The sequence below is a fragment of the Gasterosteus aculeatus genome, chromosome 1 (genome assembly GCF_964276395.1).
Source record: "Gasterosteus aculeatus chromosome 1, fGasAcu3.hap1.1, whole genome shotgun sequence".
Classification (NCBI taxonomy): Eukaryota; Metazoa; Chordata; class Actinopteri; order Perciformes; family Gasterosteidae; genus Gasterosteus; species Gasterosteus aculeatus.
In genome coordinates, this window is record NC_135688.1 from 6071058 (window position 1) to 6314850 (window position 243793).

The window sequence follows — 243793 nt, forward strand, 5'->3', positions numbered from 1 at the left end:
ACATACAGGATACACAGGATGTGTAGAAACATACTATACCGCTACTATACTCTTTCTGTTGGCCACGCAACAGTCTATGAAGCTATGAAGCCAAACATGCACATACATGTTATAATGTTCTCTGTGGGTTCACCGCCATAGGAATAGTTATTTCCCTCCATGGTATTTTATAGATATTGGTCATACCTGCGTGTAACTTATATATATTCCACTCAAAGAGTATCTCTCTTGGACTCGCTTCCTGATCCTGAGGGTATCTGTTAGCATTTGTCACAGTGATTCCAAAGCTGCCTAATCTCCATCAGAAATTGCATTATCGGACCGGAATCAGCATGCACCCTGTTGTGGCAGACAGCATATGGTCTTAATCACCCAGAGGAACAGTTGGCGTTTCCTCATTCTGGGCTGGGCAAATTCGGCAGAATTATTGGCAGGGAAAGGTTTGAGCAAGGAGAGAGAGGAGGCTGACGTGGATCTATGCGACCTGTCGTTTATTTCTTCTTTGGAAAAAAAGTCAAAAGCTGTTTCTTTTTACTTCTGGCCGGTATGCCAGCAAGATGTTCTTAATTGGGTCCAATTTGATCCATGAAAACGACTGATCGCTCTAAAAGTCGTGGCTTGACAGCTCTCCCGTTTTTTTAGCGGTAAGCTTATTGCTTGCACGCCATTTCTTTTACCTCCTCAGATTATCTGTATTTCAACAGTCTTATTCATATCGTGTTTCCTTCTCAAATCCTTTTTTCCCCCATGCTAGTCACCAGTGATCCCAGCCGCGCTGTGCCTGACGAAAAGGTCTGACATAATCTCAAAGCAGAGGGCTAAAGAAAGAAGGCTGGAAATCCAAGTGGCGCCCGTGGTGCTCTCAAAGAACAAAAGCCCTTGCCACAGATTGCCGTGAAGCGAGCAGACTCAGTTTGCTGCCCTTATCAATAGAGCAACCTGCCAAGCACTCGGCATCTGCTATTTAATTTTTTTGACCTCTTCATTGTGAGGCAGTGAGCACCCCTCTCCATTATAACGGTAAAAAGATTAATGTTTGGCATTTATACTGGTTATTAAGTAGTTTGCTTGATGCATTGATGCATCCATTACGTTCAAGCGGCTCTCGCACCGCTCCCTGTATGGGTTGTTGTTGGAGAGCGACGGGTGCTTCCTCTACTACTGATGGGTCGGTACGTATTCAGGTTATCCCGCTGTGCTTATGCAAATTCCCAGTGTCCAAACGCATATACCCGATTGGAGAGCAGCGTACAGTCCAGTACAGGGGGGGTACCTGTACTAAAACAACTTATACCGAAATCATTGCTATATGCAGAAATGTATACAGGAACAACGTATTACATGGTAGGCTACACTGTGTACGCGCTTACTCGTCAAATGTTGAGTACAAATAAAGGCCTCAGAATAGTGAGTTTGCCTAATAGCAGCTGGGTGGAAGGCTCAAAAAAAATGAAAGAAGACATATTAGTACAAGAGACTATTTCCTTGGACGTCCGCTCATAAAATAGTTCTGAAAACATTATTTTCTTAAAAAGAAATCTTGCCTTGGTTGGTTTTATTGACGTTGTAATCCTGGATGGGCTCAATTTAATGAAGTCTGAAAAAATAAAAACTTTAAAGCCCTCCTCTTTTTCCACTTGCCTCTTTGGGAGTTTAGTTGAAACAACGTTTATTTTTCTCATTATATTATTTTACTCCTGTATGGCAAAATCATAACGACTGCAAATGCCCATTCAAGCCCACTTATCTAAATTACTAAGATTAAACATGTACGGATAACTTAATATCCAATTTGTAATTTGTTTTAACTGTTGCATTTTAACATGGTGTTTATCGTTTTTTTTACAATAAACAGGCGAGCATTTACCATGCATTTGTTAATTAACAATTAAAAAACATGTTTACGTATGATAGCATTTAGCGCAAAGCATAGAATATTTTAGAATATATTAGAATATTTATTCATGTGTAGGAGGACGTCAAAATGATTTTCTCTTCTTTGTTCAGCTTTACTCATCTTAATAAACTGCTTGTTAGAATAGTTGATACTGTGATATTCTAAATTAGATTAAATGGGATTAAATGACTCTCTTAGGTAGTCTTCTTTTAAGTATCGCCATGAGTCTTCTGTCAAAAATGTGTGTACGCAAATAGTTTCTGTTGTCATATAGAAAACACTTTGTTGTCAGTTCAGTATTTCCAGTTCCGGCTGTGAGGAAAAAGGACGGCAATAGAGAAATGGCATTCAAGCCGTCCCCAGCAGGGTGCTGCTTTATGAAGTGGTCTGGTAGTGAAATGAAAGACAAAACTAATGGGACGAAGGAGCGACGGAGACTTGAGTCCTGCGTTAATGCGACGAGGACAAAACCCGACTGAGATTTAAGACTCAACAGACAGAGACATCGATTCACTGAAGATCCCGGCGAGCACCAGGAAGGCCGAGCGTGGAGAAGACCGTCGAAGTTGGAGCACAAAGATGAGATGTGACGGTTAGAACGAGGGCGAAACAGAGAAGAGGGAGTAGCTGAGACGGAGAGCAGTGCAGCCAGTTCAGACTCAGAGGCAAAGAATTTGGAGTAAATATTTAGTGAAGCAGGGATGGGACTTCAAGGGACTTTTGAACAGGACCCCCCCTTCCCCTCTCTCTCTCTGAGCTGCCCTTTGCATTTTTAGGAAGTCATCTGCCAAATTGGATCGATAAGTAATTAACACTTTGGCTCTTTCGCCGGCGAGTTCTCTTCCTTCTCTGTTGCTTGATCTCTCTCTGCTGCCCTGCAGACGGCCGGGGGGACAAACGCACACGATCCCGAATACACGTAAACACACAAACGACAAACTTACACACACTTCCCTTCTCGGCCCTCTACCGAGCTCACTGGGGGGGGGTGAGTGTGCAGGCAGACGGGTATCGATCCGCGCTGTTCTGGAAAAAGGCGCTCTGTTCCATTCGAATACCCACTGAGTCTTTCTCACTCTCCCTGTCCTTCGGTCTCTCCCGACTCACCAAAGACACACAAAGACATAAAGTTCAGTCCCCCCCCCCCCCCCCAGTAGTCTCACCGCCGTCCTCTTTCTGTTGCTCATGCTCGAACCGGAATGACATTTGCCACATTTTGGTGTCATTTGGAGATCTCTGGGAACAAAGCGGCAGCTTGTTAAACGTGTATCAATGACTCGCAAAGACAATGATTTGAGGCTGTCGGGTATTTGCAAAGTAGATTAAGAGAGAGAGAGAATGAAACCAAACCAAGCTGAGAGAGAAAGAAGAGAGCAACAGACAGAATGGAAACGGTAGAAGGACATGGGAGGGAGAGAAAACAACAGCCCAGAGCCAACTGGAGGATTGATGTGGGAAGATTCAGTGCAAAGCCCCCGTCATCAATCCTATTGGCTAATGTATGGCTGAATTATTGATAAGTGAACCACATCAATAATTGCAGTGTTGCTGCTTTTGGGGCCACGGACTCGCGGATGGTGAGGGAATCAGAGCTAATGATTTAGAAACAGAAAACAGACAGTCATCACACATACTTACTAATGCTCATGAAATCTACAGGAAAAAAAGAGAACGATTGAAAAAAAAAATTAAAAAAAGACCCCGGAGCCATTTCATTCATGAATGAGCTTCCACTACCTGGATGATGGCGACAGCGCACATGGACACATTGGGAATGCACATTAACAAGTGTGCCGGTTGCTCCTTTCTCCTCCTCATCGTCCCACAACTTTCTTGAAATAAGAGGCCGGTTATATAATCGCTTATATATATCATTCAAAATGTGTTTGAGTCTTTCAAAAAATGATTTTTCAACCAGTCGACAGCTGATTACTGATACTTAGCACAACTCTGGGGACGGGTCTGAGGTTGTTTTTCAACCTAAGAATTAGGATGAGAAAAGGGATGATCTATTTGGTCCTCTGACAACTAGTTATGCTCTTTACGTAATAAACAGACCAACTGCTCTAACTTGATGAAATCGCCCGAGATTGAAGCCTATATAAATCCAGTTTTGCTTTGAAGCATACACTTGTACGTGTTTGATATATATCTGTACACCCACAATAAACCAAGTTACAGGCTACCCATTCTCTATATAACCTGCTCATCATCGGTGTGAACAAGTCAGCACGAGGGAATTAATGATCTGCTTTTAGAACCTCTGCATATGTTACACTGGTTGCTGATGCAGATATGTTTGTGTGTCACCAGGATGTGTTTGTAACCGCTGTCTAGATCTAAAATATCAAGTCGTGGTGTGTTACAGATGTGGTCTATCCATGTTGTTGGACATGAGCAACATGAGCATCCCTCTTCCACATGTGTTTTTCCTCCATGTCTCCTCATCTTTTCTTTTCATTCCAAGCAGTTTTCAGTTTTGTTCAATGTCGTATTTCTGGGCGTAAGCCCTTCTGCCTGCAGTCACACTCACACACACACACACACACACACACACACACACACACACACACACACACTTTTGTTCAGTGTGTGTGTTTGTGTGTGTGCATCTTTGTGTCTCTCTTCCTGTTTCACTTTTTTTTGTTGTGTCCCTAAATGCAGACCTGTGTGCTTGGGAGAGTCAGTGCTTGTGTGTGTGTGTGTGTGTGTGTGTGTGTGTGTTGGTAGCCAGCTGCATTATCCTGTCACACTATGAAGCCCGGCTCATATGTTACCTCGAACAGCCAGATAGGAAACACTCCGCTTTTGATTTGAGGTGAGAAAAGTAGTTTAGCACACCTCTCTTCATATATCTCACCTCTTCGCCCCACTCCTCCCTGCACTAACTCTTTAACTTTTATTTGTCAATTTCCCCTCACGCTGGCAGGGCTGTAAGCCGGGATGGAGTATGGTACCTGTGGCTCAGGCGTCTTTCGTCTCAGTAGGAAAGCTAAAGGAACTGGAAAGAAAGCAGCTTTTTTCTTTTTTTGTTGTCTTTTTGTTGGAGCACCTGACAAATGAAATGTATTTTTAAATGTGTGTTTTTCACACCTTATTTGTTTAAATGCGTGAAGTTTGCAATTAGCAATAGACAATATGTTTTGAGAGAAACACAATGGCGGCCAAATAACTTGTATATAAAAATAAAGTGCAAATGTAAGCTGCAAAGTTTGATCGGGATCATAAAAAATTAGGCTACAAATGAGTGTTTAATGTTATCAGGGAAGCTCAGACAAGTAAGCCTGCCAATACAAAAGGAGCCTCCTCATACTATGGCCGAGCCATCATCGCGGATTTTGTGCCTGTAAATTGGGAGATTTGTGGAGTAAACCTGCCTTATTCCACTCCGTTGTGCTCGCTTACGCTGCTTTTGATTTGAGCGCCCCGTTATTGGTCAGCTTATTGACAATAACCGCGAGCTCACCTGGTAGAGTGTGTGCACCAAGGTATCAAGGGGTCATATTTCTATAGTCTGACTGGCTGTGGTTTAAATCCCTCCTTTTTTCTGTTATACACTCTACCCTCAGTATAAATATTCACCGAGCAGTGTACCTGTTACATGTGCGAGATGCTCTGTTTGTGGCCAGTCATCTTCATTGGCGTTATCACAGCAACTTTTGCCCTCCCTGCTCATGTAGTGTCCCTCACTTCCACCACCCTAAAGCACATAAGGGGGGGGTCACGCATTGAGATTTGTTAAAAAGGGCTTCATGTTTTAGAATATGGCAGCGGCTATTTTGCCAGAAAATAAGATGTTTTTCTGGCCCTTATCTTTCGGCCTACAAGTCCTCTTTCTTTATTGCCGGCCTGCCGCTCACTACTCTTCTTCTTTTCTATTGTAGGTTTAATGGGTCTGCATGTTGATGACGGTGGAGGATGCGGCGGAGGGGCAGGAGCAGAGAGGGATGCAGAAACGGATGAGGCGGAGAGGCGGCGGCGGGCTGGCGAGGTGGGCAGAGATTTGCAAACAAATTTAATAGCTAGCCCGCAGAATGGAATCACTTTTCTGGCTTAGAATTTCACACCTCCCTGAAATAGAGTGATACAGAATGAGAGAGTGGGAAATTGAAAAAAAAGAGGGGGGGGGGGGGTGGCATGCTGTCTTAAAGGACTGAAGAAAATTTGAAAAGTGTCACATGAATTGCAGCCACCGCAGTTATCGGGATTTGGTTTAGGCCTAAATACCTTGGTGAAGAAGGACATGAAAAGTGAGTGTTAGAGAAAGAGAGGATGTGGCACCGAAAACACAGGAAGCTCCACGTAGATGTGCGGGAAGGAAAAGATGAAGACAAATTCACATTGTATTCTTTTCAGAATAGCATGTTACGGAGGAAAAAAATCTCCTGAAAACGCCATGAGCTTAAATTATACTTTTTGCATTGGATAATTTCGGAAAACATTACAAAACATTCCAAATACCGAAACAGGGAAGCACCCTTTGGTGTCCATTATTGCACCATTATTGCCTAGCAGTTTTAACAAATGATATTGAATCAATGTTAAAATATGTAAATGATTATTAATAACTCATTTACAAATAATAAGCTCACAACTGACTACAAAAATAATGAGCTTTCACAATAAGACATCATCATGGTTGGGAAGGAAGTTCAATTTAAGATCATATTTGGGAAACAATCCAAACATTTGAGTTTTTCAAATGTTTTTTATTTATTATTTTATAAACACAAATGAAATTATTCATTAATATCATACAAATATTATAATAAATATATTACAAAATTAACATTAAATTAACAAGTAGATTATCTGAGTAATTTTAATGTTTAAATATGTGAATTGACTGATTTTTGCACAAAACGTAATTATTTCTTAACCTATTTAACCACTACCTTTTGTGTAATCTTCAATAAAAACTGTTTTGTTGGCTTTTTCATTTGTTGTCACCATGTTAATTGTGATTCCAAAATCATTGTAATAAAGACTAATTTTTATTTTCTCTCTCTCTCTCTCTCTCTCTCTTATTCACACACACACACACACACACACACACACACACACACACACACACACACACACACACACGCACACACACACACACACACACACATTCTCAACCCACTAACTGATAGAAGGAAAGGGATTGAAACATTCCCATTAATGGGCTATTAAAGTGTCTCTTCTTTCTCATTATTCTAACTAATTACATGCAACAGTCATGAGTCTATTTCCATGTCAACACACTGCGAGAGAATGGTGGCGAGACATTGGTGGAGCTGTTCTCTCCAGACCGTCCCTCCCTTTAATGAACAGATAATCTATGCATGATGAATACATTGGACATTAGCCCGGCGACCCCAGATACACATTCTCTTCTGTAAGCAGTGGGCAATCAATAGAGTGACTTTTCAGAGTGTGCCATTAGGGTACATGCACACTATTTATGTGTTTCATGCATGTTTTCTCTTAGCTCATCCCGTATTAGTCTCAATTTGTGTTTTGTATTTTCCAATCTCACACTTTATTGGTGTTCAACTAGTGTCAACAAGTGTTTCAGAAAACATTTACAATGAACTTTCTGTTTAAAACCCCAAGGCTGTGGCACTAGAAGTCATTGAGTTTGGGATTATAGAGGAATTGGAGAGGACGAGTTGAGCAACAATAGCCATGATGTCTGAGCAGGCCTGAATGCACGATCTATGCAGAATAAACGTATCGGTATAAACATCGAGTTGGGAGAAAACATTTTGAGGGTGGCAAGGAATGAAAAAGAAATCATTTGGGAGAAAAAGTCTTATTGCTATTTCAGAAGTTAACAAGTATAGTTGTTAGACAAGTATAGGGTGAAGGATAATAAAGACGAGACGACTCTTATAAGTTGCCCATTTTGTCCTGTGTTAAGTAAATATCTACTAAACTACCTCAGGCTTTTTTCCCAATGAAAATTTCCTTTTTTTTTTGTTTCTGTCTCTCACTTTAAGCACCCTTATTCATTTGTTCAATAGTCAATTACTTTATTTCTCACCTAAAGCTGTTTTCTTTTTACGTGTCCCTTTGATTAAACCTCCTGTTTCTATGCTTTATTTCTCAATCTTGGTAATCCTTTTTTAATCAATGAAGGAAGCAGTTCAGATTTTCCTTTTTTCGATCCACAGCCCTTGAAACTTCCCATTGTTTGAATTCCCAGAATTCAAACAACAGAAGTTCTTAATGGTTTGTGGGTTCTTCAGCGGATCTCTCTGCTGCTGAGTTCATCAATGATATCTGATAGCTCTGCTGCTTGTCCTTCGTCCATCGATGAGCAAAGACATTGAGCGGAATGAGGGAAGGCAAAGCAAATCACTGACTGGTTGAGAGAAGGACAGACAGGAAGAAAGAAATGAGCTTTTTATATCCTGTGTAAATCTAGACAGCATGTGATTACATACATGCTGGTTATTACACCGGTTGTCGTTAGTTTATTTTGGGGAAGGTTGGGTCTTTGAAAGGCTTTGCCTCCCGTTACGTTCCAATTTACGCTTTGGGCCAGCTTCACAGCACTTAATAATTTGGCATAATATGTTAATTCTCAACACAGCTCTGACAGTTTCATATCAGTGGTGCCACGAACTGGTAACTACTTAAGAAATCCAGCTTGCAGCCCATGTTGTTCATTGGCAAATTAGGTTGTTCTATCAAGGGGTCATTGCCAAGAAAGCGGAATTCCATCTCAGTTATTTCACTGGTCTGGCAGCTAATTCTTTTTTTTTTTTTTTGAAATTTCAAAGACCGGAGAAGTCAGAGCTGTAAAAAGGTTGTACACAGAAGGATAAATCAGTTAAACAGGCAAAATAGTACTGAGACAAACAAAAATAAAAATAGCAAAGAACAACGGCAATACCCAATAGAGTTGTTTGGCACATCATTTACAATAGTCTTAAATTTGGCGTCTACGACTACCTCAATGTCCCCCTGACTGTTCCAGGCGTTCTCTCCCATCTGTGTACTTTTGTATTGACAAAACGGACAGCAAATACATGTTTTGTAATAAAAAGTTGACAAACTATTAAAACTGTTAATATGATTGCGAGTGGAAACTGCTGTCTTGTCTTGAGCACAAAACATCAGTGTGCTGCAATTCTCGCTGCGAAATTTTCACTTGTAACATAATGTGGTTACCCTGAATCATCCTCTATTTGTTGCTCCTCTAAACACGACACCTGCTGGGCGGATGTACAGGATGCGCTGAGATAGGCCATCGATGTAAAGTTGCAGCTAGCCGGGCGCTTCTTGGCTGTCTCTCTGAACGCTGGCTTTGCTGTTTCAGAGAATTAATTGAACAACCCTTCAGAGTTGGTCCGAAGCTGCGGGGCCGTATATGGCTCTCACTCTATGTCTGCTTGTGTGTGTGTGTGTGTGTGTGTGTGTGTGTGTGTGTGTGTGTGTGTGTCTATTTGTCGGTGGCCTAAATGAGCTCAGGTCCATTTTGAATTCCTCATTATCGCTGTCTGTGTGCTTTAATTTGGTCCCGGCTCTCATGACTCACACACACACACACACACACACACACAGCGTCACACACGCAGGAATAGTCAGACACTTGGGAGTCGCTGAGCAACAGGCTGCTCGCTGCCCACCTCTCTCAGCAAAGTTGAGGACCCCCCCCCCCCGCTGGGTCACTCGAGCATGCTGGGAGATTAGACTGGTTCTGATGTAGACTGTGATGTGAGAGGGCAACTTTCACAGACAGCACAAACACCAATGATTGCCAGAATTATTACATCAAGCTGACTATATTTTTATTTACAGGGTTTATTGAAAGTGCTTCAATAAACGGCTGTATAGAGCTGCTTTCTTGTGGGGACTGGTACCGTTACTGATATGTCTCTAATGGAGGAAAGCAAAATGTGTTAATGTGTGTACGCATGCCACTTCAATGAGTCATCATCGAAATGACCACAGGCCACATTACTTATGTAAATTTGGGAAAAATCACACTGTCAAAAGGTAATTCTCCCTTAAAGCATTTGCGATTAAAAATGTCCGAAATAAAAAAAAATCGTTTTAAACCTTGACTTTTTGCAGGATTTCCTCTACAGATAATACAGATTTAGTTTACGCTTTAACTGCACTTGATAAATGGGCAAACCATTCGGGAGCGTTTTGAGTATTTTCACAATGAATCTAAGAAACAATACGTTCCAAAAACCTGCAAAGTAGGCTGGCACTTTCTCTCCACTCAAAATATCTGACTGTGCCTCTTATCTCTATCCGTTATCACGAGTGGTCTGACAGAGGTCTTAAATCCTCTGCGATCATTCACATTTCTGCAGCACCGGAGTCTACTGGTTCAATTTCAAGCCCACAAGAGCAGGTGTGGCAGAGCAGGTGTGGCAGAGCGGCGAGCGCATCTGCTCCCTTTACCGTGTGTTTCTACATGAAACAACATGACATCATCCCATTAAAATCAATCAACATCTTTGGGCCAGTGTAACGTTTGAGATTTATAAACACAAAAATCAAAAGCATGGTCTAGATTTTTGTGTCGAGGTTATTCCTTCCTCCTCCCCTCCCCGGCTTCCAGTTATAGGGACTATAGCTAATGACAGATAGAAGTAATCAATGCACTGCACGACTCCTGCTAAGCCCCTCGATCCTATTCTCATGCATTACTGGCCTGTCCCCTTCATTGCCTATTCAACCTCTCCTGTTTGCCGCATGGCTAATCCTTCCTGTAGCTTCCCATCCCTCCCTCCCGCTGTTCAAAACAGCACTTTATCTCACTATTCGTTCCCCTACTAAACTTCTCTCCACCTGTATTTTACTGTAACACCCCATTTAGGCAGCAGCTCATTGCAGTGAATCACCCAGAGCACTTCTACTGCACTTCTTTTTTTTTTTTATTGACTGATGACAAATAAGACACATTAAGGGCATTTCATCTTGGCTGTTCATTAAATACATTATCCTAACTTGTGCGTTTTGTGGCATGAGGACGTTCATGCAGTTTTGAATCCATCTAGAGCAGCTGAATGTGTTTATCTGTCTGAAACTGAACACCTTATCTTTCTCAGCAGTCTAATGAAGTTCTGCACAAGGCTGAAGACATGAAACATTCAGTCTGGCTCACTCTACCTCATTAGATCCTTATCTCAATAACACGCCTGCCATCTCTGGGGGGGTTTGATCGTGATTAATCGCGATTAATTAATATCAAAATGTGCAATTCATTATTATTTTTTTATCTAATGACAGCTCCAATACTTAGTGAAAAACGAAGCGGTTAAGACGAGTTATTAAAATTAACAAAGCATACAAAATGAACTGTGCAAGAGTACAGAAATATTCGGCCATCCGCCTGAGTTGTCAAACAGGAAGAGACTGCAGGTTCATCATATGCAATGCCCCTAATTTTTGGCCAACCATTTCTTGTATTACATAGATGAAATATACAATAACACATGTTTGTGTCTCAAGGGCCCCAGAAATGCAAGGCGTTTCTATTTGACGTAATATTCCCTTTTCCCTTCCTTTATGAATAATATGGGTATGCTGTTTTATGTCCATCCCCATTGCCATAACATAAGCCTCTCCTTCCTCTTCAAACCACTCAATCTTTTCTTGAACAATTTGGCTACCTTTTTCCCTGCACCTCATGAAGAACAACAGAGGTTGAGTATGTGGTCTCATGTAAATCCCTATAGTGTTGCAATAACACAGTATACTGTATACATCCACTCCATCAGCTTAATGTTGTGTTGTTATTGACCGCTTGAGAGATGATTGCAGCTGGATAATTATCTGCGCGTAACACAAGCTTGGCATATACACAAGCCAGGGGATAGCTAGTGAAATTACCCACAAAATGAAGAACCAAATGATCTGCCAACAAAGCCGTTTAATGACACCGCAATGTAAAGCAAATTCTAAGGGCTCAGAGGGCTACGTTTCATACTACCAGCATGAAAGGGATACAGAAAGGGGCAAGGGTAGTTCAAAACAGCAGATGGATGTGAATGAGTCACTGAACTGAACATTATATAATATATCCAGGCGGGTATTTGAGGGCAAAGGTAAGAGAACTACATTTTATATCCAACTTGAGATAGGCGTAAATACTGAGGTACAAAATAACGCAGGGACAAGCTGAGAGACAAACAGACGTATTAAGACGGATATATAGGCAAACGATCCACAAGCAGACAACTAAACGTGTCAGCCAGACAGGCAGGTAGCGAATCATCCTGGACAAACAGAGCAAATCATGGGCAGTAAAACAGCATTTGTTGTCAAGACGATAACTCAGAATCCCCAGAGTTTTTACCCTGAAATGAAAATCGGAGGTTCTAGTTCCTCCACTGGGTTGCCAGAAAAAAAAATCCATCCCCCTTCCCGCCTTTCGTCATATCCCTCTCTAAATCTCATCTGGTTTCATCATAAAAAACGACAGGCTGTCTTGGTAAAGCATGGGGCTCATATCAGCATGGGGTCTGGATGGACCAAAGACAAAGGCATGACAGGCATGCCAGCTTGGAGCTTTCCACCCTTTTAGTTTAGTAAATGTGAATCCCCCTGAAAGTCACAACTGATGAAAAGTTTGTTTGGATTTTAAATGAAGAGACAGGTGTATGTGATATGTGACTTTGATTTGGACAATCATAATCAAATGTAATAACAATGCAATATACACATATTTGCTGGGACATTTCCCGTTTTTCTGCTGGAAAATTGGTTTGATCTTATATTTGGACAATACAGTTATTTATTTAGTGTTATAGTTGAGTTCATAAACTGTGCAAAGTTATTTTTGCATTCAAAGCTCTTTGGCCAAGCTGTTGCATTCTCTGAAATTTATGTAAAGTTTCATGGCCACTGATTGGGCAGTTACCCGCCCAACCTCCCGTTTAGTACATGTGTGTTTGCCATTATATATCCAGGGCTTCGCCTGATGTACTTGACCAACATGTTTAAGTCATGAAAAAAGTCCTAAAAATATTTTGTATAATCCTTAAATCCATGATTGAGGATTACAAGGTAAAAAAAGATGTAGCAGAAAACCCAATCTGCAATTAGTGTTAGACTGTGGTGACACATTATGCTGCTGTCTTAACACCACTCCACCATCACCATTAAAAGATTTGTTTACAACTTGCACATAAAAGATTAAATAAAAGCTCAAACCCAGAAGTATCGGAAAGAGGTGTGTTAAAAGCAGAATTTCACTAAAGAGACACAACATCCCAAAGCGAATGTCGTCCATTGCCTTATCTCCCCAACAACGCTATATGTTTCTGACTAACTGCACAAAATGTCTCTTAAAAAATTGACAACAGCAGTCTGAGACCGAAAGACAGGACTGTGGCTTTTAATCTCCCGCTGCTTTGCATTTTAAACCAAGAGCCAAAGGGTAAGTGACGTTTTGCTGTGAGACTGGGTTTCAGAGATAGCTGCTAGCTCTCTTTATGTGGAGATGGATGGAGGAACAGACCGGTGTACTCTCCGCATATGTGGCTAACTGAGATAATCCCCTCATTAACACAGGGAAGGGCTTGGGGCCACCGACCCATAACAATTTAGGAACTAAGGCCAGAAGTAGAGAGTGGAGTAGAGTTCAAAAGGACGAGCCAACGATGAGGTTCAAATTAGGCATCTACGCGCATGCGGTCCTTCAGCGTGTGAATCAGTGTTCATGTTGGGAGGAAAGTATCATCCATGGAGTCCAGTGAGTCCATGTGAACAGTAATTATAATGAAGAAGTTTTTGCCGGAGAAACTTTGAGAGGACCAAGCCAAGACAGTGAACGCCGCAGTGAGACGTCTCCCCCTCGTGAAAAGGCTAATTGACATAAAAGTACAGTGCTTTGGACAAGTGTGCAGCTTTGGCTGAACTGGGAGACTCGGCTAACAGAAGAGCAGACACATGCTCACAAAGGAACGTGTTTGAGTATGCATGGTCAGACGTGTGTACTTGTGTTTGTCTGAATGACATCAATCCCTTTGGGCGTACACCTGTCTGTTTACTAACTCCTGCTCTGTTAAAAATGCCTCACACACACAGAAACAGAAAACACCCACATATAGACAGCTAATACGCAGAGGAGAATCTCAACTGCTAAATACGATACCGATATTTGGACGGTGGGGCAATTTTTACACCCACCCACACACACACACACACACAGCATGCTCATCACGGCGGCTTCATCTATCTTTTCTGTATTTCTTATTATTTGGTCTGTGGATCCCAGGCCCTGCGGATTTCACGGGTCTCTGCTTCTTATCAAGATCAATTCCATTCAACTTCGTATGGGCCGAGGTCTCTTATTATATAATTGAATTTGGGTTGATAATGAGAGCGGAGTAGAGTTCCAGCACCTGATATCAGCAGAGACAAATGGCGGACTACCTGCTGCAGCTGCTAACTAATGACGGACCAGAGCAGAGATGGAGCTTTTTGCATAAACTTCACTCACTAAGTGGCCTGAAAAACGAAGAACGAGTCTGAAATTAGAATTAAAATGAATTATTAAAATTATTAGAAGAGTTTTTACCTACGTGAACAGAGCCTAACCTCATCTCCATTAAAAACAAATTACTTTAATTATTAAAGGTATTTAAAGGTTGACTTTAAACCTCAGTATATTTTCTGGTCACTAGTCATGACTCTTCCCACTTCTAACAAAACACCACGTGCCGCGTGAATGTTTCCCTCGCCAGGAAAGGGATGTCTTTGAGTTTCCATCTTCAAAAGCTGCTGGCCGCGTGGGAGTGCAGTATGCGTGTCCACGTGTGCATGAGGAGTAAACGAATTAAGCGAGTTATGAGGAAAGAGTTATCAACAGAGGTTCAAAATGGAACTCTCATTATTCTGATTGATATTCTGTCTTCTTCTGAGAAGAAAATGATCAAAGCGAGGTGACTTCATGAATGTTTTTGGTATCCACCATGTTGTGGCCCCTGATGATAAAGCGGTCATGCTGCTCATACAAATGAGGTGTCCTCTTAAATATTCAGAACAACTCAATACCCCCAGGTACTATGTATTAACTTGGTTGTAATAAGTAATTTAGTCCATGAATACAAATATTGTACTGCAGATGCATGTTTACATTTGAAATGAATGCTGATCATTATTGTATGGTTCTGTTCCCGGTGCATCTAGTTAAACCAGAGAGTTGATAAGAAGTCTTTTGATATACTGTAGTTTTGTTCATCCTTAACAGACGGATCTCTTGTGTCTTTTCATGTCTCACCTTGACCCCTGAGGATAATTCACTGAATTGGGACTGTGAACAACTAGTTTGACATTTAATTGCTTTTACTGCGTGGGGCCCGGCTTTCCTCAAACAACAAATTGGTCCGGATGTTGCTTTGGCCTTGTGTGATTCCACCCGGAGTTTAACACAGTGCGGGTGAGAAAACGTTAATCCTGCCGATGACTCAAATGTGGGCGCAGAAAGAGTATTTTACACGCGGAGATGTGTTGTTCACTCAATTCACACCTTAAATGCAACTACACACGCCTTCGTCGTCCCTTTTTGTTGTTGGTGGGATACCATTACTCACTAAACTACATTTGACTATAATCTCTTTCTGCTCTGATGTTCTTCAGATAAACCAATTGTGGCCATGAAAAGCATTTCTGCATTGTTTGTCACCTTTTTTTTCATTTCAGTTTGCAAATTAAAGAAGCTACCTGGATGTTTCAAATATGAAAATATTAAAAAGTGATCAAGGATATCCACAGAAATGTCTTTTCTTTTGAAAAATCGAAAATACTGGTTGTTTTGGCCGATGTAGCAGCAAGAAATATATGTATTTACCTCAGAATAGCATTTTATTTCTGATAGGATTTCACAAAATAACAGTGACCATGTCTGGCAAAAAATAGTAAATAGTAATAAAACTAAAGAAAATTAAATACCATTTCTAATTTCATATTTTTCCTTGGCTTTTCTGTGTTTATCCATTGACCACTAGATTTTCTTTTTTCAATTTTATAATACTTTATAATGTCTCAACCAGGTTCATTTTCCGGTTAGCAGAAGTTCATAAATAGTTTGGCTTTTTTCCTCCGCAATCATTTCAGTACTAATCTTTAACGCTGTTTGATACAACATACTGAGACGGATGCATTTTAAATTATAATAAATAATTCCATTGTTGTTCTTTATGTTTTTTCATTTACAACTTATTTAAAGTTGTTGTAAATGACATGTAACTAAAATGTTTGTCAGCAAAGCTCCAGGGTATGATCCAAGTTGGAATGTTTTAATCTAGTGATATAATGATATCTATAATCTACAGATGGACAAAGTGTACATAATGCATAAAGGCAATCACTTTAAATTGTTTCTCACTTATGATTCAGGAAAAATACTCCAACATGATTTGATTATTTTCTTTTATTTCTGGATGTATTTTTGTAATCTTGTGTTTGAATGTGCCTGCACTATTATGCATATGTGGATCTGTGCAACAAAATGATGTACTGCAAAATCTTAGGAATCTGAGTCCGGGTCCACCTTCAGAGAACAAGTAGAGGAAAACAAAGAGAGCAAAGTCTAAAAACAAAGTGCGGCTCGCAGTACTGTCCGCGGCCTTGTTTAGAAGCCGCGACATGCTGTTTGATAGGAAAAAAAAGAGGGATGCATAATGCAGACTCCTCTGTTTAAATGACACAAACATCGTGTAAATGTCAACATGTGCGCGTGCATATACCGTCTCAAGCACTCTCCACGTCCTGGAGAGTAAAATCACAGCTGAAGTATGTATGTTTTTTTCCTGCGGGAGCGGCTGTTAAATGTTGTATAAGTACGGAGAACGTTGTAACACACGCGCATCACACAGCTCAACAAGCTCACGGGGTCAAACCGGAGAACAGGACTGCTGCTGTCTGCCAGAGCGATTGTGGTTTCATGCACTTGCTCCATACAATAAATGTTTGCTCGTTTGTAACAAGTCTCTGCTTATTCATGAACAAACATGTGTGCAACTCCTCAACGTTGTTCTAACATAGCTTTTACTGGAGCTTGAGGCAGTGGAGACAGCTTAACCTTAATTAACAGCTCATCTATACGTAGTGCGTGTGATAATAGAGTAACCAAATGAGACCCAAAGGAATGAAAAGTACAATCCATAGTCTAAAGGCCAACTCCGGCAACAGGAGACCAAACGTGGAACAGAAAATACTTTCTTTTAACTTACAATTAAACAGGCCAATGCATCGGGAATGTGTTGGCCTCCTCAGTGTGAAGTTCTTTTAATTATTTTGAATAGCTGCTAAGTGTTAGTAGCATGTGAGTAATTATTAGGTAAAATCTCATTTGTAGTTTGACTTTTGATGGAATCATGGAAATAACCCTAATTACATGGAAAGAAACCTGAAGAAAATATATATCATAATCCATCAAACACTATACGAGAATGGCTAAAGCTGTGGACATTGTCAAAGTAAACAAACACAAGAAAATCACTATTCTTTTAAAAAACGTAAAAAAATGTTGTGACGATCTTTAGTCATTGTAGAAAGAATATACTTTCTATGCAATTTGAACAAACCCCCGTACTTCTCTATACATGTCTTTTTCTATTGTGGTTAAATCATTTTAAAAAGTAGTTTACTAAAGGCACATATATCATGACTGTGTCCTCACTACTGTATTCAGAGCTGTTCAGCAGAGATAAAGATACAATATGTATTTCATCTTGCAGGGTAGAGCACAGAAACACACACACACACACACACACACACACACACACTGATGAAGTGTACACACTGAGACAAAACACCGAGCAGTGGAATGCATACAGTGAGCACTCAGCACATCACTTAAACACTCCCACGTAGGCTTTGTTTAATTCACCGGCTTTTGCGTGTGACATGACCGTCTCTGCACCCATATATATATATATATATATATATATATATATATATATATATATATGGGTGCATATATGGGTGGGTATATATATAGCATGTAAAAGCATTCACACACACATGCACGCAGAGGACAGAATGAGGCCGGTCCACTCTAAAAAGACTGCCAGGAGATGATTAGCATGTTTTTCGTGGCCATTGCCTGCTTGTGACATTTTTCCTTCCCTGTCTCCGACAGCTCTTGGCTTCCAGTGTCAATGGGCCCCGATACGCTGAAGCCTTTCTCCTCCCTCCCCCCCCGCGCCTGATTGTCTAGTGTTAGCAATGGTTTGTGTTTGTGTCATATATTTCGTCGAGCCGCAGGGCTGTTCTCTAGCTGGTGTAAAAAAAAAAAAAAATGAAGCCACGGGGGCTTCGCGGTGGTCTCGTTCCGATTGTCTGTTTTACCAGCTCCGTGGCCTCCCGCTATTCCCGACTCCCACACAGTGACGGGGTCGAGACCCGTGTCCGCCTGGCCTGAGAGCCACGAGCAGAAGCGCACAGAAGACGGGTCCACACATTCACAAACCGCACAGACTCACACCACTTTTTCCCTCTGGAGTTTTACCCCCCGAAGGAAAGAAGTCATTCACTCCTGCAGAGGGTTCAGAGGTGTCAGAGTGTGGTTATTTGTCTCTGTGCGACTCTATTCAAGTGTGTTGGTGACAGAACACAAATAGTTGCGCAAAGACTAAAAAGGTTGGTTATTATTAACCTTGACATGTCCCAGGTTGTTTAGAAGAAGATTGACGCGAGGATCTCAATATTTCATTAGCATCCCTTTTTTCCCTCTATTTATCATCTCACTCTTTATTTTACACAATCCTCTCACTCTTGTTCTTTGCCCGACTGCGTCTGGTGTTTCGAAATACATTTCTATGCGTCAGTCAGCATGAGAAAAAAAAAACTGATAAGTTTGGGCTTTGCTATGACCCCAAAACATATATCTTATACAAAGGGCAGAACCTGGAATGAATTGTATCAAAGTACATAGAACAATCCAGTGAGTGGAATATAGACAGGCTGATGTTAGCATTGGTAACTCTCAGACTGAGGGTCAGTTAGAAGCAGCCAATAGCAATTAGCGTTATATTTTAAGGGGTTTAGTTGAGGTTGTATCGATTTCCTCTTTTGTAAAAGATGGCATAAAAAACGGCACAACTCCTTCTGAAGTGTAACACAAAGACACTGAAAAGAGGACTCTTTTCAGTTTTGTGATAACTTAAGACCCTCTGATCTTGGACGCCTAATTCTGAGAGATTTCCATCTTGACACAAGGTCAATAACGCCATCCCATCACCTGTAAGGCCCTTTTGGATTAGCGGGGCAAATTGATTGTCCCCATCAAACATTTACTTCATCGACAAATCCCTCCCTCAAACTAAATATGTTCCGACACAGGTGCTTGAGACATGTGGCGCACACAATCTGTCCCTCGCTCTTCCCAAAGGACCACTGACCCCGAGACAGAGGGGAGCGAGTGATATTATTTTAATAACAGCTTTCATTTCACATCCGCTTAGCGGCACTTTCATGAAACGTAAGGAGGGTCTTAGATGGAGCGCGTGTCACCCCGTAAAGACGCGGCAGATGTGCTGATTACAGGGTAGTTACATAATCACTCAAACAACACACACAAACATGCAGACGCACTTTAGCAGACATGCTGGTGAAATGAAATCCTTAGGCCAATGCATATGAAGAATGTGGCCCTGTTAGTGGGAGGTTTCTGTCAACAATTCCACATGAGCAGAGCGATAGATGGAGGACTCGTGCCGTGATCACTTTTGTGCCTAAACTCTACATGCACAAAAATACGTTTAAAAAAAATAGAAATCACATACGGAAAAGCATCACTTCTTTAGATTGTGGTTAATTTATTTGCAAGCCTCCGTTATCACAAACAAACACACGTGCATTGAGTGACACAAGAGGTCCGTTCACGTTCTTTTTTTGGTCATTTCACCGGTCGGACTGATTATTTAGAATCACTCATTGTGGCATAAAAGAGCAACGTACGAGGAGTGTGAGGTTTGCACCTCAAATGCGCACACAGCCTCAAAATACTGTCAACGAATAAATAGATATATAGGTCTCATATGCACAAATGCACGTTATTAAATTAGATGGGGAAACATGTGCCCAGTGCCTCTAAAACAACAGCCTTTCTCTTTCCACCTAATCCCAACAAAGGGATGCTTACTGCTTTGTTGTGAGCTTCCTCTCTTCTCCGTACAGACGAGGAACACGGGATCCAGGGAAGGGAAGAGCGCTGGCCAAGTCTGCGCAGGGAGACGAAAAATCTCTCCCTTTTCTTTGTTTGCTTGGTTTTTCCGTGGAGTTAATCTCATCACTGCTGATTAGCGGGTGGTACAGTACTCGCCTGTCCTCTCCAAGAGGAAGGGAAAGAGAGAGGGGGGGAAAAAAATGGGGGTAGAGGATGAAAAACAAACAAATACTTCTCTACATCTCCAGCCATCTCGGGAGAGATGTGCCTTTGCCACACACTTGTGTAAAAACCCACGCGTTTAGCGCCAGCGAGAATAGATAAAAGGAAGATGATGAACTACAAGAAAATGAACAAACGAAAAGTGCCACTTCGGGGCCGTCCATCATCTCACAGAACAAAGGATTAATATTTATAATCTGTTTACGTGTTTGATAAACCCCGTGGAGGCTTAGTCAGCAGAACAACACGGTTATGGTCCAACTGGAAATTGGTCGCGGTTAAAATGTGATTAAAATTGTAAATTGAAAGAAAAATGAAAAGCCACGAAACTGCCTTGAATACGTATCCTTTAAAAAGTACTTCTCAGTGCAGTTTGGTTGTATTGCATTTCTGGAAAACAACTTGACACACAAAGAGTTGCACGAGCATGCAAGACAATAGATGATTTGGGGAATTTGAAGAACAAGTCTGGCACCAAACATTGTTAATGACCTGGGAAAACCATTTGCCAGAGTTGCAAAATCCCCTGCCAGTCCCAATCAATATTCATAATCAGTCTCAGTTCCAGAAATGAGGAATTTAAATGAGAAATTATTATACTTCATTTTGTATTCTTTTTTGAAGAATGTCTGGGCTGTGACCTTGTCATCCAATGCACTTAATTAACCAATACTCTCTCCGTCTGGCATTGGTAGATGGACAGAGTATGAATACGTTATCACAGAATACCCACGAGGAGCTTGGCCATTGATTTAGGTTGGTACTGATGATTGTGTACGGAGGGCTCTTAAACCTGAGCCTTGTAGTAGCAATGTGTCGCATTGTGCCTTGCAGAGTTCAGGCCCAAGACCCTTTCGAGAACTCAAAATGATTAGAATAATTAATTAAAAGGTATGTATGATAAAAATAAAAATAATAAAACACATGATTTCTGCAAATGTGTCATGTTAAAGGCACACTTTCTGTCTATTGCCTGGCAACCACAGAGTGACTGTAAGACTTTGCTTGAAGAAGCAGGACATGTTTATTGGTCAGCGTTAAAAATGCTGGTAGAATGATTATATTGTCCAAACAACCAGATATATATTAAAATCTCCCTTACAAATATAGTGGATTTTCAATTCTCATGACTAAATCTTTGAAATAGTCCTTTAATTTATTTAGTTATTTCCCCTTGTTTTTCCCCGGTATCGTCTATAAGCAGACATTCGCCAAAGCGGAAAGTCACAAAGTCTGCAGTGAACTTCCACGGATGCTGATCATGTTCCGTCCTTCGCCATCGAGAGGGACGACTGGATGCAGCGGAGGTGCGCTTGCTGCTCGGGCGATGATAAAATAATCCCACCGCTGCTGGTGTTGAATCTTCTGCAGCGCAAAACGTGGCCGGAGAAGAAAGAGGGTGTTGCCATTACAGTCAAGGACAGGGCGGAATCTGGCATATTATGTAAGTTAGAACCTGCATTTGATTCACTTTGCACTACATTTTGTCTTTCTCTTTTAAAAACATTGCTTTTAAAAAAATAGTCCTGCAAAAAAGGTAGCGCAGTAGCCTTGAACAAAAGAAAATAAAGGGATTTAAGTGTTGCAATACCCTCATCTTCTGTTACCTTCCTGTGTGTGTGTGTGTGCGTGTGTGTGTGTGTGTCACTGAGCGTTCTTGTATGGGGCAGATCACAGTCCCCTCCAGGCTCCGCCAGGTCTGCTGCTACATGGTTTTCTTTACTAACTAATAGGCTCGAATCTCTCAGGGAGCAGACGTGGCTTTTTCTGAATGGTTTCTGCTTCTAGAGGGTCCTTCTCTTGAGGGAACCACTTCTGCCTGAGTCTCACACATCCCAGGCCTGGTGTGAGTGGAATCTGGGGGATTAAGAGTGTGGAGAGAGCGCGCACTTGTCCCTTCTATATCTGATGAGCAGAAATCTGACCTGGGAGCTGACACCACAGTTGTAAAATAACAGCCTCTGAAGCTATAAACACTGAATTAAGTTAACGCTGAGTTAACAGCTCCTGCTTTGGGATTTTCCTCTTTGTTAAAGTACAGTGACAACTGTATATATATATATATATATATATATATATATATATATATATATATATATATATATATATATATATATATGCGATCTACTGTGTATTTTATGGAGGCAAACATCAGGCGATACACACAGCCTTCTAATCTTCCATGGGGAGGGATGCTATCATTCCCTGTCAGCACTGCATATGCCAGTAAGAACCACCATAATTATGCCGGTGAAATAACAACAGCATACCGACGGCCCCTCGTGGACACAAGCCCCCTTAGCTAGAAAGAAACATTAGAAATACTTTTTTCTAAATAATTTGAAACTCCACATGCTTCATATAGTTCGTATAGAATCGGATTGTGAAGATGATTATAGATGCTTAAAATATTTTCATTAATACAGATAATTTAAATAAAATGGATTAAATCGAGCCATGTTCATTGATACTCCACTTTCCATCGCTCTAAACGGCAAACTCATCACATGAGTCATAAATGCTTATGACTCATGGAAAAAGGTTACTGAAATTACTTTTCAGTAACCATCCACAAATTCCCAGTCGCTCCATTATATGAACATTATTAGATTCGTTGGTAGTATTCTGAGATGTAAGTATGATAACATATAGAGAGTGAACCTTGATGAAGACCCTTCCTTGGCTTTGTGCGGATGTTGCCTGGTCATCGACAACACGTTTATAATGGGGAGCTCCACACTTCTTTTGATCCTTTTTCTCATGGGAAACAGATCCGATGGACCCCGGTTATCACCATCACACATATAAACACACACAAAAACACATCGAGACACAAACCATTTGAACACACACATATTCTCAGCCACGTGTGACGGCCTGCAGTCAGTTACACTTCAAAGGCCCAGTGCTTGATTGTGCCACCTGAGGTTTGGGGGTAAAGACAGGACAAGGCTGTTAGACAGAAGGGAAGATCCGCTCGCTCATTATAGGTGGCATGTTATGCAACGTTTGAGGCTATTGAAAAAGGGGTTTTAATAAAAATGGAAGAATTTTGAAAAGGCGTCCGTGTAAATGTTGACGATCACCAAACTTTATATATTTTATATATATTTATTTATCTATATTGATGATAGTAAGAAAGAAAGAAAAAATAAACTGTATGTGGTTGGATAAACTCCTTCACAGCGCAGACGCCACATTTAAAAGTCTAATAATGCGAGCTGCGTCGTGCACATGCAGTATATTAAAGCTGACACTCTCATCGGGTCTTCGTGCGCTGAGCCGCGGGAGCAGCCGGCTAAGCAAGTTATTCTAGACTACCCTCGAGTGATGTCTTCTCAGCAAGAATCTTTATTTATCTGATTACCCATTGCTAATATAACAAATTAAACAAACATGGAAAAAAAGCACATACAGATTCAGGCTTTCTGTGAAGCATGTTAACAAAGAACATGGGAGGAAATGATTGTGTGAATCACGTATCAGGACCTGCGTCTCGCTCAGTGGCATACCTTCCCATTTCATGTAGTTGTATTAATGAAAATAATTTGTAATGACAGTGTGTCTCCGCTGTTGATTTTGAACACTTTCAAACTGGCGATTTGAAATTCGCACCATTAGATTCGGTCCACAGGTTCAGAACAAGCCGGTGGCGTAATTGGACTGAAGACACAGAAAGGAATGATGATCTATTCTAAGTAGAACCCCAGTCGTTTGTAATCCTGTCTTGCTGTCTTTTTTTTAGTGCACTCAACTGATGCCGCCCCCCCCGGGAAGCAGGACTTACAAGAACCGGTAGAATTGGACAAAATGTGAGAAGTTAGGTACAGCTTCACGTGTGTTTTGGGTTGGAGAGAGAGCCGGCCGTGCCGTGTAGTTGTTGAGTGTTTGTGTGAGTGGGTTAATTGTTCTTGGTCTGAGCTCATTTATGTGCACGTGGTAGTGTCAGTAGGGGGGGGGGGAGAAAGGCAGGAGCGACCTTGATTGCCTGCAGGTATTTTTTCTTAGAGGAGGAATTATTGTGGTACCGTACAGATTGTTTTCTCCGTCTTCTTATACTCAAAATGAACTTTTAAACAAAACGGATAGGTTAAAAAACAGTTTTTTTTAATAATAGCAGCATGAGGAGATGTGGAAGAGGAGGAATATTGGAGGCCCTCAGAGGCAGGGTCATTCAAAACAGTAACAATAATTCAATGGCCTTGCCAATTACATCCCAAGGCTGGTGACTTTTTTCATTGTCTTCTGTTTTTTCAGATGCATTAGCTTCAGTAAAAAAGTAGCTGAGTTTGCTCCTTCAATGAAACAATATGGGTTTACTCTATATTGTTTTTATCAACACTTTGAAGTTGTGTTATGATGTTCAAGCGAGGGAGTGTGTGGCCATTTCTGTGCTACATTGACCTGCAGAATAAGAGCTACAAGGAAGATTAGACTTTTCTTGTAAGATTTCTGTGATAGAAAACATCAGCAACGGAAGTAATGAAACATTAAAGAAATATTATCATTGGAAAAGGTGGTTACCTAAAATGGTTCATATATTCAAAATGAGGGAATACACCGTTATTTAGAGAAACCGTCAATTTGATCCAGCTACTGAGAAAAAATGTCTTCTTTTTCCTTTCTTGGATTTGTCCAGCAGGAGTCAAGCAGGAAACAAAATGTTTTTCATTTCCGAAAAACCTATTCAGCCTGTAATGAATCCATTAGATAACAATAATGCCTTTTAAAATAAAGATCGACTGGCCTACTGTTAGGCCTCTGCTCCAAAAACTGCATGCAGATACGAAAAAGAACATCCAGCACTTGAAAATGCTGGAAAAATTTCCCCCCCCCTGAATATGCGAAAGGTGAGCCGCTATTTCTGATGGTGAAGTGATTATGCGATTTGCTATATTGTTATATAAACTATATGTGTACAAAGTCAAATGAGCTGCAGTTTGGTTTTAATGAAAAGCTGGTCACTACATGGCTCACCAGATGATGATGAGCGCAGTAACCAAGGAGATTAAATATAGATTAAAGCTCTTTGTCTTTGTAATGGAACACTTCCATTTACCTGCTTTCTGCTCCCCCTTCTCAGTCTGCCCTTTTTGACCTCCTTACTGATGGAGAAATTACATTACAGGTAATTTAGCTGGGGCGGCACGGTGGCGTGGTGGTTAGCACTGTTGCCTCACAGCAAGAAGGTCCTGGGTTCGATTCCGCCCAGTGGCCTTTCTGTGTGGAGTCTGCATGTTCTCCCCGTGTCTGCGTGGGTTCTCTCCGGGTTCTCCGGCTTCCTCCCACAGTCCAAAGACATGCTCTGGGGATCAGGTTAATTGGGGACTTTAAATTGCCCGTAGATGTGTGAATGTGAGTGTGAATGGTTGTATGTCTCTGTGTGGCCCTGCGATTGGCTGGCGACCAATCCAGGGTGTACCCTGTCTATTGCCCGAAGTTGGCTGGGATGGACTCCAGCCCCCCCGCGACCCTGTGTGCAGGATAAGCGGTTTGACAATGGATGGATGGATGGATGGTAATTTAGCTGACTAACTCACATTTCATTTTTAACCCATGTTTTTTACATTTTCAACCCATCCCACACAGTGGGAGTAGTGTGCAGCCATAAGGGCCCCCAGGGAGCATTCAGGGGTTGGGTGTCTTGCTCAGGGACACTTCGACCTGGGACATGGCGCAGCCAGGGTTCCAACTACCAACCCTCTCGACTCCATGCGCCACCGTCGCTCTCATAAACCATGCGTATCATGTCTCAGCAGAACATATACATATGCCTTCTGTGTGTGTTTCGGTACCAGTCAAATGTTTGGACATATCTACACTCTGCATTAAATATACTGTTTGGAGCATCAATGCATGAACCACATATAATTGAAAATTGTGTGGAGTGTTCAAAAATCAATATGTGTTTAAGGCTGAATGGGAAAAAAAACATCTACGTGAGCAACACAATAGAAGTAATAGTTGAGGTACAATAGGAAGCTGGAGAAAATATGTTTAGGCAGACAAGTTAATTCGAGCTGCGATACTGTCATGGCTGGTGGAATTTCTCAGCAAATTCCCTCCCAAGAAAAGCTATTCTATTCTCTGCCTCCAGCAAAGTCATCCAAGCTTACTCATTCTGACAGAAAAAACAATGATTTGTTCTTAACTTGTGTGTAGGACGAGAGTATTTATTGATTGGTGGATTCAATTATTTAATTCCCCAAAAAACAAAATAATAAACCGCGTGACTTTGAATGTATAGTAGAATATGTTTAATATTTCCTCTTGCAGGGCAACGTGTGTGTTATTTGTCTGTTTGTATGTATTATTTTCATTTAGTTTTGTTACAATCGTAATACATCCAGAGAAGTTCTCTCAATAACCTCTATGAGCTGATGTAGTACTGCTGCATATTAATCTAAGTATAAATTTGTGCATGAGCATGTTTGTGTGTGTGTGTGCGTGTGTGTGTGTGTACCCCCCTCCAATGTCTCCTTGCATTTTAATTGGCTAATTATAAAAATTGGTGAAAACATAATTCACCCAACCCCCCCAACTCCCCTCCCCTACACTGTCTGTCAGAGTTTTGCTATATTTGCCCACCTTAAAAAACAGTTATATTTTAAGTTAAATTAAACTTAAAAAATGATTCTGAAACTACAGCAAACAATTTAAATTCAGCCCGAACTGACCCCAAACTATTTCGTGCTCCGCTCTCCTATTCATTTTATAGCAGTTGCCTTCTCCTCCTTTCTTTCTCTCTTTTACAATCAGTCTGTTCAATTTACACAGCGACAGTCTGCAGGGTTGAAGCAGCAGAGCTGTCACAATGAATTTGTGTGGCCTAAACAAGATTAACTACTGCTATTTGTGTCCCCATATCTCTGAAAGGGTAATCAACGCAGCCGGGTTTGGCCTGCTAATATTCACCATGGTAACCAGTTAGGAAGAGCCCATCACAGCCAATAACTTGATTTCAACAGTGTTTTTACTGTATCTGTAAGGCACACGCCTTTTGCACAAATGTGTTTCCCCTACGTCGAACTCGTCGAACTCAGATTCCACATTATTTGGGATGATTTATTGCAGGAGAATCGAGGGAGCGTTATCAGTAGGAATGTCACGGTTGGCAAAAAACATCTGGTAATAAGAGCGCTTGACAAATCATTTTAAGCCTACTGAACTTCAGACATGAGAAGGCCTGTGGTGGTAGATCTTGTCGATATTTGGAGGAATCTCAAAACTAATATGAGGAGCTGGGAAGAAGGTGAGAAGGAGGCAAACAGGGCATCTGAAATGTGAGCTGTGCACTGATATTTGGGAATAAGAACACCAGATGGTGAGTTGCTGGAGCTATTAAGAATATCTTAATACCATTTAATGTGTGAGGGTGGGATATTTTCTGAACTTGTACTTGAATGTATTTATTGGACAGAATATCACCATACCCACCATTGTACTTTAAAATGTCATAATGTAACATTTACCCACTGCATATTTAAGTTGGCGTCCTTTTATTATAAGTACATCTATTACATGCATACATACATCCATATAATCTGCTGCTTTCTGCTAAAAACTCTGCTGAGAACTCTTCAGTTAACTTAATTGCAACTTTTCTTTGCGGCCATTGGTCTTTGTCTCTGATGTCTTGATCAAGATAAAGACAGGAATTCAAATGTCTTTTTCTGAGAAAATAATACTCTTCCACTGGATGAATTTGATGTAGCTGTTCTATGTGGGGAGTTGGCAGCTATCTATGGAATACTATGCACACTTTATAACAAGGCACTCACTTCATAAAGTCACTCTTTGTCGAGCTCTGTGACATTCAACACAAGTGCACACTAATTAAAGATACCTGCTGGCTTTGGAAGTCATCTTTTAGTCTTGCATACATCTTATAAAGTAATGAGATAGAAGATGTCATTTGTGTTTCAGGAGGATTATTGCCTTGTGTTTGTCACTGCTCTGCAGGTGGACTTTACAGCAGGTTTTCATTAACACCTTTGTTTGAGAACGTCTGTGGGCACTTGCATGCACACACGCACAAACACACTCAAGCCTGCACGCGCAAACTCAAGCGAATGTGCTCACAAAAGACACAGACAAACAAAAGACAAACAAAGCAATTTATTAACGGACAAACAGGAATCAACAATCACAAGGGAAATGCCACAGAGAAAAGGGATTGCGTTTGTTGAAGGCAATACGTCCTTTTGTCAACTTAAAACTGACACTTTCCATTATCCTTTTACAACATAATGTCTCCATCATTTCCCTCCAATTCAAATGTTCCCCCTGGTCTATTTCCTTTCAATTTGTCTCCCCATACATTTGTCTCCCCTCTTATCAGAGCGCATGTATACAAATCATCAGCGGCCAAAAGCGACAAGCCCACAATAAAACTGGTCAGAACATCATGTGGACACCGCGTTGACGACTGGAGGGACGGGTGGAACGTCGGCGTCTTGTACGGAGCCGTGGCTTCGACAAGCTCCAGCTCGCTCTCCTGGCAGACGAGGTGTCGTAGCGAAAGCAGCTGCGAAGCACCTCGAGTGGTTCAACCTCAGCACGTGTCGATCTCGAGTGGCGCTCGGCGGGCCGAGCAGGTTGAACCACGCTTTTTCTTCGTGGAGCGTGCAGAGGCCCCGGAGGTACGGGCGCTGAGAGGATCCGTGCCGGTGATAACACGGGGACATGAGGGGGCACCGACAGGGTTTTTTTTTTTTTTTTCAGCGGTGATGGCAGGCAGTCGTTGTGCAAATTGCTTTTACCTGCAGAGGAAAAAGGATAGAGCAGCAGATTGTGCCGTTTATGTACTGTGAGGACGGCAGGTGTTCTCTCCGTGGTCTGAGGGCTGCTTGTTATTATATAGTTATATAGTCACAAATCTAAACCTGCTAAGCACCGATGTGTTGTTGAAGGACAGTTGGGGAGGGCTGAGAGCCACACAGAAACGTTAAAGTACCAGCAAGGTAACTGTAAGGAAACGGTGCTTGCGTGTGGTTATTGGCATCGGGCCGAGACACTGTGTTCACTAGATTAAGAAGCCACTTTAATATCTCTGTGCAAGTCAAAGTTACCCCCCCCCCCCCCCAAAAAAGAAGCATCGACTCGATTTCTATTATCCGTGATGCCAAACTAAATGGTTTATGGATACGACAGCGTAGCAAGTTTAAAGGTAAAACAAAATAATATGCCATTGAGCACGGCAGCTTGAGTACACATTCGATTCTAAGAAGCAGTAACTGTCAAACGAATTGACTTAAGAAAGATAATAATGTAATGATGTTTCAAAAACAGGCAGCATATTATTTCTTCTCCTGCCTCTCTTATTTTTCAGGCTTTTTTTGTTTTGAAAAGGAGGAGCAGCATCGTGTCTTGAGGACGGTCCCGTCCCCGTTTAGCATGCACGTCTTCCACTCAGATATTCAAGTGTGTCTGTCCACTCCAAAGTATGCCGATGCAGTTGCGGAATGTTTGAGTTCCCCCGTTGTGTCTTTTCTTCCCCGCGTACCGGCACTGATCAAGGCGCTTAACACATTCTTTAATTGTCATGATCTGACTGGCTTTGGAGGTGTTGTTTCAGGCTGGGAGAGCAGGTTTCCGTGGTTACCTGGGCGGAGTCTGGTGGCTGCCTGCTGTCACAGCTGTCCTGCATTTACCATCGTCAGGAACCCCTCTTAAGGAACAGCAGGAGCACCAGTCTTCGCCAGATCGTTTTGCCTTCCCAGTGGTAACTCGGCCAGCTCTCACCCGAGATCGATTCTCTAAGGAAAGAGTTTTTTGCATTGACCCTTTTTTATGTTTTGGTCCCATCCCAGCCTGCTTCCCGGAACCTGACGGCTTCCCCTCTTGCCCTCCCCGGCTTGGGGGAACTCCTCCAGCCAGCCGGATCTTTACCTCTCCCTCAAGCGTGGATTCTATCTACCGTACCGCTCCTGCCGCCTGGACCCCTGTGCCTCTCTGCCTCTCCAGCATCTTCTCCGGCCACGGATCCCGAACCAAGTCCCTCTGCTGGCAAAATAAAATCTTTTTTCTCTGAATCCCGCTTTTGAGTCCAACCCTCTTTCTGGCTACCACCCCATGACATTAATTTATTCTTATCAAACATGGGTGCATCTAGAAGTTAACGCACAACACATCCCATGGGAAATAAGACCGCGTCGTCTGGAAAACGGCACATGTAGAGTCAGTCTTCGCGTGGCCCCGTCTCCTTGTTCTCTGTATTAATATTTAGTGTTAGTAGAGGTGGATAAATGGTTTGCTTTGAAACACACTACTTCCACTGTGCTTTGGTAACGCACTTAAATGACAGCAAAAGGTGGCAAAGCAAATTCCGTTTTCCATCTACAGATGCCAAATCCAACAGAAAAGCCACTTTAAAGGAATCCGTGAGCTTTGAGTCAGTACGTTTAGTGTCAAAGAGAAAGAGAAGACGTTTCGTTGTCTTGGCCACACCAACATCCTTCATCTGTTTATCACTTTCTCTTCAACGGTGAAGAGGGTTTTATTTTCACTTAACAGCATGTTGGACGAAGCAGAAGACCCAGCGAATCAAAACAGGAATGGAGAAATGTGCTGACTGCAGTAAAAGAGGAAAACAGACATCCTGTTCTTTTCCTCTTTGGCACTGTGTTGAACCACACGACCACCTCGTTGATAACAATGAGAGCTGCAGAGGTGCAGAGATTTCAGAGAGAAGAAACAGGAACTGAGAGAGACTGAGACGTCCTCAACATTACACGTTTTAAGGCGTGTTACAGAAATCCATCCATTGACATCCGGCCTCTTTTTGTCGTGGAGCGTGTACACTGATTACCTGACGAGAGAAAGAAAAGGAGGTACGAGCGATCCAATTAGGGAGACTGACGTTGCTCTAAAAACACTCTGCGCCACAGCCAGACGACTTTCAGCACTCGAGTGACTTTCATAGCAGCGGCTCGTTGCTAATCAGGCGTTCAGAGTAAAATAGGTCTGCTGATTTACTCCGTGAAAAAGCTCCTTTATAACAGGTGGCAGTGCCGCTAATTATACAGGAGCCAAAACAACTGTCCACTGCTAAAAGAAAGCGATGCATCTTGTCACTATGTTATTGTGCTACGGAGAAAAATATCACCGCTCATACATGAGTTTATTTTTAGCATGATGCACGAATACTGGACCCTTCCCACTCTGCTGCTTTATTCAAACAGGTAACAGATTTCTGCCTATGTAAAAATAAGTCATGCCGATTGATACGAAACACACAGCAAGAAATGGTGGCGAGTTTGAGCCTTTTACGCCCAGCTCCTGAGTAAAGGGTTAGTGTCCTAGTTCTTTAAAAAAGAATCAACTTTTTTTTTTTTTTCAAAATAATCCTCATCCTTTGAAAGGCACTTACGGGCAACTGGGTCTTTAAAATCCAAAGTATAAAAAATTAAAAGCGCAAAAAGTTCATCCTTTGAAATGTACATGACCTTGATATCATTCCCAGTGAAAGCGTCCCCATTTGCCACTGTGCCCTGAGTTGGGGAAGAGCGCATGGTTATAGACATGGGCGTTTGGCTCCCTGCACAAAATCACACAGGTAATTAGTTAGTTTGACACAGGGGAAGTTTTTCAATCGGGGAATGAGATTAACTGAATGAAGTGTCCTTATTACCACAGTAAAAGTCCCCTCAAAGCTCTGACATCGACTGAGTTCTACCTCCTGCATCTTTGCATTCTCAACCATTTTGCTTGCGATTCCCCACTCTGATTAAAGTGGCCTCCACAAATTAACACGCGCTCCTTCAACGTTTCCTCCTTCCATCAGCTGCAGAGAGAAAGGAAGCAAAGGGCCTCGGGGAGGGTGGACGGAGGAGGGGGGGGGGGGGGGGGGGGTTGAGGGAAGGAGGCAAGTAAGAGAGGAGAGAGGGGACTGCAGCGTTGGAAGCAAACTGAGTAAAGCAGAGCTTTCTGTGGCCTTGAGGGAAATGGAGGCATGGGGCTGGGCTTGGAGGAGGTGTGAAAAGAGGATGCTGGCATGAGGAACAGCGGAAGATGATAAGATACCCCAGGGGTAAAGGGAATGGAGGCATAGGAAAGCTAAGGGGGTGGGGGGGGCACATTTGTTTGAAGCAAACTTCATATCCACTTGATCCACTTTTTGTTAGATGCCAGTAACTGGCCCCCTTCCCTTTCCCCTCGTTTGCCTCCCCTCCTCGGTCATATCTTCTCTCAAGGTCTTTTTTCTTTCTTTTGTGACACAATAGGACTGTGTTGAGACACATAACGGGAATAAATGGACAAACTGGGCTTTTCTCGTAATGACATGAAAGGAAAACAGGCGCAATGTCCAAAAAACATTGTGGCGTGCTGGTAAAAACACCTGTCACAGTCACTAATGTTAAATAAGTGCTTCAGAGATAAATGTCAATTGTGCATGAAACTTGTATTCTAGCTGAGGCTGAGAAGCAACAAACTACGAGACGGATTACAGCAACATTGGATCATGGATGTATTATGAAGGTTACCACATCGGTTCTAGTTAGCATTGGAGAGCTAACAGCTCGCTCTCCCTGCAGTTGAGGCATCCTCGTTCAGCAAAAATACCAAAAAAGATGGTTCCAGTGATGACAGCTTGCAGTAGATGTACAAATTCTAATGTAATTTCACAAGTTGAAATAAAAGTGACACCACACATCGCACCCTGGTGGTTTGGGAATGTTGAAACATGAAATCAATGAACCATGCTCTCGATTTCGCGGACCAAGCTCTTGAATAAAGAAAAAAAAAAAAGTTTTAAGACTGAGAAACCCTGCACATTTCAAAGGTCACAATTGAAACTGGCTTTCATGTCTGAAACTCACTATCTCTTTGTGTCTTTCTCACTTTTCTAATTTCTCATGATCCAAGGACATCCTGGAGTTCAGTGTTTTAAGTTAAGGTGAGATAGACAATTGGTCTAAAGAAACTCCTTTTAATTTTATTAAAACATTTATTTTACTTTTACTAGTACAGTGACAAATATATTGTCAATATTACATATATTTGTTATATACAGAGCTCATACATTTTTTATATAAATTGCTAATCAAATATACATATATATAAATAATATATAAATACATATTTTTATATAAATAATATATAAATATATTTTTTATATATATACAAATTTAAATCATGTGTAAAGTAAAGCAATGTGAAGAATAAAGAAATGAATTGACACACAAAGGAAAAATTTAACTGAAAAAAATGAAATGAAGTAAGAAAAAGCTACCCATAATAATGAAGCCGAATATGTCATGCTACGCAATATATAAAGGTCTGCCTGAGTGATACTACCAAACTAGTCAGAGGGGAGACAGGATTCATGCATGAGGGCTTGCTTGTGTTTAAACATCTGAGGAGAACTTAACAATTGAGCAAAGTAGTTGGAACTCTGATCTTCGCACACGTTAACAGAGAGGGCGCTACATGCTGGTGTAGGTTGTTTCCATAGGAGAAGAACTCCTCTGTGAGCAATCAAAGACATAAATGAAATTAGATTCAGGGTTTCCCTCTAAGATCTTTTTTATACCAGCTCTCCATCTTCCTCTCAGTCCCCATCTTTCCTCACAATGTGTCTGTCCCCTCGATGAACCACTTCTGTTTAATATGAGTTCACACAAGTGCATTTGTGTGTGTGTGTGTGTGTATGTGTGTGTGTGTGTGTGTGTGACAGCAGCATGTGTATACATGTGTATGCAGCTGAGGTTACTGCTTCAGCTCAGCTGCTTTACAAAGTTGCTTTACTTCAAACATCCATCAGTGTGCTGACTGAGAAATACCAGTATCTAAAGTTTGGAGATTTCATTTCTCAGTTAAAGTGGAAAAAGGGGACGTTGAAAGTTACTCTAGTAGTCTACATTTATTCAATTATTCCCACATTATTTATCTTAGCCTTAAAGTATCTTATATATTGCCATATAAGTGTATTATTATTGTAATTATTAAAGTTTTGACTATCTGTGGATATATTTGTCTCTTTCATGTCTGTCATGGCATTAAAACAACTATTTCTACTCCCTGTTTTGACCAACAAATGATGCGTTTGCAGTCTTATGAAATACGACTTGGATATAAAGTCATCTTATCTGCTAGTAAAGTGTCCATAGTGGGTTACACCTTCAAGCATGTGTGTTCTGAATATTATACTGATGCCAAAATGTTTTTTTAATAAGGACTGATGATTTTTTTCTTTTACTAATAATAAGTAGCTTTCAATTAAAATGTTTAAAACCGCAGTCTGCAGCATCCCAATGCAGTCTTAGTAAACACTGTTGCTGCATTACTGTGTCCATTTATGAATAAATAAGACCCTGTACGCCTGAACTTTGCTTCATCCAAGCCATAATTATGTTTAATTACAAGTGCAAATAACTTTTGCGAGTTTAATAATGAATGTCTATTTTAGACATCCAAAAATTTCAAACGGGAGGTTGAAATACTCAATTCAAGCAAAACTATTTCATTTGGAAACAGGCAGTAAAGATGGATGTGTTCATGTGTTTGGAGAAATGCATGTATTTCCCTTCATCGACTATTTAATGTTGTTTGGCTCTCCTTCACTATAGCTGTCCCTCTTCTTGTTGACCAACTGTAAACAGTGATCTGAGAATAAAGAAAATGTCACTCAGTTCCCAACAAACACACACAGGCAGCTACATCGTCTTCCAACAAGTGCTCAACACAAAGCTGCAGTCAAAGAGAGAGACATTATGGAATAATTATGATTATATGGATGTACATGCTGACTACTGTACTTGAAGTGTAATGTGTCTTGAATCAATACTCGTTCACACTGCAGTGTAACGGAGATCAATGGATTCTTATTAAGGATGAAATAATTCCAATGCCGTCTCTGTATAGTGTTTGCAAAAAGCCTTCGTCATTACGTAAACTACAAAGCCAGATGCTGTCGATGTGCATTCATACGCTGTTCGATATCATTTACTACATTATTAGAAATATGAAGTACTGATAACACCCTGGCCCACTTTTTTATTATTCCAGACGCTTTTTCTTCAATGTGGCCATGTTTCTTCTTTTATATATTCAATATATTTTTATATATTAGTAAATAGTTTATTATGTTGTGTACCTTTCAGGAACTGATTGGTGAAAGCTGTTTTCTGGCTTCACATATGTTGCATCCAAATAACGGACCATGTGATGCATCTGATTAGTATTTCCATTAACTGAAAATGACTTTATCCAATGTCCAGACAGCAGAAGATGTCTGACACGCGACACAAATGAAACCAAGTCCTAAATAATTCATGAAATGAATGTAATGCCACAATGGCGTTTTATTGACCTTCACTGCGTCCGTCATTAATATTTCATCAGTGCCTATAGACTTGGTAACGCATGTCAGCTTACATGATATCACAGATGGAAGAATATAAAATAAATAGTGTTTGCTGACAGATGTTCCATCATTTAACTGATCGAAAGGAATATGAGTGTGAACACCATGAAGCTAAAGTGCATGTGTACTTTGACGGGAGTCTGTGAGTGTTGGTTGGCTGCTGGACAAAGTGGCTTCGTGGCGTCAACATTTCAACGTGCATTTTGTTCTGCATGACCTTTCGATTGTTTGAGAGGACTTATTTTAACAGCTGGGATACATCAACAAAAATCAAATTACATTTTTCAAGTATTAGTTAACATTATTTTAATTGTGAGTTTGTACATTTCTTGAAGCACATCCACAAAAAGTGAAAAAGTGAAAGTGAATTGTACTAATAATTTGACATTATAGACTATTTCAAAAAAAGCTACAGCCATCCATGCATCGTTGACATGTTACATGTGCATGGAATAATCCTTTTAATAAAAATATTTAATGTTTCTTTGTTATTCCGATTGCTGGGAGTCTGTTTCGATTTGTTTATGATTCTACATTTACAAGCTGTGTCGTGACTTGCAGAAGTTGATCTTTGTTTTTGGATTTGTGGAGTTCGCATTTGTCCTTGAATACCATAAAAACATAAATAACAACGACAATACCGTTCAGCCGTGTATATGGAAGGGATAACTATGGTCCAGTCTCAATGAATTTTAAGTGGGATGAAAACGCCTGCAATAATTGTGTAGTGTGAACAAAGCCTTTCAAAGGACGCACACATGAATGCACCGGCCTTTAAACGATTTAGATGGATCTACCTGCATGCAAATGGGCCAGGAAATGTCTGCATGTACACAGACCCGCACACACACAGACACACACACAGGCAGGAAATGTTTTCTCTCAAATTATCTCCGGTTAAATGCCTTCCACACACACATATACACACACAGCCAGATGGGTTTTTAGGTCATTCCCGTGCCTGAAGCAGAGCAGAGGGAATGATGTCATCCCGACCTGTTACGATGTAGTCTCCTGGCATTCCTAAACGACCTGTTGACTGACCTTTGTAGTGAATGCCTGTAGAATAGAGACAAACAGACAGGACGACTACAAGAGAGCTAGTGATCGTGTCAAATTTTGAATCATATATTAGTATATGGATAAGATCTTGTAGATTTAGAGATAAATAATTGTTTTAGTGCAGCCAAAATGAATTCCCTGGAGCATAGCGTGGTGAGTAGATGACCCCTGGATGACCAGTCGATAACAAAACTTTCCTAGGGTTTCCCAGAAATATTACATTGCAGGTTTTTAACCTTGAAAATGTTTTTCTTTAGAAACATGTTTTTCTAATAACTTGAAAACAGCCTTGACAATGTTTTTTCTCACCAAGGCCGTTTTTTCTCTTCAGTTTTGCTTTACTGTTGTTAACTGTGGAACTTTATATGAAGAAAAGTCAACAGTAAACACAGTTGAAAACGAGGTTGGTTCAGACCTCAGCAGATGTCACAATAAAACAAATAATGTGAACTGCGCTTCATTAAAAGGGTTGAATGAAACATTCATCCAAGTCTATCATAAAGCCACATGCCAGCCTACAATACGAGGGATACCAATAATGTCTATGAATAATGTTAACAGTAATGGATTTACTGGAAGCTTTTTTTTAATAGCAGCCATTCATTCATCTATTTTCTGTGTCTTTCATTTATTAAAAAAAATACCAATTAGCAAGAACGCAGAACCGTATATCTTAAAACTGTACACAGTAATACTGTGTGAAGGAAGTTAGTCTAAACGTAAAGTGATTGTGATGAGATACGGTGATGATGTTTCACCCCAAAAATAAAAAAGGGATTTGGGAGAATTGTGCTTTAAACATCTTTTATCTACTTTATTATGTTAATGCCGCATATAAATAAGGTTTATTATCACCCGTCCTTCAGTCGATGAGGCTCGATGCCTTTAGTGCCGAGCTGTCAGCCTGAATGGAAACAGGCTGATTTGAAGGTAAACTAACCTGACTCGTCCGAGGGAGGGGGCTACACCCGCAGGCCCCACGTTTAAGACTGGGAAGCATGCAGGCAGTGACCTTTGACCTTATATTGATGCTATCAAATGTCACTTGCAATGTAACAATGGATTCGTAAATTGGATTTCTACCAACCAACAGAATTGAAAGACATAAGAGTGCAGGTCGAGGAAAAAAAGAAGGCATTGAGTCTGTGTGACAGAAGTATTTACAATATACAGGATAACTGTGTAGCTCGGTGTTAAACACCAGAAATCAAGGACGAGTGTTGCAAAAGCATTTTCTATCTTTTTTTCCATATCTCAAGCATCACACAAGAATCACAAAAGAATGGTTACTGATTGATTTAAACCACCGTGTGGTTCATTTTATAACCGTCAATTATGAGCAACCGACAATCAGAAATCGGCAACATTCACCAAAATCATTTCCAAACTACATTCCGTAGGTATATTTTATTTTTTGTCTCTAACACAGACTCATAACTGCAGACATACGCGCATGCTCACAAAGAGATCCAGGGAGGCACACACTATAAATCATGTGCTGAAATAGGAACACGAACAGCCCCCAAACACCTACATGCACACACACGCACACATAAATATCAAACACACCGACCTCCCACACCAGAATCCCCTGAGTTTCACAGTGGGTGATTTTTATTATTTTTTGTGGACATCGGTGGAGGAATCGGTTTGGTAGGTGCCGCTGAGGCAGCAGCGTCAAGGAGACGAACACGCAGCAAAGTCAGAACAGAGGGATGGATCCCGATGCAACAGTTCATGCACATTAAAGTAAACGAGGTTGATGAATGCAAGAGGAAAAGTGCAATTGACTACGGTGCCGATCCAGCACAAATATACTACTTTATTTTTTATTATACTTTTACTTAGGTACATTTTGACTCACAGCAGGATACCCTTCATTGACCTAAACTAGAACCATTTATACTTCATATGAAGTGGGCCCCAATCCCACTATGCTTTCTACTTTTAGGGCTGTCTTCATTTTGATCTGAACCACACACCTTCAGCTATTCGGGACTGCATCTTGAACATTGCATTTCCAAAAAGGTATCTATACAAAAAGATGATAGACTCATAGAAAAAAAAGAAATACACACTCGGGCTGTGTACTGAATACCCCCACACACAATTATGCACATATTTTCTTTACATGTTAGTAAATTTCACAATATATATATTGAGCTGTTAACAAAAACAAGGAAAACTTACAAACGAAGAATGTTCTTACTTATGCGGACTCCTCAAATGATTTAATACAAGCGTGTCTATTTTACCAATGAAGGAGCTGATAAAAAATACATTTTGAGGCTGTGAGGTGTGGGGGACATTCTCCTTGAATAAGTGATGTGTCCGTAAGAGAGCACACACACACACACACACACACAAGGGCATGGACAAGGAAAACTTGATAAAAACGCTTTTACAATCCATAAAACATCAGAACTTTCGTACAATCATCTACCATTTACTGCCAAGTAAATTAATTCATCATATGCAAAAAGAAAGAGACCGAAGTGGTCAATGAGCTGTTTTTTTTTCTGTCTTCAGAAAGGTGGTGGTGTGAAGGGGGAGCAAAATGGAAAGAGAAGGGATAGGGAAGGAAAAGAAAGAGAGGAAGAGAATAAATTGGATTTTTAGAGACATGGCAGCTAAATGAAGCCGTAGTCTGGTACAGCTGCAGAATGGCTTCAGACACAAGGTAATTATTTTCTGGCTGGTGGACTGGAAGGAGCAAGGGCTCCTTCATTAACTGGCTGTTCATTACTGATGAGTAGAGAGAGACACACACATACACATCGGCACATACAAGCATGCGTATGTGCAGACGCGCACGCGCACTACCTCACATTTACGTATGTGTATACGCACACAACTAAAAAAAAACAGCTGGATTGCTGATTAGATGTTGTAGGTATGCAAAGGTTCACAATCCATCTGTATCAAAAGATGTGTTATATATATTTAAGACGACATCATCTAAACTAAACTCAGGGATTTATGTCAAGAGTTGTTACATTTTGTTAGGAGAGATAATGAGAAGGAAAAATGATCATCGTCAAATGATCCTCTTCTCTATCAGTCAGTCACGCAATACATATTTTAACGTTTTCCCTCAAAGTATTACACAACATTTTGGCCCTGTGTCAGACCAGTGCAAAGGTTATTGGAATGTACGTGGCTTTGGAACGATAACTCCCTGAAAACAAGTAGATTGTGTGATCTGAGTGATTTGAAGTACGGGTCTTATAGATAAGTGGGCATTCAGAGAAGCGTAGCGCCACGTTCATCCGTTTCAAAGGAGATCTGAAGCTTTAAGTTGAAAGGATTCAGCGGTGGTTGGTAGGGGGCAAAGCAGCCTTGTTTATGCCTCTCATAAAGGGCTTGTCAACTCTGTCAGCCCAGAGGAGAGAAACCAATTTGCAAGCTGACACCTTGTGACGTGTGTGTGTGTGTGTGTGCGCATGTCAATGCACGACCATACACACAAATTCTAACCTGTTAGGATTTTCCTGGACGATATACTGCCGCTATACATACGCTGTGGTGTATTAATGCTTATAAACACACACATGGATGTCACAGCATACATGTGGAGAGCAAACTATTTGTACATGGCCCGCTGAGCACGTTCACGTGCACACTTAGGAAAACAAGTTATGAATTTGAATCAGACGAGCGTCTGGTTGAGGGTTGCTGCAGGCTGTCCATTTCGGAGAGCCATCACCTCCGTTTCCATGCATGACACTCGGAGACACCAGAGTCACTTCTCATCTATTTCAGACACCTGGAGAGAGAGACAGAGACAGGGAGGGACCCATGGAAAGACATCCGGAGAAGATTACGAAGAGGGAAGGGAAAGAAAAATAAGCAAATTTTGCTCTCGAGATTGTTTGTGCACAAGGAGACATATTTGTTGGTGTGTTTAAGTCTTCCTCAGTGTGTGTTTTTGCTTTTGCTTTGCCACAGTTCAGTCAGTTTAATTGCATACAAATGTCAAGTGTAAAAGATATGGAGGCAAATCAAAGTAAAAAACCACAAGCACAAATTAGATCCCCTGTATGCACATGTGTAAAGGTCATGTGTGTGTAATTTAAAATTACCTCTGCGCACGCTTTCACATCACTCCGAGCAGAATGTCTCAAAATGGAAGCATGTGAGGACAAATCCATGCTTTAAGAGGGACGAGCGTCCCCTGGTGCTCAACTTAACTGCTAAAAAAGCTTTTACAGACTCAAATGCAAGTTTGTTCTTTGTTTTCTTTTCGACAGTCAATATGCCGACCCAGTCACAATTCTATCAGTACATTTTTTTGTTTGCAATCCTCATCTTTGCATTGGCCGGATATCACTCCTGACACTGATGCTAGTTTTTACTCCGACAAACCCCTGACGTAAATACATTTTTACCAGAAAGCTCCTCGATGTTTTCTCCTTGATGATTTACTCCTCACGGGCTTAAATTTTTGAGTGGTGTGAAAGCGCGGCTGGTTTACTTGCACACGCGAGACCTCGACATACACACACAAACCATGTCACCAACCAGCACACCTTCTCTAACCCCTGCGCCACGACGACCCCCTGATACCAGGCTTATAGCCACTCACTATCACAGCGTGTAGAGAACTAGCGGTAGAGGGATACCTAGTGCATTGCTGTCCAACGCCAATGGGCCTACGATTGACTTGATTGGCTTTAGCATGTGTCTTTTGGGGGTTTGGGGATGATGGTGTATTCCTTCCACTAGCTTGGGATACTTCAAGAATCCAGGAAGAACTGGTACAGCGTGGCGAAGACCCCACTCAGCTGAGAGAAGCATTCTTCGGCTGTCAGTGCAAGAGGCTTTGTGTGGATTTACTCTGCTCAGGATGGAGGTCATCAACTGATATGGTGAAGGCTTGGTGGGGTGGTTGGCTGTTGGGTGGGAAGCTGTTGAGTAGTTGTGCAAGGATGGAGACAGTGCAGTTTATCACTGCAGAATTGCCTGTTGTACCCATCATGATGTTTAACACCTTCCGTCTTTGCATTTCCAAATGTTAGTTTGTGCTCCACATTATGGATGCTGGCCTACATGTAATACCTCCTGAATTCTTCCCCCATTCCCCTATTTTTCATGTCCTCTGGGACACATTGCTGGTTGTTTGGACGCAGGGTATTTGTTTGGTGGGAGTGACAGTGACAGGCTATGAAACATAAGAGGTAGAAAATAAAAATCACCCCTACAAAAAAATAAAAAACATATTTGGTCAGTTTAATCAAAGCACCCATTTGTATTTCAGTAGGCTGTTTAGGAAATCTCTTTTCAGTCATGGCCTGTGCACTGGCCGAGCTTCAGGTCGGGCAAATTGTGATACACTTTCGGATGTGTCCTCAAAGTAAGTCCAGATGTATCCGACCAGTGGGAAAGGAATCACAGGATCGTTCTGAGTGAAAGAACCCCTAGTCCAACAGGTAGGCCCATGAGTTAGTCATTGTACTTGGGTTGGCGGAAAAAGGTTATATTGGTGCTGAGCTGAGCACAGCTGAGTCCTGCTGTGGCTTAAACTGGCAAAAATTAAATAAAAAAATCTCAAATAAAACGCCACAAAATACACTATAAGACGCTTGTGCCTTGCCGGGAGTTGCCCTGACTGTGTACTAATTAAGCAGCAACTGATGCAGACGCTTTGCTTTGAGTCGCCACCTGATTTGATGGATGTTAGAAGCAATTTTGCACAGTCAATCAGTGACTAGAGTGAGAGCATCAGAGGGTGACATGGCTGTCAAGGCGCACATCTAAGCTTTTGGCTGATTGGTTTGATGCTACATTATTTTGATCAGATGAGATGCAGGGAAATTAAATTGTTTGGGAGCAGCTGTGTCTTGTCCAGACTGACGCTCGGTTAGGCAAGTTGTCCACTTGCACATAACCACGGTATGTAGAGATCCTTTTTACTTGAACCGATGTGGGTCAATGGAGAGGATAGTGAGGTTCAGGCGAGTTGGTGAATCAGTCTGTAACTCGTGATGAGGGAGTGAGCCAATTGTGTGAAATCTGTCACCGTGGTTCTAAATCTGTAATGCTGAAGTGCTAAGCAGCACTATGAGACTAAACACAGTTTAAGAGGATGCGTCCTGTAAGGCTGGATGTGTACCAGAGTGCTGAGCTATTAACCAGAGCTTTAAATTTCCCGTTCAATTTCCTTTCAATCTTACATGGCCACAAGCTTTGAGTGGAGAAATGAAAGGGAGGTTTTCCCTTTTGAGTGAGGACACCACAGAATTATTTTGTAGATTAGTGGAACATGTTTATCTTTGGATTCCTGGTGAGCATGCAATTGGCAACTTATATGCAACGGTTTTCTGGGCAATACTGGCTTGGAGGATCCCCTCGGGGAGCAAAGGGATTTTCATAGAAAAAGAACATGACAAGTGACTCAAATTGATAAAAAGCCTTTCTTGTATAATATGATATTCCCACTTTGCCTCTCTTAAAGGGTCCTATGTGTGCTGATGACAGTGGCTCAGCTATATTGTATCCAGATGTTTATGTGATATTGTCTTTTGTCAAGTCTCAGTAAAGCCAATCAGCTGCTTATGGAAAGAGAAATTTCAAAACGGAGGCCCACAGTCATAGAAAGGGCAACTTCAGATCAAACCCTGCTATGAAGCGTTATTGTCTCCGTAGATCAAGTAGATTGACAGATAATGCATATCTCCTCAAAGCATACACACACATCATTCTCTTCATTTCTGTATTCAATACATACGCACGCACTTGTACTTGATTTCCCCTACGAGCTTCACAGAGGGGCCGGGAGTGATGAGGAAAGGGATTCATTTAGAAAAAAAGTGTCAGAAGGCTGCATTATCCTCCCAGATTACACCTCAAGAATGAGATAATCTGAATGGATTTCAAATAAATAGAAAACCGTGGCACAGTATATAACCACTTAATTTATATATTGGCATGCAAAGCAAATTGTTTATTGAAATATTATTTTAAATGAGATTACAGGCATGATAACGTTTTTTGATCACATTTTGAAATCAAATCATTCATAAAAATAGTAGTGTAGTTTTCTGCCTAAACCCATATTTGTAATATGTTGTAGATATGCTGCATGTACTGTATATTTCTACTATTAATTGATAAAGATAATTAAGAATCCTTGACTGAAACAGAGTTAAATGATAGACATGTGTACAATAACCTAATTTACAAAATGAATGATTGGGTGAGTGATTCTTATAAGTGTCCCTAGATAAAGGAGGGGGGGGGGTGGTTGTGAAGGCATAGGTGCTTGTAGGATGGATGGATGAACAATTATTGAGGTCAAAGATGGATAGAGCGATGGATGGTGTGACAGCTGCTGGGATGTTAATTTGAAAGCTTAGTGGAGTTAATGATGGAGAGACAACTTAAAGCAATATAATATCCACACACATTTGGAAAAAGCTTGCACCAGATTTTATTATATCATTAAAAAATATTGTCTGTAAAAAAAATGTCCTCGTAATTGTACAATCAATACAATATGTGTTCTGCTATAAAACAGCAAAACAAAACAAAAGTGAGGGTGCTATGAAAAACTTTTTAATGAAAAATACTTTATTTTATATATGTATAGTTTTGTTTCAATAAATTATACCTCAGAAGTTTCTTTGGGTCAGCTTTGCATGTGCACTGCTGCTGTTCTAAGAAAAGCATTCATCACATTAGTAGATACCCGCATTTTCCTTTGTGGTTTTATGATAAGTTCCACTTCTTTTCAAATGCTTTTTTGGCTTTACAGAAAAGAACAGTCACATGAGTCAATTTCCTGTTTTAATACACATAAAAACATGTTTTAATCAAAATAATTTCAACCACATATAATTCCTAATTGGGGTAATAATACATAAAATAGTAATAAAAACATCAAAACCTGTCCACCAATGCATATGCTCACAGTTTAATTTAAAAAAAAAAAAACTTTGAAGAGAACCACAGTAAATGTGTAGGATTTGGAGGAAAAGTAAAAAGCCGTGAAAGTGGTCTTCCTTTAAGCCTGCTTAAGTGCTTCATCTGTGCAGTTCACTCATCCTTTTTTAATGTTAAATGCTTTATTGATCCATATGAGGCTTACTTCTCACACTAGACACAGTCAAATGTCGTGACGTACGTTCCATATGGTTATACTCCATTCCAATATAGCCGGTAGAGAAGAGCACTTCTCTGCTCGAACTCTTTACCCGGGTCATGCTGCCACTTTCTAATGATGAAACTCCCGCGTTAAGCTGCTTTGTTTATAACACTGAAAACAGATGCTGGTAGTTTGAAGCAAGGCCGGAAATGAGTTGTCTCATATCTCAGCTTCCTGTCCCAAGATGCCCTCTTGTCCGTTTCCCTCCCTTATTCTATTTTTCAGAGGCAGTCATCTCTTTCTGCCTTCTCCACGCTTTTTTCTCTCCAATTCATTTTGCGATGAGCACCAGAGCCCTTCAGCGTGACAAACAATGAGCGAACGCGTGCCCCTGCTCCGTGCAGCTGCATTCCAAGCAAACACATGTCCATGCTCTCTCACCGGGGCATGAACAATACTTCATATTATTGCACCGTGCACAAAACCTCTTGCATCTGTGAGCAATCGTGGGTGCGAAGCAATCAGTCAGAACAAAGCAGACTCAGTGACTGCTCCCCTCAACAACTTGTCATCTTTATTTTATCCACTTTTTGCTTCAATATCTACAACAGAAATGTCCTCCTTTGCGGGTGAATAAGACTTGTCTGCTTGTGATTGTACGGCTCATTCATTCATTCATGCATTGTAATGGTATGGATATTTGCTTTTTTTTTATCTCCTTCCATCCTGCCTGTGTTCCTCCAAGTTGAGACGAGGAAGTAGGAGTTATATTTCGTAGTATCAAGGGGAATATATTGTTAAGCAGAGACAGTATTTTGACAGAAAAAGATTACTGGACAGTGTCAAAGTCGACTGTGGGGGACACCGTTCATTGTGATGTGATAAGTAAACACAAGCCTTTATCCTTCCTCTGCTAATTTGCTTTAGTTTCTTTCACTTCCTCCTCTCCTCTCTCGCAACGTGGCCCAAAATTATTTTTTATCCTCCTCTGGATGATGTTCATTAGTATGATGAATATTCAGGCCTTACTAAATATTCCATTCAATGTGGCACGCGAACCAAAGCAATAGTTGGGGAAATGGTGTAAGCATCGAACCTGGCTTGGAGGAGAGTAGACAATGCTTGATTCACCACAAAGGAAGGCAACACAGATTATACACAGAAAAGCATACCTGCTCATTTTCTGTAAGAGAAAGTCAAAACTATAAAAAAAGAAAAATTCTGTTTTTGGAATGTATTTCCTTATATGTGGGAGTTCGATATTACATTGAGGATAATTTCCCCTAAACTATATCGCTATTACTGTGGTGATTTGTACTCTTTCTCCCATTGCATTCCCACTGAATGCCTTCCCTCCGCCGGCCACAGGTCCATTGTGTCCCTTTAACAGATTAGCCGATGTCAGACCATTTGTCTCCACGCAGCAGCCTCAATGCTAACAGCTCAAGACCGGGAGTCATGTAGGATTGCTCACTGTCATTACCAACTCCCCGTTGTGATGTACAACACCTGCTATGCCCCCGTTTTTAAAGTCGATCCTGCTCTTATTCAAACTGTGTGGCAGCACAAGGCCATGGTTGCATCAACTAACGACGCATTCGCGGTCGAAAATTCGAATGACTAAACCGCCCATCCATCCATTCATCCATCCATGTGTCTCGCCATCTGAATCACTGTTGTGAGAACAAACTTTCAACTGTTAACTGTTAGAGAGGAATAAAATTCAAACAAAATCTTCAAAAAGGACAGGTTGCGTTAGTTGAAGGGCATCCGATATCATGTGGGAGGATATGGGGCTTCTAAGTGACCGTGGGTACTGCCTGTTATCTTCGGATCACTTTGGTAAGTGTAGGTAATGCCTGTTGGTGTGTGCGAGTTTCCTCTTCAGTGCCTCCTACGGTCCGTGGAGAGACGCTTTTTCAGGGTCACCTCTTAATAAATGATTGAGACGGAATATCGGGTTCTGTTTCCCCGCTTTCTCCCTCTTCCCATTCACTCACACGGGGACAGCGCTAGGAGGATGACCCTTACCTGCCAAACACGTTCACAAAAAATCGTATTAGTGCCACTCTACCACACTTATACGCACACACAGAAGCAGACTGTTCCGTTTCTCCTGACTCACCCGGAGCTGTCCAGGGACAGATTAACTGTGACACAGTGTTGCCCTGCCACCTCTGACCTTGCAGAAAGTTCTAGGAGAGCAGACCCCTGGCTTACCACGGAAATCCAATTACCCGACCAACTAGGGAGGCGAGAGAGGGAAGAATGGGAGGTGGCCGGGAGGAAAAAATTAAGCAGAAAGTTTGCCAGCCTCTCCATTAAGCATTGCTCCATGTTGTCAGACTGTAATTTGTTTCATGACGCCTGCAGTAAAGGACAAGACTCAAAGAAAAGATGCGAGGGCACGGCTGGACAAGTGCAGTTCAACAAACTAATCGGCCTTATGTTATTAGATACAAAAGCAACTAAAAGTTTTAAGGTAATCTGAGATTAATGGTTTGCACCGAATAGGAAGGGGGAAATAAAGGGACCATGTAAAACGTTTTATCCTCATTTGATATTCATGAGTATCGTAATTGCTTCTACAATCTAATACATCAGTCCTCCGAAGGTTATAAAAACATGTTATGTATCTTATCTATGAGTTTAGGCTTTTATCATTGGTGTGTAGCGAGACTTTGATATAAGCATTGATGCAAAGTCGCACACAATCCTCTTAAAGGCTCCAGAGAAGCGAGATAATCAACATTATATTGAAATCAGTTTTCCTGGGAAACAATATCACCTTCAGTCCTGAAGAGAGGGGTCCACTTGTTCCACCTCTTAAATTGACATGCAGCAGTTTAGCAGGTTAACAGATGTTGGATTAGGTGAAAAAGACTGGATTTTAGGGCGTGTTCCACTTATATACTGTATGTGTATCCGGGTGCATGTGTGTCATTCTTTTCCAGAACTGACTGTAAAGCATTCTTTCAATAAAACCTTGGCCTTGTGTTGGGAGATAATCCACATGTTGCTTTGTTTCCGGTGTCTTTGTCAGCTTTGACAGGCAGGCAGCAGAACGAAGAAGAATTTGACTGGGAGAATTTACTCTGAGAGGGTAAGGTCCAGAAAGTTGTCCTGGACCTTACCCTCTCAGAGTAAATTCTCCCAGTCAAATTCTTCTTCGTTCTGCTGCCTGCCTGTCAAAGCTGTTAGTGTCCATATGCATGGGCGTGCACATAAACAGATACAGGTCAAGGAACTTGGACAGGTTTTATATCTCAGGGACATAATCTGAGTTTAATTCCAATCACTCGCTTGACTTGCCCCGCCAACGTGATTCCCTTCAGGACACATATACAAAGGCACACACACACACACACATCTATAAATCAATTAATGGAATTTCAATGTTTTTTGGGGGGGGGGTTTCAGGTCCATGTTTTTCTATATTTCAATCTAACTTTATGCTACACCTTTCAATGAATTCCATTGTTACTGATTTCTTCCTTTAACATTGTTTATTTTTCTTTCCTGCTCCTGAATGTGTCTCAGCTGCTTTTGATTGAGGAGTTGATCAGAGGATCAGATAAAGGAAAATGGACCATCGGGTAACAAAGGTCAGGCTGGGTACAAGCATATGGACTTAGAATATAAACACTGTGGATACGTTGAGATCATTTATAATGCCTTTTCTCAGAGACAATGGCACAAGGGGATAAAGAGTGGAAAAAGAAGGCAACGTTATAATTGAGTCCTGGGTCAAAACTAGACACTGACTGACTAATTGAATACCAACTGACATTTCTCAAGATCAATTGAAAAAAGAACTGTTTAAAAAAATATAAAACATATGTTCCCAATATGAAATCATGGAGACAACCCCTGTCGAACAGCTGGCACCTAGAACTGTGTTTTGTATTTTGAATAACGAGGTTAAAACTGATCAACTAAATGATATAGAGAAAAGAGGAACCATCCCAGCCCCATTAGCTTGTGTGTGTAATTAGAGGCCTGGGACAGACCATTTCCTCTTTTTCCCCGCAGAGGTTGAGTGATGAGATTGAGATGTGAGGTATCGGATTGCTTGTGACACCTCCTCGAAACAACACCTGCTACCTTGCTAACACACTTTGCATAAAGTAATCAAACTTTTCTCATTATCTCAGCAATGCAAGCCAATTAGACATGATACATCAACAACTCGGCAATTATCTACAATTACAACTCATTAAGCTCTGATTTACTTATGTTTTAATTAGCTGGCGCCTCACTCTGCATTGCAGACAATGTCCTCGCAAGTAGTGTTGGTAATTTTTGTCGTCGCTAATGCCGCTGATGGTGTTTTCTGGATTGTTGCACTTGGCTGAGCACGGTGTACTCAAGAGGCCATCAATCTCTCCTTCATTGTTGACTCTCAAAGCTCTAATTCACTCACTCACAGACTAGTCGGACACGTTGAGTATAAATTGCTTAGCTTTTATTCATAGATTAACGCGTTTATGTTAACAACCTTGTGTGATTAATGTGGCAGAGATTAGTAGGGAAAAAAAATTGAACGTAGTTAATGTACCTTTGTTTACTTCCGGTATACGCCCTCCCCCGGAAGGAAACCGGAAGTTGACGGAAACGAGACCACTCAAAGCACTTCTATGCTAAGCTAAGCTAGCTGCTAGGCCACTTCCAGCTCAACATATGACGTTGCACCTGCGCGGCACACAGTCTGCAGAAGACCACAACTGTGTCCCTAAAAGACTGTGGTTTAAAAACGTTCTGGCTAAATAAGGGGAGATTGTTGGCACTTCAAACACAGCCATTAAATTATGGAGAATAAAGTGCACGAGGACAGCAGGAATAGTATACGTCAACATGTTCCACCCGTTGGAATTCTGTCTCCAAGATGATCAAATTTATGTAGTTTTGTGTAACATGTAGATGTAACATTAACAATCAAACAACAGTGTCTCAACTACAAACTTTCTAAAGTGATTACTCATCACTTGTAAGATTTAGTCTGTAGAAGAAAAACAACATTGTAACAACAACCACAAACAAAATTCATTAATCAAGATGAATGAATTTCAATATGTGTGATTAATTAGTATAAATAATATCCTTTGACAGCCCTAATTATTGATCATGCTTTGTCTAGAATTCAGTCTACATATTTAATTGTGTAGAAAGACTAGTCCTAAAACTAAAATAAACGCACAAAGGGAAATACACACGTGTCTAATGTTGTGAATGCCATGACACAGGGGTCCTCAACCCTTTTTTCCTTCCCGGACCCTTTTCATGTTAGACAATATTTAGTCTTGGAGGTTTGGAGGATAAACACAACGCAACATTAGTGGTCAGTGCCTTTGAAGCAAACCTATTAGGGGACTTTCCATTTTCTGGGCCTTTACCATCTCACCAAAAAGGAAGTAAGAAAAAGCAGAGACGAGGGGCGAGGGATGGGTTTGGAAAAGCTCTGTAATTGTTTGACGGAGGGAATAGACTGGAGAAAGAGGTGAGAAAAGAGAATGAGAATGACGCCGCAGATTACCCATTCGCTTTTACCCCAATTTGCTCGGTGAACTAGTAATTTAGTTATTTCCCTTTAAGGTCATTCCATTTCTTCCTGGCAACGTTTTGACCATTTTTAGTATCAATTGTCTATTGCTTTCGTGACAGAAACAAACCAAACCAATTTCCCTCCTCTTGTTTTTGAAGAGGCAATCATCAAAGTGTCCTTGGTTTGATTAGATTCCAAGCTGCTGTCCTCCTTCCCCCCATTTAGAAACTTTCTTTCTTCTGTGTCTTAAAGGAAATTGCAATGAGGCTTCTTCTTAAACTCCGATTACATGTTGAGAGTCCTCCATTAATACTTGACCCACATAGTATTTCTTTCATCAGACATGTCTATCTATATGTCAGTTATGTCCCTCCATTTTGAGTCCATTATCGAAATCAAATTACTTTCAGGTGAGCGTCTCCGCTCATGTGGCCATTTGAAAGTGACCTTGGTAAAAGAATGAGCTGCATCCATGAATATCGCTCCTCCTTTTAAATGAAATGCTAACTCATACAATCTTTTCTGTACTTTTGTCGGTTCTCGTCGACTGATTTTGTGTGCTCTTAAAAGAATGTCCAAGTGTAAATTACCATACTCAGGAAGTCGGACACAACATGGAACAACAGCCTAATGGCATCGTGGATCAGTGAACCATATTTAGCCTAAAGGTTTAGAAGTGATCTACGCTTATATGGAACATAGGGAGTTTCAGGAAAAGGGCCCCTCAGTGAATAAAAATGGCGGCCATGAGAAAGACTAAAGATTTCGCACTGTATGTGTTTACATAACTTGAAGGTCAGAAGAAGACGCTGAAGCACCGGCTCACGCGGAGAAGCCTGTAGGAGTGTGGAGACAAGCTCCAAGGTCAGGGAGCTCTGTTTGTGTAGCAGGTGGACGGAGCGATGACGTCAAGTGCCGGCGGCGTGGAACGCGCCTTTGCAACGACTTTTAACCAACCCAGAGCCAGCTCTGGTTAATAAAGTCATGATGGACGGCAGCATGTTTTAGCCAATAAGAGGCGACTACGCCCGTATGATGGAAAGTCTATAGAGCGGGGCGTGAAGCATAGACAATACTGTGTATTGTGGAAGCTCGGGAAGCCTCTCAATCACATCTTCTATTTTTTTTATTAAAACCACTTTTGTATAACGCTTTCGTCGTAGCCTAAGACTCTAATTACAGTCTTAAAACCACATATGTATTCAGTAATGTGTTCACGTCCAAGAATTTATGCAATTCATTCCTGCAAATAGGATTTTATTCCTCTTTACTTTTCTTCTAAAGGGCTATATTTATATACGGTTATATTACCGTACTGACAGAGAATTTTGTCTTGCATTTACAGATAAAGAGCACACGGGTGTACTGTGAAACAGGTTTACAATCTGTTGTAAGTCAACAAAACAATGAAGTACCTCTGGCTCATGCTCAATCTCAGTGAGGGGCTGATATTACATGAACATATTGTAAATCCATTCACATCTAAACGAGCTGGGCTGTATAAGCTCGACACAGTAATAGTGTCCCATATATATTCATGTTGGAATACTGAAAACTGTTGGGACTTCACCAAGTGGGGAAATAAAGAGAGAGGCCTTCATGTATAAATAAAAGCCTGGACTATAAAACCGTCCAAACTCTTTCAGAGAAGATTTGGTTTAAATCCCAACACTCTGAACGAGACCCACAGGAACCCGAGGAGGGCCTGTTACACGGCGATGACGTCACCAAGGCTACACGCGTTGGTGCAAACCATCAAGCTGTGCCATCCCACGGCACGGCACGCTTCTAAAAGGAATTAATACTTTGGTACCCAGAGAGAAAAACAAGGTAGCTGGACGAGGCACAGACTGTTTTTGAGTTCAAACACTTGCATCCTGAATGAGTGCGGGATAACCTCTGTGACCAGAGCTCTTTTTAAATCACCGGCTGAAGGAAGATTTGATGGAATTACAGTCATTTCATTGCAGCGTAACGATACCCTCTGAGCCTCTGTTGTGTGTCTTATTCCCCTTTTAAATAATAGTCATCGTGGAGCATTGCGTGACGGAACCACCCACCATCATACACACATATAAATACACACACACATACACACACTTCCCTCACCACAGGATTGCTTGTTGCTCTTACTTGGTATGCTTGTAGTTCTATGATAGAGCTTTAGGTCAGTTTTACATTATTGATTTGAATCAGTATTGTTTTTTAATTTTAGTACTATCATAGTTCTAAAAAGGAGTTCCTGCTTGTTTTTATAATCAGGTCTCAGAATCAACCCTTTGCCATTCACTCTATGAATGTGGGATATTACTTTTAACTATTGACATCTTGAATTAACACCACTGCGGTTGCAGAGTCGAGGGTGCTGCCCCATTTTTATGAATCTATGTTATTAATCCTACTGATTTTAATAATGATATTTCTCATTAATAATGGTAGTATGTAGTATGTCAAAGATGTAACCCTTGTTACTGCAGAAGGGGCTGTGTAATTTCAACAAATAATGCAAACAAGTCCTCAATGAGCAGGTTAATTTCATCATATCCATGGTATGTTCACAGATATATATTCTACTAATGATGGAGATTGTAATGATCTTTGTAAGCTTGATTTCATGTGTGTGTGTGTGAGAGAGATGGAGATCTCTGTTCATCTCAAGGTTAATCTCATTACTCTCATGTGATGTGAGCATGAATTGCAGAGATCCATGAAGCGATATCATGAAGAGAGCCTGATTGGAGGGAGAGGGAGAGAGATGTGAACTGCTTAATTACCACATCCTCATTATCGTAATATTGTCCTATACTGTCCTATCTCACCTTGGTCTTTTTTTCTTTTTTCTTTGTCACTCTTCTGCCGCTCCTATCCTTTCCTTCTCAAAATCGGACCGGACAGTTAAAGGGTGAGAGGGAGAGAGAGAGAACGGTATGAGGTGAGGGAAAGGGTAAACTACAAAGACACACAACAAGTTCCATTGAAGGAGAAGAGCACATTGAGAATAAAAAGTAGCCATAGTTAATGAGACCAGAGACCAAAACCCGGCGTGAGAAGAGCGCTGATGATCTGAATGGATTGGCAGGAGGCCGCCCCCTGCGGAGTTTCTAGAATTGCAAAAAAATATGATTATCCTCAGTTCATCCTAACAAATTCCCCCCCCCAAAAAAGTCAAACATCTCATCAGTATAATCAGTGTGGGGAGGGGGAAGAGGGGGAGGGCAACGTGATGTAAAAGTGACTTCTCAGTAGGAATTAATACCACAGAGGACCGATGAGGGTAGCAGTGAGTGATCCTGGAAACTCCTGGCTTAAATAATTAGTCAAACACCACTCACACTAGAGGAGTGTGTGCTTTAAATATTCCCTTTGGTGGCGCTCCTACGTGAGTTTGTGTCTTAGCTTTAGTTCAACGGTTGGCCCATTTGTACGTGTTTGAGGTAGAAAGAGGTTGGGGATGTCTGTCAATAGGCTGTACATTTTGGATGTATGTGAAGTCCAGATTCGTCTACGAGCTTAAAGCACGTGTGCAAAATCTGTTTTCTTGTGTGTGTGTGTGTGTCTTTGGGTGTGCAACTAACAAAAAAGTAAAATTGGCTGCAAAATATGCCGCATCCATTAATTAGACGTGGAGGCGCTAGCACCCTGAAGTGAATAATCTGTGGGGAAGACAAATGAAGGAGACAAACGGGCCCGACAAGTGAGGCCAGACTAATATCCACATCAGAGAGAGCGAAGACAAAGCTTCTTTGGACCTGGCTTTGATATATGTAATTCCTCCTGATGTACTCTCTACTCAACAAAAAAAAATCAACATCTGTTTGTGTTTAACAGTAAAAAGACAAACAAACAAGCGAACATCTGGGAAGCGTTTGTTCCAGCGTTGAACTCTTTATGCATGTGTCATTGTTTGAACCAGCGGGGCTGAGGTCTAGTCGAGAAGCGCAGGCGGCTTCACTTGCATTATGGAGGGAACCCTGGACGGAGAGAGAGACGAGGAGGACGCGTTTTGATCTTTAGGGCTGTGTCTAATGATGAATGTCCTGTCAGGCTGAATTAGAGCCATAGACGGCACACTACATACACGCTTTCCTGGAAGTCTGCCCAGTTTGAGAGTTAAAGAGAGAGGGAGGGAGGGAGGGAGGTGCGAAGAAGAGTAGAAATGGAGAGAAGTGGGAAGACAATGAGGAGGAGTTTGGAAAATTAGGTGGTGAAAGGGCTGTTAGGGGAGATGTGGGTGAAAAGAAAAGGCTTCAATAAGACATTACGATAAGGGATGTTGAAAGATGAATGACCAAAAGAAAAATGTAACAGTGGGGGTTTTTTTTGCAGTAATTTAATGTTTTTTGCAGATTAAGCAAAGTGAATGAAAATAGATTTGAATGCAAACAAATCAAATAAATCCCTCGGTGAGCAAAAGTTAAAGAACATTAAGAGAAAACACAACCCCAATTATCTCTACATTACTGTGACTAAACTCAACTAGAATGATTTCATCTGAAAACAAAATGATTAATTCTCCTGAAATTGCAGAGACACAAGGAGGCGTAGACAGACACGGTAGTCATCAGTGCTTTCTGAACCACACTCACTTTTTAATGTTTGCCACCCAGAATGTGCAATAATATAAAAGTATTATTTTTAAAAGTTCATAAATACTCCACGTTTCTTTTTAACTAACCAATTTGGTAAACACTAACATTTCTAAGTACTTTTCCAAGTTCACTTACAACCAAATTATAGCATGCTATAAACAATCAAATAATCCATGTACATCCATGTAGATCTTATTTATGCTAACAGCTTAACAGCAGGATTATATATAGATATAATGTTAGTACCTACATATTTATTGTAGAGAATTGTTTTAGCTTTCCCTTTTCTCAACTTCTATGAATTCCTACCACCAATAATACAATTAATTGCTTTAACAGCCTCAATCATTCCTAAGAAACAAAGAGAGTAAAGACAAAAAACACCAACAGTTGTCATCTTTTATTTGTATCTCCTTATCACAATTTTAAAACCGCCTCTCAAAGCTCTTTCACTGGTAACCAGTGGACGCGATTCCCAGTTTGTAACCCCAACTGTGATTGCACTCCTGTGGGTTTACAAGCCTCTGTGAGTATGTGTGTGCGCACATGTGTCAGTGTGTGTGCGTTAATAAAAGTTGATCAATAACAATTTGTCATATAAACCTGCTAACTTTAAGGAAACCACTGTGTTATAAAGTATATAAAATATTCCTTTAATTCTTAGTCAAAAGAAGACCAAACACCCAAAAGGATATATGACAGAACCAAAGCCCCAAGACAGATTTTCAACAATAAAACACACAGAAAAAACTACCTATTCACCAACTGTGTAAGTGTGTGTGTAGTTCACGGGTTGACGGTTTTGAAGATTTTAATTCATTGTTTGGATATTTTGTGCGTTCCTGTGCCTCTCAGGAAGTGAGGTTTACCTTTGAGATGGCTGCGCTACATTCAGGCCCATTAGCCCAACGACTGTGCAGCTAATAACACTCTTTGTCTCCTCTTGGTGAAACATCAACACTGAGTCATTACCCGTTTCCGTTTTACGCTTTGAAACAGTTTTTCGATTAACCCCTAGTGTCTCACTTTGGAGAATAATATACCGTCTTATTTTGAAAGCATGTGAAGACTATTCAAGCATATTGTATTAGATATTATATCATATTAATTAACAGCACTGAACTCCAAGATCATATATTCAGAAAACCTCACTTACTATTTTACCCGCATGTTGAACTGCAGCCTCGAGCTGAACTGTTATCTAACCGGTTTGGTTTGTGTACTTGGTTTGATGTTCTGATACTCGTCCAACCTCTCAAATCACTACAACAATATTTCACTCTTATTCATTCACTGATGACAGGACACAGTGGAGCCATCTGTCCATGAGGACTCAAACTAACGTGCCTACCTCTTGGGGTCGAGGACACACCGACCTGCACCCAGGGGAGCAGGGGATCTGACCCCACGATGCGAAATTAAATTCCCGGTCTGTTTTTCATGTGACGATTCCAGGAGTGTTGAGCTCTCCAAAACTCCAATGAATCAGAATGGAACATGATGCAAGAGGATGGTAGAACTCAACGTTCCTTTTATTTTTTCATTTATTTTTGGCAATTTGCAGAGATATTTGACAGACACAGCATCCGCTCAGGTGTATGCTGCGTGCTTACAGAACTGCATGAATACATTCAGAGGGGACCTAATGCACTTCTTCAGCACTTCTTTCAAAAACTTTAAACGCTTTTTTCGTAAGCTCTGTTTGGCATTGACAAGCCTCCTGGATTTGGGGATCAAGACGTGGAAGATAGCTACAAAGTTTACCGTGTGTCTGCGTGCGTGCACGTGTGTGTTTGTGTTTGTGTGTGTGTGTGTGCGAGCGAGTGTGTGCATTTGTGTCGGATGAGCTCAGCAGTTGTTGATTCAGCTAAATGTTTGATCCAAAGAACTCTCTCTGTTAACTCAATTATTAATGAGGCACAGACACACACACTCACACAGGCATACACACGGACCCACGTGAAGTTACGGCTGTGGAATCAAATTCCAGAGCACACCCTGCTTCCCGCCTCTCATATCAAACAGTAGGAATTGTAACACCATCTTTTATTGCACAACTGACAGTGTGGGCGCACACACACACACACACACACACACACACACACTCACTGAAAGCCTGTAAGTGTAAAAAGTAAAAGGTCAGAGCTGTCAGAGTTCAACAGACAGCGCTCCTGTTTTTAACAGGACCTTGTTAGCCACCCGGCTCTCGACTCACCTCACAGCCGGTGCTTCTGCGTGAGCGGCTCGCTGTCCGATGGCCGAGCAAGCAGGATACAAAACAGCAGAAATGTCTGCAAAGGTTGGAGTTGTCATTGATGCAACGTAAATTATTAAAGTATTCATCCCATCTTGTATGTGATGCATGGACAACGCTTTCTAGCGAATATTTCATTTTAGGAGTAAAAAAACTAAAATAAAATAATTATCACTTCGATCTGATAGCAGTCTATTTAATTTTTCATCTCACAAGAAAAATCTTTTCTTTTGCTCAATAATTTCTTCAATGTTTCACAAACCGCAGTCTTGCGAAATGCTGTTAAACCAGTTTCAATCGTCTCTAAAACAGAGGCCTTTCACACTAAACTGATTAACAGTGTTTCCAGAGAGCAGTTATAAAGAAATAACAGTACGGCCTTCATTGAGGGACACATCGCGGGAGGGCTGTGTCGTCATTGAAAACACTAAAACCATTAATTGCTATTTATTGCTATTTATTTATCAACTTTCTCTTGCATACTTTGTACCTGCAGACACAGGCAAACCCACACTGACACCAACGTGTACACTTCTGACAAAGTGTCATTGCAGCAGCAGCAGCATCAGTGTGTCCATCGTTGTTTTTGTTCCAAATATCTTGTAGATTTTAGGATGATAAAAAGATTATCATCAAAGTATGAGCCATGGAAAGAATGCAGCTAATTGTCGGAAACCAATTATCCAAGTTTCACACAATTGTACTAGATTCGAGTGGGATCAATTACATTTTTTAATTAAATTAGTTTTTAAAAAGCAACACATTAAATAGTACTGCATTCTTGTGCATGACTATGTTCGTCTGATTAAAGCCTCATTCTAACAATGGTTTAAAATGTCTTTTGGAAAGTGGTGAGAACAATTTGTGAAAAAAAAAGATAGAAGGAACTAATTTACCAAGTGTAATTGAAGACTTTCCACCAGAGATAATCACCATGACACCTGTTCTAACAATGTGACTTCCATACGTAACCACTCTACTCCGTACTATTAAATAGCACGAGTTAAGTTCTTTTAAGCAACTTCTGAGGTGAGGCCCTCATCAGTATTTGAATTGTTGGTAATCACGGTACTTTTCACCTCCCCACCAAGTCAACCATTTGTTTGTCTCGGTGGCCTTCAAGCCTGGACTTCAACATGTTGGCCAGTGCCCTCTTTTTTTCATGTAATAAGGGAATCGTTCATGAAATGTTAGTTGCAAAGCAACATGCAAATCCATATGCTATTTAACTCTAAGCATCTAGACAGCAACAACTCCTTGCACACACATATACAGCATTCGTTATGTGTCAAAGAAACAATCATCTCATCGTAGAAACAACCATTTCATCCCGTGTCCGTACATCCTGAGCTAAGAGGCCTCTGTCTATTGGTTGGTATTTGACCAGTTGAAAGTGTAAAGAGAACACGCAAACAAACTCATTAAGCTGGATTGGATTGTATCACATTCTCCGTGAGGCAATCCATCACACCATCCAGATTTAAATGTAAATCAACTATCTTTACATCATCAATAATGCAATCAGACAGTGGGAGGGTTACGCTGACTTGTCCTACACAGACTTATTCTGGTGAAATGAATAGCAGCTTAGAGAATTCTGTCAAAGTCACCTCTCTCCACACACTCCTGTTCACATTCCCGCTTTCTACAACATCAAAGAGCTAATGGAATTACATAAGGATGGTGAAAAGCCACCAGATGGATATGACATTCAAACTCAAAGATTATTCATTATGTCTTTATGCAATTCAGCTTTTAGTCCGACAGAAAAACATACATTCCTCCTGAAAAGAGTTCAGGGTTGGAAATGCATGAGGAAATAAAGGACACAAAAGAGGTTTCTCCAGCGCATCGTAAAACAATTATTACTCGGATTGTACTTAGGGGGGAAACAATTGTTGTAAAACTCTCTTTTTCTACAATGTTTATGTAGTCTCCTTTATTTTTACTAACTTAACTCTTAACTGTTGTCCCCGCTAATGTGTATCCCTCTTTTTGGTTCTACACAATGATGATAATAAAATGATGAATTCACATTATAACTTCTGATCAAATGTATTTGTTCCATCCTCGTCCGGTGCTTCTCTGGCTGTGTTGAAATGTAGAAGAAGACTCTTGTTCTTTGTGCATCTCAAGAACCTCCCGTCCCATTTCCTACACATGGTGGATGTATTACTGGAGTGCTTTGTCAAATTTGCTGCAATTTGGACACATAACACGTTCAATATTAATGAAGTTTGAATGCATAAGCAAACAGCACTCTCAGCAGCACTGGGGGGACAGGGAGGGCGGGGCTTCAGGGCTCTGCGGTCCAGCATGTCATCCACAGCGAGCAGACAGTGGCTTGATGACAGTTCACTTTTGCTGCTGGCTCTTTGATGGAGTGCTTATGCATTTCAATCGGGGATAACCAAACATTTCTTCTCTTCCCTGGAGACGACAAGCATAAGCAGAATAACAACAGCAAAAATACCACGCAATTAATCTGTGCTTCAATTAATAAAAGCTTTGGTTATGTCACTGGCTTGACCAATATGCCCGTTTGGAACATCTGCTAAGTGTCTGCAAACAATGTTGTCGGCATCGCTGCGTACGAGACGTGGGTATGCTACCCAAGGAACGGCTTTTGAATGGCTTGTACCCTCGCAGATCAGATTTCGTATAATACACGGTCAGCTGACGGAGGGGTTAGAAAGATCCTCTGTGAAATCATGACTCCAATGAGTAGCTATTCTGCCCTGTTGTGTCACTAAACATCAAACATGAAAAATGTTCCGAAAACTGCCATCCATGAGGGGACTGGAGAGGACCTTCGCAAAAAGGCAGGGATCCGTTTGGAACACATTACATATAATCATTATTTTGAACATTAGGGAGGCATATAATTAAAATGTCATTGCCATCTCCATGCTTTCCATGTTAATCATCATCTTTATCATCATCACCATAATCAGCCGATGTCATCATTATCCCTCTTCCCCAACCTGTCACTATGGTAACTACTTGTTGCCAAGACGCAGAGATGCAGGGTGTCAGACCTCATGACCCGTTTTCTCTTTCTTACCACACATTGTTACGACCAACTAATCATTGTAACAATTTATTGTTGACCTAATTACTATTTACTACCTAAAATGTAAATGAGCTATTAACTAACAAATTATACAGTAATAAACTGTTGACTAATGATTCACATATTAACAATATAATAACTATTGACTTATTAACCATTTAGTATCTATGAACTGAACAATTAACAAACTAATTATACTAATTCAACTAACCACTAACTAATTGTTAGTAAAAGAGGTAATTTTAGAAGGAGGATAAAGCAACTGCATACACTGTAAAAAAAAAAAAAAGATCCTAATCTTACGGAAAATAACTTCCGACAGTTTTTCGGTTTTTCCTTTTTTTTTTTTTTTTATTATGTACAAAACTCAGATTATTATCTATAAATTAACAGTCTAACGTAATAATACAGACAAAATCTCTAAAATATTTTTCTCTTTAAAATTGTTGAAGAAAATTCCTGTAAATGTATGGTTTTCGCACTTCATTTGAATTAAGTTATTTTACCTTAATTTTACGGTTTTTGTTTTGTAGCCGCTGCTGCCAATCATTTGACCTTCTTTTTTTTATAGTGTACACAATGTTAAATAAATAAGTAATAAGTACAACCCTGGTCAGTATTCACATGAAAAACTTGAATACCAACCATATGTGAGTTTGTGTATCAGCAGTCACACACACTTTCCCTTTGCACAGAGAAACAAAAGCTCATCAGCTTCTGAGCTGTCAGTGGTGGCAATAACACTAAGGACCATGACGAACTCCCAACTGGAGTTCCGATAGAGCGATCAATACAACTTGTTCAAACACAAGTATGACAGTTGTGTTTGTGTGTATTTTTTTCTCACCGTGAGACACCTTTATATTTGTAATGGTTGATAACTCGGTTCACTGCAGGAGCTGCAAGGAACTGAGTAGTGGAATCATTATTCTGACACTCACAAACACCCTTCACACGCTAACGATCACACACACTCCTACAAATTTGCAGAAGAGCAAAACCCAGAATATACACACATGAAATAGCACAAAACCTCTTTCAGTTTAACATGAATTCCTCGCAGTCAAGTTCAAGTCAAATGATCAACAAGCCAGATATCCAAACCTAATCACAGCATAGAGCGGCACATGAATGCCAATCAATGTACCCCATGAACACAATGAGGATGGGAGAAGGAAATCAAAGGGAGGACAGGAAAGGGTTACAAACTATTGAAAGAAATGTACTGTATGTTCAACCTCTTAAGTGTGCAGAGGGCAATTTGATTCACTTCATTTGATTACAATACTACTAATACTGCCTATAAAATGAGGTAGTGATTCCTTGAGAGATTTTGGAATGTGTACAGTAGCACTGACCCACTGTGCATTTCACATTAATCCTCTGCCTTAGGAATGGAAGGAACAGAATCTACTTGATCCTACTAGAAAACGGCAAGAGCAGAAGAAAAAGGAGAAAGTTGAGAGAAAATGGGAGGGGGAAAAAACAAAGTACGTCTGGAAGTGGAGTATTTAAGCTTAGGGCAAAAAAGGAAAATGAACCCAGCGTGCAGGAGAGAAACAGGGGCCTTCAAAGTGGAGGTGTTCCCAAACATAGTTTGGGGGAAACTGAACTACCACCTGCGTAAATGGTGTTGAAACACTTACTTGCCCTACAGACGGATGCTGGTTTTCTAGACACTGAGTGTACTAAAAGGCCTATTTGTTAACGCTTTTGACACCGAAATGGGACTTTGAAGTGCTCCGTGGGTATTGAGAAAATTGGATACAGCGGTAAGACATTGAAAAGAAGTTGAGTAAGAGGAAGACGGAGTGGAATGAGACGAAAAATCAAGTGCGTTGACAGGTTTTCTTTTCCAATAGTAGGGGATAGGTACTCAGGCTCATAGCGAAGAGGCAAATGAATCAAACCATGAAGCGGGTCACATTGGCCGTGAGTCGTTGAGAAGTTGGGGACTTTAAAGAAGGATAAGTTATGATAGAAAACAAAATAGCGCAACGTTGCGAGGGAAAGGGGAGCTGAACAGAGGAGAAGAGAAGACAATGTCCCTGCAGTCAAAAACAAATGTGTTGTCAAATTATATTACCATTATCACACTCATTAAACTGTCATTACCAGCATCACAAACACAGATGCCACTTTATTGGTTTCACTCGTGTTCCCTTCCTCCTACGTCGTGTCCCGATCATGTTATTTCCGTGAAAAACCAAATCAGATGACCTCCTTGAAGCCAAAGCACTTGAAGCTCTGAAACTATTAACGCCAAATTGCCTTTTTGTAGACTCATCAACGAAAGACATCACAATGGCTTGTGACACTGCGGCGATAGCTTGCAGAATTTGGGCTCAAGAGGAGGCAACAAAACAAGGCAGACTGAGTCAAGGTTCAAGGAAGAGAGGGAGGTGGTGGGCAGGAGCAGGAGAAGCATCTAACACCGACTCACTGGATCCAAGCACAGTAACATCCAGCAAAGGGAAACCATGTACAGGAACAATGAGGAAATTGCTGGAGGAAGCAAAACTCAAAATACCAAGCTCACGGTTCAGCCTGGTATATTATGTATATTCCTTGCTTCTCTGACCCAAAATCCCAGTCGACATTTTACTATGTAACATTTGAAAATAAGAACAAACTTTGACAATTGGTTACCCGAGTCGTTATCACAGGAGCCACTTCTCCTTAGGGGGTTTTTGTCACCTACACCTAACTTTCTGTCAATTTTGATACGCTCTCCCCAATAAATACAAACAGATGCCAAGAAGCGCCTTGGTTTGAAGCTTAGGAGCAGCTTAGGAGCTGTAGCGCACGGTATGAATCAATGGGTTGAGAATGTGTACATAGGAATGGATTGAGCGGACCGCTCAATAGGGTCGTAGATTTGAAAGGTATTCGAGAACATTGCCAAGCGATCAGGGACTCCATCTGTCAGGGTGTGCCTTGTACACGCCACTTTCTCTCCACTTCCACTTACTGTCCTCCAACCAGAACAAACATACTAAGTGATCATGACAGCACTTTAAGCCCAGCAGGAACGCTCTTTCTCGCTCCACTGCTCTGCCCATGTTGTAGATGAGCTGCTCAAGTGACTTTAGATTTTTAGGAAAGAGTCGAGGAGTGGCAGCAGTGTAAAATGATCTTTTCCCAAATGGCTGGGGAGGATTAGTTTGCCCCCCCCCTCCCTCTATTATTCTAAATTAATTATAGTACCTGCTAAAACAGGCTCTTACACAACAACAACACCCGGGTTACTTTATCGAACTGGCAGTCTTTCACGCTGTGTTCTTCCTCCTCATTTTGCATCCTCCTCCTCCTCCTCCCCCAATTCTCACAAGCTGGGAAATAAACGGCCGGGGTGTAGAGGTGTGCTGCTAGTGCCATCTTTTGACTAAACAGAGGTTCAGTAAGAAAATAGCAGGGTCATCATTCAAGAGGTTATCGGCAACTGTGTAATTTCCTTTTCTTTTTTTCTTTTCTTCTTGGATTGATTAATCTTAAGAGAAACGGTTTAAACAAAGCTTTCACTCTGGTTCCCCTTTTGCACTTTGGAGGATTAAATGTCCCAGGAGGACGGGTGTCCATCCTCTTCTTCGGTACTTTCTCTCTTTCTTTGCCTCTCATTGTCTTTACCCTTACATTCTCTCTTTTTTCATTTCATCCCTTTTAGGTTCTTGTTTGCTCCGAGAGAAAAATCTTGTCGTCTTTTGGTTTGTGGTGCCACTGAATTTCTCGTTCTTGTCATTGTTATTCAACCTTGATGCAAGAAAAGAAGCATTTTCCACAAACTTTTAACTTCAAGCACCCACACATTAACACAGGCACACGTATACACCTCTCGTCTCAGAACAGGAGGTGATAATCAGGGCTGTAGTGGAAGGTAAACGCCGTTTACGCACCTCTGGAATTTTGGAAATAGCGTTTACGCACCTCTAAGTGGCGTTTACGCACCTCAAAGTTCCCTGCGCCTTGTATTCTTCCGTTGGAATAATCCGAAATAAACTTGGTGTAATTTTAAAACAGCTAAGACTACTTTTCCTATTGTTGAACATATAAACGCCGTAGTCTGAATCATTTTCATCTGCGCTGTATTGTGGTCTGTGACCATCCAATCAGTGCCTTGCCTTAGCCTGCCTGCCTACCTGTTCGGAATGTATTACCGCCGGTAATTAGCAATGGATATCAGGCGATATTTGAAGAGACCATCGAGTGCTCCCACTCCCACAGATGCCCGCAAAAGGCCTCAAGTACAAAGTAAGACTAAAGAAGATCAATTCACGTTTTTAAACGTTGTTTTGGTTCGCACAACATCGCATTAAGACAGGGACAAACGCTATTAATAACGTGCTTTCAAATACGATGATGCAGGTAACAAGCCAGCCTTCACAGTCCCATCTAAATAGGCCTAATAAAATGAGTAATTATCCTCACGCATGACTGACTGATGACTTACAGGACCGGTTTTTCAGTGGCTGACATGGGCTTCCATACATTAACCTACAACAGATGTAGATGGATTGTGATTCACTGCACTTGTATGTGTATTTCCGCCACTTCATAAAATATAGGTAACATGCAGTTGAATTACGGTGGTCTGCTATTATTGTAAATTGACAGCTTTAACTGTTTATTCATGACATTGGCTGTTAATTTACAACCACGGGATGGAAATTTAACTGTATGTTACAGTTATTATGTACTACATACTGTAGGATACCGTTAGAAATGCACCGTGAATTTACAGCAATTTGTTACATTGTTTTGAGTCGAAATGCAAAGTGACTTTGTTTTGGATGGCCTCTTCAGTGGTGGTAAGGTCTGTGAAAGAATACATTCATAGGTCCTCAGCTTTTTCTCCTGTTGGGGGTCATTGTGGCGCAGGGGTTAGAGAAGGTGTGCTGGGAAGCACAAGGTTAGTGGTTCGAGTCCAGGCTGCCCCATGTTCCATGTTGAAGTGTCCCTGAGCAAGACAGCTAACCCCTAATTGCTCCCCAGGCAAAAATGTGAAAAAGCCATGGGTTTAAAGTGTAATGTAAGTCACTCTGGATAAAAGCGTCTGCTAAATGACCTGTAATGTTGGCAAAATATTGTTGATTGGTTTCCATGCATCCCGTCTTTGGCCCCTGAGCCGTAGATGTGTCCTTCAATATATCTGAAAAAAGGATTGTTGAATGCCAGCCTAGTATCATTTTCACATTCAATGTCCAGTGTATCCTTGAACAACAACACAATAAATACAATGGAGGAAACCACACCTCCTCGAGGCAAACCTGACACCACATCCGTCTAAAACCTGCCTGTGTATCTCATTGCCATCACCCTCTGTCTTCTTGGCGTGATGAAGCGAGCTGTGCAGCTATTCGCTCATTTCTGGATGGAGTGAACTGTGCAGGATGGGTTGCATTTATTTAGCATGATCCACTCAATCGAAAGCATTAGACACACCAGCTGAAAAAAGCAGTGCGGCATTCGATCCAGTCTGTCCAAGACCGCTATGGATTGCCGTTACTAGAGATCCCGATGGGCTGGCTCGAGGTAAATAGACGTGCAGATTCTTCCTGTGAGTGAGGACGCTGACCATGAGCCTTGTCACCACAAATATCTCCATAATGGCAAACATGTTCTCGCAGTCTTGACTTTGTAAAAAAAATTCCCATATAGATATTTAATGTTTTCAACCCTGAAATGTATTTCTGCCTCAATGGCAAACTAGTGGGGAATGGCCAGGCATGCTTCTTTGTGTCACAGGTCATTAAACAACACTGGAGCCACTTGGGGGCTTTGGGCTGCATTGAAGGTCCGGGGAAGATGATAAAGAGCCTCTAATGTTGATTCTGAGTGACTTAAGGGGGTATCAACGTGTGTCTGTACCCAAGGAACCCCAATGTATTCATTCTCTGTACACCCTCACTCCTACTCCTCTTTTATACTAAGGTAACTAATCTTAATGGATAAATGTATAATCTTGTATTTATAATGGGAAGTCTGAAAGACTCATTCGTCCCGCTTCATTTCTTTTGGGATACCACCTTGTTTTAGACCAAATACATGTACAAACACAAATCAAACTGCACGACACCGACCAATGCATAATTAAAAACAATTAATTAAAAAATGCATGTTTCCGAGACCCCACATGACCAATTGAATATTTCAAAATTAACAGTATCTCATTGGTTCTCTCTGTCACGCCCTAATTGTGTTCACCTGTTTGCACCTGTTTTTCCCCTGTCTCCTCCCACACCAGGTGTTCCTTGTTTGTCAATTATCCCTTGGGCATGTAACCTGTGTCTTCTCCCTGTTCTTGTTGCCAGTTCGTCTTGTGTGTTTCACCAGGTCTTACCAGCGTTATATCCCCGTAGTTTCCAGTCAATTCTTGAGATCCCCGTGTACTGACCCCTGCCTGCCTCCGACAACGACACGGCCTGCCACCTCTGTACGTCCGACCTCCTGTGTATCGAACTCCGGCCTGCCTCTGACAACGACACTGCCTGCCACCTCTGAACCCCTGATCTCCCGAGCACCGAACTCCTGTGATACTCTCTACTCTAAAACTCCTTCAGCCTGTTTTATTAAGTTGCGCAGAGAACAAATGGCATTGTGTAGAAAAAAGGAGGATTAATAACAGATGTATTGTGTCCTCCCGAGTGATTGACTTGGTTTTCGTAATGGGTGGTCTAACCCTGGAAACATACACAAAAGCAAAGATTAACACTGAGTGTCAAGAGTGGAGCGATCGATTTGCACGCTCAGTAGCACCTCCCCATTTAGATCGACTTCGCCCTCAGGGTCAACGGAGACAATAAACGCTTTTAAGCATAAACCGGCCCCCTCCAAATATTGTCACACAATAGTAAATACTGTAGGTACTTTTTATTGAACGCAGTCACATCAGCCCAAACAGGCAAATGCGTGTGCTAAGTTAGACTATTTTTCAAATATTCATGATTGGGCCCTTGCAGGGTTCCTGGTGACAATTCGATTTGTGGGAAGGTTGTAGGTCCACACATCCATCACAACTCATGAGACGTTGGAGTTGAGTTGACTGATTGTTTAGCAGGGAAAAGTAATTTTGGAGCAATACAGCATGCACTATGCTTGATAGCGGATAGTTCAGGACATTTGTAAAAAAGGAACATTTTCCCGGAAAAAAAGTAATATTTTTACAGTAGCATGTTCGTAAAAGAAAAAGTCCATCTATGCTACACCTGCATATTGCTGATTGACGAATGCACACAGTGTGGATATTAATCCCATAGTTCGGCCTTGTGCGTTGAAAATAGAAGGCAGCCTGTGTGATCCTAAAGATTGGTTCCATGGATCTTAGTTGTAGGTATACATAAACATAATGACACAGGTAAATTATAGCTGGTCGTGTACCTGCGTGGCCGTGTCGTTTATGTTGAATGGAACATCAGCAGTAAGTAATACCCTAGAATATATTTTGATCGATGCACCATGTTGATAATACAAATGGGATGATTGGGCCAAGGCAGAGTTTAGATTGCTTGAGCGGCACTCCAGCCTACAAGGTGAGGACATCTTTTATTTATTTAGTTGAGATGTCCACATTGCAAAGGCCGAAAGCTTTAAATACAAATCCATAGGTGTTTCCTTTCAGGACCAAACTTTAAACATTATTTTTGGTCTTTTGTTTTGAGACCACGCCCAAGTTGGTTCAATCTTATATTATATTAGTACCCTGGAAACTAATTGAACATTTTTTTATGTTTTATGCATTCTATTAGACTATTAGGGGTGGATTTTGACCCACCCCATGATTTTTTCTATGTCAAATTTTATTTGAAAAAAGTCAGAATGTAGTTGGTAAAAAAATAGAAAAATAAAAATGATTCAGTTGAAAAGTTGTTTTGAAAAAAAAGTCTAGATATATTTGGTTGAAAAAATGTAAAATTAATATTCGGTGGGAAAATGTTTAAAAAGAAAAAGAAAACCTTTGTGGAGAAAAGTAAAAACATATTAGGTTGAAAAATGTCATTGAAATCAAAGAACTCTTTTTAAAATCAAAGAACTCTTTTAAAACCATTTCTTTGAAGAAAATACAAACCTTTGAGGCTTTCTGTTTCTTGCAGTCAAACAGCAACTAGCCAGTTTATACTGATGACCTTTCTGAGATTCTTTTGGGAAGCCGTGCCCAGATTCATGTTTCTACTCCTACTGATCAAATTGAAGATAGCATGCTTTATAGTTTAGGCAGGCAGTGGGGATGTAATATATTAAATATATATATTAAATGTAAATTGGTAACTTTTATTATAAAATAAATACAAATCACCCATGTCCAGTTGTCGTGAATTCAGATATTCGCAATAGACTAAATCATTTTTTTTACCAAGCTGTAAACATGTTTACTCTCTTTCTAAAGTTTGGCCTTTAAAACATTTCAGCTGAGGGGATTGACTCACTTTTGTAGCCATCCTCAAGTGGCCATTTGCTTGGCAGTTCAACCCTATCCCACTACTATTGGTTATTAACCCTGCCAGAGACGGGACCTTAGGCCTATTTATTAAAACTTTAATGGAAAAGTAGTTTTTAAAGTGTTTTATATATATAATATATAAAAGTAGCATGTCCTTGCTGTAGTGTTGTGATTTGTATGTCTATAGTTATCTTTAGAATCCAGATTTTTTTACGTAGTGTAGAAAGAAATTGACTGCTGAAAGGATTCTTAAACCTGCTTGATAATCAAAAGTTCTTTTCATGTGCTTAGTTGGGGGTTCGCTGTCTTGTCTTGATCTAAGAGTTAGGTAAGGGGGGAAGCAGGATGTGCCGAGCAGGCAGACACGAGTCTGACAGGATGGGGAGTCAGTTTCTGTCCTGGCTGAGGAATGCAAGGTCTGCGGGTCGACTAGAAGATTTACCAGAAAAAGGGGGGTTTAGAGACACACCAACACTATTCAACAAACACACTCTGTTCGCTGATGTTTACGTTAAGTCAGGAGTCTGGACATTGGATGTGACCGGATCTTTAGATGCGGGAGGTGGAAGGTCCTCCTCTACGCCAGTTTAGGGCCAATAGAAATCTTTCCTTCTCTGTCTTTCAAGGGTTATAAAACATGATGTTCTTGCTGATGTTAGTTAGTTGTTCTTCCGGCCTGTGTGCTGCCTGAACTGCTCCTGCCTTTGCAAACGCAGCGCTGATACTTGACCTGTGATCTGAGAAAAAAAGAACGAGAGAAGTCGTTCGGCTGAATTTTTGATAACCCCGACCAGGCTCCAATTCTTGAACACGTGTTCTTTCATGCTTTACCAATTTGTTGCTGCTTTGCATTTTTCATCATTAGGTCTCAGTCCACCTGAGGCAGTTTTCCCCTGTCCATTTTCAAATGTATATCTCATAAAGACATTGATAAACATAAAGGCGCACAAACATACACACACACACACACCCTGAAGAGCAAACTGGGAACGTGGAATCAGAACGGTTCCGGAGGTGCCAAAGTTCCCTCTGTGTGTCGACAAAACAAAAAACAAAAACAGAAAACAGAACCAGAAGCACTGACATGAAAATAGCACTGAACACAGGATTGGTCGAGCATGAGAGAAGTAACCATAGTTTGAGCACACCACTTAATCCAGAGTGTAAAGGATGCCTCCTCGTTTTGCCTCCTCCTGCATCTCTCTGTCTTTCGTTATCGCTCAGAGTTGTTTGGATGAACGTGGAGACGCAGACGCTCCGCTGTGCTCCTTCTCCGCCTCTCTTCTCTCTGCCTCGGCCTCGCTTCGTCTGTCTCTCTTTGCCTCTGTTGCCATTTCTTTCCCCCTCCCAGGCCTGAACGCCAAGGCGGAGGGGAATTCCACGACCAATATCTCCTCAAGGCGCATTGTTCTTCTCCCCTATGCTATCTTCGCTAAAAGTTGCGTACTTTTGAAGAAAGAAATGTCAGCGTGTTCTATTGAAACGTGCGTTGTGTTTCAAACCGGGCCGGATCCTTTGCCGGTTTGCCTTTTTTTGGCGCTCGTATCACGTCTGCACAGGGAGGAGGTGGACGGGGGCAAAAGCGAGTGGGGTGTCCGAGTCAGCACGGGATGCGTTGCACACGGGGAACGATGGCAAGAAGGAGGAAAGTAACGCGTGCGCGTCTGTTTGAGCGTTTATCGACTGGAATTTCTTCTTCCTCATTCAGCCCAGTCAGTCCTGAGACTCAACAATGAGTGATGTCCCCTTTCTCTCTCTCTCTCTCTCTCTCTCTCTCTCTGTGTCTCACACACACACACACACACACACACACGCACACACTACGCCTGATTCCATTAGTGCTCTTGGACCCCATTCATTGTCCCCTCCGCCGTCCTCTGAGGCAACAGCCACGACCACTGGAGGAGAGCAGCAGCCTCGCATCACGTCTCAGACAGATTGTTAATCAGGCGCCGCTGCATGATATTCTGTAGCCGGTTAACATCTCTCCCCCCCTCCTCCCCCCTCCTCCCCCCGCGAGTAATCACCTAACAGCGTTATGCCGATGTCGCGCCAGGTCAGATGGAAAGAGAGCTGTTTGTCTACGCGAAGGAGACAGAGAGAGGAGAGGAAGGGAAGCGGGGAGAAATGAGAAGCGATGAACTGGAAAGCATAGTATGTCTTACATAAGCCCGGACCAAGTGCGGCACTCTTTATTAAGTGTGATGCCACCGCATCGTGTTGCCTTTACTTACTCTGCAAGCCTTAGTTACTCTTGTCTTTTGCACACCGACAGACCAGCAGATACGGCACACACACACACGTGCACACACGCGCACACACACGCGCGCACACACACACATTACATGTTGACATGCTCCGCTGCTTTCAGTGCATCAGGGCTCGCGAGACGAGGCGGCAGCAATTAACACATCGCTGACATTTGCTCCTCCAGCTGTGGTGGAGGGAATAAGGGAAATGGGAGGCAAATAAGTGAATGCAATCCATCCATGATCCCCACACCAAATTCACTTCTTCTGTGGATTCATCTCCTGTTTGTGTGTTCGTGTGTGTGTGTGTGTGTGTGTGTGTGTGTGTGTGTGCGTCTTCATTTCTCTCTACGTCACCGTGTCTGTGTGTCGTATATGAATACAGTACCAAGCACAAGTGATTTAAAGTTCACTTATTGAAAGAAGAAAGTAACAGTTCTCTCTTTCACAACCACTTCCGCTGTGGTGACCACTAACTCCCTTTTGCTTCTGCCAGAAGTTTTTTTTGTTTCTTCTTCTCTTCCTTTTTGTATGAAGACAAATCCATGTAGATGATTGCCATGTAAATTAATAAATTGGGGATTCTGCTTCATTGAAATTGTGTTTTTGCTGCCAATCCAGCTCTAAAAGCAACAGTTGCCCCATTAATCGAGCACAATATGTGTATGGATGGATTAAATGAGCGATTAGGAGACAAACAGAATTACTGCTGCTCATTTGTTGAAGATGATCAACTGTGATAGAACTCGTCTCAAAGAGCAGAAATTATTTATATTGCGTTCTTTAAAGTTATTGATTTGAAGAAAAACAAGTCATTCCAGATTAAAATTGATGGAGCCTGCTGCATATGATGCTTTCAGCATCACTCCCTTGGTTAGACCCATTGATTGGACAATCAGTGACGTGCATTGCCGTCTACCATAGGGCCTTGTGTTTGACACCAACATTTAACCATCAATAGTTGTAAATGTTGTTAGTTTTGCGGCAGAAAACCTCCAGGCAATAGCATCAATACTATTACACATTAGACTGCATTCATACATATTTGTCTTTCCTTTTATATATTATTCAACGGTCAAATAAACCATAAACACACATATAAAAGTAAAGAGTCTGAAGGTTAGAGAGAGGATATTGCACTCATTGACTGATGATGGCTCCTCGGAGAGAAACCTATAGTGGGGGGAGGAGGAGACAACATGTGTGGGTGATGGATGCAGAGAAGAACCGAGGAAGCAATGAGGGGATCGCTGACGGAACCATGCAAGAGGGGTACAGCAGGGGGAACGAGAGCGGCCGCTGCACACCGCAGTGCGTCGCCTCCACTCAGCGTCACGGCCTTCTCCCCGCTGACGAGATGCTAATGCACATGTCACCAGACGGACGCATCGGCCGCCACCGTCCCGAGAATCCGCTCTCAGCGCGTTCCCATCTCTCTGTCAACACGTCACCGACCTCCCTCGTCCCCCCGTTCGGCCGCTCGCAACGCTCTTGCCCTAATCTAACGCCTTCTCTCTGTCACTCAGTGTCCCTCCAATGTCTCTCGTTCTCCTCCCTCGTGTCTTTCCTGCGAGGGGGTTGAGTTGAACTTTGACCGCAGGTCGTACGTCTCCGCAGGACTCTGGTCGCACGCGCAGAAACGACACGCAGTCACCAGTAAATTGAGTAAAAAGCAGCAGTAGGCTTGGGTAGTTTCTACTTTTATGTTATCGTCATGCAGGGTAAATAACGGTATTTGTGCGATGGTAGAAATCACAGTGACATGCCTGAAATGCTGTGGGTCAAATAGCCGATTACAGTCCATAGAATGAAAGACTACAAATATTCGCCGCTTCGAAACAATCTTGCTGTGACAGCGTCAAGTAAACCGGTTTGTATGTGGCGATATTTATCCTCACTACCTGCAGTGGGCATCTTTTTTTCAGCTAAGATGGCTGTTCCAACAGATGAGACTGACCTCTGGTGGCAACTCCGTACAACTTTAATAGAAAGAGGAGCCCTCTATTGTGGCATTTTTTAAATGACATTATACATCACATTTCAGGTGTTCACCGCGGTATGCCGTGATACCTTGACACAAGCAACTTTAGTCCTCGCAGTGGGAGCAACGTAGGAGGTGTTGTACAATGTTTATCTCTTTAAAAACCTCACAGGCTCATGGCGTGTGCGTTCACAGGGTCACACACTGTCCCCGTCACTGTTCATATTCTGACGCCGCCTCGGTACAGTCACGTCCATTTAACCTTCTGCAGTGGCATGCCTGCAAAGTCGAGTGGATGACTCATGGGGTTGCATAATAACACAAAGTACGGTCTCCATATTGGGATATTTCCACTGAACACAATTCATGTCGAATGCCAAGTGTTTACCATCGATGCTGGAAGTGAGAGCGGCCGGCGTGTGTCCTGATTGCACATACTGAAAGTCCGGCTGCTCCCGTCGCTCCTGCTCATACGGCCTCCTGTGAGTCCTATCTTGGCATCATCCTGTTAGGTCTCAGTCCACCTGAGGCGGAAAGATTTCAATAATTTAGAAAAATGCAAAAATTCTAGAAATGTCATTGAACGATATGAAGGGTTCTGCAAAATTGCCCGACATCCACGTTGTCTGGTGCCGGTAGACACACATTTAACTTGAAAACGTCAAACTCATGGTTAAAGATTAAAAGCCCATCTCCCGTTTGACATCAGTATACACTATACACCGTCGCATTGAATCTCCTCCTCCTCATCATATGCATTCAACACGTGTGAGGTATGACCTTCAGCCTGCGGAGCTGGAAGTCATAAACACTCAGCGACAGTCACAAAAGCCCCGACCACTGCACCCAGGGGCTGGTGCATCCGACCACTGCCACAGTGCACCGGGGACCTCTACAGGCCGCGCGTGGAACAAACACATCCCGCTGGCCGACAGTGACATGGGATCGAAAGCCCAACGCTCAAAGGCATTCCACTCGGTCTCTGTCACATTCCCTCCCCGCCTGTCAGGGTTGTCACGTTTACGGCCCTCCGCAAACACCCGACCGGGAGGCGAGCTGCAGGTGAGCCGGCTGGCAGCTCGGCTCCTTTTGAATAAGACATGAGCTCCCCTAAAAAAAACAAAAAACAAAACATGATTTGAGTGAAAAATGTAAAAGAAAATCAAATCAAAGTTCCCGATATCCGTAGCTTGCACGGTGCAGCCGACCACACCGACAAACACATCTCATTTGTAGACACAAACATTGGAACACAATACCATTTAGACGTCTGAGCTTGGAGAGAAGACGAATCGATCAAGGGTTGATGTGTTTAGAAATGTTAGTAAGTTTTTTATTTGTTCTTATCGTATCGATCTAAACCAGGACACACATACTTCCAAGGCAAACTCCTGGATTAAATGAGGATCAATGAGCACGTGTGTCTATAACAGGAAACTTGGTTTTTTTTTCCTTACAGTAATGGGTTACATGTGAAAGAATTAGTGTTTTACACCTGCTTGTGCTTTCAGTTCCATAAAGCAGTTGTTCCCAAAAGGCGGGTTGTACATTTGAGGGGTTGCAAAATGACTAATGGTTAAATGATTAAAAAATATATTTTGTTTCCAGAAAATTATGTTAATGTTTTTGCCTTTTTTGCAAGAAAATTTGTCTCTCCGGGCCGTTGCATATAATTCAAATTAAACAATCTGAACGGCAGAATCACCGTGACGCAGGACAAGGTGATGCAAGTAAGCCGCGTCGTCATTGTACAAGTTCTTTAGGTACAGAAATGAAGGCGCAAAATGAAATAGTTTAAAATAGTTGCTTGCTCTATCCAAGAATAGTTTTGTGGCGTGTCGGCATAATGATCCACAAGCACAGCTTTTACCTTTTATGCACAAATGTTTGGGAGCAACACAAGTGAACACCAGAAAAGTTTCCAGACTTGCCCCAACTTTTTAGACGAGTAATGTATTCATAGCAGGTCTTTGATTAGTCAGAGCTTGAGTAAGAGACAGGGAAAAGGGCAGAACTGTGCTTTTCCTAAATGAAAAGCACACTTTGATGTTACAGCCGTACGTTGAAAACATCATTTAGAGCATGATATTTGGATATGGTGGAGTTTATTACACCACATCTTCAGCTTGAGCAGATCCTCCCAGACTGCCTGTGACATTTGCCTCTCCTGCTCTCCTCCTTTTTGATATCTTCACCTCATAAAGAGGTTTCTTAATTGGAGCTTTTAGTAAACAGACAACACCCACCGTCTGACTTTTCAGAGTTTGGTGTCTGGTGTTCAGAACTTTGAAGACACAGTATATCAGTTATTCCACACACACCATAAGACTCAAGGCTCAACCTCTGCTTTTATGCACATACAGGCAACTTATTTATGTATTTCAAGGTGAAAAGAAGATGTGTTGTTGGCTTGGACTGCAGCTGTCAATGGAGCTTTTTGATTTCTCTTTTATGAGAAGTGAATGTGGTTTGAAAGGTCATATGAGCCGAGCAGCCAGACGATCCAAGTTGAATGCCTCCTAAAAAGTTAGTTTCCATAGAATGGAACTGAATAGAACATCGATTAGTTTTGCGTTTGCAGCTTGTTCTCATTTCTAATTCATCAGAAACAGCTCTTTGTTCAACATTGACTTATTTTTTCACTTAGGTAACGTAAGAAAGATTCGTATTTCAACCCAAACCACAATATTTTCCTAAGTAAGTGGTCTGTTACCAAGAATGGGTTCCTTTTGGCAGTGTGTGCATATCAAGCTGGAGATACCGAGATACCGAGAGCAACATAGATGGAAGCACGTGGCCACTGACCGAACCTCGTTCAAGGAGTTATTATTGAGGTCGAGTGTTGGTATTTCATGAAGAAAAGCAAATAGTCGCACAATGTGGCCTGAATGTAAATGCGAATGCATCATCACAAAACAAAAGCTTGCAAAAACGCCACATGCGGTTAAAAAACTTTATTTTGAAAAACAGACAACAAATGTTGACATGGAACATAGTTTGGTATAGAAATGGTGAAACGTTGATAAAGTGTTTTTTTTGCTCAAAACATACATCCGTTTGCTGAATCCAAGGGAATACGCAGTACATCATTGACATTATCATTATTATTATTTAGATCAAATATTAACCTTTGTCATTGGCATAAACCTGCTTTTTTTTGTAGATGTATCCTTGCGTGATCTTCTAGCTTAATGTTTATCTGAAGATGAGGACATCAATACGTTTAGTGTATGCGCGTGTGTGCATGTGTGTGTGTGTGTGTGTGTGTTACAAGGCCTTGCATCAGTTACAAAACACATCACTTGAATTTGAATCCCACTCCTTCATTTTTTCTTATTTAAAAACACTTTTCTTTGCCTGCCTTTGTCTAAAGCACTTACTTTCCCTCATCCCCCATGTCTCTGCCTCAACCCTTTCAAAACTTGCTTGCTCCACTGTTCTTGCAGAACTAGTTTGATAAACCGACCAAAAAACATCAATAATGCCTGAGTTCAGCGATGTGATTTTGTCTAAACTTGCAAAAATGTTAAAGACGCCATTCACGGTAGCCACAAATGTGGCTTACTCAGAGAGCAAATGTGGCCAGCCTTGCACATTTGTAAGTTGCCAGTACAGCAGACATAAACAGCTCGAGAAAAATAAGTCGACTAAGAGTGCTACCCGCACAATTAAAGAGGAATAATATTATTACCTATCTGCCCTTACAGTCAAATTAGAAAGCCTGCGTGTAAGAGGAAGAGAATGTCAAAAAATCAATAAAACAGAGGAAGGATGTGTCATGTATCAACATTATGTAAAGGAAAACTTGTTGCATAGACACTGGAGTTCATGCTTCCTTCTTTCATGGTTGTTTGACACCTGTGCAAACTAGAATGTTAGTTTTATGCACCAGCGAGACTCTAACCCCGGTTCCCCTCCTTCAGCGGCCCCACTACAGCAGCATTAATACCTATCAATATTTGAAGAATTCAATTGAAGCGGCCTCTGATCAATTATACAGCGCTGTCAAAGTGCACGGGTTTGACTCACTTCAGCAGGTTTGTTCTCAATCAGTGGATGAAGTTGTGTATATATATGCCAAACATCAGGAAGCCCCAGGTTGCCAATTCTATCGCCATCCCTCTTTCTGGGGAATCCAATTTGGCTCTTTCTCCGTCGCCATCCGCATGCATTATACATCAATGTAAAATACAGGAGAGCACACAAAGGGCTGTGCTGCCATGGCTGTTATCTGTCGCCACAGAAGCTGCTTGTTGAGACTCTCAACAGGTTTCCGCGGTCACACGTCGCTAAGTAAAGATTCACATCTGTTCAAATTAAAAGCGAGGTTGAAAATATGCGTGCTAAGTATCAACTTGTCTCTTTGGTTAGTTATTCTTAATACCCGTGATCGAAATATGCCAGTAGGCTCCCGGGTATAATTCAAAAAGTCAGCAATGTCTATATCTAATAATAATAAATAATAAATAAAAATTCATACTTTAAAATTCAGAGTGAAATTTTAGTTCTGAAATCAAAGCTTTTAACGTCGTATTTGCTCAAAATGATCCGAGGCCCAATATTTTTCATCAAAAATGGGTTATTCTGATCTCTGCACGTGTCCGTGCTACAGCTCGCCTGTCATGCTGAGGACGTGATCAACCGGTCCAGCTTTTCCCCCGGAGACGCGCTTCGGCGCTGAAGAGGTCGGCCTTGTCTTTCACTGCGTCCCTTTCTTCTGGCATTTCATCTTCATCTCCGTTCGATTTGTGGCTTTGGCCTCCTCTCGCATGATTCACCGGCGGCTGCCGTCGTCCCCGATAGCCATCAGGTTGTTTTCATATGCAGCTGTTATGTCGCTGTCCTCTTTCCAAGGCCGCTGCGAGCGGCGTTGTTTATCTCCTTTTGAGCGAGAAGGCTTCTCCTGCTTCCTTTCATTTGTCACGCTTCATCTCCCTTTTCCACCTGTGTTTGACAATAAATTAGTCTTGTTCGCAGTCAGTTTGCCAAAGCCTTTTACATTTGGTTAGCTGCTCTTCAGTGAGGACTGTCATATTCACTTGCATTCATTCTGCATTCGTACTGATGGATGTTCTCTCTGGTCCCCCCCCCTCAGGGCTTAGTTTATCAGGACCAACTTTTACTATTTGGCTCTGAACCTTGTTTAAGACCAACTAGAAGCCTGCTTGCTGCTGCTGCTGCTGCTGCTGCATGGCATCATCTCTGATCTGTGCTTTTCTTTTTAATAACCAGTCATAGTTAAAGAGGGATTCTGTCCGGTGTTATTTTATTGTGGGAGAAAATGACAAAGTGAGGCGGCGAGAAGGGGAGGAGGGGGGGGTGAACAGAAGGACAGCTTGTTTCTCCTCTAAGTGAACAGCACAGCTTGTGATGTTACACACACATCATTATTGTGTGTGTGTGTGTGTGTGTGTGTGTGTGTGTGTGTGTGTGTGTGTGTGTGTGTGTGTGTGTGTGTGTGTGTGTGTGTGTGTGTGAGAGAGATGCGTTGTGATGCTCCCGGATGAAGGGCCAGGTGGCCATCCAGGTGTGTGGGAGGGAGTCAGCCTTGGCAGACGGACACGTTGGTGCTGGTGTTCAAAGAGGAGACGCTGACTCACAAACACATCCACATGTTGCGGCGTCCGCTGTTGAGGAGCACAAGTTCCGTAAGCGCTCGCAGTTTGTCGGCGGCGTCCTTTCAAATCTCGGCTCCCCCCCGACGAGCCAAATCTTAAGAGGACCGCCAGTTGTGTGAAAAGAGCACATTTGATTTGGGTTTCTTTGTTTTTCAAGCCTCGTTGTCTAGCAGGAAGACAATTCCTAATTTAAAAGCAACTACACAAGGAGATGTTATTATTCTATAACAGAGCAACATTATAAATACAAGCACATTATCAGACAATACATGAAGAAGGAAGAAATAAATTGATATATCCAAGCAAATAGTTTTTCATTTGAATATGTTGATTTCTTTGATTTTATGGTAATTTCACTAGGCATATATTCAACTATTTTATATTTGTTTGTTTAAAAATATAAGGTTCCAAGCGTATACATTTAACTGTATCCCCCAGCTCTTAGACGTGGGATTTTGAGTTATGGAAATGACGTAGATCCGTCACAGCCAGACATTCCTCCAACGCGCTGTGTCAGCACTAAAGAAAAGTCTCCTCACATTATCATTCCGACACAGTGTTTCTTTGTGTTTCTTTTAATCGTTCATAATCGGACGGTTCTGCTTCTGACTGTGTGAGAAACATTTTATACTCTTTCTGAATAAAGCCAAAGAAATATTGTCCAGGAACCATGCATCAACTTTTGATGAATAGGAATAAGTTCTTTAAGTGGAAAATTAAGATTTGCTCCTCCACTCTCACACGTACCGACTTGGGCGTCTTTGGAAACGTACACATGCGGAACAAAAGGATCGTACAACTTGCTCAGAGCACAGAAAGTGCACAAAACACTTTCCCTCTGTTTGTCTCTCTCATGTGCACAACGGAAAATATCTGCAGGCCTTCCACTATCAAACAATTGTTTGTTCTCATTAACATAACTCATTAATCCTGATCAGTCTCAATCTTTTCCCATGTCTGTTTTTCCTCTCTCTTCTCCTGCGCACACACACACACACAGTCACACATGCATTTGTTTGTTCCTCCATTCATAATTCATAGGTTCTGATCAGACAGAATGTTTGATAAGGTTCACAGTCTGAGCTTGCCCAGGCAGAGTGGGAGACAACAAAAATAAACAGTCATAAATATATAAATGTAAATACCCACTGGATGATGTGGGAGGCGACGTTAATGTGATGTTACAGTTGAAGAGCGAGACAAGTGGATTGTGGGTTTGCGTTTCTGAAGGCTTTCACTTCATTTCCAAAACTTTATGGACTGGTTTTAAAATAAAAAGAATATGTTTCTGTATCCGTTCCTTGATAGATAGTGGTCAACCGTAACGCTGCAGCATCTAATCTCAATATAATGTTTCAGACTTGACCTAAAATGGTTGTAATGTAGCGACGGGCTTTCTCTAATTTACTGACAAACACACTGAGATACAAACACACAGTGAGGCACTTTGGAGATTTAATTTACAGGTGCCATTTATGTCCATATTTGACAAATTTGTTTTCTAAAAATCCAACAATCCTCCTAGTTGTCACGGTGTGGTTCACTTCCTGTTGTATTTTGTAGTTTTCTGCCACTCGTGTCCCCGGGTAACTTCACTTCCTGCCTTGTCCCGTCATCCCCTGTAAACGTCTAATAGTTTCCACCTGTGTCCAATCACCTGCACCTCCCTTGTGTATTTAAGCCGTGTGTCTCTTGGGTCACTTGTCGCGTCATTGTCTATCGTCATGGATGTTCGTAGTTCCTGTCTGCAGTTTTTGGCCTGGTTCGTGTGCGTTTTTGCCTGTTGGCCTTTTGCTTTTGCCCTTTTGACAATTAAAGTCTTTTATTTTCTAAAGAAGTCTGCGTTTGAGTCCTGCCTCCCCCACGCATCCCTGACACTAATAACATCATTATCAATTGAGACGGACAAAGAGACAGAGAGAAATGCAAAATATGAGAGATATGCATGCGTATGAGACCGAAGGATCATACCGGAGATTGATAGAAAAAGCAAATCCAACCCCAAAATAAAGTCTAATCCAAACTGAGTCTGATGGATAAGTAGGTGAATTGAGTAAACAAACTTATCCCCCTCTTCATTATGAGGTGCCGGCAAATATCATGACATACAAATGGAAACTCAAAACAAGTCAGTGCGGTTCATTTGGGCCTGATGTTTGATAAATATGAGCAACATAGGGAAAATGCAAGGAAAGAAAAGGAAAATATAAAGAATCTTCCCCCATAAATGATGACGGCAACTCCATCTGACGTATTTTTAGACACGGTGGCAACAAGAATAAACATCAGGTGTTTGTTCATGTCAGATAGAGACGCAATCCAGATTTGAGGAAAAGAGCAGAAAGGGAAAGTAAAGAAAAGGGGAGGAAAAAGAGGCAAAGAAAGTCTTTACCTTTTAGTGAAAGAAGAGCTGAAATCAGCAAAAAACGTCACTCCCTTTTCATCAGGAGCACAGGCGTTGCTAATATCACTCCCGGTGGCTCTGTTCTCCTCACTTACCGTCGCTAATCAGGACAGTTATTATTTCATCAGTTGGTTTGGGAGCTAAACGTTGGTGGCTCGTTGGCGCGATGGAGTGCAGGAACAAGTGTGATCGTTTTGCACGGACTCGATCAGGCGCTTTGTGGGACACCTGAAGATCAATCGAGGGAAATTAGTCGAGACGTCGAACCAAACCCTTCACGTGCAACGATGAGTGACGAGGGATCCGGCGGTTCAGTGCAGTAAAGCTTCCTCTCCTGACCGAGTGGGATCGTCCCGTTTCATTCGTTTCTCCCCTGATCTTTGCGCAGGAAATGTGATGTGACCGAATTAAAGAGCAACGCAGGACGCTCGTTGTTAATGGTCCCAGCAGTGTAATAGATGACCTGATCTGGTAACATGGTGGATGTTTTAGTTCTACAAAAGTGTGTGTGTGTGTGTGTGTGTGCGTGTGTGAGAATGACACCCAACGGTCTGACTGTGGAGCAGCGAAGTAGACACGTTCTGACAGTTTGATGGAAGTAGATCATGTGAGATGAGTTTGCATTAAAAAAAGAAAAAGCAGCTGCAGAAGTCTGTATCCCTGCAGTGGAAAAGGTAAATTCCCTCCCTCTGCTGCGCTCAGACCCACAGAGACAAGCACACTTACTCACAGAAGATCACCGAGGCGAGACGAGTGAACGAGGACGACGGACGATGATTTCATCCCTGCATTATTTACTTTTGTTTCAGAGCAAACTGTATCTTACTGTATTGCCTCCCTCCATCTCATATCGTATCTTTCTATCTTACGCATCTGTGCTCTTGTCCCTGATTCAATACCGCAAATAATCCGGCAGAAAAAGTCCCGTCCTTTCAGTGTGAGTAAGGATCACGATATCTGCCGAAGATAATCTATCATGTGGAAATCCATTCCTTGGGAAGGGTTTAAATGTAAAACGGGGTGCTGCTACTGCGAAGGAAAAAAAGAATGGAGATGTCTCTTCTTATTTAATTATTTATTTCTGTCAAGACTTTTCCTTCGCCAACTGTGTTGGCGTTTGAACACAGAAGCACATTAGCAGTGGGGAGGGGGGTGGGGGGGGGCGGAAAAAATCAAACATTCTGTTGGTTTTCTTTTTTTTCCTCATTTCAGCTGGGTCCCTTTAAGACGAAAGCTGAAAGAGAAGGGAACATGTGGCAGTGGCAGAAAGGAGGCATCCGGCATCTGCTCGAGCAGGAAAACCTTAAGACGGAATGGAGCATTGGCACCCGTCGCCCCCGCTAGCATTAACATGCTGTCAAGAGTTGTTCTGGCACGACACTAAATGGAGCGCAAGTCGCCCAGCACTGCTCCCAGGAGGGTTGCAGTGTGTCCCTCCGCACTCGCCGTGCATCCCGGATCCCACGTTATCAGTGAAAGGCGAGGACGCGAACGGGCTGGGAGATCCGTGGTCATCACATCTCGGGCCAAAGATCCCATCGTGGCCTTGTTAACTCGGTGAGAAGAGAATTAGAGAGCTAGATGGAACTTGCCACGGAAGTAACTGTAAAATAAATTGTGGCAATCTAACAATTTTGATTTTGTATGACATTTTTGCAACCTAAGTGTGTGTATATTTATTTAAGTGATTTACAGGTTGCTTTAAAAAACAAAACAAACTATTATAACAAATTGCCAAGAAAAAAAACACATTTGGAAAAGTTTCGTAGAATCATGTTTAGATCTAAACAAAAAACCTAAAAAACTAAGTATTTTGTTTTGACAGCAAAAAAATCACAATCACCTTCATAAAAAATCCTGTGACCCCAAACCGAGCATTTTCTACAAAGTGGACATTTGGTCACATATTTCAATTTCTTGCCCGAGATGATAAATCCACTGCCATCCGGGTAGGAAAGGACAACCTGTTCTGTTTAAAGTACAGACAAAATAGATTTTTGATCTGGGTCGAGTCTCCAGAGGGAGTTGAAGGGAAATGTGGTCTCTGTGGTGCCTTCAATGCAACCTAGTCGTGGTGCGTTCCGTGGTTGCTAATCACTGCATTCATTACCGTATTAAGCATTATCACGTCATTGCTCACACTGCCAATGCTTATTGTTACCTAAAGAGTTCTAAAGTAATTTTTGATCACTAGGAGAAATGCAATAAATGCTGCGAATGGTTATCTTGTATAGAAAAGGGTACAAAAAAGGGAAAAAGATGAATGTGGAACCACGCGCCCCAACAGGAGCTCCTTTCTGTGATGTTTCTAAGTTTGCTGAAGGGTGATGAGGCGTTTTATAGAATGTTAAATTACCCAAGACAAGTGAAGGTTAGACTGCTTATCTTCTTACCATCTTTGCTTCTCATTATGCAATTTCCACGTTTGCCGACAGCAGCAACCTTGTAGCTCCAAGAACAGAGTACTTTTTTAATTACATCGTGACCGTGCCGGCTATTTGACCCTGCATGCACAGGCATTGCATTCCTCCAGCAATCCTGTGCTCATGACTCAACCTCTTAGTACTTTATGCTGTATTTGGGTCTTCAGCATCCACTGAAAATGTTTATTGAGACCTAATGAGGACTGGAGTCTGTTTATTTGTATTTGTGCTCACGAATAATAAGCCGGCAAAGCTTGTTCTGGATCTTGTATGTTAATTCGATATTTATCATTTGGTGCACATCTGCCTGTAGGTCTAAAACCTGTGCAGCTGTGCATCTTATAATGTTCTGAACATTTGACTTTGTATAAAACAAAGTTATCTAGCCAGAACAAAACAAAAGTCATCATTATTCAAATGATTGACTCTGATATTTTTACTTTCATGTGAGAAAAGGAAACATTAAAATGCAATTGGCAAGAGAAAGCTCTATTCGACTGTATGCTGCATTCACACACCTTTTGTCTCGTAACCTCTCAGAGTACCACATATATTTCTGTAGTTTGGTCCATTTTGACAGTAAATCAACTTGTAGTGTGGTCCAATCAAATCAGACTTGATGCTGCCAGCACAGCGTCTACGTGGGATAGCCAAATACACTTGAAGAAGTGTCATATTAAAAAAGAAATAATAATAATGGACCCCGGGACACCATATTAATCCTTTTGTAGCTGTTGTGAATCCAAACTGTTACCATCTACTGTAAATTATGAATCTACTTTCAGAACTCCCTTTAAGAGCCCTCAGGCACCGAGTGCGTGTGATACTCAAATGATCGATTGGTGGAGTGGTCCTTCTAGGAGAGCCAGATTTTAACAATCAATAGCGGTATCACTGATGGACGTGGCCAAAACGTATACGAGTAAAGTGAAGGCTGACATTCGTGAGGGGAGAGAAGTGATAGTGCTTTACTCCATAATCCATGTGATGTCAGTGTGAATGGCTAAAAATATGAAAAGCTTTCAAAATGTGCTGATGTTGCTTTGCAAGCGGACCTTTGAACCACCACGGCTGAATGACGCGGCTCACTGGGAAACAAATTGCATCTCTGCTTGTCATTATCACATTAAATCTGCATCAGCTGTCAACGAAGGGCCACAGCATCCACATACTTGTGCACACAGACACACTCCTCATCATCTTCCTCCTCCTTGACTAATCTCCAAATAAAGCTGCGAATGTTAGCCTCTAAAATCCTTTCACTTTGAATTTTGTTAGTGGAAAAAAAAAATCCCCGGAGAAGAATAAAGAAGGACGATGCAGGCGAAGAAAGAGATGAAGAGACGAGGGCTTGCCAACTCCTGCTGAGACCTCTTTGATAGATGCAGAGTTTTTTCAAAGAGGGAGTTTGGTTCATTTGCAAATCTCTCCGCATGAGCTGCGAGCTTTTTGTGTGTGTCTTTTTCAGTCATTGTGCGTGTACTGTATGCATACAGTATGCGCACACGTCGGGCAGCTGCAGAGCTTTCTTTGTACCCGGACTGCATCTTTGTACGTGAGAATAGTTTCTGTTCTTTCATTTGCTTATTTTGGGTTGTCCTCGTTTTCTGAAGGCCTCATTGTAAAATCTGTCTCGTATCCTTAAGAGAGACATTAGATTACCTTGATGTTTAGCAATACTGCAAATTAGGCTTACTGGAATCCCACCACTAAGCAGATCAAGCCTTCCTTTTTTACTATAATTTAAGTGCAGGAAATGTGAGATTCGACAGTTTCTCTGCAAAACTTTTTAAACAGCTGGCGAGGTTTTCCCTTCCTGCATGGGAGAAAAATGATTCAATCCTGCCACTTTGGGGCCAGATTTCAAAGAATGGAGGAGAAACAAGGTTGGCTGCATATTTAATTACAGCCATTATCCGCTGCTCCATCCAGCATCACAGAGAATAAAAAGAGAACCAACACTGTTAATTAGAGAGAGAAATGCAGCCGTGAAGAAATAAAGAGATCGATGTTGGGGGAATTAAAGTAGCTTCTGGGGTTTTACATGAGAATTTGAATGCTTGTTGTGACGTGCTTAGCCTAACACGTTTGGACATAGTTTGGATTAAAGTATTTGCTAACTTTCACATTGTGCATTTAAAAAAAAAAGGTCTCTTAATGCTGTCAGGGCAAACTCCCAAACTTCCATGATTACTTTCTCATGTTTTCACCTGCTGTGGACCTTAATAGGAATCTTTAGAGCCAAAGAGAAAACTGAAATGAACGCAAACTACCAACTACTACTACTGCGTTGGAAGCTGTCATGGCTGTGAGTGTTCATCACTATGCTTCATTGGGGGACATGGACTGTGCTTTGGTTGTCTTTTGTTGTCTGTGTGTCTTATGTTATTCCCTAGGAGTGTCTATGTCCATGTAATCCATCCACGCGGACAGAGAAGGGGCCCCTGAAAGGGTCCAGCACAGGTTTTGAATAAAGGCTGAACCGTGTACGGGGAGGGAAGCTGCTAGCCGATCACCCAGCTACGTTACACTTTGAGCTCGCCAGTTAACCGCAATCTGAACTCATTCAGACAAAGTGAGACGAAGCAGGATGTTCTATGAAGGAGACAGACAGATGTACCTCTTGTCACCTTGGCAGATCAATGACACGTCTCCTTGTTGTCTCATTGAACATTGACACTTTTATCATTTATTTACCTGCCTCTCATCCCGCTTCCCTCTGTTCTCATTTGTCTTCATCGCCATCCTTTGTGCCGTATCTCACTTTTATTCTTTATCCAACTCTAATGGATTCTTTCTTCGTGTATTTTTCAGAACTTTTTTCCCCAACTGACTTTTCTTTCGTTCACATCGCACCCCCCTCCCTTTTTCTATTTCTCTCTTGCTTTCCTTTGCAGCTTTCGTCCTCTCATCCTTTTGGTTAGCGGGACGTGGTACAGCGTCATGTCTCAGGCCACTGGAGGACTTTTAGAAGTCAACAAGAGAGAGAGAGAGAGAGACCGCCGCGGTCTCCCGGGTTCCTTCACACTGAGACACACACACACACACACACACGCCAGTGTTAAGCTCGCAAATTCCCCACAAAGAGCTTCACTCCCACAAGGCAAGATGCCACAGAGAGAAAAAACAAAGACTTTCCTTCTCTTCCACTCCTCCTCTCACTGTAGTCCTCGGCTGTTCTCTGCAGCGCAGTGCAAACACGGAGAGTGATCAAAGAGTCTGCGGTGTCAGAAGCAAGGGACGAGATGGACGTGTGCGGAAGACGAAATGAGGGAGGGGGGTCAGAAGAACAGAGCTGTCAATCAAACATTACATCAAACTGGGTGGAGCTCTTATCCCGGTGAGGCTGTGTGGACGTCTGAGCTTAGCTGGAGGAGCATTAAGGTATCAAACCTTCTGCTTAGTTGCCCCCCCTGGGCTTCTTCTGAATTATGGGGGTTTTCTGATGAAGAAAAAAAAAGGCAAAAAGAGGGAGCTGTTTGCCAGGTTTATTAGAAACTACCCTTTTACATTTAAAAATGAATGGTAATTGTAAATGGTTGATAATAATTGGTTGTGGTTATCAGAGATAAATGCAGGGAACATCAGGTGAAGTATGTGGTCATTATCTTCTTCCGCTCTGAAAAATGTGTATGTGAACAAATTGTGTCTGCTAAAGTATCCTAATATTAGCATACAATATCTAATTGTCTTTAGATAATATATATATATATATATATATATATATATATATATATATATATATATATATATATATATATATATATATATATATAATGAAAGTTGGCTTAAAATTTAAAAGATTTCATCTCATTAGGACAACTTCCCCAGACCAAATGTAAGACCTTTTTTTTCCCAGAGCAGATACTAATGCGTAATAAGCTCAAGAAAACTTGCTTGGTGGATTTGTTCAGAAAGATGTCTCATTAGTAATGTTTAAACAAAGAAAGTTGCTTTCCAACGCGTGTATGTCTGTATCATGGAGTCACAGCACCCTCCTCTGGATCCAGAGATAAGTACAGTTACAAATGTCATTTAAAAACTGTTTATTGTCGGTGCATGTATGTGTGTGTTTGTGTGTGCGTTTTTTTTTGCATACTGACTCACAAAATAATGAGAGGGAATCATGTCTTATTTGCTCTTGTTGCAGATCAAGTTCCTAATCTCCATATCGGACATTTGAGCGATTTAGACGATGAATCTGGTAAATAATTCATTTTAATTGTGGGTACTTAGATGCAAAAAAGCAGCAAAATTGTGACACTGCTCCCAGTGTCTCAATCTTCAGAGAGTTGCTCTTCCTTCTGCTCACTCATCCCCTCTCTGAGGTCCTCAGGGTGCAGTAAGAAAGAGCTGGTCTATGTCGTCAATGGAAGCCCAACATCTGAGTGATCAATCCCACCATCCGTCTGCCCCCCGATTCAGGGTGCAATTAAACAGGCAATATTCAACGAGCGAACTTGTCCCACTGACATCGACCTCTATAGAAAATCATTAGTTAAAGGCAATATTGGCCCTATTGCTGCTTTGTGTAGTTGCTACATTATCATACAAATTTGGAATCACTAAACTAGGGTTGTCAGTCGATTAAAAAGAATTAACAGCACATTTTGAAATTCATTAATTGTGATTAATCGCAATTGACAAAGTTGTGTTTACTGCTTTAATATATGTAAGCAACATTATCGATAATTAGCAGCATTTATTTTTGATAATTAGGTTAAGTTGTATTTTCGAGGATTATTTTTATTGTTGAACAACTACAGTGCTCTTGATCAATCCGAAATAACAATACACCCCTAACCTGAATATTTAAGAGAGTAAAACTGAGGTTTTGGTTTTCTTAGAATATCTATGTATGCACAATTATTGGGAAACTATTAGTATACACAATTAGTATGCAACTAAATGAAAAACGAAAGAATTCCTATCTCACGTGTTGATTGCCATCTGTTAAGGTCAGAATAATAAACAAACAAATCAAAATTTACAAATAAACATTCCAGTCTTCTTGAAAGATATAGACCTTGTCATGTACCAATCCGAAAAGGTCCAACTAGCTAATCTTTAATAATACCAGCCCATACCAGAACCCCACCTTGCTGGTGTCTGAGTCGACGCAGTGGGGCTCTGTGCCCGTTACTGGTCCAGCCACGGGCCCACTCATCAGTCCATCATCACCCTCACCTCGTCAGGCCATAAAACCTTTGAAAAATCTCTCTTTAGATTGTTCTTGGCCCAGTCCTGACGTTTCAACTTATGTGTCTTGTTCAGTGGTGGTCGGGTTTCAGCCTTCCCTACCTGAGCCATGTCCCTGAGCACTGAACACCTTGTACTTCTGGGCACTCAGGTAGGTTGCAGTTCTGGAATATGGCAGCACGGGAGGATAATGGGTTGTAGCTTCCCGTTTGATTCTTCTCAATTCCTTGGCAGTTAATATGCATCTTTTTTTCTCCACACGTTTCCTGTGACCCTTTTGGCTATGTACAACAAAACGTTTAATTGTTCCGGGATCACGGCCCAATATCTTTGCAATTTCAAGAGTGCTGCTTCCCTCTGAGAGACTCTTTACCACTTCTGACTAACTGAGTCAGTTAGATCTCTTTTCAGGCCCGTTTTACCTGAGGAAAAGACGCTGCCTAATAATAATGCACACCTTGATATAGTGTATGGGGTTGATCTCCTTGGGCCACACCTTCCTTCATTACACAAACACACATCTCCTGATATGCTTAAATCCAATTAGCACTTTGACAATTTGTCAAAGGGGTCCGAAAAGACCAAAAATAAATGACAACAATGTACAACTTCAGCAGAAAACTGTGATCTAATTTGACACAAAGAACCCAGAAAGTTGTTGCACACTTTCTTTATTGTAATAGATATTTTTGTTCATAGGTACAGTTTCTCATGACATTGTATACTTACTCTGTCCAAAATCAGGTGCCAGGTTGTATGAAGATGGTCTTCTAAGGTTGGTCCTTCAAGAGAGATGAAGAACAAACTGTTCCTGCTCGTCCTCTTAGATCCAGAAAGCCACACACTTTTCAGTCTTTAAGTTCCATGAAAAGCGAGAGCTTGATGTTACCGTTCAAGTTGAAACATTTCAGGAGGAAATGATGTGTGTATATACTGTATACATATATGAGAGCGAGAGAGACTGCGAGAGCGAGATGTGACACTTATGTCTTATATTATTAACAGACCTCTTACCTCTGATTGTCTGTAATAAATCAGCAACAGTCAGCGCAGCAGTGATTCACTCTTCTATAATAACCCTGCTGCCTAGCAACCAAGGAAACGTCTCTCTGCAGAAAAAACATGGGAGGGAAAGGGGGACAGGGAGGAAGAGGACAGTCCTTGTATTATTTCATTAATATGCTGTATTATAATGAGTATGTCACTAGCTGGAACATGATTCACTGGTTGCTTCAGCAGCTCTGTGAACGCATGTGTGTGAGGACATATTAGAAAGACAGCGCAGTTTCCAACAAGACAACACAACACAAGACAACACCTCTAAGCTGCTGCCTTTAGAAACTGCTGTTAAACTTTTAGGCCTTTTTAACTGCTAAGGGCATTATCAGAGTGTGTGACTACAGTTCATCTTGCGTTTTGTCACCTGTGTGGTCTGGCACAGCGGAGAGATTGTCAATCTCTCATTGACTCCAGCGTTAAATAATTTGTCAAGCTGACTAGTTCAGTGTGCGACCTTTATTGTCGACATCTGTGTTCTGATGGGACTCGGTTCTGTCAAATGGTGCACATAAATAAAAATACACTATCCGCAGTTCCACATGAACTACACATTCACGCTTCACACAATCAATCATGGGATTATCTTCATTTTGGACACATTACGAGCTCCAATGTAGCACCAGCCTCAGGCCAAAGAGTCAATTTAGAACACATTATTTCTTCCACTACCTTTGCTTGATGGTTGTAACCGGTCATTGTCGCATATTTTGGCTGCTTGGAGACAATATCTTAAGTTACTATAGGTTTGAGGATGTTTGGTACTGTTAAGAATATTTTAAATAAAATCAGGGCGAAAAGAAATCAACATGTAACAATTACCACACAGATGAACGTAAAATATCTACTAACTACATACAATCTTTTTAAACAGTTTTATGGATTTCCATCATTCCAACAATCACAAATCCTATGTGTTAGTCAGCCCATATGTTTCAACGTGATTGAGCAGGTGTGGTTTGATTGAATGTGACCCACAGTGGCAGCAAAATAAGCACATATTGAGTATGTCGCCGAACTGCGATTGGTGCACAGAGAAAAGTGACATCACCTTTTACCACAGAAGTATCTTTCCCAGACTGTTCTGACTTTTTGCAGGAACAGTGGTGTTCATGCATATGACCTCAATGCAGATGAAGAGGCGGACAGACCAAATATGCTGTCAATTTTCCTTACAGCGGCGGAACCAACCAAGCCTATTTTTCTGCCTCCATTATACTCCTATAATGGCTTCATGTTTTCAAACCACTAAGTGCCTCCTGCCTTTTAATGTACTCCCGTCTTCCTGTCTCAGCTAATGCTCCTCTCATTCCTATACACTGCATGCGATGGCATCAGCCATTTCTTCCCTTACATTACATCCGTTACATTAGAATATTACTCAGCTCGGAGGAAATATTGAGTCTTATCCTATGTTTTAATTGAGTTTAATCCAGCCTTTATTTCTTTCAAACCACACCCTCTTCGCCCCCCAGTGAGTAAACCTTTAGGAGACGGATGGTCAGGTGAAACCTGTGACCACCAGTTAGTCGACGCCTTTTGTCTTTTCTTTTATTTCTCCTCCACAGAAGGATGGATGGAGGAACGGGTTGAAAGAGGGAGGTCGATCTGGTTCTCTGCTTATTTGTCTGTTTGCCTGCACGGCAGCCTCGTTCTTCTGAGTAGAATGATGCCATAACGCAGACATTATTTACACAAAGCCAACGTAAACGTAATGTTACACACGTATTCATTAAGGTCTTACATACAATAGCTGATGTTACATCCTGAAATAGTCGTTATTGAATTTCGATTGATAAATAAATGTATCTTATGTGATTAACAAATGGTCAGTTGGATCGTCGTGTTTGCACGTTGTCACCCACGTGATTTTAAATGTCCCCCTTCTACGCTTATATGTTGCTCTAATAGATTTTTTACGATAGTTATTATTATTATTATTATTATTATTGAGTCATCCTCCATCTAATTCCAGCGGTTTCCTGCACCGCCCTCCCTCCCACGCCTCCAGCGAGCCGACAACCACGAGACCAACCACCACTAGGCGTCAGACACCGTCAGCCACGAACTGCCTCTGAATCCCCTTTTAAAAAAAACAGAAAGATTTAGGATTTTAATGCACACAATAACGATTTGCTGCTCTTTTTCTGTCAGACGTAATATTTTACTAACCCATCCTTGTTCATAGTCTAATAAGAAGGAGAGAAAATGTCTTCGCCGGCGCAGGAAAGGAGGACCGGCGTCCAGCTGCTGAGCGCGGCGATGCTGCTGCTGTTCTCCGGTAAGAAACCCGAAAGAGACAAATCGATCCAGACCGCGAAACAGACGAGGACCAACAGCTCAATGGCATGATAGCACCCGAAAACCGCTGCAGCTTGAGGCCCTTTCCATCATATGTCACTGTGTGTGTGTGTGTGTGTGTGTGTGTGTGTGTGTGTGTGTGTGTGTGTGTGTGTGTGTGTGTGTGTGTGTGTGTGTGTGTGTGTGAGAGAGAGAGATAATGGTTGTAATGGGATATCATGGTCAATTGTTATTCCATCGTGTCCCGAGTTTGATGGAAGTCGCCCATTGAAAACCCAACATTATATTGTGGCTTTTCCTGGACTGCTTTCAGTTAAACTGAATTGTGGTCTGTTGTGGTCATCCCCCCCCCCCCCCCCCCCCCCCCGCCCCCCTCCTCCGTCTATACGTCTCTACTTAGCCTTTATTGACATGACTGCCCTGCAGCATCGCAGCCTTTAAACGGGATTTGGACAGAATGCATATTCGCTCCTTGTGCACACAGAGACACCGTGTAGGCTGCAGGAGGTCTGTGGGTATTATGGGGCCTTGTTTGCAGGAGCAATACAAACCTATTCATTGGCTCATCTGCATATTAGCTACATGAACACATGAGGGGGCAGATGGGAAAAGCAGAATGTCCAAAGCCAAACCGCTTCGTGCTCATTTACAGATGAAGAGAGATCAAAACACGTGGATGATCACATGAGGCTTAAATGCAGATTTACAATCGAAAGCCTAATGAATGAATGAATCTCTATTATATAAACCAGTTTTGGGTTACAGTATATGTCAGCATTGAGCTTGTGTAACATACCCCCCCCCCCGCCCCCCCCTACCTGCTGCATCAGCAATGATATACCATGAAGCAACTCCTTGCCACTGATAAGTGACACTTAGAGAGATCATTCAGGTTTAACCAGTAATCAGTGATCAGTAGGGGAATCAGATGTAATGCAAAACAATACAAAACATGTTTGTACACTTTGATGGGAAATCAAATGTACATCCAGTTCCAAAACGTCATCGTCCCTTAAAGTCCAATCTGAAACGTTTGACTGAGGAGATCGGTGCGTTCCTCTTTGAATAGTGAACGGAACACATGTTGCGTACAACCTTTTGGAAGCCTCCTGCCTTCCAGCATCCCGCCGACTTCTCAGGACTTGTGAAGCCGTTGCAGTTTCCCACCATGATGGTTTGAGCCTCACTCAGCAAACCTCGGTCTTGCAGTTGCAATCCAACTGGCACAGGGTGGCAGCAGCGCGCTGCAAAGAAAAGGCAGCTGCTTTTCATGCACTGGCACCTCTTAAATCACTAGCATTATTAAATCAGGTGAAACTGCCACAACTCAGTCCCAGCTTCAGTGTGCGATACTATTGCCGATGACTTGTAAATCCTACGTGGTTGATAAAAGTAAAGAAAGCATCAGTAAATTGAATTTACTTTTCTCATTTTGCCATTTAAAGTCCTCTGTGAAAAAGACTCACACAACTTTCCAGACTAATGAAGTATCAGTGTTTTTCCTATACAGTTCTCTGCGTATCCCTTTATTAAGGTCTAAAGCAGGGTTTTGAATTAGTTGTATACATTCCTTTAGAAATACACCTTGAAAGTGTGATAGAGCTGCTGATGTTTCTCATTTATGAGATGTTCAGTTTTCTCTTCAGATTTCAGCTTTACCTTTTTGTTTGCTGAACAGAAATGTCACGGCTCCAAACCACTAATGTTTTAACACGCTACCTTTATGTCTGTCTCTATTCACTCACACGCTTCTGTGCTTCATGGGTCTCCATGTTTGTATCTCCCGTAGACTCCATTCAAACCCTTCCAAGGCTTTTTGCAAGTGTCACCCCAATGTTTCTTAAAGCACCCAGACATGTGACTCTATCAGAAGTAGACATGACACTGTCAATCATGCATCACACTGACAAAGTGAATAGAATAGAAATGTCAATAAAATTTCGTATATGTAATCGGTGGTCTCAAACAACTATGGGCCTGTGGAATAATTACGCCTGAAATACCGCTTTTAAATTAGGGGTCAGTTTCCTGGATAATGGGCTCCTGTCTGTGCTAATATTACATTAACTTACCACATGATGATGCTGTGGTCCGTGCTTTGTTTTTCATAACTTTACGGAGTTTGCCGCAAACTGCTTTACCGGTCTAATCATGGAGGAGTCTGAGAAAAAAGCATCTCCGTCCCCTCGGGTCTCTCCTTGGAATCGACTGCTGACCGTTGGTACCTGAGTGTGCAGAATGCAGCGGGCACCGGAGCTAAGTCCCTCTTTACCGAGTCAACACTATCAGCACTACTTATGACTTCTAACCATTTAATGGCAGCATGCTGTGGTAAACACACCCGCCACAAAACACAGGTCGGCTCCGGGGGCTTTGGTGGCCGGCGGTCAAGTTGCAAACCCATGATTCACTTTTTCATCAATGCCGCTAATGCTGCTCTTTGCTGGCTTGAGCGACGCTGACCAACCGCTGAGCGCCGTCTGCAACGTCTCCACCGTAACCAAATGACCCAACAGGAGAAAGCGTCGAGGCGCTAAGCAGCAGCAGAGTGATTGTCCAGTTGATACTCTCCATTTCCAAATAATTGGGTGGGGGTACTTTCAGGGATCGTACAGCTCAGTCCCTGTAATTTATCATCCTGGAAAGTAGAGCCTCTAAATTCTGCCCCTTACAAGCACCTTCACATCACTTTTAGAAGAGACTCTTGAAAAGCTGTCTGTCTTTTTGTCAAGCTGGTCATCAGTGGATTCCTGCTCAAACTCATTTTTAAAGTTCACTGTATTATTTATTGCACCTGTCCACCCGTCCAACAATTTAAGTTCAGCAATCATCTTCTCGGTTAAAATGAAAAAGCATACAGGATGACAATACTGCTTACAGAAGCCCCGAAGGCCACATTTTACCTTTCTTTTTTTAAAATGCTAATTCAAAAAGAGTTTGGGCGTCATGACTACTCCTGTAAGATCTGCATTTTGTTACATACACATATACTTACCATCTGTTGGTCTGTAACTTGCGTCCTCTCGCCCATGTGTGAGTCCAATACACCACGATGCCGCGGAGCGCTTTAGGTGCACACGTACATGAAGAGGTGGAAGAGGTGACATAACACTCCTACCTTTTCTTTCATGCAATGACCTTGTTGGAGTAGAGAACAATGGAGGGAAAATCAAGTGCGTAAGAGAGAGAGAGAATGATGGGCTTGGAGGGAGTTGGGGGGGGGGGTGGGGGCGCAGAGAGTGACGATGGGGAGAAACCAAAATCTCATTTTCACGGCAGTGATGGGACAGAGGACGTAGGAGTTGCGGTAGGACTGAGGCGGGAGAGGAGGTCGAGGAAGCGAGAGGAAAGAAGGAGGGAGGGCAGAGGGAGGGAGGAGTCTGCTTCACTGCAGTATTTCATCTGTTAGCAACTCTCCGTCTCTCCCCGTCTGCATCTGCCCATTTCTCACCATCCGGAGGCTGAGTCAGCAACCCGACGTGGGTTTGGCTTTCAGTAGCAAAGGGACCATAAATGCGTTTGGCTTACGTGTGTGTGTGTGTGTCAGGGACTTTGGGGTTTAAATATGTTTGCTGCGACATCGAAAAAGCTTGCATGGCTAGCACACTTCTGACCATTAGGGTGTGTGTGTCGATGTTTGTGCGTATGCGGTTAGGTCCAATAGGGGGGAGTAAGAAGAAGCAGCTGCATTAAAAGACACCTGACTGCAGTGAACTGCGCACATGGGAAATGGTGCATGCGTGTGCGTGTGTGTGTGTGTTATAAATCTGCCCGAAGGGAGGGAGGTGCAGAAATTGCATACGCGTGGGTGTGTGTGGTGCAGAGAGGCAGGCCTGTGGAGTGGTGCAGCAGCAGCAGCAGCAGCGGGAAGGGAGCCAGAAAACACCCGACTGCAGAGGAAAGAATGGTGCAGAGTCCCGTCACACACACACACACACACACACACACACACACACGCTCACATCCTGAGTGAGAGGCACAGATTCTGTCTGGGGCGTGAAAGCTTTGGCGTGATGTTAAGAAGGGAGGAGTAAACTTGTTATTTCATTTCAAGTAACATGATCTGCAGTTATATGCTGTTGTCTTTCATTTTAGAAGGATGAAATATAGAAGATGGCTCACTGCAGCAGTCGCAGTGTGTATTTAAGTTTCTCGCTAAGCAACGTGGTCATGAGTGCCAGTAAAAGGCTCTTGTGGTCTTTCAGTTTATCCATCAAATGTCATCACTTAATCAACCGCATTACTGTGCATTCATTTGGATAGACACACTAAATTCCTGACTACTATTCTACTATTTTCATCAGGCCCAAATGTTTTAATGCCAGACCGTGATACCCAAAAGCTTCATTGAAATCATACCAGTGATGACTGACAGATCCCATATTTGACTTCCATCAGTCCATCGTGTTTGAATAAATATTTAACATTAGCCATCACCCTGCACATCTTCTAAATTAATGGAAACATAACAATGGGAATATCATTTTGCAATTTCATTAACAAAGACTTTTACCTGCTCACCATGAGGGTAACTTGCCTCCAGTACGCTGATTTTCCTAATCATTCCACGTATGGATTTTGGCGTAGTTTGGTTTGATTACAGTGTATTCATCCATCAGATCCGTATTCAAGTTGAGACATTAACGACAGTGTGTTGTTGTTTTTTTATTTACAGGTTGTTCAAGCATGGATGTAATCATGCCCAATAGCATCAATGCACTGAATGGAACAACTATCAAAATCCCCTGCACATTTACCTCCTGTTATAAGATTGATCCCAACATGTTTGTGATGAACTGGACCTACCAAGAAACGCTAAATGACACAGAAGAAATGGTAAAAAAAAAAAAAAAGCATTAAATACAGGTGTCCACGTTTGATAAGTTTAGGCTTAGTACAGAGTCTCTCTATCTCCCTTTATTAGATCATGGCGTACCATAAGAAACGAGGGATGGTGCCTCTACGCTCGGACCGGTTTGGGGAGAGGGTCATGTTTGCCGGGAACCTGGATAAGAACGACCTGTCAATCACTCTGTCCAATGTTCAGATTGAGGATGAGGGGATCTACAACTGCAATGTGAGGAACCCCCCCGACCGCATCACAGGTCAACATGGCATACAGCTCAATGTCGTCACCGAACGTAAGACGCTGAACCTACACCTTCTTGCAGACACCACACTGCATGAATCCTACACCTCGCCGTGAAGATTCCCACAAACTGCACAGCTCAAACCTTCAGATTCACCCCTCGGCTGCCAAACGCACACAAACGGAAAGAGACTTTTGAAATTCTGTAATAATGTCTTTTCTTCTTAATGTGAAATGTGAAATACTGCTTTGTCGAAAAATACGTCATAATTTGCAGTTTGATGACCTCTCTCTCACTGTTGTCCTCCAAGGATAAATGCCCTACAGCAATCATATATAACATGTGCGTGTATTTGTATAGAGCGTGGGGACATAATGGCGATGAGTCAGCTTTTTACCTTTTTAATGACCAGTAAGAGGTTGAAGTCCCTCAGCATCTTTTTTTTTTTGTTTGCACCCACACATCACTCTTGCACACGCACACAGCCCTGACTAACTCTGCAGCACTTTCTTTCTCCCCACTCCACTTTAATGAGCCCAGTAAAGCTTTTAGCCAGCATTTCACTCGTCTGCCTCCTCTACAAACTACTTAACCCCGTCTTCTCCTCCCCTCAGTTCCGCCTCCGAGGGATTCGACCATTGCAGTTGCGATCGGGGCGTCAGTGGGCGGAGCTTTAGCTCTGCTGATCCTTTCCATGCTAGTGGTGAAATGTCTCCGTCGACACCGAAAAAAGGAACTGATTTCAGAGGAGAAGATGGAGGAGGAGGAAAAACTGGACGCTGAGGTTGTTGCAGAAGAGGGGAACAAGTAAGACATCTCAACATCCTAAATAGTTGTAGTCCAAGAAGATAGCAGAAGTACTAAGCCAGCTTTTTCATTCCCAGCGCCTGTTCTGCTGGTATCAGCAGGAATGAACACATTTTCCTGGAGAAAAAAATACACAAAACTTTCCTAAAAATGGCTACAAAGGCTGTTTTAATATGTCTCATTTTAAATGACATTAAACTGAAGCACTTTTTTACACCTGCATTATTCTATCCATAAAACCTCAATTAGGACCGGGTAGGTCTCATGAGAAAATTAACATCACTCATGTGTGTTATGATACATTATTATTTATACTTTGTTATTAGATTCACATTATCCATTGTGTGTCGTTGATAATTAGGATTCATTACTGACACACAGACATTCTTGCGGTGAGCCAATCAGCATCTTTTCCCTCTTTTCTTCTCTCTCCTCTCACCGCTTGCCAGTGGCACAGGTTGTCAAAATCAAGGCGTGACTCTAAACTGTGTGTGTGTGTGTGTGCGTGTGCGTGTGTGTGTGTGTGTGTGTGAGTGCGAGTGCGTGTGCGTGCTGGGGCTTGAGAAGTGGACAAACACCAGCACTCACATAGTTTACATCAGAAAAGATGTGAGATATTACCTTGCATTTTAATAAAGTCCTAGAGGCTTGGAAGGCAAACTAATATAACTTGTTTATCAAAGGGTTCCCATGGGAGTAAAGTCCATATAACTGGACTGGTTCCACAGAAGCCTCGTACATATAACTGGAAAGAAAAAACACACAGTCTACGTCACTGTACCTCAACTGTCCTCTCCTGCAAATGGATTCAAAACGTCAAACCTTCCTCCTCTACTGAATAAAGCTAACCTGTTGTCGGGCATCTCTTATATCTGTAGACAACCATAGCTGGGTCATCTGATAGAACCAGCGGCCTGTGAAGCCCCCCCCCCCCCACTCTGGTAAATACCCGCTCATGTCACCCAATCTGGACTGTTCCTGTTGTCTGTCTTGAACAACATGTCCGCTACCAAACCCGACATGGTCTGTGTAGAGAAAGCAAAATGTGAAACGCAAACTCATTTTAAAGAAATCGAGGAACCCGCTGAAGTCAAACCAGACTTACCGGGCTTGGCTCCATTTGCATGTTACGTGCTACCATAAGAGTCACAATAAGTCGCAGTTATTACAATAAAGTCAAAGCCATCAGATGCAGAACCTTTATTTATCAACGTCTCCGTCAAAAGAGCGTCGTGGATGTGCAGTGTGTTGAAAAAGGAATGCATTTACAGTGTATGTATGCATGTGTGCAAGCCTGCAGTTTCTTTGTGTGTATTTTGTCCCTCTCTACCTGCAGGTTTTATCTCTGGAGAAGTTTATTTCCAGAGGCATCAACCAAGAATATCACCAGCATAGGTTGAACGATGTCTATTCTCTTTTTTCTTTTTCTTTTCAGGCATAAGAACTCCCTGCCTGAAGACCTATAGTGAGCACTTCTTGAATCATTGTCCACTGATACTTCCATTCCCTTTGCATGCGTGTGCTTGGGTGTGCGTGGCTGTTTCTATGCGCCTGTGTGAGATGTGTCTTTTTCCTTGAAAAAAGCCAGGGAACATTTTTCTGCAACTTTCCTGCTCAACACATATTCCTTTTTTTATACGTAGCCACAAGTCAATACCAGTGGCTATTTGTTCTGGTTTAAGAATCGAGTGTCTTTCAACACAGCCTTAAAAACACGTCTTCATATTGGCACCAAGTATTAATTTAAATTCACAGTTGCAGTTATACAGAGAGAGAGAATCAATCCTCAGCCTTGCGTGGATGTTTTTCTCGCAAAAAAACACTGCCCTGCATATTCAGTAGAATGTGATTATTTACTCTGCTCAGGAGTCGTTTTTCACAGCAGACATTTTGACTTTTAAAATCAGGAAAAAGCACCGCTGTAACTAACAACATAGATGCCGCTGTTCTATTTGAGTGTAGTGACGGCGGTTTTCTGTGTATTCTCAGGCTGTTGGGAATACAGACCTTTGACATTGCAATTGTCAATGGTGCGCCAAAAATAAAATAAACAATTTAATGTCTATTGTGTTTGCCAGGCTCAGGTTGTTTGACAACATCATCAAATGCAAAATACAGAGAATTAAAACCCTTGTTTTTTCAATGTCATGGCTGAATAATGTAAGACTCCGAAGCCCAACTTAAGTAAAGTAAACTTTTTCTTTGGTCTGCCCATGTTTTCTGTAACTCGTGAGTCAACGTGAGCCGATCAGTGGCAAAAACACACACTGTATTGCACGTGATTTGATTGAGTTGTGCTCTTCTTCTTCAAATGCTTTACCGTATAAACAATGTTACTGGGTGAAAAGGACGTCGTTATGGATTAAATTAAGTTGATTACGGTTGATACATGCCAGTATTTATGTCAGAAACATATCAAAGACTATTCCATGTGGAAAATCTCTGCAAACACAATCACCTAATTTGCACGAGTGACAACATTAAATAATTAATAATGGGGGGAACTTAATAAAACAGCCACAAGTTGTATAGTTCATCCTCATCCTTGACAAATATTGCACGCACAGTAGCACAGGGGATAAAACCAAATGATCCAAAGTAGGACACAAGATGTTTGTGGTCACGACTGACAGAAAGGTGCTGAATTGCAAATAGGTAGAATCATCTACTTGGTCAACTGCATCATGTACAGCTTACAATACTGCCACGACTGCATGTCCAACAGTGCATATCAACAAAGCATAAATAGCAAGAGATGCAATCATGTTCTGTGTAATTGCTCGATTACGTTTATGAAGCCGCAGCAATGTGAGTCGGTCAAAGCATGTTTGATCTTTCGCATAAGTAGCAATCAGGTGGCGCTATTTATCAAATATAACAGCAGAATTCTATTTAGATTTCATTTTTCTTAATGCCTATATATTTTTAGGTTGGCTTTTTTCAATAATAATGTCTCAGAGGTATTTGGTTGCCCATGTATGAGATTCATCTGCCCTGTAAATTATGTTTTAAAAAAGATCTGCTTCCATTGTAGCTCCCAACTGGAGCCTGGTTTATAGAGATAAAATGTAAACTGAGCCATTGTATCTCAATCCAAACATGTGCTCATTTAAAAAAAAAAAAGATTGTTAAATACTGCCTTGATCTCATGAGTGGCGTATCAAAGATGTGTGTGTTTGTTTTAACCTCCAACACATTTATACCAATTCTAATATAATCAGTTGAATTAGTGGAGGGCACGCGGATCGGCCGAGACCAGGGAAGCCACTTTGACGAGGTGTTATATGGGAAAGTGGGACTGTTGTAGAAACGTGGCATGATGATTGTATGGTTCAATGGGAAATATTTGTTTGTGTATCTTTTCTATCACGTCTTTCGTCGGGGCACCTTAAATGTAAAAGAAATATATGTATCTTGGTACGATTAATATTAACGTCGACTTTTACATGTTGCAGCATGTGAGCTTTGTTGTACTCTGATGTTGTGATGGGAGGCCGGCTTTCACAGGGTGATGTCTTTATGATATCTGTAATGTCTCATGCTGGTTAAGGAGGGGTTGGCTCTTCCAAGGCTTCTTCTGGAGGCTTGTTCATTTTTTGTTTTAGATATTATTTTTTTTTTAAACTGTGTGTAAGCCTTTGTTAAGGCCTATAACCTAATGAGGGTATTTGTGGTTTGATTTGTTCATGATTTAATAATTATAGGGGATGTATGTGTTTGATGAACATGGTCATTTACCACAACAATGCTGTAAATAACAAAAAAGGATGGCGATGTGTTGAAATAGTCACATTTCCTGGGACACGGCTGTCCAAACGGGCTCAAACCTGTTTAAGTCACAGGGTTTGAGTGGTTGACCCGTGAGGTGATGATAATATTATGTGGGGCCAACTGACAGCAGTTTTAACAAGGGAGGTTTTGTCCGCAATATGAAGTCAGATAGATTACCTTTATATTGTATATACTTCATTTCTCAATCAGAAAAAAATAAAAAGAATAGTACTGTATGCTGGAGTAGCATTGTGCATCACTGTTTACTATCTCTGACTATGGGTTTTCCCGCCGTAGCTGCTCTTGTACCACTTTAAATGTTAGTGAACACCAAAATAATGCTTGCACTTTGCTGCCTTTGACCATGCAGCTGTCATCACATGGTGTATTTTGAATAAAGATGTTGAAAGGAAAATGTCGCGGTTCTCTGTATTCCACTTTTTATCCATCTGTCCATTATCCTCATCACATTACTAAATGGGCAGACAGCTACAGCAAGCCAGCATTTACAACTGCAGGCCAGTCAAGAGTCCCCTGGCGTGTATTTACATGGTGCTAGGACACGGACAAGGACAAGTGGAAACATGCAGATCCACAGAGAAAGGGCCCTACCAACTCCATTCAAAGCCTCATATCAGGGCATCAGTGTTGACTGCTCCACAGTACGCTCATGTGCTTTGACACTACGCATGTATTGTGAGCAGCAGCAAGACTCAAACCAGGCTGCACTCCCGTCTCAACCTGGAAGTGCTCCACTGAGAGTCAGCCAAAGGTCACTTTTTAAATGGGGGACGATGTAATTTCAGCTTTTGCAGGGAAATGTGGTTTTCTTTTTGGTTCTGAAATGTAGCCCAGACCAAAAATAGCCCTGCGTGCGTTGGTTTAATTGAGTTAATAGCGCAAGGCTCTCTATAATACTAATAGAAAGGAATATGCAAATCGCAGCCATTTCGTCTTGCGAGGTAATTCAGGTAACAATCTAGCTGCGCCTTTGCATGTATTTGATTGGCAGGTGCATTTCCAGTCCAGCAGTGCATTCCAGTAGCAGATGAGCCTCCTTCTCTTTTTTTAAATTTCAGATGACCCTGCATGTCTTTTGGCTGCTTTGCACCCGTCACTGCGTCAGCCCAGCAGCCTTTTTCCATGGAGACAAGGGGTCAAATTTCTGCATGCACTGCGGATGTGCGAAGAACTAAATGATGTTTTAAAGCGAAATGATGATCACTTTCGTTCACAGACAATGCATGTCACAAATAAATGCTTGAGTGAAATAGGCTGCTGCGCAGACTGTCACTTCTAAACACAGTGAGAAAATACATGTAATGCACATTGCTTTCGCACCAATTCAATTCTAGGAGCCGTTGAAGTTAAGTAGTAAAAAAATATTATTTATTTCCACCGTATATATTGAATAGTTTTTATCCCAAAAACATTATACAAAATAGTGAGTGAAGTTACACCACCTGCGCACACACTCACACACACTAACCAGCAGACTTTTCAAGATTCACACTTCTATACATCAAGCCCTCGCTTGCCCACATCAAGCAAATAATTGCAGTTTTTAAACTCCAAACCGTGAGATACAAACATAAGGCACCACAACAAACTGTGAGGCTGAAAACCTCCAAACCCGAATCTCCCCCGAGAGGCCGGCTGCATCCTCTGCACAGGTATGCACTGCAGCCCTGCTCTTAACTTCAGACGGGACTCACCTTTTGAAGGTCCCTCTTCCCCCGCCGAAAGAATGATGGACGGAGAGACAAGAGCAGGACATCGAACCGCGGCGACAAGACAACAGGAATGGGACGGAAAGACAAGAATGGAGATGATGACATTTATGATAGGAATAAATGAAGAAAGGGTGAGGAAAAAGAGGGAGGACAGATGAAAAGGAAGGGGTATGGAGGGAGGCCCGCCCCACGCACAACTCATCCACTCAGGATGCTTTCTGAAATCTGCTCACTCACGGGCTGGTGCAAAGAGAAAAGAGAAATAGGGTGAGTAGGGGGGAGGTGGAAGTAAAGGGTGAGGAGAAGGTTAACCAGAGTGGGAGGTGAGAGTGGTGGGAAGATGGAGGCATGGCGAGAGAGAGAGAGAGAGAGAGAGAGAGGAAAGGTAGCGGCTGAGAGGCGAGTGTCTGTCGGTAGCTCTGGAGCAGTTTGGCTGCGTGGCTTCGCCGCAGCGTTCAGCTGCCTTGGCCGTCCCAGAAACAGATCCTCCTCTCCCCCTCCTCCCTCCGCCTCTCATCTCACCTCCCTCCTTTGCCTCCTGCCATCCCTCCTCCCCTCCCCTGCTTCTCTCCTCCTTCTGCCATCTCCTCCTTCTCTTTCCTCTTACTCCTTCTGATCCTTCCTCCTCTCCTCTCATCAGTGTAATGTCCTCTTTTGCTCCGCCTCCCTTCTTTACACCGCATCCAAGGTCACCCTGTCCATGAGGCAGGTGTGTGTGTGTGTGTGTGTGTGTGTGTGTGTGTGTGTGTGCGCTCACATGTGACAATGTGTTTTGGCCTGTATATGCAAAGACGCATGTATGCATTCATGGATGCATGTTTGCATCTCATTCTACCTCATTCATATACGTGTGTGTATTTATGCATGTCCCTGTGACATCCACTGACATATTTATCTACATGGAGCCTGCTCCAATAAGGTATGTATGTCCCTCATCGATCACCCCCCCACATGCACAATAAAACATCGGCATGTGCATGTGTGTGTGAGCGATGAAGTGAAGCACCCGGCAAAATGTAGGAAATGAAACAGGGAAGCAGAAAAGTGGTAACAGAAATAAAGCTTAAGTCATGATGTACTGTACATTTTCCCTTTGCACTATATGATTCCAGAGATAATAAAGTAAAAATAATGGAGAAAAAAAAGGATAGCATAGGATAAAAACTATAGCACAAAGGTATATAATGAAGCAATGTTGGGAATAAAGCATCAGAATACTTGAAAATGAAATGTCATAGAATCTTGTTATTCTCTTTCGGCAGCCTGCCAAGCAGCACAAAGGCACAATGTAGTGGGTGTACTGAGGTGGATGTGGGGAAGTTAAGTATGACTAATCGGATGCATGAATAATTTTCTGTGATATGTAGATGGACCGTGGTGTCAATTATGTTCCACAGTAGAAGTAGGTGGTGGTGGTGGTGGGGTTGCACATGAAGTTCTGGCAGATAACAGATAAAGAACAGTCCCATTTTGCCTCACCTGTGCAAGTCTTCAGTGCCAAAAGTCAGTTCATCCACCAAGTCCAACAAGGTATTTGTACCCATCCTTGTTTCTAGCAGTTACAACACCGCTGGCATGCCGCTCAATGTGCAAGGAAGTCATAAATCCTGTGAAAGAGGTCACACTGCACATTCAAGTAGTGGACCGGTGACCCTTCACTGCCATCGCGTCGTGCTCAAGGCTGAGCTAGATGGTGTACTGAGCTAGATTGTGTACTGCTCAGGCTGTGTGATTGACACACAGTTGACTTACTGCACCTTTGTGCTTTGCAGGCAAAGGCATTTCGACTAAGACCGGTTTACAGCTTCAGTCCACTGAAGGTAGTCCGGGACAATGTGATTGAAAGCCAAAGAGCGTATACCTCGAGGACAGGTCTTTCCAGTGAAGTCCCATTCATTGATGGTAAAGGTTTCATGAACAGATGATGGATGACGGGCTGAGCTCTGGTCCACGGACCTCAAAGGATCCCGTCTGGACCTTTCGCAACAAATTGGCTTACATCGGCACAGTTTTTGGCAGTTTCTGGATTGTTGTCAAATGTGCCAAGTAAAATATGATATTAGAAAAACAGGCCTGAGCTTGTGCATGTGCAGTTCACCGAATAGTCCCTTAGATCAATAAAGCCATGCGCAGCCATTTCTAGCCAATAGAACAAGCCCTTCCACGTTCGCACGGCCCTACTGAAGGTCTCCTAGTGCAACCAGATTGACAGGCCATGGGGATCCTGCCAGTGCATTAGTCTGCCTAATCAGGAGTTTAGTTAGAGCTGGAAACGTGAGACCCATGTGGAGACAGGAGAGGATGGAGACCGGGGAGGTGGAGGTGGGGGGGGGGGGGGGTAAAGCACCTGGCACTCGCCTCCGATACCCTCTCAAGTAAAGCTGACTCAGCCCTTACTGCGGAGGCATGTGTGTATGTGCGTGTACGTGGCAGCATATTACCCCCCCCCCCCATCCTCCCCTCCTCCTCCCCCCCCCCCCCGAACTCTCTCTCGCTCTCGCTCTCTCCTCGCCTCTGCAGTCCCTCTCCTGCTCACTCCTCCCTGTGTCGGACGGCGGAGACGCGCGCTCCCTGCCTCCATCCATCTGTCCCCCCCGGCTGCCGGCTCAGCTTCCAGCGTCCCTCCTTCGTCTGCTCCTCCTGCGCCCCCTCGGCATATGTCTCCCACCCACCCCCCCTCGCTCCCCCGGCTGCTGTAGCCGCGGAGCCGTCCGACACTAACCTCTCTCCGCCTGCGCCTCCTCGTCGCTGCTTCGCTGGATAATCACCACCGAGCCTGAAAGAGACGGCGACAGAGGACGGGAAGGGAGGGAGAGAGGGAGGGAGGGAGACGAGGAGCCCGCACACTTCTTTCACACTGCTCCGTTCTTCAGTTCGACTCCGCTTTGGCTTTTCTGGCCCTGCTTTGGAGCGCAGCGCAAAGGGGGGTGGACTGAGGGTGGAGGGGACAACTGCTCGGTAGATAACTCCCCCCCCCCCTCCCTCCGAGAGGAATTCATCCTCCTCTCATTGCGCGTCCACCCACTGGGACAAAGTGCAGAAGACGGGAGGTGGGGGGGGGGGGGGGGTAAGATAAGGGGTGGGGGGGACTGTCCCGCCTGGCGAGACACGTAGATCAGACGCGCGGGAGGACTGTCAGACGGAGGGGGGACGGGGACGGGGGGTGACGGATTGACAGAGACGCACGCACACCAGAGACATGCGCGGACGGACAAGCGGTGCCATGGCGACGGCGGACAGCGCGGGATCCAGCGTCCCTGGTCGGCTGAGATGTGGCGATCTGCTTCACAGCGGTCTGGTAGTGGCTCTGCTGCTCGGTGAGTTACACTTCTGTCTTCTGTCCCCTCAGCCCCCCCCTGTCCTCTCCCATCCAGTCGCCTTTTCCCGCCACTTGAAGGGTAAAACGCGCGGGGAATGTCACACGTGATGTTTACCTGTTGCTGCGATCGGGGCATCAAGGTCAATATTTAAAACCCGACCCGTGGAACCCCCAAAGTCGGACATGCAGCTCCTGAGCTGACTAGATGAAATGTGTAGAACGATGGTAGAATAAACGCCTCTAGGAGTAGTTGTGGCCTCAGTTCCCACCCGTGGGTGCGTGTGGGTGGAGGGGGGGGGGGGTTGTAGTACAGTGACGTAGTGATGCAGTGGTGATTTGTGATTCTGCTCGTCCACTCCAGAACGTACTCCTCACTCTCCAGTTGTTTCGAAACTCAAAAAACAAAAACTATTTTCCGACATTTCTTTCTTTTGGGGCTTGTCCAAGTGAATTGTTCAGTCGGTGACACGGTTTATCTTCTCTAGTGGGATAATTGACCAAAGGGTATATTGCAATCCAGTCGAGATAAGTCCTACTCGAACATCATTAATTTATTTTTCTGGTGAACAAATAAAACATGAGAAGAGCTTGAACTAAATAATTAAATAACCAGGAAAAAAAGTACAAGTCTTTAAAAGTGTTGAAAAGAGCGAAACCCAACAGCATATTTGCATTGCACCCTCTTCAACAGCATCGTCTTGTGCACACCATGTGACATTTTGCCAGTAACCTTCTGATTTGTTAAGTGCTGACATATTAGCTCTCCTCTTAAAGCCCCTGTCAATACAATGCATTAGAGAGAACACGGCATTCGTTTGTATCTGACGTCCTACAATTATTATTTTTATTAAAATGTTCGAAATGATCAACCTGAATGTAAAAACCAAACCAAACCAAAAAGAAAATGCATGTTATTCAGTTGGGTTTTCTCTTATTGCAGTTTACCTGCATGGTTTTGTTCCTTTCAATATTTATTTATGCTTAAGTTGTTTTCTTGGGACCATATGGCAAACTATTATAGTTGGATTTGATCCCAACAGTTATTTAAGTGGGTATGAAATGATAACACTCATACTGATAGCCAACAATATGTGACCCATTCGGACTCCAGCTGAGAATACGGAAACCAGACAGGGAAGTTATAACATCCCATTATAACAGTATTGCTTTCAGTACATACGTACACTAGAACCCACTCCAGATCTGAGATTTATTTTAGATTCACGAGTTTGTCACACAGGCACCAAAACAAGAGCACTTTGTTAACTTTGGTTAAACGGTTTAATACAGTGTGACATTGGATGCAAGTCTGTATATTTAGTTGTGTTATTTTACCTGTTGGGTAATCACTGTTTTAATTAGTAGGTCATCTTTTTTTATTCTGTTCTTAATTGCTGCAAAATCTGGTAAATCCCATGCAGTGAAGATGAGATCGTTTCATTTCAAAGTTTAAAATGGAACCAGTAGAACCAAAAGAGCTCTGGAATGCTCGGCTCGATCCAAAGTCAACTCCGCTCCCATCTTTGGTGTTGGTGTTGACCTTCTCACGACCTTGGAAAACACAAATATATATTTTTATATATATTTTATATATTGTTATATAAAATGTACAAAGAGTGGCTGGAGGGCCGGCCTCCATCAGCCACAAAAATGCTAATATATATATATATATATATTGGTTGAACCACAACTGATGGAGACAAAGCTCCTCAGAGTGGCAGTTTAATAAGAATATAAGAAATAATCTGTCATTTGTAATACATAAACTGGAAGCTTGTGATAATATGATGTATTGTATAATCGGCTTCCTGTTTTAGTGTCAGGTTTTTCACAATAATGGTGCCTGGAAACTGTTCCAAACTGGAACTTAACAGGTAATGTGTTGCTTTAGCAAAGCTCTTTAATAGAAAGTTAGGTTGATATAGTCTGAATACATCACAGTACAACCCTCCTCAACTTAACCACCGACTAAACGGCAGAGGTCCAAATAAGCTTTCGCCATCTGGTCTCCGTATGAAGGCAGCAGGAGCTGTGTTCGTACTCCCGGAAAGAAGTCGGACACGTTCCCGGTGGGTGTCGACCCGCGCTGCCCTTCATCACCGGTCCTGTCCGTGAAAGTCACAAGAAGGAAATCAAGGCGCAGTCGAGGGGCCGGTTGAACGGCAGGTTCGGGGGCGTCGAGATTGCCCCTCTGCTGTTAGATGATGTGGTCCAGTTGGCCTCCTCGGGCGGTGACCTCCAGCATCCACAAGTGGCAGGAAGGAGGTTTAGCGCCTCCAAATCCGAGGCCGTGATGCTCTGCTGGTAAACCGGACATCAGGAGTCGAAAGGAGTGAGGCTGAGGTGGTCGAGGAACATGGATGGATGGAGGCCGCTGCTTGTACCGAGCCCTCCCAAGATATGCAAAGACACAAAACAATCACTTCAACCACAAGATATCAAACCCCTTTCATCCTCTTCTTAACGTTCACAAGTTGCAGTCTAAGGTTCCATACGTTAAGTGATTATGCAACACATTTTGCTCTAGAGAATAAGAGCATGCATCAGATTCAGTGCAGCTCATATTATAGGGCAGTCAGTTGGCGTGTAAATGTGATAACAGTTCCGCATGTTGTTACTTGTTAGCGTGGCTATCATACTACATACGTGCGCGTGTCTGTGTATGTGCTGCGTAAACGTGACGCCGCCTCGGCCGCACTTGATTCAGTAACTTGGCCGCTGTTGTAATTCTCTGCCCCGCTGTCACTTCCCCTCGCCTGGAGGAGGAGGCCTTCCCACCACGTCTCCCGATCCATCCTGCACACTGCACCACCTTCACCACCCCCCCGCGCTCCGCCATTCATCTTGTCTCCCTCCCTCTTTTACTCAGAGAGGTAAAAGTGCCCTCGCTCTGTTCTCCCTGGGTTCACTCGGAAATACATTAACCCTTCAGTCTGTGGCCTAGAAAAGAACTCACCTTCACCAGCGGCCAAGGACACACACACACACGTGCGCGCGCAGTCGGTTGCTCTTTCTCTCGTAAGTGTTTCAGATATTGATGGTTCCCCAACTGGGACAAGAGATATTTGATAGTGGAGCTAAAAATATTGCACGTTCCATTACGCGCGCGCACGCACACCACAGCTGGTGTTATCACGCCGCGTGAGTCGACGGGTTTTTGTCAGGACGACATGGAAACATTTGAGAAGAAGAGGAAAGAGTGCGGAAGGGAAAGAGGATGGTAGAGAACAGAGGTGACGAAGGAGGGAGGTGTGAAATCTATTTCTAGGTACGAGGGGAGGGGGGGGACTCCTCTGGGATGTGTAATAGATCATGGTGCTTTTTTTTCTCCATTGTCTTCCCCCTTGACTTTCTCCGCACCGTTATTCTCTCTGGAGCACTCGTTTGCAATCCTCGCTCCGTGGCCCAGTGCCGCTGCTTTATTTAGGTTAGATATTAATTATTTATCCAATTAATGGGGATTTAGACGAGCAGAAAACATTTCAAACTTTTGTGCGGTTATCAATGACACACAAATAAAACACACAAACACAACACTGCTCCCCCGACTCGCCTCAATTTGTTTAGTTAGAGTGTCCCCGAGGGAAACGTTCGTACAAGAGCGAAAGTGTCCAGTGCCACAATACTCAAAACCCTAAGAGCCCATTAAAAGAGAGCAGAACCAGAAACGGAAAACAAGGAGATCCCGAATGGGCTTAGTTGCTACTCAAGGTAAAAGGACCACAGAGGAGGGGTCCAAATATTGGATGTTAGAGCAAAGAAGTGAAACTGAGAAGAAAGAGCAGCAAATTCAGCTGACTGAAAGTACAAATGATACACATTGAAGTACCTTTAATGTGATGTTTTATATTCTGAATGCAACATTCCAACGATCTAAAACCGTATTGGCACATGAACCTAGATGGCACCAGAAAATTGTCACTATAAACGACTCTTTGAGTCTGTACAAGATGTTATTCAGTTGTTTTTTCTCTCAAAGTAAATTACTTTACAGACCAGACAGTAATTGAAAAGTTGTGTTAAAATCATACACAGCACAATTAGTTGAAATCTGAAATCTAGGCTGTGTTCCTTTATTGCAATTAGTGTGAGGAAGTTGAGGTCGGCTGTATTCACGTGTTACTGTCACAGCATTGAGTTCAGCCACTGGACCTAAAGGGTCGCAGGTGAGCGAAAAGACAAAGGGACCTGGTTACTACGGCATCATCACCCATTAACTCATCAGGACTTAGCATGTCTGACGTGGGGAGGTAGCAAGTGGGGGAGCGGCCATTGCCCCCCTCCCCCTCCCCCACCTCACTCCCCTGTCCAGGTTTGTTTTTGGCCCCTGGTGGGATCGCAAAATAGTCTCCAGTCTCTGGCCAGCAGGGTGTGCGTGACTCTGTTCTCTGGCTCAATGCCAAATCAGTCAAAGTGGTACGGGTAAAAAAAATAAAAAGTGCAATGTGATGCAAGCACACCTAATGGAATGTTTTTTCTACATTTTTGAACAATTGCCTAATTCTTTTAATACTACTTTCATTCTATACACATTTGTAACCTCCAGTTGGCTCTTGGGATTGGACAACTTTATCACAGTAACTTCAAATTGCCTATTGCCGAACGTCAGTGCCAGAAAATTACAATTTATTTCAACTTCAAAAGGGAGACCCCCCCCACCCAAGTGACTACAGCGTGCCCAGAGCATTTACCACCCAATGATGAAAGTAAACAGGGATTTTATCCAAAATGACTCCAGGGATTCTGCTGTGAGGTTTTGTTTACGCTGATGTCTTTGCAGGGCTGCAAAGCTCTTCTGCAGATGGCCGGTCCCTCCCAGACGCATGGGCGAACACGCACTTCACCACCGTGTCCCAGTGCAACGTGAGCCTGTGCCGGTCGGCGTGTAGATCAGCGTTTATAAATAAGCCCCGAGTATATTAGGGACACCAGAGCACACTGTAAGAATGTCCCTGGGGGAAAAAAACAAACACACCCGGCAGGGCGAGACCCACATATCGGTATTTATGAGGATTTCAGTCGTGCTGAACCCTTTGATGCAAATAATGAGTTTACGGCGCGATAATGCTCAGAAACTTCACTGGCAACATCAACGTCCAAGTCAGAGCGGACTAAAGGAGAGATGTGGACTCAAGAAATGAAAAAACACTGTTTGGGGTAGAAAACTGTCATTCATCAGCTGCACTTACTGTAATAGAAGCTATTTCACTTTGTGAAGTCATCAGTTGTACTCAGACAAGTGAGCCAACAAACAACGACGTCACTTATGCTGTAAAACACAAGTCTGAATAATATATATATATATATATATATATATATATATATATATATATATATATATATATATATATATATATACGCATCTCAACTTCTCATTCTATTGTCTTAATCTTTTCCCGTCCTCCCGTTGTCCAGGTGTTTGGAGTGTTGGTGGACTGGAGGTCACGACGAGTAAAGTGCCTCTACTTGAAGCAATTAATGGCTCCACGGTCCTGCTGCCCTGCACCTACTCCTCCTGCATTGGCATCAAAAACCTCTACTTCAACTGGCACTACGACGACAATGGCACCCTGCTCAAGGTAACGCACACAGGCACACACACACACACACACACACACACACATATACACACTCTTGTGTGCAAGCAAAAGTAACTTGGATGTACCTTATGTAACATTATTGCCCTTTCTGAGATGGATCGATGTGCTAATGGCAATTGATCTTCCTACCCATCATCTGTAAATCTGTACGTGTGTGTGTGTGTGTGTGTGTGTGTGTGTGTGTGTGTGTGTGTGTGCGCGTGTAGTTATGTGAGGGGGTGATTCCTATTGAGGGTGTGGAGCCCCGGGTCAGCGTGTACCACGAGCGCGTGGAGTTTGTCGGCTCTTCGAAGAGCAACAACATCTCCATCCTGCTGTGGAACATCACCTTCGAAGATGAGGGAACGTACGTCTGTTTCGCCAGGAACCCAAAAGAGAAGTACCGCAACCACACTGCTTTCTACGTTCTTAAAGTGGTGGACCAACGTATGTGACCCGTGGATGCGTGCAGCTGCAAAGACACACCTGTGTTCAGATTACACCCGATACAAGTGCTCGTAGCTTCAGACGGACACGAATGCACCCTCTTTCTCCCTCACGAGGTCTTTCCCTCTCTCCCTCTTTGCAGTGAAGGAGATTGAAACGACTTTGACCACCATCATCGTCTCCGTGGTGGGCGGAGTCATTGGGATAGCCATCCTGGCCATGGTGATAAAGGCCTTGGTTGTTCACTTTCTGCTGAAGGATGACGAGAAGAAGTGAGTGGATCACTGACTGTGATAACAACTGGGGATGTGTTAAGGAAATGCAGAATTTAGTTGATTGCAGACAGTATTAGGATTCTTATAAGACATTTGGCTGAATGTAGTGCTGTATGAATGTTTTGGTCAATTGTTCTTTTAGCTTTTCCTTTTAAAAAGGGACTGACAGAGAAGACACAGATAATGACTGAAAGAGCCGTGTTGACATTTTCAAACAAAAAAAAGAAAAAAAAGGTTGCTTGACCTTCAATAACGTGACTGATTAAGACTACATTATTGTCTTACTGGTTGATATTTTAGATATAAGAAATACAGCTTAATTCGTCATCATCGGCCACATAATATTGAGTGTTACGTAAACACAAGAGAAGCTGCTCTATCCGGTCTGAATAACAAACACAGATGGAATCTCTTCATTTTTTCACATCTATCACAAAATGTATGTTGTAACGCATCTGAAATACGACACACGCACGTACACAAAATGTTGCACGACTGGCAAGAGACATTAAGTTCTCAGAATGTTCTTCTTAGCTTTCAATTAACTTTGATATGTGTTTGAGTACAATCGTAGTTTCCCATTTGTGGGTTTAGTATTCGGGGCTGTGAGGGAAAGTCTGCAGTATTTAGTATGTATCGCCTTTATCCCACGGATTTCCTCCCTCCTAACCTTCGCTTTTAACTGTCCCCCTGCAGCAAAGAGTGCCTGGTGAGCTCAGGGAATGACAACACAGAAAACGGGGGCTCAGGAGCCAAAGCAGACAACAAAGGGACACCGAAGGCATGAGCGAAAAGCACGTCTGTATGTCCGTGTACGCGTTGAGGCTAATGTACAGGCTCATAGAAGGAGCTGTTACCAGGGGACTGTTTTATCTTTACTAGCGGCTAACGCGACGTGTAAATTTCTATTAAAATCATGCTTCAGATTGGGGAAGCGTGGAATGTACACGTGCCTGGATCCCTCTCTCAGCTACGCGTCGGCCCATTTGTTACGCACCGTGCGCAGCCTCCGTTACCGGCTCTCCTGGAAGCTGGAAAATAGATTTTCTAGTCTCAAGAAAAAGTGGTCTCCAGGACACTTGCTGTTTTCATACCCGCTTTACATCATCTTAGAGGAATCATCTTGCCCAAAAGCAGATCCTCTGTTTTCCTTATTTTTGAGCAAATTGGAATAATAGACTGCCACTTCAAGGCCCCCCCCCCCCCCCCCCCATCTACAACCCAAAGTCAAACTTGGACCCAAAAGAACTTAACCAGTGGCAGCAAACACACCTCGATGCCACGGTGAATTGCCAAAACCTACTTACTGCCATGATGCCACAATGTCATCATTTTTCAGTTCACAAAATGTGTTAAATCTACTAAAATTACATATTTTCAACACATGTTTGACCATTTTTGTGATTAACAAGATTGTTTTCGAAACATTTTTGCCCTGATGGAATTTCCACCTGGAACGTTTACGGCCGGGTCCAGGTTTGACCTGCTGACGGGGGGGGAGTTTGGTCCATTAGTGCCAACCGTAGATTTTTTTGATTGGCTACTTCCCGGCCGAGGCCAACAACTGGGCTCTCTTAGGTGACTGAAGGATCCAGTGATGCACAGGTTTATTGTTTTGCTCTAGATGAAACACAGGTGCCTGTTCTGCTTCTGCTCCCTCTGCTGGTGGGAAGATGAAAAAATAAATATATTAAAAAAAACAATCCTATCCCTCATGAAAGACAATCCCTAGATTACCCAGCTCCCTATAGAAACCAATGACATTGATCATGCTGCTTCTGAGTAATAACCAATGCATTTTTAGCATGTGTGCATTTGATATAACTTCCCGTGTAGTGTACCTTGTCTCGGGCCACAGTAGAGGAACGTTTCTGTGTGTCCCCGTATGGTCCCATTGAACCCCTCACATCGCCTCCAATCGCCTGAAGCTCCCTCAATTGCTTGATGAACACCTCCCAACTCTGCCCCCGACCATTCTCACCCTTCTAAACCGGGTCCCACGGATGGCCCGCAGGTATTTGCGGGTAAAGAAAGAGTTAACGGCATTTGACACTTCATTCAAAAGGGAAAGCGTGAATCACACGATGGAACAACTGGACGTTTAGTGAGAAAGTGGCCCCTTGGCCAGTGGCGTATCAGCAGGATGTCGTGTGCGGAGTGCAACATAATACAATTACACAACCACATTTCCGTGCCTGTATGCAGACTCTAACTGGCTACCTTCCAATAATAAACCAACCGCAAGAAAACACTTAACCCCACGAGTCCCTTGGTGCTGCCTCAGTAAAGCGGGTAGCACAACATTAGGACAGAAAAAGAATGATTGTCAGGGAAATGATGTTTAATATCATTTATGAATAGTATATTTTCATTCGTCCTGAACTCAATATAGTAATCCTAAAATCAAATGAATGTTTGAATAGACTTAAAGGCCAGTGGTTTATTTTTCTTTGCCAACAACCAGCCGATATCAGTTGGTGGTTTCTAAATAGTACTGCTGTCATAGTTTGGAGGGTCCTTGGAGTAAATAAACAGATATAAAAATATATATTATATGTGAATTTAGAAGCGACACTTTGCAATAGGAAAGTTTAAGGCGGAACAAAGTACTTCACCGTATCACATCTAGTGATTGATATGGACGTACTTAGAGCTGAGATGCTGACGGGGAACGAGAAGCGTCTCTCAGTACAAAAGGTCACGTCGGTTAAACGGGAAGACATGAGCTGCCCCGCCCTCACACATCGCCTACGTAGCTGTGACGGCTGAGAGCCACACACAGACATGCGCACACACGCACACACACACACGCACCTACACACTAGGAGCCACCTTGGTACCAGCGTGGCGTACGCTGGTCTTGCGTACAAACAATACAGCACTTTTTCCCCGTTGGGAGTGGCTGCGCTCGACAGGGACTCCTGGACGTGGCTCAAAAGTCATCGCTCCTTTGAGACACTTTTGGGAGAGCCGCCAAAATCCAACAATGTTTGAGCATTGTCTGCACACTCTGTGCTGGTTTGTTCATTGGGAAAGACTTTATCTCATTTGTCTCAAATTGCTCTCCGGTACAACTGGAGCGCATTCCCCGTTTTGCTTTCAATGGAAGCAATAAGACAGATATCAGATTATGCAATAACCTGTTATAAGGCACTTTATGGAATGTGTCTGGGCTGGCTCCGTTCGAGGCACCGTTCATTTTACCAATGTATGTATCTACACTGTACTCATGTACTGTATTTACTGTATTCCAGTTGGACTAATGCACCGGCATTAGTTTCCTACTGCAGATAAGACAAATCGATCTACTTTAACGGCTCCTTATTCATTGTAACTGTAAATGTGTTTGAAGTGATACAGCATCCTTTAGTGTTGTAAAACTGTGAATGTTATGGATACAAAGACGCACTTCACACAGACCTGCACACACACACACACACACTTGCTTCCCTGTCTGTAGAGTCTTGTGCACATCCCTCTGTAGACAGGATACATCCAAAGTCTTAGGGAAAAGCAATACTGTGGATTTGACCTGTCTGTTTGTGCACTTTTCTTAATTCATACTTTTAACCCTTACAGAAAATAACAAAAAGGTTGCTTCAGACAGGTATATGTGTGGAAGGTAAACTATTGCTCTCTGGTCTAATGCGGTCTGTATCTAGTTGTGGAACTCGGTGAAATATTGTCTTTCTCGCAAAAGTCCCTCTGTACCCTCTGACCTTCCCTGTCTTTAATATGTGAATCGTCTGCCACCTGCTTGTTGTGATGGCTGCAGTACTGAGTCGGCCCTGTGCAGTGCGTGATGCTTCTCTGCAGCATAGTGAACCCAGTAGGACTGACACCCAGTGGTCGATACCCGACACGTCGAAAGCTCTTCCCTCTGGAGGAAGCTGATGAGACGTTTAATTCCAAAATGCACATTTTGATACGTATTGAAATGATTATTTAAATTTCTGATAGCATCATTACTGCAATTTCCATAGTCAAAACAATATAAACATATTATACATTATGTATAAAATTGTGGCTAATTGCTTTAGATAATGCCAGTAATTGTTTACAAGTATACGTAATTGTAACCCCTGTGCCCATTTGACAAAACATCTGCATTTGAAAAAAAAGGGGGTGATATGTAAGTTAAGTTTACACTCAATCTTTTAGGAAAAGGATACATGCAACAATTTGTACAAACATGATTCCTCTATCAAATCGTTAGAGTAACATTAGCCACTAAAGCGACTAAGAGTTGTGACTGACCACTATGATGACTCAGAGTTAGTGTTGCTCTCACTGCCAGAGCGGCTGAAACTCAAACTGCCAATCCAAGAGTCTCACGTCTGCTGTTGTAACTACACTACTACGACGACACGCAACTTATTCAGTGTACGTACACTACGGTCATGATTTTGTATCACTGTCTGATGCTCCGATAATGGCATTCCACTACTAAACTGTACACGGTGTTGCTCTGAACTGCGTCTGTATTTCTAGCAGCTGAAACTGACACTGCCAAGCCAAGAGTCTGACGTCTGCTCTCTGTTTCCCACATTCCACCTAGCACTGATCTAAGATCAGCAGAAAAGTTCAAGTGGATGACACATAAAATGAGATGAAGTAGAGATATTTTATCTTTTTTTTTTTTTTTTTATCACAATGGTGTTACTTTTCGGCATCAGAATTATTAGAATTGTCTGAATAATTTCTAACAAAGATAGCAAACTTCAAACGTATTATCAGTGATGCCAGAATCTGCTACACATTGACCTATTGTGTGTCAAACTGATATTACACGCTTGGCAAAGTGAATCCCGTAGCCTGTAACCAAATCTCAAGGTTTGAATTAGCACAGGCTGACGATTGCCTTTTAAACTATTTAAACAAGCATTGACTGTAATGTGTTACACATCTGTTACGGCTCTTTATGTTATGTTGTCTTATTCAAGATAAGAGACTCATATTTACACAGTAAGTACTGGTAAGTACTACACTAATGTTACACCTGTAGTAGTATTTTATAGTAAGTGAATTGCTGTATTTGGCTTACTTGGACACAATACATCTGCAACCCCAGGTTCTCCCAATCCTAGTTCCTCTTATTCAGCTGTTTGTCAGTGTTCCCGACCTCGTTGCTCATGCTCCCTTCATGACTATGCACCTCAAACGTTTGACTTGTAAAAAAAATATATATACTGGAAATAAAATGTTTGAAATTCCCACATACCTGTTGAGTGTCATTGCGTCTCTATCCGACCTTAGAGAATGCTCATTCCCTTCATCCGGTTCGCTGGCTGATAAAGAAAGCAACCGCTCAGCTCTAGATTTGCTTTTCGCTGGTATGTTCATTTTATAGGGAATCATTCAAGCTTTCTTAAATTCATGAAATAGACATTGTGATACAACAGTGCTCCAGGTTTGTGGCGACCATGCTTGTATTACCGGAGCAATACAATTATTTATGGCCAAATATGGTAGTTTCCGACTCAAACAACAGTTGTATGTCCCATCTGCATTGCGGGTGTCTCATTCCAAAACGGATCATAATATGTGACATAACATGACAATTTCCAAGCTAAAGCTCACATAAAATGATTCACTTCACACTCTTCTTTATTAATGGACAATACGTCTCTCTTCCCTTTAACTGATTCAAGCCAAAAAAAACCCTGCATTTTATCAAATTTCAACTCTCAATTTGGTTTTCTAAAGCGCTCAATCCAGCGGCCGCATGCTTCGGAGGACCCAGCCTTCGTGGTCTACACGGGCCGAGTCCTACAAAGGCCGCGTAGGTTGTGACGTTCACAGCGCGCAGGTGTAAGTCACAAATGAATGATGTCTGAACTCCGTTTCGCTCCCCTGATATCAGGTAGTGTGAAAGCTGGCGCCACTCTCCACCTATACTTATATTACCTATACACAAAGGGGCACAAAGGGGTACTGACTTGATAGTTAATGTAATCAAATAATAATAATATCGGAGTTTGTGCAACAGCTGTGACTTCAGCTGTGACTTCAGCTGTGACTTCAGCGTGTCACTGAAGATGTGGCTGAACATTCCATCCTGCTCGGAGGTTCAGCCTTCACCCTTGGATGAGGAAGGGAGGATGACAGTGTCCCACTTTGGTCGTCTTTTGAGTTTTTTTGGAGAGACAAGACCCTGCAGAAATATCTGGAGTAACATTTTGACTTCATCTGGGATCTTCAACTTTTGAGGAGATTGATCCAAATAAAGGCCCTTTTCTCCTGCGTTTGTCAGCACAAAATACACAGCTGGTGATAATAAAAAAGATGTCTGTGTTCTCCTCGGGTACCCTGGTACCCATGCGCGATACCAGGACCCCGAAGGTAGAGCAGCTCAAATGAGTTCATTCATAATCATTTTGATTATTTACATTTATTATCTACAGCCTGTAAATCAAAATGCTGCAAAGTCAACAGCTACACTGAGAACTGTCATCTGTCAGTTTGTGTCATTTTAAAGTTCAAACGGAGTCCAGCATATTGATCGGTTCGCTCTGCGTGTCCTAAGCTTCCCATCCGTCCGTACTTTACCGTAATTGCCGTGCAACCGGGAACTTGACGAGGATCCACTGTCTGCCGTTACTGGAAACGGAGATCAATAAACCAGACCGGCTCTCCCATTGATTACCTGTCACCTCTCTCTGTTGACGGGACTCGTGCAGAGGCAACATTGGTATTGATGTGGGGATGAGTTTGTATCTGTTTGGTGTGTGTGTGTGTGTGTGTGTGTGTGTGTGTGTGTGTGTGCACGTTAAGATCCTCCCTTCATGCAGCCCCCATCAATACCGCATCAATACTACTTCCACAAATAGTCTCTGCAGCGCATCGTAGTCGGTCTCTAATGCGGGAGTGTGAGTTCAGAAGCGGTTGTTAAAATGCACTTTACTTCAGGAAAAGCCAGGTCGACTCATCCATCACTCACCTGTTACCTTTTGAGTTTTTTGGTTTTATTTGAGTAAACTCACTTGAGAATGTTTCTACACCGTCTACATAATCGTAATATCGAGATCCATCCATTGCGGTTCATTTATTTATTTATGCATTTTTTGCAGGACAAGTGGGACTGAAATTGGATTATTGCATGACTTTATTAGATAATCTGTCCACTAGGTGGCGGCAGAGAATAAATAATCTTCAATAGAAGACTCATTCTTTCACAGTGACTCGGCCTCGTGCTATAAACTTCTTATTGCATCTTTAGGCATGGTACCTCATCTCAGGATAACTATTTTACTTTCATTTTGAAACATGCATATGAATTGAACTGGGTTCGTGAGATCATTATGCTGAATTGTAGTTGTTATGTCATCATATTCAATTGTTCAAAAGGAAAAAATATTTATTACACGTAGCCAGTGTTTTGAAAAAATACAATTATCTCTATTTTCATTGCAATATGTGTCTAGCAAAGAAACGCATTTTATTTTTTATAGAATAGAATTTTTCAATAAAAATAAATGGAGTATTGTTGTACATATAATATTGAAAAGTAAGGCCTTGTGCATTGTATTAATCTACACTTGCAATTATACCACATTATTTTAGGTAATACAAGTTAACAGGCATGTAGAACAAAGTATTATTTAGATTGTCTCACACATTATTTTACGTTATTCAAATAGGAAAATTATAAACCGAGTTATTAAAAGGTTGTTTCCCTTGTAATTTGATGTTAAGGACCCCCTCACCTCCAAACTGACCAGGGATCTAAAGCATTATTTCATTCAAAATGCAAAACTCCTTTTTGATTCATCTGTTGTGAAAAACAACAGAAAGTGGAAATTAAAATGAATGTAAAATCATTTAAATTATGTTGAGTGAAATGACTTGCCAGGAATACCCGTCTCTCACTGCTCTCTGCTTTAACGGCCCATTTTTAAAAGACGATAATGTCAACTCAAACATTGTCTTCATAAGCATCTCTGGAAGCATTCACAAATTGATACTCCACACACGAGTAGCACATAATGGATTTAATCATTTATATTTTCCTGGGTTTCAAAATCCATTTTATTATAATAAAAAAAACAGGATGAGCAGGAATTTATTGTAATAAATAGGTGAAATAATTTGTAGCAAATCAAGCCCAGACTGACCACATGTTTCCGGCATTTTTCTAAGATTCAGCAGATTTAAAACACTTAACAGGTATGTGGGCCTACAGTGGTCAAATGTGGCAATTTTTCACCTATTTTTTCAGTAAATTATTAGATTATTTTTGATTCAGCATATTTTGACCAGATTTCATTATCAGAATTTGTAATATACATTATTATAATTGTGTATTGTGAAGAAATGTATGTCTGTTGAATTTAATAATTCAATGCAAGCTCCCAAAATATCAATATTCTCATTTTCCATTTTTTATTTTGTTTCCACACAGGTTTGGTTGAACAAAGCAGTGATAAATATCCCCGTTGATCACTTGATTGATTACCTTGCTCAAAGGTCAGGCTGGCGCTGGTAATTTCCTTGTGCCGGAGGCTCCCTTTTCACTTTTAGTCCGCCTTCACGGCCCCTAATACAGATCATGTTATGTTTTTTAACCCCTTAACAGCTGCCCACGCTGCTACTGTAACGCAGCAAACATACATAACAACTTGTTTCTAACAGAGGTGCCCTTGCGATAAACAATAATGAATAAAGTTTGGTACCATATATGTGTGGGTCAATTTAAATGAAAATAAAAGAGTTGGGGCAATATGTTCTGTTTGCAACCGTGTGGGTCTCGAACCCAATTAATTTCTAATAATTACAATCCACGGGGCTTTGGGGATGTCCGCGGCGCTGCGCGCTGCCACCGGGTTCAGCGTATCATAATAAAATATATGTATAGAGAAAGTGCTTCAGAGGAATGGGGGGGGGGGGGGGGGGTTACTTATTGCAGGGAATGAAAACTGTTTCCATTTAGGCTAATTGAGCACGCCGCCTGAAGCTCTCTCTCTCTCTCTCTCTCTCTCTCTCTCTCTCTCTCTCTCTCTCTCGCGCGCGCGCGCACCATCTTCTCGCGCACTCCCGCTTAATAAAATCCAGGGTGTCATTACAATGAAGGTAGAGTGAGATACAATAAAGTATACATGCGAACCGCTCTGACGTCAGTGCGTCTGTATGTGTGGATTTGGCACTTTGGGGGTTTTATCGTCTTTATTGTCTGTTTGCTATTGTTGCTAATATTGACTTTGAGACTTTTATCTCCATTCATATGAACTTTTTTCCTCGGGCCTTATATGTTTGTTTTTCCCAGGGCATGATGTCTGGATCAGTTTCAACACAGTTGAGAATCGATAGCTCGAGTTCATCCACAAGGTCAACATGATCTCACGCGCGTCTAATTAATTGCCAATTACTGTGATTATGCTTGGGAACAGATATCTATATATTTTTAGCAGTAGTGGGATTGCGGTTTTTGTATCTACTGGTACTCTGTTTTGTTAAATATATGACCACTATACAGTGTTTATGTGATAACAGAGTTGTATTGACATGTAGTGCCTTAAAGAGTGTGGCCCGTTTCTTTCAACCCTAAACGAAACGAAGCCAACCATTATTCCAACCACCAAGACGAAGACTCGGACACAAGTAGTTCTTCTTTCTTTCCTTTCTTTCGCGATGTTCTCCTTCAAAGTCAAATCAAGTGAAAACATCCCTTTCGAGCCCTGAGCAATTACCACGTGATGAAATGTACGCATTGCAACAGAAACGTCTCAAACGGGCATTAATTCTGAGCACTTAACATATTAATTATTGTCAGCACAAAGCGGAAGAGAGAGAGAGAGAGAGGGAGAGAGAGAGAGAGAGGAAAGAAAACCTGCACTCATATTAGGGCTGTCAGTCGGGTGCCCAAGCGGGAGAGGAAGGAGGGAGGTGGGGGGGGGGGTCATTCATTTCCCAGTGCTCGGTATAATGGTCAAAAACACAATTAAAATATATAAAATCTTTAATGACTATATGCAGCATTGGTAATTTAGGTGAACGTTGATTAATGTGACTTCCCTCGGAGAGAAAAGGTGCAGAGTAAAGATTGAGAACAAGGATCGTTGTAATAAATGTCCTCCACGCAGAGCAGCTCCGCGCTGCTGCACTGCAACACACACAAAAAACTACACCCAGAGCTTTTTATGTGGCGCTCATTGTTGAACTTTTTTTCCCTCTTTTACTTTGAAAATATCGACAAATGATTATTGCATTGCTTTTTAGCGACGTTCAACTTGTTTTTTTCTCAATGTGAACTGTGTTGCGTTGCCTTCTGCTGCCTTCGGCTGCGAGGTCCTCGTCCTGAAATAAGTGCACGCTGCGGGGGACGCATCTCAATTAGAAAGTTCCTCACTCCTCTGAAATCTGAGGCTTCCACAACGTCGGACATTTTTTTGTTTTTGTTTTGCAGTGTGCGATGTTTTGTCGGAAAACTCTTGCCACGAAAAGGGAGATGTCCACGATTCACACCATCTTGACCGGATCAGGTTGATATCAAAAGTGATAAATCGTCCCAAACTTTTTTTTCTTTTTTTTCTGTCACTTGCTGCCGGCAGATCTCGTTGCTGTGCGCATGTGCGAAGGTGTCCAGACTGACAATGCTGGAGAGATAGCGCGTTTGGATTTAGAAACCCGGCGAAAAAAGGACAGAGAGAAAACAAAAAAGGACGAAAACAAAACAACAACAACAAAAAAAACATCCAAGAAAAAAATCCAAACAAACCTACTCCGAGAGACCGGCACCATGAGGTCCAAAGGCAGGGCACGGAAACTGGCCACGAGTAGGTGCAACATCCCTTTTCTTCCCTTTTGCCATATTATGTACCTATACAGACTGTCGCTGTTATCAATAGTTTTCCGTAACGATTACTTTTCCGCCAGGAAAAAACACGTATCCGCTTTTTTTAAAACCTTCTCAAGTGTCAAAACGCCGGTGTTCTCGCGAGGAGAAAAAAAAAAAAAGAATTAAACGCTGCCCTCCAGAAGAGGGTAAACTTTAAAGTTTTGCGCCCGGATGGAGGAACTTTGTGCAGGGCTCCAGCAGTCGCAATGGCCGGGTCGCACGTAGTGGGCGCTGTAGTGTAGTCTGGTGCGTTTCAGGTTCGAATCCCCTTCGCATCGGCGGCGGTTTTCTGCAGTCGCTGCGCGCTGCTCGGTCGCAGGGAGCAACTCGGAGACACGCCGTTCGGTGCCGGGAAATAAGGAGAAAAAGGAGGATGCGTTGGACGCGCACGGTGCATGCGCTGCGGGGAAACGGGGGGATCGTGTTTGTAACTCTTTGTGTGTTTGTGAGTCCGGCGGTTTCGTTCCCGAGCTCGTTTTAATGCGTAATGTGTTGATTGTAAAAATGATATGGAACTTCGGGGAGAAAAGAACAACAAATGCACCGAGATGTTATTATGTAATTATTTTGAAGCACGACTGTTTTTAGTGTGCAGACTGTTCACTGTGTGCACCGCATGGATTTGCTAACAAAATGTACGTAGGAGAAAAATTCTTACTTAAAGTATTAATTGAGTTTGATTAAATGATGTGTAATATCACTCTCGTCATTAAATTGATTTAATTCCTTCGAGCCAATCAACTATAAGATGTTATGCAATGAGATGATTGATGTGGTGATTCATGCATTGATTTGCTACAATAAATTATCAAGAATTATATACATATATTTTCTCAAAGCTGTGCCAATCGAGCTTTATTATATGTGTTCATTTCTATATTTGCATCAGTGTTCGGTGTCCTTGTGCTTTGTGGTTTTTCATTTGTTTTTAAGGATGACGTTAAATTGTTGAGGTTATTTTCTTTGCAAAATTTACAGTAATAATCTAGAATTGCGTTGCAGACCTTTTGGCGAGGAAATAAAATAGGCAGACAGGTCAAAACGAGAAAAGGCAACAGTGCAATGGTCATTTTCAGTCTGTGTTGTATCAGCTAAATACAAACAAAAAGGCTTAGCAGTTCCGAAGTGTAGTTTCAACAGGCAATAAGCAGCAGAGGATGAAGAAGAAGTTGAGAGGCTGCACGTAGGAGCGTCGAGGGAAGTTCCTATTTAGTTGGTTTACTTCACACGAGCTCACGGAGGATATCCTGGTGAAGTTATGAAACAGAGCAAATATATATAAATATATAAGGTATAGTGTTGTTTAGAAACTATTGTAACATGGATAAGGAAATAGGTACGCGCACACACGCGCACACACACACACACACACACACACACACACACACACACACACACACACACACACACAACCATCATGACCAACAGGAAAGAAAACACTTGTTTTCCCAGTCAGATGTCCTCCAGGTCCCAAATTCTGGGAAACACAAAACTTTTGTTGGAACGTTTTTACGCACAAGAGAAAGAATCACTTGCGTTTATCTGCGTTTAACCTGGAGAACATTTATTTAAAGATTATCATTCGCGAGATGGAAGACGTAGATTTCCGCCTCTTCTGTCAGATTGAGGCGGGTGCGTGCGTGCGTGTGTGTGTGTGTGGGGGGGTCCGTGTCCCCCGAGTGGCTGGCCCGCTCTGGACCCAAGCCAGGCCTGCACAGTGTCAACAGTGAATATTTAAATTCCCAGACGCCGCATAAGGGCGATGCTGGTCAATGCGTTCGGTGTTCGAGTCCCGCCTGTCCGGAGGAGTCGTGGTATAAACCGGGCATGCACGGGGGGGGGGGGGGGGCTCCTCGCAGAACAGTCGTGTGATAAAAAAGAAAAGAAAAAAAGGAAAAGAGAAGGTGGGGGCACGTGGGGCGCACGGTGGATGTAATCGAGGAGGTGATGGAGAGCTGGTAAACGTAAGAGTGATTGATGGAGGTTGACTGATTGGTCCGCGCGTCCAGATGCAATGCGGTGCGCCACAAAAATCTTTGCTTCCCAACTAAGTATAGCCGAGGCGTGCAGGCCGCACCCCGCGGTGGATTGTGGGCTACGGGAGGGGGAAGGGGGGTGACTTTGATGATCCAAACCCCGCTTGGCGTAGGTCTCATTAAAAAGGTCCGCTTAGCTTATTCGTGTCTCAATAAAAAAAAAAAAACGTTGATTACAACGTGCTTAGAGATGTTTGATAATTTGTTGGGGATGATTACAGCACGTGACCAGTGACATCACAGAGCTTCGAGCCGTTAAATCCACGGTGTGAAACACGCATGTGGAGATCAAAAGCAAAGTTCCATTAGAAGTATTTGGAAGCTTAACAAGTGGCAATGGAGCGTATCCAGTGTGTCCGCACACACTCGTCCACTTGCTAACCATTTTTCACATTTACCACAATATTTAGTCAGTCATCACTCATTGATCGGCCTGTCTCCAAAAATGAGGTTCATATTACTTTTTAGTTGCATAGCTGGCCCATTGGCTGATCGGCACGCGAGGAGAGAGAGAGAGGGGGGGGGGGGAGGCCTCGCCCGCCTCGAGGTCTCGCTGTCCGTCAGCGGCTCCGTGTCTCCGTGCGTCGTCCTCCTCCTCGCGGTGTGCAATGGGCCGTGCGTCCCGCGTTTGTCTGGCGGAGCTCATTAAAACGGTTAATAGATCGGCCCATTTGAAAGGCGAGAGGGAGCGGGCCGACGCGGGGAAAGTGAAATAGAGACCCCATTAAACCGCCCTTGTTGTCCGCCGGTGCTCTTTGCGTGCGTGCGCTCCGCGCGCTCCGCTTGGTGCCAAAGCTGCGTATGCAAATGTTCCATATCGCCTCCTGGGTCAAGAGTCACAGAGGCCCAATGAGGGAGCTTACTCCTCTCTGTGTTCTTACCTGATGCAAATGGGTGCAAATAAATGGCACGTGTCTCATGATGGATTCATGTTTTTTTTATTTTATGGAAGTTGCATTGACTGATGATCAAATCGTAGCCAAATACCACATCAGTTGCTATTTGAGGCATATCTTCAAACCCGAAAAGCTCCAGTACTTGATTGTTTTTGTTTGAGGGGGGAAAGAAGGAGTGTTTTTTTACAACATGATCTGGTTCACTATTTTTGCATAACGTAGGCATTTGTTTTCCTGGCCTTGTAAGATGAAATCTTTCGCTGGTAACATTTCCTTTGCAATTTATGTGCTCGCTATTGCCGGAAGTGACTGTGTAAAATGGCCCCTTGCACTGGAAGTCATATGGAACTGTGAGAAGTCCTACATGTGCAAAGATCATGTGATCAGAGGGGGGACAAAGCAGCGGACATGCACATTAAGCTTTAAGCTTATAGGAAAGCAGTCAAACCAGGTGTAAAGCATCTCACAGACACATATGCTCAAACACACACGCTGCCTTTGTGGCGTATCGGTTGTGTTTTGGGGGCACAAGTGAGCGTCTGTCTGCGTGTGTGTTGGTGAGTTTGGTGGTGGCGGGGGGGGGGGGGGCAGGTGACCCCGGCCATCTATCAACGCCCCCGTCTGTCTGACATGTCGTTGACTTTCCTCCTTTCTTACGTTGGGAGAACCCCCCCCCCCCCCCACCCCCCCTTAGATGGCTCTTTCCGAAGGTCCCTGGTGTTAATGAGTCGTCCAGAACTCGATCTCGGGGCTGTAAACACAGAGCCGATGAGGTTAGTCGTTTGTTTATGCACTGTTGTCACCCGCTTGAAGGATGGCCCATGTCCCGAGTAACTAGGGGGCCCCCGTCAAGGGTCCCCTCTCAGGCCCCATGACGCAGCGGTCCGGGCCCTAAGGGACCCCTCTCCCATCTCTGCTCCCTGTCCTTCAGCTGTACTCCCCGCTCTCCTTCCTCTCACTCCATCATATACGTGGAGGATTTCATCCACAGACAGGCATTAGTTTCAGAATGCTGGTCCCTGTGAGAATGTGTTGTTGCTCTTAAGGGCGGGGCAGAAATGATTGTATTTACATGGTGTGTGTGTGTTGTTGGGGGGTGGGGGGGGGGGGTATAGTTCAGCGACCCAGACGAGGCAGTGTGGGAACACCAAGGGATAGATGGAGGGAGGGTAGAGTCTGTGCAGCGACATGTCAAGCCTGGGAACCGCTGTGTGTTTACCACAGGGAAACCGTACCAACACAGAACAATGAGCGAGCCACCCCTTCTAAATAATAAAAAAAAAAAAAAAAAAAAAAGGCCATGGCAGCTTTCTTCTCTCCTCTAAAGGTCATGGAGTTGGAGATAGGGAGTCTACACAAAAGCCTCCAGCCTGTCGGCAGTCTGGTCTGGCCCAGTACGGAGCCAGAGCTGAGGTCATTATCAACAGAGCTGTCCCCAGCTAAGCATATTTTTAAAGATTGTGCTTGTGTGTGCGTGTGTTTAGGGAGCGGGGGGGGGGTCGAGGGCACGTGTGCACATGCACAAAACAAAGGCGCTCTGCAGAGCGCGCAGCGGCGTTGTCAAACGTGTGACGGCGCCGCCATTTTCTCTTCACAAATGTCCCTGAGATGAATGGCATTCCGCTGAGTTGAAAAGTTTACCCGGACATCAAGCTGATTTGTGTCGTTATGATGTCTGAGGAGTTATAATGCCGACGGATCGCTGATGGTGCGTTTTGCATTAATGAGGCGGTGTGAAGTTCTTTGAGAAGAGATGTCCGTTAGCTTAATTAAAGAAAGTCAATCATCTTATGCTCCAATCAATTACCTGGAGCAGGTGGTAGAAAGTGGGCCGGTCACCCCGGCCCTCTTGTCTCACATCCGCTAACCGTACCCGAAGACACTTTACTACATTGTTGAAATGCTTTTAGGAGGGGAAAGACTAAACACGAGGCTTGCTATGACTTTATTCTGGCTGCCAACCTTTGCGCGCTGCAGACCAAAGTCACGATGTCACGTTTGCACGTCACATCACAGGCTGCAGTGCGATCCTATTTTCTCTATCTGCCCAGCATCGTCAAATACGAACGAGTGGGGCGAGGAAACGCACCGCCAAGTTCATTGCAATTGATCAGAACTTATTGACCCTTTAAAATCATTTTCCATACCACCTCTTGAATCATTTGTAAATATCTTTGCACCAACACGTGTCTTAAAGTGTTTGCCTGCGGACATTCTTTTAAACCACCGTCATGGAGGGTCGACAGAGGGAACGGCGCATTTTCACTGTTGCACACTGGAGAGAGCACATATCCATAAACAGGAATTAGCCAACAATCGCTCTGTGAATGTGGCGATAACAGCGTGTTCCAGCACAGCTCGGGGATCTCCCTGGGTGGAGCAGACTGGCCCAAGAGATGGAGGGAGGGAGGGGAGGAGGGAGGAGGGAGGGAAAGTCATTTCTGATTAACAGGGGCCAAAAGGGGGGGGGTCATGGGGTCATGCCCATCTGTAGCGGGAAAAGGGAGCACAGGACGGAACGGTCAGGTGTGTCTGTTTATGTGTTTGTGTGCTACGTGTGTGTGATTCCTGTACACCTTTCATCCCTGCCACAACAAGCCCCCACCCCCCCCCCCCCCCCCCGCTCTCCGCCCTGCAGCTCATTAAGCAGTGACCTGTGACCCCCCGCAGGACGGGAGAGAGGAGGGTAGGAGTTGTGATCAAAGCCGGGGCCTTCCTGATGAAGTTCACCCGATTAGATCTGATGGCGGCTGTCTCGGCCGTGTTTGGGGTGCTGAAACAGTGATCGTTACGGTGGGAGACACAAAGTCCCTACAAGCTGTGAGTTCACGATTGAAGGCAAAACTTGGGACATTAAGGTCGATCCTGTTAAAGATTAAAAAACAAACATATAAAGGACAGAACGACCAAATCCCAAAGACTTTAGTGTCTCCCAATCTGTCGATGTAGCTCCTCTTCAACGATCAACGTTCACCTCGCTTCACCCACTCCGGCCCCCCCCCCGTCCGAGAAAAGCAAACGCCACGTCCCCGTCCCCCGTCCTCCGCCATACGCCTCGATGACTCCCCCCCTTCCGAGGACGTGCGCCCGTCTTATTAAGCCGCGCACCTTCGTGTTGTTGGTCAGCCGGGGTCGCGGCAGAGGAAAGAATGCGGCACTGGGAAGGAATGCGGGGCTGATTAGCGCTTCTTACCTGTAAGTGAACTGGACGTGCCGGCGTGTGATGAGACAGAGGAAACGAGGGAACAATAGGACAGTAGAGATTCCTTTCCACGCCGCATTCCAGCGATCCTCCAGCCGGGGCCCCCCCCCCCCGCTCAGAGCTTTGATGAACCTTTCTCGCGGGCTTCCTGGGATTGTCGCTCCTCCACAAACACAAAAACATGAAGCGGTCGGTAGGGCGGAGGTGGGGGTTTGGGGGGGAAGGTGGGTTGGGTGGGGGGGGGGACACGGCTGTCCTCAGGATGTCCTGTTTTGATTAGCGTTAGCATCCTAAATGCACCGCAGAAATATTATTCTAACACGGCGAAGAGCTCGGCGGTGACACATCCACTTCTTTCCACTCCTGCGACCTCCGGGGGTCAGATGCACTACAATGAGCCGGGAATCAAAGAGGTGCTGCTCACCCAGTGATCTGACGGAGGAAATCATGTGAGGAAAACACAGCGATAGATAGGGAGACGGTTCAGGGCCCGTCAACAGGTGGGAGTTTATCAGTCCGATGCTTATACAAAAGTACCTAAACATTTCCGGAGTCATCAATAACGCCGAAATGATCATGAATAACATGTTGATGGCATCTTTGAAAACTGTAGTGTTCTTCTTTGGGTGACAGGAAGTGGTGAGAAGTGGAGGGGGAGTTCTGGAATTCCTCCCTATGCTAGAATAAGCAGATATTCCTCCTGAAATCAGAAGAGGCAAGTTTCTTGGAGCGTTTTAAGAAGTGTCAAAGTGGGTAATCACTGTTTTCCTTCCTTTTTACGTTTGGGATCAAACTTGTGTTTTTGCCGCCTTTGTTACAACTAAATAACTATGAACAGCTACGGCCTCTGCAATCTGAAGCGAGCGAAAAAGATGGTGGCCGACCCCGCTCACCCCGGACAAAAACTGTTTGTGCCCCTTCCATCTGGCAGGAGGCTGAGGTCCATCAGGACTAAGACCTCCCGCCACACCAACAGTTTCTTCCCGTCGGCAGTCGGGCTCATCAACAGAGCCGGTCCCCCACTGACTGACTATAACACTCCACCAGTCACTCCCCCTCACACTGCACATGTCACTTTAACTGTAATTCATCACTTTGTCGTCACTCGTCACTTTGTTACTTGTTCGTTAGTGCACTTTATGCTTAATTTTTTTTTAAAACTTTTTTTATATTGAACATTTTTAACTTTATTCCCTTGTTTTATACTAACCCATAGCCTTATTCTACTAACTCATTGCATTAGCATTTCATTTTACTTTATTTTATTACTGGTGCACTGTTGTCTTGTCTGTCTACTGTCGCGCACCAACCGCCAAGACAAATTCCTTGTATGTTTGGCATATTTTGGTAATAAATGTTTCCTGATTCCTGATCAACTCAAGCTATTCTTTCATGAGACACGGGGTGAAATATATTAGGGTGTAAATGCTTCAATGAAATAGTCAAAGAACTCAAACATATCATAATAAATCTGAGCTTATTTCAGTTGGCTGAAATGGTAATTATGAATTATGTTTCTCTTTAAGTAAACCTTGAGCTCCTTGTTTTGAGCTCTTGCACACGGTGTCCTCTTTCTGCAGCCCCCACTACATCTCTCCTGTCTCCTGTGGAATCAGAGGGCAATGAAGCATTGCAGCACGGTTTGTTGTTGTGCTGGTGCTTGAGGGCTTTAGTTTGACAGGAGGGCAGCACTTTGTTCACCTCAGTGTCCAGAAGCGGACCCCGCGGGACCTCTGGGCCTGGATGTCTCTGTCAGGGGCTCTGGCAGGACCGGGGCAATGGAGGGGGGGCGGGGGGGGGGGGGGGGGGGGGGGGAGGCACGGCGCTCACCGGGTCAGTGGGCAAGCTAATCGATTTTATCTCCGTTTCACACAACACGCCAAACCCCTACTGGCCTGATATTCACATGTTCACTGCCCAGAGGATTACACTCCTTCCATCTTCCGTCACTCTCTTTTTTCTTTTCTCTTTTAGTTTCTTTCTCTCCCACCAAATGTCTCGCGTTCCTCACTCGTGTTTTGTCTACTTCCTTCTTTATCTACCTCCCTCGCCTCATCCCTCCTCCGATGAGAGCGTTTTAAATTTAGCCCGTCGCTGGATCGGCGCGCTCCCCTTGAGGGCAGGACGGTGGGCAGAGAGAGAGGGGCCGCTTGTTTTTTCTCGGGCCATTCCTCTGGATAAAGCGTCGGAACAAGGGAATGGAAGCTTTGGGAACGGTCTGGAAACTACCCATTCGTCAGTGTAAGGAGATACTGCGCTGACAGTTAGCAGACGACCGGCCAAGTACAACACGGGACGGCCGCGTGGGCCCGCAGCGCTCGGCTCGGCCCGACAGACAGACAGACAGACAGACAGAGCGAGACCAGACCAAACACCCCACTCATCTCCGTTGGAGGAAGTAGCATATGTTAACATTTTAGGCAGTCATTCCGATTCTCCGGCGCAGCGCGTCTCAAGTGCGAACAGTAGAATAAGTGAATGATTGCCGGTGCAATCATAACTAACGTGGTAATAAAGAAGAGCAAGGGGGCAACAAATTATAGCAGTGCAGACACATAATGATAACATGATGTCCTGTAAGTACTGGAGCAAATTGTGGCTGGTTCAGTCATTTTCTTATTTGCCGGAATTGACAACTTTTTATGCTTTTCAAGGTCCCAAGTGAATCGCGTCACTACTGGTATGTTCCGTGGGCTGTATTTCATCAGCTTTTTTCATAGTATTTTGTGCAGGATTCTACATTTTTTACATTTTCATCATTATTTTCATTGATTGCCATTTTCCATCTCCTTTTCGCCTGCCTCTTTAGTCAGTCTGACACCGCCTCCCACCATGACTTCCCATCAGCCACCGCAGCCGGTTCAGAATGCGAGCATTACCCCTCAGGGGCGGTAATACATTTATGAAAGCAAAGATTTATATGCACCCATAAACTCATGCACCTACACATGTTTGAATATTTATCCGTCCTTACAAGAGAGATTTGGACACTTGTATACGCACGCACCCGCTGAGCTGGGATGGGACGGCGCGTTGGCACGGCCAGTGCAGGGTGGGACACTGCAGGTGTGAGTCCGTGTGTCTCTCCGCCCGGGCCATTAATCGCTGCCACCTGACAGTTCAATCTCCGAGGGGGCCGAGCGCGGCAGCCGGCTGGTTACCAGGGCGGGTCATTACTGAGCATGGAGGCAGCCAATCGCATCAGCGATCAATGACAAAGGCTGCAGTGGGAGGGAGATGCGAGAAGTGAGGGAGAAGAAGCAGGAGGTAGGGTTGAGAAAGATGGAGGGCGAGCGAGGCGATGGAGACGTAGGGTGAAGGGGGGGCGGGCGGGGGGGGAGGGGGGGGGTGGGAGAGGTATAGGCAGGATAAAGGTAGTTGTGATGCTGAAGGTCGGCTCTTGGTTGTGGAGTAGATGACAAACAGGCTGTCATCTGCAAGAAATGGAGATATTCATCTGATGCCGCACAACAGAAAATATGGCCCATGCACACACATAAACGCACACAGACACAGTCATTGCCAGAGCAGCTTGATTGAGAACGCAGCAGGGGAATTTAGTGTGAGCCATTGTTTCATGAATTCCATATACAAGGTGTCGGCAGTCCGCGCCGCCTTTTAGTGGTCAGGCCGGGTTGCGCTGTCGTAAAAGTAATGACTGGCCGTGAATAAAAATAAATAAAAAATCAGTTCATGAAAACGCCACAACTCCCCCCCCCCCCCCCCTCCCCCCGGAGCCTCTTCGGCGGCCCATGACGCTGCCACGGGAACAGCTGCCATAAAGAAGCCCGTCCCGTTGTGTTTACGCCGGTCCAACGCGGGGCTCCTTCTCACAGAAGGAATTCCACACGCCGCGAATGTCATTTTCACCTTCTCACCCGCGTTTTTTTTTTTCCCGCAAACTTGTTGTGAAGGTTGATGAGGGGATTAATTGATGTTGTGGGCGACACTGTTTGGCCCGGGCGCTGATAAAACAACAGTGACATTTCTCGTGTATCCCCAGACGCCTATAATAGCAGAGCTCGTCGTTTATCCTGCCCTATCTCTCAGCAGATCCACTGGCCCTCTCTCCCAGACACACACACACACACACACTACCAGGCCAACCCAGCCTGGACACCACTGAGTGATGATGAGTCATTACACAGAGTGTGCCCTTCAACCTTTCGCAGTCTTTATGGATCACTCTTTGGCAGAATCATATTCCCTAATGCCAAGTTCCTGTCCATCGGCCTGCGTGTCTGCCGGACAGTCAGGCTCTCAGTCTGCCCCCCCCCCCCCCCCCCCAGTTTCACACACCAGTTCCTCCCAGACATCTCTGTCTCTGTTTATTTTAATAACAACTGGGAAGAAAAAAAATCTCTCCCTTTCCCGTTACCAAATATTTGAATTTGATGTTTTTTATGTATTCCGCGGTGAGAATAATGGACGCAAGTGTTGATTTGTTCGGATCATTTTTAGATTAACTTGAGAAAAGGCTTCAACAGTTTTCTGTTATCCAAGGGTGTGATAGTTCAAAAGATTAATTAAGCATTCTCCCGCAGCTAACATGTTCTTCAATATTGATATTGGCATGCAGCATTATTGCAACTATTCACAGTAATCCAATACATCTCTTTGCATTCATGGGTTTCCCCTGCATCTATTTCCTTACTTGAATACGATCTTTGTACTTTCTCAGCGAAGCAGCGGAGGAAAAGGAGTCAGTTTGGATTTCCACACACCTTCTTCTCTGTTACTTTAGTTAATCCAATACGAACACCACGCCAAGGATTTTCTCTGTAGATCAGGCTGCTAATATGTTTTTTGTGGACGCCAGCATTTGATCCTTCTCTGAACAAATGCAATTTGTCCGGCCTTATTTGATCAGTCCGAGGCGCGTAGTTCAGTGCAGGCAGGAGCAAGCGAACCCTCTATACGATAGCAGTTAAAATGTTTTCTGTGTCTGTGAGGGGGGGGAAACTCTATTACAGGTGTCCCGGAACACGGGGCCCTGCTGGCTCTGATGAAATGCTCTTTGGGTATCAATGCAATTGTGCTTTCGCCTAGCCTTGAGACTGGACACCTCTTGGGTTTTAAAAGCGGGCTGAAAACAAAGTCTGGCTCAAAACCGTACAATTACAATGGTGGAAACGTTGAAGGGCACATCCTGATGTAACATAGTAATCTACCCTGGGACACCAGAATGATGCTGTATAACTTTGGTAATTTGTTTGTTGAACATGTATTGACTTGTAGAGTGGTACTCCTCCTCGGGCAATGACATTTGCATTGTTCGTATACCTTTGACATGGAACGGACAGGATCCTTTCTAGACGTTTCACTCATTCTACACAGGTAAAACAGCATTATAGGGCCCACAGTTGTATAACAGGCGTATAATCTCACATGAAAGGCAAAAACTCTTGTATTTCATCCGACCCACGTCAGCCCCAGAGGGTCCAGAGACATGGGACGCATGCTCCGTCACATTGCCCCGCCCTGAGCCCCACAGATCAAATGCGGCTATGATTTATGTCCGCTGTCTCAGCCTTCACGTTGCATGTTCCTCTGCTTTGGAGCGGTCGGTCCAACCCGACCGCGGTAGTAATTTGTCTCCTTACGTGTGTAGGAGGTGCGGGGCGAAGGTCAGGGAAATGAAAATGACCAGACCTGACTTAATTGTTCTATCTATTTGCGGTTTGAGACAGGATGTCTGTCTGAATGTCTACTGGTCTTTTTGTCCATCTGTCTTGCTTCTTTTTTGGCGCCGCGTCTTGTGTCGGCCGGTCGGGGCTCTCTGCTTGCATTCAGCCGATCCGATCCACTCCAGCAGGAATACTGGGTTCAACAGAGGCTGGAGGACAGATACTGATCACCGTCAAAACACACAGGCCCATGGAAACGTTTCCCCTGGTTCTTATTAAGCGTGTTCCTGATTTATCCTGCTATAAAAGCTCCGAACAAATAAAAACTAGAAATGGGTTGGAGTGGAATTATTATTAGTCCATGCCTGTATTTTTATGTACGTGCTGTAAAATAACAAATACAGTCCTGTTTCAGACGTGACGCGTAAAAACCTTGTTGCCTCCAAGTCCTTCGCCAGCTTGGCACGTCTGACAAGGTTAAGCCCGCAAATTATGGCAAGAAATGCTTCCTGCGTGTGATTACATTTATCATGTATAATTAGGAAGTTCTGCTCTGTCTACACATGATGACCTTTCACCCCGACTGTGACAGTTGTAGACTGGTGTTGCCAGACACCCAAATGTGCTGCCCAGGTCGTGCTCCACCACAAAGTCTGGTTTCCGCTGCAGGATCAAGTGTTGAAGATTTGGGTTTCTTTCTCCGACTTGAGACTTGAGAAACGCGTCTGTGTTATTTAGATAATTGCAGATAAATTATTAATATAAGTAAGTATATAAGTATGTTCAGGAACATGTCCAACAGAGAAACGTTGACCCCAGTATCTGGTATTCCGGGGTTACAGTAACTGAAGGGGGAACTACTGGGGCTTTAAGAACCCGTCACGACGTGTGTTAGCACTTGTATACGGAGGCTCTGTCAGCAGCGTTAAACTCTGGGCCTCAATGTACCTTTTCTTGATCTTTCGATGTGTGTGTGTGAACCGCTGCCAACTTCCTATCTGTGAAGCCTTTTCGGCCTCGGCTTTAGTTTTCTAATTATTTAAACCTTTTCTCCAAACCGAAGCCTTTCTTTCCTGCTTTGTTTTCTTTCCCTTTTGCTCCTTTTCCTCCTGTCCGTTGCTCTGTCATTCGTTCTTCCTTTTCCTTTGCGCTTGTACCCTTTTTGTGTTATAATTCCCACCTATTATTTCTGTCCCGAGCCCTCATTAGTCATGTCGCTGTCAGCCGCCAGCTGCAGACTCACGCACACACACACGCACAGCCGCACGTACTCCTGCACATGCACAGGTATGGAAGTCATCAAGGAGAGGTCAAAGGTCGGCCTCATTACCCGGCTCCAGTGAAAACGTTTTTCTGTGTTTTATGCACCGGTATCAGAAAGCAGAGGGGAGGGAAGTGAGTGGGGGAAGAGGGGGAGCGAGGGGTGTAGAAAAAAAGCAAGATGATGATGAGGACTTCAGCTTTATGAAGAAATAGGAGAACAGAGAGGGAGTGGTAGAATTGGAGAAGTGCAGAAGGGGGAAACAGAAAGACCTCTTCTTCGTCACTGTACCGGTGCCTGGTTTACTCCACGCCACAGTTCTCAAACCATATCAATGAGGCCCATTTAGGAGATGGGAAATTGTGGTTAGGTGGAGTGTTTGAGGGGTCGAATTGAGATGCTGGCGGCATACACGCATGGTGTTTCCTGACGTTAAACACAACAACTCTAAAGAAAGTCATTAAGAGCAGTCCAACAGAAGCCCATTCATTCATTCATCTTCCTCTGTTCACACACACACACACACACACATTCTGTCTCTTTTTTTCCCACTCTCACACACACACACACACACACACACTCACACACATATAAGGAGTTCAGATTGTGTGCCTGCGTGGGACATGATACGCTGACATGTGACAGAAAGCATAGCGGGAGGGTGTGTGTGTGTGTGTGCACGTTCAAGTTCAACCGCAGAGGTCAGAGAGTGTGTGTGTGTGTGTTGGGACGTCAGCTGGGAGCAGTCAGGGGGACACTGGTGATGCAGACTGACACGGGACATAAACACTAGTAGTATAGTGAAGGGGCCCATTGTCTCAATCGCCGCCATGTCAGTCTCTGTGTAATGGAACGATATGTCTCTGTATGTTTGTCTAATTGGCCAATATCCCTCTGTGTCCGTCTGTCTTCTGACATGTCTCTCTCTCGGCTTAACTGTGTCCTTCTTCCCCTCCTTTACTATCTACGTGAACACCCACATTTCAGGCACGAGGCACATCCTCTTTTGCTGGATAGCTTTTGTTTCAGGCTGTGAACACGTGTTTCTTTTGCTTTTCCTCATCAAGTTGAATCGCCCAAATGCACAAACACACACCACATTAAACTCAAAGAAGAAGGAGAAACACAAATACTTAGGGACCAGGCTTTACGAGAAGCGTCATTAGTCGCAGGTGGAATCGCTAACAAGTTCAGGGGTCCAGGACATGCAGGGGAGTTATTAGTCCTGGGATTTGAGATTGGTTGCTGAGCCCAGAAAGGAGGTAAAGGTGTGCGGAGGATATGAGGTCTTTGGTGTCGAGCTGCTGGGATCGTGATGAGGTGTGTGGGATTAATGGGAGTGAAGTTGCAAGAGAGGGGAGGCCAGTAAGCAAGAGGTGCTGAGGACATGCCGGATGGGTGCGCAGGATTTGTGCCTTTGTTGGTTTGAGATTCCGTTCATGTCTGTGTAAGCCTGCATGGATGACAATCGTGTTTCGATTCTTTTAGTGATGTTCTCACATGAATTTACACTCAAGACACTTAACCCGAGGTCCTGTAACGTCCGCTCAAAACCCCGCTGTGTAATGGGAAAAATGTGTGAATGTCAGATCTATACCGGGCTGTTTCGTTCATTCCTCAGTTTGGTTTCATTTCAACAGCAGACGAGAGAGACAGAAGGTATTAGGATGTCAAAATGAGGCCTTTACAGGCAAATGTGGAGGTGGTTAGAGGAGGCCAAAGTTCACCCGCGTCTCTCGGCTGTTTTATGTGGCTGCTGCCACTCGAGGTGCAGCCGCCAGCACCTTCTCCTTTTGTCTGTTAAAGACTGGTTCATGTTACGCGCATATTTGTACCCTTATTATTTACATTCTTTAGCTTACTTTCTCTCGTGAATACACATTTAAAGCAGAAGAGGAGCCCCCGATTTACATTTTTAGACAAATGGTTTACATTGCTATTTCCACAGCTCGTACAGTTTTATTTCATTTAGTCACACAGTTACCAGCTAGAGTTACAGGCTGAGCCATGTTTGCAAACAGGGAGGCACACCGAGGGCTAAACTGTAGTAATAATCCAATTATAGTAATAAGTAGCCCAGTGATTGACTCTTCAGTCAGACATGAAGGGGTTTCAGGGCCACCTCTCTTGAAGGACATGTTTCCCTGTGGCGGCTTCCCGTTCACGCAGACACGCGCGTTGAGCGGCTTGGGCTTTGCTCCTTGCTGCCTAAGCAGTGCGCCGTGTCTGTTTATTGTAGAGGAGCAGTGGATGTTTATACTCTCGCCGGAGCAAAACAAACCCGCCCGAAGTGTGAGGCCATTCTAAAATAATCCACCAGCTCTTTGGCAAATTGACACCATGTCGTCCCTGCTTGTTGTTGTTTGTTCACGCTGGCCCTCACAATGAACTCACACGTTCACTTCCTTGGATGGATCGTTTTCCATCAGATAAAAACACTAAATGAATCCAGATAAGGTTGTTTTCTGCAGGAAATGCGATCTCTATAGTCTCTATTATTTCTATGGCCTGAGATAAAAAAAAAACTTGATGTTTACATTGATTCTCTATGTTTTTTGCTTTCATCACGTACCGCTTTTGTGTCGTCCAAATGCATTGGGGTCGGGGAGGTCGCAGGGGTTACATTGTATCGTGAAATCAAAACAAATGATTTTGTTTGTGTTCCTTTTCACACTTTTTCTCGCTTCTCCCCCCCCCCCCCGCGGTTGCCCGTGCATTAGCGGTGGTATAAATACATCATAGAAACGGACACAATGGCCGAGGAGGGATGGATGTCAGTGGTCAGGCCAGATAAGAATGACAAAGCTCTACACTAAGCCACGTCACCAGCGGGCCTCTCACCTGCCTGTCCGTCACACAAACGCACTCAACCATCACAGAGGGATTGTTTGCGCCCATGCATGTGTGTGCGCGCGTGATTGATGCGCCTCGTCTTCCCTCCGCCGCGCCCCCCCCCTCGACCAGCCTCGCTCCCTTCTTGTCCCGCCTTCGGTCCGGACTGTCAAGGAAACATGAGGCCTTGGGGAGATAGCCGGCGTGCTCTCTCCCGCTCTGTCCTCTTTTTCTCCTCCCTGCTCAAGTCACCACTGCTGTGGGAAAAGCAGAAGAGATGAGGCCTTAAAAAATAGATCATTGTCCGCCTCCTAGATTAAAGCCAGAGAATGTGAGCATTGTCCGCTGAATGGCTAAACCTTCCTGCTGTCACTCAAATGCTGCTCTGAGCGCTACTTCATGTCTAAGAGGCTTATCTGCGCTGAAAGGCCCCTGGCTGCTCTTGGGAGAGAGGACGTAATGAAGCGTGTTTTTTTTTTTCTCTGTGGGGAGAAACCTGCTGCTGGGGGGGGGGGGGGGGGTGGCTGGTGGCAGAGGTGGTGGGTGGTTAGGGGACTCAGGGGGTGGACGTGGCCAGTGGGACAGCTGCAGCCCTCCGCCCCAAGCGCTCCCACTGCTTCCGACGGCCTCCCTCGAAAGAATTGCCATTTATCTAGTCTCACATGCGGAGGGAGCGCCGGGTACGCGCCATACGGGCCTCAACCCATTGCCAGCGCGATGGGGGGGGGGGGACGTGGGGGACATTATGTGGGGACGTGCCCAGGGACCTGCCCGTTGTCCGCGCTCAGCCGTCTGTGGGGATGATCAGCAGGCCACTGATGTGGTCCTCTCTTTGTGCTCCGCTGTTTGAAAAGGGGAAAGTTTAAGTGCTGCTCGCATTCAGGGCTGAGGGCCAGCCAGGCTGCAAGGGTTAGCTAAGCCTTGAGGCCCGCGTGTGCGTGTCTGTGTGTGTGTGTGTGTGTGTGTGTGTGTCTGTATAAGAAAAGTCTGCAGGTTCATCAACATCCTGATTATTATATGTACGATTACAAGATCAAATGATGAAGCATCTGGGACGAGTTTTCTTTGCCAAAAAAAGGGAATCGTTGAAAACTAAATCTGTTCAGGCAAGTTTTAAATTATTTTATCAAAGTTCTTACCATACGACTATTTTCTGTTCATCTGCTTCTGCTCAATGAAATCTTGCGTAACAGTGCTCCACTTGTTGAATTGTGAAACATCTGCCCCGATCGGTCCCACCGCGCCGACGGGGCGCGCGTGGGTTTCCCCCAGTGGTCCGTTCACATTCATTTGCGGATGATTTACAGAAGCTGTCCCGTTCTGTTTGCCCTCTGCCGGTCTCCGTGTCGTGACGGACACACCTGCATCCTCGGCAGCCCCCTTTGACCCGTGGGCCCTGTCCACTTCCTGTCTGCAGCAGCGGCGCATCATCCACGCCGCCCCCCCCCTCGTAACGCGCAGCTGGGCTGCTGCCGTATGCGGCACGTCTAAGTGTCGGATGTCGGTGTTTTGGAAACAGAAACCCGTTGAAGTGGCGACACTGGGTTCTTTCTCTTCTCCTTCTCCTTTTTTCAACCACCTCTTTTTGTTATTTTATTGCATTTGGCGTCCGCGAGCCGCTGCCTTCAGCGCTGTCTGCGCTGGTAAAGGGACGTTTAAAACATGACAGAATGACTCACTTCATGGGCTCAGGGAGGGTGTTTGAGCCGTGCATGCTGCACTCTCTTAATGCGATCTCCGACCCGGGCGCCTTGTGGGGTTACCCGCGGCCTATTCTGTGCTGTGGCGGGAGGTCGAGTGGGCTGGAGGGCCCGTGAGTGGACCAGAGGGCTTGTCGGCTGGTGGGGGATGGGAGAGGGATGTTAAGTGGTGTGGCCCAGCTGTGACGGGCGGCCCAGTGGTCCATTTAGAACCCCGGCCCCATGCCGGGAGATGGTACATCCCGGCAGGCCGAAGGGACGCGATGCGGGTACGAGCGCGCTCTCTGCTCCGTCGGAATATGAAGGTCAAATTGTTGGAACATCACTTGTGCGGCATGCTAAGATGGAAGCCCCGGATGGCATTTATTGTAACTTCTCAAGAGCTTCAGAGAACCATTTTTTCAGCAGACTAAAGGGTTTGACAGTTCTGCCGATCTCCCCCCGAGTATTTCCATGCAATCTGTTGTGCTGCAAAGTAACAGTATTCAAATAGCGTCCTTCATCTCACAAAATGCTTTTGTCCAACTCAAGAGGATGAAAATCGGATTTCTGAGAATCTGAATGTTAAATAGAAAATGATTCATGGGAATGATCACTACATATCAACGATTCACACAACACAATGTGTCCACGCACCCGAGAGTGATAGGTGCCACATTGTGCAGGAGATGGAGAGTGGATTTGAAGGTTCTTTTTCAGTAAACATTTAAAAGAGGGGAGAAGGGGAACAAAAGCGTTGAGAAGGAGCTGTTTTGTTGCCCCTTTTTTAACCTAAATAGGCGGTCTGTCCGACCGAGGCCTTGGCTTCAAAGTATTATCCCACATGAAATTACCATTTCTATCAACTGGGGAGAAAGATTATGCTTTTTGGGTGTTCTTCTGCGTTTCTTCCAGTGGATTCACTCGGTGAATGTGACACGTTTTGTGTCTGCCTCCCCCTATTGAATTTAAAAGTTCTCTATTCTCAGGGTGAGCTGAGGAGAGTCCTACACGCCGGCTGAATGGACACTAAATCTTTCAAGGTTAGGACTTAACCTTCTCCCACTCTGATTCATCTTCAAACTTTAGTCTGAAGCCAATCAATATCAGATGATTGGTAAACAATGTGCAGTGTCTTGATAGGCAGGTACCAAGGGCCCTCAATGGGATTGCAAATGCTTTGTGCGTCCCGAGTCGCTTTTGCTCTAAAGCACTGTCACAAAAAGTGAAATTACCATTCGCTTGGAATGATGCCATTCATCTTTGTCACAGCGCCAAGCTCAGCACGCAAGCCGCTCCCCTCAAATTAATTCCTTGTTTTGCATCAGCTGAATTTGCCCAAATCCAGGAGGATGGCTCCGGCTACACCTCGCCCGCCTTCTTTAATGTGCCAATTCCAGCTGATTTCACTTTGCACAAGGCCCGGTGGCTTTATTTGCCGCCTAATTTGCAAAGAAAAGGAAATAGGTATGAAAATAAGTTGGGAGAATAAGATAAATCTGCTTGTGAGATATCCGAGGGGCCTACATGCTTTCTAGCAGTAGAGATAGGGTATTACAATACACACGCTCTTTGTCAATTTGTCATTTCACGTCGCAGGAGCTCCCGTACAAAGGTAATGTCTTCCCGGAGGCTCTGGCCCACGTAATATAAAGGGAAAGCATATGGAATGAATATCTGAGGAATTCATTTGTTATCCCGCATTAGATATTCCACAAGATGTCAGAACAGATAAAGTATGATTTAGAGAGAAAAGAGTGTAAACAAAACACAGTCATTCATTTGTTTTTTAATAAACTTTTTTTGACGTACCAAAACTAAGATTCCCCCTAAGAACACAATTTAAATACAACTCTGATCAGATTAGTGGCTCTTCTTTTGGATATGAGTGACAGAGCTGGTTAGAAGGTTTCCACTAGGGGGCTGTGACTGGTCCTCTGCTTCCCTCTCTCCGGCTGCTGGGTAAGCCGGCGCTGCCATGAGAAGCCACCCGGCATTTTAGCGGTCACGTCTTTGTTGTTTTCTCTTTCCAGCTCATGTCGATGTTATCCCACTGTTGTTTCATGGTGGAATGACAGCAGTGATGAGATTTTAAAGAGCGGGTTGTCCTCTCCTTTTACTGTCCTGTCCAAGGCTAAAAATGGGTCCCAGGCTAATTTATGGTTGTGGTGACTCTGACCACTCATTTGTGATCCTCCTGTGTTTGTGTTTATGGAACATGTCTTATTTCCTTCCATCTTATCTGCAGGCAGATGGACAACATGGCAGGGTTGACAGGGTTTATTTAGATATTTGCTTTTTTTTTTCCACCAAATGATGGAGTGCAATTTCAAGGAATGTGTAGTGAAGCCCGGGGGTCAGAGGCGTTTTCCTCCCTCGTATGAACCGACCACGGTCTCTATGCCTCATTCCGTGAGACATTTCAGGCACTTTTCTCGGCATTGCAAAGTGAGGCGCATGTACATTTAAAGACTCTATGGAAGCTCTTGTTTGGACAAATGTGATCCGGGACGGTAACAGCGAAAGAAAGCAGAGGACAGGGGCTGCTGGAGATAAGTGGGTCAGGCCCGAGAGACCGTTCTTCACCTCAGACACCTGCACCTCTCCACTGATCCCTCATCAAGGGCTCACTTTGTCCCCGGGCTGCACCATTGTCTGCTGGAGGGCCCTCCAGACTCCGAGTGGACTCGGCCCAGCTCTCCCCAAGAGACAGACAAAACAGCGGATTCCAAAGCGCCAGCCCCTTGGCATTCCCCTGCCTTTGGGAGATAAAGAGGGGAACTTCGGCCTGATTCTCCCCTCTACTCTTCAGCCCCCTCCACAGTGCTGCTGAAAAAACAGGAGATGAGGAAGAGGAGGAGGAGGAGAAGGAGGAGAAAAGAGGAGACTTGCAGGGGAGTAGCGGAGGGGTGGTCCCCGGGTCACAGAGTGATTAGTGAGGAGCAGAGTGGCGCTCCTTTTTCCCCTTTGGTCCTCCTTCTCTGTGGTCACTGAGAAATGACTTCCACTGGGCTGACTGGGGAGTGTGGGTGGAGAGGGAAGTGGGGGAATTATTCCCTTGTCTGTCTGTCTGGACTATATTTAACCTGCCTGACAAGACGAATGTTTCCACGGCAGTTCTACCCCAAAGCATAAATGAAGCCATTATATTCCGCTCTCTTGTCGTCTCCTTTGCTTTTCGTTAGAAGCCGAGAGTTTGTGAAGAAATGTGAAGAGGACGTTCAAAATCAGGTTAAAATACGACCCCGAAAGCAAACACACGTGCACACATTGACGTGCTGCGTCAATGTGTGCACAATCACTGCCTTTTGCTACTTATTTTTCATGAAGTGTGTGTGTGTGTGTGCACTCTCACGTAGTAGTAGTCATTGGGCCACATATTCATATGGCACATCAAATACATGCAAGCAAGCCCTGGCATTTATATATGGACACACACACACACACACACACAAAGTGCTGGTGTGGCCAGCCGGTCCAGGCCATGCGAGTTGGAAGTGATTAGGGAGAAATATGCCCGTCTCCCTGTAATGTCAGTAATAGGCAGCAGCACATCAAAGTCCAGGCCTGTCAGAATGATCCGGATCAAACCGGCCCCCATCTGGAAGCCATAACAGACTTTTCACTCATTTAAACACTCTTAAAACACAGTGAACAGACATGGAGCTCCCGTCTCTGCTCACCACTCACCACCACTCATATCAGCACCCTCTGCCTTCTCCGGGTGTGTGTGTGTGTGTGTGTGTGTTACTCTCTCATTCCCTGAAAATGTATTTAACGATAAGACCATATGATTCACATGTAATGTGTGTGTGCGTTCGGCTACTCATTTTTGATGATTCATGTTTTTAATGTGTCAATGTTCTTTTTTTTTTACCAACTTTAAAAGAAAAAGCACCAACAGTGAGTCGCAGATTCCTGTTCTGACAGTTAAAAGTGATTTCTATATGTGGCCTAATTCATAGGCGGACGTTTTTAAAGCAGCATAAACATCTGAGGTCCCACGACATCAGAGACAATATTCTTTCCTGTGAACCGCATGAAAAAAAATTGAACCAAGCCTGTTTTTGTACTTTAGCAAAGAGTCAGAGATAAGTATCTTGTCCGCGCGATAATGACACGGGTGCATTCTGAGACAATGAGCTAGAGTGCTTCCCTTTCGCCTGCTCATTCACACCGTGTTGACTGGACTCCTGGACATATATTATCTTTCCAAACACAAGTCGGACACGGCTCTAAGTGTATTTTAATTGGCTTTGAGCCGCCTTCCTAAAGCAAACAGCTGATGGTGTGGCCGGTGGCGCGGCGTGGTGGTGACTGATGGGCGGCCTCCACTCAGGGCGGGGTGCGGTGCGATTGCCTGTCTGTCCACTCTGCCAAAAATCAGTCCATTAGTGGACTCCATTGTGTCCGCAGGTGTGCGCAGACACGCACGCATCTCTGGCAAATTCTGTGAATATCTGCGCGTCCCTCGCGGGTGTTTCACATTTAAGGAAACGCACGCTCGCTACTGTAGAAGATCTTAACGGCCTGGCAGATAGCAATCTTTGAGTTGAAGTGCAAGTGATTTAATGCTAACAAATAAAGAAGGCATATCAGCGGGCGGCCTCGGGCCCCCACGTTCCAACCGGACGGGGAGTGGGCCTTCTCTTCATATCTCCCCCAGACGGGGGAGACGGGAGGGTGGGGGGCCTCCGGCTCCACAAACCGCTGATGCTGCGAACACACGCTACTCTTTGGGGCTTTGGGTCTACGGATCAGAGGTGCAAAAGACGGAGCCCTTTTGTTTCTTTTTAAAACATGTGTTTTATTGACTGGATGACAGTTGATGTCCCCTATTGTCTAACAGTCTGATGTTGTGGGTAAAGTGTCAAAAACCAGACTCAGCCTGCAGAAAATAAGAGCGGAGCGGTTTGAAAAAAATGGAAGAAGGTGGCGGAGACTGAGCTCGGCATATGGAGAGAAGTCCTAAAAAAAAAAGTGTCATTTTACAAGAACCAAGGATCTCACTCCTAACATGGCCAACTTTACTCTCATAAAATCTATAGACATCCATTATAAAACACCCGGGCACGTTGTTTCGCCCCAAACCCAGAAACGGGTGCCGTCTGCCTCGCAAATCCCCTCTGGAAGTGAAAAACAAAGCGCAGCTTTTGCTTCGACCTCATTAACTAGTTATAATAAACAAAACAATGTGTTTTTAATGGATGGCGAGTCCCGTCTCCCCCCCCCTCCCCTCCCAGCTCTGGACCAGAGCGACTGGCCAGCGGTGGGTTTCCCATGACTGCAGCTTGCGGTGTCATGATGATGGATGGGTAAGCTTGCGGGGGGGGGTGGGGGGCTGCTGCCTTTTGCCCTTCTCCTTTGGGACGTCCAATGGACTGACAGGCACATTGTAGCGCCCGACCCGTGCTGACGTACCGCTCCGCCCGCTGGCCACGGCCACAGAGAGCGCCCGCTTTTCCACCTTCACGTTCACCGCTTCCCGCCTCAAGTGAAGCGACAGATGCGGAGAAATGCCAGTGTGTGTGTGTGTGTGTGTGTGTGTGTATACGACAGGAAGCGCAATGTGCATTTGGATAATTCACCTGATACATTGAACGCGTTAAAAAGGAGACACATCATGTATGTTAAGCGCCGGGTTAGCGTGCGGAAAGACCACCTGTACCCAAAGACCCCTGCTGACCCACAGCGGAGGGGAGACGTTAGCTTCCTGATGCCCCCCCCCCCTATGAGTTAAACAAGAGGACGTGTGTATGCATGTGTGTTGCCGCACATGCATACACATCTCTCTCTCCGTCTGACTCACCCCACAACATGCACAAGCTCCTCTGGAATGAAATTGTCCCAGCTAGTGTAAAACAATCCAATAACAGCCAGCACCTCTCAAAATAAAACAATGGCTCAGCTCGTGCTGCCGTTAGTAAACCGGCTCAGCCCATTACACGCACGTGTGCGCGTGTGTTACCATATTGCATGTGTTTTGGGTACAGCACATTCTGTCCTTCATTTGGTGATTTAGGCGCCGTGGTTCGTTCAGATAGTTTGCCTATCACATCGTGTTTCGTGCACCGATGCTTCTGGTTGCAGACAGAGCGCCCCTCCTTCTTCAGGGCGCGTTTCCTTTCCCCGTAGTCGCCATGTTGAACGCTTCATTGGGTCAAAGGTCGTTTGAATAGAAGGATAAGATACAAGACTCAGACGGACGGAGTGTGAGGGTGCCCATGACCCCTGCGGCACTGTTCCACGTGTTTGTAAACAGGATGTCATTAACACTGGGAACCGACCAGGCTCACAATGACTTTTGTCTCGTGTGTGTGTGTGTGTGTGTGTGTGTGTGTGCGTTTAGAAAGGAGGTAGAATGAGGGTGTGGGCCGGAGAAAGAGAGAGAGATATGAGGGGCGTCGAGGTTGATACAATTTCAAATAAGACACTTGATACATCAGCACCCTCACAGTTTTCTCAGAGCTTTACTTTTCCGTCCAAACAACACGCGGGTCAACTCGGTCACGTCGGATAAGCACCGGCTAATACGGCGAAATTCACCGCCTCGCGCGGCCGCCGTGCTAATACAGCGGTGGATTGTGTGAACCTGCGCTAAGTGCACTCGACTGTCAGCTCTTATTGTGGTGTCAGTCCTTCCTTCTAATTAGTGTCCTCAGCAGGCAGGAAGTGGGCCTGGCTGGACTAATCTGTCAGCGGGGCCAGACCATCCTCGCCCCAGCGACTGTTTCCTTAGATAAACCCAGAGCCCTTTATCTAAAAGAGTTGCGAGACTCGGGGGGTCCGGGAAGCCCCTTGGTGATTCTGCTATAAGCTCTTTGATTATGGAATTTTTTTTACCTAAAGCCAATTTGAATCTTTGTCGCAGAAGCGATGAGGATTTTTTTTTTTTTCCAGGGGTTTCCCTTGAGCTGCATGTGAAGACAGTGGACGGCGCGTTCACATCGCGGGACACTGATTGTCGCGCTGACAGGTGTTGATCGAGCACGAGAGGGAGGAAGCGCAGCGAAGGACACTTCCTGGCAGACAGTTTTATCGGCCAGGGGAGCGGAGGGGTCAGCGAAAGGGTGGGTGAGGTTATCGCACTCCGGTAGCCGCGCGCCGCGTAGGACTGGTGCAGCGAGAAGCCTCCGGAGGCCTGGCAGCTGCCCAGAGCTGCTGACCAAGGTAACTGTCTCGTTCGTGTAAACACAGTGTGACTTATAGCCACATGTTGGGACTCTCGAGCACAGAAGTTTTTTTTTTTTTCGTCTTAGTTTATATTGTGCTGCCGCGGTTCAATAGGTCATGAAATAGGTGGAAGGGCTTTCTCCGGTATACGTCTAAAAGGGAGCTGAGGTTTGTTTGTGTATTGTCTAAGGGCGCTGACACATCCTGGAGAGATACAGTATCTCAGGCCGGCTCCGATAGCGACGCCGCGTTTCAGCGAAGCAAACAGCCGACAAGCCCAGAAGCGAGAGACGCGTAGCTTAGAGACTTTTTTTGGCTCTCCAACAAAACAAAGTCAATTAGGCTCAGACAGGAAAAGAGAAAGTGAGAGAAGAGGAAAGGGAGAGTAATATTGTGGGGGGGGGGGTGCTTTTCCCTTCCCACTCCCTCCCTCTGTACTTTTCTCCCTCTTTGCCTCCCGTCCTTCTCCCACCACCAGCGGGGTCCAATTCCTCCACTTGAGCGCTCAGGGCCAGCGGCGGGCTGATTAGAGCCGCACCCCCAGCCGCGCCGCGCCGAGGCCTCGGCAGCGGGACGACTTCAAATGCACCTCGCTCCTGCCACCCCAAATAAAACCTGACTGGTTCTAATGGACACGTTTTAATCTCCCTGGGTTATTTGAAGATTTCCCCAACCCGCTGCTGGCCACAGCAGAAACAAATTCCTCTCGCTTTGTTGATTAAAACCGCCGGCGCTGCGCCGTTGCTTATCGTCCAGCGACGAGCCGCTCTTTTTAATTAAAAGTGAGACACCACAAGTGAGCAATTAACAGCTGGTAATTATAGAGCTCTTCAGAAGTGCAACACTCCACCTTCATTTCAATTATATAATGGACAAGTGGCTATTTGATCTCCGAATTAGTGAACTCTTGTAATATTTGTTTTGTGGCAGATTCGGAGGGTTAATAGTGGCCTATGGCGGCCTCCCTCTCCCATGATTGATGTGAGAGCGGAAAGGGGGATATTAAAAACTGGAACGGCCCATCAGGAAATGCAAATCACACCTTCATGTTAACGAGCAGGCAACGGGCCTGGCTGGCCAGCCGTGGCGTTTCATGTGGTCGGGCGGGGGGGGAAACAAGCGCCCACTCTGCCGCAAACTGATTAGTACATTTGAATTTGAAAGTTTAATTAAGTGTTTCTAATACAGATCGTTTTGGAGAGTGACACATAACATTAACTTGTTTGATACTTCATTTTGCTGCCTTTTTGATTGCAAAGCAATCACGGGAGAAAATGTGCAGCGCGGGAGCGGGAGCGTTTGCGTTTGCTATCCCAAAGGAGGCAGAAGCCGTGCACTTCATTTAAAGCCTTTAACTGATAACTGATGAAAATGTATTTAATGACCAATGCACTCTTTGAGTGTATAAAGCGGAACACTTGTTCAGTTTTAATTACAATTGATTTCCATCTATGTGTACATGGCTGTGGCTTTGTTAGTTTAGAGTTAGCATTCTTTCACTCGACGCAGACCATCAATATGAAAAAAAGTGGGCCGTGATTGATTTTTGGCTACACGAGAGCATTCATCAGGTTGGAATGAGGCAATTATTAATTGGCTACAACACTTGTTGTGTCTTTGGGGGATGCTTTCCGTCCTGGCACTTTTTTACCCGATTGTCAATGTATCAGTTCAAAAGAACTTTAATCTTTGTGCGGTTCTGATTTATAATTGCTTTAGTTCCCTAGTCAGTATAGTTCTTTTAAGATGTTTCCGTGGTGGAATATAAGAGGCTGCATTGCACTGCGCTGCCAATTTAAGATATGAGGTTAAAAAAAACAATATTCACGCATTGTGTTTACACTTTCTGCATTTTAATACAGTAAATAAGTTTCCTTACACTTCCCTAAAATCATGTTAGACGTAGCATATTTATGTAGAAAAATCAGAACCACATTGTGGTGTCCATCACGACAAAGATTAAACCCCACAAACACAAATTGTCATGTTTGTACAAATAATGCCATATCAAATGCATCAGTGTAAGAGATATCCTGATAGGGTGTTTTACGTTATGCTTGACATGTTCATGTTCATGTTCAGACAATCTGTCATTAATTCCAGAGGCATGCCACTCCAAATATGTCCACAACAGGGAATCCAAAGAGAGAAAAAGCATGACGTCAACAGTCTTAAGTCACTCAAGCCCTTTGGAATTTTTCATTGGTGAATATTGGCAGCTCATTGTGAAATAAACACACACACAAGTATTTAAATTCAAACCATGTCATTATGGATGGTTCTTAAACAGAATGTCAGTCATTAAGGAAGGCCATGTGGCTCCGCTTAGAGTCCCCGTTTGTTTGAATTAGGAAGAAGAAACGGGGGAATTCTGTGATCCTCCTCATCCGTCTGAATGACACACTGAGCAACTCGTTACAGGGCCGCATTTCCCCTCCGCCCCCCCGCCCGAGCTCGTAGCAGGACCGCTGATGTGCTTCGGATTGCTTGTGTGTGTGTGTGTGCGTGCGTGCTCACTGGTGTGTGTGATCTCGGTCTAATCTGGGTCGTTGTAACTGTCATGTCGCTCTCCTTCCCCCGTTGTCCTTCTGCATTCACACCTCAATCTCACTGTCATTTGGCAGATGTCACTCTCCATTTACGTCCCCCACTGTCCTTCCCCCCACACGTGCACACAATAACACACACACTCACTTTCTTTTACAGGCGTAGTATGCAGGTGGGAATATGTGTGTTTCCTATTCTGAATATGAACATGAAACTAGTGTAAAGTTTTGAAATTTGCTCAACTAAATATGCTAAAAACAAGTGACAAGTCTACATACACTATGTTTAATACATTTAATCAATAATAAGAAATTCATTTAAAATCGTGTGTGTTAAAGCAAACAATGATGCGTGATTATAAACTTAGTTACGACACCACTAGGTCTTAAAATTCAAACGTTAAAACTTTGAATAGGCGGCTCGTGCTGAACGGTCGTAGACAGTGTGAGTCATTGTCAAGACTGAGAAGGGTGGACGCCCATGCAGAGCTGTGTGTTACGCACAGAGACAACAATCCCCACACAATAGCACAATCCTACTATTGCCCAGTTATATCACCTCTTAAATGGAGGGAAATTGACATCAATAACAAATAACATAAACAGCCTCAGCGCTCCGAGGGGGATTTTGTTGCTCGGGGGGCCGAATGTTCGCCTTCCAACAATCATTAAACAAACATCCTCTCCAGGACCTTTCCATGCCCGGGTCTGTTCCACATGTCACACTGTGGTTTGGAAAGTCTCTACAGCCTCGGACGTTATTGTATGTAACAAGTTCTGTAACAAAGTTACGGTGGAATTGGCCTGCTGCTGTGGTAATGCTGGAGGCAAGTAGACCCTGAGAGTGGAAAAGAAACCCTCAGACAAAGTCTATTCATGTCCAAAAACATTAAATGAAGGATGTCAGGTTGGTAGTAGGTGGTCAACTTGTCACATTAGAAAGTACCGCTGCTTTCAAATGGTTAGATTTTCTCCCTTTACCAAACACAGGCCTCGTTTCTGATTGAATTAAGCTTTTTAAAGAAGTATCGGTTCCTTCTGTGTTACATCTGTGTGAGGCTTTTGCAGCTCGTAGATGGCATCGCTCTGGAATGTTTTTTTCTGAATTCATGTGCACCATTGTGCACGTACCCGTATTGATAACCTCTGACCTGCCACTGTAGTACCGCAATGACTCTTTTTCAACAGTCTCAAGTGGCAGCCGGAGGTGAGAGAAAAGATTCATTAAATGAATCTGAGCAAAGGAATGTGGGCCGAGGCTTTCTAAATATCTGAAGGTTTCGCCAAAACAAAAAGCGTGTTGAAGGAGATAGAAGAACTCTGGAGATTCGGCAGCACTCTGATAAATATATAACTCAATATATTAATAAATAGTGACGTCAATACTGACTGTCGCATCCCGGGACGTCCGTGTGTGTTCCTACTAGCGTCTGTTGTTGCTTGTGCGAGGTGTCCGTGTGATGACTTTGAGTTTGTCAGATGCCTCAGCCCCGACTTTAGGGCCATTTGTCATTGGTGGGATTCATTATACGTGTCCCTTACCCCCCCTCTCTCACCCCGGCCCCCCAGTTGGGCAGTGTGATCACCACTGACCCCCTGTGACAACCACAGCACCTTCATTATGTCACTGCGGCCCTCCTGTCACTACAGCAACTCTCTAACTGTCTGGGTGACACCCCTGGGTGGGACTCCAATCTCTCATCTGGAGGCCTGCCTGTCTCCGAGCTTGTCACTGTGTGTGTGTGTGTGTGTGTGTGTGTCTGTGTGTGTGTGTGCGTCAGTCTTTTGTTTGTGTTTTTTTTTTACGTTATTATTTTTCAATAAATCAGAATGTAATTTTGAACGCTTTGATTGTTTTGTTGGTCGCGTTAGCTTCCTTTGTCTAACAGATTGTCTGACTCGATTCCCCTAATAAATTCCCCCATCTGGTTCCACGAACAGGTGCAACCCATAGAGGTGCAAACTCTATTCCAGCGTTTGCACCACCTCATCCATAATTCCAGGCACACAAACCCACCCCTAAATTAAGTAGACTATTTCCCAGTAGGTTTTAGGAACAGTAGAGATATGTACATATATATTTTGGTTATTCATTCCTGTGCCATATTATCATATTCTCCCTCCCAGTGGGATCGTTTCCGATAACGCACTGGACACTGTTATACTATTACCTCTCCCCCTTTTTTTTCTAATCAGCAATTATTCAATTATGTCCCATTACTTGGAGGGTGTTGCCAATGTCGCCGCCCTGGGCGTTTAGCCCCTGCTCTCTGTCAAGGGGAGACCCCAAGGGCCCCGCGCAACGCCTGTGATTAGTGTTGCTTCTGCAGAGAGGTGACAGAATCCCTCTTCAAATATTTTGTCTTCATTTTACGGCTCTGAGATGCAATTATGGAGCAGCAGTTCATTACGCCGGCACGCGGCGCTTCATGTTTTATGCATGCTGCCTCATTTGGGGCCTTTATTAACGAGCCGGGTCGGACCAGGCTGCTTGAGACTACGGACTGCGCTTGGCCAACCGCTGCCTGTGTTTGTGTAGGTGGGTGCCGGCAATATGAGCGAGCACAAATGAGGGAGTTGAGTAAACGAAATAGAGTGAGCAAGGTGAAAAATATAAAAAAAATTGAGGGAAGTGAAGGGTGTGCGTGTGTGGTCAGTGCAGTGGTCACCTCGCCGTTGTGCCCCCCCCCCCTTTATTCCAGCAGACGGCCTCATAACGTAGCTCTGTGGTGTTGAGACCGGCACAAGCTGGCTTGGCTTTAAGGCAGTAGATTGAAGGGGTGGGGGCAGCAGGGGTGACTAACTGCACCTCCCTCAGCAGAAGAAACTCCATCTGCATCCAACATTGAGACAGATGAGGCCAATTTGGCTCCTTAAATTTCTGGGCTGTGATGGATGTGGGGTGGCTTTGCACAGTGAGAGGTTCGTGGGAAGGGTGTGCAGGAGGAACGGGGGAGAGAGAAGGGAGACAGGTGAGAGAGAGACATCCAGAGTACGAAAGAAAGAGAGAATTAGGCGATTAGGGGACTCACCCTTGAGCATGAGCGCTTTGAATTGATCGCTTAAATTGATTTCTTTACAGTATCAGCATTTCTGCCTTGCTTTTAAATATACAAAGTTGATACAGAAAGTTGTCTAGACTTTATTATAGTAGTAAATAATGTGAGTACATCAGAGACACTTTATTTGTGTAGGGCATATGAGGTAGATATTGTAATGCCATCAACCCCCTGAATGGTCAAGTTAAACTACAACACAGAGCAGGATGTTTTACCAGCAGAAGGTATACGTTGGCTTACAGGTTTCTATTGAGGCAAATCTAAAGCTAATGTGCCGTAGCCAGAAATTTGTGTAGCCAAAAGTGGTCTTGTTTTTCTGTTGGGAGGGTGGCCAACAGCATTACCCCGTCAATGCCCAACGGTCGTCCTTTTCGTCACACAGCACACGATGCAGACATATTGATTCGCGGATAAATCGTAGGAATTCATGTATCCGATCTCAATCGGACCTCATTGTTAACGTCTAACACTCGGCAGAATGACCTCAGGATTGCGTTCATGCTTTACAAAATAACATTTTTGTTACAATTTGAAATCTCAAGCAGCCAGGTTTAATTCACCTACGAGGTTGCCCAGCTTTAACTGACTGATGGCCTTCCCACTGCAGACCAGATCTCCCATCTGCACCGCGGATCCGCCCCCCTTTGATAAGAACTACCATCCGCAGGCCTACATAAATATTTGATCAAGTATAATGGAAATTGTCAAATCAATCTAATTGTGTAATACATTACGAAGACATCAAACTTAAACAAAGCGCATATGCTATCATTTCTTTTAACGACCGGGACAGACTGGGCCGGGTTGAGCTGGCGGTTTGGTACCCAGGGGGCCTTCCACAGGCCTGGGGGGCTGGCAGCAACCACTCTGGATATATGTCTCTCTCTGCTCTGCCCAGACCTGCCCTGCTCACATTTCATCAAAGGAATCAATTTCTCAAATGTGCACAACTGTGAGCCATAATTATATTAGGGCCCAATGGCAGTTAGCCATGACATGAAAGCGGAAGAGGGGAGAGGGACCGAAGGGTTGGAGACAGTACATCTTTGCATGTTTGAACTACTAACTTAAGGATAAACATTTAGTTTTACTTTTGGATTAAGTAGCAGATGTCTGCTTTCCGATTGTCAGGTTTGTGTTCTTGCTTCACCTCTCAGCTGTACTTGGTGTGGAGGTGTTGTCTTTGTTCTTTGGGGGTAAAGATGGTTTCTAAAGGAATTGAGCGATTGGCAATGAGGGAGCAGGAAGATTGATGGGAGAAATGGCTCAGCTTGCCCCCGAACAACAAATCAAAATGTTGTGGTGTGGCAGGATTGGATTCATATAAAAGCAAAGAGGAAGAGATGATGGGATCAATCGCCTTTATCAACACTAACTTTTTTTCTACTCATCACTTCAGAACATCCAAATTTTCATAATACGGAGAGGCACAAATGGTTCAGACTGGTTGCTTTCACCTAATTTTAAATAGCGGTGGTCAAAATGGATTAAGTTACAATATTGTTCCATATATGAAGGTATGACAGTTACCTGATTTCTATTCGATCTCATTGTCACCCCCTGCTTCCTGCCCCATTTTCCCTATTTTTCCCTCACTCCTTTTCCTCTCATCTTCTCCATCCCGGGGGTCAGCGTGTGATTCCGAGGGCCCTCGCTGTCCGGCCCGTGGAAAAAATGTGAGCGCCGGCTTGTTATTCTGTTTGCTTTACGTCTGACAGGCTTGAGTTAGCGTCCAACTGGGGTCCTATCTCATTAGTCCAAATGTGTGGCTACAACAATCATAAAAAGAATTTGGCAACCGGCATCCCACTTAGGAACACCTGTCAACATACAGCCGGAAGATAAACTCCACAAATTAGACTCAGGCCTGAGATTGGATCAGGGAGAGCGACGGAGAGGCAGTGACTGCCCATATGCTCCGTGTTATTAGAGCGTTAATGATATGAAGTGGTTGGGTTGATGTCAAGGCTTCCTGCTTGATGATATTGATTGTGGTTTTAGTACGTAACCTGTGTGTGTACGTGAGGGCGTTGCACGCAGAAGAAGTCCTCATTCATTTGCATTTCATTAAAAATAAATGTACTTGGTTAATCCTTCACATTGATTATCCCAAACATTAACACAAGCGGAAGCACAGCCATTTGTCTTTTGAGACGAATGTATTGCGAATGGAAGAATTCCTTTTTTTGGGGGGGGGAAACGTGCTTCATTTTATGCTCACACGTCGCCACTCGGTAGTCTATAATTGTATGATTTTCCTCAAGTCTCTCCCTGCACTCACACACTTTTCTTTCATTATTCTTTTTCATGCAAACAAGCCAACACACACACACACACTCACGCACACACCTCTATTCCTCTGCTGCATCTTCCCCTCCTCACCCTGTCCAAACATACATCTTTATCAAGCGGCTGTTGTCGGACAACATTAGATAATTAATAGGCCATTTGTCAGGCCTGTGAGAAACATGTTGAAATCCCCGAGCAGCTCCCCAGATAAATCCTGCCGCGCACACGGACCCCTTTGTTGTGTCAGCCTGCCGTCGGAGGCTGCTACACATTTACCATTAAAGGACCCTCATTATTAATCACAACTAATGCTAATTAATTAGATGTCCGTGTGTGTGTGTGTGGAAAGAGGGTCCAGCTCTGAGTTTCATTTTGTCGTGCGATGTTAATTGGTAGCTCGACGCGGGTCCTTTAATGGAGTGTTTTCCATTTAGAGCAGGGAGCAGTCGACGAGCGTAAGGGTGAAAAAATGAAGACAATGCTCTCATTAATTAGGACTGTGTAAAGAGCCCTGCTCTCGGTAATCTCTGGCGTGTGTGTCTGTGTGTGTGTGCTTGAACAGTCTGTACAATGAGTGCATGTATGTGAGAAAAATGGATGTGTAAATTTGTGAATTTAAAAGACTGTTTTGTACTTATTTAATGCACTTTATTTTTTAGCTTTTTTAAGTCTGAATAAAAGTATTCAAACAGTAATATGAAAGTTTATTAATATAGGATATTGCTGCATTTTACCATTTTAAAATAATTTCAATTCAGCTTCAACCTGATGTTTTTTTCTTTAATGGATGTTCTACAGTTGGAAAAATAGAAAATGGCAAAGACAGCAGCATCGACAAATTTTGTAAATGTAATTGTCTTTGGTTGGAGAAATGAACGGTGGACAACGGGGACTGTACACAGCTACCCAAGGCCAGCAGTCTTTGTGGTTGGTATCACTCAGCACCACAGTCACCCCAAAGGACCCGCGTACCAAAAGACTCCCTAAAAGCGACGCTAAGGCCTCCATTAAGCACAAAGACAGAGTTAATTAGGGAGCTTATTGCCTCTCCCGAGGGCACGGGGCTCCAGACGCTCTCCCGTACACCCTGCTGAGGGAATGCAGGCACAAACTGCTGCACTGTAATTAACTGTGCTTAGCAAATCAACAGCAGCCATTTTCTGTTTGGCAGTCGCTGTAAGAGCGTTAAAATGAGCTAAACTAAAGATGATTATTTTGGTTTTTTTTCTTTTGAATTTAGTCACAATGACTTGTCTCTCAGATGTCTACGCCTACGTACCCCCCTCGGGGCATCCGCATTTTTCAGGCGAACAAATCAATACGCAACAGCCCCCTCGACCCCCTCCCACAAATTATGAATCCTCCAAACAGTTTCTTAGTTGATTTAGCAGCAGAAACCAAGACAAAGGGTTTACCTTCCCCGTTGTTCTGGGTCTTATCTGTACACTGCGAAAAGCTCGGGTACGTTTGGGGAAAGTTCACATGCTTGTCCTGGTGTAGAGATGGGAACAGGAGGAGGAGGGATGATGAAGAGTTCAGTGTCCCAATGTGGATGTAATGACTAATGGAGGGGATCATATGTGATTGTGTTTGACCCGCGATACAAGGGTAAGCCCCCCCGTCCCATTTGTCTGTTATCACAGGCAACAAATGATGTCCACCGATAGGCACGGCGAGCCAGTCCTCGAGTTCATTTCCATATTTCATGATCTAAGACCCCATCAGTCAAATCTTAGAGCTCTCTCGGGTTAAATAGACGAATAATGTTCCCACCTTACACGTTACAGTGGTCTCGCCCTGCTCGCTCTGTGCATCATACGCAGAGATGCAGCGAAGGACCTGGCTTCCATAAACAAATAGTTAAAATCAACCGGGTTATGTGAGGATACAAACAGAAACGGCAATACATTTTTTAAACAATGTGATGTTAAAATTTCGAAAAGATAATCCTGCCTTCAGATAAGCTGTGTGGTTGAGTTTACCTGAATCAAATAAATAAATAAATGGCTTAATGGAGCAAAAGAGAGATGACGGACAGGGATACAGAAAAAAATGAGAGGGGGGCGTGCAAGAGGGGGGCGGTGGGGGTGGGGGGGGGGTTAACTATGTCCACAGGTAGGTTATTTCTCTCTGTAAACATATGTATCCATTTGTCCCGTGGGTGCGTCCCCTCGGCGTCCCGTCGGCAGCGGCTGGGTCACACCTCCATTAAGGGCTTTGTCACAGTGATTAATAGCCCCTTCTATCATCTTTAATTCACTCCCTGATGATGGCGGCCCCCGCTCGCTGCTCGGGGTAATCGTGTGATGCATGAGTCCGCCCAACACCTCGTGGCAGAGGTGAAAATCATTCCACCCATGCAGATAGCAGGCCGGGGGAACCAATGTTTTCCCTCCTTAATAAAAATTAATGAATTTGCCGTCAAGCGCGAGCATTTAAATACACATTCATGTGCATGTACGAGCGTATCTGTGCTCATGCGACGTGCCGGGATGTAGTTTGTGTTCTCCACACAAATTGAATTGATTTTCAAGGGGAGATAAAAACCGTTTTCCTCATTATTTTTTGCACTGAATCTTTCATGCTGACTTTCAGATACGTCGGCATCAAAGTTAAGCTCTTTTTTTTTAAATTGTATTTGACGCTTTCTTTTTCTATCACGATGTATCATCTCTGCTGATAATGTAGTTGAAGTCATGGTGCTGCTCCCAGCTGGAGTTCCCCTTCGCTACCCAGAATTCCTTTCGACATCCCGCTTTGATGAAGGGGCGTCAGCTTGCAATGATGAAGTAATGTCCATTACTGAACAAACAAACAGGATTATTTTAGACTGAGACACCCTGTTACGCACACAAACACACACACACACACACACACACACACACACACACACATCAATCCGCCCCACAAGTACAGCTACTTTCTTTGACTTAGAATAAAACCACGATTCTTAAAAGTCTATCATATTCATTTTTCTACCAACGTTTACCTTACAGAAACATATATGTTTATGAGTTGAAATGGAGTCTATTGGACCGGGGGAAGTTCTGGTCTAAATCAAATATAAACTTTGAGACAAGTGTAGGGGGGGGAAATGTCAAACGAGAAACGGCAATGGGGGGATACAGTTACCTTTTAAAAGCCCTTGCCCCTCGACCATATGGCAACCTTCACATCCAGGACTGTGACCGTGCTGAAAATCATTACCTTGACTCCACATTGGGTTTCATGCCGAGCTCAGCTCAGCAAAGTCTTTAAAAGACATTCCCCTAAAACTTGCAGGGCCCACACATTGTGTGTGTCACATAGACACTGAGACCAGGTAGGAAATGACTGAAAAATATACTTATAGATGTGGATTGACAAACACACGAGTGCATAACACAGAAAAGGCAACCAGAAATTAGCATTAAACAGCTGATTCAGCGTCCGTTCATGCATAACCTGCAGAGGTAAACTGCTCTCAACTACTGTACCTGTAGTTGACAGTTTTTAAATTTCTTTTCACCGGACATTGTGCTTTGACCTTACACATACTTTGAGTATCCAACACACATGGCTTCTCTTGTTCTTTAAGTAAAAAGGGAAAGGCTGTGGCGTTTCTTAAGGTGAGAGCAGACAAAAAAAAGACTTCCATGACTTTGTCCAGGTCTTGAGTTAATCTCTCAGGTTAGTTTATGACCACCTGTGGCCAATCACTGTGAGCCGTTCGGTCAATCAGAAGCCCGGTTACTTCATGGCCAGTGAGCAAAAAGTGTGTGTGTGTGTGTGTGTGTGTGTGTGTGGATCCGCGTGGATCAAAGGTTCCACGGCTGACAGCGCAGCGGTACAGTGTCACACCGGCAGCCCTTTAGGAATGTTCCTGGGCCCGGGGATGGGTTGTGGAGCCTCATTAGCAGAGCCCCCTCTCCCCGCGGCCTGTCAGCCCGCGTTAGGCGCTGCCCACCTCGGATGCACGCTGGGGGAGCTGCAGCTTCCCGGGAATCATTTCCGGCTTCGAGTGTCTTTCCGTCTCCCCCCCCGTGTGACACCCGGCTGGCAGCCTGTCGTGCTAGGTGGCTGCTTGGTGACCTGTCTGGTCGTGTGTACGTGAACTTGTCTTTCTCCCTGTCCAACTTCCTTTGCATGGAAATGTATCCGTCTTTGTGATTACTGGGCTCCCCGTCCTCCTGTTTAGGAGAACAATGCCGCTTTGCTCCACCTGCACGCTGTGTCAACACCGCGAATGATTCAATCCCTCTTCCTCCATTAAGCTCCAGCAGCCACGTGTGCCATTCTGAAGAAGCCCAGTGTGGGTTCAAGGGTTGTGCATCTATGTCCTGTTTAACTCTATTTGCAATTAACCCCAGCATGCTTCCCTCTGTTTGCACTGTACAGTGGAGAAAGAGTCCAGGAAAAGGAAATATAAAACAGTCAGGGCAGTACAATGCCGAGCAGACCTTGCAAAGCCACCTTGGCATCAGCTCAAACGACGACAGACATGCCGTGTTTTTGCTGCAGGTTGTTTTGTTTCAGATCAAAACGCCGAACATATCAGGTGTCATTTAGAGATTTCACATGAGTTTAAATGTGTCCGTTGGGTTTTTCCTGGGCCAGGGGCATACCTAATGATTAGATATAAGAAAAACATTGACATTAGGAACAAGTGTGCTCCGGTAATGCCCCCTTGTCCTTATTATTACTGAGCTCAATGGAAATGGAATGAAGGCTTTGTCACATGACAACCCCCACATGTTGTTATTGCCTGTCTGCCGCTAACTGATGCAGTTATTATATGTACACTTTGAATGCTTCACCCAATAGTTGGTACTTTCAGGAACTTGTTACTTGGCATCGGAAAGATATCCTGCCCTTCTTAACGTAATCCATCCATCACGATGATAATCCCGAGCCTGGCCCTCACGAAGAGACTCTCTGTGTTCCACAGGTGACTGTGACGACGACTTTGCCCTCTACCCATCCGACATCTTAGACGATGTATGCGGCTCTGATGTCGATCCCGCGCCTTCTTCGGCCCTGGCAGAGTACCCGCCGTCCCCTCTGCTCTCGGAGGACGAGGCTTCACCCCAGCACCCCTTGTCGTTCCAACACCCGGGCATCTTTTCGCCCCAAGAGGAGCTGACCACCCCCCTGGACTTTGAACTGCGAGAGTCGGCAGTCGCGGGCGGGGGCCTGGGCATCTGGAGCCGCAGGAGGGTGAACGTCGGCGAGCGCTTTGGACCATATGAAGGAGAGCACACGCCTCGTCTCCGAGACCCGACTCAAGGCTGGGAGGTAGGAACGCGATGAGCGGAGGAGGGTTTTATTCCAGGTGGCATCTTACAGTAAATGATTGCGTAAAAGAACTCGGTACCTTCACACACACAGATGACTAACATAAGAAATGTTTCAATAAGCGCACCGCAGACAATCACAACAAGAAAACAGTCTTTTCCTAATTTTACAGTGAAAACCTCAATGGTTTTTGGTTGGATCACAGTGCAGGTGGGATAAATACATGTCATCTACTTATTGCAGCACCTTAAGCTTTAGTATGAACTCCAGGATCTTCTGACCAATACAAACTGTAGCATTCACATCAGATATATATATATATATATATATATATATATATATATACATATCCTGCCATGTCGTCATGCTCACATTCGGCCTAGTGACCACAAGGCTCTTGTTGCCGTTTGTTGCCTGGTGATGTAATATGAGCTCAGTGCCATTGAGAGAAAAGGAGTCTAGATTGTGCTCTTAACTCAATTAAAATAAAAAGCCATAAATCCCCTGTTCATCCTGGTTAGGGACCCAGCGCGGCCATCGGCAAATCACATATTGGTCGGCCGGCACAAAAAATCGAAGGTAAGGTCACAGGACAAGGTCAAAGGTTAGATGTGGTCTCCCTCAGTGTCTTGCTACTTCTGTTTTATGGAGTAGGAGGAAGGCGGCTGGCAGAGTATCAGCCTCATTAAGTCTCCCGAAATAGATCCCCTCTAATTTGGATTGTGAGGATTTAGTCGTTCATCTCAGTCCTTTTGTCCCTTTGTAGGAGAAAACCAAGCTTATTAAGGACTGCTGACCGTGCACTTCATGAAGTGAAGAGTCACGGCTTTCAATAAAAAAGATGATTCAATACAGCAGTCCTTCTCTAACCGCAGTTTGCCAAACCATTAAGTCCATTTCGATGCTGTGCTTAAAGCTGACTGAGAACATGTTGGTAAAGTATCAATATTCGGCTCATATAAATAGTTTGGGATTTGGACTGCTGCTCGTTGGGTTTGCGTCATAGATCATTACCCGAGCCCCTCTGCTCTGACTCAGTGGTTTTGGCTCCTCAAAACAGTTCCAAAATAAAAATCTTTCTTTTTTTTCACTCCGGATTACATTTCTCCAAGAAACAACTTCACCCGTATTATATATTTATGCATCTTAAATGTCTCTTGAATTGTAGTAAGGAAAACTTCTCAATTATGCCTTCTCATAATATAGAGTCATAATAAAAGATCTCTATCTCTCTCTGGGAGATTTACAGTTGGTGGGGCAAGCCTCATGGGTTATTCTTTTTCCCAGAGACAGAAATAAAGGAAAAGGAGGTCTCATGAATTTTAATCCGGTGGTAATTTATGGGGATCTTGAATAATAATATTTATTTAAAAAGCTGAGGAGCTGGGATATGAGTGTGAATGTGTGTCGGGGAGCAGGCGGTGGGGAGGGAGGTTGAAGGGGGGGGAAGATGGGATCCTGGTGAGGCAGCACTGTATCACAATGTTTAATTACCTCCCTGACAGCGAGCCATAACTCTTTCCATTAAGTAAATAAGTTGTAAAGAATTTATGATGAAATGCCACATTATTCAGAATGGATATTCAGTGATGACATCCCTCTGTATTAAATATGGTAAATGCCATTAAGCCCTCCTAACCCCCCCCCCCCCCCCTCTTCTCCCATGCCCACCCGTTCACCATCCCTCATCCGCCCCCCTCCACTCCCATCTGCAAACCGTCAATATGCCAATAAGCCCGCGGAGGGTCTGTAAAAACAAAATTGATTTGGTATACGTGAGTTAAGACAGATATGTTTGCTTTCATCATCAATTCCGTGCGGCGCATAGCGAGGTGATGTCACCGGCCGCCGAGCGCTAAAGTGGAGCTCCCATCTGGAGCGTTTGATGGAGGGCCTTGAGCAGCCCAGGCCAGTGGTGACAGACTGGGGGAGGTTTGTCACCAGGGGGAGGCCACCGTTCCTCGGAGCCATCACCATAAATTTGGGGGCTTTATTCATAAAGGGGACACGTGAGTTATGGCATCCATGATGCTTTATGAATACAGGAATGGTGACTTATGGGAAAGATAGGTCCGGTAAATAAGAGGTAGAGAGGCAGGTCTGCTGCGCTGCGATGCTCTCCCACGCTGCAGAACCAGAGTGCTGACTGTGCCAGTAGTCATGAGGCTCGCTGTCTGAGTGTGCGTGCAGCTATTCCATGTGTTTGTGAGCTGTTAAGGACTTAAGAATTTGGTCGATTGCCAGATGTAATCTGTCAGTACGAACAATTTATCACATCCCAACCTCTTCACTGAAGATTTACTGTCAGTTAAAGAAATGTCAAAGTGAAAATAGACTTAATTAACTCATAGGATTGATGAACACGCCTTTATTTAATTATCAAATAATTCAATATTTAATGAATAAATAATAAAAAATGTAATAAAAAATGATTAAGTATTTAATAAGGAATTCATTTAATCTAATTAGTATTTACAACAGACCAATCAGGAGAACAATGGGATTTTAAAAATAAATATAAGAGTTGTTCCCATTTAAACCCTGGTACATATCCAGAACAAAGCTGATTTTATTACTAAAGTTTAGCACGTGGACTGAGTTTCAATTCATTAAACAGGAAGAAGTTCTAATAATAGTGGCTATACTCCTTTTCTTTTTGTAGCCTTTTATTTGTAATTTCACTCATGTGATATAAATAAAAATGATAAAACATGACCTATAAAATATTGCATTCCAACTTCCATGTTTGGGATGAGGTGGCCGGCTCTCGACCACAGTATTTGCATGCATTCACCCAAGGCCTCCTTCAGAGAACTCTTAACGCCTGGATGCCCACCAGTCCATATTCTGCTGTCTCTCTCTCTCTGAGTCAGCCACATTGAAATTCAAACTCCATTTGTGTCTGTCTTCTTCTCAGCAGCGGCAACAATGAGACGGAGGGTTAGAGTCCGGGAGAGAGTTATCCAGCACTCAATGAGCCTTTGGGCTCTCCCAAACTCACAGCCCCACGGGATTATGGGTCCTGGGCTTAGAAAAGTGGGCGCCTCCTGCTGTAGAAGCGATGGGCGGGGCAGGTTAGGGGTGCGAGAATGGGTGGGATGGTGAGCGGGGCGGGACAGGGGCGCTTTAGGGCCTTTTGTGCACCTCTTGAGTGAGAGGCGGAGGTGCAGGTGGAGGCGATAGTGTTGGTGGTGGTGGGGAGGTGGTGAAGGAGATTAGCAGTGATAGTGAATGGGAGTGGAGGATTAGGTGGCTGGGCAGGGCCTTTCTTGGCTCTGCCTGTCTCCTGAACCTCCCGGTCTTGAGAGGATGGGAGGATGGAAGGAGGCGAAGCAGCTGCCTGGCCTGGAGGACATCCGCGATTTAAACTGCTGTAGCTGGAAACCTTGCATTTTCTATTACTCTTTCAATATTAGATTACTCAAAAAAAAGATAAAAAATTGTGATGGAACTTGAGCTTCTGGAGCCCGTGGTTATGGTGCCAGCAGGTGATTACAGAACTGAGCTAACATGTAGCGTTCAGGCAACTGCAGTTCATCTGTAGCTACTTTGTTTTGTCTTATATAGTTGCAGACAGCGTGAACTCTGGGTAAGGTCGATTCTGGTATCACGGTGCGCGCAGACGCTCTTGTGTGTGCATGCGTGTGAGACAGAGTGTGAGAGCGTGGATTGAGGGCGTTTCGAGAGGGCGTGTTTCTCCGTGCACGGATAAGCCGCTGTCCCCGAATGAATGCAGATGTCTCTGGCTGGCTGTCCGCCGGTCCCCTGTGCGCTGACGGCCTGTCACCTCTCTCTGTCACAGGGAGAAAGAGCCACTCTCGGTCCTCCGAAAAGCCCCCTAATCCCCGAGCCCCAGCCACATCCCATCCACTGTCAGCGGAGATGGCCTCGCCCACAGCGGCGCTTAGAAAGGCGGGCGCTAGGGATGAACCCCTCTGTCACTCACCCACCTCTCAATGGACACACATATTCACATTTTCACTCACACATATAGCTTTTTTTTTTTTTTTTTACAAATTACTGGGTGAAAAAGACGTGAATGGCGGTCGTCAATGCATTGTGCAGAATGAACACAACGGCTGCGCTCACACCATCGTGGGACCTGTTCTCTTTCACGAGAAGAGCACTAACTAGCGGCCGAGACACTGCCTGTAATTATGATGCACGCACTTGGGTTTCATTGGCACTTAATGAATCGTAATGGGGACAATAAAGATCATTAAACTCTGTTGTGTGTGACCGGATAGTTTAAGGAGAAAAATGTGTCTGCGCGTAGATGGAATGTTCCGGACAAGAGAGTTGAATTGTGCTGCGGAGGAAACACATGGCCTTTAATTATACCTTCTTTAATTTTAAATACAGCTACCCTTCTGAGCTGCGTCGGACCAGTAGTTGGGACGCGATTGACCTGAGGTTAAGTAACTGCTGCGGGTGTGGGCTAAAAGCAAATATGCTCATGGGCTCAGGAGTTTGGAGGGACTTGAGCTAAAAACAAGGCTTATAGTGTGGAACACCAACTTGGCCGAAGAGGTCTGAGGCCGGAGGGCGGACTTGCAGGGAAGTGGGTTTTCACCCGTTTCCATAGCTTTAATGTTTTAGTGAAGTCTTTAGCAGTTAGCATTGATATACATATTTGTCTGGCTATTGTGTTATATCAAACTCAATCAATCAATATTTGAATTCCATCATATCTTTCATGTAGGATCAACGTAGTCGCCTATGGTGTCTAACATACCACACAAGTGTGTGTACTGAACTATGGATTAAAACCTCATGACCACTTTTAGATCAGTGAAAGTTTGAAGAGCGATTGCTTGACAACTGATTAGTTGAATTGGCCCCGGTCCCGCTGAGTAAATATAACGTGCTTAACCTGCTGTGCTACCCAAACCCCCCTGGCCTCACACATCCTTCACATGGTGCAGAGTGTGCAGCCCCAACGCGCCTTCAGCCGCGTGCGTCTGTGTCTGCTTTTGTCCCTCCTGAAGGCCGCGAGGGAGATGAGCTCCCCAATTCAATGCAACTGGAGCTGGATTGTCTTGGAAGGGAGTGATGTCCATTCAAAAATCCCAGATACAAAACAAAGTGGGGGTCCGTCTGTCTCAGCGCCTCTCAGTTGATTGGTAATTCCTTTCTTTTGGGTTAATCTGTTGTTTGTTGCTGCTGGTTCAGGCGTGTGTGTGTGTGTGTTTTGGGGGGGGGGGGGGGGGTGGGGGGTGATGCATTTGAGAGAGAGTGTGAGATAAAGTGTGAGAATATTCCCCTGTATGAGTGCTGGGTCAGTAGAAGTTATCCCAAGGTGGCTCTTCTCTCACAGTAACCCGGGACAAAAATCCCCCCAAATTTCTGATCCCCCCCCACCCCCCGCCTCATTTCCTCCTGCTCCTCCCCACTCTCATCCTCTGCCTGAGTTCCCAGCAGGGAGGGGAAGCTAGGTTAAATAACTGAACAAAGTCAGAGTGAATTGCAGAAGGACAAAGGCGGGCGTGAGTGGGGGGCTACGCCAGTTGGAAGGTGTAGCCGGCAGCACAATGCCAGGTGAAGGAGGCTCTTGTCGGGCTTCTATGCAAGTAGGTCAAAGGTCGCGGACCTAATTAGATCTGAAGTGAATGGCAGCACTGGCTTGATTGAAGGAGGAGGCCGGTAAAAGGAGAGATGAGGAAGGAGGAGTTCACCTGTTTGAAAAGCTCAGAGGGGGGGGGGGGGGGGGGTTCTGCCCCCCATTATAGCTGACCAGTCGGGATGCAGAAAAAAAATCTGAATGGCTGATAGCTCAGAAAACACACACACACACACACTCTTAGCAGAAAGAAATTGAGGCTGATCTGATCGGAAACACATGCAGGGCAAACTCAATAACACAATGACAAACGTCTAGACGGTCACAGATGTAATAGAATTTATGTGCAGGTGCATCGACTCATCGGCGGAATATTAATGCCACCGCCTTGTAACACACATTTATGTCATCTATAACCTCAACTGTTATAGTATTCCGGAAACACTAATAAAAATGTGCACTGCAAGACTTGCCGAAAGGAGGGCGCTTCAAAACTCAAAGGCATTATTCTCAAGGCATTTCTGTTTGAGTCACAGGAAAGTAAAAGGGAAGTAAAAAAAAAAAAGGGAAGTGTAGCTAACGCTTACCAGCTTACATTAATTCCACCACAGTTTTTTTTTATGTTGCCTACCAAAGGGGCTCATTTTTAAGGGTGTTGTGAGTAAACCTTTTGAGTCTAAATGTTAAACAACCTCCTATTAATTTACTGCTCAATAGGCAGTGGAAGTATTGAGGGAACCTTTGGAAAGGATTATGGAGGAATGTGCTACTGAATCCACATAAGAGTAACTTAATCAAACGCACCTCGTCAACTGTCCACAGAGTTCCCCCCCGGGCAAGAAAAGTGCTGTTATTTATTCACACACACACACACACACATGAACACTGCATGTTTGGAATATGTATGTGTGCACTTACTATACGGTAAACCCAATGGCTTTATACACACACATTTAAATTGTGCCCCCTGCACTGTGCACAGATAGGAGTGAAAACGAGGGGGACCCCTAAACAGCATACAGGAAACAGAGGTGATGAATTCCGTGTGCGGGGCCACAGAGGGAGGCTCATAGATACCTTATCGAGGGGGATTGATAGGGGAAGGGCCTTCTCTTAAAACACACTACTGATTGTTTCCAAATGTCTTCTCAACAGGAGGGAGGCGGGGGAGGGGGGGCAAAGCTTTCAGGCTTTTTTATTGGTCCAGTCCGGGAGGGGGGGACAGAGAGTGAACAGCAAGTCTTTGCTGCCCTGACTCGCCGCTAGCGCTTAACTACCAGTCAGAGCGCATTACCCGGGCGGTAAATCTAAGCGCCGGTTAACGCAAATAATCAAGAGCTAATACCGCTCCACAAAAACCACTTTCTGTGCGTCTGTGGTCAGCGCCGCGCAAACGGGCCCTCTCAGCCTCCGCCACACTCTCCCTCACTCTCTCACGGCTATTATGACCTACACACAGTCGCAATCTCTAAATATCTCTGTATCCATGTGTCGCGGATGGAGTGTGCTGCTCTGTGTGTTCAGTGTGTGTGTATGTGTGTGTTCACTCACATGTTCAAATCTCTCTTCTCTCAGTTCAAAGGGTAATGGGACATTGCGGTCTGGTTTGGGTGCTTATTACTGGGTTAAGAGCTAAAAAAAACGCAGGCCGGGGCCACATTCAGCACAGTAACACCGTACCCCTCTTACAATTATGCCATATTGCCGCTCCAATTAGAGTGGAGCGGTTCCAAAACCAGAAACTGAGAGCTGCCAGGTTTAGAGAGAGAGAAAGCAGAGGCCCCGGGTGGCAGTAATGAGGTCTTAACCCCGACATCGCTCTATTATGTCATAATGCTTTAATTCGAGCCATATGATAGGCTGCTCTGCACTCTTATGTTATTGGAAAGTCAATATTTGTTAGCTGGCCCTGTCTGGTCCTGGGAGCAAATGCAAGAAAAAAGGAGTGAGTGATTGACAGAAGGAAAGACCACACCAGGTTGCTCAGGGATGAATAGAATGATGGCAAACTGCTTCCTGACACTAATTATTGCAGATCACAAGATGTAAAATGTCTTTATCAGCTGATGGATACTTTGCTTATGAAGCACAATGCCACTGTTATATAATCAGTGGAAAGGTGATTAACTTCGCAGTACTACTACTATCAGCAGTATATTACAAATAGCGACATTTCTTGGTGGCAGTTCCTCGGGTAAAGTAACATACCGGCCATTTAATTGATCCTGCACAGCATCTGGGATGGACACTGTGGATTTTCATGGTTGGATTCATGTTACTTCATCATGGTGGTAAATAATGCAGTATATGTAACAAAGTACTTTCCAAAGATACAAATCTGAGGCACGTTACATTTGTACATGTTTATCAAATACATCCATCTGATATATCCATATTTAAGATGCTTTTTTCAATGATACAATGATATGAGGAACTCAACAGAAGTGGATAAATTCAGCTCCACCAGCTCAAAATCCTTTAAGAAATTACTTACTAAGTAATTATTCATTTGAGTAAATTAACATAAAATGGGGCAGTTGCCATAATGAGTACTTTTAGTTTTCAATTTTTTCTAGTTTAATTTTGAATGCTGTACTTTTAGTTGTAATCAGTTTTTTTCACATCTGGGTATTATTATTTTATGCACAACACTGCGTTCTGCCGCACAGCAGCCACTCTCAGGTGTTTCTTTGGCCTACTGTTGTATTGAGTCCTAATTAACCAAAAGGTTGTTTGTTAATATTTTGTACAGTGTTTGAGGGTCATATTTTAAATGGGTGCAGCTCTTGTGTTTAATGGGGTTAATTACCATGGTAATTACCACTGCTCACATCCTGGTCAATAATTGTTTTGTAATTGCTTTCAGGTTGCGTTATAATGATACAGTCCATCAATTTATGTTATTTCATCATTTTTAATGGGAGATGTTTAACTACTTTCAGAAAAAACGTGCACTCCTTTTGAAAAAGTGGGGAATACTATGTTATAAATTAAGTGAGTCGATAACAGTACCTGCTTGTAGAGCTTTAGTAAATGGTTCAGATCCATTGGAAAAACTATTGAGCAATTGAGTAGCAAAAGTAAAAACATAATAACTACTTTTACGCAAGTGCTCTCTAAAGTCTCACAATGCTGCACCAAAGGCTACATATGCCGCAAATAAAACGCCATTTGTGTTCTGCAGTGCTACATTTCTTGTTTACACTCAGTCACTGAAGGAATGTTATTCTTAACATTACCACAGCAGCTTTTGAAAAGTACGTTTTTCATACCATGTATTGTTCATTGTTTGAACCTGTGAATTGAGGAATAAAACGCGAACGTTTCTGGGATATATTGGATCAGACATCCAGCACACTGTATGCTCACATGTTTTGCATTATAGATTTGTAACTTCAGAAAGGGCCAGCGGGCTGGGCTCTACACATGGCAGTCACCCTAAAGTCCACAGATAAATGCAGCTCACCCATGCAAAGATGGTGGGCAATAGATAGGGTTTCTTCTCCGGGGAGACAGCAGAAGGGGGGGGGGACTTTAAAAATGCTTTTGCATAGCGACTGAGGGGGCCAGTCTGTGAGAGGATAGGCCAAACCAGACAACTAGACGGGGTGAAAACAAGAGTGATGGATGAGGCAGACGAGGGACAAAGACGGATAAAGGGGAGAGACGAGTACAAGAGAGAGACTAAATCAGACATAGTGAATGAAAGAGAGGCAGAACGCGCTGAGAAGGAGGAGAGAGAACTCGACGTCCTGTCTCTGGTACGTGCCGAGGGAGACAGATTTCCCGATGGACTGTTCCCAAGTGTCCCTCCGCGGCCTGTAATAGGATTTTCCAGGCTGCGGCAGGTAGTCTGTGAGGGAACTTTGTTGGTCGGCGCTCACAGATAAGGGTTAATGCCGCTACGCGGGGCGCTCTGGGAGTCTGTCGCTCCCTCCTCGCCGGGCCGGCGCTGTCACCACCAATCCGTCACATAGGATTTCTCCCTGCTAAACTCAGTGGCCATTTCTGACATCTCCAACAAACTAATTGTTGTCTCCAGTCCTGGCGAGCCCTGTGAAGTCCCAACGAGTTAGCGTCTTCTGGACAGTGGAAGTTTGCAAAATATATGTCTCAGCCAAATGATGCTTTGTCATGAGCCCTAAACTGGAGAGGAGAGCAGGGCAGAGGGGAGCGGATGCCAAGACAGACCAGACCAGGCCAGAGTCTCTTGAGAGGAGGGTTTGTGTCATCCCCATTATCTCCTGCAAGCTTTTTCTTTCTCCAAAACTGTTTTAGGCCCCCTTCCCTTCCCTCCGAGACACTTTTATGACGTGCATTGTAACGTATTTAAGAGTTCTGGCCGGCCTCTGGTCGGGCCACGCAGTGCTTCTCTTTGGCCCTGAGTGACAGTGGGACCAGGTCCAACCACCACCCAGGACACGGAGCCATAAATCATCCTGCTGGCACCGGGCTGCACTTCCTGAACAGCTACCGGTTCCTGCAGGGGACAAAAAGGCCTTTGTAGGCTGCTGGAGCTTCTCCTCTCTTTGAGGATTCGGAGGTTCATGAGCAATGCTGAGAACGATTGAGGAGGAAAGACGGAGTTTGCACAAACACTCTTTCTTGCTCTCGTTTTAAGAAGTTTTAATAAGGCGGTGACTGAACCACAGTTAATAGCCACTGAATGGGAACACCTGTTGAACAGCAGGTCTTAATCACATCAGCCACTGTTTGTTTATGTGCGTCACCGTAGAAACTTCCCATTGACGTCACTTTCCTAAAATATCAGCCGTCAGTTTCCGCAGAAGCCCAACTTAGAAATGTCATCACTGTGTAGCGACGTGTGAAGAATCAGACTGCCGTGGCCGCGGCGGTGCGCCACCAAACGGTGGGCTCCCTCCATCACTCCGTTCCTCCCTCCCTCCTCAACATTCCTCATTTCCACCAGTCTCCGTCCTCCCTGTGTGTTTGGATGGCTCCACCTCACTGTCAAGCCTGTGAGAGACGGCTGTTTTGCTTGCAGGCCAGATCAAGACAGGAGATTGGCCCCCGGGGGGGCCGAGGATGTGAAGCTTCTGACACGTCCCGTAAATCTAGGGCGTCCCATCTCCAGTGCTCGATCGGCGTGCGGCAATGAGAACACCAATGAGGCGTGAGGATGAACATTCCTCAGGCCGTTCTCACACACAGACCCATGGGTTTTCCTTGGAGGATAATACCTCGCTGCCCCTCTTCTCTGGCTAGGGAGCTGTGCACCTCTGCAAATATTCCGTCTCCACACCCCTGGTGAAATAAGTCCCCGAGCCCCGACTTTTAGTCGTAAAAAGTTTTTTACAAGAAGGCCGCTTGCTAAGTGTCTGGTTTTGTGTTTGTGTAACATGATGAATATGTTATTCTTGTGTCTATGAGAAATGGTTACATACCACTTTTTCTATACCCAATTCCCAGAATCCTCTGCCATGTCGGTCATAATCTCACAGCATGAAGCTTGCAGAGCTCCGTGAATACTAGCAGACCAACTAATATTATCACATCCATTGTGTTGTCGCACATGCACATGTGCACATTTTGGATTCATCTATTTATCTATCCATCTATTACAATATCAGTTTTAAATTTTACAAATATATTCCAGGTTGAGTTTATATTTTTCTTAAGTAAATATTTGAGTCGTGCTTTCACGCCTGTGTTTGAAATGGAACCAAGACAAACAGACCAACTACAATATAAATTCAGTAGAAAGAGGTCATTCAGGCACAGCGACCATCAGACTGAAAGTAGACTGACCAAACAGCCTGGTCAGCGCACGTGTTCCCTGTTCTCCTCACCCACCCGGGACGCGGTAGCCAGATTTTTCACCCAAATGGAAATTCAGCCTGTCATTTCCACGAGCCTCCAACCGCTCTGTCTGTCCAATCCGTCACAGCGCGCCGGCGGCCGCGCAAATAGGCCTGCCACTCTCACTGTCATCCGAGTAAAGGATGTCCCGTCGTTACCACGAGGTGGGACCCGGCAGCACTCAGGTCCACTTTCACTACTCCTTATTTTTCCTCCATCCTCCTGCCCTCCTCGCGCAACCTCATCCAAGTGATGAGCCTTTTGGAGTTTGAGGTGTGTGAGTGTTTTCTGGGAACACGTGGTTTTTTTTTTTTTTTTTTCTTTTGTGTGCGATGAATGTATCCCCAGAATCTCCCACCCCATACTCCAATCTCGCCACCAAGAGAAAAAAGCAGTAGTTTAATACGAGCAGGGGTGAGATGAAATAAATTGTGTCCTGGACTGGTAACTTAACAGCCATCATAAATAATGTAGACCTATTTGAAGGGGAAGATGGGGCATTAGAAGCTATTTACACTGCAGGAGCTGTGCTATCGATCAGCATAGGGCGTCCCATAGATAAGAATGGGATGATGTCATAGTTATTTATGGTGATTCCCAATGGTAAGGCTACAAAAGGGGTTTCAGAGCGACAGCATCATCAGTTTTTGGGAGGTGCGGGGGGGGGGGGGGGGGGGGGGTATGATGTATTCTGTCATCAGTGGAACAATCAGCAGGGTGTTTGAGGGAGGTGAGGTGTAGACACACACACCAACATACACACACATTCAGTATGCACGGACCTGCACTTACAGACATACATGGACACGACAACCAAACCTGCACACACAAACACTATACATTCCTACAAACACACACACACACACACACACACACACACACACACTGCTAAGATAAATGCCTCTGGTGTGATTAGGGTCCATAAAAAGTAGTTAGAGGGGATGGCTCAGAGGAGATAGAGTCCATCTCCCTGTCCATGCTTCACATGCACCAGCATACAGAGAGTGCAATAAAACAATGGTTCTCCAATGCGGTGCTCTGTGAAGTGAGCCAAAGGCCATATGCATTGGGAGTCTGAGAAATAATTACCATTCAGGGATCACTGGTCAGGTCACATAAGTACATGAACCTCAGTTGTGTTGGATGAGAATTTAGGAACTGTGAGATGTGGAGACCGGCTTTGAGATTTGACTTGATGTCACATACACTGTAGAGGGAGAAATAGGAATATATCTTGGAAAAACAGTCCTGAGTGCAATACCGGTGAAATAGAACCAATAGCAACATAATTTAAAAAATAATATATATATATATATTATTTTTTATCTTATTTTTCTATTTCACCATATTTTTTTTTTTTCCGGTGAAATATTCTTGATTGAAATTACATTTTTTCTGCTCATTGTTATTTTAGTTATAATCTTCAAACTGGTAACTGAACACACAGAAAAATAAGTGGACTTATCCTTACAACTGGCAATTGTATACACACATTTGATTCAGTATTAACATTACCGAGACACAGCAAACACACACACACACACAAAATATATATCAGTAAATTAACTATAATCTTTCAAAAGAGGCTAGAACTACAGAAAGAGAGACTCCCCCAGCTGAGGGAGGTGTAGGGCCGTGGAAAGAGGAGAACAGGAGGGGAGTAAAAGCTGGCACGACTCCACAGTGTTTTCTGTCGCTGGCCCCTCAGAGCAGGAACATTATTGCGAATATTAGTTCAGAACTCCTGGCACCCATCCAGACACCGGCCTCTGCCTGTGGAGTTGGAAGGGGGGGGCGGGGGGGGGTTAGCAGCAGGGTTCAGGTCCCGTCATGCACACACACCACTACTACCATTAACCACCAGTGCCCCCCCCCCCCCCCCCCCCCCCCATCTCCTTAGCACACTCAAGACTAGAAAGGCTCCACAACAACAAGATGTGTGGAGCCTAAAGTCCTGCCCAGCCCTGATAACAAGTCCCAGCTTTAAAAAAATAAGCAAACACATGTGGCTGTTTGATGTCCCCCTTATCTGCACTAACTTTACATTCTCACAGTTTCTCCGGCGAGATCAAATTCAGTAATTAATCTACTCGCTTTTTACGAATTGTTATTGAGCAAAACTTTTGCTCAAAAGCTGGCCGTGTCCGTGCACCGCTGGAGTTTACGGGCAGACTTCATTCATCCTGCTAATGAGAAAGTAGCTGAAAAGCCTCGGAAAAGTCGAATTCCACAAGGACTTGTTTTTGCTTAGAAACGTTGAAGTTGTGCGGTTATTCTTGGATGAGCTGTCAGGAAGTTTATAACCATTTGCATCTTTGGCATAATAGAGCTCAGCGCTGTTCTCAGTCATCTGCTTGCCTCTTGGGCCCGAATGATGAAAAAAAAGGATCGCATTTTCCCGATGAACTCTTCTGTTGTCGTCTCTTTGGAGAGGAGGAGAAATTGAGCGGAGTGAGTTCAGCGAAAGACAATGACAGACAGCGGCTGTATTTAAGTAGACCAAAAGGCAATGATGCCACCAAAAGGGCAGAAAGCTGCCTGGCACGGAGTTGAACCAACGGACCAAACACAAAGAGACCAAAGTAGGAGCTGGGAGGGCACCTCCCTTTAATGGGAGGAGGACGAGAAGGAGGAGGGTGTAAGGTCTATTCAAGAGGAACAAGGAGACACAATGCAGCAGGGTCAATGCTGGGTCAGCAAAGTCCACGAACCGCAGGGTACAAGTGCCGGCAGGCAGCGGTGAGGCCGCCGAGCACAGACAGGTGAGCTGGCGAGCAATCAACCATTTTAATGTCGGAAGAATGTTACGCAGAAAGGTGTTTTCGTGCTCAGCCAAGAGAGCCAATGCACTCCAGCCATCGGTAATGACACTCTAATGTATTTGTGTGTGTACTTAAGGCGGTGCATTTTGGCAGTGAAGACATCCAAGGGGTTTGTTAAGGTCTTTTTGACAAAGCCATCGCAAAGGTCATGTATCTATAAGTATCTCTTTGACCTGTCACCCGTGACCCCTCAGCCAGCCGACACAACAAGGGGCTTAGAGAGGTGTTACCACGGTAACCCGGTGGGTCAGTGAAGGGACAGATGGGATAGCGCGTATAGTGGGCTTTTTTTTTTTTTACACATTGCATTCTCTGGTCCATACACACCCACAGGTAAAGCGCGTGTGCCGCCTACCACACAGTTGTGCGCACCTGCTTCGTACTCGTCGCCCCCAGAAGCGCGGCCGTTAGGAGAAGCCGCATTGAGGCCTCTATCGCACTCTCACACCATAAAGAAACGGCAAACAAGCCCAACAAGGATGCGTCGGCTAATCCAGCTTGCCCTGGGGGAGGAGAGAGGTTCGGCGGTGGAGGGGGGGGGTTGGTGTCTCTCACCCCCCCCTTTTGTTAGAGTACCCCCCCGTAATAAATCTGGATCTGGTAAATAGCCCATGAATAAAGGGAGATTTTATCCTCGGTGGCACAGGGAAGATTTAGTGGGCAGAGGCCGGGTCGCCTCTCTTCTGAACAACTACAAAGTGGTCACTCAGCGAGGCCCTAAGAGGCATAAAAAGCCCGCGGTAGTTCATTAAATCTGCAGCATGAAGATGGGACCACTGTGGCGCTGATTTACTGCAGTCAGGTGCACACAGAGGCAGTGGCGCTCAGCCCCACCTCTGTCCATTCTCTGTCCGTCCCGATGAGGAAATAAGTGAGCACGCTGCACTATTTATTGGGAGAACCAGAGAGAGGGACCGGGACACTGTGAGGTCAGAGAATGGGCCAGAATCGGAGACAAGAGTGTTTTTTCACCCCTTGTTTCTTTTTGTTGAACGTTGAATATGAGCGAGGAATCGTACCTGGTGTGTGTGTGTGTGTGTGTGTGTGTTCTCGGACCTGGTGGAGATTCCCTTGAGGTCACAAAGGGGTAAGCAGTCGATGCCCGAAAGAGACCTTTGAGCACACAAACGCCTCCCGCCTTTAAACTGAAACCTGCCGTAATCACTTTGCCCTTTTACTTTCTTCAGGCAAGTCGCCCTCTCTCACCTTCAGGTACCTGCCACCGAGCCACTTGAGATGGGGAACATTCAATATTTGTTTCCAGATTCTTCGGCGCTTTCTGTCAGAGATAACGCCTTCACTTACTCAGTATCGTGCTGGTCCCGTTTAAACATTCACACAGCAGAGAAGCAGGGGCGCCGGATGGAAAGTGCACCGTGTATCATGGTGATCTCAGCCACAAAGGCTTTTTTTTTGATAACGCTGTCAGGGAAATAAGTTTAAGTTTTGATTTGACTCGAACGTGTCTGAGAAAGTCACAGCTGCCCCTCAGTGGCCTTCAGTATCATGCCGTACCCATGCAGATATGGCTGACGAAGGTCTCTGCTCACCAAAGAGGCATTGCTGCCGACCAAACTTAATTAATGCTGCTCTCTCCTTTTATGGATGATTTATTACTTGTATTTTTCCCTGCTTTCCCACGTAAAGTTTACACTACAAAATGCAGGGGCTTTCCGATATTTGGTATTTCACTTAATTTTCTACTGAGGCAGTGGAACTGTCGAAAAAAGAAATGCCATCGTACCATGTCAATAAAACAACCTTCCGAATTGGTCCATTTATAGTTTTCCTTCAAGAAACATGAAAAAATGCCCAAGCAAACTTTGACTTACACTCCCGTCCTTTCTTCTTCCTGCCTTCTGCGACTCAGAAGGTGAAAACCAATCTGCTAATCTCCTCACTGAAGGACAGCATAAGGGCAGATGAATGCCATTTACCGTGAGAGTACTGGACTATGACTCTCCAAATAGGATGATTTAGCCTTGTATTAATCAAATTCAGAAATGTCAAGTCCCCCCCCCCTCTATAAAGTTCCCCTCTTTCCCCCCATTTCTCTGTCGTCCACCCTTCATCCACCCCTCTTTCCCTCCCCGATGCCGGCGTACAAAGACGTAGGGCCTGATCAGTGGAAGCTGATGTCCTAGATAGAGAAGTAATGAGGACAGATCTGCTGGCTGCCCGGCTGTCTGCGTGTCCCAGCGTGCCGCCGTGTTCAACCACTTATGAAAGACACGGGGGGGGCGGGGAGGGGTGGGGGGGTGCGATGTGCTCCGGCCCTTAGCACAAAGATAATATTCACTGTTTTATCCACCTCTGCCTGACAAATGACTGTCATTAATCAGCAGCCAGCGAGTCCGCCCTGATGCGTGTGCGTGTGCGTGTGTGTGTGTGTGTGTGTGTGTGTGTGTGTGTGTGTGTGTGTGTATGCATGGGTGGTAAGAAATAGAGGTGAATACAGAGCACGTGTGGCTTTCTGGGTATTTGTGCAAGGAAGAAATGCAAACACACGTGCACACACACACACACACACCTTGTGCAGATCTTGCTATTGATAAAGGGCATTCACTTATTGGCCTACAAGGTCGTTGCCTCCAAATGCAGCTTCACCTTCAAGCTCTGCATATTGTAATGTGTGCAATACTATAGAACATAATCTTAGAAGTGAGCGGGGGAGACGAAAGAAAAAGAATCGAGCGTACGGAAAGAAGTATCCATGGAAAATGCACAAGTGGGAGGGTAAACTGTGGAGGTTAACGGGCACAAAGGGCCGGTGTGAGGGCCAGTTGTTGGCCCTCTCTTGATGAGGTGGCAGCGAGAGAGGGCCCGAGGAGGGCCTTTGTGTGAATGAATGCGTCTCACCCTCCAATGTTATCATGATGGCGAGTCATTAATCACAATCCTGACAAAATACACAGTGACCAAGAATCACACACTTGGCAGCCAAGTGTACACCCACACACACACACACACACACAATATGCAGGGACGTCCAAGCGGCCAGTGCTAACTCGCACAGAATGTGTGTGTGCACGTGTTTGTAGCGCTCTCTCACTAGCATCTCCTGCGGGCCACGCCAGTGATTGCCAGAGAAATACTAGTACAACGACCAAGCAGAGTAAATACAGAGAGCTATAATTTATTTATTCTTTGTACTTCCGCCCCCCAACACCTCACATTTAAATGGTAACGAGCTACATAGAAGTCTTCACTAAATCAGATTGCTGCACGGTGAGGGAGGTCTAAGTAGCTCGCCACGATGGGACTTGGCAGCCGGGTGCTGAGAGCTGCTGTCCTGCACAAGGCCCCGCTCTCTGAGTTTGGCTCTTGGCCCCACGGTCCTTCCCAACGGCCTCCGCCTGGCCTCCTCGGGCCGGCTCCTCCTCGTGCCCGACCCTGCCAAACCTCCACCGCATCCCAGAGGAGCCTCTCTGCATCTCTGATCTGCGCCGCTCCGTCAAGTACACACACACACACACACTCCGGCTGCCGCACAACACCCATGCACTACCTGGAGCACACTGCCCCAACGCAGAGCCCCCCCCCCCCCCCAGAAAACGTTTGTCCTCCTCCTGTGATGTTCTCATTTTTCTTTTCATATTTTGATCTTTCGGTTGCTGTTTCTTGCACACACACACATGCACACACACACACACACACACACACACACACACACACCCACACACACACACACACACACACACACGTGCACACACACGGGTAATCCAAAGTTATTTGGCACTGGCAGCCGTTTCATTTGCACTTGTGCCAATAACAGAACAAATGACTTTATGTTGTGTTCATGTTGTCATAGTGACCTCTGATATTCATCCTCATACACTCCTCATTCACAGCCTTCTTTTTTGGGGGGGGTCCCACACTCCCTATTTATTGTTTTCTTTTATTCCCCTTCAATCCAGAAACAAATCTGATGACCTTCTCTCTATCTTTATCATACGTTCAACTATATAACCGTGTGTATTATACTGTTAGATTGCAACCCTGCTTCTCAGGTAGGCTCCATCAGCTTCAGCTCAAAATGCTCATTTTGAAGTTCCTTTCTCCCCGCGGCCTCCCATCCCGTGGGGGTCACATAATTCAACAGCAGGTAAGCCCCGACTGGGATACGCCCACCGGGGAGACGCCTGCTGCTGGAGCCGTGCCACAGCAGGTAACATTTTAATCAAGCAGCGTGCAGGGGAAGCCTTACAAATAACCGAGCGGGAGAACGTGAGAGGTCTGTAAAAAATAACAGGTAGCTGTTGTAGCCGTCCGTCAGCCTCGCCTGTGTCTGTGTGCGTCCGTCTGCCGGTGTCCTGAGAGGAAAGCGCGGCCTCCGCATGCGAGAGCGCTTAGCAAGGCCGTGGCCGTCGCGTTTTAATAGTTCTAGTGATGATAATCGTGGGCTGCGTGATGGCTCGCTCGTTAAAAGCTGCTGCACTGAGAGTGGATTTGGGGCCCGTAATGTCGGCTCGTTAGGATAATGCCAATCATGAGCTCAACGCCCACGTGCGTTCTCTGTGGCCCTGAGCTCCTGAGGTCCTCCGTGCCACAATCTGTCGTGGGCGCTTATTTACATTTCATTTTTTGAGGTTTTAGTCATATTTAGTAATATGTTCCCCTGCCGTTTCTCCTCTTCCTTCTTTTAGTCAAAGAGATGGTTTTTGGTCCTGATTTAATGTCAGTAAGCTTTATGTAACAGTTGCAACCAAATAAAAAGGACATATTTTATTCATGAGGCAAAAGGTGGTGAAATAACACACATTCTTTGATATTTTTTAAATATGTTCAGCTCTAAAAATTTGCTTCCTCCTATTCTCCAAATCAAATTTGCATTCGAGCAGCCATTGTTTTGCCCAGTGTGTCATGTTCTGGAGTTTGAGTCTCTGCCAGGTTCAGCCGAGCCTGGAAGTGGAAGCTCTGATGTGGCTTGTCCCTGCGTGGGGGTGCCCATGCCTAGTGTATAATTTAAGATTTCTGGTGAGCTAAATTGCACTCTAGCTCAATAGCCATCAATATGGGCGCTTGTAAAATGTGTCTGGGACCAGTTGGAGGCTGGCTGGCTTGTTAGGTGCTGGGAATATTTGAGGCAGGTGGTGGAGGGCCAAGGCCAAGGTCCATATGGATCTGATCACAGAACAGTAGTGGCAGCTTATGGGCTTTTGTTGCTTTATTCCAGCACATGGTGTCTCTCTAGTTCCTTCAGTCAGCGGCTCTGTTGCTCTGCTGGTCTGGATTTGTCTTTTTGTCCTTCTTTTTTTTTTGCATGTTTGTTGCTTCTCTCTTCCATCTCTCAGCGCCCTCATCTTATGATCCTAAACTTTCTTTTTTAGGGACTTAATTACAACAAAACCGCCATTTTGTTTCAAAATGTGTTCCATGACTTTTAGTAGTCGCTTGCCCTCGTGTGTTTGATGTTCACGAGTACATCTGGAGCTCCGGGGAGTTTCCACTATGGACGACTAACCTCGCTCTTCAGACGTCTAATCACAATGTCGTGTTTTCAAATGAGCTAAATGAATCCCTTCTCCCCTCTTTGTCTCTGACCTCAAATATTTACTGTTGGCGTTGTCTGTTGGCGGTGACGGGAGCAGGCGGGTCGGAGGAGCAAAGAACTCCGCAGTGCGCTGCGGCCTCACAGGCAGAGGCCCAGCTGCTTAATTGAGATCTCAACGTGACATTGAGCGAATTACAAAGTGCCAGAGCCTTCATCCCTCCTGCAGCAAACATATGGTTTGCGAGTCTTTGTGCACTTTGTCTGCATGTAGTTGACCACTTTTCTGAGTGCTCTAATTCAGTTATTATGCCTCTCTATTCTTTGATATTGCTGCAAAAGTTAGTTACATATTCCTGCCAGCTGGAGTGTTTGCTGTTGTGTCAGCTCTACCCGGCGATGTCATCGCATTAGCCCACCCGCTTCTACTAATAGCTCCTCCCATTTTTAAGTCCTTTGTCAACACCCACAAGTTGATCTGAAAAGCAACACGACTCATTAAACATCTTTGTTTCATAGGTTTTACATTTTAAACGTGCATAGTTACTTAGTACAGAAGATACAGTTAACCAATAGGAACCAATAGTTATTAATAGCAGAGACCAACAGAAATGTAACAAGTTATAGGATCAGTTAAAGCAGTTGCCGGCAGATAGAGAATAACAGTCTTGAAGTTAACCATATCCCACTGTGACGTTGAAAGGCACGTTGGCCTAAAATATAAACCTACATGCACACACACACACACACACACACACACACACACACACACACACAAACTAGCGCGAACCACAAACACTCATGCATGTATACACCATGTCAGTCAAGCAGTGTGACTGTTTATATTAAGAAGTCGTAATGAGCGTGATGTCATCTCTCCACGCTCTTGAGAACAATCTGGCAATCTGGGTACTGTCAATCACTCTGTGCCTGCAGGCATTAACAGACTGGGGGGGGGGGGGTGTACTTGTGTGTGTGTGTGTGTGTGTGTGTGTGTGTGTGTGTGTGTGTGTGTGTCTGCAGGAAGCAAGGGAGGTGGTACATTTGAAGAATGTGTCTTAGTTTAGTTTCGAGGTTCTGATGAGTAACAAAGACCCAACATATGAGCCGCACATGGTGCCCTTTTTGAGGAATGGGCTTCATCATTCTCACCTCATCATTGTAGCAACGGCAGTCTCGCACACGCCTTAACACACACACACACACACACCCGCGCGTAGCCGCTCTCAAAAGCACACCCTCACACGTCGACGCTTACCGCTCCACACATGCAGAGGTCCACCCAGTAATTCACCAGCACAGCTGCCGCTCACTTACCCACAAACACCCGCGGTGCCCCTTTCACCCGCCCTCCCTCCCCCCGTGACCACTGGGAAGGATGGAAATCTGTTTACTTTTTGCATTTTTCCCAAGCTGCAGCAGACAGGAAATGTGCGAAGGAGTCCTAACGGGCGCTAATGACACTGAGCCACTCTATGTGTGAAACGGGTGTGATATTTCTCCTTGTCCGAGAATTATTGAGGAGGAAAAGGGGGAAATACGAGACGCATTTCATTCGGTCCGGCAACTGCTGACGCGTGCATCTGTTGTGTGAGATTTCTCTCAAAGCACGGCGTGTACTGCGAGCATCGAGCCGTGCTGATTGGCGTGATGTTAAGAGTGATTACTGGTGACTTTCCTAGAGGTGGCATTGCAGATCTTGGGACAGGAGGAGAGGGAGGAAGACTGTCGGACGGGGACAGGCCAGCCGGAGACTACAAAGTGACCAGCCAAGCGGCCGCAACCGGGTCTGCGTCCTTGCTCTTGTTGTCAAGTGCATGTTAATGTATTAATGAAAATGCAAAATAGGAGGGTGGGGGAGGGAGAGGAGGGGTGGCGGGGGGCTTCCATATAAACGACTAATTAAAATAATGAGGAAGGAAAAAGCATGTAGTGCAGTGTCACTACTGATTAATTCATTCATAAAGAAGGGCCACAGCGGGTAGAGCGCCTCCACTGCACCGCGTGCAGAGCCGCTCACAGGAGAAAGGAGGCTCGTGGGCAACAGGGGCAGACGGACGGGTGCCTTTAACAGTATTCAAGTGTCTCAAGTAGTACAAAGATGTTTCCCACACGGTCTGAGTCTGAAATCATATTTAGAAAAGCGTCAACAACTTCAATCGAGGTAACTTCCCACCGTTAATAACAAATTGTATTCAGCATCTCTAGTTTTATCCCACACACACCGTTATGTGTACAAGCACCAGTATTTGATGTTTTTATTTAACTAGTGAAATTAGCTTTTGCAAATAAGTAATGTTTTCCTTTGGTTTTTACAGTTGCCTGGTGTGTACATGTATGTGTTGTGCCCCCCCCCGCCCGCCCTACTTACTCACCATTTCCATTACAGCGCTCCTCCGAAGGTGACTTTGAATGTCGAATGTCTGTTTGAATGTTTGCATCGGGTCATTTGTATGTATCCTCGGCCCTCCAGTTGTCTTACAGACGGATTAGACTCTGATTGCTCCCCGCGTCGCGTTCCCCCGAACAATGCCGCTTTTCACTTCCTCGTTTGGTTCTCAAACATCTGAGCAGCACTAATCATTTCTGCCCGTATCGGTTCGCATCGCTCCCATTTAATGCCTTTTCTCATGCTTCTCCAGTAACAGTTGTTTGCTGTTGTGTGCGTGTTTAAATACAAGAAATCACATTAAGAAACGTTGCATCATGCGCGATGTCTTCCTTTGCGTTCATACGGTACTTTATAACTGGATTATATATCAACTACTCATTCTCATGGACCCCAGGTGTACTTTTTTTTAGATTTCCTGTTAAACTCTGAGATGTTTCATATTTCCATTTCCTCCTGTGTATGTCTCTTTCTTTGTGTGCAGGCAGCAGCGGGGCAGCGTGAGTGCAGACAGACGTTCCCTGCTCCCTGCAGAATCAAGGCCCATCAATCATGTTAACATGTTAATTAGTGGGATTTATTTTATTCAGCAGAAATAACAGTGAGGATCCCATTACAGAAACTGGCCTGAGGGGGGAAAGTGTGTGCGTATGTGTGAGAGTCATGAGTGTAAATGTATGTATGGGTGGGTGGGGGGGGGGAGAAGGGGGTCCTCTAGGGAAGACCCCCTTCTCCTCTTGTGTAACAGCCAATCTCTCTCAGTGGCGCGTTGTGAGAAATAACGATAAAGCCGCAATCAATCAAGAAACTTAAGTCAATCCATTTTTTTAGAAAATCAAACATCCCGTATTGTGATTTGTGTGGTCATTGCGCAACATACGGCAGCACATTCCCGATATGTCGAGCTCGATTCACTCAATGCAAGCGAACGGACACGCAAGTCGCTCTGTGCAGCCACCCTCTCCTGAGGGGAGCGGAGGCCTGCCCAGATGCGACTAAAGATTTACACTCCACTGCTCACTTTCACAGTGCAAATGAGATTAGCAAATAAAACCCGGCGTTCAAGTTACTCCACCTGACCGTCTATGACAGGTTTCACGTTGCGTGTATTCCGGAGCCGCGGACTTCCCGCCGTGCATCTGCTCCTCCCTGTTCCTCGTGTCTGTCCGGAGGTGGGGGCCATGCCAATAAATGTCGTATTATGTCGGCGTAGCGGTAAGTGCCCGTAGACGCGCAGAGGCAGTTGCAACTGCAGCGTCCGAAAGAGTCTCACAGCAGTTTGGATGTTCAGTGTTCTCCTCTTTTCCTTCTGAACTCCCCCCCCCTCCCGCCCACCCCCCAATGCAGGTGCATGAAAACATCGTGGCTGTGAGCACTGCAGTTCCATTGAAGGTTCACACTTTATTTTTATATTATTATAATTCAGACTTTATTCCGAGGATACTTTCTTTGTCTTTATCTAGCTGTAAATTGAAGTTAATTGATTTCTGCTTTTGTAGAAAATCGGTTAAAAAAAACGAGAAAAAAAAACAGGATCAACAGGAAATGTGAGACCCACAGGCCCGTCATGATGTGTTAAGACATTGGACACAGCTGTTAGGATACCAGGATACCCCTGAAGAGCCCCCTTTACCCCCCTTTTAGATACATTATGCTGAGTTTTTTTCAATCAGTGCGTGTGCCACTGACACATAAAAAGGAAGGTGAAAGGCAGGAGAGGGAAACAGGAGCCGGGAATCTGATCCACCTTGTCTTTATCTGGCCCAGTAAAACAACACCACGCTCCACAGCGATTCAGCAAGCTGCGGATATGCACGTGTGTGTGTGTGCGTGCGTGCGTGTGTGTATGTTCCTCATGCGTTCATATCCATACGCGCCTGCGTGCAGTTGAAGTGTGTCCACGTTAATCCATTTCGTTTTTATACCTAAGCATTTTGTGTGAGTGTGTGTGTTGTCTTCATCAGCCCGTTGTGTGTGATGTGTGCGAGGCTGTGTGATTGTTTCACCACCTGTGCCCGCCATGTCCACAGATTAGTGCCTCCCACCCCGACACTCAAATCAAACACGGCTTAAGTTTCTCAGCTGTCTTTTGTGTCGAGCGTGTTAAGCGATTTTTAAAGTGGCCCTATCCGGTTTCTCCTCTCCGAGCTGAGGGGGCAAACTCTCACTCGCCGCTCTCTATCTCTGACTTTCTCTCAGATCTTTCTTTTTTTCTTCCCCCTTTGGTCAATTGAAGAGCAGTTCCTTCATGTTCCTTTATTTCTAAAAATGGAGGAATGAAAGTGACAAAACAGACCAAAGAAAAATAATGTAAGAAGGCGACACAGGCGTCTCCAATTAGAAGTTCGGTCACGAAGCGGTTGAAAGGCCCCCAAAGTTGTGCGTCCGTCCCCTGTTGTCCGTCCCCGTCCATTCCGCAGATGAGTGCAGAGCTCAGGTCTCACTTTCCATTCAGCACCTTTACTGCCGTCCTATTTGCATAGAACGCAGGATGGGGGGGGGGCAGGGAGATGTGCATGCGGGCGCCTAACGAAGTGGCCTGGAGAGTGCATGGATGGACACTCGCCAAGCGACCCCCTCCTTGCACCCCCCCCCCCCTCCCGCCCCGGCACATCGATGAGGGCACCCACTCTAAAAGCTCACAAATTCTGCTCCCTGTGACAATGGTTAGGTCAGCCTAGATAAAGCACGTCCATTAGAGGCAATCCAGCTGGGGGACAGAGAGACAGGGACAGACAGGAGAGGGGCGGGGGGGGGGGGGGGGGGGGTGTTGACAAATACCATAACTCTGCTTGCCTTTTGTCCCCGATAAGTGTCTTTGAACGAAATGGGTTTTAATTAGCGCTTGCTAAGTGGTAACGCTCATTAGGAGGTTCATTAGCATATCGTGCTGCTCACCCCGTCTCTCTTTTTATTCACCGTGGCAGTTGGCCGCGCAAAAGATATTTTGCCACTCAAGAAAGACGGTCTCTAGGAAATGTCGCTCTTATGGCCGCGTTTCCATGTTTAACCTCTTTTATTGGCCTCGTCCATTGTTGTTGCTGTCACAATCCTTTCTTCACTTCTTTTTTATTCTATCTAACGTCCCGCCCTCCTCGCTCCCCATTTCCCCCTCCTTCGTCGGTCGGCCTTTGGTTATGTGGGGATGGAATTTGATGGCTGGCGGTCGGTGGCTGTTCTCTAGGGGCTTTGGGGGAATCCATCCGTGACCGTGTGCTCGTGGTTTGGTCAGACGTTGCAGACCGGCTGCTGCCGTTACTTTACAGAGTGGTGCTCGAAAAAAAAAACAGGGGACGGGGGGTCATCATGAGACGTCGGCCCGGATAACATTTGCTTCCATGATCCTGCAGTAATAACATGTGCAGGAGGGTTTTCCTTGAATTCCTGTGGTATTATCATAGAAAGTTGGCCCTGGCTTGAGGAGATTTCATGGGAGGTTACTTTAGACAACTCAGATGCTTAAGAATCACCAGGACGATGGAGAGTTACAGTGTTGCTAACAACCACCGGATTCGCATTGATGTCAGAAGTGGCGAGAAGACGAATCAGAATGTTATTTAAATTAAATATTACAAACGGAGTAAAAGTAAAACCTGTGGCAGATGCTTTCCTGGGATTCGCCTCGGTGTCCGTGTATTGACGGAGTCTCCTGCGATCCCCTCGTGGTCATGTTTTCATTAAATGAACTGTGAGGTCAGTGACCTCGCTTTCACAAAAGCTTTGACCTCGCACTCAGTCAAACGGCCGATGGTATTGACAGACGTATCAGCGCCCGTCGATACGTTTAACAGTAACATTGCAGTTCGGACGTAAAGAGGGAGTCTGGATTCAATCCCACATTCAAATACAAGTACACACACACACTCCATGACTGGCTTGTTTTACTGAACGCTGCATGGAGGCATGCACACGGATACACCTGCCGACTTCGCCCGATCTCACTCCTGCTCACACACACACAAGCACTGGGGGAGACAAGTAGTGCTGAGGGAAAATATTAGTTTGCATCTGAATTGCGTGTGCGAGAAGTGTGAGGAATCAATAGCTGTATACGGAATGGCGGCCATGTCGATGCCTTTGTGACTGACTAATGAGCAAAGGGGTCTAATGTTAAAAGAAAGAGGGAGGCGGAGTGTGTTCTCCTCACTATCACCTGCACCGTGTTCCCCGCCTCCTGCTAGTGCTCCTCACATCTCTCCTTCCAGCACTCAATCAACCGCCTCCTGCTTATTTATCAGTCTTCCATCGTTGCCTCGCTCTCTTCTGCCCTGTCTCCTTTCTTCCTCTCCTTGTGCCTCCTTCCTCCCCCTCTCTTCGTGCTGACATCACTCCCTCCCTGTGTGGTAATGTCTAATGTTCTAAAGTTGGCCCCCGGACCACGGCGGGCTGCTGCCGATATCGGCTGATTAGCTATAAATCTGGCTGCAGTGACCAGTTACCTCATAGGGGTTGTTCAGACAGACGGATGAGGTTGAGTGTGTTTGTGTTCGCCTGCGTGTGGATACGGACATTGACGCGCTGTCGCACTCACCGGGCTTTATCAAGGCGCGAGTTTGAATATTAAGCCGGGGCTGTGAGCTGAGCTTTTCCCAAGGATCGGGTCTGTTTGAATGGGGGGAACACTTGGCGAAATGCTCGTCGTCCTTTTGACTAATCCCACAGGAATGTGTGTGAGAGTGTGTGTTTGTGTGTCGGGGTTTTGTCACTTTGCTCTCACTGAATCCGATCTGTCAACATCATTAACTCAAGCTAAATATTTGGGGGTCTTGTAGGTAAATAAACACTAATGTGATGCAGAGGAGACTTGAATTGAATTATATGTGATTTGCATTTTCACTTGCTCTTAGCAACCACAAGGACATCTTATATTGCAAAATACTTGCCTTTTCTAATTCACAGTTGAGATTATTCTCATGGCTTCAGACAACAAGATTAATTCAACAAAAATAAAAATGCTTTACTGGTAAAACATTTGAAAGTAATTTATTGGCAATTTCACAGTTTTTATGAAGTTGTGATATGTTGATCTGTTAAGTAAAAATCCCAAAACGTTGCTGATCAGGGCCTCCCAATCTCGGATTTGCTCCTTTCAAATCATGAGGTTTGGTTTAGTCACAAAATAAACTTTTCGAAAAACAGGAAGTGGTTCAATCTCAAAGTGCAAAAAAAGCAGTAAAAGTCCTACAGATTAGAACATAATCAATACATCAAAGAAGATTTCATTGATTTATTATTAATGATATCACCCGCACTGAACTCTCCTTCACAACAATGGGGCGATTCAAAATATAAAGTGAGTAACACATCTTGTGGACCGCGGGAGGTCAGACAACAGAGAGAGCATCCAAACGCACAGAAAGGGCCGCGATTCCAATGATACGCGATTGTGGATCGGCCCGTGTGGAAGTGCTCCCTCAGTAACACTGCAAAGTCTCCGGAAGGTGCAGGTACGTGCAAAACAGGCGGCATAGTCCAGCGACTTTTGGACGGCACTGCTCATTATATTTGCCCTCTGGCTCTTCCGTTTAAAAAAAACGTTATAGATTTGTTTTCTGTTGACAGAAGGGAGGTGATGATGAGAGGTACGAACAGACGGTTTGACCTTGGCACTCCGACTCCGGCTTTGCTCTGGTGAGCCCAGAGAATGGCCTGAAGCCGCTCCCACAAAGCGCTCTGTTCCCCACATGTCAAGGACAGCCCAGGAATCTGCCTTAATCTGGACTTCAATCAGAACAGGATGTACGTTACACCGTTTGTCTGATTATTCTGCTAATACTCGCTGTTTAGACGATTGCTCGCACATTTCATGCGAGTATCTTCCATTGCAACAATATATTTAGGGTGCCGATGCCACATTTTTTAACAACAGCGTCAGGTGGAAGCAGGAACAATTGTGTTAATATGTTTATCCATCTTCCCAGTGATGAACTTTCTTTGTTGTTCTAACCTGCGGGACTTTTACTGTTCTTTGCACGTTAATATTGAACTTCTTGTTTAAAACACGCAAAAAAACAAGTTTAAAAAAAAGGGTAATTCTGCAACGCCAGACCCCAGCCCCATCACGGCGTGCGTTTGCGGCAGCTGGAAACCTTGTGGTCTACTGACTGAACGCTGTCTTGCACGAGGCTCGCGGGATGGAAGCACGTCGGGACCCGAAGAGCATGCGGTTCCACTCACGCACAGACAAGCCCCTCTTTACGCAGCGTGTCCCCATGTCGGTTTCTCCTTCAAATAACATTAATATTAACACATGATAATGAAGGTCCAGACAGAGAGGCCTTTTTTCTTTTTCGCTCACTCACACTCACTCTTTCCCTCTGCATGTCTCTGTCTCTCTCTTCCTGTGACAATCTAAACCAGATGCCACGGGTCAGGGAGTGTGATGGTGGTAGTGATGTGTGTGCGCGCGTGTGTGTCAGCGTGTCAATGTCCAGATATGTGTGTCCGTGCACGCGTGATTTCGAGGGGGGATCAAAAGTCAGGACTGGAGGGGGAGAGAGTGGGTGGTGTGGGGGGAGAAGGGGTGCTTAGGAAGGGTATGGTACGTGCCAAGCCGGGAGTCAATTGTCGGGGTCTGGGGTTGGGGGGGGGGGTTGGAGGGTTTGGGCGCGGGGGAGGTGTTGGGGGGCTTGGGGGCACGGGTCATTAATTTGCTGTCCTTTGTTTTGTCAGTTTGTTTTCACGAGGCCCCGGTCGGGCTGAAAGTAAAAGCAGTCAGCCTGAAAATTGTCTGCCTGCTCTGCAGCATGTTCTCCCCTCAGGGCCGACCAAGCCACCCCTGGGATGAAGGCAGGACGGGGGGGTGGGGGGGGAAGAGGTCGGGGGGTGTTCTGTGCTGAGACAAGGAAAGAGTTGGAGAGGGGAGAGGCGGACGAGGGGCACAGGGGTCGACCCCGCTTCCTTCTCGGCCACTTCGGGCCGAGATTGATCACAGATTACAGATAGCAATCGGACCCACTCCACCGACTCCTCTGCCTCTCACCCTGTCGCTGGTGTTTCTGCTTCGCTTCGCCTGCAGACCGCCGATCGGCCAGATAAGACCTCACCCCGACACTTAATATCAGGAAATGAGTGCAGGCAGTAAAGCCCTAATCAATGCACACTCATGAACACGCCGAGTCACTCTGTTGCTCGCTCAGGGACCGGAGACAAAGCGCTCCACGTTGTCCTTGGCTAATCGGCTGCTATAAAATTTGAGGGGTTTTCCGTATCGAGATGTTTAGAAGTCAAATAAAGAATTAACATTTAGTGCTGGACGGGGATTTTAGTGGAGTACCTGTTTTTAATGTTGATCACAATCACCGGCACCAGGATGAGAATCTCCATTATCAGTTAAAAAGTATAAGTTTTATCTTCTTTGCCAATAAGGTAACCCCATTGCACATTAGACTGTATTGCAATCGTTTCTACATTATTTGAAATACTTGAAATACTACCTCTTGATATTTACTTGAACAGATAGGAACAACAACAGCATGTAAGGCATCATTCCTTTTGTTTTTAAATCTCAGCATTTACTAAAATATATGTGAAAAAGAGTCACGGCACACACCAAGGTAGTGAAGTCCTGATGGAGACTGCAGAAAAATACATGGTTTAGCAAATCCACAACATTGGAGCAAGTTACCTGAAGAGCGTATATGTGTGTGTGTGTGTGTGTGTGTGTGTGTGTGTGTGTGTGTGTGTGTGTGTGTGTGTGTGTGTGTGTGACTGCACGCTGAACCAATAAAACTGAAAATCTGTGAAGTGAAACACTTTACTTCTCCGGTTACACCCCCTACGGTTTTCTGCTGCATGCTGGAATTCCCACCTCTGCACCCCAGGGTCCACCTATAATACCCACAATGCATTGCTTGGAGGGGTGGCCACTGGGGGGGGGTGCGCCAACACGGAGGGTAAAAGAGAGAGGGGAGGAGACAGGAAGACGAAAAGGGGTCAAGAGTAAAAGTGGTCGTCGAGGCGGAGACCTTGGAGATACGAGAAGGTGTTACCGCGGATCCCACTGTGCCAGCGCGGGACCGAAAGGTCGCGGGGCGGGCACACTGAGCTGGGCAGAGACTCTGCAGGTGATGATGGGGGAGGGAGAAGGCGGGGGGGGAAAGGCCATTAAAGTCTGGGCAAATGTGACTCCCAGATGTCACCTTTCCAACCACCAAGCCAACACACACACAGGCAATCCCAAACAACCCCAAACCCACATTCGCCTTAGAGTGAGTCAATTCTTAAAGAACTATGGAGTGTCGGTGTGTAAAAGAGCTACGTGTGCACACGCATGTGCTGTGTGAGTGTGTGGAGCGCGCCCGCGCACGGGAGAGGGGGGGTTCAGTGTTTGAAACACTCAGGGTCGTAGGCCTTGTTAAATGCAGCCTCATGGCTACAGAAGCTGTGTGTGTCTGTGTGTGTGTGTGTGTGTTTGAGCGCTAAGGGGTGGTGTACCAGATTGTGGATGGAGGATATTAAGAGAAAGAGGGGAGGGTGCGGAGGGGCATATTTCACAGAGGCCCCCCTGCTGAGTGCTGTGTACCCACATTGTTATGAGTGCACAGATCTTTAGGCCTGTAAAAATACCAGTGCTCCACTCAGCAGCAGCGTACAAAGGACGGCCCTCGCGCTTTGTTACTCTCAAAAAACGCCAAGTGACATCAGCCTCCCTTGCTCCTCTACTCTCCCCCCACGCTTGTCCTTCTCTCTCTCTCTCACTCCCTCTCTGTCTCTTTTAAAGTGTGTGTAATGGTTTTGTAATTTCTCGGTCTCTCTGGGCTCCGAGAGGCCTCGTGCAGCCAGATGACTGCGGGCCGACTAAAGTTTCACAACATCTAATTAGGGCCTAAGTAGCAAGGTCAGCGCTGCCTGGCCCTGCGGCCGGCCCCTCTCGCCCCTCCCTGCCTCCCCGTCCTGTCCCGCCCTTCAGCCAGCAGCTATCTCTCCTCTCAATCTTTCCTTTTCCATTCACTTTTTTAATTTTGCCTTGTTTTTTCTTTTTCTCCTTCTCTCGCTTTCACCCCGCTCATTAAATGAGGCACCCCGTTCCAGCTGTTTCACATATCTCATTTAGATCAAGCCTGCCCTCTTCCAAAAGAGTATGGAAATGATGTGACGGCCTCTTACTTTTAATTTAATTGTAGTTTCTTCCCTTATAAATGGTTAATTTAAATGCCGGAGGGTTGCCTGCCATGAAAGTCAATAAAAAGTCCCCAGAATAGAAGTTTATAGGGGTTGTCTATGTACGTAATTAAACCCTTCGGGCGCTTTTAGAAAACAAAAAAAAATCTGTAAAATAAATGGTTACGCAAGACCGGCCTGCTGCAAGAAGGGATCTAGCGGGACGGAGGGAGACAGATAAAGAGAGAACAAGAGACAAGAGGCTATTAGGACAGTGGAGCACACAAATCAGTGGCCCCACCGACACCTCTGGGACGCCTTCACGGTGGCTGACAAGAGCAACACTCCACAGAACCTCTGCCTCCGCGAAAAAACAACAAGGGAGGATGGAGAAAGCACCCATTGACATTTCTCCTTTAAACGGGTGAAAAAATAGGTTACTTTTGAATTACAGTGACAGTTGTCAATTCAGTTCCGTCATGCTGTCTCGTGCAGTAACTTGCATCTGAGTTGCTTCTATTTCTGAGGTCAGATTGGCTGAAACAGTGTGCATACTGTATGCGGTGGGGTGTAGGGCACACACACACACACACACACACACACATAGACAGACCTCTACTTTTATGATTACAGCATGCTTCAGGCAATGGGGGAACCCGTTAAGACACAGCTGGGCTTTTGGGCCAACACACGGAGGTCCCGACGGCCCCCACGTTGTTTGCGTGTGCTCGTGAGCCTATATTTCTTTCCACGTGAGGTTTATGACTTCTTTCTGTCTTCTTTTGATGGCATGCACATAGATCCACCGCATGCATTCAATGCGTGCACATCTGCTCATTTTCTCCGCCACTGCCAACCATGTGTTGCTTTCTTTGCATGAATGTGTGTGTGTGTGTGTGTGTGTGGAGAGGGGCGCTGCGTTTGCATTGTGCATGCACATCTGCATGCGCGTTGTGCCTCGTGCATCCGTCCGTGTGAGTCTTCATGCGTCTGACTGTGTAGACCAAAGAGGTGGCCCGGCTCCTCCTGATGATAAATGACAGCGCCGGGAGCAGATAACCCTCCAGGAGTTTTCGCTCAGGAGAACAGCGGCGGAGAACATTCTGAAACTCCCCGCTGACCTGACACACACTGCAGCCTCTGTCCTGTTTGTTTTCTCTGCCTGTCTCTCTCTCTCTCTCTCTCTCCTTCTCTCTTTATAACATCGCCGCGATGGCCCCCCTCTCCCCCCTCTCCCGCCTCTCCCCCCTCTCCGCTTCTCTCTCTGCTCCGGTCAGTGATAGAGGAAGGGCCCAGAGCGACCTTCTCACTGTGGGCAGCACACCGTTCCTGGCGCCAGCCAGTCGCAGGACCCCCCCCTCACTACCCCCACTACCCCCCCCCCCCCCCCCTCACTAGAGATTTGGGAGGGGGCGCTTCTGCTGCTTCTCTTTCGCCGGTGTCTTGTACGAGAGGGGAGAGGAAAAAGCTAAAGAGAAGGGGCTGATCTGCTATCAGGGAGCTGTGGTCCTGCCGGAGCTCCTGTCGTCCTGCTGTACATTGGGGTCTTTGTTCAGAGATGTGTCACTAGTTGTGCGTGTGTGTGGTTACAGTAAATGGGTGTTTTTGGATGGAAGATGTGGGCGGCCGAGCGGATGCATGCACAGTAGCTTGAAGTTGGAGACCAACAACGATCCCATGGCTTGTTAAATCAAACGCCTAAATAAATCTATTGGGGACTGAGGGGGAGTGTGGAAGGCTGCAGGCCGGCTTATAAAAGGGGGGGTGAGGAGGGGCTCTATGGTTAAGAGGAGGAGGATGATGAGGAGGAGGAAGAGGCGGGGGGGTTGGTGGGCTGCTTTTACCGCCGGGCAGCGGCAGCAGGCTCTGTTTAATATGAAGTAAAGAACAGATCCAACTGCGTCATTAACTCTCAATTACAGCCATGAGGCTAGCAGGCCGGGCTGAGCTGAGCTGGGCACTGTAATCTGTGTGTGTGTGCGTGTGTGTGTGTGTGTGTGCGCAGTTAGAAGCACACAAATGCATTGTGATGAAGAACATACCGCCTGGCTTGGTGTTAAATCGTTTGTGAATACGATTTAATACGCAAGCGTATTAAATTGTGCTTTACGGTGTTTGTGCATAGTAAATATGGACCATTGTTGTGCGGTTCTAAAGCATCTAAAATGCTTTTTGAAACGTAGGTGCTTTAGTATTCATGCTTTTCTTCAATTTACAACTGTGGTGGTTCTTATTAAATGATCAAGCAAGGAAAGCCAATTATTCATTGATACAATATGTCCAGAGGACATTTAGTTCAGCTTATCACAATTATTAGGAAAATGTATTTTTTCTCATCACTCTTCACATTGAATGTAATGATTCAGATAACTTAGTTGATTCAGAGTAACGACTGAGAGATTAAACGGTCCAGCTCTGTGACAGAAGACATGGGAAGTGCTGAGTGCACGAGGAGACAATTGTAAAATCTATTAATCTGAGGCAGCCGGAATAGAGTGGAAATGCATTTCCCACACGCAATAAAGGCAAAAGCGAGAGTGGGAAACACAGCTGTAACCTGTTAGGGTCATCTTGCTAATTATATGTTTCTATAAAAACAAAAAAGCATATTATGTTTCCTCTGTGCTGTCATTTAAAAACGCTAAACACTAAAACATAACTAATCATCTGCCTTTGTCTTTCCTCTGCGTTCTCTTTCTCTTGGATGAGTTTGGTTAGTTGACCGAGACGGGTTCCACACATGGGACTCAGATATGCTTGTTTGTTTGCTTTTCCACAGAAACTTTTCCACTTTGGAATAAACTGAATGACAGAATGTCCTGCCAGCCACCGGAGAGAATTACTTTCTCATTTATTAAGGATTCAACATTTCACTGTTTTTGTTGCTGTTTTCGCAAGCCGTATCCTGACAGACAGCTGGGCTGACAAGCGGACACATAATTAGACAGAATGACAGGAAGGACATTCACACAGATAAATACGGCATATGGACATACCAAATCTGTTGGGGTTTCAGAACCAGTTGTTCGTTGAGAGTATTTTTGGATTATCTTCGCATGGACAGTAAAACCGTCTAATTCACTCAAGGATACACGTGAACACTACAAAGTCCTTGCTGAGCTGTCTGGTCTCTGGGATGCCACAATGACAGTCCTGTTTTACCGGCTTTCTTTGAGGACATTCACATCGGACTGGCTCCGTGTCAGTGTTTTGGGTTACACGGAGTTCTTCTTGGCACCCAAAAGAAAGTTTGGACCTGACTCACATTCTGCTCTCCTCTGGCGTGCCAGGAAGGGGTTACGACGCGGGCAGTTTTTGGCTTGGCACGGTGCGTCTTGGCTTGGCACTGCTTGGATTGGCATTTCCATCAATACCGAATTTTAATGAATGGTAGCTACATGGGCAGTGCTCCTCGGTGGCTGCAGGGATGGCGATCTTTGAGACACATGAAAAAGTCCACAGAAATACTGCCCGCTTTGATACAAGAGTCAGAGATGACGAGGACGGAAAACATTAGACAATGTAACGCACGAATGCGAGGATGAGCCAGTCGTCGCGGGGGCACGTCCCTCAAACCCGGTGAACTCAAGCGACGGCAGCTGCCGTGACCGTTGTCTGATCATTGTCTGCGACAGCGGACGCTGCTTCACCACAGCAGACCGAAGAATACGGTGTGTCGTGTTTTCTCATTCTCCCACTGTCCTCAGGAGCTTCCCTCTATTGTAGCGCGCCCTCGTCCCGTCCTCTCATCCTCCCACTGTTTTTGTGTGAAGGGGCTTGTTTCCCCGCTGGGCCGGGGTGCAGGGATGCCAGGCTGAAAGGCCCCAGGGGACAACGCTTTTTGAACCCCTTCTTGTCCCCCTTGGTTTGATGCAGTGCATCTCTCTCTTGTTGGGCGCCTTTGTCCGGCTCTCCAGGAGGTCCATTACTTCAGACCCTTGCAACGACAATCTTTGAACCCCCCCCCTACTCTCCTTGAAATCCCTTCATCCTCTGAATGCCGCTATCCTGTCCTCCCGGGTGGAGTATCAGAGTGTCTCTTAAGTGTCTTATGTGAACGGCATGTCAACGGGCATGCCGTTATGTATTCAGCCGCATCGGAGCAGACGTCAGCGGAGTATGAGGGTCTCACAACTCAAGTGGTCCGGTCACCAGACCAGATCACTTGGAGTGGGTATCCTTTTTTCGAAGATGTCGAGTGAATCGATCATTCCTCCTTCAATGCCTTCCTTATTGACGACTGTAGCAGTGACACATTGGACGGAAAACAGACAAAATAAACTGATTGTGCATCACTTTGTTTTTTGGCCCGCTAGCATTTCTGAACGTTGGCATCAGATGTGGATCCCACATTTATTCCAAACGGTGCAGCTACTCAGAAGAGTTCTTTAGCCTGAGGCTGTGTGTTTGTGTGTCTGTGCGCATGCAGCGGTTTCGGGGGCCTGAGAACCCGGGGCAGCAGTAGAGCGGTGTTTCGGTGCGGGGCTTCTCCCCGGGTATTTACTGAGGGGATCTGACTGTTTGGATTGGTGATTTAGGATGTGCGCTGGGTCAGAGGGCACAATTATACGCAGAGGCCGGGGTCAGCCAGGGATTGCCTTTCTGCGAGCTCTTCTCAGTTTACCTATGACGCCAGGCCCCCACCCCACCCAGTCCTCCGGATCACCCCACCCACATCAGAGACACAGAGTACCATTGACCATCCGGATGATCAGATAATGTCAACATTGATCAACTTTTTAAGAAATATACTCGCAAATGGATAGCGTTGGTCGTTAAACTTCTAACGATAAGACACACATCATTTTAACCATATCAACATCACAGTGAAAGGGTGCCGCTGGTCATAAGGGTTCACAAAAATCAGCTTTCTCAGTTTTGCAATTCTGTAAATATGGCAATTCAATATTTCAATATTCTGCCACTTTTGTTTAGTTTCTAACACTAGATCATGTGAAAAGAATTGGAATCATACAGGGACTCTGACATTGGGGTTGTTTATTGTTAACAGAAGTATATGGGAGAGGAAGGAACACACTTGCTGCTCCTCGTGTGTTCTGGGAAAACACCATCGACATATTTCTTCCCGGGCAATTTCCCCATATTTTTGTCTGTAATGATTAAAAGTGATTACGTGGAAGCACAGTTCAACGTCTCTATTCCTTAAATCAATTTGTTGTTGGCACGCAATATAGGTTGTCACATCGTATCGCCATAGCAGAAACTTGAAGAAAGACGTTACTACCCGCCTCCCCTCTAAACTTCAGTGCCCTGCCATTCCTCGGGGGTTTTGGGTCTTCCCCTACGTGACCACTGACGAGCCTTTACGGTAAAGAGCTGGAGAAGCTGAAAGGACGTGTGTGTGTGCGTGCGAGAACACCCTGACTCCCCTGCCCTCCTCGTGTGAATACATTAATTCATTTACCACTTCGAGGTCGCCAAACCCAAATATTTGCCCGTGCACATATTTAATATTTATGATGACGAAAGCAAACATTGCCCGCTGGATTGAGTGACACGGAGAGGTCAAGCTCTGGGCTCGGCCGGAGGGGGCAAGAGGGAATGTTATTGGTGTGTGTGTGTGTGGGGTGTGGGGTGTGTGGGGGGGGGGTTGTGAATGTGTGTGTGCTCTCCAGAGAGAGCCAGTCCACATCACAGGAGCAGCGCACACTGCCCTGTTTGCCCTGAAACACACATGCAAATACGACACGGTCCAGCAAACCATTTACATGAATTTGTGTATTATGGGTTCATGAGCTTAAAATCTCAACAAGAAGGACAGCTGTGTTGATGTAGGAGTGTAAAAGTGTGCGTGTGGCTTTAGACGAGGGGGCCTTATGGTCGGTTATGGGTAAACCCAGGTTTACATTGACGTGTACATCTGTGCGAGTATGGGTCTCCATCTCTTATTGCTTGCTTGTACATGCACATGCTCTGCGACTGTATGTATCCCAATGAGGTGATCCATTAGGGGGGACAGTTTTACGAGCTGGTCTCAGATCGGGATCAGCTCAGATGAGATCCTGTTTCCTTTGGACTGATCTCGCTCACCACCGATTCCGGTTCAAGAGCTCCGTGACTAAATGGTGCATACCTAATCTCTTTTGAACTACAACCCAAAAGAAGCAGCCTTAAATTGTAGTATCAAGTTTGCCGACAAGATCTACTTTCAGATTAAGTTGCATGTATTGTTTGTAAATGTATATCCTTTTCCTTTGGAGAGACTCTTGAGTCGAACAAGAGGGTAGGACATGTGGACTCACATGCATTCACATGTGATGTTTAATCGACACCAAGTTGGTCGACATCAGCCTCCCACCCACCATTCAAGCAACCTCCCCGTGACCTCGGAGACTGATAGGGTTTGAGGAAGCAAACTCAGGAGATCTCTTAAACACACAGATCACCCCCTTTCACGTCCTGGCCCCTATCTTCCCTCATTTCTGCCTTTTATCCTTTCTTTCGTATGAGCTATCTTCATTTCTTCCCCCCCCCCTCCTCCTTTCACCTCTGATAAGTTATTGTGCAAGTTGGCGGAATGTACACATGCCAAGGATCTGGATGAAGTGTCATTGTTCCGTTTGTTGAAAGGCACTCTGCCCTCTTTCTTCTCCTTTGGATATGAGCGAGGGAAGAAAAGGCCTTCATGGCAGAGTGATAAAGAGCCTTTCCGTGAAAGAGACACAAAAAGATGAGGAAAGAAAGGGAGAAAATCCTGAGACAATATTTAACAGTGATTCACCTACAGTTCCCCCCCCCACAAATGGAGATATGGACTCAGGGACTTAGTCAACGGGAAAGCAGGTATGAGCGTATGCCGAAATATGTGCCTCTGCATTTGTGAGAAAGAGATCAAGACCGCTCACGCATTTTGTGTTTAGTTTGTCAGTTACTAACAGGTACAACACACTTACCTCACTTGTGTGCGATTTGAGTGAAGATGTAAAAGGCGGACATGACAACGGCAGAGGAGGGAAAACAGAAACAACGGCATGCTTTCTACACGCCTCCAACAGCGAGTTGTTCACAATATTCACATGTTGTCAAAGGTGGATGAATGGATGAATGGATCGGTGGAGTAAACGTCAGGCAGAAGGTGAGAGAGGAGCATGAAAGTGTGAGTAAAGGGTTAATTTATCCGAATGTGCACCATGAGCTGGGCTGCAAAGGGGCATTCAAAAATAACCACTGTTTTTTTTTACATATAGTAGCTGATTATGACGAGAGAAGGTGGCAAATACAAGAAAAATGCAATAACTCATGAAGTTGCCATTCCATTTGGAGTACTGTAAATTAGTTGTACATGCATTTGAGCCACACAAACGGGTTACTGAACATAGAGGAAATATACTGTATTACTGCCCATAATTGTGTTTATTGCTAACTTTCACCAGAATTAAACAAGAACAAAGGAAGCATTTGTGTCGTCAGCAAAATATTTCGCTTTCGATGGAAGTGATCAAAACTTGGCCCTATAATTGATCCCTTGGGAACTAAATGTCTTGTTACATTTAAATTCCTTTTTAATATTATTACCTCTGATTACCTATGCATTTATTATTTTGGTGACACAGATCAATTCAGTGAGATTGTCATTTGGAGTTTTATTGCAGTGAATAAGGGACTTCCCTGTTAGCCGGTAGAGGGATATTGGATGAAGTTCAGATTAGGATACTGATATTTTCATTGCGGTCAGTAGATTCATGACCTCATGTCCACAGCGTATCTATTTTCCCGTTGGGAATGAATACTTTCAGTCATGATTTTGCCTCTGACATCGCTGGCCGCGTATCACAAGAGTCGTATTCCGCCGCTTGCCCAACTTTGCTTCTGACAGATTTCACTTGAAACCTGAAGACTGGTTTCCAGGGGAGGCCGAAAGAGGCACGCTGTTGGGGAGATAAGACAGGCCTCGTATAAGACAGGAGAACATAATCATGAGGGGAATAAGATTTGAACCCTTAAATGCAGTTCCAACACCGCAGACAGCACTGAGAAAATATGTCTGTAATCAGATATCATACTTAAAACTGCCCTCTAGGTATTTAAATAGTTTAAGAATTCAACATCCTGGTCATAACAGAAGCCTGACCGTTCTGGTGGGAACAGAAGACGCCTGCCGTGCTCCAAAAACATCCACCGAGCCCTTGACGGGATAAATGCCGATGAAATGCATGTCTTTTCATGTGTCTAGTGGGCAATTGTAAAAAAAAAAAAAAAAGACAAGTGGCGTTACTATGTGTGAATTAGTGGGAAAAAAGTAATTGTTGTGATGGGGAGGGGGTCAAGGCCATGTTCATGGTAGTGGGGGGGGGGTGAAAGCGAGAGCCTGAGTGAGAATGACCTCCCCGGGGCAGCTGGCAGCACTCCCTCTCTTCTTTTGTCAGCTCCAACCATTTGATGCCATTGAAACAGGGCAAGGCGGAGAGATTGAGGGAGCAAAGGAGAGGGCTGGTGTGAAGGTGCAGAGCAGCGTGATGCAATGTGAGATAGCAGCTGAGTGACTGCTCTTTGTGTGTGTGTGTGTGTGTGTGTGTAGTGTAGTGTATGCATGCACAAGTGGGTGGTGAAATGACTACATTTCCTCTAATCGCACCAACCATTATGTTAAATCTCTCTCTCTTTCTCTCTCCCTCTCACTCATCCCTCACGCTTCTCTTCCTCCTCATCACCATCCGTCCATCCCTTTAAGCCCATTCTTTAGTTTGCCAGGAAGCAGAGGAGGAGTTGGTTGCGGTGAGGTGGTGGTGGTGGTAGCATTGGGGGGGGGGGGGGGGGGTGATGTTTTGAATGCTTTGAGAGTTCCACACCTGTGGGTGTAAGGACAGTTTGTAACCTTATCTCCTACGCTTTGTGAGTCCCCCTTTTCTTTGGCGCTGGATGTGAACAAATTGAGCATTGTGTTTAGGCAGAGGCCAGGAGGATTTCGAAGGAAGGAAGCCAGCGAGCCCGAGCTGTGCACAGCAGTAGCCTGAGACGAAAGGGATCAGGAGTGATTCCATGTGTAAGATTCCTTCCTTCTCACGGACAGTGCTAATGAAGTGTGTGCACCCTTTGTTAGACGGGCTCCTCGCGCCGAGGAGCCAAGCGCTCCTACAGATGCTCCAGAAAGGGCCGTATTCTCGCCAGCATCTTTGCGACGTATTTGTAGTGTGCTGAGGGTTACGACAAGAGCGTTATCGCGCTGAACATGGGCCCGGGAGGTTGAGTTCATTTAAATATGTGATTTAGGATGTATCTTTCCCCGCTAAACTCATCTTAATTACAGCTCCTCAAGAAGCAGTGTTGAGCAGGCTTTTATCCTCTGTGGTACTTACCAACTAACTATATTTTACAAACATTATTATAGGGCGAGCTATTGCACAAGGAGACTAAATACAGACTAAATAAATTAAGCACAGCACAGTCTTTGAATATTGGGTTTTGTGTCACGCTGGGAGTTAAGTATTGTTATTCTTTACCCCACAAACAACTTTACATCGTTTCCAAAGAAAACTTTACAGATCTCGGTTTTCAACCAATTTTCTCCATTTACGTCAGACGCGTGTAAGTGTAATCTACTGCGTGTGCACAGAGGGGCACGTCTGCACGAAGTGTCCGTATCCGCTGTCACGCTCTCCCGTTCTCCGCTCTGAATGCAGATGAGGGGGAGAATTAGCCAGTGTGGGAATATCAGAAGAGACAGATACCCGTGTCACCACGCATCCTAACACAACGGGCTCCTGTTTCCAATTATATCCGGCTGTAATGATAACGCGATGTGAACAGCAGGACAATGGCACAACTGCATGTCTGCTGAGTCCCAGACTTGTGCCTGAGTGAGAGTGAGAGAGGGGCGAGGGGGGGGGGGGGGGGGGGGGGTGATGAGTTGAAGGGTGAAACAGGAGGAAGAATAAGAGGCAACCGATGTTGAGTTTAGCAGTAAATGATGGCAGCGGAGGGAAGGAAACCTCTTTAGGTATTTTTAGCTCTTTTTCAAGGATGCTGGAAACTGTCGTGTGGGAAGCCATAGTGGGGCAAACCAAGATAAAATAAACACATGGGTCCAAATGGTAGCTCAAACTATTTATAATGTCCCGTTTTGCTACATCTTGCCGGACAGAACTTGGACACATCCCGCCGATAAATTAAGCACTCCAGCTGTTGCTTTTTGTTTTCTTATTTCAAATGTGCTCTTTTAACCTCTAATTCTCTTATCGCCGCTGCCAAAGTGCTCGTTTTGGGGCTCCTTGGGACTGGAGAAGCTACTGAGAAGCCTCCGGCACCGCAACTCGCACTCCCTCGACCTATTTTACTCGCACTCCACACTGTATCTGTCTCGCTTACCCTAGCGTGACCCAAACATGCGGCCAGTGAATCCGATGGGTTTTCTGTGGACGGACAAGGAAGGAGTCTCCAAACCAAACCTCGGCCATGCCGGGCCCAGGAGGGAAGGAGGGGCCCCCTTTTTTTGAGGAAAAGTCATCACAGAGTCCAAATAACAGGGCCGTGCCCGCCTGGGGCCCGCTGTCAGGCCGATGATCGATGGTATGAGTCTCAGATGCCTGCCCCGAATGGCCGCGGGTGAACAAAGAGGGGCAAATATAGAGACAGGGAAAGGGGTCATCTTCGTCGTGTTGGGAATGGAAGTCACCCAGAGAGAAGGATGGAGGAAGGAGGAGAGCCGAGGACGGGGAGAGAGAACCCAGCATGTTGATTGCTAGTCTCTTCCGTGATTCAGAAAACAGACATGCCGTGCTGTTTTATTCCGTTGTGTAACGTGTCCAGAAATCGCCGGCATCGAGACACCGCTACTTTTTAGTGATTGCCGCCCCCGCAGCTGTGGCCACAGGAATGCAGCAGGCCTTCTTCGCCTCCTTGCTCTCCTCTCCGTCTCCCTGTCTATCTCTCGTTTCCTCACCTCCGAGCCTGCCCTTCGTTCTCTCGCTCTCTCTGCCCTGAGGCGATGACTCTAGCTCTTCTGGGAAATCTCTGATTAACACGGAGGCCTTTTTTTTTTTTTTTTAACCAAGAAAGCCGTCTTTTTCCCCCACCCCTCCGCCTTTCAGCATTCAACGCGCTCTTGAGCATCCGTCAGGCCTCTGGAAGGTGCTCTGCTTGGCTTGAGGGGTATGTACAAGACAGACCCTCCGTTGTACCTAAATGGGTGGTGATGATACACGTTACGCGCCTTCGCCAGGCCTCCTGCGTGTCAGACCCAGCCGAGCGGCTTTGAACGCAGTCAGCGCAAATTGATGTTGTTCAAAGGAAACAAGCGCCAGCGCTCGTCCGGGAAAATAACTACTCGTTATTATTTACCTCGGTTTTTGCTGTGATTCCTGTTTTACTCTGACAATCGCCACGTCTCCCACTTGCCTCTCAGGTGCCTTGACGTCCCCTCACGTCTTCCCAGTGCGCTGATTGCAGCTGCCTTCCAGATTGTGTCCACCTGTGTCTCGTTGACTCACCCTCCCCTTGTGTGTGTGTGTGTGTGTGTCTGTGATAAATGGCGTGCTCTGCGTTTGTTTGTTGCCTTTTTGACTGACGTATCATTTGTCAAGCGTCCCAGCAGCTTATTTTTATTTTTTGTCAAATGTCAAAAGTCTTTTCAATTTTGTGTGCGGACCCTTGCCTGTCCTCGACGACGCCTAAAGAATAAAACCCATCTGTGACTTTGACATCCGTTTACCAAAATGAAGAAACGGGGACTCGTATGCCTTAAAAATCGTGAAGGCGGTTGAGTAAAAATTGTGATTTGGGGCTATACAAATAATGTTCATTTTTTTAGTACCCTCTTCTTTTACAAACCACCCTCAATGACCAAGACTTTTAACAATTATCTATGAATGAGAGAAAAAACACAGGCATGTCTGTCGGCCAATCTATTGTGAGCTGAAGGGAGAACGCTTTTTTTTTCTACGGTCTTTCACAATAGCCCGTTTCCCACAACCGCAACAAGTAAGGCTTATTAGAACCAAGGCCAACTGCAGATGTTCATAATGAGAAATGCGCAGGGTTATTTGTTCATTCGAATCAGTTGGCCAGCTTATAAACCGTTTTTATAGCAAACAAATGATGAAGAGCATCAATGAAATGTATTTTTGGGGAGAAACATGGGTGGCGTTGGTTAGTGGGCTCAGGCCCCGGAGTGGAAAGCAGGCTTCAAGGCCCTGACACACAAGCACTTATTGTTGTCCCCCCCTCTATATATAAGTCAAGCTAAGCTGACTGAACATACTTGACCCCCTCACCCACTCCCTTTTTTGTCCAGCACTCCTCCACTCTTCCTCTTCTGCGCTTCTCTCCTCCTCTGCGTGTGGTCTTTTCTTCAGCCACCTGTCTCTATTACTGCGGAGTTGTCCTACATCTAGACTAATAATTGAAGTTTAACCAACTCAAGTGTGTTTACCCCCCACAACTCCAGAATTCACGTCGCTATTTTTAGGCCTGTCTTCTTGAGACGCCTGGTCTGATCATGAGTATGACACCTGGTCTGGGACTTGTATCGGCTTTACTGGCCAAGGCTGCTCATAGAGACGAAATACACACAACTTCACCTATTTTCTGTATAAGAAAGTGTAGAACTTTGAACTCTGAGGAAGTCTGTGAAAGAGGAAAAACTGTGCTAAAATGTGACTTTGGCAAATTCAATTAAATCCATTCAACGAATTAAGTCTCCACCAAACTAAGCACGGTTCATATTTTAATTGAGTTCTGCCAGCAGGAGTTAAAGAAATACAACCAATGCAGCATGTTTTAGCAAAACCACTCATGCATTCAAGCATCCCAAAATGGTATTTGATAGGCCCGAAAAGGAAGTTGGCGAAAAAAAAAAAACGATCTCTCATCAGTGGAAAGTACATAATGATAAATCAATCAACCACTGATTAATTTACTCTCAAGTGGCACCTTGAGGACTTCAGCTTTAATTGTCCTGTGGAGGGCTGACCAGCAGTAATGGCAGCTGTTTTCCTCACCGTGTTCCTTGCAAAGATTTCAATCAGCCGAGCGCTGCTGGTGCCAGTAACCATCCAGACCGACTGATTCACCTATTTTTACACACTGAGTGGTGCCAAGCCGGGCTGCAGCACAGTAACTACGCAAAATAAAACACTACTGTCATTTGATCGGAAAGATTTGAATGTTTCTGGAAAAACTTTTTTTATGTGATAATGCCAAGACGTTGGATGCTGTGGGGTTAGTGCTGGTAGATGGATCCCGTCGGGCGCCTCACAGTGTCTATGCGTGGAGGGTGTGAGGGTGACCAAAATGGTTTGGTTTGGCTTCTTTTTGTCGGCGGGGCGCAGCCAGAGCTAATTAGCGGGCAGGAAATGAGGCAGGTCCCTGCTGCAGTGAGGATGATGTTGAGAGGAAATGACCATAGATGACCAACTGAAGAAGAACGATACGTGAACCTGGGGGGGTGTGCGCGCGCGTACGTGTTTGTGATCCTTCATGTCAGTTGCTAACCGTACAAAAATGCGAAATCGAAACCCCCCCCAGAGAAAAATGTGATGCCCACAAAAACTAATAGAGAGAAATTTGGTGGAATGCTACCCTTATTTATTGTTGAAAGCAGTGCACCAGAGACCAATATATGCTCCACTGTATTTGCTACAAAGAGTCCTGTGCTTTTAATTTTGTAGTGACATAACTCACTTTCCCCTCGCTCGGATGTGTGATGTTTACTATGAAAAAATAGCACATATTTTCTAAAACTTTTCTAATCTCACTTAAATAATAATTCAGGAGCTTTGAATTTCATTTCCATTTTAAGGGCTTCAGCCAGAGCTGACAGCAGAATGTTGATCAGATTGTAGATACAGTACCAGCTCTGTGCACGTGAGTATGTGTGTTCTTCCTAATGTAACTTTTATTTGGTCTGCTGCCTTAAAACAAAAGGGCTGTGGTCCGGTTTACTCCTACGAGGAGGCTACCTTACGCCAGGGAGAGAGAGAGAGAGACCTCGCAGCTTGTTGGGCCCTCCGACGCTCACTCCTCCACACTCCTTTATGGGAGGGTCAAGGTAGTTAACCAGTGGCAGGCGTTCAGATGGGTCCTGCGCCGACTTCAAACGGAGAACATTATGGGCGTGCGCGCTCACAGGATATTGCACTGTAAGGCCACTGAACACGGCTGGGTTAGAGAGAGGAGGCTTTGTATTGAGCCCATTAGAGCCCTAAACCAATACTAATGAAGCCGTTTCCTGTACAAACGGAGCGGCTCGGGGGAAGCCGTCTCGAGCTTTTAATAGGGCCCTCTCCAATCCCAGTTAAGATGCTGGGATTTTTTTTTTATCTGGGTACCTAGCGGGTTACTCCTGGTTCCAAGCAGGACCTCCGTTTTTTGGAAAAGTTAATTACGCATGATTAATGGAGCGTTTTCCTTCCAATGATATCTGTGACAGCACAAAGCTGTCGTAAGGCTTGTCAGGCCCAATTCGAGCTGAATAAGTATTTATGTGATCGCATGTGATGGGCCTCCTCTCACCAGCACCAGCCCTCATCAATCAAGCCCTGCTGCTCGCAGTAGTGGGAAATTGGTCTATCAGTGCGGCTGCCTGCCCCCCCCTCCCTCCCCCCCCACACCTCCTGCCCCACTGCCACCGCCGCCACCTCCCTCCCTCCCCATTCAATCAGGCCCGAGGCTACAATGCTTCTTTAGCTCTTACTTCTGACCAACGCAGGGGTCACGGGGGGGGGGGGGGGGAGTGGGGGGGAGTGGGGCCCCGAGCCCATCCATTACGGCTCTTGTTTCTCTCGGTGGCAGCCGGACGGCGGGATTCTATTAAGAGCTCCGTCTATTCAGCACTGAGATTACACCAGGGCCCTCTCGCTGAGCACACCTCAACAGCAGCCCCCGAGCCCTCGCCAAAACCCTTTACCCACCCCGGGGGCCGCACCCCCCCCCCCCCCCCCCCCGCACCCCCCCGTCGCCCACACCACCGCAGCTTGTTCGCGATCCCTTTCCCTCCCCCCTTCCCCGACCTCTCACTAGTAGATGTCGTTGTGTTCCCCCCCCCCCGACAGCCAGAATGACAATAATCACGGGGAGACGGACAGAGGGGGAGAACGGAACAGAAGGCTTGGAGGAGAATGAGAGCAGACACTCTAACCTGTTTCTGGGTTCGATGTGGTCACACTCGCTGTGTGTTGCCGCTTGGACGGCGCTTGGCCCAGAAGCGCTTGCCACACACATACGCGCAGGCGTGCAGGGAACGAACGCGCACACACACACACACACACACACACACACACACTCCAAAGCCATGAACATACTCTCCCTCTCCAACAGAAGACGGAGAGCCTCAGCACCTGGCTCGGCGACCGGGGGTCATCTCCGCCGCAGTGTAAACACACTTCGATGGGTAACATCACAAACACGACTGCGCCGCGGTTACGCCGTAAACACCCGCCGACGCCGGATCAAACCGCCACTCCTGCGATGTTTAAGAAGCTCGTTTGTCTCCTGCCGACCTGAAGAGACTCCTCATTTACTTATTATGTGTTAGCACTTGAGAGAGAAAGAGAGAGGGGAGTGCTGCTGGGGTCGCGCCCCCTGCCTGGATGGATGGGGGTCTTCCCGTCGAGGAGCAGGAGAAGGACACCGCTGCTGTCAAACAAACTGAAATTTAAAACGTTGTCTTCTACCAGGATGTCCACAGTGTGTACATACTCTCTTAGGCTTGATTATAAATAAGCCCCTCTGTCTTATAAACAAGTGGAGTGAAGGCATTCATCAGGGACAGAGGTAAGGGTGTGAAGAAGGTGGAATGTTCTCTCCTTCAACGAGAGACCGCTGTCCTGTCTCTGTAAGGAGGAGATGACGGAGGGGAGGGGAGGGGAGGAGGGGGGGGGGGCGGCACAAGATGGAGCAAACACCAAACCACAAGTTGGAGGGAAATGGAACAAACGGGGATTAATAGAGAAAATAAAGTGGAAGGAGGAACCAAGGAAAGGATGTGAGGGGAGGCGCTTGGGCAGCGAGAGGGCACTCAGGGTGGGGCGCCGCGCGAGCTTCACCCTCCTAGTGCTTTCTTTGCTGCATCCTTTGGCAGCCAGCGTCCGCGGGGATGACGGCATCGGAATGCTTCTCGAGGGGCGGCGTAATCAGCTCCGACTTCCTCCGATTGAGAAGGCGCAGGGCTCGCTCTCCGCCTCTTTTGTTTCGGCCGGGCAGCGCTGACAGCACGGAGGAAGCAGCCATCTGACAGAAGTTGGATGTGCATAAACACCGTGGTGGTGGTGGTAGGGGATGAGGGGGGGGGGGACTTGACCAGCTTGACCAGAGACGAGGTGTGAGCCCCACTCTGCTCACTCGGCTCCGTCGGGCCACTCATCTCCAGCTGCCCGCCCGGGACTTTTGTCTCTGTTAAATGTTGTGTGACAATGAGATTTTCCAAAGTGCCATCTAGACAAAGAAGTGGATTGAAGGGCGGGAGGGAGGGGGGAGTCCGATAAGAGCCGAGATGGTCCGGTCATACTCCAGCGGACCTTCATCACTGCTGCAGCCCCAGATAGGTCTGCTCTCTGTCTCTGCAGCACTCAACAGCAAACACACAAACATACGCAAGCACCTTCATCACTTTGTCACTCTCTCTCTCTCTCAGGCTCACAAACTCTTGCACACTCGCACACTTCTATAACTGCACCCAGTCTCAACACACACACACACACTCGCACACTTCTCTTCCATCAGCCGAGCTCTAGATCCTCAATCGATCCTCACAGCACCCCAGCAGACACCTGCAGGTGATTGATCCCCAAATCAGTCCCTCACAACCCCAGTGCCATAAAAACCATAACAACCCATCATAAAAGCAGATTTATCTTCACCTACCTCTGGGCCTCGCATTTAGAATATTAACCCAAAAGTGTATGACACCAGAATGATTGGTTTGGAATTGAATAAACCTTGGGAGTATTGACGCACGATGTCTGATGGTTCATATCAAGTCTGTCACGGGAGATTGCTTCATCTCAGGAGACGCAGACGCTCAGAGAACTTTTGTTGTTCTCGTTTTTATAGTATCATGTACCAAGTTTGATCACGTTGGAATGAAAATCATCTCAAAAAGCACTATGGCTCTTATTAAAAACTAAAACTAAGTAGTCGCTTTTCACAACTGAGGAATTTGGTCAATCAATGGGATTGTTTTACGTGTTATGATTCAGAATATGTATCCTACATTTTTACTGTGCTTTATTTTAGCTGCGGCACAAATATTCAAGTATTTTGAAGTGCAGAGATATAAATAAATATTGTTCAAACATTTTTTAAATACATATATACAAAGCAGTCTTTGCCTTGTTGTTTCGTTGTTGACCGAAACTGTTCTTCCGTGTCTGTGCGTTACTCCGTGTGTGTGTGTGTGTGTGTGTGTGTGTGTTCCTGCAGGAGAATTGTCCCCAAGCCACATTTTAATGAGAGCGTTGGTCTAAATGCCAGAAGCATGGTGTACTGGCAGCAGCTCCGGCATGTGCCCTCAGCAGCGCGACGAGCTCCCAGGTTAAATATAATCCCGGCCTAACTCAGGGGCCTCTTTGATGCTACTGAAAGGCAGCGAAGCCTTTAATGGGAGCCACTCCGTGTCCCCGTGTTATGTGTGAGCCGCTCGGCTCGCCTTCGTTTTAGGGTTGTGGCAGCTGATTTGTTGTTTTCCAAGTTAATTCTGACTTTAATCAGGCCCACGTACGCAGAGCTGACCTGTGCCGGGTAGCAAATGTGTGTGTGTGTGTGTGTGTGTGTGTGTGTGTGCACCCGCATGTAAACGCCCACCGCAGACGCACAATCTCCTCCCGCTGTCCACTTACTCTCGTACATTTTCTCACGTTGCAGTTTTGACCACTTGTACATTTAGGATGAGGAATACTTGTTTGGCCCACTCTCTCAGTTTTTCTCCTGGTTACAACAACAGAAGCCTTTTTTCTGTTCTTTGCTAAGAACGGGAGGGGAACACTCAATAAAAATAGACAAACAAAGAGGTCTGTGTATCTTTAGGTGAGGTGTCTTTTTCACCAAAATCATTGCCGTGTAGAAAGATGTTTGCTGTTTTCCTCAAGCATATAATTGTAGATGGACCACTCCAACACAACTCTAATATATGTTTGTATATACAGCTGTACAACAGTTAACTGTCATGGCAGCGCTTTCTCCTGTCACACTGGACAAGTGTTACGTCTGTCCGCCATCCGCCAGCATTAAAATATTAGCCTTCCAATTGGACGCGGTATATGAAAAGCAGATTGTCGTCGTGCTGCAGCAGAAAGCTGCCTTTAAACGTGAGAAGAGAGCTAATAAATGTAATGAATGTGTGACGCTTGAACGTCTGAAGTGCCGTGTTCAGTTCCATATGCCGCTTTACCTCTTGTACATTTAAAAAAAAAAAAAAAAAACCTTTTAAAGATGATATCTTATGAGCGCTTTAGAGCCGATTTGTTCACCCTGCGGCTGCCGGCAAACGTGCTCTAATTACCTCCCCCCCCCTCCCTTTCTCTGGCTGGGCCGGAGTGGGTTGTTTAAGTTTCCAGTCCGTCCCATGCGTGTAGGAGCGACGTGCCCGCTGGATTTATGCTTGGAAAACGTGACCTTTAACTCTTGTGCAGCTTTATCGCACCCCGAAGCCCACATACAGTGTGGCCCCTGTATGCCGAGGGTCTGCAGAGGACGTGTCCGTGATTACCACCGCCTGTACTGCTTTCTGTACATCACCCCCCCCCACACACACACACACACACACTCTTTAAGCGTCCAACTCTCTGCTGCCGCATAGGTTACTGTTGCTTGATGAATATTAGCCATTCTTTTACATTCACCCCCCTCCTGCTGATGCTCTGATGATGATGATGAGCGTGACTCGTCGTTGTGCCCGGTCACGTTGTTGATTTTGGCACGAGCGGCGCTATATCTGCTTTACGTTGAGGAACCATTAAATACGACATTAATATTTTAAGAAAACAAACACGGGGGAAATAAAAGTGCTTTTATTAGCGCTGCATTTGCTCCCTTGCTTCTGCAACACAGACTCCAGTAGAAGGGATTCTGTTTTAATGTTTTATTTGTAATATAAAGTACTTGAGTGTCTGTTTATTGGTTTGCAGCTCGGGATAACAAAAGCATTTCATTGTGGAAAAACACAGCACTCTCTCAAAGGTCGTACCCTGAACTGGTAAGTGAGATGAGATCATGTATGTATCCTCGTAAATGCTCTCAATCAAGCGTCATGCCCCGCGATGCCTCGCCTCGCTACAATATTGACACTTGTATCTGAGCGATGGCGTGACAAATATGCCTGATCTCATGGAAGCAAATGGAACCCACCCCTAATTCTAAAGGGAAATAGTTGGAATACACGCGGCGCGACCCGTCACTGCACACATGTTGTCAGAGACGAGGAAGCGACGGTGCCATATAACAACATTACTGTGGTGCTAATTCAGCCAAGCACGCCGGGGGCCTGTTCTCTTTTTTTTTCGGGCCGCCGAATTTGTCCAGAAATCGTCCCTCTCTGTTTCTCCCTCCCTGGCGGAATGCCGGACTAACCCCCGGCAAATGAAAATAATCCAAAGTAATTAGAAGTGAGCTGGTCTGGTCCTGAGAGCCCCCGGGCGGCCGGGTAAACATGGCGGAGGGGCCAGTGGAGAGAGGGGGGGTGGGTGGGGGGGGGCTGCTGACCTTGTCCACATAAAGCAGTGATTTATGAAGTGCAGGCCACAGCAGCAGGGCTTCTGTCTTCTCCCGCAGAACCAAATTACTGAGGTGGAGATTAACACGCCGCTCGCAACGGGCCTTCCAGACACAAGGGAATTTTTCTTATTTACATGTTCTTCTCTCTTAATTCCCTCCCCGTAGTAATAAGGACATCGGGTCCATCCCTTTTTAACACAACGTCAGAGGTCAATTTGTCGTTGCGCACGAATTGGCGATTAATGGAAGAAGAGGATGCGGAGTGTTGCGCAAACTGCAGGCTGATCGAAATTCATCGAATCGCAGCACATTGGGGTAAAATAAAATGCGGGTGTGCGGTGGGGGGGTGGGGGGGTCATGGCCGAGGCTTAATGCAGCTTTTCGCCGGTGTCAATGGGAGGTCTTGCCATGAATGGCAGAACTATTTCATGTCGACTTAGCTGCGATATTTTCTTTCCCTCCTCTCGTCGCCTCTCTTTCTTTCTCTCTTTCTTTCTCTCTTTCTTTCTTTCTTTCTTTTTTCTTTCCGCTCTCCTGGAGGATGTGCTGGAATGCACCGCCAGGGCCCGTGCACACTGTTTTCCATGCGCGGCCCCTCGGCTGCTTGCAGCGGCAGAGGCAGCTCGCAGCTCGCTGGCTGGAGTCAGTTTGCAACCCACACGGGACCCCCCCCACCCCCCCCCCACCTCTCTCTCTCCACCAGCCGGTCCCATCTGACTGCACATGGCACTAGATGGAGCAGGAAAATCCAGAATCCACGGCTGCGAAGTTATTCAAAAAGGACAACAGGCTGCGTGAGACCACGAAGCTCCGATCAAACGGAATACGATCTGTAAATAAAATGTATAAATTGGTTTTTGCGTGACCGAGCAACCAAAACAAACCAGAAAGCCGCGAGCAAAATATGCACGGGCCCATTAAAGCAATTTAACCTCCTTTCAAGAAGTTCACACTTTAAAAGCCTGTGCACTGAACATTACGCGGATCCTGTCCGTTTTAAGGGTCTCTTAAATAAGTATGAAATGCTGTGTGGCGAGATACAGTCGGGACTAACATACCCTGAAGCACGCACGCGTTTGGTTTGCAATTTGTTGATAAACAGCCTTTTCCACGCCGCTATTTAGTAGCTACGTCGAAACCATTATGACAAAAGGCATAATTCAGATAAAACGGAGCTATTTCATCTCGGCATATCAGAACAGCGCTTATGGCCGTTTGGAAGAAATAAATATAAATTACAGCAACGCCTTGCAAATCCTTCTCGTGGTTTATTAACAAACGAACAAGCGTTTTAAATTCACCCCCATCAGTCTTTTTTTTTTCTTTCTTCCCTGTGTAGATTTCAGATATTCAGGCCCATACAGCCGAATCTTTCATGTCCCATCCAGCAATTTGACGCCTTAATGTAGATGTTTTGTGTTGCAATTCAGGCGGACGAGAAAATAAATGACCCCCCCCCCCCACACACACACACACACCTTGCTGCGGGGCTTCCAACGTGAAAGCGGAACGCGCTGCTCAGACATCAGGCCGTGCACGTGATCCACGAAGGAAAGTTTTTATTTCTTTCATCTTTTCCTTGACGTTAGACCCCTAACTGCTAATAAAATAAAACAGCGCAACTGTGTCATAATTAAACGAGTGTATATTTTTTCACTTTTCTTCTGACTTTCGTTGTTTTCCTTTGATATTAAATGAGAAGAAGAAGTTTGCTTCACAGCAATAAGTGCAAAGCCATAAAGTATCTTAATGTCATCTGAAAATCCATTGATTCCATTTCGGTTGAGCACGCCCTCTCCTGACAGGGTGGAGGAGTACAGCAGTTGTCTTTTCCAGACTCATGGGGGCCTTACCCCCAGTTTACCCCCCCCCCCCGCGTGTTTATCCTCCTTTTTTCCGACATTTCCTCCTTTTCAAAAAGAAGCCCAGACTCCTCTCCCTCTCTCTCTTTCTCTATCGGGATCCTCGGTCAGAGGCCGTGAAGCAATCACTTTCCCAGATTACTTGTATTTAATACACAATGCATCATAAAACAAATCCCTCATCCTGACAGGGAGAAAATAGAACAGCTCATTCGACTTGAGCTTTCCCAATTTATGGCTAAATTAAAAAGGGTTCCAACAATGGACAAGTCGAGGAGAGGCAGGAAATCAATGAGCGGGCGGACCGGGGTCTCGCTGCGGTTCTCAAGGAGCGCGAGACGATGGGAATCGGTGGCGGGGTCCTGCCTTATTTACACGTGATTTTTTTTTTCTTCCTGTCCTTCCTGCACATTTTCTGCGCAATTCCGTAAAACAATAGGCATTATCTGGGATGGAAGGTCAATGTCACAGAGCGAGGCGCTATCCATCATCATCTGTTCTCGTCAGCCAAAGCGCTGTCCTCTCCAGCTTTATGAGCTGCCTAATAAACTCCTCTCACTGACAACGAGGACCTTTCTTTATTATTCCACACCCTTGCCCCCTCTGTGCGCAGTATCGTTTTCGGCTGTAAGCTTTCGCGTTTAGATGAAACACCAAAGGATGGAAGTCAATGCGACGTGTTCTCGTGCGCTTGCAAAGCAGGTGCGCGGCGGACAGTTAATGGTCCAGAATTGAAATATATATATTTGTATTACAAGATGGATTTACACACTGGCAATCGCGCCTCGTCTAGTGTTTTTTTTTTTTTTAAATATTATTTCTGGTCATTTTAAAACAGCATTTATCATTTGCTTATTGTGTGTGTGTGTATGGGCAGGGGGGGCAGGGGGGGGGGGCGTTCCTCCAACAACCAGCGGTTTTAGTTGAAGTCAGAGAAAAGCACGTGATTAGGGTTAGGGTCTCCCAAATTGGGGCAGAGGGACTTGCAATGGTCCATACTGAGTTTCCTGTAAGGTCCTCAAGAGAAAAAACCTTTGGTCTAACTGTTACTTCAGTCCCTACAACGCGAGCACAATTAGACAATTAGGTGACTGTTTTTTTATTATAGTTCTCACTTTTCTTTTTGTTATTACTAACACAAACTAAGTCATAACCTGGAGGTACAAAAGGGAATATTATATGAGAAAAAAAAAAGTTTTACGGTAATAATAATGCCGTAAAATGGTCCATGAACTGGCACGGCGTGTTGGGGAAGTTTGGGAACACGTGGTTAATGAAACGCGCTTTGATGCTCGTGTTGTTTCGCTAAAGCGTGCTGCCTGTGTGTGTGTGTGTGTGCGTGCGTGTGGTTCATCCATTCAGAAGCCCCATCCCGACCTCTCCCTGACCCCGCTCACCCTCTCCAACCCCGGCCCCCTGTCACTTTAAAATTTACTGCGGAGAGGAGTCGCTTCCGACCGGGGGGGGGGGGGGGGGGGGGGAAACCGAGGCGAAGACGGTCCCGTGCCTCTCTAGTGGGACACTGGGATGGACGCGCCGGGTCCTTTCTCCAATGAGACAACGCGCACAAGAGAAACATCACACAAACTGTCCGCGACGCGCAAAGTAGGGGGGCGATCTTTGAATCCCCCCCCCCCCCCCCCGCTCCCCCACAACACAAACACATCATGAGTATATCTGCTATCATAGACGAAACATCCCGACTGGCTGAGGAGAGGGGGGGGGGGGGGGGGTGTGTGTGGAGGGGGATAGGAGGGGGGGGGGAGGAAGAGAAAAATGAAAAGTTGAATGGGCTACTCGCGGACACCTGGGTGCGTCAGGACAGGAGGGGTGACAAGTGAGGAGCGGACGAGCCCACGCGAAGCGCGCACAAGCCCAAGAGTTTGGGGAGCAGAGTTGATTGCGCCGGAGGTGGTTTCAGTTCCGATCCGCGGTGTCCGCGGGACAGTGACAGGGGACCGAGACAATACCCGCGAGACAACGCAGAAGACAACGAGAGGATTTTACTTTGACCGACCGCGCTCGGTGCGTCGCAGACTGTCGCGCCGGTCCGAGGACTCGACTCTTCCCGCCGGCTTCGGGACCTGCGGAGACGCCGCTACCGCAAGAGAGAGAGACAGCGGAAAAAACGAAAACAGCGCAAAGCTGGTGTTTGCTTTTCTTGTTGTTTTCTTTACGATGCCAGCAAGCTGGAAAACGCGCCGAGACAATTTCTATTCCTATTAAGGTTTATCTGACGGCCGAGCGTTTTTTTTTGTCTTTTGTCTTTTTTTTTTTTCAAACGGAGTTTTCATCACTTTTCAGCAGTAAGCAGCGCAGTTATTCCCCCACAAGAAGGTTTTAACTGTCGCACGAGTTTCGACGGTAAGAGCAAACATACGTTGTGGATAAAACACGGAAATATTGCTTTTAGGATACAATTTGCATAGCGAGCAAACGCTGAACAAAACGGGCCATTGTTCGTTTCGTTGTAAACTTATTTGACGATTGCAATAATAACTGGAGAGTGTTTTTGCATGATGAATGGGCAGATCCAGTCCACACAAAGGGCTTTATGCAAAGTAAATATTTATTCAGTCGCATGGCAATACAAAGACTGATTTGAGACCCTGGCGGAGATTCTGCTTTACGTCCCAACAATCGGCTACTTCATTTCTAGCACTGGCGATTTCCTGCAGTTTATCTGTACTTCCCAATAAAAGTGCTGTGTGATAAATCTTGACCCCTTAAATCGACGTTACACCGGTGACAATTCGTTAGGAGGAAATCTGTAGAAATGTTTTGTAAACGATAGAAATCGCGTTGTGATTTGCGTGATAATCCGGTTAATTGTATTTAATTTCATTTTGGTCTTTGGGTGCTTGAAGCGTTTTGTGTGGGAGAGTAAGGCAAGGTTTATCGTTAGTATTTGCACTAGTGATATCATCGTTTTAACAGATTTCTTGGGTCTAATTTATTTCATTTTAAATACACATTTATGAAGTCTAATCAAATCAAACTGTTTAAATCAGTATAGATTATTATTTAATTCGATGAAACCACACTTTCAGAAACGAATTCAAACGTCAGCATTTCTAAATAAAACAAATCCAGAACTATTTAGCACCACATTTATAAAACTCTCTATACAACATGATACCAGACTGACATATTTTTCCATTCTTGTTTATTTTTTTCTTATCTTATATATTTATTGATTATATATTTTTAGGGCTTTTTAGTTTTGTTTTTTGTGATTTATTGTTGCAGGAAACCATTACTTGACATTTTTAGTGCGGCAATGGGAATGTTATTTTCCCTTGAAAAAGTTCCTCAAAGCTGAATAAAAAAATTAATATCACCGTTATATAATAGATTTTTTATTTTGTGGTAGTGATCAAATATATATATATTTTTTCAATCCAAAATTGCTGTGGAAAATTCTGATAATAAATATTTAAAAACGGCACACACGCATTTTTATATTTCAAAGAACTTTTTAGGTCATTAAAAATACCTTCCTAATGTACACAAATTGCATGTGGGTACAGGAATTTGTACGTTTTTGTGCATAGCGTGCATGTGCGTGTGCGCGTGTATGTGTTGTACCACAGACCAGCTCTTAACATTTGAGTCTTATTTCTTTGTGGGAGGTATGTGGTTAGTCAGTGTTTGGACACAGTAACCTGGACTGATACTGATCAAAGTCTGAACCCCCCTCCCCTCCCTCCCCTCCCTTACCTCCCTCCCTCCATCATCCCTTCTCTCTCTCTCTCTCTCTCTCTCTCTCTCTCTCTCTCTGCAGATCTTGGACAGGTCAGGCCATGTAAAATTCTGCGTGGATGCCAGCAAGCCAGATATCGGGAGCTGGCTGAAGCACATCCAGTTTGCCCCTGCGGCCAAGCAGCATAACCTGACCGTGTGCCAGATAGGCGACCAGGTACGTGGCTCGACCGCCTCAACAAAATACAAGATGGATATGATCTGACGAAAAGAAAAACAAAGAGATAGACAGAGAAAGGGGGGGGGTGGGGGTCTTGATTTCAAACTCCCACATGGTGATGTGCCCGAATCTCGCTGTCTGCTGAAAGTCATTTAAAAGCCCCTTAAAAACTGCTTCTGATGTCAGAAGGCTTCCCCCCTGTATTGTTCCGACGGTTGTCCTGTCTGCGTGCTGTTGTGTTAAAAGGTATTATCATGATCCAAGTCAGATACTCCCACGAGCATCTGGCCCACCCTGCCTTCAGTCCTAACACACACACACACACACACACACACACACACACACACACACACACACACACACACGCACACACACCTCTCCCCCCACGCTGAACCGCAGAAACTCTTCGCTATCTGCGTGTGTTTTCATTTTTTTAAATTGTGCTCTGGCTTCTGCCGTGCGAGGACCACAGGGCAGGATCACAGGCGGCCCGCCGAGATGATCGTTCCACACACTTCCCGGTCACGCTTAGCGATATAAACTCGGAAGACACGCCAGGAATGTCCACAGTCTTTTAGCTGCTCACCTGGCTGCCCCGGCGGGGCGGGGAGGGGAGGGGAGGGGGGGGGGGGGGGGGGAGGTGCGTGCCGCGCACATGGGGGCCTGTTCACCTCGGTAATCCCGAATTCTCCTCGACACCGGAGACCTTGCAGCAAAGGCGGGAAGGCTAAACTCGATTTGACACGTGCATGGAAGCGTGGCGTGGCGCTCGACCCCCGGATGAAAAGACGTCATCTCGGCGTGCACGCTTGTCATCGCTTCACACGCCGGTGGTCCACCCGGATTACCTGTTGAGCGTCGCCTGTCGGATTTGTTACATGACAGTGACGCATCTAGGCGCCGGAAAAATCACCTGGAGATCTTTAAAGGGGCCAAAAAGCTCAACGCTCCCCGAGAACGAATCTCCCGCCCTTCGTGCGCGTGTCTCAACCCTCGCGGTAAAGAGGGGAGAGGGGAGACCACGATCTTTCTCACCAACAGCACGGGGGGGGGGGGGGGGGGGGAAAGAAGAACGAGTAGAAGAGCTTTTCCTCGAAGCACTTCCCGGCTCTCCTCTAAAAGAGGCGGAGAGAGCTTTTCTATGGCGGCGAGACCCGCTGTCATCGCCGCGGTTCTGCTCCGGTGGCCGTGTAAGGCCCCGACAGGTCACGGACATGGCTGTGATGAGGCGATTGTTAAGTACTACACACTGTCACAACACGCCACAATGTACCGTCTTTAAGCCTTCCGGCCGACATTGGTGTTTTTTGAAAACATTGTAGCGCCTCACAATGCCTGTCTGTATGTTTTAAAATGAACGGAGTGGGAGGGGGAAGGGGGGGGGGGGGGTCCTGTTAAGCGGCTGTCAGTTTTTGATAGCGTTTGTGTGTGTGTGTGCGAGTGTGTGTGCGTCTGTGTGTGCGCGTTTACGAGTTTTCTTTTTTATTTGCATTGACTCGTGGTGAGTGTGAAGAAGTGTTTCATTGTGTCGTCTGGAGTGCGCGCACACACACAAACACACGCACACAAACACACACACACCTGAAACTGCCGGTTTCCACATGCATGGACGCATGCGTGAACTTGAGCGCGCGTGTCTGCGCGCACGCTGTCCGCGCCCGGGAATCGTTGGTTGCGCGTCCGATGACTCCCCGCGCTCCTCATTCTGGGGCTGGAAACGTTAAAACACACCTAGCTGATCCCAGCCGGCTTTTTACTGCCGCGCAGAAGTGCTGAATCGAGGCCCGGCCCGAAACCACACATTACACAACGAGTCCCATCAGCACCTTTTCACAGGCCGAGCAACCCAACACCAAAGTCTTCCCTCGGAGGCAAATTCTGCCAACTATTCCACTATTGCACAATTTTTTTATTTTTTTTTGAGGACGAGGTCACAACAGCAGACAGTGATTCGATGGTCATTTGGGTCTCGGTTGTTTTTAAAGCAGCAATTCAGCCGAGACAGTAAAACTGGCCTCTGTCCTCTTATTCCTGACCCAGTTCTGTTTATCATAAAACTTTATGGCCAATCTCGGGAGGGTGAAGGAGTGAGAAAAAGAAGCAATGAGCGAGAAGAGAGAGAGAGAGAGAGAGAGAGAGAGAGAGAGAGAGAGAGAGAGAGAGAGAGGAAAAGGCCTGTAACGTCTTATTGGAGGAACAGATCGGAATCCCTCTTCTCATTTCCTTCTCTCCTTCTCTCCCGTAATTCATTTTTAACCTGTCTGTGAAGGCATTAGAGCAGCTGCAGAGGACATCTTCAACAAATATTAATATTAAATATTAACGTTTTTTTCCCCAATACAGTCAAATACAGTCTTCTCTTTGGCCACAATTCCTCACAAAGTTGCAAAGTGGAAATAGAAATGAAGAATTTAACTTATTTGGCTCTGAAACATTTTGTCACTAAATGTCCAGCTGTTTGAATCAAATGGGACTTAAGTTACAGATTCAATTGGTTCTCCAGCTTTGAATTTAGTCCTTTACAAATAGAAACAGGTAGAGAAACTCCACACGATTCAGCAGTTATTCATTATTCTTTATTATGCAAAATTATTTAAAAGGATTCAGAGAAAATAATAAACTCATTAAATCTTTTAACTTCATCCTGCAACCTGCTGTTTGTGTCCAACTTTAGCCTTTGACCACCGCTGCCACCCGCGCCCCTCAAACCCTCATATCCTCATTTGTTTTGCACTGAGCTGAAACCACGCAGCCGGAGCACTTCTCCCATAGATCCCACCGCGATCGCCGTGTTTTGTCGTTAAGATAATTAGGGCAATTAGGGCTGGCCACCCCTCCTCTGTGCTCCTCACTCCACCGATTCAATTGAAAGGAAAATGGATTAAAACAGTAATTAACATCCTCCAACGAGGCCCCGAAGAGCCTTTCATAAGATAGTGCAGAGGGATATGAGCGTTAATCTCCTTCGCTCTATTGATTCTCACTCCGTATTGAGTGGGATGAAGTGGTTGAGGGGCATATTAGCCAAACACTGACAGTCGTTCACGGCGCTAATACGCTGGACTGTGACTCAGTGAGAGAACGGCTTCAGGCGTATGCGGTTATGAAATAGAGTTGATTGTAAAAAGAATATTTCAGCGGTGCACATGTAGAAACTTGAAAGAACCTTGTAAATCCGACACGGATCATTTAAATGAGACGCTATATTGAGGCCTTGAGACGATCCCTGAGAAAGTCATTTGGAAAGATGCAGAGTTTCCACTTGAGGCTCATGATCGGTCGTCCATGAGATACCAGAAAAGTGTCTGCTTCTTCATGAGGTCGCTTTACCACAGCCGGCTGGATGTAAGATAAATATAGCCACGTTGGCTCCTTTGCATGCTCATCCAACTCGCTGGAACCAGCTGCACACTGTGTGCTTGTACTCTTTATTTCTATGGAAGTCACGGAAAGGTTCCGTTTGAATGCCAAGTGGCGGTGGCTGCCAAACGCGCCCGCGCGCGCTGCATGATCCTGATAGCCGCGGGACGCTTGCATCCCGAGCGAACCTGCGCCGCAATGCACCGAGGGCTTAGGTAACCCACGTGGTGGTTGTTCTCCTCCAATTTAACGATGCTTTGTCATTTATTTTTAGCAGGAATTCAAGAACAGTGCAAGTTTTGATGAATTCATTGCAGTGCAGACCTTTTTGCTGAACTTTGAGACGTAGCTCGAGATTTCAAGTTTTTTTTCCCTCTGGGAGCAGCAGCGAGCAGACTGGAAGTCCATTGTGGCAGGACAACAGCGTCACTGACCGGCATACCCGTCCAGTGACGCTGTGCGCGAGTGGGGAGCCGGCCGGCGGGGGCGCGCTCGGGGAAAATGTGACCGTGTTTGCTCTGCTAATGACTAATGGTGTCGAGGTAACAAAGTAGTCAGATTATAGCCTTTGATCCACTTGAAGTTGTGACCTTTGACAAGAGGGAGTGAGAGAAAATGGGAACCAAAAAAAAAAGTGTGAGTGGATGAGTGCACAAACATGTGGAGAAATGACACGTGGATATCGATGGAGGCAAAGTAATTGATCGGCACGTACGGAGGCAGTTGGTGAGAAGATTAGCTTCCGCCGGCTACAGCTGCGGCCCGCGCACACCACAAGTAAGGCTTTGCATTAATGGGATCTTACGGGTCTGTGTTTATTTCCAAAGGAGAAATGTTTTGAATTCTTTCTAAAATGGTTTCTTCTGTATAGTTTTTCCCTCCAGTGCGAGTAAAAAAAAAGAAATGGGCTTTATGCTGAGGCTGCTTGCTTTCTCAGTGCGAACTCAGACACCTCGGCTATCTTATCTGTAGAATGACCTGTTATTTTAAGCCACCGTTAAGCTGCTGGCCTTCACCGTGTGTGTGTGTGTGTGTGTGTGTGTGTGTCCACGACATGTTAAAAAATCCAACTCTGCCTCTTTTCTTCTCAGAGAATTGCGGCCTCTTTTCCCTTCTTTTTGTTTGTGTGTGTTTTCACTGTTTATCTGCCCCTTAGGGGAGGGGGGGCGGAGCTGTCGGGGGAATTCCCCTCGTATTCGTAATCGCCCTCCTGTGCCTGCTGGTGTGCCCGAAAAAAAAAACACATCATCATGCGCAGCGAGAGAAATGGAAATAGAACAAAAACAAAATGTCATCGATGAGTAAAAGAAGGAGGTCAGAGGTCAGAGGTTGCTTCTCCTTTGAAAGACTCACCTGGATCTTCGGGTCTCCCTCTCTATGCCTTTTCTTAATTCTGCTACAGTCATAGACCACCAGTCGCACTTGACCACCTCATGGAAGAACTCCTCCTCCGTATCAGTCTCTCGGAGCGGAAGCGCCGCCGACTCGCGTGTCTGTTTGAACCGTCGCTTTATTGTTTCTTAATCACAATATTTTCGTGGCCTCACAAAGGTGACGGGTCACAGGAAGGAGAGTGTCTGCGTGCTGCATCCATGTTCAGGCCCGTGCGTGTTCCCGGCGTAGTCGGAGGCTAGAGTGGGCTTTGCCGTCCGGAGCCCTCACGGTTCAGCTCCTTTTATTCTTTCTAAGAAACAACAGGGATGCTGCAAAGTTAGAGACCTGCTGAAAAGAGGAAATGCTGCATAAAATGAAAACATTTGCTTTTACTTTTGCATTTAGTGGGTTGTTATGTGATTGTCTCTCCTGTTCTGGATAACGGTAATGATTCTGGTTAAGCCCTGTAATGGGAGTCAGCCGCGTTGTGCCCTCCAACCCGCCCAATAACGTTCTCGGCTGCTTGGACTTTTTCTTTCCCTGTATTTGAAGCTGACTTTCATGCTACAAAGTTACTCGGGTTTCTCTGCCCCGATGGCTCCTTATTGACATGCTAGACCTCTGCCTCGGTCAGACTGTGCTTTTTCACTCACTCCAATTCCCCCTAATGATTCTCAGTCTAGGAACATCCTGTACTTGAGTGAGTCACGGGGGAGCCTGTAAAAATATGGAGTGGATTTCATTTTCTGTATTATATTTTGCGGAAGTTGGAACAATCACACAAACACTTACAGCATGGTTGACAGAACACATCCTGATCTTTATTGTCACCGAGATATTTATCAGAACTCTCTGCGGAGCCAGAGTGGCTTTAGGCTCGCCAGGAATTCTGTTCGTAAGCGTTGTACCTGTGACCCGTAGCCCCCCCCTCCCACTCCGTGCACTTCTAATAAATCCCCCCATCATCATTGTCACGTCGACACGGCAGCGGAAGGTAATATGTTGAACCTCCAAAGCGTGCCAAAAATAACGTCCATGTTGGATTGTTTCACAGAGAAAGGCCATTGTGTGTCCATGGGAAGCACCTCGGTCCCAGGGTCTCTCAGCCCTCTGAGAGGACCGACCCCCTCACAACTCATCAGTATGTAATGTGGCTTGCACTGAAATCTGCACCTTGAGTATTTGTATAGAAATGCTTATGCTTTTAAAGTAAGTGGATTTTGGTGGACAGAAGTGGTGTTAGTTCCTAATTGAGCTTATTGTGGAAGTTCCATCCATCACTGAAACTACTCAATTAGCAGAAGGCATTTCTCATCGCTGACGTGGTTTCACAGTTGATCACTAAAAGTCAGCTCGCTCTCCACACATTCGTTTCTTGCTTACTGCATCATTTCTCAATCCAGTTTTTGTGTGAATGTATGCAGCATATTAGACGATATTATTCTACTGTAAGGTTTTTTCTTCCTTTTTTCATCTGACATGATGGTCAATCACAGGCTAACGGGAGCGTGTGTTTATATTCACATTTCTCCTGTGTGTGTGTGTGTGTGTGTGTGTGTGTGTGTGTGTGTGTGTGTGTGTGATGTGGGTGTTCATACGTAATAAGCATTGTGTAGCAGATGTTTTTTTGTGGGTACATGTTCATTTTTGTACCAAGAGCTATACTCCAAGTGACCTCTGCTGGTTTAAAATGAGTTGCGCTGTACTGTTGGGACGACCTTTCTAATTAAACTGATACAAAAAGCACAATTTAAATAAATCTCTCTTTTTCCTGTGTTGCAGATCTTCTACAAGGTCACAAGGGAGATCTTCCCCGGCGAGGAGCTGCTACTTTTCATGAAGGCTGAAGAATATTCATGTGACACCATGGCTCCTGATATCCACGGTCTGCAGCGCACAAACACACATTTCCGTCCATCGGCACGACATGGCATTAAACGCCTCGCTCAAATGCACAATAAGCTAATGTCCCTCTCCCCCACCGTGCAGAAGAGCGGCAGTACCACTGCGAGGACTGTGACCAGCACTTTGAGTCCCGTAACCAGCTGCTGGACCACCAGAAGCAGCCGTGCGGGATGCCCCCCTCCTCCTTCCTTAACCCAGGTGTGACTTCTTATTTTTAAGTGAGGGGGGCTATTTTCATACCACTGTAAACACTGGGTACAGAAGAGTGACAAGACGGATGTGCCGCTGAACTGGGAGAATAGGACACTAATGACGTAAGGGACTGTGGGTCCCAACCGAGTCACTGACAATGAGCTCATGCAACAATGACACAGGAAAGAGGAGTCGAACCGAACCGGCATGAATTGTGTGTTATGTCCTGTGGTGTTTTTTACGCGAGACCTCACAGTTTATGTCCTGGGGAATACATTTGTCCTACATTACTTCTCCAACACTCAAACTGTATGTTGTGATGATGAAAGTCAATGCAACTTCTATGTGACTGGACCACAGGCTGGATAGTGATTTTATTTTCCTTTTTTAATGACCGCAAACACACCCCAAAACTGCTTGTATGTTTACATTTGAATTTAACTTTAAATGCTTTAAAGATTTCCAGGAAACTAAATATTAAACCGTAATATCTATTTTCATCTGGTTGATTTAAAACGTTTTTTTTGTGCCGGATAGGAGGGGACAGCGACCTGCAGGACCAGGAACCTCAAGACCTGCGACCCCTCCTCATGTCTCATGGTCTGCAAGAGTGTAAGGAGTGTGACCAGGTCTTTCCCGATGTCCAGAGGTAAGTCAGCAACTCACAACACATACATCTCATTAGGGAGATTTTTACCACTAGCTTTGGTAAAGCTGCCGCTGTCAGACAGACAGATACGTGATAGAAAAACCACTTTCTCAAAATCTGACTTTTGCACATCCGTGTCCGTGCGTCCTGCAGTCTGGAGGCCCACACTCTGTCCCACTCGGAGGAGAGGGAATACAAGTGTGACCAGTGTCCCAAGGCCTTCAACTGGAAATCCAACCTTATCCGACATCAGATGTCGCACGACAGTGGCAAGCACTATGAATGTGAAAACTGCTCAAAGGTAGAGTGATGACTTTTGGAGGGAGATATATATATAAATATATATATATATTTTTTTAATCGGAGATTTGTGTGACTGTCCTGTCCGTAGAAGCAGGTAGTGACTCCCCCGTGTGTCTGTGCGGTTCCTTCCCCCAGCAGGTGTTCACAGACCCCAGTAACCTACAGAGGCACATCCGCTCGCAGCATGTCGGGGCGCGGGCCCACGCCTGCGCCGACTGCGGCAAGACGTTCGCAACGTCCTCGGGCCTCAAGCAGCATAAGCACATCCACAGCAGTGTCAAGCCCTTCATGTGTAAGTCACTAAGACCCTACCTATGTAAGTCTCCTCAGTACGTTATAATAATAATTACAATAATGATACCAATATGCTTGTGACTTGCCTTTGAAAGAACAAATGGGATGTCTTTTCAAAAACACTGGTTTGTCCTTCCTCTGCTGCTAAGAGTCAATCACTGTTGATGTTCTACAGGAATTACGCGAGGGATATATATATATATAGCAGCAGTAACATTTCACACTGGTGATAACAGCATTTAAACTAGCATGCCATTTGACTCACTCCTGGTGACCCTGCCTCACCTGATGTTGACGCTACAGCTTTCTCTCCCTTTCTCACACACACACACACACACTTTTTACTTTTTTGCACTCACTCCTCAGCAATCGCAAGACCGAAACACATTTTGACCTTTCACATTTTCGCCACCTCAGCACGCAGATCCGATCCCCTTCCCCTAAAGCACTATGACCTTCACCCTTTGCCCTTTCTCTCTTTCCCTGCCCCTTCACAAATCAACCCTCTTTCTCCTCCTCAAACAAACACACATTAACACACTCACACATATGTATATGGGCCAGAGGTACCGCATCTCCCCTGCAGACCTCTGACTTCCCTCTTTTCTCCTCTCTCCCTCCGCCACATGCACCATTCCTCACAAATAGCAACCACATGTAAAACCCTCTTCCCTGTGCTCCCTCTGAAAAGGAGTCCATTTGCTGTAATCAGCAGAAAATATGCAGGTTTTAAAACAACTAATGGCCTCAAACGTGACGCCCGCCTGGGAGGGACCATGGGTGCATCCGAAGTGTTTGTTTGTGCGCGTCCACTTGTAGGGCAGTGTTGTACTGTAACATAATTCTGTTTGTATGTAAGCGCATGCATCTTGTCAAGAGTGTGTGTGTGTGTCTCAGATATTTTGTATGTGTATGTACAGTATGTGTGTGAAGCGCTCAGGCCTGCAGGGTTAGTCCTCACATTTTAAGTAGACATGCTACCAGTCTCACTGCAAACACGTGGAGCTCAAGCTCAAACAGATCAATTGTAATCAATTGAGAAGTATTCAGATAGTTTCCAAATTTCTTAATTCGTGTTCCAAGATGCACGGCACCGCTTCTAGAGAGGAAACAACACGTGCAATATCAAAGGCATTATGCACTCTTCATTTTTATTCCTCCAGATGTTTCCAAAACTACCTTCCTACACTGATTGTATCCGCCAAAGCCAAGCCACAACTGCACTTCATTTCAATTTAGTTTCCTGGGTCCATTCATTACAATGACTCTTTTTTTTTTTTTCATCATTACATACACTCTTGGCTCGAACCTTCCCATTTGGCGTTCCTCTGGAGTGTTTATTTAAATCCGTTTCCGCAATACTTTTTCCCGCTCTTCCTTTCCATCTCCTTAAATTGCCTCTTGAGCACCTTGTGGCTGGAGGGCATCCAAAGTATGCAGAAGTGTAATCACGGTCTGCGCCGAACCACTTCCTTAGCCCCTGTTTTGAAGATCCCGTAACAATGTGAGCAAAATCAATCATCCTGCGCTGCCTCTAACTGCTTTTTGATATTGCCGGATGATCAAAGTTCTATCCAAACGTCAGCTGTAGTGTAGCTGATTTGCAAATGATCCTGAGGTGGGGGCCAACAAGGACGAACATCTTCCCCCTCTCGTAAACGGCATTCTCGACTTTTATTAGAATAGCGATAGAAAAGAGCATGGGAAAACAATCAGTACTTGGCTGCTACTATCCACTTTGTAGATTCCAAACAAATCATCCATCTGTGGTAGATAATGCTGACACACTAGTAATGACAATAGGTGATGTCAAACAGTGGGTTTTTCCTTCTCATGGCTGGGCGTTGGCACCGAATGACATGCAAGGTCAAACAGAACAACCGGCAGGCACACGGTGGTTGACTGTGGGAAGGTCACTTAGCGCAGGACAACAGGGATCGAGCTAACGGGACAAGGTGAGGGGGCTGAGGGGGTGACAGGGAGGCTCGGGAGAGGGGGGGGAAGAGCGGGCAGTAGAGGACGTGGGACCTGTCCCTGGGAACCGGACTTCAGGATAGGATTCATTCAACTCTGCTTCCTTCACAAACTTAAAATAGAGCCATTGTACTGCATGCGACTGAGTGTGTGTGTGTGTGTGTGTGTGTGTGTATATCTACGTATGTCTGTGTTATGTGAATATTTTGTGAATGTGCCTACACGTCGGTGTGTGTGTGATTGTTTACGGACTCCCTGGGAGCGTCCCTGGGAAGACAATGGGGTTGGAGATGCCTGGGAGTTTGGTTTGATGTGTAGATGATGAGCAGCAACAACTGACTCACACCAAACAAATCTACCAAACATATTCCCTTACAATGCCAGGATCTGGACACACCTGTCCTCCTCACTTTGTTGGAAAACTGTTGTCAGAGTATTAATGGGTCCAATATGTTTTAAATCTGCCGAAGCCTCTACCAGCCGACATCTCTTAACCGAGATGTATCATGTGATGTTTTTTTTGTGTGTGGATGAAGGCGGAGGGGGGGGGGGGATTCGGTGAGTACTAATACGTTCTCCATCCGTCTCTGTGTCCCTGCAGGCGAGGTATGCCACAAGTCCTACACCCAGTTCTCTAACTTGTGCCGCCATAAACGCATGCATGCCGACTGCCGCACGCAGATCAAGTGCAAGGATTGTGGGCAGATGTTCAGCACCACATCCTCCCTCAACAAGCACCGGCGCTTCTGTGAAGGGAAGAATCATTTCACGGCAGGGGGATTGTTTGCCCAGGGTATGCCCCTGCCTGGTGCTCCTGGCTTGGACAAATCGTCCCTGGCAATGGGCCACAGCGTTTCTGGGCTGGCTGATTACTTTGGGGCCAGTCGCCACCACAGCGGGCTTACCTTCCCTGCTGCTCCAGCGTTTCCCTTCAGCTTCCCCGGCCTCTTCCCCTCTGGACTCTACCACCGGCCCCAACTCATTCCTGCCACCTCTCCGGTCAGACAACCCACCCATGCGCCCCTCGCTGGTCCTGGTGCAGAGCTGAGTAAGAGCCCACTGCTGCCGCCGAGCCCGGGGCATCAAGAGTCCCGGGAGCTCCTCAAGGCCCTACGTAAAGATAGTGGTGCACCTGGCAACCAGATGCCAGGTTCGGAGCTCCACGCCCAGAGCTCCTCGTCGTCCGCCAAGCAGCGGAACAAGCAGAGTGACCAGTCCGAGAGCAGCGACCTGGACGATGTCAGCACGCCCAGTGGAAGCGATCTGGAGAGCACATCGGGCTCGGAGTTGGAGAGCGACATGGACAGTGAGAGGGAAAGGGGGGCTGGGCGAGAAGCTGGCAAAGGCCCCAAAAGGAAGGCCTGTGAAGGAGCCCTCCAGAGCCCCGGCCTGATAGACAGCAGTGCTGCGAAAGACTTTCCGGGCCCAGCCCTCATACCATCCTCGCTGGACGAGCACACGGCCGTAACAGGGGCCGTCAATGACTCTATTAAGGCCATCGCCTCCATTGCTGAGAAGTACTTTGGCTCCACGGGGCTGGCTGGCCTGCAGGAGAAGAAGGTCGGGTCTCTGCCCTACCCCTCCATGTTCCCACTGCCTTTCTTCCCAGCTTTCTCTCCTCCAGTTTACCCGTTTCCAGACAGAGACGTCCGACCTCCAGCCCCGAAGGGCGAGCCGCAGTCCCCGGCAGACGACTGCAAGAAGGCACAGGGCAAATCTTCATCCCACTCGCCATTTGACCTCACTACTAAGCGGAAGATGGAGAAGTCCGCCACATTTGCCCCCTCCAAACCAGGCACCTCCCACTCCATCGGTCAGGATCAGCCGCTAGACCTGAGCCTGGGGACCAGAGGCCGCGTAGGCAATGCAAGAGAGGAGGAGACCAAGAACAACCTGGGCTATGAGGAGGAGAAAGCAGTGGCGGAGATCCCGAAAGCGGACACCTCTTTACAGCATGCCAGGCCCATGCCTTTCTTCATGGACCCAATCTACAGGTATCGTTATTCCCAGTAGCATACGTAGCCAGGATTTAAGTCACCAGCCTACTTGGAGTGCTTTTGCACATTGTGTTATATCCAAAAACTATTTTGGTGTTAGTTCCTGTCATTTTATTGGTATTTGCATAATTGTAATTGTAGTACTGGATTTAAATGTGTAAATATTTTTTGCTGTACATGCGTTAAGAGAAATCTATTATTAGCAGGGTTGAGAAGAGGAGAATGAGCGATCCGTTTGAGACTCTGAAAGACAAGTACATGCGGCCAACTCCGGGCTTCCTCTTCCACCCACAGGTAAGTTCTGACTGGGGCATCAGAGAGAAGTGGGGATACTTTGGAGCACTGGGAAGGAATTCAATAACATGGCAAGCACCTTGTCCGGACAAACTCACACCTTTTTCCCAGTGCGACTGTACACTTTTATTTATTTTATTTACATATTTGATTTGAGGGTTGATTTTAGATGCTTTGGTTGACTCTGGATTGATTAAATAGTCAACATATTTCCCAATCCGTCCGTGTTGCTCTTGTGCAGTTTGAATTAGAGATAATTGTGATGTCATCTTACAAGTTCAATGGTAGGTTCCCGTATCCACAGATGTTACAGCAGCTTGGCTTTAAAACAGTGTAGATATTTTTACGACTCTTTCTATAAGGACCTCTAATTAAGAATGATTGTCCCAAGCTGACCAAAGGGGATTAATAAGGCTCCAGCCTTATCCAAACTGCTGCCTGTTAAGCCCGTTGTTGGCTATCTGAAACAGATGTGGCAGCGAGAAAGGGCACACTCTGACACGTCCGCCCATAACATGTCTTTGACTGCGATATAAAAAATGATATGCTCTTAAAGCAAAGATTTCTGCCCTGGGGTTTTCTGTGCCAGTGTTTCCAATGCGAGACTCAAATTATGTGTGTGCGCGTGTTCACGCCGGTGTATTTCTTCGTGTGTCTATGACATGTTGCACTGACGTTCATTTGTTCAATCTGCACCCGCGGGTGAGAACGGTCCGTCGGAAAGTGAAAACACCACTTTCTCAGGCATTTGATTTTTTTTTTCTCCTTTTTTTCTGGCTGTTTCACGTCTGGTTTTTACAGGCTGTTTCATTTGTGTGATTTATGTCCCCTGTCCAGAGTGCTGCATGGGCCCAGCCTGCAGCAGCCACATGGGCGTCCCGCACGCCTTAATGAGGTGTCCTATCAGTAGAAACACTAACAGAGTGCTTAGGCCATCTTTATGACTTTATGATGTCTGGACACACAAATCATTCCCAGAAACTCTAGACCGGGTCGGTCTAACCCAGACCAGGCCAGGGGCCCTTCTGTATACTTTTGAGGAGGTTTGTTTTCAGTCACCTGACTCACTCTTGAGCTACATATTTAAAAAAAAAAAAAAAGGTTGCAGAGCTGAGGGGACGGGAACTTTTATTTTCAATGTTAAGTGATTCAGCTTTTTATTTTCCTGGCAGGACATTTTACTGCGAAGCAATACTGGCTTAGATTAAATACTGGCAGTGACTTTGTTGCCTACTATAATGAGCTTATTGAACACCGGGAAGTGTTGGGAACTATTAGCGCCTCCTATAATTCCAGCGCCATAACTCTGCAGATAGGCGACTCGTTGCTCATTCAAAGTTAATCACGTCGGGACCTATCATTCCCTCTGCACCCACATGTGTCCAATCGAAAGCTGTTGATTCATGCGCCACTTCCTGGTTCTGACTGCTTTCTCTTTTCCTTCTGTTCCGCCCCATAGTTTCGTTTGCCAGATCAGAGAACTTGGGTAAGTTCCTCTTTAAACTACAGTACTGCCACGTGTCTGTACTTCTACAAAACAGACCCCATTTTCTAATCAATGCATGGGCTGCATAACAGTTCACAACTGTCTTCACACAGCAGTCACACGCTTTTAGCCCACCACCTGATTCTGGCCATAGAGCTGCGGTACTTAATAATGGTCAACATAAACTACTATTTTGAATGAATTTGAGTATTTGCTGTTTGGTGCGATAGAGACTTATGCCCTCTCTGATTCACACGAAGCGGTCTGAACGGGGATTTCCAGCCGAGCGCCGCCCTGTCCATCCAACAGCTCCCAATATGCTCAATGTTTGCTTACTCTGAGAATGAAGCGGCGCTTTGCAAATGGGCATTGGGGGGGGATGAGTGAGATGGAGGGATGGTGTTGAGGGGGGGGCTGCTTTACATGAGCGCGAGGGTAACAGTCTCTTTGGGACACTGGCGCGGGGGGGGGGGGGGACTGGAGGGTTAGTTCCTCCCTCCAAACATCTGGTTCCCGATAAAGATCAACAATTGAGAATGCATCTCGCTAATTAAGGCCCTCACAGCATCACTGACATCTGAAGATAGCCAATCAACTGCTGGTCCCACAGCGACGCTACAGCAACAAGCAAGTTCACAGACACACACACACACACACATACACTGCCCAGAGAGTGGGGGGGGCGGAGGAGGGGTTTTTAGCTGGTGTGTGTTTGTGTGCGGGGGTCTCTTATAGAAATGAGTAGGGGGGGAATAAAACCTTTGAAATTTTGCTTTAGAGCAAAATGTGGAGCCGTTTATCCTCAAACATGTGCGCACGCACTACATTGTCAAACAGTGGCCTAATGAACCCGGCTCTCCATCCGTAAAAAGAACTCAAAGAATGAAGGTTTTTCTAAGCGTAATCTGTGGCAAACTGATGGTTACCAGTTTCAATCATTAATATATTAGTTTGACTTGTTTAGAGATTTTAAATTCACGTTTTCCACTGAAGTGGGCCATGCAACAACGATTCCACTTGGAAAGTAATGACACTTTAAATAATTATTCATTGTATATTAAAGCTAAATTATCCTTAACTTGTATTTGTTTGAGGAAGAAACAAAGCTGTATTCTAATGACTGTATTCGTATTCTGTTATATGCACCTAGGCAAGCACCATTATTTAACTTAGACCAATGACTTTTAATTAGAAGATATAGAGGGATAGTTTGAGTAAATGAGTGGGATTAAACTGTTAATAGGGTTCAGCAGCAGAGGAGGGAGGAGTTGGGATCGGATTTTCCCAGCAGAGGGAGCTGGGAAGGAGTATTTTCACTGTCTTATCGGACAGGCTCGATACTGCTGACATTTTTAGGGGCCTTAATGTTCCAAAGAATTATGGGTATTCTTGAGTGAAGCAGACAAACTGAGCGTTCACTCCGGTGCCTGAAAAGAACCCGATGAAATACACAGTGTACATTTAAAAGAAATATGAAAGCCTTTCTCCCACAACACATTGGCTATCTTTCAATCCATCGCTCTCCCTCTTGCTCCCTCACTCCCTCCCTCTCGCTCTGCTCTCTCCCTTGCCTTTGATTCATGGCGTGCACCATTGGCATATTCATAATCAAACGGACCTGACACTCCACATCCTCCCTCGGTGGGAACGTCGACGGCTGCGGCAGGAACTTTACACTCGGCCGTCACTCCTAATCAGCCGCTCCAAACACCGGGCTCCGCCGCCATCCATCAGCCCTCCTCTCCCCGGGCACGCTTCCTCCCTCCGCGCCTCCTCTTTCTTTCCTTCTCTCCCGTCCCTTCTCCCTCTTCTCCTCTATCGTCTAGTCCTTCGTCGTGCTCCATCTCCCGTTGCCTTCCTCTGTTTCTTTCCCCTCCCCGGTGTGCTCCACCTCGGCGTGGAGCAGACCGGGAGTGACAGGGGGTGAAGGCAGGAGATGAAATGTCAGAGTCGGAGCAGGGCTCTGGTGGAAGACCCAAATCACCATTGATTTGCTGCCTTATTGGAATAAGAAAAAGAAACAGGCTGAAAATTCAATACACGCAAAATAATGCAAATTTGTGTGGCCCCTTTAAAAAAAAAAAAGAGGGGGTAAAAAAAAAAAAAAACCCTGTGTGTGAGATGGGCTGACAGGCCCTGCGGCCTATTGGGACCCCCCCCCCCCTCCGCCCCCACCCCTCCCTCAGGTCCTCCCTTCACTCCCCCTCCAGCCCCCCCGCTCCTCCCCCATCCCGCCCCTCTCAGCACAGCGATATCATTATTACCCGTGTCTGGCCCTTGATCAGTAATGTCAACATCTTTCATATTGACGAATGTGCTGTCTGCCCGCATTGTGCACAGAATAGTTTACAGCCCGGCAGTGGACATGAATCACTCCTCTGCCACACACACACACACAAACACACACACACACACACACACACACACACACACACGGACGCACATGTATCTGACAACGCACATACACACTATGCAATTTTGCTCACATACTATGCACATGTAATTCTACACACTTTTCCAAACACAAATGCATTATAAATATATTTTTCTTCCTCAAACATACATATATTTTATAGTAGACGGCCATTAATCAACTACGGCCACCGTGCAGGACGTAGTTTCTCGTTCATAAACAGACCAACCGATAAGTGCACGATTCTCCTCGGAGAGTACCTGATGAAAGGAAATGTTGAGCTTCATTAGCAGATTGGCTGCAGTCCTTAATCCTAAATGTGTGTGTGTGTGTGTGTTTCTACATGTACTGTGCATAGAAGTGAGTTTTTAAGGGGAAAAGAGCTGTTTTCCCACCGGCTCGCCACTGACTATGAATGGGAGCTTGTTTGTTGCTTAACTACTAAGTTATGAATCAGTATCAAATATACTTGCCATGTGCACAAACCAGCAATTTGACCTTGTGATTCATGAATCATTGATAAACGTCATAATGAGAATTCACCCAATTCCTGTTTAGCTTTGTTTCACCAGGTGCAATGCCTGTCAATAAGGCCCGTCAATCAAACAAGACATGATCAAATATTGATTGATTGTAAGACACATTTAGCGGTTGAAAATAATCAAATATTTTGCGTTTTTGACCAATATTAGGAAATCCACTGCTGTAATCTTGTTTTGAACTGAAGCACAACAGATTATAATTGGTCATAATTATTCTTTGCTTCTTTGTGACATGATCATAAGAAGCTTTCAAAACTGATAAAAGCCATTCATCCCTTTCTCTGCTTTGCATTTTGGACTCGTAATGCTGAATGAACACTACTCATGTTCTGAACCGCGATGCTCACTCCTCACCGTGTTTCCTCCTCTCCTCTGTAACCCTCAGATGTCGGCCATCGAGAACATGGCGGAGAAGCTGGAGACGTTTGGCTCCTTGAAGCCAGAATCTGGTGATCTGCTGCGCTCCGTCCCCTCCATGTTTGACTTCAGAGCCCCCCCCTCTGCACTCCCAGAGACGCTGCTGCGCAAGGGCAAGGAGCGCTACACATGCAGGTAACTACGGCCACTGCTGTTGCATGTGTTATTCCCGTTGGTCAACTGTCATGGTGGCCGCCATTTAAAAATCATCTATGGAAGGTTGTTTTGTGTCAGTCAGTCACAGTAAGAGTTCCTATTTCTGTGATTTCTAATATTACATATTAGATTTTGGGATTTTTCAGCTCAAGTAGTAGTAATTAAAAAGTAGTTAAAAATGTGTCTTACTCATTTATAGATATTGTGGTAAAATATTCCCACGCTCTGCCAACCTGACCCGCCACCTCAGGACCCACACAGGAGAGCAACCCTACCGGTAAGACTATTTCTAAGGATCCCACTGTCTCTTGGAGCTGACTGTGAACATATACATATATATTTATGTATTGTTGAACCGGTGTGTGTTGGTGTTGTTGTGGTTCGAGCTGTGCGAGTAAGAAACAACAGCTATAAATCTCTCTTGCCTTCAACCAACATCAATCCGTCTGTTCCTCACTCACAAGAATAGAACCCTTACAAAACCACCCGAGACAATTCTCATCTTGAGCTGCACATTAGCACATTATATCCTCAGTGAATAACGGCGCTGCTTCTCTGTCCTCACAAGTATGATTGAGAGCAGCAAACGCACTTTCGCACAGCGTACTCTCATTGCCGACGTGAACCGGGACGTTTTCCCAGGGAACTCTTGTCTACAGCGACACACGGACTGTGTGTGTTTTCTTATGCCGCGAAAAAGCCTGGAAAGATTATTCTGCAGCTAAATAAATTTGCCCCATGAAAAATGGTGTTTGTCGCCCGGGTGACTGTATAAGAGAAGGAGGGCGGGGGGGGGGTTTGGCTGGTAAAAAGAGCAGAGCTCAGAGGAACGGGAACAAAATTGGGGTGAGGAGGAGCGCGGGCAGATGTCCAGGACAGTATTTCTCTTACGTGTGCACGAGATTTAACTCGCCGTCCCAAAGTGAGGCTTTCTTGCCAACTAAAAGTGTTATCACAAGATTAAGTTTGTTAATTTTTATTTTTATTTTTTTCGTCGTGGTCTCGTTAGCAAATAAGAGCCAATGCAGTGGTTACACAAATCTCACCGCTCTCCGTCCTTTTTCCAGGTGCCGCTGAGGTAGAAGTAACAATGCAGCAGCGGGACACATGTAAAAAATGAATCTTGCACATTTACTACATTGGGATAATGAGTAAGCCCTGGCCAGCACTGCTCTGCTTTGTAGTTACTAAGGTAGTGGAATGTTGGCCCGAAGCCCCTCGCTGACCACAGGGGAGAGAGAAAGACAGACGCAGGCCTCTGCTGCCCCAGTCTGATAGCCTGCGCTCAACACGCTGGCATGCCATTAAAGATCACCGCTGTTTATTGTAATTTTTTTGTTGAGATAACCGGGGGAGGGAGAGAGGGGGGGGGGGGGGGGGGGGGGGGGTCCCTGTTCCTGAGGGGCAGCCAATCGAGCGAGCTAATTCCACCAGAAGAAAAGATGTAATCTTCTTGTATAATTTTGCATGAAGAAACTTGGCAAGAGGCTCTAATTTTGCAGGAATAGAACAAGGTCTGTTGCTATTTTGTGAGGGAAGAATGCCATTTTATTGCACTGGCTGGAGATAAGAGGCAGAGCTGTTTCACCTTAAACAAGCTCCTCCATCATGTCTTGGACTGTGGGACCGCTGGGACTGCATGCATGTGTGTCCCACTTTATGAATCCTATTACGTTTCCCACAGAACAAACCGCGGGTTCCTGTTTCACGATGCAGCACAGTAATCGTTTTAAGTGAAAGGCCTCCACTTTTCCCGCAGGTGTAAATACTGCGACCGCTCCTTCAGCATCTCCTCCAACCTGCAGCGTCACATTCGCAACATCCACAACAAGGAAAAGCCCTTCAAGTGCCACTTGTGCGATCGTTGCTTCGGCCAGCAGACCAACCTGGACCGCCACCTCAAGAAGCACGAGAATGGCAATCTGTCAGGTGAGGAGTCTTCCACATACTTTGTGCTTTTGTAGAGATAATGAATTCATCTGAGTTGTTACAGCTGCTTCAAGCCTTTGTTCTTGTCCTTCGCTGATTAGTGACATAGCAGTGAATATTCTGAAACGTAATTAACCATGATTAGAAAGTATTTTAGAAGCCAAAATGAGATCAATCTGCTTTCGCGAGCAGCGCAGCGTGTCCGTCCCATGGGCCGCAAATGTGAATCGGCAGAACAAACAGTGACAAACAGTTGCCAGCTGAGATCTACGGTCTTCAGATTTTTCCACTTAATCGAAGGCGGAATTAGTCGTTTGCTCCTTTTTCGCTGCATCAAACAATATATTGGAACAACAGAGGAAATAGACAAAAAAATAGTTAAGCAGAAAAGTTGTCATCGTAGTTGAAATAATAAAGTATCGGTTGCTTGAACCTTAAAGACACTCAGGAACAGGGAATGAATCTTTTGAACTTTTAATTTAAGATGTTTCCAAAGACACCAAAGGCGTCGCATACCAAAGTATAATTTTAATTTTTGTCCAAAATGACATCACTAGTTTTGGATACCAACTTTGTTCCAATGTTAACCATAATATTAAGTTGATTTTCTTTTTGTTCTTCCGCCAGGCACAGCTATGTCGTCCCCCCAGTCTGAACTGGACAGTGGCAGTGCCATATTGGACGACAAAGAAGATTCTTATTTCAACGAAATAAGAAATTTCATCAGCAACACAGGCCAGAACCAGGCATCCCCGGACCCGTCGGAGGAAGGGTGAGCCCTGTTGCGTTTGCTCTGACGTCTACGGCACGAAAAAGAAAATGTCTATACAAAAATATCCACCAGGCTTCTGGCCCACCAGCCCTCAGCAGCGGAGACAAAGAAAGCCCCCCTGAAAAAGGACCCAGACCCTCATTACTGCATGTTGAACTCTTGCTTTAATTGTGACTGCAATAAGGCTGATGGAGTTAAAAGGACTCTGCGGGCTTAATAACGTCTGAATAACAGGCTAACTGCTCACAGCTCATTTTAGACGTGAAATTTTCAAACCACCCAGCCCGCTCTCATTAATTATGACTTCATGCTCAGAGGTCTGGAGTAGAGAGCAATCATCTGTGATGGCATTTAAGATAGTGGCAGGTTTTGGGAAACAAGCAGGAGCTCCGTACGTCAGGTGCCTTTCGGGCCACACGTGCGAACGGATATCTTTGCATGCAACTGCGTCCACGCATTATGCAAATAAATCCTCGGAGCTGCGATCAGGTCAGATAGCAGCCGAGAGGTCCGCTCGGGTCTCTGAGTTTGTTTTCACGTGCCTCGCGTCGCTGTGATCACAGAGCAGATTGTGAGTCCAGACAGAGATCTCGCCGACTGCTGCGTGATTGTGCAGGAGGCCTGTGAGAGCAGGACCGGGGCGCTGGAGAGTCAGAGGGAAAAGGGGAGAGAAGCTTGTGGGGAGGGGGGGGGGGGGTTCTCAACATCTGGAACCAACATGTCTGCCTACAGGAAGAGGGTAGAGGGGGTGGGGTCAAAGGGTCGGCCCGTGTTTCCTTTCAAAGTGCTGTGCTCCTGACTGCTTCTGATAGATACTTTATCCGCAGCAAATTACCACGTTTGAAAGCGTAATTAGCAAATCTGTTTTGTTAATCACAGAGCTGGAGCTCTTTCTTTCGGAGCTGGTTTCTCCTCTCGGGGGCCCGCGAGCTCGACACAGCTCGAATACCACCGCGGCGGCCTCGCACTCCCCATCCGAGAAGCACAATGATATCAGCCGTTGATGAGAGAGGATGCAAATACTGTTTGTGCTGAAATGTAATGCACGAGAGTCACTACACGCTCAAATGCATCACTTTAGGCGGAGATGTGCTGCATTGGGTTTTGCTTCCTATCTATCTGACTTCACCGCGTCCACTTCTCGTTTGTCTCTTGACCCCTTTGTGCGAGAAATGGCATTTTTGGGAGCTGACGAAAGACGTCCCAGAGCGTAATTAGTGAATCAGTCCAAATGTGGTTCCAGATGATTTACCAAATGGCGGTTTCCTGTGGCGCTGAGACGGAGGGACAGATTAAGTCTCAGTCTGGATAGCTCTCCCTCGCTCCCTCTAGGGATTGAAGAATGGGCCGGTAGGCAACGCTCCCATAACTCTCCCACCAAATGGGGCTGTCAGCTAAATATTTTGCCTATTAGATGAATACAAGATAGTAAAGAAAATAAACAAGACGAGAGAGGCGAAGCGCTCCAGTTAAGTGCTGCAAGGATCAGCCCAGTGCCGCGGTGCCCAAAGGGGCTCCCGAGCCTCGATGACAAATGGGATCCCGGCTCTCTCCATCCCAGCTGCCTCGTCCTGCCTCGGACCCAACTCTCTCTGTTCTTTAGCCCACACAAAGGTCTCTCACGTCCCACAAGGGCAAAAGACAGACACGGTTCAAAACGATATTTGTAGACCTCACGGACGTATTTCTTATATAATTTTTTTGATCCCTTAATTAGTGTTCAAGAAACCTAAAGCTAATTATCTTTGCTTAGAATCTACTACTCCATCAAGCCGTATTGTTCTGAACAATGTTTCCGGCCTGCAGGTTGAATTGCGGTCCATTTGAAGAAGAGAAGCCGCTGATGGCCAGCCATGGGTCACACGACCTGGAAGACGAGGAAGCAGAGGAGCCGGCGGCTGATGAAGACGAGGGCGTAGAGCCCAGCCTCGCCACTGTGAAACAGGAAGACAAGGTGCTTCCCGGCGGCCTCGGCGACGACATCGTACAAGACGAAATGGACTTCAACCTCAACTGCAAAACCTCTTCCCGGAGGTAAATTTGCAGCGACTAAAACTAAATTCCGCCGTGTATGTATTGTGATGAGTTGCCTGACCAGAAGGTTTTCTGCTTGGTCTCCAGGTATAAAGAAGAGGAGAGCGGCTACTCAGCCTTAGATCATATTCGCCACTTTTCGGACATGCGCAAGCTAGAGGAGAGTGAGCAGAGTGAAGGAGATGAGGACGATGGATCGTTTGGCTCCCCCTCTCTGACTGACGCAGTCAAACAGCCCCTCTTTAGGAAATCCAAGTCTCAGGTAGAAGAAACATTTGCAATCAGGATTCAGCGTTGATGCTTTTTTCACTTTCCCAGATGGGAAAATGTGACGTAAATCTGATCGTCCACGGTGCATTTTCGTTTACCCCAAATAAAAACTGTATTATTTATTAGTGTTTATCAAATAACAATAAACAAAACCCCTGTTTTATTTGTCTTGCACTCAAACTTATACACCTATACATATGCCTGCATCCTTTACGGCACCCAACTAAACTCCCCAAAATACTCGTTTGTGTGCCGACTCAACAAAAAAAAAAACATGTCTTTGTCTGCAGTTGTATGCTCGTGACGGCCCGATGGCGTGCATGCTGGCTAAACATATTCTGTCTCCCTCTCCCCAAGGCGTACGCTATGATGCTGTCTCTGGCCGAAAAGGACTCTCTCCACCCAGCCTCCCACACGCCGTCCACCATGTGGCACAGTCTGGCTCGGGCTGCTGCCGAATCCAGTGCCATCCAGTCCCTCAGCCACGTATGATGATGACGCCCCTTTGCGCTTATCCTTTCACCTTTCAACCCCCCCTCCTCCACCGCCCCCTCCTCCAAAAACCCGACCTATGGCACTGGGAGCCCATTGCAGGGGCTGTGGCCCCTGATGGTCCACAGAGTGACTGCTGAGCAGAACCACGGCCCATCTGACTGCTGAGCCTTTACACACAAAGCAGGGTCGCTGCGCATGCAGAACCCAGCAAGGCGTCAATAACCTCCCAAACAGATAGAGAGGAAAATGTCCCTCTTAGACCTTCAAATTTAGTTATCCCGTTAACACCAACCAGGGTGATAGCAAGGATAACGATTGTGGTGAAAATAATAATAAGTAATAATAGCTGTATTTATTCTGCTGAATTTCTATGTTTTGCACAGCAAAGGCAGCTGGTGGACATGGAAGATAGATGTTCTTATTTCATTGCTAAATTGCATTTATTCCCCAGCACATAGAAGACAAGGAGAACATTTTAAGCTGAAAGCCTGCGTTGTGTCTCTGAGACGGACAGTTTCAGCCTAATGTGTTTTGTTGTGCATAAAAGCCCCGGCTCATCTAACAGAAGTATCTTTAACATATATTACAATAATTCCCTCTAACCCCACAGAGAGCCACAGGTGTTTCTTATGAATACATGTACTTGATCATAAAAATGAAGGGTGGGGTTTGCATCCTCAGTCCAAATGAAAACCGAATGAATACAAATAAAAAATGTTAAACTGAAATCAGGCCAGTTTCCGATGTACGTTCGCATAGCTGCGTGTGTCTACACAATCATAGCATTGCACACAAGTGTCTACCAACTGTTCTCCACTGCACTCCATCCTGCCCGCCTGCGCTATCTGTGAAAGGATATAAATAGATTGTCTTTTTAGTGGAAGAGAAGAAAATTCTTTTTTGTTTTACTGAAATAAGTAGCCAGTGCTAAAGTTAATTGTTGTTCTGTAAAGGGCATTCGTCTTTTTCCAAACCCTTGAATCCATTCTAGTCGGCCAACAATACCACTAAATAGCCTGAATGCTAGTCGTTAGCTACTCCATGCTTGTGTGTCTTTCATTTTTAGACAATCATGATTTTGTTTTCATTTTTTTTGTTGGTGTTGTTGTTGTTATTTGCTGTTGTATGTTGAGAATTGTATTTATTTCTTGGCAAACTGTAGTTTGTTTACTGAATAGCACTGCTCTTAGCCCGGGTGGAGGATTCCTCACCGGGCCTTTCCCAGAGTTCAATGGCGTTTGTAGATTACATTTGAGTGCCGGATAGTATTAAACATACAATTCACTCCTTATTCTTCTAATGGAACCGGTCGATGAGTAGATATTACTTAGGATTTTTTTTTTCTATGACAATTTAATGATGAAAAAAAATGACAAAGAATGAATAATAAAAAAAAGCCAGGTCTAATTTCTCCATAAACGCATGATTGGTCTGGTAAGATCTGTATCTGACATTTTCTACGGTTGTCTGCAAGCTTGTGTGACGTTCGGTTCATGTTAATCCCTTGTGCCAAATTTATGATAAATAACAGATTACTTTCATTTATTCTCCCGTTTTTAGGGACCAGATTCTTTTGGTTTGTTTATGTCGTTGTTTTGTTTATAATCGATTTAAAAAGTAATCAGCAAGTTGAGGTACTTTTGTTTTAATGCTTTCTACAATGTAACTGTTATGCATTTCAATTCAATACTGTGGGAGGAACAACTAAGAAATAAAGGACTACAATGTGGATTAACTTGTCCTCCATTCTCTCTCCATCACCCCCCCACATCCCCCACCCAAGCGTGCAGTCCTTGCTGCTGCCCATGAGTTTGGCCCGAGCACAGATTTATACCAAGAGACGCGTCGAGTCCAAAAAAAAAAAAAAACACCTGGCGCTTTCTTCTGGCGCTCCCATGGCCTCCAGGAGTGAGGCAGAGCCTGAACTCTGGTCCTCTTCTCTTTTCTTTTTTTCCTCCGAGCGTCGGCTCGCCTAGAGCGAGGGCAGAGGAGAAAAGGCTGCGGAGGGCTTGAATGCGGTAGTGGGAGCGGAGGCAGGAATGTGTCTTCTTTATTTGCGTCCGTTTGTGGGGCATGATGGATGAGTTGGGTGGATGTGATGACCTGGCTCATCGCTCAAACGCTCAATAAGAGTCCCATCCTCCAGCAGGCCTCCCCATCCGCCAACCCCCCCCCCCCCCCACACCCTCCCCTCTGTCAGCGCTGCCAGCCGACGTGGGCGGACATTGTGGCTGGGAGGGGTGGAGGTTCAGCGGCTCCATTGTCCAGAGAGTGGCTTGGGGTGGGGTGGGGGGGGGTCGGAGAATTGGGCATGACAGTGAAGATGGTTGGCGCTGACACCCCACATTTACAGTGCTCTTGGCACCCTAATGGATGGGGTGTTTTCTTAGGGCCTGTCGTCGGCCCTCAGGGCTCCACGGGGCGTCCAGCTTTGATGAGGTCACGGGGGGTCGCGCGGTGTTGATGAGGTCAGCACGGGTCGTCCAGCTTTGATGAGGTCAGCTGCAGCGATGCCAGCGATGGCGCAGGACAAAGACATAATGGAGTGGCGGCGATAATTGTTTAGAGTGTGGTTTTTGCCACCTGTAATATTGTGGACTCATTTATTCGGTTACGTGAAGTTGTCAGCAGTCGTAAAGAAATGCATCACTTTTGAACACGGCACTGATTTTTCATCCCCCCTTTAACGCGATA

General features: G+C 44.9%; 3 protein-coding genes and 2 long non-coding RNA genes across 26 annotated transcripts; all 5 read left to right on the forward strand.

Annotated features, from left to right (window-relative positions):
* Positions 1 to 29787: 29787 nt before the first annotated feature.
* LOC144388940 (uncharacterized) lies at positions 29788 to 30285 on the forward strand. Its single transcript, XR_013453200.1, has 2 exons — positions 29788 to 29970; positions 30059 to 30285. It is a non-coding gene; the product is annotated as an uncharacterized LOC144388940 (long non-coding RNA).
* A 56166-nt stretch (positions 30286 to 86451) lies between these two features.
* Positions 86452 to 89768, forward strand: LOC144400836 (uncharacterized). Its single transcript, XR_013462776.1, has 4 exons — positions 86452 to 86709; positions 87476 to 87529; positions 88600 to 88675; positions 89269 to 89768. It is a non-coding gene; the product is annotated as an uncharacterized LOC144400836 (long non-coding RNA).
* Positions 89769 to 91621: 1853 nt separating this feature from the next.
* scn2b (sodium channel, voltage-gated, type II, beta) lies at positions 91622 to 101964 on the forward strand. Of its 2 annotated transcripts, none has more exons than XM_040181670.2 (5): positions 91622 to 91861; positions 96557 to 96717; positions 96806 to 97022; positions 97586 to 97778; positions 99214 to 101964. In XM_040181670.2, exons 1-5 carry the CDS (start codon positions 91789 to 91791, stop codon positions 99242 to 99244), a joined length of 675 nt encoding a protein of 224 aa, XP_040037604.1. In that variant the 5' UTR covers positions 91622 to 91788; the 3' UTR covers positions 99245 to 101964. The 2 variants fall into 2 exon arrangements, with proteins under 2 accessions (XP_040037604.1, XP_077954483.1); XM_078098357.1 differs by lacking the exon at positions 99214 to 101964 and adding an exon at positions 98657 to 99206 and having other exon boundaries at positions 91628 to 91861.
* A 3852-nt stretch (positions 101965 to 105816) lies between these two features.
* Positions 105817 to 118122, forward strand: LOC120820260 (sodium channel regulatory subunit beta-4). Its single transcript, XM_040177804.2, has 5 exons — positions 105817 to 106599; positions 112017 to 112180; positions 112408 to 112627; positions 112770 to 112899; positions 113599 to 118122. The coding sequence occupies exons 1-5, from the start codon at positions 106482 to 106484 to the stop codon at positions 113687 to 113689; spliced, it is 723 nt and encodes a 240-aa protein (XP_040033738.1). The 5' UTR covers positions 105817 to 106481; the 3' UTR covers positions 113690 to 118122.
* A 4648-nt stretch (positions 118123 to 122770) lies between these two features.
* mecom (MDS1 and EVI1 complex locus) lies at positions 122771 to 242830 on the forward strand. 21 transcript variants are annotated; one of them, XM_040183933.2, is made up of 18 exons: positions 122771 to 123674; positions 161264 to 161610; positions 218106 to 218240; positions 224760 to 224862; positions 224967 to 225080; positions 225612 to 225723; positions 225877 to 226024; positions 226162 to 226342; positions 228896 to 230288; positions 230495 to 230585; positions 232045 to 232071; positions 235412 to 235578; positions 235799 to 235876; positions 237359 to 237528; positions 238156 to 238300; positions 240107 to 240334; positions 240422 to 240596; positions 240962 to 242830. In XM_040183933.2, the coding sequence occupies exons 1-18, from the start codon at positions 123467 to 123469 to the stop codon at positions 241094 to 241096; spliced, it is 3957 nt and encodes a 1318-aa protein (XP_040039867.2). In that variant the 5' UTR covers positions 122771 to 123466; the 3' UTR covers positions 241097 to 242830. The 21 variants fall into 21 exon arrangements, with proteins under 21 accessions (XP_040039867.2, XP_040039884.2, XP_040039891.2 ...); XM_040183950.2 differs by having other exon boundaries at positions 230498 to 230585; XM_040183957.2 differs by having other exon boundaries at positions 226162 to 226318.
* The last annotated feature ends 963 nt before the right edge of the window (positions 242831 to 243793 follow it).

Excerpts from the sequence above, each read along its gene's own strand:
- LOC120820260 (XM_040177804.2), top strand. The coding sequence starts at position 106,482 with ATGCGCGGACGGACAAGCGGTGCCATGGCGACGGCGGACAGCGCGGGA. Across the intron at positions 112,181-112,407 it reads ACAATGGCACCCTGCTCAAG|TTATGTGAGGGGGTGATTCC; the intron begins GTAACGCACACA and ends GTGCGCGTGTAG. Across the intron at positions 112,900-113,598 it reads CTGAAGGATGACGAGAAGAA|CAAAGAGTGCCTGGTGAGCT; the intron begins GTGAGTGGATCA and ends GTCCCCCTGCAG.
- scn2b (XM_040181670.2), top strand. The coding sequence starts at position 91,789 with ATGTCTTCGCCGGCGCAGGAAAGGAGGACCGGCGTCCAGCTGCTGAGC. Across the intron at positions 97,023-97,585 it reads GCTCAATGTCGTCACCGAAC|TTCCGCCTCCGAGGGATTCG; the intron begins GTAAGACGCTGA and ends TCCTCCCCTCAG. Across the intron at positions 97,779-99,213 it reads GTTGCAGAAGAGGGGAACAA|GCATAAGAACTCCCTGCCTG; the intron begins GTAAGACATCTC and ends TTTTCTTTTCAG.
- mecom (XM_040183933.2), top strand. The coding sequence starts at position 123,467 with ATGTGCGAAGGTGTCCAGACTGACAATGCTGGAGAGATAGCGCGTTTG. Across the intron at positions 218,241-224,759 it reads TGTGCCAGATAGGCGACCAG|ATCTTCTACAAGGTCACAAG; the intron begins GTACGTGGCTCG and ends CCTGTGTTGCAG. Across the intron at positions 237,529-238,155 it reads CGAGAATGGCAATCTGTCAG|GCACAGCTATGTCGTCCCCC; the intron begins GTGAGGAGTCTT and ends TTCTTCCGCCAG.